This window comes from Notamacropus eugenii, chromosome 1 (assembly GCF_028372415.1).
Source record: "Notamacropus eugenii isolate mMacEug1 chromosome 1, mMacEug1.pri_v2, whole genome shotgun sequence".
NCBI classification, from domain to species: Eukaryota; Metazoa; Chordata; class Mammalia; order Diprotodontia; family Macropodidae; genus Notamacropus; species Notamacropus eugenii.
In genome coordinates, this window is record NC_092872.1 from 521244624 (window position 1) to 521529262 (window position 284639).

Below are 284639 nucleotides of genomic sequence, written 5' to 3' on the forward strand. Positions count from 1 at the left end.
TTAAGGAATTATTTTCTTTAGTGAATTTTTGTATATCTTTTTCCATTTGGCTACTTCTGCTTTTTAATTAGTTTTTCTATTCAGTGGATTTTTGTGCCTCTTTTGCCATTTGAACTATTCTTGTTTTTAAGGTGTTATTTTCTTCAGTATTTCTGTGCTTCCTTACCAAACTCTTGACTCTTTTTTCATTATTTTCTTGCATCCTTTCCCATTTTTCCTCTACTTCTCTTATTTAATTTTTTAAATCTCTTTTCAGCTCTTCCATGAGAATATAGCAGTTTTGACTTTGTTGTCCTCTTCCACATTTGTATTTTGATTTTCCCTCTTACCACAGTAACTTTCTGTGGCCAGTTCTCTTTTTTGTTGTTCCCTAATTTTTCCAGTCTATTTCTTGACGTTTAGCTTTATGTCAAAGTTGGGCTCTGCTCCTGGGGTGAAGGGGGCACTGTCCCAAGCTTCAGGTTTTTTGTGCAGCTGTTTTCAGAGCTAGTTCTGGGGGTCTGTAAGTAAGGTGGATTTGGGTGTAAGTAGGGTGGATTTGGGTGTGTGTAAAGTTGATTTTTGTTATTATTTCTTAGAGTTCATTTTCCCAGGATCCATGGCTATAACAATCTCTTGTTCCCAGATATGAGTTCTCAGGATTATGGTTCAAAAAACTGTAAACATCCACTGCAACTGCACAATGAGATAAAGTAAGATGAGGTGATGTAAATTTGTGAGAAAATTAGATACACCTTTGGCAACACACCCTGGTTAAGCTCTAGGGATTAAAAGGAGTACAAAGCAGGAGCTGTCCCTGGGAGAGTGAGGGGGAACCCTTAGGGTTGAACACACAAGTTGAGATGCTGGGTGTGCTTTAACTGGCCCCCATCAAGGGTTGAGGGGAATTTGTGTTTCCATATTAGTCATGTTGTAAAGAAGAATCAGAACCAAAGGGAAAAATTTCAAGAAAGAAAAACAGAGAGAGAGAGAGAGAGAAATATGTTTCAATCTGCATTCAGACACCATAATACCTTCTCTGGATGTGGATAGCATTTTCCATCATAAATCCCTCAGAATTGTCTTAGATCATTGTACTGCTAAGAAGAGCCAAGTCTATCAAAGTTGGTCATCAAATAATGTTACTGTTAGAGTATACAATGTTCTCCTGGTTATGCTCACTTCACTCAGCATTAATTCATGTAAGTCTTTCCAGGTTTTTCTGAAATCCACCTGTTCGTTATTTCTTATGGAACAATAGTGTTCCATTCCATTCATATGCCACAACTTGTTCAGTCATTCCCCAACTGATGGGCATCCCCTCAATTTCCAATTCTTTGCCACCACAAAAAGAGCTGCTATAAATATTTTTGTATATTTGGGTCCTTTTCCCTTTTTTATGATCTCTTGGGATACAGACCTAGAAATGATATTGCAGTTTTATAACCCTTTGGGCATAGTTCCAAAGTGCTTTTCAGAATGCTTGGATCAGGTCACAACTCTACCAATAATGCATTAGTGTTCCAATTTGCCCACATCTCCAATATTTATCATTTTTCTGTTTTGTCATGTTAACTAATCTGATAGATGTGATGTGGTACATCAGAGCTGTTTTAATTTGCATTTCTCTAATCAATAGTGATTTAGTGTTCTTTCATATGACTATAGATAGCCTTAATTTCTTCATTGAAAACTGCCTGTTCATATCCTTTGACCATTTATCAACTGGGGAATGACTTGTATTCTTATAAATTTGACTGTTCTCTACATATTTTAGAAGATGAGACCTTTATCGGTGACACTGGCTGCAAAAATTGTTTCCCAGCTTTCTGCTTCCCTTTTAATCTTGGGTGTATTGGCTTTGCTTGTGCAAAACCTTTTAAATTTATGTAATCAAAATTATCCATTTTTCATTTCATGATGATCTCTCTCTTGTTTGGGCATAAACTCTTCCATTCTCAATACATCTGACAGGTAAACTATTCCTTGCTCTCCTAATTTACTTATGGTATTGCCATTTACGTCTAAAATGTGTGCCCATTTTAAACTTATCTTGGTATATGGTGTAAGATATTGGTCTATGCCTAGTTTCTGCCATACTATTTTTCACTTTTCCCAGTTTTTGTCAAATAGTGAGTTCTTATCCCAGAAGCTGAAGTCTTTGGGTTTATCAAACAGTAGGTTACTATGGTCATTGACCACTGTCTTGTATACCAAGCCTATTCCATGGATACATTACTCTACTTCTTAGCCAGTACCAAGTAGTTTTGATGATTGCAGCTTTATAACATAGTTTGAGATTTGATACAGCTAGGCCACCTTCCCTTGCATTTCTCTTAATTCCCTTGATATTCTGGACCTTTTGTTCTTCCAGATGTATTTTATTATTTTTTTTAGCTCTACAAAATAATTTTTTGGCAATTTGATTGGTATGGCATTGAATAATTAAATTAATTTAGGTAGAATTGTCATTTTGATTATATTAGCTTGGCCTACCCATGTGCAACTGATGTTTTTCCAATTATTTAAATCTGACTTTATTTGTGTGAAAAGTACTCTGTAATTGTGTTTATACAGTTCCTGGGTTTGTCTTGGGCAAATATTTTATACTATTCAGTTACTTTAAATGGAATTTCTCTTTCTATCTCTTGCTCCATCTTATGATTTCACTGCCTCCCAAACCTGGAATTCCTTCCTTCCAGTTCAATACCTCCTGGTATCGGACTTAATGCTAATGCCTTCCTTCTGGAATTATTTTCAGTTTATCCTGTAGATAGTTACTTTGTACATAGTTGTTTGCATGCTGTCTCCCCAATATTTGGGAGCTCCTTGAGGTGAGGGACTGGATTCCCCCACCCTCTTTTTTGTATGCTCAGCACAGCAAGGACATTGACTGGCAGGTAGGAGAAGCTTAGTAAATTCTTGTTGACTTGGCTTAATCATTTCAGAGAACTTCGCTATGCTTCCTTACGCTTAACTGGAACAGAATGTGTTCTGAGAGGGAACAAAGCCATTGGGTGTGTTCCCTGAGGGAATCGTGGTGCCTTCCTAAAACACTCTGATTCTTCACAGTCTAGAATAGGTAAGCTAGGAAGGGAGGACTTAGGCTATAGAATACAGGTTTTTATTTTATAACTTACAATAGGAATACATTTGTGATTTATGTATAACCCAGGCCCACTGGACGGGGAGAGGAACCATCTTCCTTCTCTGGGACTCAGGTTCCCTCTTTGTAAAGTGATGGGTCTGTTCTCTAAGGTCCTTCCCAGGTCTTTGTTCTAAGATACTTTCTGCCTAGGATATCATCATCATCACCATCATAATCACAAACCGTAAGGTTTGCAAGACACTTTACACATGAAATTTCATTGTTATCTTTGTAACTACCCTGTGAAATGGGCATCAGTAGTATCCCTGTTTTAGAGATGAGGAAACTGAGGCTGAGGGGTGACGTCACCGCGCAGGCCCCTAGCCAGGAAGTGCCCGAGGCAGGACTGGAAGCTAGCGCCCCTCCCCCGCCTTGCTCCCAGGCCGGCCCGCTCGCTGCCTGCCGTTCTCGGTCTCTTCCAGCCCTGGCAGCTTTTGTTCTGAGATGCCGTCCAGTTTTAACCTTCTCCGTCCCAAGGCCTCTCCCGCTTGTGACATTCTCTGCATTAAGATGTCGGGTCGGACCCGCGACATCCTCAAGGCCCTCCCGCAGCTGACACCTGTGTTATAAGGCAGAGGCTCCGCCACCCTGCGTTCTGCGGCCATCTCGGGGGTCCTCGGTCCTTTCAGCTCTGACGCCTGATGCTCTAAAGCCTGCCAGCCCTCACATTCTGGGTCCCTTGTGTAGGACATTTTCTGCTCCAAATCCACCTGGGAGCAGCAGCGCAGACCTCGGGGAAAAGCTTTCCCAGCTCCTTGTGAGCTACAGCTGCCACAGCGATGGCACCCTCCCTCCATCTCATACCCTTCGGCCTATTCCCCAATTCTTGGTGCCCTCACCCCATTTCCGTATGTCTTTCTTCCCCCAACCCCCTTCGCCTCCTCTTTCTCTGTCTTCCCAGAGCGCCCCTGCACTCAGGGCTGGGCGCCCCCGCGCGCCGCTCTCGTTTTCGGGTGCCCAATGAGGAGGGAGCGGGGGGGGGAGGAGGCGGGGCAAAGCTTCCGTCGGAGCGGAAGCGGCGCTCGGAGCGGAAGTGGAGCCGCCGCCGCCGCCGCCGTTGCCGTTGCCGCACCCCGGGGGAACCGCCGCCGCTGCCGCCGTAGGTACTTGAGAGGTTTGGGGAGGAAGCAGCTGCCGCGCTCGAAGCCTTGCCGGGAGGTGTGTTGTCGCTCGCTGCCCGCTGCACGGTGAGTGCGGGGCCCCCGGGGGGCCCAACCCGAGACTCCCCTCGGGGCGGCCGGGCCCCCGCGGGCGGGCGGACAAGCGGGGTCATCGGGGGCCTGGCGTCCAGTCCTGCCCTCGGCTGGATCCGATTCCCTCGCCCCTGCCGTACCCCGGCCCGGCCCCTCCCTGTTTCCGGCCTGGGCCCGCGCCTCTCGCCGGGGCCGCCCTCTGCTCCCCTCCTCTTCTCCTTGGGGGCCCACGCCTGGTCCCCTTGTCCCGTGTGGCCACCCATCCGTGCGTCCGTTCGTCTTTTCCTTTTCCGAGTGGCCCGGAATCCAGCCTGCATCTGCCCCCACCCTGGCCTCCTGCCCCGGCCATCCCCTTTCGAACCTGGCGTGGTACCCAGGGACCAGCTGGGCCCCGAGGTCAGGCTGCTTGCAGCTTGTTGCCTGAGCCCCGCGTTTTCTGCATCGAAATAAATCAAATTGTTTAATAAAACACGGGTGTTTTCTCCGTCCTCAGCTTCTGGCTTGGCCCACTGTGGGTGAGTAAGGGGTTTAACCTTGGGAAGCGCAGACGGAAATGAGCCCCCACCCTCCGCTTTGCAGTAAAGCCATTTCACCGTTCGGTGGTTACGGGGTTCTGCCAGTGCACTGGGTGTCGGGCAAGCCCGGAATTACGGCTGGAATTAAGAAAATGCAGATCTTTACGCAGATTGAGACAAACGTGTTTCCAGTAAAAAACAGAGACCAGAAAATGGGACATTTTCCCCTGGGGAATACTAATTTAATAGCTAGGGGGTTTTTGTTTGTTTTTAGTTCTGCCCGGCAGGCACTTACCTTCAGGGCCCAGTCACGTTTTGGGGTTGGGATTTGTGGAATGGATGAGAGTGAGTGACGGGGATAGCTTCCCCTCCTCCCCTCACCCCCCAGAAAGGCACTGCCTGTGGCAAATGGAATCTTAATATGTAATGGTTTGTGGTGGCCAAATTAGTAAGGTTGTCTGCCTACCTGTAAAAATCCTACACTCCTCCTCCTGCCCTAATCGCATTCTCTTTGTTAGGAATAGATAGTATCAGGCTCAGGTTTTACTTGCCCTGTGTGGGTGGATGGGATTTGGCCAGATTTTGTGAATCTGGAAAGGCTGAGAAAAAGCCGAAAGGTCACGCATGTAAATCTATGGAACGATGAAAAACCATTTACATAGACATGAATACATGGCAACCTGGGAGCTTGGAAGTTAGATTTTTACTTTCAGTCTGTCCGAATTTTGGCCTTGTGCTATATGCTACAGACTCCTCCCTGTATGTGTACCTCACTGTTGGCTGGAAGATTTCTTCCAGGTCTTCTCATTTTTCTTGAATTCCTGCTGAGGGTAGCACAGGAAAAGCTGAGAATAAAACCATATGAATTTTTATTGGGCTGTTTTAATCTAGGGCATGAAGTCTGACCTCCAAACTCAAAAGGCCAATTCACTACCACTGGATTCCAATTGTCAGCTCACCTGGTGAGATTAGACACTATTAACCCATTTAAAAAAAAAAAAAAGAATTCATAAGAAGTGTGATTTGACCTAGACCACACATTAAGCCTTAATGGTCCTTAGTCACAATTAGGTATTCATATGGGCAAATGTAATTCTTCGAGTTATGGTTAAAATTGGGCCATCATACAGTAGTTATGGATACTGATACCATTTTAGAACTAGAACATTGTAGATCAGGTGGAACAACAGAGCTGACTGGGTAAATTCCTGAGTAGACAGGCTAATAGAGATCCAGAGCTCAGGTCACTTGCAGCAAAAAATGGAGGTTGCATATCAGATGCCTTCAGCTGTGATCCAGCCCAGTTGTAAACATGTTGCTTTCATAGTAGTACAATCAGGAAATTCAGGTACTTTTTGTGTATTAATACAGATGTTTCTTCTGCTTGTAATACCTTTCTCTCTTGAAACAGGGACTGACCGTTGAGTCTGGAAGACCTGGGTTCAAGTCCAGCCTCTGATATTAGTCGTGTGATCCGGAGCAAGTTACTTAAAATTTTTGTTGCCCCACATGGTTCTCTAAGGCCAAAAGTTGTTGAATAATTGCTGATCATTAGCATTGGTTGAGAGTTTCTTCCCTAGGAGTTCCCTACACAGTGAAATCACAAGTCTAGACTAAAAAATCTCAAGTTTGAACTAAACCCTTATTATTATAGACATTAACTAATTGGAGGGAAATCATTTTTGGATCTTCAATTTAGTGAACAAGTCATATGGTCAAATAAAGTAATTAGACATAAGAATAGCATTTTTTTCCTGCTTGTAGGATTTTTTTAAAAAAACTGCTGTTCTGTAAAAGGACAGAATATTTGGAATATCACTTTACTTTTTGGCATACATCATGTCATAAGTGGTACTGAAAATAACATCTTCATGATCAATCATTTCCTGGGATCAGGAAATTATACTTGTCCAGTCACTCACTTTTCATTAAATAAGAAAAGAAACCATCTGAATAAGCAATATAGCTCAACACGTTGTATAGCCCTTCACAATGAACAGCAAATGCTTTCGATCCTTAGTGTGTTCTTCTTGTGCTGTGTTAAAATACAGAATTGTGTTTAAGCAAGAAATTGATTATGAAGACAAAATCTGTGGGGTACATATGGACTGTCTTTCAAAGGGATTTGTGAAGGGTTCTGGTGTGTACTAGTAGTGGGGTTTGGGGCAGCATCTACTAATAGTCAGTTTTCCAACACTGTAATTTTCTTTTTTTGCACCATATTATACATAGTAAAGCAGCAAGAAATTTGTTGGTTATTTTTAGGCTTATCAGAATCTAATAGTTTATTTTCGCAGCCCCAGAAATCCTAGGTTCTTTTCAATTGGATTTTGAAGGTATGGACTCTTAGCATCAGTTTTTCTGTACTAGCTTAATATTTTTTCTCAGGTTAAATTTCTTACAAATGTTTCTATTGGAGTAGATACCCTAATAAGCGTTGTCATCTAGTGGAAAGTACATTGGATTAAGAGCACTGAGTTATAAGATGTACTCAGCTTTGTAACAAACTCACTTAGACTAAATGATTAACTTGTTTACCTAAGGAAGGATATAGTTTCTTATCCCCCTACCTTCCTCAGAGAAACAGTGATCCTTGTAACATGCCATAAAATCACAGAATATCAGAGTTGGAAGACATCTTAAAGATCATCAGGTCATGTCCTCTGCTCAAAAAGGAGGATCTGAGTCCCAGTGAGGTAGTGACTTGCATAGTAAAAGAACCAGTATTCCTGACTTCCATTCTAACATCCTTCCCTATACTACAAAGTCTTGAGCAGTATATTATGTTCAGAGAATTAATTGACATTTGAATAACCCTTAAAGCTCTTTTCATCCATTATCATTTAGTCCTAACAACCAGAGATGGAGGTAGTGATGGAGTGGGAACAAGTGCTTACTGATTGTCCACTGTGTTTCATGCACTGTGCTAAGTACCTTATAAATATCTCATTTGATCCTCAAACTACAACCTAATGAAGTAAGTGGTGTTATGACCCCTATTCTATAGTTGAGGAAACTGAGGCAGAAAAAAGTTAAGCAACTTACCCAGGGTCCCAGAGCTAGCAAGTTTCTGAGATTATACTTGAATTCAGTTCTTGCTAACTCTGACTACTAACTCCAGTACTTTCTTTACCTCACCACCTAGTTGCCTAGTTGGTAAGGGATTTATTTATTCTAGATTATTTATTTATTCTAGATTACATAGTTAATAAGTAGAGCCAGAACTTTAACGTGGATCTTCTAAATCCCAAGACACAGTGCTCTTCCTACCATACCAGAGAGACCAGGAAAATCTAGCCATGTTTTTGGCAATCTAATAATTGAACCTAAAATGATTTTTTGGTCTTATATCATCTGTGATATATGTGACGACCTATAATGGGAAATAAATAATCTTTGCCAACTTGATTGTAAATGATTATTCCCTTTATTTGTGACTGAACTTTCTAAGGGAAATACTTAGTACCTTAGTCCACTTTTCCTGCTTGTCCCCTTAGTGACTTTTTATGTTAAAAACCAATAATCTCACAGCTTTTTCTCCTAAAATGTCTTTTAATGTAGACACATATATCTAGTTCTAATACTTGGAAAGAGATGAAAAGGATCAATGACCTATTTAGCATCCAGAGAACAAGTCATTCCAAGCAGACTGCAGGTCAGTGAAGATGGCTTAGTTTTTTTTTTTTATCTTGCCAGTTTTCTATATATAATGTAAGTTTTTTTTAACCTGTGCTAGTTAATTAGTTTATTTTGTGTTTTTTTCCCCTCCCACCAAGTTTCCACAGGGAAAGCTATTTCTGAAATGTCTTGACCTGCTAAAGTTATTCAAAAGCAACTGTAAAGCAGGTATGAATACTATCAGGTATTAGAGTTTGCCCCCAGATGGGTTGCTTTAAACTGTTTTAACTATAGTATTTGTTCCTTTATTATATTCTCAATTTTCATTTTAATGTTAAGAACTGCCTTTGCCTTTTTTCTGTAGGAGGCAGCCTTGTGTCATGGAAATAGACTTCAACTGGGGGTCAGTAGGCCCAATTCCTAGTCTTGACTGTACTACTTATTAGACTTTAGGCAATTCATTTCCTTTCTCTTGGGCTTCTCTTTAGCTGTCTTTAAAATGAGGTTGGACAAAGAAGAATAGATATCAGTAACATTTTTGAGGACACTTTGAAACTCTTTTTGAATCAGAATCTAAGCTTCTTGAGAGCTGAGACTGTTTTTTCTTTTTCTTTGTACATCCAATACCTGGCTTAATGCTTTGCACCAAGATGCTTAATAAATGCTAGTTGGATTGAATTGGATCTGTGACATAGCCATTGATAACTGATCCATCTGACAAATAGTATTTCATTTATAACAATGATCAAACTCTAGAACTGATTACAGATGCAGTCTCTGGAGGGTTTCATGGTCATGCAGTCTATTTGGGTACGCTTGTTTGCTTTAGGGATTAAATCTTTGTCATGAAAAGTTAACAGTAGGGTCCACGTGTGGGTAATAAATGCAAACAAATTGCACGTTGATGTGCAAGAGAGTAGGTCTGTATTTGAAAATCTCAAAAAGTTGGATCTGAAATACGATAGGAATGGGTCTCAAGAAAGTCAAAGTGCCATTTCTGTCTTTGCTTTTTAGATTTTCATAAACACAGAAACTAGGTGTGTGCATGCATGTGAATTTGATGAGAGACACAGAGAAAGACAGAAATTACCCTTAGAGGTAGCTTAGTATGGTAGAAAGAGTCAACATTAATTAATTACCTGTGTGTTCATGGATGATGATGGGCAAGTCTTTTAATCTCTTTGGATATCAGTTTCTTTATCTGTTAAATGAGAGTAATCACACCTGTAATACCTACCTCACCGAGTTAGGAGGAAGAGATGAGAAAATGTGGGTAAAGGTCTTTGTAATCTTTAAAATGCCATATAAATGTTAGCCATCTATATTGCCCCCTAGATATTCATTCTTCTATTGCCTTCTATGGCCTTGCTGTCCCGTTTTTGGGGGGTTTGTTTTATCCATTTTATTATCCATTATTTTTGGATGGATTATTATCCATTTCCCACTTAAGTATGGGTGTATTTCAAGACCCTGTCTTGGACTCTCCTTTCTTTCAAGAGTCTCATCGATTTCCATGGGTTCAATTATCTGCACACATATGACTCCTAACCTTACTTGTCTTTTGTCACTTGTTTGCTGGACATCAGATGTTCCTTTGGCATCTCAAACTTAAAACAGAACTACTTATCATCTCTTAACCAAACTTGATTGTCTTGTAAATTCTCCCATTTCTGTTGGTATTGCCGTCATCCTTTTGGTCACAATTTTGTTTGCAGCCCACTCTCCTTTTTCAGATGCTAAGGCTTTTCATTTCTGCCACCGCAAAATCTCACACACACTCCCTTCTCTCTTTTCACATGGTTGCTTCACTATTGAGATCACTATCACTTTTCACATTATTGTCTTGTAATTGGCTTTACTCCTTTCAGTCTTCTAATTAATCTTCTGCAGAGTTGCTAAGTTAGTATTACTAAGATATAGGTGTGACTGCTGTATTCTTTTGCTCACAGATCTTTCTTGGCTCCCTATTTCCTGGATAAAATGCAAACTTTTCAGCCTACCATTTAACACTTTGCACAGTCTGAATCCAACCTATATTTCCAAATTTTGCCTGCTATGCATTTTTGCTAAACCAGCTTTATCAGCAGTTTCCAGAATTCAGTTTTCTACCTCCTATTTCCATATGTTTACATAGATTATCTCCCATTCCTGGAATGCCATCCTTTCTCACCTCTACCTCTTAGAATCCTTAGCTTTCAAGGCAGGTTTCAGATATGGAGGTCCATAAAACCTTCCCTAACCCTCTTCTCCCCGGTTAGTATCCTCTGTCTCCTCAGTTTTCCTTGTCCTTACCTGTATATATGTTCTGTTTTCTCAGTACAATGCAAGTTCCTTGAGGTCAGGGACTTTTTTGCTTTTGTCTGTATTCCTAGTGCCTAGCACATTGCCTTACATGTAGAAGGTACTAATATGTATTTGCTGAATCATTTTTAGCCTATTATATTCTGATGTTGGGCAGACATGTATGAGTTTGGGTCAAAGCATTTCTAACAGTCTGTCATATGTTTTTGTATGCCTCATACTCTTTGCACCTATTTGTAGGACTAATATATTTAAATATATGACTGAAATTATTCTCTTAGTCAGCAGATGGTGTTTTTAAAAACAGCATGTAGTCTTAATGGATAGAGCATTTAATGCCAAAAGACATGCACTTTATTGTCATTTCTGCCAGTGACTCACTCTGACCATGGGCAAATCATTTAAACCCCTATTTTTTTTTAAGTTAATTTTTTCAACTGAACACACATTAATAATGATATTTATAACCCAGTAGAACATGGGCAAGTGTTAGAAGATAGCCTCTTCCCTGCTGAGAACTTCCCAGATTCTCAGTGTTCATTGTGTGGTAGTTAGAGAAATCCACAGTAGTAGGAACTTCGTGTTTTAGATGACTAACTTCTGTTTCTAATAATGTTTTAAAAATTTGAATGGAATAATAGTCATTATTAGCTTCTTAATTTTATGTGTAGAAAGGAACACAGACATTCTTAGAGTGGGTGTTTGAAGTGAGTGATTTTCTCCTAGCAGCACACAGAAGAGCCAGAAACTCTTCAACTTTTTCTGGCTAACACCCACAAACCATCTGGTTCTTTTTTTTTTTATTTAATATTATCTATGTTTTATTGTATTTTTACTTACGTTGTTAAATATTTTCCAATTACATTTTAATCTGGTTGCGGCTATATTGGGGAGTGTTGTAGGCTGCACATTTGACATTTCTGTCAATGTATACATTACATTATTAGATTAGATAACAATACATATGCTAGCATATATCTCTATCACATGTATATATTATATTATCATGTCTGATGATTTATAGAAAAATTTGAATACATTCTTTGCTTAATTACTCATTTTGTTGACATATCAACCCCTCATAAACCATTCAGGTAGCTAGTTGGCACAGTGGATAGGACCTGCTGGATTTAGAATGGGGGAGATTTGAGTTCAGATCTAGCCTGAGATTCTTAGCTGTGTGACCCATGAGACTTACGACCCTATAGACCTAAGCTCTATCTTTCTTAGTCTTCTCATCTGTAAAATGGTGGTAATAACACCTGCCTCCCAGAGACACTGTGAGGATCAGATGAGATAAACCACCTGGTTCTTGTGACTTTCGTGTACCCTTTGCAGTAGCATGGCATCAGTTTTTCCTCAATGTCTTGAATTTCAACTCTGTAATCTTTACTTTAGAACACTGTGGATAATTGAGGACAGTACATAATAAGAATATTATTTGATCATTTTAACTCATTTTACTGCCAGTTGTCTTTCACCAGATTGACCTCTTGATCATGAGAGATTTTAAATTTGCCACCAATTTTGCTTTCCTGTCTCTTCCTCTCAGTCCTTTAGCCTTACTTCTCTTTTTTTGTTTTCTGATTGTGTTCCCTTAATTCTGTTCTCTTGCTTATTATAAAACATTGTACAGATATAAGTTGCTAAATTATTATTATACCTCAGTCATTTAACTGACTGAACAGCAAAAAGACCATAAACTTGACAGTCAAGACTAGGGGTGGGGGGAAGAGGAGGGGTTCAAGTGGGATGAGCCAGTGTATTAATTATTTGGATAGGGATGGAAAAGGTCAAACACAAGTTCATCAATTCTGATGTTTATTGGATCTGTGCTTGGATAATGGATGACTGATATGAATACATAATTCCTTTTTTCCTGCCTCTTAGAAATGGTCCCTGCTTGGATCTTTCTGTACCTCAACTCTTCCAAACTATAACACTCTATCCTGTAGACCTCTGCCAAGATTTATCTCTTGTATGATGAAGCTTTTTCAGGTTAATCTCAGGTATCTTTTACTCTCCCCTGAATGTATTAGCTATAGATGAGGTCAATTCACATTCATCCTGTGTTGACTGTTCTTTTGGCCACTTGAAAAATAGATTGAATGTGATATAATTTTATTGTTCAGAATTCTGTATCTCACCAGAAAAACACTGGTGAAGGGTTGGGAAAAGGAGAAATTTAACTTAGGGGCACATTTGCTCTATCCTTTGAACTAGAATCCATTTTAAAGGGGTCACAGTAGGCAGAACTAGGATGAATGGGTAAAAGTTTCAAAGAGGCAAATTTAGGCTAGATGTCAGGAAAAATATCCTAGGAATTAGAGTTGTCCAAAAGATAGATCCCCTTTGTATTTCAAGGAAATCTTACTGTATTGATACAGGACATCATTGCAATCAGGACTTTCTGTAGCAACATTTCAGTAGAATAGTTTCTTGTAGTAACAAGTACCGAGTGACTAGGCTTGAGCCTTTTAAAGTTTTCTAGGAAGCAAATTAAGGCTCCCCTGTTGGTGATTTTTTTATTGGCATCTTTGGGTCAATGCCCCAGGAGGGAACAAGGCCTTGGTTATTAACCATTTTTAACAGATAAACAGGACTTAGTTACAGATAATAACCAACATGTGCATCCATTTTGGAGAGGACTGTCAGTTCAGGTTATTTATGTCAGAGTGGTGGTATCGTATATTAAGGTTTTCTATCAGATTCAGGTAAGCTATTTCTTTTACCAGTAGGTCCAAACTTGATTTTTGTTGTTGTCTTAGGCAGCAGAAGAATAGAACATTAGTTAACCTGCATTCTTTCTGTGCGTTACTGATGGTCTCTATGATGTGAGACAAGATTATTTGATAAACTGAGTAGCTACTGTGTGTCCAGCATTGATTGCAGAGTGATATGGAAGAAATGAAGAAATATCAGAAAAAGTACCTTGTAGACAGTGAAATTTAAGCTTGGTTTTAGTATAGATATAATTCTTTCCACATAGTAAATATTCATTGAATTGAAATGGGGACAGGGGTTTCCATGTAAGGAAAATATGAGAGAAGGAATGGAAGTTGATATGAGCTTGGCATGTTCATAGAACTCTGAGGAAGCATTAGGAGAAAATGTTTTGGAGAGTGATGGAAGACGATGAAATATGTAGTGGAGCTTTATAAGAAAATTGAGATACAAGGTGAATACATGAGTATGGAAAGGGCATAATAATACATTTTTGAAGAATAGGTACATTGAGTTTTTGTTTTTGAAAGAAATGAGTTGTGCTTGGTATGACTGGCATAGTTTGGTTCTTTCCGTTTGAAATTTCTTCAATTAGTAGTAGCCTCCACTTTTTCTAAGTTGCGAAGCAATGTGACTTGGTGGATTGAGTGTTGGCCTTGGAGTCAAGAAGATAAAACTACATGGAGAATTTGAGATTTAAAAGGGACCCCAGCTGCTATTCGAGTCCAACCTATACCTGAAAAGAAATCTCCATTGTAAATAACATACATTTAACCTCTGCTTGAAGATAATAAGTGAGGGGGAATCTACCTCCTTTTTAGGCAGCCTATCATTTGGACAACTCTTAATTCCTATGATGTTTTTCCTGACATCTAGTCTAAATTTGCCTTAACAACTTGTTCCAATTCATCCTAGTTCTGTGTACTGGGACCAAATAGAATAAGATTTGTCCCTGGGTTAGATTTGATGGGCACCTGATTTGAATCCATTTTTTTCCCCAGGAATTAAGCCTGTTTTTTGTTACATGTTGACTCTGTGATCCTGGATAAGTCTTTGAACTTCTTAGTGCTCCAGACAACTTTATAAAATCATAAAGTGCAGACCAGTTACTGTCTGTTTTAGTAGAAGGGATTTTCCTCTGCAGGAGTTCTGGACACTGAGGCAATCACATTGCCCTTCATTCTCAGAAAAAAGTAGCTCAAAACGCTATAATTTCTTTCTCCCATATTGTCGCCATGAGTGCTGTGATAGACACCTTGGGTCCTGGGCAAAGTCATACAAATTTTTCAAGATTCCAGTGAGAATGGATGTTGAATTGTTAGAAACTTGGGAGGTAGTCAAAACTATAGTATTTCTAGATTCTTATTTCGGGGTGTTTCCAAAGCTGTATTACCCTGGACAAGTCACTTTACTTTTCTATGACCTATAAAATGGGATCACTGTTTTTAAATGTCCATTTTACCAAAATATTTGTGATAGAATTTGTTGTGGTAGATAAAAGGATCCTGGATTTAAAGTGAGTGCCCATGTATTTGGGGGCATTCAATGTAAGGAAATATTATTACCCCAGTGATGAACGTGAGAAATGCAGAAAAACATGAGAAAGCTGATATAAATCATTGGATGAAATGAGAACTAGAACAGAATACACAATGACAGCAGTAATGTAAATGAAGACAACCCTAAAAGGCAGGTTATTTGTAATAATCAATCTCACTTCTGTCTTAGTAAAAATGTGCATGGCATAGGGGGAAGGGCATTCTGTGCATAAAAAATGTGAAATACACTGACAGATATAGCTTCTGTATTTGTTGGTTTAACTTAAATACTTTTCTTTCTATTGAGGGAGGGTTCAGTGGGCAATTGAACTGCCAATGGGTTGGCAGTTAAGTGGTTATGATTGATATTTTTTAAAAAGCTTTAAAAAATAAAATGACAGTTCTCAGATCAACAGTTCTCAAACTTTTTGGTCCTAAGACTCCCTCTTAAAAATTATTCTTAAAAGTAATTGAGAACTCCAGAGAACTTATGTTTATGTAAGTTATAGCTACCATTATTTATCATATTAGAAAGTAGAACATCTTAACATTATCATGAAAACAGCTTTAATCTTGCTGACCTCCTGAAAGGATATCAGAGACCCTCAGAGGGTATCTGGACCACACTTTGAGATCCTTGGACTAGATGATGTCAACACATTTCCTTCTCTGTCTGACTTATGGCATCCAGTCTTATTTGACATTTTACCTAGGGTTTTATCCCTAACTCTGACTGGCAAACTTTGATATGCCCTATTGAGGGGACATGATGAGAGGGAGGGAAACAGAAGTGAGAAACAGATTTTAAAAAAACAAAACCAAAAAATCTGATATATCTCTACTTGTTTGGTTTGAGATCCAGGCTTACAGCTTCCTTTAACTGAATGATCTTCATGCTGGAAATAAACATTGTTTGGTTCACTTAATAGTAGCACAGACTGGTAGTATATACAGAATGCTTTCTACTAGGGTAAGAAATAAGAATTTTTTTAAAAGCTGACATTTGTATATCATTCTAAGTCTTACAGAGTGTTTTATATATTGTCTTTTGGTTCTTAAGCCATTCCTGTAAGATATTAGCCCCATTTTACAGATGAGGAATTGAACTCAGAGAGATTGTGGTTTTTCTATAGTCACACAACTCATAGTTATTAGAGGCAAGATTCAAACTTAGATCTTTTCTAACTCCAAGCCTTTGAAGTCATAAAAAAAAATTATCAAATCAAGTAGACCTACTACCAATGGATTGATTAGATGTAAACATTAGTCATATTATGATATATACTCCATTATTATGATGATATATACTTAAAACTATGTACTAAGTACTGTGCTAAGTACCAGAGAAACCAAAAGAGGGAATAATAGTGCCTGCTCTTAGGGAAATCACATTCTATAGTTGATGTGGAGATATTATACTTTATGTAAAACTGGCAAAACAACTTTGTGTATTGAGAAGACCACAAGACATGGGAGTCAGAAGACCTATTTTAGAGTCTTGGCTTCGCTCCTCATTTTTTGACCAGATAAATCATTTACACCATGCACTTCACTTTCTTATCTATAAAAGATTGGTCTTGAATGTTTGTGTAATCTGCCTCGGCCAGTGATTGTGGAGAAACTACTTTGTAGACCAATAGAATGTAAGTTCCCTAAGAGGTAGGAAGTATTTAATTTTTGATTTTTTATGTTTAGTGCTTGTTTCTAGTCAGACTGAACCATAAATCTAAGTGTAATAAATCCATTTAGGTTTATGTTCATAGCCTTTGCTTTGTATGAGCTTTGATCAAATTCAGTCTTCTCTCTAAAGTTATCAGGGAACAAAAGGATACAGGCATTGCTAAATGGTCAAGTTGAACAGATCTTGTGTCATTTGGTCAGTTTCCAAAGAAATGCATATTTGGATAGCTCTGTTGTCTTGCTTTTGTCATTATCTGAGAAAGTTTGTGTGAAAGATCCTTGGTTTCTGATCCTGGCTTTGCCATTGACTTTTGTGTGTGACCTTGGGCCATGTTAACTTCATTGCCTTCCTCTGTAAAATGTAACAGGTTCAACTAAATCTCTGAAGTTCCTTTGAGCTCCAAGATTTTATTCCAAATTTTCATCTAGTGTTACAATTCTGTGTCTGAGGTTTCCAGCTCTAATGGTCTGTATTCTACATATCAAAGTCCCTTCTAGCTCCAACATTCTGTGAAATCGGTTAGCCAAGAGGTGTTTGTTCCCTGTGGTGTCTGGCCATCTAACATTTATTCTTCTATCTTTTTACTTTAGGGAATGACCATGGATAAAAGTGAGCTTGTGCAGAAAGCGAAACTTGCTGAGCAGGCTGAACGTTATGATGACATGGCTGCTGCCATGAAGGCAGTCACTGAGCAAGGACATGAACTGTCCAATGAAGAAAGGAACCTTCTCTCAGTAGCCTACAAGAATGTGGTGGGTGCCCGACGTTCTTCCTGGCGAGTGATCTCTAGCATTGAGCAGAAGACAGAGAGGAGTGAGAAGAAGCAGCAGATGGGCAGAGAGTACCGTGAGAAAATCGAAGCGGAATTGCAGGATATCTGTAATGACGTTCTGGTAATAGTAATACTGCTTTAACATCTACATAGAAAATAAAAGTTTATAGAGTGCATTATCTCACAACAAAACTGGGGTAGCTAGTACAGGATTTACTGTTCCATTTTACAAAGGAGGAAACAGCTTTTAAGGATTAATACCCACAATCAGATAGCTAGTAAATACCCAAGCTGGAAATTGAACCCACATCTTCTAATTCTTAGTCCTTTGTTATTTCAGTTACATCATATTGTTTCCACTGGTAATCTAGTTTCTAATTAGGTTTAAGCTTCTGATAATATTAGAAACCTATGGAAGCATTTGCAACCAAGTTTGGAACCTTGTCTTCTCTCCCCCCTTCCCCTCCTTATGTTTACTTTATAGGATACGTTTGATTTTGCACTTGAGGATCTCTTTTTCCTTCCTATCTTAGGCTTATCTATCTGAAAAAGCAGCCTTTCATTATCGTCTCTTCCTCCCCAGTGAAGAGTTAAGCTAAATAGACAAGACAAGAGGAGAGAAAAAATAATAAGCAGTATGCTTACCATTAGACTGCTAATGTTATCCCCCATCATGGAGTGAGAAACTGAAATGCAAAAAAGCATTCCAAAGCCAGATGAAATTGATGTGAGAAATTGGCTACCCATGAGGTTATCTATGTCTGCTATCTTGAGCATCTGTTCAATATTTTGTTAAATACCTACTGTGCAAAAAGTACTGTGCTAGTCTCTAAAGGAGATAGATGAATATGACATTTTCTCTGCCCTCATAGTGCTTATGGTTTAGTAGGAGAATGTATAATAACTTATTATATATACATATATATAATACATATTATATATACATATATGTATAAAACATGTGATAGCTATTAAAGTACTCTTTACTTACAGGCAGCGCTGTCTTTGGCAGAAGCATAAGACCTGAAGCAAATATTGCCCCACATATCCAGTGAGAACAGTTTTATAAGGGTGCTAAGTCTTAGCATAGGTTCATTGCTCATCTCTATGAAGGTGGCTTCCAAACCTATATACATAGCTCTAATCTATTTCCTGAACTACAGTCATACATACATCATTCACTGCCTGCTGGGCACCTACACTGGAATATCTCATGGTATCCCAAATTCAGAATGTCCAAAACACACCGTTTTTTACCACTAAACTTACCTCTCTAAGCCTCTCATTTCTGTTGAGTTCATTTCCCTCCTTCCAAAATTCCAGGTTCCCAATTTTAGAAGGATACTTTACACTTTTCTCCCTTGTCCTCTGTATCCTTTCAGTTGTCAGATCTTGTCAGATTGATATCCATGACGTCCCTTATATTAATCTCTTCATCACCCTAGTTAAAGGCTTTATCACCTCCTCCCTTGAGTATTACAGTAGCCTTTTAATTTATTATTCTTCTCCTAGTCTTCTTTCTAGTCCACTAATGCAACTGCCAAATTAATATCGCTAAAACAATGACCATGTCGTTCTTGAAAAATCTTTAGTGGCCTCCTGTACCCTCTGGGGTAAAATAACAGATACTTCAGCTTGGCATTTGAGTTCTGGTATAGTCTGGCTTCCACCTACTTTTCCAGAATTATTACTCCTTTTTACATGCTTTATGTTCAGCCAAACCAACTTTTTGGCTGCTGGCTGAACTTAGCATTCTGTCTCCAATCTTAATGCCTTTTGCACAGGCTTTCCTCCATGCTTGGGATGTGCTCTTTTCCCAACTCTGTCTTTTAGAATCAAGGCTGAGCTCAGGTGCGACTTCCTACATGAAGCCTTTCATAATCTGTTTTTCTTTTCCTTTTTCACAGTACCTTAGATTTACTTATATGTGTAATTCCTTGAGAGCAGGAATTGTTTTGGTTTCGTCTGTATTTTGGTTCCTTGCACCTATTTGTTTGGTAAAGAATGAAGTGAGGGTGAAATTGGGTTCAAATGAACATTACAGGCAGCCCTAAAGGGGAAAAGAAATTGTTACCTCCCTTGATGGTCCTGTCCTACTGTCCATTTAAGAACAGGGCAGGACCTCAGGGAAGTGCTGCAATTTATTGTACCCTGGTGACACCTTTGCCCAGAACAGCTTCCTTTTGAGAAACTACAAAACTGTCACAAAGGCAATTTTCAATACGGGGCATTAAAAATACTGTTAAACTTTTGCATTTTGCCCCTTTTCTCTTTAAGACTAGAAGAATCATGTCAGAACATCCTGAATCAGGTATTTGTGTTGCCCAAGCAAGGCTTGAAAGTTGTGAGCTTCCGCTGCTACTTGCTTTTGGAAATCACACATCCCTGTGTATATGTTCATATGTTCATTGAAGGTGTTGTGACCTTATTATAGCACAGACTACTTGACTTGTCATAAACTAATCACCTTTTGGTTGAGAAGAATGGAATTTTTTTTGATGTTTTGTACTTCCTTTGTACAAGGAAGATTCACCTGCCTTACCTGCCCCTAGTCCCAGCTCTGATTTTGAGTATTTTAGCACTTATATTCCAAGAAGGAATATTCTTCTCTATAAAGTTTGAATTCCTTAAGGAATCCTCATGTAGCAAAGAAAATTTTGAAAGAAATTTGTAAATTATACTCTTGCTGTGTTTTGATCTGGGATAAAAGATTCATTGACTCTCAAAAGTTGGAAGGGACTTTTAGAGATCCTTTTTTAGGTCATTAAATCCCTTCCTTGGTAAATGAATCCTCTCTGTGGTATTCCTGATTAATAGTGCTCTATTCTATATTTTGTCCAAAAATTATCTTTTAAAAAAGTCACCAAAGGTGATTATAACATGATTTATTATTTTAAAATATCCTAACTCTATATTAAAATAACCTCAATAAGACTTCACATCCTTAATCTCTTTTCAGGAGCTCTTGGATAAGTACCTTATTCTCAATGCCACACAACCGGAAAGTAAGGTCTTCTACTTAAAGATGAAAGGTGATTACTTCAGATATCTCTCTGAGGTGGCATCTGGAGACAATAAACAAAGTAAGTGATGTTTTAAAGAAAAATAACCAAGATTGAAGCTACTTTGAATATATAGGGTCTTCATCAGATAAATTCTTGAGAACTACTTTGAATTATGTTGATTTTAGGAGAAAGTATTTGTTTACAGAATTTTGGGGGGTGGAGTCCTAGGTGTAGAATATGGAACACATTGTTAGATTTTTTTCTTTATTAAAGTCCTGATTTTGCTCATCTATTTTCTTGTCCTATTTTTTTAAATTCGTTATAAGGGATCACTCTTTGGAAGTGGAGAAGGGAAGAGATACAAAGGGAAATTTATGTGATTTAAAAACAGAATTTATTAAAGTGTGGTTTAATGGGGAAAATACTGGATTTGGCGTCAGGAGAGACCAGAATTTAGACACCTTACTCTGCCATTATTAGTCATTTGACCTTAGGCAAGTCAAAATTTTCTAAGTTTCTGTTTCCTAACTGTAAAATGGGATTAAAACTACAACACCCATCTTCCATTGTTATTTTGAGGAATGTTAGAATGAAAGTTCCATTGAGGGCAGAGATTGTTTTAATTTTGTCCTTGTTATTCTTATGTTTAGCACAACACCTGGCATATAATAGATGCTTAATAATATTTGTTTATTAACTGATTCAAGCACTTTGTAAATTGTAAAGGTCTAAAAATGTGAGCTGCTATTATGACATTAACACTTTGCAGTGTATAGAATTTCAAATGAACTTGAATGTCAGACTACTCAAAACATTGAAGTATCTGCTAAGAGAGTTAAGCTAGTCTCCTTGATTTTTCAGAAATGACAAAAAGTCATTGATGACATAAATAAGGTTAAAATCTTTTAAAATTATATTTTCTTAAATCTTATTTTCTCTCCCCATTGGGAGAAAAAAACCACAAAATTCTTACAATAAATATACATAGTCAAGCAAAACAAATGCCTGCATTGGCTGTGTCCCAGATTGTATGTCTTATTCTTCATCAAATTTGTCACTTCTCTACTTCTTTGAAGCATACCCCATCATGAGTTCTCTGGCCCATTGGAATTGTGGTTGAACATTATGCTGATGAGAGTTCTTAAATCTTTCAAAATTATTTGTCTTTACGGTGTTGTTATTGTATAATTGTTCTCCTGGTTCTGCCCACTTTACTCTTTTTCATTTCATACAAAATTTCCCAGGTTTCTCTGGAACAATCCATTTAATAATTCCTTATAGCAGAGTAGTATTTTATTACATTCATAAATCATAATTTCGGCAGTTAAAATCTAATTTAGTGACACTTATTTAAGAAAATCTTGCCCTTAAATATTTCATTGCATCTCTTTTTAAAAGTGGAGTTTGAGTATTTTTGATAGCTTGAAACCATCAGTGATGGCTAAGATATTAACCCAGTCTGTTTTTGACTGTTGGTGATCCTATAACCTCATTCACCTAGGTCAGACTCCGTGCTAGCTAAAGTTAATTCATTTGCTTCTGTCATTGCTGTACATGATGTGAGCAATAATCCATCAAATTTCAAAAATGATTTTTTTATAATAATAAATTTTCTTTAATTCTAGCACCTGAAGCCATATGAAGGGTATATACATGATCAGTTTCATGGAACTGTTGTACTCATTCAGTAGAGTGGTGATTGTACAATACCACTTAGCATCTCAGAATCAGGAAACATATTTGAAATGTTTAAATACAGTCCACAGAATATTTTTAAAAATTAGAAGCCATCCTCAATCAATTAACAAAATTTTTAAGCTTAATACTTAATATAAATGATTAGTCTCTTATAAGGGCTATCAAGAATGATATTGAGATCCACATCGTGGGATTTGTGTTCTGTGATGGTATCCTGGGGAAGGATGTGATGTTGGCACAGTGGATAATGTTGGAGTTGGAATCAAGAAGACCTGAATTTGAACCTGCCTCCAACATTTATTAGCTATGTGACCCTGGGCAAGTCATTTAACCTTCCTCAGCTTTAGTTTCCTAATCTGTAAAATGGGGATAATGACAACACCCCATGGTATTGTTATGAGGCTCAAATGACAACCTGTAAATTGATTTGCAAGCCTTAAAGTCCTATGTAAATACTAACCATTAACTGCTATTATTTTTATTAATGTTGATTAATGTTAAGTTGGGTCCTGCTAAAGTCCAGCAAAAAGTTTGACTGTAGTTTCTGTAGCTTATACATGTGTTTTTTGTGTGTCAGAAGTAAACTGCAAGGTTTAAATATTTGTCTTTATGTGTACACAGATTATGCTCGGAAAACATGACATTCATTGCCTTACAAACATAAAAAATATTTACTAGTTTGACAGAAAATGTTTAAAACATTTAGCAAAAAATTAGTCATCTCTGACCTTGGAAGCTTGATTCTATTTTTAAAATATTACCTCAAAGCAGAAACTGCAATTTAAGTTTTCTTGAATCCCTTATATAGAAATACTCAGGAAGACAGAAATGATTGTTCGACTGTCACCCCATAGCCCCCCAGTAGCTGAGAAAGCTCTCTAAGGAACTGAAATGCTTATGTCCAGAATGAGTTCAGGTACTTAGCCAGATAGAACACCACCATTGTTAACTATGAAACAGCAGTAATGGTAGCATAAGAACCCTTTAACTGTTCTGGACACTCTGAGGAAATGCAGTAGACTGTTGGGTGTTTTTGACCACGTATCCCTAAAGTCCAAAACACCTCATTTTTTTGCTAAACTCATTTCAGTGGGTTTAAGGCTAACTGAAATTGCTATCAAATTTGAATCTCAGGTTAAAAGCTAATTGACGTTTTCCAGAAAAAAAAAAAACAAAACCCAAAAACAAACCAACATAAAAAGTCCCAGAATTGATGATCTTGTGCTGGCTGAAGATTTCTCTTTACTTGCTTTTTTCTTTTAGTTTGTTTTTTAGGTTTCTTATAGGGAATAAAACTGTAGATTATTCTGGTTGTTGATCCTCGGTCATGCTTTGTGCTATTGGGAAGCCAAGGAGTCCTTCTCTGGACCTCTCTGGATTGGCCTTTCAAAAATGACATAAAGTATATCTCCTGAATGTATAACTTAGCTCATTGGGAACCAACACTCAACTGTCCTTTTTGAAACAGATGTGTAGCAGGGAGAGCCCTAGGCTTTCTAGTATAACCAGTTCTACCAGCACCAGGATGTCACTGGACAGTTACACTTGGGAGGAAAACATGCCACCAACTTGGCTAAAATAGTTTTGAAAAAATTTTATCAGACCAAGTGAGAACTTAAGTTATAAATACATTTAATATGTGAGTGGATATAGCTTAAGTTTTTATTTTTTAAATCTTTTCTAGCCACGGTATCAAACTCCCAACAGGCTTACCAGGAAGCATTTGAAATTAGTAAGAAAGAAATGCAGCCCACACACCCAATTCGACTTGGCTTGGCTCTTAATTTCTCGGTCTTTTACTATGAGATACTAAATTCACCTGAGAAAGCTTGCAGTCTGGCAAAAACGGTGAGTGGACCCTTTTTGTGTCTTCTGAAAGGGAGGAAAGATTGTTTCATAATGATTTTTTCTACCTGAAACTTGTTTGAGCTATTTCATTGACATTCCCTTCCATGAGAACCAGTCCTTTGGAAAGGAAATGTACACAGCCTTAGGGTTATGTTTGTATTGTAGATTTGTTACTGAATCCCCTTCTCTTGATTTTCTCATCTTAGTGTTTTCTGTAGTCATTTGGGACTATTTGGGGTAGAAGCTCAAGTGGGGCAGCTTGGCTGTTTCTCTCCTGGCTATTGGGACTGGGGTTTAAAGACATGATCTTCATCATACTGGGAACTGAAGTCAAATTAAGCTAGTCTAATTAGTTTTTGCATCCTCACTTTGTTACCTCCCACGTTCTGTTTTAAATAACCTAACTGCCCTTTCCATGTAGTTGAGATGTTCTTCCAAAAATACATTGCTACTTTAAAACTTTTATGAATGGAACTTGGAATGAAAATGAGTCTTGAAAAATGTTTTGTTAATTAGTTTTAGGAGTAGTAGTTTTATAACTACTGTTCCCTCTCCCTTCAACACTTCAAAGATTTTTAATTTCATCACACTTTCTATCCAAGCCTTTGAGCATTAGATCATAAAATAAATAGAAAACATTTTGTACAACTCAGAATTCTAGTGGACCTAGCAGAAAACACGTGATTGTTAAGCGGTGGTTCTTGGAATGTTCTTCATCTAGGAACTTTGTGGTTTAGAGGTGTCTTTTATCTTTAGAGGAATGATGATTGTAAATGTGCATAAGGTGACATTTGCTAATATAGTTAGTAAGCAGAATCATTGACTGTGTTGCCAGAATCTAAAAGTACAAAATGGAGGACTACTTTCTTTACTGTTTTGGCTAAGGAGAAAAATGAATATGACTGAGGGAATGAGTGCCAGGGAGTTCTGTGCTAAATGTTTGTAGTTTGTTTTAGGCCTTTGATGAAGCAATAGCTGAACTGGATACACTGAATGAAGAATCTTACAAAGATAGTACTCTGATCATGCAGTTACTCAGGGACAATCTCACTGTAAGTATTACGGCTCTGTGGTTATCTCATCTGTACTGTGCTTTCGAACACTTTACCCCCAAATAACTCTGTTTGGTGCCACTTCCTATGAGTTTCTTTATCATCATTTTTTTCTAGAGCTGGAATCCTAAAAATAATTATTCACATTATGGTCACATGATCTGTTGACATTTTGTGTAACACCATTTAACAAATGGTTGTGCAGATGTTCATTTATCTCCCAAGTCCCCTTATAAAGTTTTCTAGTTCTGTACATTTCCAAAACCTTTATCTTTTCACTTACCTGCAGTTGAATAGGCAGTACTTTGGATGGCAGTACATTTGTAAAACATTGTGTGTTCAGTATATTGTGACAGGTGTTATGTAAGGTATAAATAAGTGATATGGAATAAATGTCTTTTTATGACATAAAAAATAAATAAGACATGCTCCCCACCTTCAAGCAGTTTGCAGTCTAGTAGAGGAAAAAGAAATGTACAGACTTATTAGAAATTAAGAGTATGGCTGTTGCGTAAGTGAAGTATAAAATATACAATATACTACAAGATCAAATCAGATAAATTATTTCCAGTTGAAGGGGGAGAAGAATCAAGGAAAAACTTGAAGGGATTGGTCTTTGAGTTTTAAAGAATGATTTAGATCAACAAGTAGATTAGTAGGGAAGGACGTTCTGGGTGGAGGGAATAGAATGAGCAGAAAGGTGTGGAAGTAGGAAAGAATGAAGGCATATTCCAGAGAATATAATTTGTGTAGGGTATGACGGTGGGGGTAGTAGAAGGTAAGATAGGAAAAATAAGTTGGAGCTAGCTTGTAGAGAACCATGAATGCAGGCTAATTGCATAAGTGAGTGCAAACAGCTTTCTTTTTTCTTCTTACAGTTATGGACATCAGAAAACCAGGGTGACGAAGGGGATGCTGGCGAGGGAGAGAACTAATGGCTATCATGCTTCACTGTCTGTTCAATATCACTCTGTACCCTACACATATATCCCTTTGTGCGACAAAGAATCGTACGTCAACTTTTCACAACCTCAGCATAGCAAAAACAGTCCGTAGGGTGAACAGTTGGTGTTTGTAACAAAAACTGAGATTGGTAAAACAAATAACGATGGCATTCTGGAGTTTGATTCTGATTAACATTGACAGGATTACTGAGTGTTTTTCTCTTTCTTTCTCTCTCTCTCTCTTTCTCTTCCTCTCTTTTTTTTTTTTAAACTGAACACTGTGATTATGGGGTTTTGTAACTTAGCAGAACTCTCTTACTGGTAGAAAAAAAAAGTAGACCTGAATTATGTGTAACTTTTTTGAAAGTTTAATCTGATATCCAAATAATCAAAATACAATTCTGTTGTAAAGCTGTACAGAAAGTTATAGAGATTATATTGTGACACTGGGACAAGGAATGAAACACCCATCTGGTAATATTCCAGCTCATTGACAACTGAAAGTGATTCCACCTGTTATTCTGGGCTTGATTCTTCATCATTTGGGGCTGTTTACAGTCAGAACTCGTGAAAGTCACTGTCACAGTTTCCTTCTCCTCTGGGGTGGATGGATTCCTGCCTTCCAAATTCCTTTGTGATGGTCACCTGGATTTTGAAACTAAATAAGGTCTAATGCACATATAACATAGAATCACAGAATTTCTGAGTTGGAAGTTATCAAGTATGTAACAAAACCCCTTTCCTGCAGCAGTAGGTTACCAATTTGCAACTTATGCTTAAATAGTGGAATCATCTTTTCATTGTGACAAGTAAGCTGAAGCAAAAAAAGATGCATATTTTATGAATGGCCTTATCTGTTTGCTGGATATTACCTTTAGGAATAATGTATTTACAAGATTGCCTTTCTTTAGGAAAATTTAAAACAAAAAAACTTTAGGGTATTCCCAGTTTAGAATTCAAAATGCGGTCTCGAGCCATTCTTTCCACACTGCCCTCTCTACCTATTAGTGTAATTTTTTCTTTCCTAGATTTCTTTCCTTCAGCCTCCTCTTACCTATCTCTTCTTTCTTTGTGAATTCTGTCCTTCTGTATATTTTTGCTTCACTTTTTGTGAATATATGGGCAGGGGAGGGGGGAGGGGGGAAGGGGAGTTTTCCAGGACTTGTGGACAGGCCAGAACTGCAGGTGCCACCATTCAGTCTTCCTCCAGTTCTTTGAGTATATGCTGCTCTTGAGTCATACCTGAGAGCTGGCTTAAGTCAGTATGTTAACAGTTCCCATTATTTCCTCCTGGAATGCAGCCCCAACACACTTGTTAGTACCTGACATCAGGCGTGCCCAAATGAGACCCTGTAATTTACAGAATGTTGCATGAACCATGCACAGGAAAGGACTCCAAGCATCCAGGCCTATCGTCTCACAGCACCGTCTCGCCACCTTAACATTCCACTGAGCTGTCAATACTATCTGTTTGTCCACCGTCTGCTAAAACAAGTAAAATTCATGCACTGATTAAAAAAAAAGAAAAAAAAAGAAAAATCCACAAAAACACTCCCCTCCTAGCTGAACCATTGTGCAGTTAGTCCTTGGCGCTTGATCAACACAGTAGTGAATGTGGAACCGAGCCTGTCTGTATATCTGGTAGCTCTTTTTTGCTTTGTTTTTACTGACCAGTATTCTGCCTAACGTTTGCTTCTGTGATGGGTATATTGCGTAGCACACATGTGGTTGTGAAAATAGTATAGCAAACAAAATCCCTGGTTATTGATGTACTAGATTTGTGTCTGTCTTTTAAACAGTTCTAGTTTCACCTTACATGGAATAATCAGGAAGAGTGTAAAAGAATTCAAAAGTGAAATAAAAAATTTTATCAGTTAAGTCATGCCTGTGAATAATTGTTTCGTTCTCTTCCTGGTGGAGATCTGTACTTCTGCTGGTATTAGCTGGTTATTTTGTATACCCAGCCTTTGGTTTCATAGAACCTATTTTCTTCCACTGATGGGTGGCTTTTTCATTTATCCATAATGAGCAGTCTTATACATGGGCATTATCATTTATATAGCCCTTAACTCCTGGGAGTCAGGACATCTAGGGTGAAGTTAGGTATGGGCTGGACTAGGCAGTTGTGTTCATTGATTCATTATGAGCTGGTAGGCACCTTAGAAGTCATCTTGTCCAACCCTCTCATCCTACATATGAAGAAAAGGGGACCCAAATGCTTCCACTTATTAGCTGTATGACCTTTGACCAGATACTTTGCTTTTGTGGGCCTCAGTTTTCTCATCTGTAAAACAGGGATAGCACTACCAATTTTATAGATACGAGGTGATTCCTAGGAAATTCCTTTATAACTGAAAAACAGTATGAAGTCATCTCTAGAAACATCGAGAACTTGAATAACACGTGTCTGCCACTTAACTAGCCCTGTGACCAGAGGCACACAAAAAACCTCAAGGCCTGAAAGACTTCAGAACTCATCTGGTCCAACCCATTTCCCTTCTTCACTTCTCTTTTCCTTATCTCTTGCATGGGGATACCTGCCTCACTGTGTCATCGGGAAAAAAGTGAACATTGCTAGGAAAATGTGAAGTATTCTAGACAGCAAACTATATAAGCGGTATGATGTAACCACAGAACTAATACTGAACTGAATATGCATTAGTAAGGGACAAGTTGTACAGAAGGAGTGGGAACGATAGTATTTCCACTCCACTTACTCTGATCCTATCCCGACTCTTGTATTTAGTTTAGGGAGGGCATTGACAGACTAGAATAAACCCAGAGGGTCCTGACAAGTAGGTGTGAAAAGAAATTAGAAATGAAGATCCATTCTCTAATGAAAAGTTCACCCTATGCTTCCTACCTGCAATAGTTAAAGAAGCTCAGATGAGATATCTGAGGTCATCTTATCTAATCCATTCCTGAATGGGAGTGCACTGGGAGAGGAAGGTCACCTGAAACTCGAGATGGTTAGATTTTTAAAAAGATCTCATAACTATTTGAAAGGTTGTCTTATGGGAAGCATTGGTCTCTTCTGAAGGGCTCCAGAGGAAAGAGTATTGCAGTAGATGTGATACAAGTGAAGGCTTTCTCCTGATTAGCTATCCCAAAGTGGAATGGGCTGCCTTGGAGAGGTTTGTGTGGCGGTGTGAAGCACTTTTAAGAGGTAAGAGTAGTTGGCATTTATGTAGCACTTTCTAAGATTTATAAATTGGTATCTACAATTTCACTTATTACTTCCAATGGTCTTGTAAGATTGTGTGCGTGTGTGTTCATCCTTCACTGCTGAAGAAGACCATGCCATCAGAGAAATAATGACATGACTTGCACTTGACTTTGTTTTGAATGAAGGAGGGCTGGGCAGGTCACCAGCCTCGCTTCTCCAGAGCCATGTGAATCCAGTGACCAGATATGCATCAGGATGACTGGAGATAACCCAGGATAAGGCAATTGGAGTTAAGTGACAGCTAATGAGTGTCAAGTGTCTGAAGTGAGATTTGAACTCAGGTCCTCCTGATTCCTGCATTGGTGCTCTATCCACTGCACCACTTAGCTGCCCAGTCTCATAAGATAGGTTAACAGTGAATCCTCAATTAAGTATGGATTGGATAAGGTGATCCAACACCTCTTCTGAAGTTCTGATATTTTGTTAGTATTGCAAATAGAAATAAATTTTTCATTAGAACACAACCTATCCTCATTTTTTATTTTCTTCTTGGCCTTCCAAACAGTAGTAAAAAAAATCTATTAGTGATTAGAGAGGTAATTGTCGACATTCTGCATTGTATTCTAGCTTTAACACCCTCCTCTACCCAAAAAGCGATTAATGATGTTCAAGCCCCTTGCCAAGTGGAGTAATCTGCCATACATTGCTTACATCTGCTGCAGCAAAGGCTGCAAGAACCATCCCAAAGGAATCCTTAGCCTTTCTAACAGGTTTGCACCCTCCTAAACCTAGCACTTTTAGAAAAAACAGGCAAAACCCAGATGAAGTTGAAAGACTGCTGAGTCAGGACACCTGGATTGTAATCCTCTGTATTCATTTGACTGTGCAACCAAGTCACTGACCTTCAATTTTCTCATCTGTAAAATAGGGACCTACTTGTAATGCCTTGAACAGAGCTGGTTTGTCATGAGGAATGTACCTTGCAAAGCAAGTGCTAGGTCAAGGTGGGAGCTTTATGTCTTCCTCTAAAGGTCATGGCACCACCCAGAAGTTGGGAAGGGAACTCATCTTTTCATCTGTCTTTTTGTTGAAGCAAGACTTCTCTGCCAAAAATCTAGCTGAAATCTCCCTCCTGTAATTGGGGTTCTTAAGATTATAGGGGGTGCATGAACTTGGACAGGGAAAAAATCTTAACTTTTAACTGAAATTGAGCATTTCCTTCAATTATGAACATAGGCAAAAATAATTCTGATGATGGGGGTAGTCTTTAAAAATGCATTAGATCTCAGAGCTGTATTCTCAAAGAAATTGTTTCCTTGCCATAGTCTGTCCCATCAGGTAAAAAGCTTCTGTATGAGAAAGCATTTTGAATTGGAAGACCTGGTTTCCAGTCCAAGCTCTGCTACTTACTAGCGGCAGCAGCAAATGCAGGATGATAGGTTTAAAAGCTCGAAGGGACTTTAAAGGTTATCTAGTTATCTATCAGACCCCCCCCCCCCAAATGCAGCTAGCTGGTAGAGTAGAATCTTTGCCAAAAAGACCCCAAATGGGGTGATGAAGAGTCTGGCTTTACTGAAATGACTGAACAACAGTCCCACCCTCTTGTTTTATGAAAGGGAACCAAAGCCTAAGAAGGGAAGGGAGGTGCTTTGCCCACGGTCATTCAGTACCTAGCCAAGTCAAGATTTCATGGTCCTTTGGCCTTTTTGCTATGCCTTTAATTGTGCTGGATCCTGCTCTTGGCCTCAAAAGGGGGGCTGGACCAGGTGGTTTGGTAGGTTTATGTGCCAAACATGAAAAAGATTGGTCCTGCCCTCAAGGAGCTTACTGTCGTGAGGGAAGAGGATAAGCAATAAGGAAGTTGAAAAGAGGCCTGGAAAAGTAAGGTGTTCCCTCCTCTCCTCTGTCAAAGGTCCAAAGTGGTAAAGCCTGGTGGGAAATGAGATAGCTGACCTGGGGGCCCTCCTTAGGTGGGGATTCAGAGGGATACCTAGGGAATTACTATTTAATGGGAAGCAGTAAGCTATCTTCTCCTGTGAGGAAGGAACACCTGGCCATTCTGAGGACTTAGACTCATAAAAGGAGTGAATTCCCCAGAACCTTCTGAAGCTTTCCCAGATCTCAGTCTGATACGAACGTAGTTAGGCAGACAGCAGCAGTGCTGCAGTCAAGACAATCTGAATTCAAATATGACCCCAGATACCAGACTGTAGCCCCAAGCAATCCACTATAAAACTGAGACACCCACATCTCAGGGTCGTTGTTAGGATCAGATGAGATAATATTTGTAAAGCACTTACTTAGCACAGTGCAGGGCACAGCGGGTGCTTCATCCATCCTTCCTTTCTAGCCTGCTGTACTAGGCAGAAAACTGGACAGGGTCAGTAAGAGGGGCTCAAGTTCTGGGCCCTAGAAGAGGCAAGAGGTCCCATCCGGCCAATCTCCTAAGCGTCCCAACGCAAAATGCCACTGCAGACCTCAGATGTCCAGCTCGGGAGGGACCGTGCCTCTTGGCCCTCTGGAGTCTGACTGGCTAACAGGCTTTGGCTCAGGCCTGTCCATTATCCGAGTCCACCAGGAGCCAATGAATGTCCCAGAGGAGCGAGGAAGTCACCCAACCCAAACCACATGTTTTGCTTTTGAAGAAACAGGCCCGGATAGAAAAGTGACTCGCCCACGATCACGGCGCCGTGAAGCGGCGGGGGGTGTTTGACCTTGGGGTCTTCCGGGCCTCCATCTCCCCCTCGTTGCTGCCTTAACAGCCTAGCTGCCCCCAGGAGGGCAGGCAGAGCCGGGAGGGGCGCACCTGGGGGCGGCCCACCGGGAGAGGCAGGTGAGGCTCTCCGAGCATCCTCCCGAGCCTTGCCTCCGCGAAGCGGCGTCGGGCGCGGGAAGAGTCTGCAACGCCCCCTGGGCCTCCCAGCCCGGACCCCGGGATTGGCCCACCGCGCCCCGGGGGCGTGGGGGAAGGGGCGGGGCCGAGGCCGTCTGCTGGGGGAGGCAGCCTCTGGCTTCCCATTCCCGCGTGCTCGGACGGCCCCGCTCTTCGCTGCTCCCAGCACACCGCCGAGGTGAGCCCCGGGGCCGGCCCGGGGGGCGCGGGGAGGGGGGGCGGTGGGGCGCGGGGGCCCCGGGGCGCCCTCGTGGAGGCTGCGCGGGCCTCCACCTGCCGAGGGCCCGTACCCAGGCCGCTTCCATTCGCCTTCTCCTTAGACCGTGGCCTCTCCTCCTGGGAACATGAACGCAAGTGGCCCCGGCTACCCCATGGCGTCCCTCTACGTGGGCGACCTGCACCCCGACGTGACCGAGGCCATGCTGTACGAGAAGTTCTCGGCCGCGGGGCCCATCATGTCCATCCGCGTGTGCCGCGACGTGTCCACGCGCCGCTCCCTGGGTTATGCCTACATCAACTTCCAGCAGCCCGCCGACGGTGAGCCCGGGGGGGAGGCCCCAGGAGCCCATGCCTAGAGCCCCCGCCTTCCCGCCCTCGTTACTGGGGTGGGGGCAGCCAGCACGGCCCCCCCACATCCCCCCTCCCCACCCAACTCCCCACGTTCCAGGCCGGGCCCGGCCCGGAGCCTCGGAGCTGTGCCGTCCGTCCCAAGTGGCAGAGCCCAGGCACCACGTGTAGGGGCCCTGCTTGCTGGCTAGTCCGAGCCGGATCAGCGTTTCATTGGCTTGGTATCCCCCCGTGGGACGGGGACCTCCGAGGCCATGCGCCCCGATCCACGTGGTGAACGGCGTCTCGCTCCCACAGCGGTTCCAAGCGTGGCGGCCCGGCCCCTGAGACCAGACGGTCAAACCTCACCAGGGGTCCCCCTAGCCGATTGACTGCCTTTTCATTTCGGCATTTAAAAACTCAGGGGGCCCCCAAGAGGGGCCCTCCTTGGGAGGGAGGGAGGCCGGGAGGCGGGAGGGTTCTAACCCTCAGTCTCGTGGTCTGGGCCTGTGTGAGTGGCCACTTGTGCTCGTGGAAGCCCGCCGTAAAGGTGCCCTCCTCCGGGAGAAAAACCCCCGATCCTCCCCTGGGGAGGAGAGTTGCCTTTAGAACGCCGGGGGTTCAGGCCGGTGCCTTTGGGGCAGGGTGGGGCAGAACCTGGCCGGAGCGCCGCGGCCCCTCGGCCCATCGTCGGCCCTGGGAGCTTTGCGAGGCCGCTCCCTTCCTTCTCCCACGTGTTCCGGCAGGATCGGAGGAGGGGAAGCTTGTGAAGCGCGTACCCAGCACAGGGCCTGGTGCGCAGGCACCAGCACTGCCGTTACCAAAGATGATGACCACCTTTAGAGCAGCCCTGGGAGCTGGGTGCTCTTGTTATCCCCGTTTGTTCAGATAAGGAGAAAATAAGCGAGGTTCAGTGGCCCCTGGCCGCGCCTAAGGGAGCGTCCACCCCGCGTCCTGCCAGCCTTGGAGTGGGTGGTGGTGGATGGGTCTGGGAATTCCTGTGCCCTCAGCCCCTCAGGACAGCCCCTTGAAGGCTGCAGAGGGTTGGCAGGATTTCTCGTAGGTCATGGAATATTAGAGCCTAGAGAGCCCATGGAACATTAGGCATTGGGACAGACCTGAACGTAGGGAACTGGTGTTGGAAGGCAGTGATCTGCTGTCCTGTACTGAGTGCCTACTGTGTATACGTAGTACAGTTTGGTTTGGTTTTTTTAAGAGGAAAAGGGCTATGTCTTACCTCCTACCTCCCAAGGTTGTTTGGAGGATCAAATGAAATAATGATATTTTAAAGCACTTAGCACAGTGCTTGGCACATTGTAAGCGCTATATAAATGTTAGCTATTATTAATATTATCTTACCCATGAAGAGTGAGATGGAAATGACATCTTGGGAGGGAATAGGCCGACCTGAGACCAAATTGTGAAGTGCCTATGGCAGCCCCTGAGTCTCCTTGTTTGACTTATTTTAAATACCTTTGCCCACAGGATCAGTGCCTACATGTACTTTTCCCATTCCTATTTAAATTCCCTTCCACCTTCTAGAACATGCTCTCATCTTTTCCTTACACTGTAACTAGATTTCTAGAGTGTGTTAGAGTTTGCAAAACACTCTCCAAAATCCTTACAGCTAGGTAGTACAAGTAACATTACTCCCGTTTTACAGGTGAGGACACACACACGTTAAGTGTCTGAGGCAGGATTAAAGCTCTGTGCTCTTGTCCTATAGTCTTACTAAGGCCTATGATGACATGGTGATGTAGAAAGAAGAAAAACAAGGCTTTCTTTCTCTGGACCTTTGTTTCCTCCTCTCCAAAATCAGAGGATTGAACCTGATGATCTTTGAGATCTCTCCCATCTCTCATTCTACTTTCTGATGTTCCTTTTAGTTGTCTAGAGTGTGAATGTTAATGAGGCCTATTGGACTTGAGAACTGCCTTCTTCTGGGTTTCTCCACTCCTGAGCCTTGGGGGTGATTCTTGACCCTCTTATCTCAAGCAGAGGGAGTAGGCAAGTTCCCTGTAACTCCAAACCCTTTCCTCCCCGTTTAGCTGAACGAGCCTTGGACACCATGAACTTTGAGGTAATCAAGGGCAGGCCCATCCGTATCATGTGGTCCCAGCGGGATCCAGGGCTCCGGAAATCAGGAATTGGCAACATCTTTATCAAGAACTTGGATGATTCCATTGACAACAAAGCCTTGTATGACACCTTCTCTACCTTTGGGAACATCCTCTCTTGTAAGGTGGGTTCTAGGTTCTGAGGACATTAGCTGTTGCTTCATGTTACCCTAACAGTAAATGGCAGGAATGGGTGTTGGGGCCCCCAGGCACCCATTGGACTGGAATCTTGGAGAGGAGTGGCCCTGGGGGGACTTGGGCATTTGACCTGTCGGGTTGGTGGGAGGGAAGGGATAAAACTTAGCCAGTTTGGTTGACTTTGGGGAAATTAGTCTGATCCTCTAACTAAGTATCAGGCCTGGCCCTTCCCCTGGTTAGCTTTGTGACCTTCCCCTGATTAACTTTTTTTCTTTCTCTTAAGGCATGAGATTAGATGATCTTGACATAACTCTACCATTCTGTGTTATTCTGAACATTTCCAGTTCTAAATTTCTTTTAGAATATTCTAATATTCAGGTAGCTCTCAAGTTGATTACCACTTAATTATTCATTGAGATTTGGAGACACCTTTTTAGAGGACAGCTTTTAAAGGGTGCATTTAATTCCATCAACAAACAGCAGGTTCTTTTATTTGATGCATCTTTCTGTCAGTTGTGTAAGGTTTACAGTGTCTGCTAAAGAAAATAGCCCCCACCGACCGCTGCCCCCTTCTCCTTTTGATAGGGATTCTGCTGAAAGCTTTATTGTGATGGGAAGGTAGCACATGGGTCAGTGATCACTGACCAGTGTCCTCCATTGCCTTTTTTTTTTTTTAAGTTGCAGTATCATTTATGGTTTCCTGCATTTTCAGAATTGTTAGCTCCCACCCAAGTTTCTGATCTATTCCAGTTCTTACTGCCTAGTCAGGGGTGGGGAACGTGCAGCCTCAAGGCCACTTGTGGTCTTCTAGATCCTTGGCCTTTTGACTGAGTCCAAGTTTTACAGAACCAATCTTTTTATTAAGAGGATTGGTTCTGTGAAGTTTGAATTCAGTCAGAGGGCCATACTTGAGGAAATAGAGGGCCCTGTGTGGCCTGGGGGATGAGTTTTCTGCCCCTGACCTAGGTCATCTTAAAGTATTTACTCACCCAGCATCTTCATGGAAGTGGGGGACTCTGGCTATGGAATACTGCATAGAATGTCTGACTTTTTTGATAACTGTTTTGCTGTTAATAAATTTTGCTGAACTGTTTTTCCCCCCTTTTTTTTATGCTTTGTTATAAGGGGCAGCTCTCTGGGAGGAGAGGAGAGGGTTACATTGGAAAATGCAGGTGAAAGACAAAAAGTATGAGAATTTGTTTGTAAAAATCATTTAAGTACCTGCTACATGCCGGGCACTGGGGATCCAAAAATGAAATGGTTTCTCCCCTTAAGGAACTTAATATTTCTACTGGGAAGAAACAGCACATACGTAGAAGAGTAAATACTACATACACACACATGTAAGATAATATATTTACATATATCTGTTACACATATGTAAGTATATGTTCTATATTATATGTATTACATTCTGTGTGTACATAGATGAGTAAATACAACACATTTTACATATAAATATAAAATATACACAATATATTTACATCTATATATAAAAATGTAATATTTACTCATCTATGTACACATAATGTACTACACATGTATGTGTGGTACATATAACATGTGGGTATATATCCTATATGCATTACATATGTATAAGAACATGTATTGTATCTACTATCACACGTGTGTGTGGAGAGACTGCACGTGTGCTTGTTTAGATGCATAGGGATAGAGGATCATGTCACTATCCAATATCTACCAAGTAGTCAGGTTGGCTGGAATCATAAGATCATGAATTCAGAGCTTGAAGGAACCTTAGAGGTTATCTCTTCCAACCAAACTAAGTGGCACAGTAGGTAAAAGGCCTGGAGTCAGGATAGCTGAGTTCAAAACCAGCCTCAGGCACCTACTAGCTTTGTCACCCTGATTAAGTCTGTTTGCCTCAGTGTCTTCATTTGAAAAGTGAGAGTGACAGTAGCACCTACCTGCTGGTGTTGTTGTGAGGTTCAAATGAGATAGTACTTGTAAAGAGCTTAGTACGACACCTGGCACATAGTAGGCATTTTAAATAAATGCTTGTTTCTCCTCCTTCCCCCTCCCCTTATCTTTTTATCTGTAAGAGGAGGAAACTGAGGCTTGGCAAGGTTACACGTGTAGGTGGTCAATAACAGTCAGGATTTGAACCCAGATCCTCCCAGCTCTTCTACGATCAAAGACTCCCTGAGACTTGAGAGGGTAGAATGGAACTAGTCTGAAGGACAGTGACATGGTTAGACTGGTCTTTGGAGAATAACTAGTTTGGCAGCTGTGTGGAGGAGAGGAGAGGAGAGGAACTGGAAATGGGCCACTGCAGAGGTCCACTCGAGAGGTGCTGGCAGCCTGGTGGCTGTTGGTAGAAAGAAGGGGAGGATGCTAGAGGTGGGATTGATTTAAAAAAATAGTCACAGCAAGTGATAGATCTGGTCCTTTTATTTTTTCTTCTGCTTGCTGTCCTTCCACTTTTCTTACTAAGTTCTCTTAGGGTGATACGGCTCAATTGTAAGGTTCCAGATTTCTGCAGACTTACTTTCCCTTGCCCTATTTACTGTTAAAACAGCAGACATAAGACTGTGAGCTTCAGTCTTTTTTCATAAAATTTTGTGAATGGGTTTATTTCCAAGCCAGTGCATTCTTGGTTGTCCTGTTTCTGCTTGATGAAGAGGTCAGGAATTGACTGCGGTTATTTCTGGGCTCTTTTGACTTTCTTTTCTATATGTTGTTCAGCGTTCTGTAGGATCAGTGCAGACCATTTCTTTTATTATATATTAGCATCAGTAGCTAAGTAAATCAGATTGGAACTAATGTCATTTACTTACTGTATTTTCTCATCTTTATCCTTTTATTTTTGGCATAAATTCTGGCCTCTCCTCCAAAAAATTAATGTACTTAATTGATATAGAAAAGACCTTCATGTGGGCTACCCTGTGGTAGCCTGTCAAGATAACAGTCAGTTCCATGTAGTGTTTGGTGTTTGCCATGTCCAACCTCTTCTGACTCTTTCAAAAAGAATTCATGATAAATAAGTGAAAAGTGTCTGGAATAAGCTACAGATGTTAGGTAGATCTTATTTCTTAATCCCAAACCATGCTTTACAACATTTGTCCCTGAAAAAGCCTGGCTTAGCTTTGAAGTTAGAGTAATAGCATATATGTTGACTTGGAAGATCTTATCAAGTGCTTCAAATAATTTCTCTAGTTAGCACGTAGATGGTACAGTGTAGAGTGCTAGTCTTGGAGTCAGGAAGACCCAAGTTTAAATCCAGACTTGGAAATGGGCAACCCCTCTGCATGCACAAGTTCATTTTATCCAGCAGATGGCCCCTTCTGTTATCACTACTGTCTCATCTTCAGTCTCTTCCTATCTTCTGAGTACCTGAGAATAGCTCAGCTGATATGGGGGCCAGACAAGTGTCACAGGAGTTTAGGAAATACGTGATCAGAAAAGGATGCAGATTGGTCATTTCTGAGAGTGATAGTTAATAGATGGCATGATGGCTCAGGTATCACATTAGTGCCCATGTCATGGTAAAAACACTTAGAAGAAAGTCTCCCATGTGTTGGGTAGATCTTTGATGGAGAATTTGCAGTCAGAACTAAATGGGATGAGAAAGTGCATGTGAGTTTGAGCCTGCACAGCTGGAAGGACTCAATAAATGTCACTGAAATGAGGGATCCATTGAAAGGGTTATCCTTGGTCTTTGAAGAAATTAAAGACTCAATGAAAAGTCCTTTCTCTATGCCCATCTCAGTGTTGTGCACTGTGGAAAGCACTTTCCTTTTTCCTGGGAGATCCTGGTCAAGGAGGAGAGAAAACACCTACACAAGTTAAAATATAAGGAGTAATAGGAAATTGTGTGTTGAGTACCACATGAACAGGAATGCTGAAGAATGTGACCTTTATCCTGTAGGCAATGGGAAGTCACTGCTGATTTCAGGGCAGGATAGTCATGGGATAAAAGTGGTAACCCAAAAATTAATTGGGTGACATCTGCAGCTCAAACCCTACTTTCTTCAGGAAACTGTTCTCAGATCCCCTAGGTTGCTAGAGTATTCCACTATGACGGGTGGGGAACCTTTGTTTTAGAGGTCATGTGTGACCCTCTAGGTCCTCAAGTGAGGTCCTTTAACTGATTCCAAACTTCACAGAACAAATCTGCTTAATAAAAGGATTTGTTCTTGGAGTCAGTCAAAAGGACCTATGAGATTACCTTTTATCCTAACCGAGTCTTATCTTCTACTTACCTAGCTGTTTACATAATATCTCCCTCATTAGTCTATAAACACTTCCTGGTGTGGTCATTCAACCTGTAAGCCCTCTAAGAGGAGGTTGAGGTTAGTGGATCGCTTGAGTGTGGGAGTTAAAACTGAAGTGGGATTAGAGTCTTCCAGACGTCTGCATTAAGTCTAGCATCAATATGGTGGTGCCCTGACCATGGCACTGTTCTGGCTAAGGAAGTCCAGGCTGTCTAAGGAAGGGCAGATTGGCCCAGGATAAAAAAGAAGTGGGTCAGAGCTTCTCTGTGGATCAGCGCTTCTCTGTGGACCAGCAGCGGGGTCAGTCTCATAAGGAGGCACCTAATTTTTCTGAGGTACTGCTTTTATCCCATGACTATCCTGTTTCTAAAATCTGTAGTGACTTTCCATTGCCTATAGGATAAGGGACCACTGCACTTTTATTCCAGGCAAGATAAAGATAAACTCAGTCTCTTAACTCCCTCTCCGCTGTTGGACAAGGACTATTTTTGCCTTTCTTTGTATTTTGAAATAATGCTTAGTACAGTGCTTGCATCTCATTTTCCCTAGCTGTCCCCCATGTCTGAAATTCTCTCCCTCATTTTTATTGAGAGCTTAATAAATGTTTGTTGACTGATTAGGGGCAGAGAAGATGACCATTGTAGAAAGGCTTGAATGATAGCACATTTTTATAGCATCCCAAAGCACAGCCATCCTTGATCCCTGCAATATCCCTATTATGCAGTTAGATGAAGAAACAGGCTCAGAGGGTAGATGATTTTAATCAGGGTTATACAAGTCATTGGTAAAGCCAGAATGAGATTATGAGTTGGACTCCTGATTCAGGAATGACTTCGTTTTCAAACTGGATTTAGGATAGGGGAGTGGAAATGGAAAGAGAAATGGATGGATGTGAGGTTATACTGTGAGTGGCCCATGGGTGCGAGTAATGCTCTGGGCTGAGTTTTCTTCCCTCCATGCTCCCTGTGCCACCCCTTACTCCCTTTGGCAGGTGGCATATGATGAGAATGGCTCCCGAGGATTTGGCTTTGTTCACTTTGAGACCGAGGACGCTGCAAATCAAGCAATCAGCACTATGAATGGGATGCTACTTAATGACCGGAAAGTGTAAGTAGCCCTTGGGGGAAGAGTGGCAATGCTGAGGGTACAGAGGGAAAAAGCTGACATTGTGGCCTAGCAAAGCTGGAATTGGAACCTGTTCCTATCCCTGGATTTCTGGTTGGGGTTTCTTCCCACAAAACCAAGCTTGGATGTTGAAAGGAGATGAGCACATCCTATCCATGGCATGGAATCTTCAGTTGCAGGCCTTCTCCCCACTGCCTGTGAAACAAGGAGCCTCTAGGGGATTTAGAGGGTGAGTATGAGACTAAGACTCTCCTCTGGCCTGTGTGAGACCCTCCAAGGATATTCTTCAGAGAGAGTTCACATTTCTAGAGTATTTTTATCTCTCCCCAAACCTTCCTTCTCCCTAAATTCCCTGTTAGAGTCAAGGGTACCAGCATCCTCCCACCTAACTCAGTTTGAAATCTAAATGCTGTCCTTAACTCCTGAGTACTGCTCCCCTCCCCTCATCTAATCAATTGCCAAATCCTGTCATTTCTACCTTTGTAACATCTCTCCTTTGTTGATCCCCTCCTTCTGCTGACACTGACACGATGCTGATCCTGGTCCAGGTCCTTACCACCTTACTCCTGGACTGTTGGCAGTAGACTGCTAGTTGGTTTCCCTGCCTCAAGTCTCTCCCCCATCTGGTCCATCTTCCACTCAGAAGTCAAATTGATCTCCCACAAGTGCAAGTCTGACCACGCTGTCCCATCCTCTCCTTTTCACTTATTTCCAGTGACTTTCTGTTAACCTCCAGAATCAAATATAAAATCCTCTAGTTTTTAAAACTCTTCTGTCACCTGGTCCAGTTTTTCAGACAAGACTGTTTTCCAACTGGGGCATTTTCCCTGGCTGTCCCCCATGCTTGGAATGCTCTCCCTCCTCATTTCCTCCTCCTGGCTTTCCTGGCTTCCTTCAAGTGTGAATTGAAGTCCTCACTTCCAAAAAAACCTTTCTCTGGCATCCTTAATCTTAGTGATTTCCCTCTGTGATTATCTCCAATTCACCCTGTGTGTATCCTGTTAGTACAGTATTTGCATGTTATCTCCCTCATTAGACTATAAACTTCCTGAGGGCAGGGACTGTTTGTTTCTTACTCTTTTTTCAGAGAAGTCTCTGATACATTTTTTATTTAGTTATTTGAGACTCCTCATGACACCATTTGGGGTTTTCTTGGCAAAGATGCTGGAGTGATTTGCTATGTCTTTCTTCAGCTCATTTTACAGTTGAGGAAACTTGAGGCAGACAGGGTTAAGTGACTTGGCCAGGGTCACCCAGCTAGTAAGTGTCTGAGGTCAGATTTGAACTTTTGACTCCAGGCCCTATGTCCACTTTACCACCTAGCTGCCTGGTACATAGTAGGCCTTTAAAAATACTAGTTGACTGACAGATTTTAAGGTTTAATTCATAAAGAGTTTTTTTCATAATTAGACTATGAGAATAGATATGTATTAGTCCCAATATTACAGATGTGAAAACTAAAGCTTAGAGAGTAAGTATCAGAGCTTGCTTTTGAACCCAGTTCTCCTGATTGCAAATCCAGGGCTCTCTTTACTATGTCACACTGCTCCTCAAGTAGCCTAGTGTAATGGGGAGGTAAAGGATATATATAAAAGGGGTGATGTGAAAAGTTAGTGATAGTACAATGTGGGCGAGGGGGCAGGGGGTGGATAAGAAATGTACTGGTAAAAATTTAACATCAGACTCTCAAAAAAAAAAAAAAGGAAGAAAGAAATGTATACTTGATACACTTTTAACTTTAATCTGCATTATTACCAATTTTCCTTTTGCTTTCTTAAGTCTAGACATTGAACAAAACAATAAATCAAATGCTGATATGTAATATGTGCTGATTTCTGAGATGTAAACTGAACATTTAATAGTTGCCTCTTGAGAGCTGGTATCAGTGGGCCCCAGCGCACCCCTGGAGTGGACCTTCTGGCTGAGGGCAATTAGACAAGGCTTTATGGAAGAAGGACTATTTTGGCTGAGCCTTAAAGGAGAGGGAATAATGGATATGGGGGGGTGGAATAAGGAAGTACATACCAGGTATTTTAAGAACTCATTGAATTTGCTTTTAACCCCTGTGGATTCCATGCCAAGGAAGCACCTGAATCCTTTTGTCCAGTGGATCAGGTGACATTTTAGTAGAAGATTGGCAGAAGAGGAGTGAGGGATGTTATGAGGCAGAGGGACAAGGCTGGAAAATGGGGAGGAATTATATAGGTCCAAGCTTTTGGGGCAGGCAGAGCTGACTTTGAGGATTTCCTCTTGACAGTTTCGTGGGTCACTTCAAGTCTCGGCAGGAACGGGAGGCAGAACTGGGGGCACGAGTATTGGAGTTCACCAACATCTATGTCAAGAACTTCAAGGAAAATGTGGATGATCGGTGCCTTCAGGAAATCTTCTCCCAGTTTGGTAAGAGCCTGGGACTGACTGGACAGTGGGGAGGTCTCTGGGGCCTCCCAGTCCATGGAGCCTGACTCCCTATTACCCATTTTCAGGAAAGACTCTAAGTGTGAAGGTGATGGTCGATGAAAATGGCCATTCCAGAGGCTTTGGCTTTGTCAACTTTGAGAAGCATGAGGAAGCACAGAAGGTGAGGAGCTTCCTTGCTTCGGTTGGGATGGGGGAAGGAGTAGAAAGAGGAGGTCCCCATTGGGGCTCCCTGATGAGGAGGTCTAGAAGATACAAGTATTGGATGCTCAGCCTGCATTTTCTTTTGAGAGATGATGAACTTGGCAATTGTTCCATTGTGACCACTGATAAAGCCTAGGGGTCTCTCCCCCCATATTCCATATCCTCTACCTTGGCTTCTGTAGATTTCTGGAATATCAGATGGATAGCACCTTAGAACCTTGAATGGCAGAGCTGGAAATCTAGTCCTATCATTCTCACTGTAAGGAATTCTCAGTATGAAAATGTCCTCCAAGTATGGGACAGTGGAAAGAGCACTGGAGTCCTAAGATCTGAGTTCAGATCCCACCTCTGATGTTTACTCAACAGTGCAAGTTTGAACAGTTTCCTCTTCTGTATAATGAAGGCCTCTGGAGGTGTTCCTTTAACTCTCACACTGTGAGCCTATGAATTCACCTGCAAACTAGGGTTCTAGAAAGTTGCCTGAGGGCCTTGAAGTCAAATCACTAGGCTGTGCTTACCCTGTTCTTCCTGACTTACAGGCCTGCTCCCTCTATCTACAGTGTCCCATGGCCTCTCAGAGAGATTATGACTGAGTTGGTGATGGAGCTGGGACTAGACCCTAGGTCTCCTGACTTCTTGGCTCACCATGCTTACTCTGCCATAGCTGCTTCCCCAGTAGTATGGAAGCCAACGTGGATATACTCTTGCCTCCCTTTTTCCAGGAAGGATTTAAGCAGGAACATGGAGAAGGTGTTGTTATGACTCAGTTCCTAGGTACTGACCACTTTCTCTTCTGTAGGCTGTGAGTAGCATGAATGGGAAGGAGTTCGGGGGTCGTGTCCTGTATGTTGGACGGGCCCAGAAGAAGACAGAGAGGCAGAGTGAGCTGAAGCGTAGATTTGAACAGATGAAGCAGGAGAGAGTGAACCGCTGCCAGGTGAGGGGACACTGCACAAAGGAGAGGACTTGACCAAAAATGATGGAGAAAGATTTGTAGAAAGGATAACTTGGAACTACTTGGACAAGAGTGTGCCTTGGCCTGGGAGACATAGCCCAAGAAATGTGTGATTGCCTTTTCTTCTTTAGTGTAGATGCAGTGGGTTGGTGGTTGGGAGAATATTGTAATTGTAGGGAGAGGACTTGGGCAGACTGACCAGATAGTGGAGTACTGAGAAGCAGCCCAGCAAGGACATCAAGAAGTCAGTCAGTTTGCATGCTTGGAATTGTCAGCACCCTACTTTTAACCTAACAGGTGTACCAGTCACCTTTCACTGCTCATGATGATGATGATAACTGGCTTTTATATGGCACTTTAAGATTTGCAAAGTGCTTTACAAATAACATCATAACAATTCTCCAAGGTAGGTGCAATTATCATCCCCCTTTTAAAGATGAGGAAGCTGAGACAGAGAAGTTAAATGACTTACTCAGAGTTACAGCTGGTAAGTATCTGAGGCTAGATTTGAACCTCAGGTCTTCCCTTTATACACTGCACTGCCTAAGCAAAAAAAAAAACTACCCATGAAGATATGTTGGAAAAAATGACTAGGGGTTAAAAAAATGAAAGGAACCAAAACTCATCAACAAGCAATTTATTAGGCACCAGTTGTATGCACTGGAACTATAAACACAAAAAGTGAAAATAATTCTTGCCCTCAGGAAGCTTACGTTTCTGGTAGGGAGGGAGCACACTCACAGATAAGGAAATCCTGACAAAGTAAATAATTGCAGGAGAGAAGGGAATGAGGAAAGGCATCTTTCCTTGGAGAAAGGAGAACTGAGCTGAGCTTTAAAGGGAGTTAGGGGTTTCAGAAAGGGGTGAGAAGTTGAGAGTGGTGTCATGGGTCAGGGAGCAGCAGAGCAGGCCGATCTGGTGGAGTGTGGAGTATGTGAGAGAGTAATGTGTCTAGATAAAATAGACTGAAGAGGTTCAAAAGCCAAACAGCGATTTGTATTTTCCTTGTGTGTGTTATATGTATAATGGCAATGGGGAGCCACTGAAGCCTTTTGAGGGCAATGTTGTGATTAGGCCTGTGCTTTCAACATATCAACCTCACCACAGTGTGAAGGTGAGGGACTAGATGGGTGTAGGGAGACCATGAGGAGATACTGCAGCGATCTAGACAACTGGGGCCTGAGCTCACATGGTAACTCTATGAATAGGAAAGAAAAGATGAGTTTTAGATTACTCAGAAGTCTCATACTTAAACATGTTTTGAATAATTTCTTCGAGAAGAAACTGAATGTGGTGAGCATCAAATAGTATTAATTAAAAAATGAGAGAAATGAACTATATCTTAAAAGAAAATAATTGATTAGTTTATGTGAGATTCATCTTAGAATCAGTTGCTTTAATGCGATTATATCATTGGCAACAAAGGTCAAAATCAGTACTTAATTAGAAAAAAGTATAGCAGGAAGTTAGAACAGCTTCACCCTGGCCTATTGGTTTTTTTGAAATGGGAAATGGATGAAAGAAAAGACTTGGACTTTGATAATCACTCTTTACTATAAAACTCTGTTATATGAGTATCAGAAGTTTCCCCAGTGATACCAAGAAGTGCCTTGAAACCCAGACCTTGGTCAACAAAGACCCTGTCTCTTCCCCCAACAGAAAGACATGGTGGACAAGAGCAAAAGAAATTTGGGAGCTCATCCACAGAATTTGGCAAGATTAGTTTGGTGGAAGATAATGCTTAATATCTCCTCACAAATTAGCCAAGAGCAGTGTGGGAGGAAGATGCCTGTCTGTGGAAGGCTGGACTCTCCCTAAAGCATTCCAGTGAAAACTGTAAGGAAGACAGCAGGTGTACAGCAACAGGTACAGCTCTGCCAACTGGTCAGTGACCCTTATTTTGGTCAGTAACAGAGGACCCAATACATTTCAGCTCCTCAATGCTTATATGAAGAAGCCTGGAAGATAACTAAAAGAATTAATTCAGGAAGAGTCCAGTCCAAGTACATGGACTGGACAGTCCATGCTGGAGATGATTTTGAAAACTCTGAGGGATCAGCTTTCAAAATATCTGAGGAAGGGAAGATAGGGAATGTTTGGGGTAAGAAGAAGCATGATGTGCACCCAAAAAGTAATTAGTATATGCCCCAAAAAGTGATGGAACAAACATCAATTGTTAACTTTGTTGATCTCTTTGTAGACATTTTTACGTGGTACTTTTGTGATCTGCTATTTATAATCATGAAAAAATGCTCTAAATCATCATTGATGAGAGATGCAATTAAAACAACTCTGAGGTGTACCATGTCATACCAATCAGATTGGCTAATATTATAGAAAAGGAAAATGATAAATGTTGGAGAAGATGTAGGAAAATTGGAACATTAATGCATTGTTGGTAGAATTGTGAACTGATCCAACCATTCTGGAGAGTGATTTGTAACTATCTCCAAAGGGCAACCAAACTACATACCCTTTGATTCTGTTGTGTTCCCCAAAAGATCATGAAAAAGAAAAAGGACCACATGTACAAAAATATTTATAGCAGCTCTTTGTGTGGTGGCAAAGAATTGGAAATTGAGGGGATGCTAATTAATTGGGGAATGGCTGAACAAGTTATAGTATATGAATGTAATGGAATACTATTGTACTATAAGAAGTGATGAACAGGCAGATTTCAGAAAAACCTGGAAAGACTTACATAGACTGATGTTGAGTGAAGTGAGCAGAACCAGGAGAACATTGTACACAGCAACAGCAACGTTGTGCAGTGATTAACCATGACTGATTTAGCTCTTGTCAGCAATACAGTGATCCAAGACTGTTCCAAATGACTCATGATGGAAAATACTAAGCACATCCAGAGAGAGAACTATGGAGTCTGAATGCAGATCGAAGCAGACTATTTTCACTTTTTTGTTTTTTCTTTTCCCGTGGTTTTTACCTTTTCTGATTCTTCTCTCACAATATGACTAATGTTTAACGTGTAATGGGTATAACATGATTATACATATATAACCTATATTAGATTGCTTGCTGTCTTGGTGGGGGAGGAGAGGAGAAAGAAAAATTTCGCACTCAGAATTTTACAAAAATGAATGTTGAAAACTAACTTTACATGTAATTGGGGGGAAAAGATAAAACAAAACAAAAAAAGCCACAAGAAGAAAAACAAAAAACTGAAAGGAGTGTGTTTTGATCTGCCTTCAGACCCCACAATTGTTTCTCTGGATGTGGACAGCATTTTCCACCCAGAGTTTCACTGCATTGCTGAGAAGAGCTACTTCTGTCGTAGTTGATCACTGCACAGTGTTGTCACTGTGTACAATATTTTCCTGGTTCTGTACAGACACTTTTCTACAGCAGGTTACATCTTTAGTCAAACAATTGGTTGAAAGATAAGAGAATGATGTCTTTGATTACAGAAAAGTATTTCATTCAGCTATGCAAAATAGCCCCCAAAGCTCTCCTCCATTAAGGTGATACAAGAGTCCATAGTCTCTGCAACCACAGAGAGAAAGAGAGAGATAGCTGTTCGCTGGCCAGCAAAGCGTAAAACAGATGTGAAGTACTGTCATGGAGACTGTCCAAGGAACTGGCCAAATTGAAAAAGACTTCCATGGAAAAATGGTGAGATCTTCCAGATGCTCCTGTTTGTGGATGACATTGATCTGATTGCCTCAAGCCCCAGAATCCCATAGGGGCTCCTTAATGAGACCTGTGAGCCCCCCAAGTACATGGAAAAACCCAAATGGATGTAGAGGGCCTATGGTCTAAATGAAGAATGATGAGTTGGTTGCATCAGTCTACCTCATAGATAGGCCTTGGAGTTGGAGGGTGAGCTGGATTCAGAGTAAGAGCAGAGAATATTTTATTTTGGGAATTCTATAATGCTTCCAAAGATCCCAAATTGCCACAGAAACTTTTTTTTGACACCAGTATTCTCTTGGTCATGGACACTGTGTGACTGTAAATCATGGACCACTAATCTTCCCCCAAAATCAAAATTTTGGATGACCCAGAGTATTGCAGAGAAATGCACAGTGGACATAAATAGCCCCCATAGCATGTTTCCAGGAATGACTTGGGTACAAGAAATGATATGAGGTCTTTCTTCTAGGAAATAGAAGATAAACCAGTCACATAGTGATATTGAGATTCACCTGATGGTCCACTCAGGAGCTACCTTGTAAATGTAATGTTAAAATAAATACCTGGAGGAAAGCTTCCATCCAGCATGTCAGGTTCCCGCTTTGTGGAGAACATATGACATAGTATGGACAGATCACATTTTGTACCATTGGGGAGAATTCCCCACTTGTACCAATGAGGCCACAAATCAGTTGAGTTGTACCTCTCTCGCTTTTTGCTCATTCTCCAAACCACCCAGTGTATGGTCTGCCTGAGTGAGGAGTAAGGGGGTAGGAGAACTCTAGATAAGAAGTCATGGGCTTTGGATCTGGACAAACCATTATCTCTGGGCCTGAGTTTTATGCATGGCAATATGAGGTGATTCGGACTGGATGATTTCCAAGATTGCTTCCCTAAGAGAGGGACCACCTTTGTCCTGGTGGTGCAGAAAGTCCAGGTACAGAAGTCCGAGGGCTCAATCAGAGAATCTTTCCATGGCACATCTGGTTCTGATAGATGCACAGATCTACCCACCAGGACTGTGTATATAGTTCATATACTTTGTTTTCATGTCCAAATGCTCAGAAATCCCAACCCCTCCCTCCATCAGCCCCCCAAACCTGCCCACTCTGCACCTACTTTGGCTTATCTCTCCAAACTGGGATATAAAGTGAGTTGGCCCAGTCTGATAAAGGATGGACTGAGATCTGTCCTTTCCTCTCAGCAGAACTGAGTACATATTGGGAGTTGGAGATTGGGTTTGGGGCTTGACAAGAAACAAAATCATGGAATCTCTAGAATTTCTTTGCTTTTGCTGCTTCTCCCAGATGTCCTGGACCCTCACCTGCCTCATTGTAGCTGAAAGTTTCTGAGAATTTTAAGTTTATGAAGGATTTTTCTTACAACTACCATGTGAGTTGGTGTAGAAATTACTGTCCTCCCACTCAGAAATTGTAGAAGCAGAATTTGAACCCTAGTTTTCTAGCTGCAAATGCACTTTTCTTTCTATCCAAGCTTACCTGTCTGTCTCATTCCTCTCAGTAGGGCAACAGTCATAAGCTTATTGACGGTGACTGACTGAAGAGTTTCCAAGAAGAGATTTAAATTTTTAGCAGGTGCCTTCTAGGCAAAACGTCTTAACTCTGAACTTGAGCATTTGTATTGTCAGGCATCTGCATTCCTATCCATTGGGCAGGTCAAGGAAGGAAGGGTTAGTAGCTCTGCATCCAGGCTTCTACTTCGGAGAAAATGTAGCATTGTGGAGGGTGGGGAAAAAAATGTAGCCAAATTACTTTCCTTAGGAAGCTGGGGGATAGAGGTAGAGGGAGGGACTTTTTCCTTAATATTCCTGTCCTCACTTTTCCAGGGTGTGAATCTGTACGTGAAGAATCTGGATGATATCATTGATGATGAGAAGCTAAGGAAGGAGTTCTCTCCATATGGCGTGATCACCAGTGCCAAAGTAAGGGTGACCTTAGAACTGGGTTGCAGTGTGGAGATGAGGCCACCATTCACTCCACTTCTCAATTGAGGGTGGGGATAATTTGGGGATTTAAGGAAGAAATGGCCTGCTTCAGGGCTGTGGCTTATACCCTATGAAGGTCATATCCATCCTGGGTATAGCAGAAGGGAAATGAGTAGTCTTTGCCCTAAAAAGGGAAAAATCTACATTGCAATGAGTCTGATTCCTGGTCAGTCCAATAACTATTTGGCTAACCTATGGTGGGTCTAATCTCATGTGGCCTCAAGTCCGCAAACCTGACTAGCTACCATAGAAGTAGGGGGTCTGGATTATTATATATTGTTTGCTTAAAGTAAAGTCTATCTGTGTATTCAGTGGACCAGGCCAGACATGTAGACTGCTCAGAAAGAAACATTCCCACTTTTTGTGGGGAATGAGGGGTAGAGGAGTCTTCGTGGGGTGAATGGTGACATTCTGATTCCAAAAAAGTATTTTAATGAGCACAGAGTAGAAATAGCCCCTTCTCTTAGGAGGTCAGGTTGATATCCCAAGGTGTCTCCAACTCTCAGCCTGTTACCAGCCTCGTATGTGCTCAGCCCTGTGCTACATGTTGTAGGGAATCTAGAGAAAGGACAAGACCTGTGTCTTCACAGAGCTCATGGTGGTTTCACAGAATGTTAGAGCCAGGGTGTCATGGGACTTGGTAGAGGAAACAGACTAAGGTCAGGTAGAAGACTGGTTAGTGAAAAAGCCAAAACTAGAACCCAGCTCTCCTGACTCCCAGCCTTGGTGCTCTACACCACCATGCTGCCTTTCATTATAGCTATAGCTAAAATGAGATTAGTATAAGAATTTTCAAGCCAAAATGGATACAAATTCACTTAAATAAAGAGGCAGTATGATATAACTTAAAAGAGCCTCAACTTATACCTACTGAGGGTTCTCTTCCTGGCTATCACTGGTCTTATGACCTAAGGCAAGTCACATCCCCATTTCACAGATGGTGAATGATGCCTGCCAATCTCTGAGGGCTGTTGGGAGGATCAGATGAGATAATAGGCATGAGAGCACAGCTCAAAACACTCTGTGGTCTGAACCAGATAAAAAATGTAATTGGAAAACATTGAACAAAATAAATACAAATATGATAAATCATAGATAACATTACATTTTAAAACAGGTCAGCAAGTGACCCACAGGGATCTTTCTGTGCAGATTAGTGGCCCCAGTTTTTATCCAAGTTTGACATATTGACAACCCTGGTATTGAAATAGGCATTAGAAGCAGAGGGGATGGAACCAGATTAAATGAGACATTATTCACATAACTCTAGGGTGGTTATTTCTAGTCTTTTTGATAAAGAAAAACTGAAACTTTTTTAAAAAAAGGTTTCGTTCTGAGTCTTAGAGTGGGAGTCAGGAGACCTAAAATCTAATTTCAGCTCTATTTAATATGTGTGACCTTAGACAAGTCACTTAAATTCTCTGTGCCTCAGTTTCCCCCTATAAAATGAGGGAGTTGACCTAGGTGATCAGACTCTTGAAGCTACTGCCAACTCTGACATTCTTTGAGTCTAGGGCAAGACCTATAGAGTAGGGTATGCTAAGACATAGGTAAACATTGGTTTATCTGATGCCCACACTTGTGAAAAGATAAGGCACTTGTCCCAGAGGAAGCTGTAGAGAACCAGGTATAGAGTGAATCACAAAAGGGAGGGCTTGAGGACCCCATTCCCTGAGCATCACCCCAGCCTGTGCTCATCTTTTCTCTTTACCCTGCCCTTCAGCCTTGGTTTTTGGGTCATTGTGGGGCAGGGTTGGCACTGAGCAAAGCCAGTCTGGGATTATAAGTTAACTTTGCATGTGTGTTCCCTTAACTAGATCAGGAGCTCTTTGGGGGCAAGGGATCAGACTTTATCTGACTTCCCCTCAGTGCCCAGCGCAAGGCCTTTCCTACGGGAGCTTTTTAAGAAAACTTTATTGGCTGATACAGTGAATCTGAGGGGGAGGAGGGAAGCGTGGCTGGTCTGTCTTCCTTTCGGCATCCCCCCAGTAGACCTTGTCTTGTCTTGCTTCTAGGTGATGACAGAGGGTGGCCACAGCAAGGGGTTTGGCTTTGTGTGTTTTTCCTCCCCAGAAGAGGCTACAAAGGCTGTGACAGAGATGAATGGGCGGATTGTTTGCACCAAGCCCCTCTATGTGGCCCTCGCCCAACGCAAGGAAGAGCGGAAGGCTATCCTTACCAACCAGTACATGCAACGCATCTCTGTTCTCCGGAACATAAATGGCCCCATCTTTCCCCAACCCACCAATTATTTCCTGCCTGCCATCCCTCAGGTGACTGCAATCTTCCAGGTATTTATCCTTCCCCAGGGACTGTGGTCATGTATTCCTTTTGTCCCCATGAACTCATTGTTTACCCCAGGCTCTCTACTTGTAGAAATGGAAGGGACTTTAGAACATAAAACATCAGGGCTGAAAGACACCCTAAAGATGATCTAGTGAATTAAAAAATGAGGAAACTAAGGTCCAAATTTTTAAAAAACTAGTCAGGGTCATGCAGTAGTTTTATTGGCAGAGCCAGGTCAGGATGAGAACCCAAGTTTCTTCTTGGTCTGGTGTTATTTCCTTCTTGACCCCTGGTATCATGATATTTAAACCAGATTTTAAGGGGGTATGGTCCATTTGTTGTTTAGTCTCTGTCTTTAGAATGACAGCTAAGCTAAGCCACCTCAGTTGAGCCACCTGTCTCATTTAACAAGCCTCTGAAATAGGCAGGTGGGAACAGGCCTCTTCCTGTGCTTGGTGGCAAGAATGAATTGAGTCACCTATTTATGTACTTAACCAAGAAGTTTAGGAGGAAGAAGAGAGTCCTGAAGGATGAGGAGAGATAGGGATTTGTGTTGTTTGTATTCTAATCTACAGCACAGTTCACCTTTCTGGGGATAATCTGAAGTTCTGCTTCCAGGGGCTCCTATTTCCAGAGCTTCTGGCCTTTCCTGGGCTCTCACCACTTGTTTCTGGCCCCCTGCTCCAAGGGAATCCCTGTCCCAACTCCTGTTCTGTGTTGTGGCCTCTCACCAAGAGCTGAAACAGTACAGTAGAAAGAGCATTGGGTTTGGTTGGAATCAGGATCTGGGTTCCAATTCCAGCTCTGTCACTCATTACTTATGTGACCTTGGCCAGGTTGATTAACTTCCTCAGTCTGTTTCCTCTCTTATAAAGTAAATGCGGGCTGGGGCAGAGGGATTAGATGATCTCCAAAGTCTAATACTAAGTCCTGTGGCATGTGCTCGATGTCTCCACAGTCGCCTACCCGAGCATCCTTCTACAGTCCCAGCACCGTGGCCCCCATTCAGCCTGCCCCAAGGTGGACCAGCTTCTCTCCTGGGTCTTCCTGTGAGTGTTTCTCCCAGTCCTTTTTACCAGCTGCACCTCTTTTCTCCACCCTCTGTCCTCTTTTATCCTCTTTAACTTGTATCCCTGGTGTAGCCATGAGCTGTTTCTTCCCTTTGTTATTTCACTTCTCCTTTTCCCCACCACTGACTTCTACCAAGAGTCTCTGGTGTTTGGCCCAGTACAAAGTACCTTCCTTGATTGATTGTTCTCTTTATGCCAGCCACACCCCAGCACTCCATCTCCAACATCAGCACTGTCCGACAGGCCTCTACTCAGGTGCCCCAGGCAGGGCCTCACACGCAGAGAGTGGGTAAGTTAGGATTATCACTTCCTCCCATTCTGGTCTGGTATAGACCACCTTGGAGGGTAGGAAGGTCACTTTTCTCCAAACGTAGATGTGGTATTCTTTGACTGAAAGGGGCCAGATAATTTGCCCTTCATCTTTATCTGGGAACAAGAATGTACCTACTCCTCACCCACAAGTCTCCCTATGAGGATGGAAGGAGCTTGGCTTTCCTTGGCATTCCTGGTAGATCTTCCCTTTTAATGCTCCCTTCCTCCAGTCCACACCCTCCTCCCCATACTCACCAAAAGCTGCCAGGTTCATGTAAGCAAAACCTTAACTAGAGCTAAAAGTAGAAAAGGCTATCTTGGGAGGTAGAAAGCTTCCTCTGTCACTGTGAGGGGCTGCAGGTGCAAGTTCACTGACCACTTGTCAGGAAACTATAAAATGTAAGGCTCTTGAGGTAAAAATATAGGAGCTGCCTTATTTGGTCCTCGTATCTCCAGGTCCTAGCACAGTGCCTGCAGTACATAGTAGGTGTTTCATAAATGCTTGACCTAACTTGTAAAAGATTTCTATTCAGGTACTAGGCTTCAAGGTCTGTCCTTTCCAGATCTGAGATGCTTTGATTTATAAATGTTTCTCTTTCTGTATTGCAGTCAATATTGGAACCCAGACTATGGGAACTGAGTATCCAGGCTCCCCAGACCCCACCATCGCCCAGTACAAGTACTCCTCAGTTGTGCCTAATGCACATCAGGTAAAGGGTTTGTCCAGGCTTCTCAGGCTGGTCTGAGCTCCAGGCTTCCAGAGACATGTTGAGTTGCTTACTTGCTTGGTATCTCAGTTTCCACATCTGCAATTTGGCCATTATGTTTTTGTATGTTTTCCTTTCTCTCACAGCTTTTGTTTCTCCCAGCTAGTTTGTTCATAGTGTTGTTCAAAAGTCACCTCTTCTAGAAATTCTTCCATGTTGAAATAAACCTAATTGATCATTTCTTTGTGTCCCCAGTAATTACAAATGTTAGAGCAGAGGAGGACCTTACCTTTTAGAACAGAGGTTCTTACCTGTTTTAAAAAATTCATGGACCTAGGCTTAAGAATAAATTTTCTGATTTCATCCCACTTCTCTTATGGAGAAATTGAGGCTGCAACGATCAGTGGAACTACCCAAAGTCAAAAAATGTTATTGCTGAGGTCATGTTAGAACCTGGTTTCTTTTCCCAACCCCATGCTGCCTTTTTAGTTACATAGTTTGGTTTCTGCCTGTTAGTCCTTTTCCTTTCTCTTAAAATGAGGGACACTATATATGGAATGATTTTTAAAACATTGTAATTTCTCATGAGAATTCATATTACACACAATATGAGCTTTGCCCAGTCTCCTCGTTCCTAATGGTAAGCAAGGGCTTTGCAGGCAGGTAGTTCTCATGTTTGTCTGTAGTTAGTAACATGTCTGTGTGGGGTTTATTTCCAGGTAATGGAGCCAGCTGTGCACATCCAAGGGCAGGAGCCTTTAACTGCATCTATGCTGGCCTCAGCCCCTCCCCAAGAACAAAAGCAGATGCTTGGTATGTGTGCAGCTCTTGCCTGGTAGTGTGGGGAGCAGTTCATTCCCGGGTCTGGACCTGAGTGGGATTGTCTTGATGTTAGCATAAAAACCTTTAGCTTCTGGACTTGTTAGCACTATGGGATTTAGAAACCAAATGCTTGGATCTGAATCCCAGCTCTGCTACCTAATACCTGAGCAACCTAGACTTCAGATTCTCAACTATAAAATGGGGGTAGAATTTTATTATCTCTAGAGTCCTGGCTCAAATCTCCTAACCTCCTACATTCTCCTACTTGTGTTTTGACCAGCATAATTTTCATTATTGTAACAATAGATGCTTTTCCTTGGACCCTCTATCTCGGCTACCTTAGAGGTAGTTTGGTGTAGTGGAAAGAACATTGGGCGTTGTGTGATCTTAGGAGGATCATTTTCCTCATCTGTGAAGAGGGGATGCTATTTATGCTGGTTAGTCTGCCTGTCATACTTCCCTCCCTAGACCAATGTACCCTCCATTCAGCTGCCAGTGATTTTTTTCCTAAAGCTCAGATCTGATGTCACCCCCACCCACCCCCTAATCAGTAACCTCCAGTGACTCCCTTTCACCTCTAAGGATCACCACTTGAATTAGCATTCAGAACCCTTCATAACCTGTCTTTCCCCCTCCCCACCCCCCTTCAGTCCTCTTACACCTTACTCCCCAACATGTACTCTTTGATCCAGTGATGCTGCCCTCCTGACTGTTCCACAGACAAGACCCTCCATCTCTTGGCTCTGGATATTTTTTCTGGCTGCCTCCCAGGCCTGGAATGTTCTCCCTCCTCATCTCCACCTCCTGGCTTCCCTCAAATCCGAACTAGAATCTCACCTTCTACAGGAAGCCTTTCGCAGTCTTAATCCATCCTAGTGCCTACTCTCTGTGATCTCCTGCCTCTCCTTTATATATACCCAGTTTGTACACATGTATTTGCTTGTTACCCCACCAGACTGTGAGCTCCTTGAGAGCAAGGTGTGTGTTTTGCTCTTTTTTTTGTATCCCCAGCACTTAAGACAGTGCCTGGCACATAGTACTGCTGAATAAATGTTTATTGACTGAATGACTGGATGCTGCTTACCTAATAGGGCTGCTGTGAGGAAAGTGCTATGGAAATGGGAATTATTTCTGTTTACTACTTAAAGGCCTTCATTTCCACACCTCTCTTCTCCTTAAATAGTGTCTAGCCTCCTTCCAGAATGGGTTTGGGAGTGGATGAGAACCTTCCTTAGTGGTCATCGAGGAAGTTTTGAACCTTGGGCTTGTGGGGAGGACCCCTCCTGTCTACTGCAGGATTACTGGCTTCTGTCTCCATGAATTCTGGGGAGGCAAGGTCATATTGTCATGCAGCGGGAAAAGTGCTGGTCTTGGCATCAGAAGACCGAAGCTAGAGTCCTGTTTCAGACACTTAATAGCTGGACTGGGCAAGTCTCTTCACCTGTTCTCACCTGTGTAATGTGGGGCTAACAGCATCAACACTAGAGAAGCAAGCATGGCATGGTAGCTGGAGAGCTGCCCTGGATTCACGCCCAGCCAAGGTATATACTGGCTGAGTGACTTGGGATGAGTTACTCTGACTTCTCAGGAATAAGTTTAAGGTTCACAACAGTTATCAGTAGTCTGGGGGAGCTCCTTCACTGCTTTAGTGATGAAATCACAGGTCCAGGTCAAAAAGGAAAAAAAAAGACTACTTCAGATGGTTGTTGAGGAAGATGCCTTTATCAGCCTTAGAAACAGTTCTAGAAATGTTAATTATCACCGATGAATCCATGATTTCATAAACACAGGTATTTCCTCCACTGGTGCAGGCTGTAACCCAGCTATGCCTTCTGCTCCTGTCTCACTTGTCTTGGCTGTTCTCTGGGGCTTCCCGTATCCAGACCTTCTCTGGTTCATGAACAGCGATAGTAAGGCTGTTCCAACATTGCTCTCACTACACGACTGGCTCACTTCAACTTCCTCGGTCACTGTTGGTAATATGTTATACCCTGAGACCACTATGTGCCTTTCTGTTACCTTTCAGGTCATCTCTAATTTGATGCTTTTGAGATTGTGGCATTCCATGATTCAAGGCTATATTCAAGGTATTACTGGGACACTATTATTGTTATAAAAGTGGGCTTCTGCAGCCGTGAGTAGTTTGGGGTCACGGAAGGTGATAATATTCAATAAATTTCCTCCATTTATTGAATTTTTAAGCCCAGGTCACTTATCCATAAGGTATATATAAGATCTGTGCTCCTATGACCAGCTCAATGGCTGCCCATCCAAATGTCATCATTTGGGCAGTGGGGGTATTTTAAAAAATCGATTTGCTTTTTCCTATGTGGAGCTAGGAAATTCAGTTACTCAGTCACTGCAAAGTCACTGGTGTTCTTAGGTTCAGTGTGATTGGCTCAATGTTAACCATCCACAAACAAATGTCTGAAGAACCCTGCCACATATCCTTTTTCTATTTGGATTTGACCCAACACAACCTTCCTAACAGTAGTGCACACTTGTGATAAGCATATATCTTTTGTTTTTTCTCAGCTATTTCACAGGACCATTAGTTATTTTTGTTTACAGGTAATATAGACTAAAATGTCAGATGGTTAGCTACAGTGATGGAAAGCTTTAGGGAAAGTGGTTCTTTAGCAGAAGCAGAAAGCCAGGTATAGTGTGACATAACCCTAAAACTTAGGGTTCTAGGAACCAAGTAATTTTGGTTCCGTGGCTCAAAATTCCATAGAGAGAAATGGCACAAGAGCAATAGAGTGCTATCAGGAATGAAACTTAGGAGCTTTATAGAAGCAATTCTGTTCAGGAAGAAGGAACTATTCAAAGTGGGCAGACAAGGATGGATACACATCAACCAAGTTAAGCGTTTAAACTCCTAACGGGATACCATGGTGTGGCTCCACAGGAATAATGTTAAGAATATTAAGCTTGGAATGAGCTCAGGCTGAGGAAGGCTGAAGATCATAGGTGTCTTTTAAAGTTATGCTGAAGGAAAAGAAAATAGAAGTGGGATAACTGACAACGTAGAAAATGGGGTCACTGCTTCTCATTTTGCTTTTGTTTCCTAAGGACAGTAATCTTTGGCCTGAAAAGGAACCCCAAATAAGCAGACAATAAAAGACTGCCTCCATGCCCTGGATTAGAGCAAATCACCAGTGCCAAAAGAATAACAGCAGCTAATATTTAGGTGGCACTAAGAGGTTTGCAAAGTTTTACACATCTCATTTGTTCCAGTAACTCTGTGAAGTAGGTACTTATCTTATATATCTTATATAAATATTTATATTTTGCAAAAGGGGAAGTGGAGACTTGAAAGTAGGTGTATGACTTGCCCAGGGTCACAAATTGTGTTTGAGGCACGATCTGAACTTGGATCTTCCTGATTGATTCCAAAGCCTTCCTAGCTGTGATAGATGAACTACATATACCAGGACAAGCAGGAGTGGCCTGAAAGAAATGGCGAATGTTGTTGCTGAGCCATTACTGTTTTTATTGAAAATGTGTGGGCTAAGACTTACTGGCTAGTTAGAGTCAAAAAAGACATCTTCAGGTTAGATTAGATGGCCTCAGGTTTCTTATAATTCTGACTCCATGACTCTTGTATGACCTGGTCAAGGACGAAACCTTAAGAATTGAACTTTGATCTGCCAGACAGAATTTTTTCTTACACATACAGCCAAATTATATAATCTTTATACTTCATGATCAGCTGCATGACCTTGAAGATGAGTTCTATCAACAGACTCATTTGTAAAAGCCTGCCTGTTCCCACCTCCTCTTTATCACAAATACCCTAGGGAAATGAGTTCACAAGCAGATGGTTTGGTATGTCTACTTTTTTGCTTTCTAGTAGCTAGCTTTTGGTAACAGAATTCTACAATTTTTTACAATCTAGGAAATCTTTCCCTCTGAAAACTCAAACTAACCTGAAACTCTAAAATATTTTCCCCTCTCTCAGGTGGATTTCTTCTATATTATTTCTAACTTTTAGTGGCTCCTTCCTCAGGTCCTGAGGTGGTGGGTTGAGTCCAAAAGTTGTGCTTTCAGTTTCATCAATATGAATAAAGATTACCAAATGGTGGAATATGTTTCATGTCCAATTGTTTTACTCACGATTTTGTTGATAAATGTGCCTGGGCTGGGACAACTGAGCCTTAGCCAAGCTTTCTGTAATCCTATTTTTCACTTTTGCTCGTTTTTTAATGCTGCTGTTCACCTGCTAGCTTCCTCTCCAATGTTCTTTAAAGGAGTCTGTACTCTAAATCCATGGTGTCCTCTAGCTGCTGTTCGTGTTTGGAAAAGAAACCAAGTGTTTGCTAGCTAAAGCAGTTTAGCTTCCCTGTTGTAGCGACTGTTTTAAGACTGGGTCTAAATCACAAAGTGATTGTCAGAGTTGATGCCTTAGTTATCAGTTTGCAATTTTTTTCAGTTGGCAGCTTATTTAAATAGGTCAAGTTGACTCCTTCCACTGTAGTTTGCCTTCTCTTCTTTATCCTAAGTACACACAGACTGATTCTGGATATCCCCTATTGTCAATAACCACTAACTACTTTAGACCCTGTTTTTGCTGCATTAGCAATGGAGATTCCAAAGAGTTCCACCATTCTTCTCAGGCAAAAGCCACAAGCTTCAGATCTAATCTCGTTCCATAAAAGGACTGTGGAATTGTAGTAATATGGGAATAACAGTTGGTTCTTATGCACTAAGTTTTATATAACACTTTGAGACAGTGCAACTATTGTTCCCATTTCACAGATGAAGAACAAGGAGGCAGAAACAGGGCTGATGGAGGGCATAGCATGCATCGGGGTATCTATGTCAGTGCAGATCTATGCATTATTCCCCCTGCTGTTTTGAGCAGGTGACAGACTCTACCCACTCATTTATGGGATACACGCTCAGTTGGCTGGCAAGATCACTGGCATGCTGCTGGAAATAGACAACTCAGAGCTGCTGTTGATGCTGGAGTCTCCAGAATCCCTCCATTCCAAGGTAGGTATTTGGGGCTTTAAGAGAGTGGGTGCCTATTAACGTCTTGTGTGTGCACCAGCATGGAGCAGTCGAGGGGATGCCTGTGCTGCTGGGAGGGGTGATGTCTTGCTCAAGGATTTTAGAGGCCCCCAGATGAGTGCTAACTCAATAGTCTCTTTGGTTGTGGGATAGCGAGGAGATAAGCATTTACATAGCACCTACTGTGTGCCAGGCACTGTGCTGAGCACCTTACAAATACTATCGCCTCACAAAAACAACTCTGTAAGGTGGGTGCTATTATTCTCACTTTAAAGTTGAGGAAACTGAGGCAAACAGATTCCATAACTTTCCCAGGGTCCCACAGCTAATATTTGAGTCTTGATTTGAACTCAAGTCTTCCTGACCTGAGGACCACAGGATGCCTAGGGTGTGGCATATAAAACATACCATTGGAACCTGTCCTTAAAGGATAGCCAAAGGCAGGCTAGGGTAGCAGCAGCTTTCCCAAAAAGGTATATGGATCAGACCAGGCCTGGGTGATCTTAATTTTCTTCTCCCACCCCCAGATTGAAGAGGCAGTAGCTGCACTCCAAGCACAAGAGGTCATGGATCTGTCCAGGACATACATACACTGAGGCCCCTGTGAGTCTAAGACCAAGCAAACATGATGGCCAGGCACAGAGCTTGGGGAGGGAGGGGAGTTATGAGGGTGGGCTAAGAGTTATGCTGTCCATCCCTGGTCAGTCCTGCGGCCTCTCTGGCTCTGACCTTTGGCACCAAGGGTTGCATGACCTCACTCTCAGAGTTAGGAAGAAGCTCCTAATGTATTGTTATTATGGCCCTTAGGTTTCACATAGATTTCCTCTGGTAAAGGGCCTTTTTCTACCCAGGCTGGTCTTCCAAAAACAGAGGCAGAAGCTTGTCTCTGGGCCCATCCGAAGGCCTTCCAGCTTGAAAGGATATGCCAGAAACTGTGCTTTTCTGGACTAGCCTCTGACAGCCAAGGACTCCTGTATGTGCACCCTAAGGACTGGCTCTATTGTCCAGGCATTTAGCTAAAGCCTTTCTGATCGTTTCTGTAGAAGCCTCCTTTGGAGGGAAGCTCATGATCTGACTTGGATCATATATTTCCATAATGGCTGTGGGTTCCAAAGTCTTGGGCTTTGAGTCTGGCTGTGCCCTGTTTCATCCCCTATGTCCTTCAGTCAGACAAGCATAGCCCTGCTGTCCTTTGAGAGCTGGTATGACGTCCTTTCTTGGGAGATACTTTCTACTTCTCTTTTTGCTACAGGAATGATGTCTGATGCCTGGAACTTTATTGGATCCCAGAATATTTGGTATTTATCATCAAACACTATGCACTCTACCCACTTCTTTTTTCCCTTCCCAGAAAACTGTGAAATTTCATGACTCTGGAGACCAGTCCTTCCAGTCCTCTTCTCTGAGGCACTCTGAACTGTAACCAGCACTTATTTTTATTTGGCTGTGTACCTGCACAACCTGATGCAAGTGGACAGAGGCGGCCAGTCAGCAAGCTGGTGAAACATCCTTTGCTTTTTTTGCGCATATTAAAGTTTCATGGACTCTACCCAGAATCGTGTGTGTGTGTGTGTGCATATGTGCGTGCATGCATGTTGGGCGTGCATATGGGCATCCCTAAGTACAACCTGGGGATGAGGAGGTAGAGGACAGCAGAATCTTTGCTCTCAGGGAAGAAAAGATAAAATCATGCCGCTGTGGCGACAGGATACACAAGCCTGCTCTTCTTTGGTTGGGGGTATAAAGGTAGCTCATTCCTGGATCTCAGAACCTATGCTACTCTAAGATTACCACCACTCCTGCCCTCCTCCTTAATTCCATGCATTGTTGGCTACAGAACTGTCTTGACCACAGTCCCATCCATAAACATAATGTCATTTAGAAAGGAAGGGCATTAGTGATTGGAATCAGGAAGGGGTTTGTGTACTTGTCCAATATCAAACTGTGGCACTTCTGCCCCCCAAAACATTATTCGCTTTGCCTTTGGCAAGCTATCAGGTTGAGAGACAACTATTCCTGTCAGGGTACTTTACATGTTCATCCTGCATGGGCAAATACCTGATCGCTTAGGTGAATAAGAACTGAGGTTCCTTTGTCTGACTCTCACTGGTACTCCAGTTCCTATCTGTGGGCCTTCACACTGACCACCTCACCTCATTTCTTCAAGATGAGCTCAGTGACTTCCTTGTAAAGCCTTTCTTGAGTCACAACTGCCAATGCCCTCTTCCAAAATGAACTTGAACTATCTGTTTTGGGTAGACTTACATGTGTATGTTTTAAGACATTTCATTAACCCCAGGGATTGACACATAGTAGCCACTTAAATACTCATTAATTCTTTCAATAATGAAAGAGAATGCATCGAGTCCATGCATACTTGGCAGCAGCTACTGGAGTTAGGTTAAGAGTCGTGGTCTGTGTCCCCAAACAGAACTGGTGCTAATGTTAAGGGGTTGTACCTTGTGCCAGGCAAAGCTACCTTCTAACCCCAAGGGGAAATCCCTTTCCTGTATTGGGAGAGGGGAGAACAGTCTGTTCTCTATAAAAGACCCTGGCCTGTACTACAAGAGGCAGTGTCCAGCCAAGGTCTCATGGTCCCCTTGTAAATGAAGGTACGACTGAAGTCCAATAGCAGATGTTACTTTTTATGCAGTGGCTTAAACATGGGGTGACTGAAACCATGAGGCCATTCAGAATCACTCCAAAAGGGACTGAGGAATAAGGACTCTCAGAGGTATCCTAAAGTTGCCCTTCTTAAACCAGGGCTGGGATAGCCTCCCCATCCAAACAAAACATGCAACAGGCCAACTTCCAAACTAGGGCTTGTGGCTCCAGCCCAGGGTAGGTGAGGGAAGCATGGAATGTGGCTGCTGCCATGAAGACACGAGTAACTTCAAACAGGATACAAGATTTTAGGAGAAGTCAAGTACTCAAATTAGTACCCAGAATGACTGTCAGATATGAGCCCTGCACAGGGGACCCAGGTTGTAACCAAAGACTGCCAAGGGTTCCAAACCTAATGAAGCCACCACATACCCTGGGCATAAAAAGGAGCCAGGGGATGCTCTGCTCTGTGCTACAAGCAACTCCAGGTGAGCAGGGCCAGGGGCCTGGTTTGCCAACTGATACCTGACCCCATTCACCACAGATTGAACTGCCTGGTAGGGCCATGAACCCAGAGTTGGAGCATGCTTAGTGGATGAAGAATTATATGAGTTTGCCAAATGGAGAGAATGGCATTGCCAGGAGAGTTTCCCTGAAAAAGATCAGCAGAGGAAGGAACCCTTGCCAGCCAAAAAAGGGAGGCCTGGCTCACTAACCCGACCTGACTTTTAGTGAGCAAAGATTCCGAGTGAGCATGAAGCAGTGTGGATGGGTGCAAGGAGAGAAGCTGGGATGCCATGCCCAGAGCATGGCCTGGGTCAAAGGGTTCACTTGCTCTCTCTCTCCCAGCCCTGGAGCAGACAAAGAGGCCCTCAGCTTCTCCGAGTGAAATCAGGCAGGTTTGCTGCCTCTTCCTGGACTTTATTTATTTTAAACTCCGGTTGACTTCCTGCCTCAGCTTGGCGGCGGCGCTGTTCTCTGGCTCAATACTCAGAAGGCTGTTGACGTCTTCAAGGCTGGATTGATAGTCCTGGGGGTGGGGGGGCAGGGATAAGGGAAGACGGAAGGCAGGAGGCTGGGGCCTGAAGTCAGTACTTACCTGGCACACTTGCTACAGGGTCTGAGCAGGGGTGAGGAGATGCAGGAACAGGCCTGCTGGACCTGGTGGGCCCTTGGGACTTGGGCCAGAAGCAGGGACAACCCCTGGGCTTGAGAGAGCCCTGGTCAGGGGAGGGCTGGGACTTCCACTTACCTTGAGTTCTTTGAATGCCTGGGCACGCCTGTAAAATGCTTTGATGTTCTTTGAGTCTAATTTGAGAGCCTCAGTGCAGTCCTTTACGGCTTCTTTGTATTTCTTCAGTGACAAATAGCAGAGGGCTCTGGAAGGCAGAGAGACTAGGGTGAGGGTAGGGAACAAAGCTAAGCCCCAGACCCATGGGCCAGCCCTGCAGGGCAGCATGATGTCCCAGAAAGTGTTGAATGTGCAGTCAGAAGACCTGGCTTAAGGGCATTATTGGATTCCTATTGGATTCTAAGTTTCCTTATGTATAAAATGAAGTAATTAACACTTGGAGTTGCCACAAACAACAACATTTTCCTCCAAGCTGAATAAGGCCTGGAGAAGGTCTCTGTCCTTTGAGGACCATCCTGGATAAATTCAAAAAGGCTAATTATCAAGATAGCAACTTAGGAAAACCATCTACTAAGGGCTTGCAATCTGCATCTGTGAAAGCGAAAAGGATTGTGGTGAGGGAACTCTAGAAATATGAATTCCTAATTGGTAACTATTAGTTACCAAATAGCAGCTGAAGCCAACCAAGGCCCAGGAGCTAGTGGTCTTGTAATGGTGGGTGTGAGCAACCTGACAATAGGTCAATTCCCCTTAACCACAGCTTGTCCTTCTAATCACAAACTTCACTACTGATCAATGGGCAAATGAATCTAGAAAGAAGAAATGGGAAAATACCTTCATCTTCTCTGAGAAAAATGTGATCACAGGAAATGGACACTGGCCACTCAAGGTTAGCCAAGTTTCTGAGGTGAAACTGGTGGTGCAGAGATGAGCTTCACCCAAGGAGTCCAGAAACCACTATAGGACCTTGTATGAGGTAGTTGCTAGTGATGTGATCAAAAAAGATCTGGACTTCTCTTTGTCCCCAAAGCCACTCCAGTTACTTCAAGACTGGCCATGCATTGAATGTCAGGGTCTTCTGAAATGGTCAGAGACAGAGTGCACTTGGAAACGTCTATCAGAGCTGGAATGGCATTCCCAGTGGCTAGCAGAGTACCTGGCATATAGCAGAAGCTTAACAAATACTTGATTGATGAGCTTGTTTTACAAATAAGGAAGCTGAGACTCAGAGAGTGAAGTGAGTTACTTAGACTGTCTAGGTAACAATCAGTTTTCCCATCTCAGGCCACTGTTCTTTCTACAGTACTGCTATAAGGATGAAAAAGGAAAGAAATACAGCTCTGGGCTCCTGTCACATTCCCTTTCAAATGCTAAGACCTAGAGAGAGTTTAGAAAAAGAAATAGTTATCCCACAGCATGAGGGCTAATGTCCTCACCTCCTACCTTGGAAAACTTTCCTTGACCCTCTCTTCCCCCCTACATACTCCCTATATGGAAAGGATCTTCTCTCTCTGGATTGGTCCTATGCACTTAATGTCACAGCCTCATTCTCTCCACTAGACAGATGTCTCAGGGCAGAGACCATTTGTCACCCTCACAGCACTTGTCCACAGAAGAGGCTGAATATAAGTTTTTGGAGTTGAAGCTAAGACCATGAACTACAGCTTTTTATTTGGCCAATGGAACTGGACAACTTTGTTTTCAGTGACCCATCCTTTCAACAACACTGCAGCAGCTAGTAGGAAGGAGCACAAGGGGATGTCATATGCGCTCTCCTGACTGCAAAAGATTAGGGCTTGTTAAGAAAACTGTAGGTTGAGAGGCAAGCGAAGTAAAGTAGAAAGAGTACTGGAGTCTGACTCACAAGCTCAGCTGCTTTGGACCTGGTAGGGACCTCAAAAGTCATGTAGCTCAATGCCCCTCATCCACAGAGAAGAATATGGCCCTAGAGGAGACGGGACCAGAGAAGGCCTGACCAACATTATACAGCAATTCAGTGGCACAGCTGGCATGAAAATCCAGGTCTTCTGACTTTAAATCTAATGCTCTTTCCATCAGATCAATCCAAGCTCTGCCAGATGCTTGACTAGCTATGTAACTTCAGGCAAGCCATCCTCTCTGAGTCTTAGTTTCTCACTTATAAAGGAAGGAATCACTTTACATAAACATGTAATCATATCTACCACACAGAGACAATGTCAAAGAAAGTCCACTGTAAATATTCAAGCCCTACAAAAGTAGGAAGAGTTCTTATTCTCACAGAAAGGCTGAATATATGGAGTTGTGTTCATTGGATTGAGAGTCCTGAGATAGAATCTGGGCTCTGCTGCTTCCTAGCAAGTCACTATCCTGCCTCTACTTGAGTGTCCCCTGCTATAAGATGGGGTGATGATACTATCTACCTCACAGGTTTTCTGTGGGGATTACATGAAATATGTCAAGTTATTTGTGAACTGTCAATGGTAGAGTAAATTAGATTATCATCCTTAAAATGGATGCGTGTATGGATGTCCTTCGCTTAGCTTCAACCAAGCATTTAAAGAGTTCTCTCAATAGGTATTTGTCAGATCTCTCCCTCTCCTAATAGGAGACCAATTTACACTGTGTCTCAGGGGCAGAGAAACAAGCCAAGTGTTCCAACAGGAGGAGACACAGAGGGCCTTCCCCACCATGGAGCACTTAGGAGGACTCCAGGGTAGAATAAATCAGTCCTAAGCCTGGCACCACAGGTACCTGTTGGTGTAGGTTGCAGACTCCATGCTGCTGAACATAAGACTCTCACTGTACTTCTCTACAGCCTCCTTATGTTTTCCTTTTTTCACCAGCTCATTGCCTTCTTCCTTTAGGGTCCGGGCTCGCTCGATGTCTCCAACAGTAGGCACTAGAAAAAGCATGTCAGCATACTTAACTACTTAAAATATAGACTGCACATCTAAAATGATATCTCTTGGAAGGAAAAAGAAATGTATAGAAACGTAGACTAAAAATGTCACTTCTTATAGACTGTGTATAGAAGATTTGACAAAAAACACACCAAAACATAGCCTCTATTCGGACTGATGCATTGTATCTGGGACTCTAGTTCTGGTTTGACCATGAAACTATGTGACCTTCTACAAAGCACTGCTTATCTTGAGCCTTAGTATCTTGTCTTTCAAACTGGGATTAGAATCATTGCTCTACCTACTTCATAGCAGTGTTGTAAGGTTGAAATGAAATGATGGTCATGAAAGTGTTTTGAAAGTTCTACCACCAAGAACTGGGAACTAAGAGGGCACCCTTCTATTTGGCTAAGCAAACTGTGGTATGCAGTCCCAGGGTATTTCTGCACTGTAAGACAGGCTGAAATGTGAAACACAGGAAGACCTATGTGAACTGATGCAGAGCAAAGTAAGCAGAAAAACAATTGACATAACAACATCATAAAGACAAAACACTTTGAGTGACTTGAAAATGTTGATCAATGCAATGATCAACAATGAGACCAGAGGGCTGAGGATGAAGCACAGTCCCTGGGGTTCTTGGTTTTTTTTTGCTTGGCTAGGCATATTTGTTACAAAGGCTTCACCCCCACCCTCACAATGGCAGGAGTAGGGGAGGGGGAAGAGGATCATTTAAAGCACCTTTTTTAAAATGTAGAGAAGAAAGTAAGGCCAGACATGACAGACAAGCAGAGAAAGCTTTGAAAGCTACAGGCAGACCTTACACCCATAAGAAAGGTAAGTATTCATACCAGAGACCTGGATTTTCATGCACAACTCTCTTTTTCTGTTCCACTATGTCTATGGAAATACCCATTTCATTTGGTGTCTGTTACACCTCTTCCATCAGTGTCAGAAGGCACTGGTATTAAAAGGGGTGACAGCTTCCCGATAAAGAAAAGTCTTTTATCTCTGCTTTAAAAAAGATGGGAAGGGAATAACAAGAATAATCTCAGGCCTTAAAGCAATTTTCTCCCTTCTCTGGGACTCACTCCTCAGAAAAAGAGCCCAGCCTGTCTGTGCCAAAAAGGGGAGAACTGTTACCAGAGGCAGCTGCATTTGGCTCATCCCCACTTGGCAGGTACAAGGATATTGGACACAAACACCAAGGTTCGCCTGTGAGCTCTGCCACTGCCTTGTTGGAGGACTCTTGAGCAAGTTGGTGGACCCTTTCTTGGCTGGTTTCCTCATCTCTAAATTGGAATTATAATTCCTAACCTGCCAAGTTTACAGGGCTTCAGTGAACATCAAATGAGATAATGTATGTAAAAAAAGCATAGAAACATAAATAGTTATTCTCAGACCAGTTGTAATATTAGCAGTGAACCTGGGCAAATAATTTCACCTCTTTGACTCAATTTTTCCATCTGTAAAAAAGGAGAAAATAACACTACGTACCTCACAAGATCATTGTAACCAACAGAGGAAAATACTTAAAGTGCTATGTAAATTTGAGTTGTTATTTTCACACTGGCAAAGTCACCAGACTGGTCTGCCTGTAAGAAGCCTGGGAAGAGTGGTCACCATGCATCTGGAATACATGCTATCTTAGGAGTGGAGAACATACATGGGGATAGAAGTGGCGTCTTCTTTCTTGGTCCTTGGCTCTACCAGCGCAGGAAGGCTCTGGCCTCTTCTGGACCTATATTCACAGTATCTGGTGGGTTAAAAACCAGGCAGGCAAGAAAGATGCATTTTCTTTGGTTTATGACACTAAATTAAATGCACCATGATTCAAGTGTGGCCTGCTTCAACTAGGCCACAGTCCAAAGGCTCACCTTTGTTCTTTAAGGGGTCGGCTTCTTTGAGTTTGCTTTTGGCTGCCTTCTCATGGTCACCCCCTGGAGCTGCTTCCCACCTCTTTTGAGCTGCAACTGGCACCGAGGGGATGGGGGGCAGCTTAAGACGCCATTCAAGCCCATCTGTGTCCATGAGAGCTTTGGTCATCCTACAACAAAAGGCAAGGTATCACAAAGAGACTTTCTGGCTGAGCCATTCAAATGGTTCCATCATCTAGTACTCAAGGTACAAAGCACAGTTAACATCTCTGCCAGTGCTCACCAGAGACTAAAATCCAAAAAAGGAGCCAATAAGAAAAATTCTTGATCTTAGATGCCTATACACAAATGTGGAGCATCTGGGTAACCCACAAGATACACTAAGGAGTAAAGAGACAAATTTGGCCTCATAGGTATCGCTGAAATTTGTTAGGATGAGACCCACAACTGGCACATGGTTTTGAAAGGGGAAGGGGTGAAGGGGAAGGGAATTGTAAAAGTAGCATTTTGTTTTTAAAAGCTTTACTTGCAAGACATCTAGCAACCAGAGGGGGAAGCACAGCAGAGAACATTTAGATGATCGAAGGAAGCAGAAAGAGAAAGGAGAGTCAGCAGAATATGTCAGGGCACCTGGAAAAAAAGAAATTGATGAAGAGTTCAAGAAAAAGATCACATTCCTGATAATAAGCCATAATAAAGTTGTAACGAGAGACTTAAAATTACCCAGACGTCTGCTGGAGCTTTCTCTCTGGCAAAAATGGAGAGACTGATAATTTCGTGATTTGTCTTTATGATAATATCAGCTTTTAAAAAGTGAAGAAAGCGACAACAGAGAACTCTCTTCTGATCTGATTCTCACCAACAATGAGAGGCTGATTACTGTAATGGAAATAATGTGAATCTTCATAGCAAAGTAACAATTCTATCTTCGAATCTGAGAGTAAAGAGGAGAAGCAAGCTAAAAAGTCTGATATGCACCCTAAATTTTAGGAGACACGATTTCAAAGTATTCAGGAAAGGGATAGGAAGGATCCTATTACCTGAAATTTTATATGTGTTCCCCAGGAGGGACAGGGGATGAAATTCTAAAGGCACGAAGAAAAATAATTCTGATAAGATAAAAAGGGAAATCAGTATATAAAGAGATGATGTGAATGCACAGGGATCTTATCAACTTACGTAAGTTTTAAAGTCAGGTACAAAAGACAGAAGACAAGACAGAGAACAGAGGATGAATATAAAAGCAAAATATAACCCCTAAAGAATGGCAAGAACAGTATAACTAAAATAATCTAAGTCTGCTGAGGTAAAGCTAAGGAAAACAAAAAGATTTTTTCAGTTATCTTGTCTGGGGAGGAGGAGAGAGAAAAGAGACTCAAAGCAGGGATCAGATCATGGCGAGGACAGATGGGACAATAACAGCCAAGAGAAGAAAACACAAAGCTGCTCAACTCATTCTGCTTCTCTTTTCTCTGCCAAGCAGAACGATCTTTGAACTGAAAGGGACGGAACAAAAAGGAATAATAGGAAATTGAAAACCAAGATAAGGGAAGTGACTGAAGGAGAAGACCAAATTTCTCTTGATGAATTCACATCATCTGGCTCAGGTTAACAGCAAGCAAGAAAGGAAGGAAGGAAGGGAAGGGAGGGAGGGAGGAAGGAAGGAAGGAAGGAAGGAAGGAAGGAAGGAAGGAAGGAAGGAAGGAAGGAAGGAAGGAAGGAAGGAAGGAAGAAAGACAGACAAAAAAGTCACAACTGACAGGTGGGAGGGCTGAGTTACTATCACTTATCTTTGAAAGGTCACAGTGTACAGGAGAGGTACTACAGAATTGCAAAAGGACAGATCTGTCAATTTCTCAAAAAGGGAAGAAAACATATTCTATAAACAAAGTTCAGTTTATGGAATAGGTTAGCACTATAGTTTCAGATGTAAAACTTGAGTAAAACTGGAAAAATTCTAAAATGCAATACTAAAGGATGGTTAGTGAATACTTTAAAAAGGATGCATATTGATCACAAATATCCTTTTCAAAAAAAACAAGTCACAACAGGCTAATTTGATTTTTTGGACTTAATTTTTTTGGGGGGGCAGGTCACTAGACTGTTAGATAGGGACATATACTTTGCCTAGATTTCAGCAAAGGACTTAATAGTTTCTCATGTTATTCTTGTGGAAAACGTGATGAGATATACTCTAGGCCAGAAGTGTTGCAAAATTCCCTAGTGCTGAGGAACCAGGTTAAAATGTAACTGGGAAATGTTTAAAAAATAAATAAAAATACACCACAGATTAAAGTTAATTGGTGGTTTTCTAAGTCAATATGCCACTGCAGGGGTTGACATCTCTGGTCTAAACTACAGTATAGTTAGATGGATTTAGAATGAGTTGAATGACTAGACCCAGAGTTGTCATTAATGGTTCAATGTCAGCTTGGAAGGTGGTGTTTGAGAGATGGCTCAAGGGTTTTATGCTTCATCTGTGCTGTTTAACATTTTTTAACAGTGCCTTGGATGAACATTTATCAAATCTTTAGATGACACAGAGCTAACACTAGGAGACAGTCAAGATTAAAGAAGGCCTAACAACCTAGGACATAGGGACAAATACAGTAAGATGAAATTTAATAGGGATAAATATAAAGTCTTACACTTGGATTCAAAAAAGTCAATTTTACAAGTAGAGATGGAGGAGTCATGGCTAGAAAGCAATTTGTCTGAAAAAGATCTGGAATCTGAGTGGACTGCAGGTTCAAGATAAAGCAATCAACAGAAAGACACAGAAGCCAAGAAAGCTTTAAGCATTGTAACTGAGTGGGTAGAGGGAGAAAAACCCAGATTTTGGATCACCCTGGGGCTAACTTGGCAAACTAGGGGATAATTGCTCTTTCAGCAAAGTTTATGATCTGTGAAACTTTATCCATATATTTCCCAGTATCTGAGAGCCTCCTCACACCACACAGATGGCCATTATCTATACAGTTATAGCTTACTGAGAATTTGGAGAAGACTCATGATTCAGAGAATACAAAGTTAACAAATCCTCCCAACATGTCAGTAAGTTAGTTCAAGGCCTGAATTTCTAAATGAACCTGTAACTCTCCTAAGCTGGTTTCCAGACATTCAGGTTTGCTTTCTATATAGGAACCATAAACAAGCTAAGATTCCTTCAGGGAATGTGTTTTGTGTTTCACATATTAGGGTATCTTGTATCTCAAAAGATGAATGAGGACATACCTATAGGGGGCTAAGCCACTTTATGTGGTCAGCCCACATCAGCAGTGTAGCACTGAATTCTGGGTACCACATTTTAGGAATGACATTAATAAGCTGGAGTGTGTTCCGAGGAGAGTAACCAGGATGGTGAAGTGTCTCATGTTTATGTCATGAGGATTAGTTAAAGGAAATGGAAATGATTAACTTGGAGAAAAGATGATTGGGGGTAGATAAGGGGCGGGAGGGGAGGGGAAGGAAGTCACTGCCTTACTATGTACCCTTTGTGAGGTAGGCAGGGAATACTTTTAGTTGAGGTCATCAGGGAAATATTGGAAGAGGTGTCATTTCACTTGGGCCCCAAAGAATAGGTAGGATTTTAATAGGGTAGGGGATAGCCAAGAAGAAATTGTAGGAATAAGGATTGGTGTGAAAGAAGGGAAACAGGCCAGAAAGCACTTGGATGTGAACAAAGGACAAGTAGTCCAGTTTGGCTAAAGTCTAGAGAAGTCTAAGGAAAGCAAAGGGAGAAAAGTCTGGAAAAGTAGGCTGGGGCCAGACTGTGAAGGGACAGCTGTGAAGTCTGGCTGTGAGGACCACTAGTGTGTATCTTACTTAAACTCATGCATTAGTAAGATTAATTTGTCTCCTGGACTTAGCACAAATTAGAAATTCAGGATATGGACCTGGAAAGAACCTAATCATGTCAAATTTGACACATTATTCCCTACTAAGGATGATCTGATTACATAGATATTTCATCTAAACAGAGCTTTCCTCATGATGGACACACCATGCAGATTTCTATGAACCCGGGAAAAGGTCCTTGCTTTGCTTTCTGACTGAGCTGGTTTTTAAGAAACAAAAGCTACAAATAATGATGCACCTGTCCCTTCCCTAAGGCTTAGCTAAGTCTTAAGCTGGCAGTTTTGTGCCAAAAGACAACCAAAGGAAAGTGTCCAATGACCACCACAGGCAACATGGCAGGCTTACCTGTTGACTCCATCATGTGCAGCTGGCAGAGTACAGTCTATCTGCAGCACTGTTTTGTAATCCACATAAGCCAACTGGTATTTCTCCAAGGCTTCATAGGCTGCTGCCCGCCTTAGCAAGGGTTTTATGCCAAAAGGAACCAAAGACAATGCACTAGAGGAGGGAAGAAAAAAGCAGTGTGGCTTCCTGAGTCAATGGAACACCATCCTACCCATCACTCCTTGGCTAGTTCAACCCAGAGACCACTATCATGACAATATATGTTCAGGATAGAACATCAGGAGAATATTCTGGAAAAAACCACCCCTACTTCACAACATCTTTCTCTTGTATGGTATCAAAAATAGAATACTGTAGTGTGGTATCACAAGATGGATTTGGCACCCACCTTTTAGGGCTGGACAACTCATTTCACCTTTCTAAGCCTCAATTTCCTCATCTATAAAAATGGGGATAAGTGTGGGCAAGTGTTTCTTAAATTTTAAAGGGCCTGAGTCAGGACCTGTAAATTCAATGACATAGTGCAGATGACCTTCTCTGCAATGACAGATGCAGACTTGCCCAGGAGCACACAGTCAGTCTGTTAGAGGCAGGACTTGAACCAGCTCTCCACCTGTGATGACATGATGGTAACTAAAATAAAAGACAAATAGGGCCTAGCTAGTTGGGGGTAAATCAAGGAAGAAGAAATTAAGGAAAACACCAGATGTCATGTGGTAATGAAGGAAGAGGACTTAACAACTTATGTCTAACATGCTTTGGGTTTATAAGCACTCGCCCCACAACAATTCTATAGGGTGGAAGATGTATTGAGTACAACAGGAAATAGCTTGGTACAGGAGCAAGGGCATTGGCGATGCAATCAGAGGAGTCAAATTAAAACCTACCACCCACAATCTGTGATCTTAGGCAAGTCAGTATCTTTGTCTGTAAAATGGGATTGGGTGGGGGGGAAGGGATTGGATGACTTCCACTAGCTTCTATCTATGATCTTATGCCCACTTTAAGAGTAAAGAAACTGAGGCACAGATGGCTAAATGATTAGCTAAAGGTGACACAGCTAATAAAAGGTAGAACAAGAACATGAATGCAGGTCAACAGACTGCAGGTCCAGCATGTTTTTCACCACTCCATGCTAAATGGCCTTTCAGAAAACTGCCAATCATCTGAGGCCATGGGCTCCCAACTACACATCACGATAATGCCCCCCCTTCCCCAATTTCTTCCCCTATCAGAAGAACAGGGAATGCTCTACTCATTCTAGGCCTACAGCTTCCCTTCCTCTATAGCTCTCCCAAAGAACTCCATCCAGCTGAGACTACCCCATCCCCTGTTTTCCATAGCTTAGTTACAAAAAGTAGAGCCCCTGACCACCAAAGTCAGAGGGGGAAAGGACCTCTGAGTCTCTCCCTCATTCCAGGCTTAGGCAGAAATCTTTCTAGAGATTAGTCACAATGTGCACAGCAGGGTTAGCCCTGGAGAGGAAACAACTCCCGCCAGCCACCCACAGATCTGAATCACCCTGGGGGCCCAGGAGCTAAAAGATATTCAAAGCTGCATTTAGCCATAAGGGACACTGCTTACACAGAGCAGTCTTTAATGCAGTGAGTACAGTTTCCATCCTTCAAGTGGCAAGCTGCTCGGTTGGAATAGAGGACACTCTCTTCTTCAGGGTTGGCTGGACCTGTCAAGGAAGGGAATGAGATACATAAAACAGGTGTTAAGCTGAGCAACAAAAGCCTGAGGCTACTCACTGTGTCCTTACACACCCAGGGTTCTTCAGAACATGGCTGCAGGCAAAAGACATATCAATGTGAGTTGGCTCCACAGGCCAGTCAATCTACATTTCATGCTTGCACACATGCATGCACACACGTTTTCTGCTTTCAATGAACCCCAGATTCCATACCCTTCACAGAATGAAAAAACATTGGACTCAGAATCAGAAGCCCCACTTTTGGGCCCCATTTCTACTCACTAACCATGTGATTTTGGATGAATCACTGAACATCTCTGAGCCTCAGTTCTGTCTTCTATAAAACGTAATCAATATTTGCACTATCTACCTCACAGGGTTATTTTGAGGAAAGCACTTTGTAAACCTTAAAACACTATAGCAATGTGAGTAATGCTGCGAAAAATCCACGATTTAGTCCAATGCAAACCATGACCCCTTCTAGAGCTAATAAAGTCCCAAATGTTATGGTCAAAAAATTCGTTAACTTTTAGTCAACCTGATGATGACTTTCTGACCTTTCGGGATGCTGGTTCACAGAAAACAGCCATACCTTTGTACAATCTGTATACCTGGAATAGACCCCCTTCTCACCGTGGCCTCTTGGAATCCTCAGCTTCCTTTAGGACACAGCTTAGGTGCCACCACCTGTTCATACTTTTCTTTTTAATTTTTTTTCTGTTAATCTGTGTATATATAAGCTTCTTGAGGACAAGGCCAATCTTATCTTTTTGACTTTATGTCTCTAGAACCTGGCACAGTACTTTGTAAAAAGGAGTTATTAAATCAATACTTGTTGAATTTTATTAAACAGACAAATGTAGCTCATCACTAGGCCTGTAATTTTCCAGGCTGGTAGTATCTGTTAAGAGTTTACGCCCCACTGATAAGAACTCAAAGTCATCTCCATGACAGACATGAAGCACTGAAAGACAGTTATTATTATAACTATGGGAACTTTTTACTGCACATTTTCTCACTGGCTGTTGAGTCAGGAAAAGGGCTCCAACTATTGCTGAAAAAATACATTCTCGGGATGGCCTTCTTACTAAGAGCTACAAATCTCAGAAGCCCATAATATTTACATTGAACTCAATTTTTTAACATATTCAGGAGAAATACACATTGAATCAGAGTACTGAAGCATACAAAGGCAGGTAACTTCACAACAGCTTTCAGGTCACAAAGCACTACACATAACAATAAGGATGTCCCATTTCATCTGTATAGTACTTTATCCTTTAACTTTCATATCCTTAATTTGATTTAAACGAATTACCATTTCCATTTGACAGATGAGAAAATGAGATCCTCAGAAATGAAGTGACTCATGTAAGGTTATACAGCTATAGAATGTCAGGCCCTCCGACTAGGACACAGGTTTTTGGTTCCTAGCTCTGGGCTCTCTGCTGAAAATTTAAGAAAGTGGAATTTATAGCTCCTTGAGAGCAGGGACCGTCTTGCTTTTGTCTTTAAATCCCCAGCATCTAGCACAGTCCCTGCAATTTAGTAGGTATTTAATAAATTCTTTTTGACTGATTACATTTTATAAAAGTTTCCAAAATACTTTATGTACATTATCTCAGAAGCGGGCAGGGCTAGGGTGATTATCCTGAAGGAAACAGAAACCCAGGGAAGTGATTTGCTCAGGTTACACAGCAGAGCCAGGACTCAAATGCAGGTTCTCTGACTATATGTGGACCACTTTGTCAAAAATACCAGCAGGGAGGCACATGGCAGGCAAGGTGGCTAAAGAGGAGATGTTTTGATGAAAGCATTCTAGGTGAATGCCTTCGGCCCTCGTTGTCAGATGAGGAAGTTCCTGTTCACTGGTTCTTTCTCAAGAGCACTCATCATTTCAGGGATGCTCACAGGAGGGCCTAGTAACCCACCACTGAAGGCAACACTGAACAACATACCATTAGCAAGGCAGCATGCACCTGAAACTTTACTCTGGCTGGAGCCCAGAAGACTGGCTTAATATATGAGGAAAGTGAGGAGTAGGCCTGCAGTCATGAAGACTCATCTTCCTGAGTTCAAATCTGACCTCAGACATATAACTATCTGCACAACTCTAGGTAAGTCACTTTGTTTGCCTCAGTTTCCTCATCTTGGTACACCACTCCAGTATCTTGTGAAGAAAACCTCAAATGGGGTCATGAAGAGTCAGACATGACTGAAAATGTCTGAACAACAACAAAAAAGAAGAGAGAATGGAAATAATCACCACAACTTAGAATTAGAGAGATCAAGCTGGAAAGGTCTTTACAACTAAGACTATCAAAGTGCATCAAGTCCAACCTCCTAATTTTACAGAAGAATAAACTGAGGCCCAGAGAAGAAAAGTGCTTCCCCAACTAATCAGCAGTAAGAGAAGGAAGGAAACAAGCATCTATCAAGTGCCAACTATGTGCCAACCACTGTGGTAAGTGCTTTACAAATATTACCTCATTTGGTCCTCACCATAACTGTAGGAGGTGAGTGCTATTGTTATCACCATTTTTATAGCTGAGGAAACTGAGGTAGATGGAAGTTAATGACCCACCCAGGGTCACACAGCTGGGAAGTATCTGAGGCTAGATCTGAATTTAGATCTTCTTGACTCTGGGCCTAGGGCTCTATCCATTGTGTCACCCAGCTGCCAAAGCCTGGCTTATCAGCATTTGGGTCAGACTAACTTCCACTGAGCAATCAGGGTAAGTTCCCCAGGATACTAGGTCATTTCTGTTCCTTCTTTCATTCCTTCCTTCCCTCTACCACACTTTCATTCATGCCCAAATATCTTCTGCAGGAGAGTTCCCCTTACAGTTTGCTTCTGAGATGCCAAAGAGCTACAGGTCTCTTATTTAGCATTAGGGAAGGTACAGGCAGGAATCTGAGACCCTTAGCCTCCCTTTGTCAAAGTATGAGGCCTCCAGCTGGTGTAAACCCCCAGAGGATGCTTTTTAGTCCCAGATCAGCTTGCAACCCCTGGGGATTGGTGTGCCTCCTCCCTTCCTGGTATCACCACCTAATGCTTCTATTTTCTCTCTTTCTCTGGCCCAATGTGTAGCAAGAATAGTCTTGTCAGCTTCTCCCTGGTATTCTCTAATCGCTGAAATTAGTGGAAACTATGGGAGGCTCTTAGGTTCACAGCAGACATAGTGGGGTCACACATAGTCAAGTTGAAAGAAGCTAGAAGCTGGGAAGACTAAAGGGAATTCATGAGGACCAAGTTGCCAAAGGGCCAGTTGAGAAGTCCAGCATGGTTAGAAGGGCCAAGACCAAGGGCCAATACTGAACATAAAGTTAGTGGGGATGGGTCAGAAGGTGTGTGGGGCCTGGTCTGAGTGTGTGGCCCCAATCTCTCCTTCCAGCTTCATTCTCTCACTCCGTTTCTCTCACTCTACTATCCAGCCAAGCTGACCATCTCTCTGTTCCTTAAACTCCCCATTCCATTTCTTATCTACACGCCTTTGCACTAACCACCCTCCATGCCTGAAATGTACTTCCTTCTCACAGAATCCCTCTCTTCCTTCAGGATGGACAATTCAAGCACCACCACCATGTACATGAGGACCTTACTAGTCCCCTGAACTGCTACTGCCCTCTCTTCTTGACTACCTCCTATTTCTTTGGAATATGCTTACATGTACATAATGGAATATTGTACAGTGAAGATATTACACATTACAGAAGGGGAACTGAGGCAAATGTGGGAAGAGTTTTACCAAGTGATGGAGCAAATAAGCAGAACCAAGAGAACAATAAACATGATGACTACAAAAATGTAAAGAAACTTATTACTAAAAGGAAGCTGAACTGAGTAATGTGGGGCGAAAAAAATCAAGAAAGGTCCCAGGAGTCATGAAAAATACCTCCTCCCTCACAGCACAGGACAGGTCCTTCAAGGGTGGGATATCACCAACATTGTCAGACAGTGTCTTATAAGTGGGGGATGGGGGGGTGATTACAAGGGATAGTTCAAACAGGTGGAGTGGAAGGAAATGACTACTGTAAAAACAAATGTAACCAATAATACATTTTTAAGAGGAATTAAACAAGGGCAGGCTGTTCCCAAAAGGGTAAGAGATAAGGGCAGATAAGGTAGATCCATTCAGGTTAAAAATAGGATTCCTAGTCTAAAAGGGCTCAGGAGGCAGGATGGAAAAAATTGATTATATTTTAATGCACGGTAAATGATTCATTACTCATTTGGGAGTCAGCCTTGAATATACCTATGTACAACCAAACCACTTGTTAGAGCAAAGACCAAAATAAATATAAAACTAGAAGAATAAAAATGAGAAAAGGCTATGGCAATGGGTTAGATGACCTCAAAAGTTGCTTCCAATGCTGACATCAGAGATTAGCAGATGCCCAAGGAACAGGGTCTGTGGAGATTGATGGAGGTCATTTGTGGGACTGGGCAAATCTCTAAGCTCAGGAAGACCTTTCTGGGAAAATGAGTGACAAATTTAGTACTCTAGGAGTCTGTGGGACAGGGACATTATGCTGTTGTCAATGTAGACAGGCTGTGAGGTTAGTTAGGTGAGGGTTGTGGGACCGACCAGGTCAGGTGGAATTAGTGAAGCTTTGAGGAATTAGAATTGGTTACAGTGCAAGTGGCTTTGGGTTTATGAGGATGCATTTTGATGGAACTGGAATCCATGAGATCTGTGGAGGAGTGGGGGATAAAAATGTGTGAAATTAGTCTTTGGGAAGTCTTTGAAGCCCTGTGGGGTAAAGTTTGTGAGTCTGGTTGGGGGTCTGCGCAATTCAAGTTAACAGGATTGGAATGAATTCTGTGGAGTAAGAGTTGTGGGTTCATGAGTTGTGGACTCCTGGGAGGCCCATGTGTGAGATGTCAATTGGTGGGGCTGTGATATCAGTCTAGGAAGCTGGGTCCTGGGTAGGAGAATGAAGTCTGTGGAGTTGGTGGGATCCAACTGGAGGGTAAAGTCTGTGGAGCTGAAGGAAATCAAGGGCTGCGGGATGAGTGCTGGGCCAGGCAAGTGAAGCCCCTAGGGACAACCTAGTGAGATTTATGAAGGGATGGGGAAAGATAGGAGTTTGTGGGATCAGGGGCTATGTAAGCCCCCTGAAGTCATCAACTTTAGATCTTGAACTGGAAGATACCTTCTACCTGATGGTGCAGTGGATAGAGTGTTGAGTCTAGAGTCGGAAAGAACTGAGTTCAAATGCAGCCTCTGATACTTACTAATTGTGTGACCCTGAGTAAGTCACTTAACCAGTTTGCCATATTTTCCTTAACTATAAAATGGGGATAGTTGCTTAGCACCATGACTGGCACATAGCAGGCACTATATAAATGCTTATTTCAGAGAACCTTTCCAAAACCCTCATTTTCCAGATGAGGAATATAAGGTCAAATGAGTGCCCCAAAGTCACAGGGTGGAAATGGAAGCCAGGTGCTCTGACTCCAGGGACAGTGCCTCTTTCACTGGCCCCCTGTACCTTTGGGAGGCGGGGGGGATCCGCAGCATTTACAGAGGGAGCAATGTTTAGGGTCCACACAGGCAGGGGAAGTCTACTCTGTGAGGTATTCAGGTGAGTGGCCTTGGAGAAGGAGGTGGGAAGGCCACCTAGGTTTTCAGAGTCATAACAGACCACTGGGATGGAGTTTATTGGGCAGGTAGAACCAGGACAGGCCCATAGTGTGAGGGGTGACAAGATAGCTGGAAAGCCAGTAGGATTGAGGGGATGGGGAGCCAGGGATGATTCATGGGATCTGGGGGCTGAGGGCATAGTGTCTCTAGAAGTGGGGGAAGCAGCCTATGGAGTCTGTGGGGTCAAGAGGGCCCCTATGGGATCTGTGGGGGTAGTGTCTGTAGGATCCTGGGGAGAGGGGAAAGGAGAGGTGGTCTATAGACTCCCAAAGGAGGATCTATTGATGGCCTATAGGCTGTGGAGGGGGTGGTTTATGATGTCCTGGGGAGGATCTATGGAGTACACAGGGGTCTGGAGCTTGTGGGAGGGGGGTCTATGGGTTCTAAAAGGTCTAAAGCTCCAAAAAGGGTCTCTGTGGGGTACTGGGGGGGAGGGGAGGATTCTGTGTGGTGGGGGATGGGAAATGGTCTATAGGCTCAGCAGGGAATACGGGGAGTCTAGTAGGTCCTGGGCAATCTAGGGTGATGGGCTCTATGTAGGGGGGTTGGGTGTGGTCTATGAAGTCTTACGGGTGGAGGAATGTCTATGGGCCCCACAGGATCATGGGTGTCTATGTGATGGGGGGAAGTCTATGAGGTCCCAGGGTGTTTCTGTGGTCGTAGGACGTGTCTATGGTATCCCGGGAGAGATCTTTGGGACACTTGAGGGGGCCATGGGCTCTGCATGGGGTGGAGGTGTCTACTGGGTCCTCAGGGTATCAGTGGAGTCCTAGAGGGTCTACGGGCCCCCTAGAGGGGTACGGGCTCCTATGGGAGTCTCTGGGAGTCCCAATGGGTCTATGGGGGGTATCTATGTGCCCCTGAGGAGGTCTCAGGATCGGGAATAGGTCTTCTGGGGACCGGGATGTCTGTTACCGTGGGGTGTCTCTGGGACTCCGGGGGTGTCTCTGGGGCTCCGGGGGTCTTTGGGGTCCCGGGGGTGTCCCTGGGGCCCCGGGGGTGTCTCTGGGATTCCGGGGGTCTTTGGGGTCCCGGGGTGTCCCTGGGGCCCCGGGGGTGTCTCTGGGGCTCCGGGGGTCTTTGGGGTCCCGGGGGTGTCCCTGGGGCCCAGGGCGTGTCTCGGGGGTCCCCGTACCTGTCTCCCGTAGAGCGTCGAGGGCCCGGCCGTAGAGCTCGGCGGCCTCCGCGTACTGGCCGCTGCGGAAGCTCTCGTTGCCTGCGGCGCGGAGCTCGAGGACCGAGCCGGGGGGCTTGGGCGCCATCCCGGGACCGGAGCCGACCAGAGGCTGGAGGCCTGGGTCCGCGTTCCGCGGTTGCTGTGGCGCCGGCTCCGGCTCCGCCCCCTCCCCCCACCTCCGGGCCGGAAGCGTTGCCGGCGCCTGGAACCTCGGATGGGCGCCGGAGGGGGCGCGCGCACGCGGGGCGGGCGGGGGCGCGCACAGAGGGGGTTGGCGGGAGCGCCACCTTACAACGAGGTCTGCGCGTAACCGGGTCCGGGCGGCCGCGCGGCCCGCGAGCCACGGAGTCTGCGCGTCCTCCGGGGGCTGCCCTGCGGGGGCTGCCCCCCGAGAGCCTGGGGGTCAGGCGAGAGCCTTCGCCCGGCCGGGCCGGGGGCGACGAGGGCCTCGTGGCATCTGCCTGTGGGCGGCTGAGATCCCGCCGGTCGTGCCTGTGAGCATTAGTGTGGTCACTCACTCAACTCACTCACTCGTTCACTCGTTCATTCATTCACTCACTCACTCACTCGTTCACTCGTTCATTCATTCACTCACTCACTCACTCGTTCACTCGTTCATTCATTCACTCACTCACTCACTCGTTCACTCGTTCATTCATTCACTCACTCACTCACTCGTTCACTCGTTCATTCATTCACTCACTCACTCATTCACTCACTCACTCACTCCCTCATTCACTCACTCACTCACTCGTTCACTCGTTCATTCATTCATTCACACACTCCCTCATTCACTCACTCACTCGTTCATTCGTTCATTCATTCACTCACTCACTCCCTCATTCACTCACTCACTCACTCACTCCCTCATTCACTCACTCACTCACTCCCTCATTCACTCACTCACTGACTCACTCACTCGTTCACTCATTCATTCATTCATTCACACACTCCCTCATTCACTCACTCACTCACTCGTTCACTCGTTCATTCATTCATTCACTCACTCCCTCATTCACTCACTCACTCGTTCACTCACTCACTCCCTCATTCACTCACTCACTCACTCCCTCATTCACTCACTCACTGACTCACTCACTCATTCATTCATTCGCTCAAGAAGAGCCCAAACTTGCCCCTCACACTCTGTAGCTAGTCATGAGATGGAGGGACTCACAGGCAGGCCCCGTCATCGCTCTGGCCTCAGTTTGCTTTCCCATAAATGGAGCAGATATAAAATTCTTGGGAGAAAAGTACTTCCTATGGTACTAGGAAGAAAATACAAATAAGACAATCATTCACAAATGCTTCCTGTGTTTATGTGTACTACCCTATATGTGGGAAAAAAGACTTTTAAACAGGAGAAGGTCACAGAACTCACCCAGCTTCCAGACCAGAGGAGGTCAGTAGGGTTTGTCAACTTATAGTTGAAATAAAAGGTGGTAGGTAAGAAAACACCACCAGGGCAGCATAAATAGAAAGCTTTAGGAATCTTAAGATCAGAGAAGTTTCATGGAGGAGATGGAATTTGTTAGCACTGAAGGAGGAGAAAGAGCTGGATTTGGAGTTTGAGGATCTGCCTTCTAACCTTGGCTCTGTTGGGGAACTCATTTCACCTCTGTAAGCCTCGGTTTCCTCATCTATAGAATGAGACAACTGGATTAGGTCCCTTCCAACTCTAGATATAGGTCTTTCAAGCTCTTAAACTATACATTATGATTTATTTATTCAACAAGTCCATTACCAGAATTAGGAGACACCAGGGCTCAAGTTCCAGCTCTGGCACTTACTAGCTTAATGTGATGGTTTGCTTGAGCCGGCTCAGGGTTTCCTTATCTGTAAAATGGGTAAAAATACTTGTAAGATTCACCTTCTGGGCTGTTTTAATAATAACAGCTAATTAATAATAATAGCTAACACTTACTATGTGCCAGGCACTGTGCTAAACTCTTTACAATTATTATCTCAAATGATTCTCAAAACCCTGGAGGTCAGTGTTATTATTATCCCTATTTTAAGGATGGGGAAACAAGTAAACAGAGGTTAAGTGACTTGCCCAGGTTCACAAAATTAGAGAAAGGTGTCAGACTGAATTTGAACTCAGGTCATCATGACTCCAGGCCCAGTTGCTCTAGCCATTGTACAGGATTCAAATATATGGAAACACTTTGGAAACCTTAATAAAACACTTTGTGAATATCAGTTATTATTATTCATTCAGCACTCACTCAAATGGATCAATAAGCTTGTTGTTTTACAAATTCCCTGCAGTGATACAGATCAAAACTATACAGGACTGCCCAGTCTATTCAGCTCTTTTTCAGGTCCCCTTATAAGTTCAACAAACCGAGGCAGACCTTTTTCCATTTCTCCAGATGTCATAACAATATGTACCTACCAGTGGAGCACTCAAAGGATCCAATTTGTCGTGCCTCAACTTCACCTCCAGCTAAGTGTATTTTTCAACTCCGAGGTACCACATCACACCCATCAGATTGGCCAACATGACAAAACAGGAAGATGATAAATGTTCAAAAAGATGCGGGACAGTTGGAACACTCATTCATTGTTGGTGGAGCCATGAGCTGATCCAACCATTCTGGAGAGCAATTTGGAACTATGCCCAAAGGGCTATATCCTAAGGCTGTATCCTAAACAGATCATAAAAATGGGAAAAGGACCCACATGTAAAAAATATTTATAGTAGCTCTTTTTGTGGTGACCAAGAACTGGAAATCAAGGGAATGCCTATCAACTGGGGAATGGCTGAACAAGTTGTGGGATAGGAATGTAATGAAATACTATTGTGCTATAAGAAATGATGAACAGGCAGACTTCAGAGAAACCTGGAAAGACATATATGAACTGAGCTGAGTGAAATGAGTAGAACCAGGAAAACATTGTACACAGTAACAGCCACAGTGTTCAAGGATTGTTTCTGATAGACTTAGCCCTTCACAGCAATGCAAGGACCTAAAACATTCCCAAAGGACTCTTGAGGCAAAATGCCATCCACATCCAGAGAAAGAACTATGGAATCGGAATGCAGAATGAAGCAGAATATTTTCTCTTGCGTTATGTTTTGTTTGGTTTTGGTTTGGTTTTTCTCATGGTTTCTCCCATTCATTTTAATTCTTCCATGCAACATGACTAATGTGAAAATTTTTTTATGTTTAATAAGAATGTATGTGTAGAATTCATATAAGATTGCTTGCTGTCTCGGAGAGAGAGGGGATGAAAATTTAAGACTTATGGCAGTGATTGTTAAAAACTAAAAATAAATTAAATTTTTAAAAAAAGATAGGTCCTTTTTTTCCCCAATCACATTTGCATTATGACATTCTTTACTCCATTTCACTCCTAAAGTTCATTATTTGTCATATGCTGCAGCTTATTTACACCTACAATACACCTTTGTGGGTTATTATTACCCTCTGTGTGTAGTTTCATTTATGATTTCTTGAAATAGAGCTCTGAAAAACCAGGCTTTGAGAAAGCTCCTTGTGATTCAAATAGAGCTACTGACTATGCCTTTAAACTCAAATCACTCTGACTCTCACAGATTGGCCAGGTCCCAGTTCAAGCCTTGCTTGGTCATTGTTTGTGTTTTGATGGCTCTGAGTGTGTAAATTGTTATTGTTTCTGTTCTAGACATAAATCCTGTGGGTCTTCCCTTCCCAATTTGACTTTTTTTTTTTTGAGTATGTAAACTAGGACATCTTTTGACTAATTTCTCACCTAGCCTTAGCAGCACCATCTACAATCATACTGATCTATTTCTTTCCACTGGACTCAGATGGCTCCAGAGGAGAAAGTGAGGCTGGTGACTTTGCACAGCCCTCCCTCACTTAAATCCAATTCACAAACAAGTCATGGCATCACCTTCCTAGTACCATGATCCTCTTTGAGAATGAAGAATAAACATCTATGTAATAGTCATTGTGTTCCTGCCCAATTCCAAAATGATTGGAGGGGAACTGTTAGAGTCTGAAAAAGTGAAACATCCAAAAGAATCTTGGAATACTAGAATAACCGAAGTGGGACATTACAAATCATGTAGTCCAACCCCTTCATTCTCCAGAGGAATCTGAAGCCATGAAAAAGGAAGTTACTCTCCAAGACCATATAGTGAATCAGTTCACCTCATTGGTGCCATAATAGACCTTGGAACCAAGGATGATCTCTAGGTTGAGGTAAAAGTTAAATCAAATAAAAGGTCAAGGTTACAATAACCTTAAAGAAACCATTACTGTTCTCTTAGATTTAGCATTCCAAGAGAGTGGTCACATCTGAACCTGAAGTGAAACTGTCCTCTATTTACTAGATATTGGCCTTGGGAAGCTCACTTTGCATCTCTAAACATTAGTTTACCCATCTATAAAATGGGAATAGATAATACTTTCAACAGAGGAAGCTAAGTGGCTAGAGTACTGGGCCTAGAGTCAGGAAGCCCTGAGTTCAAATTTGACCTCAGATCTTCACTAACTGTGTCACTTAAACTCTGTTAGCCTTAATCCACAGGAGAAGGAAATGGACAACCATTCCAGTATCTTTGCCTAGAAAACTCCAGGGGGAGTCACAGAGTCAGACATGACTGAACAACAATTCTTTTAATACTCACTTCCCAAGGATATTGAGGAGAGCTCTTAATAAACACTAACGTATTACAGAAATGTGAGTTATTATTAGTGATAGGAATAAAAACTTATTTATCTGGCATTTTACAAAACACATTCTCTACAGCAGCAGCCCTGTGAGGTAGATAGATCGTGTAAAAAATATGATCTAGCTCTGTCGCTTCCAAATGAAAAGAGACATGGGTTCAGGCTGGGACCAGATAATTACTGGCTGTGTGTAAGTAAGGAGGATTCTGTCGTCTTTTCAGAGGGGAGTGTCTCAGGATCCGCTGCCAGGGCAATGTCTAGTTTCTGAGTGTTAGATGCTAACTCCCTAAACGGCCCCCAGGGTCACGGGTGGTCACTCCTAGGATCACAGCGGTGGGCAGTCCTAGGCAGTGAGATAGCGATGATGGCACCGCTGGCACTATGCCTTATGGAGAGTGGGCACTGGTCAGCACGTGGGGAATGCCTAGAGGAATGCCCGCACCTGCCTCCACCTGCGGCACCGAGGCTACGGAGGAGGACGGGCAGGGCACAGGGCACGCGGGCGCCCGGCTCCGTGGACGCCCCCCTGCCGGAAGGGGGATTAGGAAGTGGTGTAGGTGCCCGGTGCACCCATCGAGAACACCAGCCTAGAATAAGCTCAGACCAGGAACCCCCAGCTGCCGTCCCGTCCTTCCTGCCGGGCCCCACCGCCTCTCCTGAAATCAGGGGTCCAACTGCGTGACTGCTGCGCTTCCTTCCAGGACCATACCCTGCCGCAGCAGGGCTTACGGCGACACCGCAGAGATGCCACTGGCCTAGGACCGTGGAGGAAGGCCTGGGCTCGAATCGCAGCTCTGGCGCTTACTGGCTAGGAGACCTTGCACTAAGTACTTCCCCTCTCTCCCGCCCCAGCTTCCCCCTCTGTAAAATGGGCACGTGGGTCGCTGCCGCGTGATCGCCATGCCCTCTCTACTGCCCAGCACTGAGACCCTGGCTGAGGCGCCGAAGGCCGCGGGGCTGCCAGGCACTAGTACAGACCCCTGGCTGCCCCCTTGCGGGGCCTCTCTGGCAACGGTATACTTACTCTCCCGGCCCCGCCCCCGAGGGGCACGTGATCCAGGCCCCGCCCACTGGGAGCCTCTCCACCTCCTCCACCTCCCCCTCCCTTCCCCTCCCCTCCCCTCCGCGGCGGCCCCACCAGCCCCACTTCCGGCCCGGGCGGAAAGCGGAAGTGTCGGAGGGACCGGTTGGGGATGGGGCAGTAGCAGGTTCGAGCTGCCGGCGGCCGCGCTATGGAGACGGTGCAGTTGAGGAACCCGCCGCGCCGGTGAGTGTGTGTGTGTGTGTGTGTAAGTGTAAGGGGGAGGAGACGAATATGTGTGAGTGTGTTAGGGGGAGACTACGTTTGCGAGTGTGTCGGAGGAGGCTGTGTGTGTGAGAGGAGAGGCTGTGCGCCAGTGGGAGGGGGACCCGTGTGGGCGTGAATGTGTGAGTTGTGAATGAGGGGTGAGGAGAGTGCGTGTGTGAGAGAGGTGCTATGTGTGTATGTGAGTGAGAGGAAGGGGGTGTGTGTGTGCGTGCGCGCGCGTGTGTGTGAGCGAGTGCGGGAACACTGTGCAGACCTCGAAGTGGGGGCCGGAGGGCCGTGGATGGGGTTCACCGTGAGGAGGAGAGGCTCCCTACGAGCCCAGGGATGGCAGGAGGAGCCTGTGGGAAAGAGTTAGTCCGAACGATACCTTTGCTGGGTTCCCCGTCCAGTACTGGGGAAGTGAGAAGGGTGCTGGGTAAACATCTAGGTGATCTGCATTAAGAGGACTGTCCTCCTGATTGAGTTATCATCCTTCAGAGCTAGAGTCTGAAGTGACCCACAAGCGCTTTCTTTATATTCTCCTCATAGACTTTTAAAATTCAGTCTGCCACCTTGGGCACAGAGATGGACAGAAGGGAAAGTAGTGTGCACTTCTAAATCTGTGATTCTGACATTTCTGAGGACCCTTCTCTATCTGTGTTTTAAGGTTCCTTCCACTTCTGAAGTTTTGGATCTGAAATAATAATGCCCTGTCAGTAACAGAGCAAATGCTGTTTGCCTCCCTGAGTTAGGTTCTCACACGTGTGTCAGGGATAATGAAATAAGAGCATTCTTACTTTGCTCAAACTTGTGATTTGTGAAATGACAAGGCAAGGTCGACTTTACTTTGCTTAAAGTAGTCATTTGTTTAAAAGTAATTTCTTCACATATACTGACATTAGACAGTTAAGACTCAGAGCTTGTCTTCAGTAAACTGTTGATACTACCCTCAGGATTCTTTGGATGGCATGTGCCCATACTTTGTTCATGTTGGCAAAGAGCACTTTCGGTACGAGTTACAGAACTACTGACTGATCACCGAGGCTAAGTTTAAAGGCTGGTTTAAAGGATTGGTGACAGTGTATATGACAATATATGCAAAAAACCACATGTGTAACTTTTCAGGTTATCATTTGGACTATGCGCAAGCGTTTAAGAACTCTTGATATTTTGGATCTCTGGTCTCTTACTCTTACTTCAGAGAGTAAATTGATGCTTTCTCATCTTGTACGATTCTTCTCTTGTTTCTGTAATTTCTCCATGAAGGACCTGCTCAATGTGCTTAAGACCTTCCTGGAGTTCTTTGAATATCACAATATAGCATGTGGTCTGTCCATCTGTTTCCAGAAAAATAGAAAAAGTAATAGATTGTTCGTTTATTTTAAAAAAAGATGATTAAGAAGACATCAGTCATTGTCAACATGTTTTTGCTTATTTTCTCATTTCTAAAATCTTTTGAGAATTGTTGATCCTTGATGAAGACATGACAGAGGAATGGGTAGACTGTGAACAAGGACTTTCCACAGCAAGTTACATCTTCATAGTAATATAGTTGATTAAGAAGTACAGAAAAATGTAAGATTCTACTGTGTTTATCATTTTCTAAAAATTGGTAGAAAAAATGCATCCCTAACACCTTTACTCAAATGAGAAATTTCCATATAAAGATTAAAATGTTACACAAATGTTAAAATCGTGTAAGATTCCATGATAGGCACTCCTAGGGAGATCATTTCATTGATCCACTAAGTGTCAATCTCACAAAACAAGTAAGACACATGTTCTTGTAAATTGTTCACAAGTGTCATAGAAGCTAACCTACATACAACCCAAATAGAAGAGCGATTTCCTGTCATTAGCAAGATTGTCTTGATACTGCTAATGTTTATACATGACATTGTTCTGATTACCTTGAGTTCCAGAGTGCTGCAGGAAGATCCATAATCATTAATTGTTTTGGTTGTTTTTTTCCCTGTATAGATGTGTAAGCAAAAGTCACTGAAAAAAAAAATATGTTGCCCAGGCAACATTTAGTGAAATAGGAAGTTCACTGTGATAATTGATCATTATAGATAAATTTGGACGAGTGTTATGTTATGAATGGATAATGAGATGAACTTCGAATTGAGTAGGAGGAAAAGATCGGACTGAATCATTTGGGAATTTGCACCTCCTTGTTAGTGTCTTAAGTTGCTCTCTGCTGTAAAAGAATAACTCTAATGCTAAAATTCTGCCATTGATGCTAATTATCTGTCAAGTCATCACGCTCCACTATCTCAGGAAAATCAAGGTTGAAGGTACTCTGGATGTCAATGGAAAGATGCATGGGACTTGTAAAGCTGTAGCATTTTTCCAAAGATAACTCGGGGGTGAGAAGCAGTATTAAATTAAATTACTAAGAACCTTTTTTGATTGAAATCTTTATTGATGATGTAGTAATGCCCAGGTGTAAAAATTTCAGTCTGAAAATTTTGGGGGAAATACAGATGAAACCAGTAGTTACCTATCCTTTAAAAATAATTGTTTTTATCTTATCATTGTTGATATGTTTTGTTTCTTTATTACCAGAAATTCAGAATCTATCCCTACCTCCCACATTTCCTCTTGTGACAAAGATGAATGGAAGCAGTTCAGCAAAGCCAGTTGTCATACCACCTGTGTCTGACAGAATATAAAATGTTCCTCCTCCTCTGTGACGAATAGAGGGAGATGCATTTTCTCAAGTCTTCTCTGGGGCTAATCTTTGTCCTTATAATTACACGGGATTCAGTTTCATTTTCCACTTCTTTCTTTTTGCGTTGTTGCAGTTCTTGTGTATATTGTGTTCCTCTCTATATCATTTCACTCTATATCACGTCTTATCAATCTTCATATGGTTCTCAGAATTTTTCATAGTTGTCATTTCATATAACCAGATGTCTGTCATTTCAGCACAAACTATTTTCAGACAGTCCCTAATATGAAATGCCTTAGAATTTTAGGAGCATCTAAGCAATCTGTCAAAATATTATCAGAGACCTGCAGCTGTTTCTTCCACATTATGTCAGCTTCCTTTGTTATGTGGTGGTATCTATCACAGTTGAAATAGTGAATTTTGCTTTTTTATAAACCACAGAGTCAGTCAAACTTTCAAAGGAGAATTTGTTTCATCTTCCTTTGGATAGGCTGTTTATACAACTTTAATTATGCTTGATTCATGAAGTACTGTTCATTGTTTGCACAGAGCTTTAAAATAAAGGTCCTTGTCATTGCTGATAAGAACTGTTTGGAGTATGGGGATGTGCTTGATGTGCTCATTTTAATTCCACATTTCATAAATAATCCATATACCATACAAATTTCTGAGAAGTTTCATTTCATCGTTGAAGCTTGGGAGTTTTTGTGATGTCAGTGGAAATAATTCTTTAGGGTTTTTTGGTTTTAAAAGGTCACTGTGGTATTTCTGTTCTGTTTGTTAAAGTTCTAGTTTAGGAATTGTTTCGGGAAGACAGTGTGAAATGGTGGAGACAAAACTGAGACTTAACTAGGAGTCCCAGCCCCAGCATTAGTGAGCGATGTTACCAGAGGCAAGTCATGTCGTCTTTTTGGGTGTCATTTCTCATCTGTAAAATGAAAGAGTTGGATTCTATAAAGTCTTTTTTTTGCAAGCATTCTGAATTAAGACTGCTTGTCTACTCAAATTCTATTCTCCGAAGCCTCTTTGCAGGTCTAAGACAGGATTTCTTAGCCTAGGATTGACATATTTCGTTGTTGGTTGTTGCTGCTGCTTGTTTTCATTTTTGATAACTTTTTTCAATATTCCTTTCCTTGGAAAGCCTATGGAAAAAGTATTATTCTGAAGAATGTGTAGGCTTCACCAGATTGCTAGAGGGGCCTATGAAACAGAAAGGTTAAGCCCTGGTCTAAGTCCTTTTCTAGCTCTAATATTCTGTGTGTTAAGGTCCCTTTGATGTGCTACAGTCTACAGGAGGATTCCATGACTTTTCAGTCATTTACAAAATACCATTTACCATTCCTGTGAGTAAAATCTTTGTACATTTCTGGCCATTACTACTAGTAGATATATTTGACACTTTTTAGGCTCCCTCCTACCCCTTCACTTCTTCTTGTTTTTCCAGTGTAGTTCTCTAGGAATTTACCTGTTTGTTTTTCTCCTTTTTTCCCTTCTTTTCTTGTCAGAACTAGTAGCAGCCTTTCAAGCAGTTTAAACCTTTTCTTTTAGAAAAAAAACTTCATTGTAACTACTTCCATATTTCACCACTTCCGGAGCTTACTTTTCTTTGTTATGCTTCATTAGTTTCAGGAAGCCATTGTGTAGAAGACCTAATGTACACAAAAGAAATATTCCCCTGATATGCTCCGTTTTAATCTCTTTTTAAATGCTTCTTTCTCTTGCATGAAGATACCAAGAAAAAAAGAATAAATAGAATTTTTGGACTTTTAATAGACTCATGAAATTTTCTTTTACATTTATAATTTATACTCAAGTATATTTGTACTCAAGTAGTTAGGAAACAAGCCAGCAGAAGATTTTCACATATCTGTACATTTGGGGATTTGTTCTGAACAGGTCTTTAACTCTGAGCTGCTAGGATACTTTTCTCTGCTGATAGCTAAATGTATGATATGTTAATTCAGTTAAACACATTTATTTAATTTCTCTTCTGTACATGGCCCTACGATGCTTAGAGGTCACTTTGTACAATCCTTTCCTTTAACACATGAACTGCTTGAGGCACAGAGAAGGGAGGAGATTTTCCCAAGGTGACATGGTGAACTTGTGCCAGAACTGAGGCTAGAAACTTTAAGTCTTCCAACTCCCACTCCAGAGCTTCTCTTGTTTGATTGTGTCGGTACCCACAATGAGTTTATAATCTCTGAGAGAAGAGGACAATCCTGATACACACTAGACTATTATAAGCAAAGTGCTATAAAAGATTGGAGAAAGAAAGGATCATATCTCCCTGGGGGTGGGGGTGCTGAGCCATTAAGGTTAGCAAATACTTAAGGGTACACTTCTCTTTCTCTGTGTTTATATAGCAGCATGATGTAGGTTGAAGAGAGCTAGACTTAGCAACAGAAGACCTGGGTTTGAATCTTGCCTTCTGTACTTATTAGTTAGATGGCTCTTGCAAGTCTCTGTATCTCACTGAGCCTCAGTTTCTTCACCTAGAAAATTAGAATAGTGATCTTTCTACCTTATACACACCTTCACCAAATTGTGAGGAAAATGCTTTGTCAACCTCAAAGTGCTATGTAAATATGTCTTATTAACATAGCATCTGTTGTCCTAAGGTTTATGCCTTTGGACAAAGCTCCTGTCTAACACAAACAGATGCTTATGAATGGCAATAGTCTTTGGGAGAAACCTTCACTTTTGGAAAGCTATGGACTCTGTTTTACTTCACATCTGACCTCCCCTTAGCCACAGGCAAGCGTAGTGACTAGTAAACATTGTTAATTAAACAGCACAATTCATGTTGAAGCCAAACAGCTTCTCACTGTACTTTTGAATTTCTGTTTCAGGCAGCTGAAAAAACTGGATGAAGATAGTTTGACCAAGCAGCCAGAAGAAGTGTTTGATGTCTTGGAGAAACTTGGAGAAGGGTAAGTGTGCCACCCAGTATGTTAGTGTCGTGTAGCAGGTGGCATAAATTAAAGCAGGGATTTACAAAACCATGTGATACCTTTTGATGAGGTTAGATTTCATTCTAGATAGGGACTCTTCTGTTCTCATGGAATGTAAGGCTGAGATGTAATAAAGGGCACCTTGGTCATTTGTTCATTGCATCTTTATAAAATGTAATTCCAGCTAGGATAACAAACCCCTGAAGTTCATTGTGATTTGTGAGAAGACCCAGTGGGTTACATTTTTAAATGTTGTGAGAAGCAGCATGACCAGTGGAAGTCCATGAGCTTAGAGTTCAGGACTTAGCTCCCGCGTATATTAGTTGTGGGAATGTGGGCAGCTGCTTCATCCATCTATCTCTTCCTCTGCAACGTGGATACAACCTCCCTCACAGGATTGTTCTGAGGATAGTGCTTTGTAAACCCTTGAGTGTCAGAAATGTGAGCTCATTGCCATTTTCTCTTTACAATCAGCCCATGTTCATTTTATGATTCTTTGGGTGTCAGACTTAATGGAAATTGATGGATGTGGCTCTGCTGTAATGGTAGAGTGAGTTGTAGGTTTCTTTCTGTTTATTCTTAATGGAGTTCCTGCCCCTTTGTAAGGAACTCCAAGAAGCTTCATATGGGAAATTGAAGAGTGACTGACTCTTGAACATGAAGCACAAGAAGAAAACAAAAGGCATTGCCCAGCCCCTTCATTACAAAGGGAAGACCAGTATGGCTGGAAGACTGTCATTGCCTAGCAATGGTAGAAGTAGGAAAAGAGAACTTTAACATCCTGTCCTTTTCAGGGTGACAGTCTCAAGCAAGACGTTCATTAAGTAGTACTTGTGAGAGGAGATAACTCTGGTGGTTGTCCTGGTGCAGCAGCTATATGTATAGAATAAGAACACAGCAGAGTGTAATAGAGGGGACACTGAATTTGGAGTCAGAAAACCTTTTCATCTCTATGAGTCTCAGTTTTCTGTCCTCTAAAATAGAGGTTATACAACCTACTTCATAGGCCGTAGTCAAGAGAATAACAGTATTTCAACTAACTACTTTTGCCCAAGTAAGGAGGAGAATAGTTGTAAAACCTACAACTGTACCGATAATGAAGGATATCAGATACATTAGAGATGATACCTTGCAATTGTAAAGAACATGTAGAAAGCAGCCATGATTACAATGCCTGGCATGTGAAAAGTGCAATGTGCTTGTTTCTTTTGAGTGGGATAAACTCAGGCATCCTCAAGTAGTGGTCATCGTTTGTGCCCATCATATTTAAGACCAAAAGGCCATAACATGGAAGAAGACTGATCAGGCCTAGTTAGGTGATCTGGCAGCAGACAAGTTGGGAAGTAGCACTTATCTCCCTCAAAAAAAAAAGTGATAATAGAAGAAGAATGTACTAGGAATTATCCATGAAACGAATTAAAATAAAAATTTTTCTCTACTTTGGTTTAGAACCTCAAATGTTGCTGGCAGAATACTTAGAAGTTTCTTCCTACAAAAGCTGTCCTGGAGAAAATAGAGAACTTGAGTCCTTTCTGTCCTTGCTATAGCCTGATTGCACTTTAAGTGAAGAACCAAGGTTGCTTTTCTCTTCATTGGTGAGACTGCAACTGATGCAGAGATTTCTGTTACTGGCAGTTGCATCTGGACAAGATTTAGGAAACTGCTGAAGACAGACTTGATCAGGAATTCCATGCCCAATTGGAGTTACTCCCATATATGCCACTTGCTCAGAAAATGAATGGACTATATTTGTATATAAAGCAATTAATTGACATCTATCTCATTACATGCAGATCCCATTTTGAAGGACTGGAGTTAGATCTTGAAGATTATAGCAGTTTTACTGTTTGAGGAAGTTCAGGTCTAGGAGTGTGGCATGAAGGAAGGAGATCTAACCTGGAAACCTGCAGGCAGAATTTTAGGCCCACTTGCGTAAAGGACTTGTGTTCTTCTCTTCCTTAAGATAAAGGGTTTCAATAATTGATTTCTAGGGAACATTTAAATCTATGGACTTGGAATCAGAAGAACTGGGGATATTCCTCTGGGCATGTTCTATGGCTTTTTACCTCTCCTTAACCTTTGTTTTCTCTTCTGAAAGACAAGGGGATTAGAAAGGAAGATCTCTAAATTTTTTTCCAGTCCTTTTGATCTGTTGAAATCTTTGATAGGCCTGAACTGAAATTTAGACCCAAACCAGGTGGCATGGAAATCACTTAATTGGTCAGAATCAGAACCCACCATCTTTTTTCCCTATGTTTAAGGTTTTTTGTTTTTAAGTCTTGCTACTGGATCATTGCCTTATATTCTCATGGTCAAGCATTTGCCCTCACATCTTCCATACTTCCTGCCAGTCCAGCTAATTTTATGAGGCAATTACATTTAGTCATGCTCACCCTTTCTAGGCTAAAGCTAATTACTTGAAAGCCAAGATAATATATGTTTGTCTGTTCCCTCCCTTTTGCAAATAACTTTATTGAACTGATGATGTGAGCCAGCAGAATTTCTCAAGACTGGAGGAGCTTTCTTCTTTTTTTTTTAAATGCTGTTCACTTGTCTGTCTTTCTTTAGTAGACAAACAAGGATTTGGAGCCAAACTTAATTACCATAATTTGTAATTCTACTAATATTCATTCACATTTTTATAGTACTTTTAGATTTACAATGCCCTTTCCTAGTAACAATCACGTAAAGTATATAATGTGAAATTATTGACACTTTATAGATAAAGAAACTGGTACTCATGGAAATGAAGTGCCTTGCTGGGATTTAGACTCTAGTCTCCTGAGCTCAAGTCCAATAGTCTTTCTACCATACCACATCATTTTCTTCTGTAAAAGTTTTTGAAATAAGAGATATCCACAGCTGTTCAGAATGAAATGAACTCTTTCCATGTTTGTGGGCTTTGAGATAATGGAAGAGAGCCACATGGAAGGAGGGTCAGGCTAATAGCATTACAGGTCACTTCCAGGCAGGCAGATTTTGACTTCACATAAAGAAGAGCTTCCTAACAAATGTGAAGTTGTCCAGTCATGTTGTAGTCTGCCTTGAGGGAGAGTGAATTCCCCTCATCTGAGATCTTTATGTAGAGGCTGGATAATCACTTGTAGGGGGATATTGTAAAGGAAGACTTTTTGAGGCCCCTGCCAGCTTTGAGAATATACAATTCTTATTGTCAACATGAAAAGACATTCTATGAACAATGAAAATATGTTACTCTGTCTGTAAGGATATATGTGTTACTTTCTCACTAAAGTATTCATTAACCTTCTCTGTTGGATATGACTTGCTTTGATTTCTAACAGAAAAACTTAGGATTTAATTGGAATTCTTGTTTGTTTTGCACAAAGACATTATTAAACACATATAGAGAAAAGGCCCTAAAATGAAATCCATGTTATTTCCTCTTCTGTCATTCTGGTGTGCATCTACTTATGTGCAAGATTGTTTTAACACTTAAGTTCTTAAGGGAGTACGCACTGAAAAGAGTTTGCATTTGCTATCTTTATGTCTGTCATTATATGGGCTTAGGTAAGCTCCATTCACATTTTGCTTGACCTGGAAACCTAGAAATATTCAAGCACAGCAGCTAGAAAACTACTTGACAGGGATGTTGTAGAGGGACTGCCTTCCCTGGTGGGGGTTGGGCCAGATCACACGTCTAAGTTCTTCCTACTCTGAGTCCAGATTTTGGATAACAAAGTTTTATGACTTGAGGGACATTTAATATTGTTGCACAACGATTGCCAGTGCTGGGGGGTAGAGGTGGGGAGGAATTACAATGACTGTGGAGAAATCATCTCTTAATTTTACATTTACATACTTTATTTTCAAGCAGCTAGCTCTGTAGCCTAGGCATATGGCTTTTTAAAATATTAGCACTGTGACAGGTCTTTTTAATGAAGACTTTCCTTGTGGCACACAGCTCTCACACAGGTTTTGAGGGGTGACCAACATCATGCACTCGCATGTGCGTGTGTGTATGTGTGTGTGTGTGTGTGTGTGTGTGTATGTGTGTATGTGTGTTGAACACTCTGGGCTATAAAATCAGCACATGTATGTGGTTTTATCCTTTATTGTTGGATCCTTTCCTCTCTCCTGGCTTGCTTTGGCTTCAGCTTTTCAAATTGACTTTTGTCTTCTGTCCTCTATTGCAGGTCCTATGGCAGTGTTTTCAAAGCTATTCATAAAGAAACTGGTCAAGTGGTTGCAATTAAGCAAGTTCCTGTGGAGTCTGACCTTCAAGAGATTATCAAGGAAATTTCTATAATGCAGCAGTGTGACAGGTAAAGGCAACAGAGTATGGGTCCGGAAAGCACAGCTGTTGAATTTGTTGCACGTATAGACAGGTTGAATCCTGGAGGTAACACTCGTATTTTGCGGAAGTAAAAACTTGGTGGACATTCTGTTGCACGGAAATATGATTCAAAGTATATTTCTGCAGCTGAAATTGTCTAATATGTGCCTAAGCCAACACAATTCAGTTTTAATATTTGACCCGTTGAAGACTATTTGAGAACTAGGAAGAAATGTCAGGGGCCTCTGTGCGCACACGTCTTGCCTTTTTTGATAATGATCTCTTTCATTTCCGATGGAGGAAAAAATTTCTGAGTGTTGAGTTGGGAGGTTGTTAAAATAGTTCCTTAGGTAAGAAGATTAAGAAAATATTTACTACTACCGTCCTGCTTCGTACTTATTCGCCTTTCTCAGTCCTTAAAAGTTTTGGGGTTTTTTTTTGTTTTGTTTTAAATTCCAGCATTAAGTAGTAAGTTCTTCTTCCTTTTTTGAGGAACTAAGACTTGTCAGATTCTGCAGGCAGGAAGTCAGCCACACAGGCAACCACAGAAAACAGATGACTTGTCATGAAGTTCCATTACCACTAGTGCTTTCATGCCGACATAGGCCACAGCCATCACTTCTTGGGGTGCTCAGAGTCAGGCTCCAAGGTGCTATGAGAGAGGAGAACTCTAGTCCCAGGAGTTGGAACCTTTTCCATTTAGCCTTCTAGACTACTTTTGCCATTAGCATTGAGGAAGAGGACTTTTTTTCTTGGAAAACTTAAAGTAATATTAATAGCTTGTATTACTTCAGAGCTGCAGTTCCCTTTCACATCTGTTATTGTGTTTGATTTTTCTATCAGCCCTGTAAGATAAGCTGGGCAAAAGTTATGATCCTCATGTAGAGATGAGAATACAGGCTCTGAGAGAATAATAATAATAGCTCGTGCTTTACATTTTGTCAGTATAATAATAATGATGATGATAATTATCATAAAGCTAACATTTATGTAGTACTGCTGTGCATCAGGTACTGTATTAAGTGCTTCTACAAATATGTCATCTGATCCTCACAACAACCGTGGGAATTAGATGCTATTATTATTCCTGTTTTACAGAAGAGGAAACTGAGGCAAATAGGTTAAGTGACTTGCCCACGGTCTTAGATTAGATTTAAACTAAGGTCTTCCTGACTCCATGCCCAGTGCTATATCCACTATACCACTTAGCTACCACAACTGCAACAACCCCATGATAAATATTATTGTCCTCATTTTACAGATGAAGAAACTGAGACTCAGGAGGGGTTCACTAACTTGTTTGAATCACACAGTCAGGACTTTGACTTCAGGTCTCCTTTCCTCATATATTTTACAGAGGCTACAGTTACACTAATTTTATTTATTTTTTATTGTTATTGCTTGAATTCCAGATAAAACATTTTTAAAATATTATTTGATCAAATAGGTCACTGCAACGCATCCCACCCACAACCTCTTTTCCCAAGACAAATTATTGAACCTGTTCCCAGGTTACCAGTTTGGGGTTTTGTATACCTATTAGGCTGCCTGAGTCTGTTCTGAATAGACAGTACATATCTAAGGGTATGTAATCAGTAGGTGTTCAAATAACTAAAGGGCCTTGTGATGGATATAAAAAGACAGAACACCTTTCCCCTTCAGGACCTTACAGTCCAGCTGGAGAAACAAAACACACATGGAAAGATAACTGACAGTCCAGGGTGGTCTTGGGTAAGTGTCCTATGAATAGTGTCACAGGAGCAGACATAGGATGATCTGAATAAATGCTTAGGTTTGACTGGAGCTCAGAGAAGAGAAAGAGGACCTAACATGATGCTCTACCCTTATTTCTGTGACACAAGTAGGCCAGAATAAAATGTTAAAAGACTTAATTAGTATTTACTCTGATCCTTTCTGTTGTTACTGGCAAGTTGCCCAGGAACTCCTTGTCATTTGTAACTCTGAATTAGGAGACTGGATGTTAGCTACTTTTCTGTTACCATGCAACATTATTTAGACCAATTAAAATTAGACATGGTTGCACTCACAGTTGATTGTTTCTTCTGAATGAGAGTCTTAACAACTCCCTGAAAATTCTGAGAGAAATCTCTTTTTTAGCTGACATTCCATCTCTGATCCTGGGTTTGAATAATTGAGCTTTGGAGTTGTGTGATTGCCCTCTGTATGTTTGACAGCATAATAAAAAGGTGGTGTTCTAAGACAGCTGCTAATTTATTCTCTCTGACTTCCCCAGCCCTCATGTAGTGAAATATTATGGCAGTTATTTTAAGAACACGGATCTTTGGATAGTCATGGAATACTGTGGTGCTGGCTCTGTGTCTGATATCATCCGATTACGAAATAAAACAGTAAGTTTTCCTCCTAGAATAATGCAGTTTGTTCCTGATCTTCTGATATCTTCTTTTCTCTGGAGCTTTTTGTTGATTTGCATGTCTACGACTGCCACGTTTATGAAGAGGACTGTCAAATTTCTTTTCTTTCCCTTTGGCTCTTTTCTGTAACTCCATCTCTGGCCTCCCCACACACTATCCTCCTCCTCATTTTCTGATGTCGCAACAAATGTGACTGTTTAGATACCAACTTTACGTACTCAATCTTAGGACTGGTCTTCCTGATTTTTTTTTTTAAATCTTAGAATGTTAGAGTTGGAAGGCACTTTATAACATGGAATTTCATAACCTGAAGCTATCTACACGTGCATCTGTTCCAATCCCCTTATTTTAAAGAAAGGGTTGTCTTGCCCAAGGTCACAGGATCATAGATTTAGAGTCAGATGAGACCTTAGAAGCCACTGAGCTCAACCCCCTCATTTTACACATGAGAAAACTTAGATACAGAGAGGTTAATTAATTTGCCCAGCATTGGCAGCTACCAAGTGTCTTGATGTAGTATTTGAACCCAGGTCTTCTTGACTCCCAAATCCATTGTCCTGTCTGCTTCAGGTAGTGAGCAGCAGAAAGCCAGGATTCCTGCTGAGTCTCTACAAATCCTGTGTTCTTTCCACTCCCCTGTTATGGGCAAGTCTTAATCTGCTTTGTAAATCATCTGTAATGAATGTTAAATTTTAGCGAGGCTCCTGCCAGCTCCCTCAACCACCTAAACAGTATGTGGTCAAGGAATGAAATATAATTTCAATATAACAAAATATAATGGGGATGGCTAGTGTGCTGCTGCTGCTACAAAAACTCATTTTGTATTGCATTCCAAGTGAAAAATATTTGGCAGATACTTATTAAAGACAAAATTGTGCAAAACCCTGTACAAGGTTTTATATTATAAAAATTCTTACATCAAAGGATCATATATGGAGCCAAAAGGAACTTTAGAAGTCACCTTCCAGCTCCTTTTCCAGAGGTTAGGGGACTTGCATTTAAATGTTTTTTGATTGATTACCTCAGGTTACATCACTGGTATGAGTTAGAGTGCAAACACATACCTTTGGACTGAGAGATTTTTCCACTGCCCCTGTCGTCCCTTGCTATTAGGGATGATATGTCATTGACAAATAACTATTCATCAAAACAGAACAAAGAAAGTACCTAAACTATGTTGGTTAAGGTCTAATGAGGGAAAGATCATTTCCATCTGGGACAATTAGAAACCACTCCACAGACCAGTGATATTTGAGATAGGTAGGAGTTTTATTAAGAAATTTTATATTACCTAGACCCTGCTGCCATCTCTTTGAAAGCACTTTTAGCAGCAATAATGTTTGCTTTATTCGAGGTTTAAATTCAGCGGATGGGGCAGCATCCTAATAAGTTTTTAAAAGTACATTTCAAAAGTATGAGAAAATTATTGATTTTAAGAATTTGTTCCAAGTTTCTTTTTAATAAGACAGATATTTGATCAGTTTGTATGAGTTAATGTTTACCTCCCACCCCAAAATCACTTGCCTAGGACTTCAGTTGAAGTGATAATAAATGGCAGCATATAGACTTATATGTTTATAAGTTTGTAAAGTACTTCATATACATTATCCCATTTGAGAGACTCACAACACACTTGAGAAATTATCAGTACAAGTATAACCTCTATTTTATAGTTAAGGAAACTGAGGCTCAGAGAGGTGAAAGGATCTCCCCCAATGTTGGACACGTTAGTAAGTAGAGCTAAGTATCAAAGCCAAGTTTTTTGACTTTTTTCCCTAATATTGTTTCTATTAAAAAACAGTTACATAAGCAAGAAAGGAAGCACATTGATCAGATCTGGGGCAGCTCTGAATTTTGAAATGAATGGCTCTATATAGAATGTAAACATTTAAGAAATTCTCTGATTACTTTAGATGTGGTAGCTCACTTGATTAAGAACATAAGAGTTAATGAGGCTTAAATCATGGGTTTGGTCCTCATGTGAACCAGTTCTCTTTGTTCTCCTTAATAACCATGGGTAGGAGTCTTGACCACATCTTGAAAATGCATGCTTCTGGCCCTTGGGACCTTGATGAGTGTGTGGTGACAGTAGTACAAATCTAAGGCTAATCCTAAATAATGATAAAACTACCATACTCGGCAAGATACTTAAAACTCTGGTCTCACTGATGAAGACTATTTCTTTAAGCAGTGCATATCACACCATTTCCGCACCTTTTCCAGAGCTATTCCCCGTCCATAATTTTCCATTGATCTGTGATGCATTATTGTGGGTACTGTCTTCAGTGATACAGATTACACCGTATCACTGCCCTTTCATCCTGTAGGACACTTGTCCGTATCTTCTGGCAAATCCTCCTAGGATATTCACCTACATGCTGGGAGCCTTCCTCATGATCTCTTGACATTTGTGAGTACCAGGGGAGCCTGGGGATTCCTTCTAGTGCTTAATAATAATAACTGCATTCACAGAGTGCTTTTCATAAACTGTATATATCTTATTGGATCTTTATTCCTGCCCTGCCTGCTTAATAGCATTATCTTCATGTTACAGATGAACCAGTGCTGACAAGTTAAGGAAATTAACCTAGAGTCATATAGCTAGTAAGTGTGAAGCCTAGACATGAACCCATGGATTTTGATTTTCAGGCCAGTATTCTGCTGATACTCAAATACTATAACTTTACCTTAAAACTTCATTTGGTGAGTTTATCAGCAAGTATTAATTAAATTAATTAAATATCTGCTGTGTGATAGGTACTATGTTAGACCCTGGCCTAGGGTACAAGGAATAAAACATTTTTTTAATTTTATATTTGTTTTAATATTTAAGTTTACAATATTTCTTTTTCTTTCCTTATTATGTATTTAAGTTTTAGTATTTAGGTCTAAAATTAAAAAATTTAAAAAACAAAGAGTAAAACAATCCTACTCATTCTCTGAAGAATCGTAATAATCGGTCACCCAAAGGACAGATGTGGAGAGACGTATGGTAGATATAAGAAGATTGCAACATGTTACCAACCATGACTTGTGGGCAAGTAGTGTAGTATAGCGAGAAAGACACTGACTCCAGAGTCATAGGACCTGGGTTGAAATCCCACTACTGCTACTTACCATCTTGTGTGATTTTGGACAGGTCATTAATTTACCTTTACCTCAGTTTCCTCATTTTTTAAATGAGAGAGTTGGGCTAAGTGGCCTCAAATGTTTTTTATCTCTAGAACAATTATCTATTTTATTGGTGTGGGCACTTTTCACCAATGCAAATTATAGCCCCACCATAGTTGTTTATCCTCTATAACCTTTTGCCATATTTTCTTATAGCTCCTCCTTAGAGAATTTTTCAAGCATTCCTATATTCTTTTAACATCTCATGGAATCCCACCTACCATTAAAATTATTCGTTTTCTTTTATTCTTGTTACATTGCCTTCCCACCTCCACTAAGGTGAGGGTGTAAGAGCTTATGGCAACAAAATCCCACTCTACCTCAAGCTTATCTGACACTTCTTCCTTCCCTGTGGTGGGTAGGACAAAGGCCCCTGCCGTGCCTTCTGAGATGAGATTAAACACTAGACTACTTAAGCTCCATGGGTCATCTGGTTCCTACCTCGTCTAAAGTTTCTTCCACTCCAGGCTAGGATCAAGAATGTGAAGATTTCAGATGGCTTAGATCTAGCTAGACACTGATACTAGTGATAGGACAATTCAATCCTGTAGTCACCTGCTGTGTCATGGCCCAGCCAATATTCCTGATCTCATCTTTCCTCCTTGCCTTGGCTATGGGTTGACTGTGGTAGGTGGTCCTCTAAAGAGGAGAAACCTGGTCTCAGATTTCCCTGACCATGGTTAAGGTGCAGTGGCAACATACAAAAAGATGGCTTCTGTGGCCAGTAGCCATGTCTCCTGACAAAAAGGCACTGCTTTTGTCCTTTGTGTGTTGGCCCCAGTTGTAGAATGAAGTTAGGAAGTTGGTGGAGTGTTATGAATTTTAGCCCTTCTATATTCTGCCTTCCAGGAGTGGAGTTTCAACCACTTCTCCCTCACATTTCCAATTCCTTTTTCTCCAGTACCTGATGTAGGTCAGAAGAGGGGGTAAGAGATGGTGTTGGATAAACTGAGGCTTTAGAAAATAGAGCAGCTTGGCATTTCTTTCAAATATTGTTCTTGGAAAGATGTGGTAATGTAATGAAAAGAATGCTGGATCTGGAATGGGAGGACCTAGTTTCAAATGCTCACTGCCAGTTATTACTTGTATGAACTTGGGACAAGGCAGTTAATCTCTCTGGGCTTCAGGTTCCTCATCTCTAACTAGTGGGAGTTGGCCTAGATGATTTTTAAGGTTCCTTCTAGCTCTGAGTCTGTGCTCCTGTAACCAAGGACCAATATTAATGGATAATACTTTAGTTATCATACTGACTTTAATCTCGTTTTTCTTCTCTTTCTTCATGTACTAAGACTATACTGTAGTACTGTATTTAAATTTTTTTATTTTCATTTTTTCATAGTTGACAGAAGATGAAATAGCTACAATATTACAATCAACTCTTAAAGGACTAGAATACCTTCATTTTATGAGAAAAATACACCGAGATATTAAAGCTGGAAATATCTTGCTAAATACAGAAGGACATGCAAAGCTTGCAGATTTTGGAGTAGCAGGTCAACTTACAGTGAGTATAGAAATTATTTGTTTTGAAAGCCCTTATCTCTACAACTATAGTATAGCAACTATTTATCAAGTATACACTCTCTAGATGTGCTAGCCAGGCATAGGAGGGGATGTAGATTTTAGATAAGTTACGGTTCTTGGCCTTATGTGGATTAAAGTCTAGTAAGGAAAAAGACACCAACACAGATAATTATAAAACAGTATTAAAATGAGAAAGCTTCTGAAAGGGCTCAGATCAGATAGAAATGATTGTTAATGACTGGAAGATGTCAGTGAAAGTTTGCAATAAGCAGTCATTGAACTGGGCTCTTCCAGAATGAATAAGAGAGGAATGGTAGTGGTGGAGAAGAAGCACTTAACAGCCAAGCTCTTCCCACATTTCCCTCCAAACAATTTAAACTAATGCCTGTGGTTGAATTCTGGAGTGGCAGAGCCAACAGAAGATTCGGGTGAGATATTTTTCCAGCCCAAGACAACTTATCAGTTGTCTTGAAGTCTGAAGGAAAGGTCTGTGAGACTGGGGTGGGGGCTGACCTAGTACTTCTCCCTGTGGTGGCAACACCAGCTATGGTCCTTGGAGGTGGCGACAGCAGCAGTAGCTTCAAGAACTTATAAACCAGAGACAGTAAGGGGGTAAGGAAACTGGTCAGAAAGAAATTACAGGGGACCCCTGTGTTAGCACTGGGTGAAGGACAAGTGCTGTTTGACGACTCTATTGCCTGTATCCACTTCTGGGTCACAGCTCCAGGGCAGAGAGGAAGGGAATGTTACAAGGGAATATGGGCCCTGAGGGGCAATAGTGCTTGTGGCTGCGAGAGATCAGGGACGTCTCCTGAATAAAGGCCAGAGTATAGAACAGATGAGCAGTGACCACACCTCTCCGTGCATCACACTACTTTGAAAGCGCAAAAAACTTCCAAACTTCCAAAACTCAGAACTAGTCCTGAAAAGAGTAGCACAAAAAACGAACAGTTCACCTAATCCCTCTTCACTCTTGTACTGTATGTTCCAGGAGTAGGCTTTCAGCCCCTTCTCCTACACCTTTCTAATTCCTCTTTCTCTAGTGCCTGACTTAAGGTCAAAAAGTTTAACATAAAGAACTTGACCAAAAAAGTTACTATAGTGACAGGGAAGATCAACACAAATCCAAAAGAGGATAATGATGTCAAGACAGCTACAAACAAAGGGGAAAAAAATTGGACATAAGCCCAACGAATTCTTAGAAGAGCTAAAATTAAAATCATTTTAAAAATCAAATATGAATGGTAGAGGAAAAATTGGGAAAAGAGAGCAATACAAGAAAGTTATGAAAAGTCAATTAGAAGCTTGCAAAAGAGGGACAAAAAAATATTTAAGAAAATAACTCTTTAAAAAACAGAATTGACCAAATGGTAAAAGAGGTATGAAACTTCACTGATGAAAATTCCTAAAAAAGCAAAATTGGCCAAATGGAAAAGGAAGTACAGAAGTTCACTGAAGAAAATAATTCCTTAAAAATAAAAATTGGGCAAATGGAAGCTAATGCCTCCATGACACATCAAGAAACAATAAATCAAAGTCAGAAGAATGGAAAAATGGGGGAAAATGTGAAATATCTCTTTGGAAAAATAACTGACTTGGAAAATAGATTGAGGAGAAATAATTTTAAGAATTATTGGACTACCTGAAGAGTATGATAAAAAAATCATATTTCAAGAAATTATCCAGGAAAACTGCCCACCAATAAAGATGAAATTGAAGTAATTATTAAAAATTATTTTGTTTAATTATATGCCAGGAAAAGTGACACTCTAAGTGGAGAAAATGAATATTTACAGAAATATAAATTGCCCAGATTAACAGAAGAAAAAATAAAATGCTTAGTCACGTCTTAGAAAAACAAATTAAATAAGCCATAAATAAACCTCTTAAAACTGAGTCAAATTTACAAGAATACAAATCATTCCCCAATTGATAAGTGGTCAAAGAATATGAAGAGGCATTTTTCAGAGAAAGAAATTAAAGCTCTCTATTGTCATATGAAAAAATGCTGTAAATCACTATTGATTAGAGAGATACAAATCAAAACAACTCTGAGGTACCACATCACACCTATCAGATTGGCTAACATGACAAAACAGGAAGATGATAAATGTTGGGGAAAATGGGAACACTAATTCATTGTTGGTGGAGCTGTGAGCTGATCCAGCCATTCTGGAGAGCAATTTGGAACTATACCCAAAGGGCTACAAAAATGTGCATACCCTTTGACCCAGCAATATCACTTCTAGGACTGTATCCCGAAGAGATCATAAAAATGGGAGGGCACTAGGTGGTGCAGTGGATAGAGCACCAATGCAGGAGTCAGGAGGACCTAAGTTCAAATCTCACCTCAGACACTTGACACTCACTAGCTATGTGACCTTAGGCAAGTCACTTAACCCCAATTGCCTCATCTCCTGGGCTTTCTCCAGTCATCCTGATGAATATCTGGTCGCTGGATTCAGATGGCTCTGGAGGAAAAGTGAGGCTGGTGACCTGCACGGCCCTGCCTCACTCAAAACAAAGTCAAGTACAAGTCCTGTCATCATTTCTCTGATGGCATGATCTTCTTCGGCAACGAAGGACAAACACACACATAAAAATGGGAAAGGGTCCCACATATACAAAAAATATTTATAGCAGCTTTCTTTGTGGTGGCCAAAAACTGAAAATCAAGGGGTTGCCATCAGTTGGGAAATGGCTGAACAGGTTGCGGTATATGAGGGTAACGGAATACTGTTGTGCTATATATAAGAAATGATGAACAGAAAGACTTCAGAGAGGCCTGGAAAGACTTATATGAGCTGATGCTGAGTGAAAGGAGCAGAACCAGGAGAACTTTGTACACAGCAGCAACCACAGTGTGTGAAGAATTTTTCTGGTAGACTTAGTCCTTTATGGCAATGTAAGGACCTAAAAAATTCCCAGTGGACTCTTGAGGCAAAGCACCTTCCACATCCAGAGAAAGAACTATGAAATTGGATTGCAGAATGAAGCAGACCATTTTCTTTTGTGTTATGTTATGTTTTGTTTTGTTTTGTTTTGTTTTATGGTTTCTCCCATTTTAATTCTTCTATGCAACATGACTAAAGTGAATATGCATTTAATAGGAATGTATGTGTAGAACCTATATAAAATTACACGCCTTCTTGGGGAGAGAAGGGGGAAAGAGAGGGAGGGAGGAGAAAAAAATCTAAGATTTATGGAAGTGATTGTAGAACACAGAAAAGAAATAAAATAATTTTTAAAAAAACTTTAAAAAAAATAAATAAGGCTCTTAAGAAAAAATCCCCAAGACCAGATGAATTTACAAGTGAGTGCTACTAAACATCTAAGGAATGATTAATCCCAACACTGTAAATGCTATTTGAAAAAATAGGTAAAAGAGTCCTACCAAATTCCTTTTATAGCATAAATATGGTTTTTGATGCCTAACCCAGGGAGAGCCAAAATAGGAAGGTAGTTGTAAATCAATTTCCCTAATGAATATTGATGCAAAATTTTAAAATAAAATACTATAACAAGGACCTTACAGCAGTGTACAACAAAGATCATACTCTGTGACTAGGTGGGTTTTATACTAGGACTTCAGGGCTAGTTCAGTAATAGGAAAACTATCAGTGTAATTGACCAGATCAATAACAAAAACAACAAAAACTATGTAATTATCTCAATAGATGCAGACAAAGCTTTTGACAAAATACAACAGCCATTCCTATTAAAAACATTAGAAAGCAAAGGAATAAATGAAGCCTTTCTTGAAATGAGAAGTTGTATCTATCTAACGCTAAGAGCAAGCATTAATGTAATGAGGATAACTTTGAATCCTTCCCAGTAAGATCAGGGGTGAGTCAAGAATGTCTGTTATTATTCAGTATTGTACTAGAAGTGCTGGCTATAGCAATAAGACAAGAAAAAGAAATTGAAAGAAAATAGTGAGAAAACAAAACTCTCACTCTTTGCAGATAGTCTGATGGGATACTTAGAGAACCCCTAGAGAATCAATTTAAAAACTAGTTGAAACAATTAACAACTTCAGCAGAGTTGCAGAATATAAAATAAAGCCACTTAAATCATCAGCAGTTTTATATGCTACCAACAAAACCCAGCAGCAAGAGATAATTTCCATTTAAAATAAATGGACAATAATGACAACGTAGACAAGATAAAATACTTGGGACTCTATTTACTGAGACAGACACGGAGTATATGAACAAAATTAGAGAACCCTTTTTCTATGTGTATATATTGCTTTATTTTTTCTAGTTATGTATAAAATAATTTTTAACATTCATTTTTTATAAAATTTCAAATTCAAAATATATGTGCAATCATGTCAAACTTATTACCACATTAGTCATTGTGAAAGAAGAAACAGTTTGTAAAGCACTTAAAGTTTGCAAATGGAAAAAAACATGAAAAAAATAAAGTGAAAATGGTATGCTTTGATCTGCATTTGTACTCCATCAGTTCTTTCTCTGGATGTGGATAGCATTTTCCATCTTGAGTCTTTTGGAATTGTCTTGGATCGTTGTGTTGCTGAGAAGAGCTAAGTCAGTCATAGCTGATCATCACACAATGTGGCTGTTACTGTGTACAGTGTTCTCTTAGTTGTGCTCATTTCACTTTGCATCAGTTCATCTAAGTCTTTCTAGGTTTTTATAGAGCACTTTTCATACAAATAAAGACAGATCATGAACAATTGGTCATGGGTAGACCAAGCCAATATATTAAAAATAACAATTCTACCTAAATTATTCAGTGTCATACCAGTCAGACTACTAAAGAATTATTTTATTGAGCTAGGAAAAATAATAGCAGAATTTATGTGGAAGAACAAATGGACAAGAACATCAAGGGAATCAATGATAAAAATAAAGGAAGTTGGCTAGCCTAGCAGTGCTAGATAACAAACTCTTACAAAGTGTCAAAACAATTTGGTGCTGGCTAAGAAATAGAATGGTGAATCATGGGTTCGATCTAGGACATAATACATAGTAGTTAATGACTATAGTAATATAATTTCAAATATAAAGGGAACTGAACCAAATTTATAAAAATAAAAGCCAATACCCCTATTGATAATGACCAAAGGATATGAACAGGCAGTTTTCAGAAGAAATCAAAACTATCAATAGTCATTTGCTCTAAATCACTCCTGATTAGAGAAATGCAAATTGAGATAAGTCTGAGGTACCACCTCGTAGCTTTCAGATTGGCTAATATGACAGAAAAAGAAAATGACATGCTAGAGGGCATGTGGAAAATAGGTACGTTATTGATGGAGTTGTGTCCTTGTTCAACCATGTGCCCGAACTGTGGAACTGTGCCCAAAGGGTTATAAAACTGTACATAGCCCTTTGACCTAGCAGTGGTACTGTTAGATGTCCCAACGAGATCAAAGAAAAGGGAAAAGGAGCTGTATGTATAAAATATTTATAGCAACTCTTTTTGTGGTGACAAAGAATTGGAAATTGAGAGGATACCCATCTATTAGGGAATGGCAGAACAAGGTGGTATTTGGTTATCATAGAGAGCATTTGGAACTCAAAATTTTAAAAAATGAATGCTAAAAACAAATTTCAAATAAATTAGATAAAGAATGAGTAATATATCACCACAGTAACTTAATGACAAACCTTATAATGTCTAGGCTGGGTCTGCTTTCTACTACCCATACCAATCTTAGAAAATTGGTTAGTCATGGACACAGATAAATATAATTCCAATTAGAATCAAATAAGTATTTAAAAGGAGTGTAGAGTGCTATGAGATCAGATGAGCGAGTTCAGATTGGATGAGAAAGATTTACAGTTCAGCCAGAGCTATTGAGTGAATTTTTTTTTTTAAATAAAAGTTCAGACAGGGAAAAAAAACCTCATTCTTCTGCTTATAACTCCATTTCTGCTATTGCTTCTATTATTTCATGGTTTTTTTCTTTTGCTTTCTATTTAGGATACAATGGCAAAACGGAATACAGTTATAGGAACACCATTCTGGATGGCTCCAGAAGTGATCCAGGAAATTGGATACAATTGTGTGGCAGACATCTGGTCATTGGGAATCACTGCTATTGAAATGGCAGAAGGAAAACCCCCATATGCTGATATCCATCCAATGAGGGTGAGGAAATTGATGGAAAACTAATGAGATTCAGTGTCATGAGTGTCAGAGTTGGAAGGGACCAGAAGCCAGATTATCAAAGCTGTAAAAGACCTTAAAGGACATTTAATCCCATTCCTTCATTTTAGACAGAAGGACATTGTTGCCTAGAGTGGATAAGTGAATTTTCCAAGTCACATATTGAGTTACTACAGATGAATATTAAAGCTAGATGGAAGTGGGTAGGAGGCCAGGAGAGGCAAATGCTTTGGATTCTTAGCTAGCACAGATGCCTAACTCTGGTTTATGTTGAAAAATTGGTTTTGATATTTTAGGTACCTATCTCTTATACGTTGTACTCTTACTGTTGAGCAGCACACCAAAGAAATAATTAGTGCCAATCAGTTTCCCTTTAGGGAGAATTTTTTCCCAGTGTATCTGTGTGTCTAAGTGATCATAGTTTGGTATTTTGTACGTGAGTGGATGGAAGAGGAGAGAGATGGGAGGGGGGAGGTTTACACTTACATGGAAATTTGATTTAAAACTAAATAATTTTTATCATTTCTACCAAAAGTTTTATTTTAGAAAAGTTGTAACTTTCCCTTTACTGGAAACTCACAGGATAAGGTTATTATTTTTGACATTGAAGAATTTAACTGCCGCATATAACACCATTGCTTCATGACTATGCTGTGTCATGATTTTGTTCAACTCTTTCTGATTGGTTTAAAAATGTTCAGCTAATCTCATTAATTCTTTTTAAGGAATGTGTTATTGGAACCGACTTGAAATGTAAGCAGTCCCTTAGCATTTTTGGTGAATGCCAAAGGTTATAGAATAATAGAATTCTGGAAGTGAAAGACACCTTAGAAGCATTTTAATGCAACTCCTCTTGTTTGACAAGTGGAAAAACTAAAATAAAAAAGGAAGTGACCTAGTTAAGGCCACCCAGTGAGTTATTAGTCCTGCTGAAACTAGAACCCAGATTCCAGTGCTTAGTTCTTCTCCACTACTCCATGGACAGTGGGCACTGTAAGTGGTGGCCAATGAAGTACGGTAAGAAGGTACTCTGGGATTCTTCTGGACATTTGTAACCTTTGGAATTGGCTTCTGACTTTGAGCAGCCTCTAATAGTGATTACCAGGAGGCAGCACATCTGAAATAAACCAAAAACAATCCTGGATGGGCTAGAAAAACATGAATAAGAAAGACTCGGGAAATGACCCCAAAGTCTTACTGCTTTGAAATATTCATAGTTTTATTAGTATCTTGTGGGGCACATTTGTGGAAAGAAGGAAGTCTTTCTTCATTTATTCACTTACTTGCTATGATTCATTATAAAAATGCCTGGTATTTATAATGTTCTGTAGGTGCAAGAGTAGGCACAGATACAGAATACCTAGGTTCTGCTTACAGTTTTAAATTTCTTTTTCATCAGCTTCCCTAGTAAGATTTCTAATGAGGTATCACTTTTTCCCCCTTTGAAAAACACTTTGTTTCAGGCCATCTTCATGATTCCCACCAATCCCCCTCCCACTTTCCGAAAGCCAGAGCTCTGGTCTGACAGCTTTGCTGATTTTGTGAAACAATGTCTTGTGAAGAGCCCTGAGCACCGGGCCACAGCTACCCAGCTCCTTCAGGTAAGTACCTCTTCTGGCCAGGGGCACTGGTGACAGCCTGGAACATATGATGGAGATAAGTGTGATATTTGCTTTTGGCAGTGCAGAGGCACCTTCAGGCCGAGGAGGTTGAGTGAAGCTGAGTGATGTTTGAAAAAACTTGGGGTGTGATAATCAAGGAAGAAGTGACTGGTGTAGCCTTTACTAGCCAGGTGACCATGGGCAAGCCACCACCTCCCAAGGGCTCTCTCTTAGATCATCTTTGAAGAGGACCATAATTTGTTCACAAAATACTTTCCTTATACCAGTATGTGGATTATTATCCCCATTTTACAGATGAGGAAACTGAGTCTCAGAGAGGTTAGGATTTGTCCGTGATCACCTGGGTAAGATAGTAATTGCAGAACTAGGATTTGAAATTGATACTTGTCCCACAGAACCACTCTGCCTCATTTCTTCTTTTGTGACTATGTATGTGGGACATAACACAGTTATGACATATGACAGTTAATCGTAGACTCATAAGTGACGTTGATTTTACTTGCCTTTAGCCTATGTCTTACAAGTTGGAAAGGAAGGGAGCTGACATAAAAATCATTTATTTGCTAAATGTTTCATAATTAATTATAAAGTTGAATAAAATAACTTTTGCTTACAAAAGGGTGAATTCTTATAACTCTATAAGCCATAAAATGTTAGAACTAGAAAGGACCTTTCAGTTATTGAGATCCAGACCCTCATTTTTTGCATGCAGAAACAGACCCAGAAAGAGGAAGGGACATACCACGGATCATAGGCCAGCTTGGAGTACAACCTGAACCCAACTCTCCTGACTCCTAGTTAAGTTTAATTAAGCAAATATTTATTTAATATCTGCTTTATGCATGAAGATGTGCTGATCACTAGATATATAAAGATTAGGAGCTTATAGTCTAATGGTATATGTACAGGAAATTTTCTCTTTACTAACCACTTGCCCTTCTCATGCAGTTCTTTTGTAAAATGCAGTTACTTTTATTTCAAGAATTGTTTATCAGTCTTCCATATCATTGCCATTCATTTGTTGAGAAATATTTTATGGTGCATCCACTACTATTCTTGGTACTAAGAAGTCACATTTACCTAGTACTTCATAGTTGCCTCACAACAGTACTGTGATCCTCATTTTACTAATAAGTAAATATGAAGACACTGAGGTTCACATAGGGTTAAGGGACTTGCCATAATTACATAATTGCTAATTTTATGAGCCCCAAGGTGAATCTCTGTTTTCAAGATCTGGTGTCACTATGTCTAGTAACTGTGCTAGGCTTTGGAGGACGTTCATAGTAGCATGAGACTTGGGTTTTACACTCAACCAACAGACAGTCACTTTGAGGAGACAAGAATAATAAGAGCTCACATTTATGGAGGACTTTAGTGTTTACAAAGTACTGTCTTCATACAGTTCATATATATGGGGAAACTGAGGGTCAGAGAAAGCAAATAACTAGAACCAAAGTCATGCAAGGTACGTCAGTAGCAGAACTGAACTTGTGATCTTGGTCTCCAGACTCTATGACTAAGGCTTTTGCCAGATACACAAAGAAATCTTAAATAATCACGCAGAATGGCAACACATCCCAGTACTATCCCAAGGTGGTAGTATATCATTAAGTCTTCGGTGAGCAGTTTTGATTCTAAGTGTATAGAAGTTCAGGAAAGGAAGAGCTTATCAGCTGGAGGCATCCTCCTGAAGAAGATTGGCTTTAACCTGGGTCTTGAAAGATGGCTTAGATGTGGGGAGGGGAGGCATTCTGGTAGATGTGCCTATCCACAGTCCTGGACTGTGTGGTATGCAGGGCTAAAGTGCTCTTGATAGCATGATATTGATGGTGTGCTGCCCTTGTTTTTTTCAAGCATCCATTTGTTAAAAGTGCCAAAGGAGTGTCCATCCTACGGGACTTGATTAATGAAGCCATGGATGTCAAACTGAAACGCCAAGAAGCCCAGCAGCGAGAGCTGGATCAGGATGAGGAGGACAACTCTGTGAGTGTCAGAGAGCCTCAGGCCTCTAAGATCTGTCTCTGAAGGGGAGAGGGACTTTTGGCAGCTGGCTTCTCCTTTGTCTGAGGCCACAGTTTGGCCTCATGCCTTTCTTGGCCTATCTCTCTTAAAGTTGTGACTGGTTTTGTTTTTTTTTCTTGGTCCCCTGAGGCACTTCTGATTTACCTATCTTATCACACAATGGCAGAACTAGAAAGGGACCGTAGATTATAGAAGAGGAGGCAACCTTAGAGATCATCTAGTTCAGTGGCTCTCAAACTTATTGGACTCGAGATCCCCTTATCCTTTTAAAAATTATTGAAGACCACCAAATTGCCTTTATTTATATGAGTTATATCTTTCAGGATTTACTGAATTAGAAATGAAGACTGATAAAATTTTAAAATATTTATTCATTTAAAAGTAATAAGCCCATTACATGTTAACATAGATAATATGTTTTTATGAAAAATAACTACTTCCCAAAACAAAAAAAATTTAATAAGAAGAATGGTATTGTTTTACATATGTTTGCATATCTCTTTAATGTCTGACATAATAGAAGACAGCTAGATTTTCATATCTTCTTCTGCATTCATTCAGTTTTATTATGTTGTTCCGATTGAAGTAGATGAAGAAAATTTGGCCTTACCCAAATGTGTAGTTGGGGAAAAGAGGAGTATTTTAATAGGCAAATAAAATCTTAATATTGCTCTTTCAAACTACCTGGAAGGATCTTGGAAACCCCCAGGGATTCTTGGCTCGTACTTTAGGTGCCTCCTATCTTGTCCAACTCCCAGAACAGGAGGAAACTAAGGTCCGGAAAAGGGAAGTGTTTTTCCCTGGGTTGGTAGCAGAGTCCTAACAAGAGTCAGGTCTCCTGGCTCCCAGTTCAGAATTCTTTAGATGCATTTATTTGGTGGGGAAAAGGGAATGATTCAGATTTGTGATTTCTTCAGTGGGGGAGAACTTTCAATGTGGAAACTGTCCATGAATTCAGATCAACAACTTATCTGCAGCTTGGTCTTAGAAAGGAACTTGGGGCATTGGATGGTGTTTGTCAGATATTGGATGGGAACCCAGGTCCCCAACCCCAGGTCTTCAAGGACAGACTGTCTATACTGAGTCTCTGTTTACCACATTATATTTAGAATTAGCAGGAGACAGGAATCACTTCAGAAGGGGTGTGTGTGTGTGTGTGTGTGTGTGTGTGTGTGTGTGCGTGTGCGTGTGCGTGTGCGTGTGCGTGTGCGTGTGCGTGTGTGTGTGTATTTATGGGAGAGGGTACGCTAGGTAATCTGCAGGTCTAAAGAGCTTAACTTTTGAGGTAAACTGACTATAATGGTGAATACCCAAACTATAGGATCCTGAATCTTCCCTTGCTGATCATGTGCAGTGGAAAGAGCATTTCATCTGGAGTCAGAGGATCTGGGTTCAATTAATTTGAAGTTATGGCCCTAACACTTCCCCTGTGTCCTGGGCAAATCGTTTTCCTTATCTGTACAATGAGAGAGTTAGACCAGATGATGTCCAAGTTTCCTTCCAGCTCTATCTATGATCTAGATGTCGTCAGTCCTGAGAGTTTCTCCTTGTTCTGATATACTTCTTAGTACCTGAATGAATAATATCAGTCAAACCTCTTTGGCCATCCACAGCACCAATTTGGAAAACTGCCTTCTCTGGCCCTCCATACCCCTCTGGGGTACTCCATCTTGCCCAGCCCTCCTCCTGGACTGACAGTTGGGAAGGACCTTGAAAACCGTCTAGTCCAACCTTTACTCAAATTGTGAATCTCTTCTGTGCTATTATCCCAACTATTTGTCATTCAGTTCTATGTTTAAAGACTTTCTGTGACAGTGTCCCAGTGGCTTAGTGACCTGCTTATTATTGTGACCTAGTGAAAGGAAGATTTGAAGTGCAAAAAGTCATATCTTTTTTTGCCTTTCAGGGCCACTATGGAATCGTAACTCTGCTCCTTGTTACCTATGTGACACAAGGTGAAAAAGCCACCTCACTTCTAGACCTCAGTTTCCCTATACATAAAATGAGATGATCTTCTCTAGCACTAACATTCTGTGCTCTGTAACCAGTGGAAGATTTAGAGCTGAAATGAACCTGAGAGATCATTTTTCCCCTCTGATATTTTACAAATGAAGAAACTAATGCCTAGATAGGCCAAATGACTTAGCTAGGTTTGTTTATTTTTCAGTGGTATTTATTAAAATAGCCTTCCAACACTTTGCTGTCCCCATGTGATTAAACACATTTTATAAATTTTATATTTTGCCTGTTTATTGTTTAGGAAATAACTACTTGGTGTTTCTTTATCTTTTACTCAATAATAATAACAGCAATAATATTAGCTAACATTTATATAGCCCGTGCTGTGTGCAAGGCATTGCTCAGTACTTTATAATTACTATTTGATCCTCACAACAACTCTGGGAGGTAGGTGCTGTTATTATCCTCATTTTACAGATAATGAAACTGAGGCAAACAGAGGTTAAATGACTTGTCCAGGTTTACACACCTAATAAGTGTCTGAGATCTGGCCTCATATCTATTTCAACTTGGGTCCTCCTGACTCCAAACCAAGTGCTCTATCCACTTTGCTGCTGCATACTGTACTTAGCATCGTACAGTAAAGATCTTCTCTTACAAGTCGTTGGGGCATGGGGGTGACTCTGGGCCCTGGAAGGTCCTCCATCCATTATGCATAAGCTTTAGCAGGTCCTGCCAAGCTGAAAACACTTCTAATATAGGCCCAGGAAATAACTGTGTCTGTCATGCTGGGACCAACATATTTAAGGTCCAAGAGACTTCTCTGGGTTGACTGTAGAGTACTAAGGGTTATGGCCACAGGAACTTTCAGAGACCAGCCACCAAGCCTTAGAAGGTTTGTAGCCTGTATAAATGGAAGGAATACTCACACCAGCTAAATCATGAATTTTTGAAGAGTATAATCCAACCTCTTCTTTTTTTAGTGAGGATTCTAAGGCCCAGAGAAGGGAAGAGACTTCTTTCTCTGGGGTGATGCATTGAGTTGGGACTAGAAGCCTAGTTTTCTGGTTCTCAGTTAGTCCTTACTCATTTTACGATACCACATCTGAATGAGATGAAATGACTGTGCTCCCAGTCCCAGGAGGTTAGACAGTCCTTTAACTGTCATCTTTTTGCATGGTATGCCCTGGTTAGTCAGATGTGAGAATTTAGTTATGATTCATCTTTTCTTTCTGTGCATTGCCCTCTTACAGGAGGAGGATGAAACTGATTCAGGCACAATGGTCCGTGCTGTTGGAGATGAGACTGGCACAGTACGAGCTGCCAGTACCCTGAGTGATGGAGCCAATACCATGATAGAACATGATGATACTTTACCATCACAGTTGGGCACAATGGTGATAAACACTGAAGAGGAGGAGGAGGAAGGGACTATGAAAAGTAAGTGATTGGTAGAGAAACCAACTCAGGAAACAAGCTGTGCAAGTGCTTCACTGAAGATCTGCTCCTTATCAAATGTTGCTGGTTGTTTCTCTTCTCTTTCCATCCCATAGGGTAAAAAAGGGTAGGGAGGGCCTTACTAATATATTGAGTCTTAGCTTCTTCCCCCAGTCTCTTCTAACTTCTCTAATGATAATGCTTTTACATCCTTCCTTCTCTATTTCCTTGGAATGTTGGAACTAGAAAACTGAAAAAATAGTCTAGCCAGCCCCTACATTTTACAGAGAAGTGCTTGAAGGCCAGAGAGGGGAGGTGACTTGTCTGAGATCACGAAGAAAGTGGCAGGGCTGGCGCTGAAGTCCCAGTCATTTTTTCCTGCTGCCATGCTGCCTCTTACTAGTGCATGAGTTCTTTTGTGTTCTTTTTGTGTTATCAGCCTCTTTGGTAATCTGTGAACCCCTTCTCAGAGTAATGTTCTTACGCGGATGCAATAAAATATATAGGCTTGCAAAGCAGTTATCAAAAATTTTTTTTTCAAGATTGTGAACCCCAGATAAAAAAACCTTTGCACTAAGGCAATATTGAGATTATGGAGCTTTCTTCGAAGTGTATAATGATCTGTGACCAGTAGAGGGAGCTCTGTAATAAAACCAAGAGTTTATATAACTTTTTATATTATTGCAAATAAATAATGTAACTTTGGTATTACTGTAGGAACATGGTCTTTAAAAAAAACCCCAAAATATTTTATGGCCACAACAATGCCAAGACAATGATTTTATTTTGTTCCAGGAGGAAATGAAATAATTTCCATCAGGAAATCCACCCAAGAGTGTGAGAAGCTTCCCTGAACTTTTGATATCCCATCCTAAATCTCTTTCCTAGTAGTGGTGTGTAAATAGAGCTTATAGTTTTTTTAAGAGAATTACTCTACATCTGCAGTTTAAAAACTTTAATCAAATTGCCCCCAAGCCTTAATTCAGTTGATAATGAAATGTTTGTTGAATTGGATGGTTTGGCTTGAAGGAAAATGACTGTGCCATGGAATTTGTTTAGATGAATCCTACAAGGTCAGCTCAGGAAGATACCTTATAACATAGGTATAAGTTGAAGGTACTGCAGGGCCATAGGATCTTAAGACCTAAAAAGAAAACACACAAACACACACATACACACACATGCACATACACACACACACACACACACACACACACACAGCTTTAAGGTTTCATTTTCCTTATAACAGTCCTGTGAGTTGGTAGTTTAAGTAGTATGAGCCTCATTTTATTGATGAAACTCAGAGGGGTTCAGTGATTTGCCCTAGGTTACAGAGCTCAGAAGTATCACACCCCGATTCAAACCTCAGTCTTGCATTGCAAGACCTTTCTCTACCACATGGCATGATAGTACATACAATCTAGTACAAATCCTTCATTTTACATATTGGGAAGACAAATTAAATGATGGAGCTAGGATCTGAACCCTAGTCTTCTGACTACTAATTCAGTCTTTGTTGTATTCTAGTTAAATAGTATGGAAAACAGGCTTTTCCTTGTTTGTCTTAAGACTTTTCTTCCAAGGATTTTCAGAAACCCTTCCAAGCATAATTGATCTTCCCAAAGCTGCTGTGGTGTTTGCTATTTAATCTCACAGAAGAAACAGTGTATGATTTGTCCAAGGGAACAGACAGAAATAAAGCCAAGAACAGCTAGGAATCCTTCAACTCTCCTATCTTTTGTCATTTTAACAACTGTCATTGCTTTGCCTAGACTAGTCTTAGCCAACTAAAACTGGCAAACTGATTGCTTCCACTGTGTTACCTTCCCTACTTCAGTTTAGAGCTGCTTCCAACAGAGAGATTGACAGTCCCTTTTTATGAAAGTCCTAGCTTGCTTTCTGCCTCACTGTCATCTTTTTTACAGTCTTTGGCTATCCAGAATGACAGATTAGAACCTTGATACACGAATTTGGAAAGGTTAAATATGACCTAAATATGTTTTTAAAATTAGTTTAGAGAGACAAAAGTAAATAAATTCATTCTTTCTTTTTCTCCCTCCCTCCTTCCTTCTCTCTCTCTCTCTCTCTCTCTCTCTCTTCTCTCTCCCCCCATCTCTCCCCCTTTTTCCCCCTCTTTCCCTCCCCCTCTCTCTAACTTTCTTGAATCATGTGGATTATAGGGCTTCTATTTTGACCTGTAACTAATTGGCCAAGCCCTCCATTCCATCCCCAATAAGTGATTCTGGCCACCACTTGAAGTCCTTAAGTGACAGAAAGTTCACTACCTCCTGTGACAGCTTTTTGAAAAGGGACCTCTCTCCTCCCCCATTTCTAATTGGTTCTTGGATTCTACTCCCACCAAAGTTTCAGTCACTAAACTATTCGTTCATTGGTTTATTTTTTAGTTATAAACAAGACATGTACTGCATTTCATATTCCCTTACTCCCCTCTCTGTCAGACTCACACATAGTCATAGTGTCTATGTCCTGCATGATGACACTTGGTATTTGCCACTGATCTCCTGTAACTTTAAAGTTATATGCTTGCTTCAGTAGTCTTTTTCCATTACGTCTTCATGGTGTAGAAATGACCATGAGTTCTTGAAGGCTAAGCCAAGAGAGGGCAAGCTCCAGTCTTTCTATCTTAGCAAGCTGGAAAAGCTTTAAATAGTGTCCTGTGATAGACAGTGTGTCTGCCATCCAAGGACCAGACTAGCAAAATATGTTCACCATGATCATAAGATTTAGAGCTGGAAGGGAAATTAGAGGCCATTGAGTCCAGCCTCTTCATTTTACAAATAAGGAAACTGAGACTCAGAGAGAGTAAGTGACTTGCCCTAGGTTACACAACTAATATTTTGAAGATAGGACTTAAACTCAGGTCTTTGTGACCCCAAGTCTGGCTGCCCTATCTATTGTGCCACTTCCAACACATAATTAACTTTTTAGCCATGGCAACTTAAGAAATGTGAAGGAATTTCGGCATATTTTGGTGGAATGAGTACCCATACCAGTGAAATTAGATCTTTCAAAGAATCAAAGGATACGTTTCTTCCACCAGACCGGAATTTCTCTAAAGACGTTAATTATAACTTCTGTTTTTCTTGTATTCCTCTAATTTTTTTCCCTTTAGAACTTTTGCCACATTAATCTCTTTAAAACTAGTAATTGGGAACAAAACAACACATCTAATTCAGGACAACTGAGGCATGTTTTAGGTGAGTCAGTGTTAATGTTTCAAGATGAAAAAGTTAGGTATGTGTGTTGTTTCAGAGAAAGTATAGACTCCAATAAAAGACAGCTTTTGTTGATATGTAGTTTCATTGTATTGAAACCAAAGGCACAGATCCTGTTGAAATTTCTTTATTTCAGCACTCTTCATCAGATACTGATTTCTTTGCTGCATAGTACAGGAATTCTTGACCATCAGCCCATTTTTTTTTTTCTAACTTCAGTTGTTTGAAGAGAGTTGTTGTAACACTACTTCCCTTGTGTGTTATCATATTCTCTCCAGCTCACAAAGAGGTTTATAGCATTTGCAAGTAATTAGGACATGAAGGACTACTGGTATTTTAACACTTCCTTCACCACAATACCATTACTGTGCTGTTTCTAATTTCTTTGATTCTCATGAAATCTTAGAACTGGCAGGAATCTCAGGCTATCTTGGCCTTCAGTATGAATTCACTTTACACTAATTCTGGGAAATTCAGCCTCTGCTTGTACATTTCCACTGAAGGGAAATGTAATTCTTTAGGAGATAGCTGATCCCATTAGTTAATTTTTGTTTAAACTGAACTAAAATCTGCCTCCCTTTATCTTCTATCCAGGACTCCTTGGACCAAACATTAAGTTCAGTCCATCTTCCTTTCACATGCTTGCCCTTCAAAAATTACACATTTATAGAATCGAATATTTACAACTGGAAGGACATTAGAGGTCATCTCATCTGCTCCTTCATTTTACAGATGTAGTAACTCAGGCCCAGAGAGGTTGTAATCTGCCCAAGGGTCATCTTGGTACTAAGTAGCAAAACTGGAATTCACACCCAGCTCCTCTGATTTCCCAGTCTAGCACTTTTTTCACTACTACATGCTACTTCTCAGGAATTCTGTGAGAAAATTTTTGGTAAGCTGTAAATTCAACATAAATAAGAATTATTAATATTTTTTCAAGACTGATCATGTATGTCTTAAATTTTGCCCAGATTAAAGGGAGTGACAGTATGATGTAGAAGAAAGAGTATTGGACTGCGAGAGTCAGAAAGCCTTGAGTTTGAGTTATGGCTCTGACACATGTTAATGGTGAATCTCAATTTCCTCATCTGAAAATACTTATACTACTCACAAGGCCTTATGAAGAAAGTGTTCTTATTTAAAGAGCTGGGTAAATGGTGAATGATTATTCTTATCATCCCACTTCCTTGAAAGGATTTTCATGACATAGTTTTAAAGTTTATACAATTATCAAAGTACTGTGCACTTGCTACTCCATAATCTCTCTATCCTGTAAGAGATTCAGGTGATTGGTACAGACATGTAAAAAAGTTAAACTGACATATATCTTTATGAAATTCAAAAGAGCAGTAGAAGGTTAGGAGCTAGAATAGACTTATGAATTTACATCCTTTCTCAGTTTTCATGCAATTATTTATGAAAAGTAACTTATTTTTAGACCTAGAAACTTTCTTTATTTGGGGCTACTTGTTAATTAGAGCAGATTCTGATTCCTATGAACTTGCTAGTCAGATTTTTACTCCTTTTCCTTGATAAAAGTAGCATCCATTGTATGAGCATAGTCTGTACATCCGAGCATCCACCTCATCTTATGATTTCAGTGATGGAAATGAACTCTAAAAGTCATCTACTTCAACTCTCGTATTTTACAGAAGAGGAAATTAGGGCCAGGAGAGTTGAAGATGCTTGCCTAAGACTGGACTCAAATCCTCTTGATTCCACGTCCGATGCTCTTTCTGCTGCATTAGGTCTACAATTGTTAGCCAAAATAAAGGCAACATAGCTATTTTGTTAATGTGTTGACAGTGTGCTATATTTTTTGAGAAATTCCTTGGCAGCAAGGTAGTCGGTATCTAAGTGAGTTGGGGTTGAGAAGTGCTAGACAAGGAGTTAAGCATCCTCTATGGAAGAGAGCTGATTTGGGACACATAGGAACTTTCTTTTGTGAAGTTTAAAACCTTTATCTTTTGCCTGCAGAATCCATTGCTTTTTTTGGAATAGTTTTTGTTTCTGGTTTGGGGTTTTTTGATCACAAGGCTGTCTTCATCTTTTCCTCTCTGAAAAAATAAAGCTCTTAGGGAACTAGTGATTATTGAATGTTCTCCCTTCTGTAAGGTTTGTGGAAGAGTAGACATTTGGTGCATGATCTTTCTTCACAGTTGCACAAATAATTCAAGGTTACCTTCCCAGTGAAGAGATCAAATCCATATTTATATTGGTTTTTTTTCTAATTATATCCAGATGTTGGGCCTCATCTTGTCTTTGGAAGCTGTTGCTATTCTCGGTCTTTATAGAATGATCCAAAAAACACAGGCTCCTGGTGCCTGAAAATATATTTACAAAACCTCTCCAAGCCGCATATTAGGCTATGAATTTTCGCAATTTCATTGTGACTGGCACTAGGTTTTATGATATGTATTTCTAGCAGTTACACTGGTAACTAGAGAGCTAAAAATCATTGAGGCAGTTTTTCCAGGAGAGGGCAGTAGCGTAATAATAAAGAAGAACATAAGAGAGCCGGAGAAGCAGCAATGTCATAGAATTTGGAGGTGGTCTGCCCAGGCCTTAAAGAAAATGTAATGTAGTCTCTTCATATTACAGATGAGGAAACCAAAACCCAAAGAGGAGCAAGGACTTACTTGAAATTGAATCTGGTAATAAGTAGCAGAGGCAGGAATCAGGGCTATGTCTCTCATATTCCAAGTCATAGGTTCTCATCATTATACAAAATGACCTCCATGACCAGGCAAGATAGGTTATAAACTAGATGTGATGAGTTAGAGACATTGGTTGTGTGGCTGTAACTTGTTCTGACCTGCTTGCTTTTGCCAATAAGAAAATGGTGATTACATTGTCATAAATGGATTAATTAAGTCTTTCAGGAATGTTTATTGAGCATCTCTTATTTGCAGAGTGCTCTGTTAGGCAGTCAGGGGTAAAAGGCATAGTCTTTTACAATTCAGGGAATATAGAGTGCACATACATTGTAATATTCTATGATAATCATACAATAATTGTATAGTATCATAAAATAGAGAAAGATAAGTATAAAATACCATTGGAAATTCCAAGAAGGAAAGATCATTTCTTTCCATCTGGGAATTGGCATTCAAACTGGGTTTTGTGGATTCATAGATTACTAGAGCTGAAAGGGGCCTTTGGAGGTCATCTAACCCAACCTCCTCATTTTACAATGGGAAAACAATCCTAAAAAGGTTAAGTGAAAGATCATTTCTGATTATTGGGGAACTGGCATTCAAACTAGATTTTATGGATTCATAGATTATTAGAACAGAAAGGAAATTTAGAGGTCATCTAATCCACTTTTGCAAAGTGGAAACCAAACCTAGAAACTTAAAAGGTTAAATGATTTAAATCAGCCTCAGTCAGCTGATTAATGCAATAGTTAGGAATGGAACTCCTGGACATCTGACCTTCTCATTCCTAGTTTAGGGCTCTTTCTTGTACACAGTATTCCCTAAACCAACAGTTCTCAAACTTTTTGGTCTCAGGACCTCTTTATACTCTTAAAAATTTGAGAATCCCAAAGAGTTTTTGTTTATGTATAAGTTATAGCTATCAATATTTATCATATTAAAAATCAAAGCAGATAAAATTTTAAAATATTCATTCATTTTAAAATATAATAAACCCATTACATGTTAACATAAGTAACACCTTAAAAACTATTTTCATAAACAATTAACAGGGAAGTGATACTGTTTTACATATTTTTTGCAAATTTCTTTAATGTCTGGTTTAATAGAATACAGCTGGATCCTCATATCTCCTTCTGATTTTAATCTGTTTTTATGTGTTGTTCTGGTTGAAGTATATGTAGAAAATCTGACCTCACACAGTTATGTGGTTGGAAAAAGGAGGAGTGTTTTAATAGGCAAATGACATCTTAGTATTATTATGAAAATAGTTTTGACCTCATGGACCCATTGAAAAGGCGTCCCAGACCACACTTCAGGGGAACCACTGATCCAAACTGTCACCCAGCAGTCTGAACTTTGGAGCAACAACAAAAAAGGGTAGTTTTCAAAAGGGGAGTAAAAAGCTGGAGATGGCGAGATGAAGGGTTAGTGAATTATTCTAGGCATAAGGAATGAAGTGAACAAAGGCATGAATGTAGACTGTGTACAAAGAATGACAAGTATGATTTTGCTGGCTCATAGTTCACGTTGAGGAAAGGAATTTGAGATGAGATTGTAATGACAAGGAAGCCTGAGATTACAGGGCCTGGAAAGCCAAACTAAGAAGTTAGGACTTTATTAGCTATGTAATAGGGAGCAATAAAAGGGTTTTCAGAAGAGGGATGGATATAGGTTCGATAGCTTATCTAAGTACTACCTTATCTGAATTTTATTATTTTTCACCAGAGCCAAATTAATTCCTTATACGTAGATGCTTAATAAATGCTGATTGGTTAAGTGAATGAACAGATCCATGCATGATGCATCAGCCAACCAGTATTATTAAACACCTACTATATACCAGGCACTGTGCTATAAAAACAAACAAAAAAATGAAATTGTGCCTGCCTTCAAGGAGCTTCCATTCTTCTCTCAAGAGACAACATGTACACATAAAATTAAATAGAAAATATACACAGAATTAATAAACAGCAAATTTTTTGAGGGAAGGAGAAGGTAATAGCAGGAAAAGATTTGTACAGGAATTGTTATTTGAGCTGACCATTAAAACAAACATTACTGAGAGGTATAAGTAGGAAGGAAATACATTCCAGGCATGGGGGGAACAACTTGTGTATGAACACTAGACTTATAGACTTATGTATAAAATAGACTTACATATAAGGAACAGTAGTATAAGGTCAGTTTGACTAGATCAGAGAATACCTAAAGGGAAGTAACATATAATAAGACTACAAAGGAAGATTGGAATTTGGTTGTAAAGGGCTTTAAATGCCAAACAGGAGAGTTTGTATTTAATGCCGGAAATAAAAAGAAGTCACTGGAGTTTATTGAATAGGCGAATGACATGGCCATACCTGTGCTTTAGGAATACTAATTTGGCAGCTATGGGAAGGATGAAGTGAAGAGGGAGAAGCTTGAGGTGAGACCAGCCAGAAGCCTATTAAAGTAATTCCTGTAAGATAATAATATAGAGAACTTTAAGGTTTGTGAATAGCTTTACATATGTTATCTCACTTGGTCCTCACAGCAGTTCGGTTAGGTAGGTATTATTATCACCCATGTTTTAGATTAGAAAGCTGAGGCTGAGAGAAGAGGTTAAAGGGCTTGTCTGTGGTCTGAGGCAGGATTTGAACTAAGGTCTTTTGACTCCCAAGACCCAGTACTCTATCCTGGAACACTATGATGAGTGGTGAGCATGTGAATGGAGAGAAGGGGATGGATGCATGTTGTGGAGATAGAATTGATAAGACATAGCAACTCATTGGATATGTAAGGTGCAGGAGGGTGAGGAGTTGAGAATGACTCTGAGGTTGTGAAACCTAGGTTTTTAGAAGGATTGTAATGCCCTTACCAGAAATAGGGAAGTTTGGGAAAGGGTTAAATTTGGGTAGAAAGAGAATGATTTTTGATTTTGAACACGTTAAATTTGAGAGGTTTGTGGGATATTCATTAAAAATGCCTGATAAGCTTTTGGATATGTGAAATTAAAGCCCGTGAGAGACCTTAAGACTGGATATATAGATCTGAGAATTATCTGCCTAGGATGAATTGCATGAGGAAGATTAACTTGGCATCTCGAAGAGAAGATTATTCTTTTAAATTCTCAATATATTTTAGAAATGAGGCCTTTATTGTAGACAAATGATGGCTGTAAAAATTGTTTCCCATCTTTCTGCTTCCCTTCTAATCTTGGGTGCATTGGCTTTGTTTTTGCAAAACTTTTAATGTAATTTAATTTTGCATTTCATAATGTTCTCTATATCTTGTTTGGTCACAAATTCTTCCCTAGAGAAGATTATTCTTTATCAAAACTTCTGAGTTCTAGATGTAGCAAATCTAAACTGGTACCTAATATATGCCTACATTATTTAATATGAATCAGTGATTATTTCTTGAATGAATGCCTGCTAAGTACATTAAGATACAGCAGAAGTATAGAATCATAGACTTATAGAGCTGGAAAGAATCTTAGAGGATCATCTAGTCTAGTCAACTAGAATTGAATCCCTGTGGGCCACAAATTGACTTAGAAAACCAGAAACTAACATTTTCTATGTCATATTGTATTTTAGTCTGTTAAAGATTTCCCAATTATATTTTAGTTTGTTTTGCCTGTACTCAGTGGATCAAGAGTTTGATACCTCTGAACTATTCCATGCTAGAATGACCATGTTGTAAAGATTTTAAAGAGTGAGAGAGAATTATTCTCACCTGTTTTGTGAGAGTAATGCCTAGATTCAGCTCAGATATTCTACAATTGTAGTGATTCCATGAAATTTGAATTTTGATGTTTTACAGGCATTGGGAAAAGTGAAAGAACCTCTGCTTAGAAATCAATTGCAGAATAGGTATTCTTAGGTTCTCACTTCAATATTTTAAGTGATTCTTGCCTTGACCCCCAGAAAAGCCTATAATTTTATGTAAAACTTTTGGTTGGTTTAGAGAAACAAGGGAGAATATTTTTGGTGTCTTGGCAGAGCTTTCAAAGAGAGCCCTGGACTGAAAGTTGGGAGCCCTGGGTTCTACTTGTGATGCTGCTACTAATGTGGTGTGTGATCTGGAGCAAATTATTTCCCATGTTTCTCCTGATTTCTAAAACTGAGGTGCCTAAACTATATGGGTTTTTTGTTCTTTTTCAGTTCTAGCATTTCATGTTCCAAGGATCTTTCCAACTCTGACATTCTTTGAATATTCATGACTACACATAGCAGTTCTTATTTTTAAAAATGTCCACATTAAGATGTAGTCCTTTGAACTAAGAGAGAGCATGTGACTCCCTATTTTTCTGATAAGTACTTATCTAGGATGAAAAATTAAAATGTGGGTTATATCTTTAAAATTCAAAGATTAAGTCACAGAGATATCTTCTGTTGAAGTGGTAGGGGTTCGTTGTGTCTCAGAGCCCTAAGTACTCTACTCCATGAAAAATTGAAGAAAAAAGTGAAAATTAAAACAGGAGATTTATTCCATGCACAGTACTCATAGGACTAACTCTTGCTAAATGCTGCCTGTGTGTAGATTGCTGAAAAGATATGAAAAGGAGTAAGATACTGCCCAGACCCTGGTGCCACTCATAATAACAGCTCATCTTTAGATAGCACTTTAAGGTTTACAAAGCGCTTTTCCAAATTTTATCTTCTTTGATTCTTACTACAACTCTGAGAGATAGGTGCTATTTTTATCCCCATTTTACAGGTCAGGAAACTGAGACAGACAGATATTAAGTGATTTGCCCAGGATTGCATAGCTAAGGCAAAGAGGTAGGAAATGAGACATGTTCCAGGATGATAAGTAGGCCAGTCTGGCTGATGATAGACTACAGTAGGAAAATATTCTAAGATATATTTGGAAAGGTAGGTTGGAACCAAATTATAAACTTCCTGAGGACAGGAAAGACTATGTTTTATTTAATCTACATTTTTGCCAGCACCTAGCATAATGCCTTACAGATTCTAAGTACTTAAATGCTAAAATGAAGAATAATGATGATGATGACATACCTTTCGTGCAAAGCTAAGGCATCTGAATTTCAACCTACAAGCAGTGGGGAAGCTAGTGAAGATGTTTTGAACGGGAAAGTGTTATGATCAGAGTTGTGCTTTGAGAAGATAACTTTAAACAGTGGTGTTAAGGAGGGTTTGTAGAAGGGAGCAACTAAAGACAGGGGAGCCAGTTCAAATGATAGGTAATGAGGTCCTGAACCTAGTAGTAGTGGGAATGGTTAGGAAGGGATAGGTGCTAGAGGTAAGACATGTAAGAAATAAAAATACATGAAATTTAAGGGGTGGCAAATGAGCATTCCAGAGAAACTGTCCTGCAATAGCAGTCCTGAGTTTGAATTATAGGTCATATTAATCCCCAGATAAAAGCAAACAGTGGACAAAAAAGGAAACTTCTTCCGCTCCATGATTTTTTCCAGATAAAATAAACAAGAGGGCACAGCTGCTCATCGTTTCCCCCCATCTGTTGGCTTGGAGAGCTGCCCTTTGAGACTTTCCCAAAACAGTGTAATGCTAGGTTGCAAAGGAACAGGGTTCATTCATTGTACTGCAACTCTTCTGTGACTGTTTTAAGAACATAGTACCCTTATTCATTCCTTCTTCTCTGTAACATGAATTGCTTTCCTTTCTTTTTCCTACCAGTCACAGCTAACATCTCCTTTCCCAGGGACATTAGAAAATATACTATACCTTCAGAATAAATGTTATAAGTATCAATTGGCTTCTTGGGGGAGTCATTGATTTTAACAGCTTTGAATGACTTTCTCCTGTATTTCAATAGCGATAGGCCTATGTTCAGAGTACATGATTAACTAGTTTAATGGAACTGGGACAAAAAAAGAAACAAGATCATAGGGATGTTTCTATTTCCAACTCCTATATCCAATCTCATGGTGGCTCTGACAGCTCTAGCAAAGTACCCTTAGGCTTCAAAATGCTGGGACAAGAATCCTGTACATTGTAGAGTTCTTGCCCCTGGTTTGAATGAATTAGCTTTTGTTGAAAACTGTGACTGTGTTTTAATAAGTTGTCCACAGGGCATGTTGAATCAATTATCACTGAGCCTGAACTGAAATTAGTCTCAGGTCATGTAGACCAGTTGCTACCAGAATTGGAATCTCTTCTGTAACATCCTTGATAAGTGGTCGTCCAACCTCTACTCAAAGACCTCTACTGAAGAGATCTACTACTTCCATTCTTGGATATGTTGTAGTTAGGAAGTTTTTTTTCTTTTACATGAAGCTAAAGTGTGCCTTTTTGTAACTTTTACCCATTACTTTTAGCTCTTCTTTCTTTGGTCTAGACAGAAAAAGTTTAATCCCTCTGACATGATAGTCCTTCAAATACTTGAATACAGTGATCACATATAGCTCTTCTGTACCAACCTTTAATCTCAAGACTAAGCCTTTTTTTAAACTGTGCTAAATAACTCCAATTGCTTTCATAGATTCTTGATGGGCACAGCTTCCACTTCACTTACCCTCCTTTGGACATTCTTTAATTTGTCAATATTCCACTCCAATGGATCTATGATTTGACTTATGTCAGTATTCCCTCCAATGATACAGATTGAAAACTATCCATGACTACACATCCTTAGCATCTCTGGCTCATGTCCTCCCCAGAGGGTCTATCTACCCAAGGAGTTGGGGCCTTCCTTAAATTCTCTCCATGTCTTAGACCAGTGCTTCACATACCAGCTCTCTGCTGATTATGTCTTCCTTTTACTACATAATCAGCTCATTTTCTTTTTTGATGGCACATTTCTTTAACATCCTTTATAGTATTTCTCTATCATAATTTCTTATTGATAGTGTTTGCAACCTGTTGACACCCTCAGTGTGCTTCTTCATTGCCTTTTGGGGGAACCTCAACTTCAGTTCTTTAGAGACTCTAAATAATTGTTCCATGACTCACAGCCATAAAATGTTACTGGAAGACTAGGTATAAAAAAATGGGTCTTTGTTTCAGGCAGAAACTTGGGACTCTTTGAAGAACTTTGCAGTTTTTCAGAGACAAGACAGCCTGTTCTCTTCCCACTGTTTACTTCTGGACCCAGCTCATTCTTCATTTATAGTATCTGTCAGATACATACATACATATATAAATATACATGTATATGTGCAAATCATATGACTATATATGTGTATATGCAAATATACGTGTGTATATATACACACACAAACACACATATATACACAAACATATACACAAAATATATGTTCACGTATATACACAGGCAAGCTCTATAGGTTGTTCATCTATCTGTGCATATCATAGAACAACATGTTTTATCCACTTGGTTTCTCCTATGTAGTAGGTGAACCTAATACTTGAGAATAATTCTGAATCTTGGGAGATCCTTCAGCATTTCCTTCCATTCTTCAGATTGCTTAGTGTAATCAGCACAGCAGAATCTGCAAATAGGAGCACGTGGAGAACTTTGTTCTAAATAGGCAATCACTATTTGACTTCAACTGTGCTGGATCTCTTCCATGACAGTGGCAAACACCTTTGGCAAGCATATGTCTCCATGTTTCATGCTTTTCTTAATATTAATAATTTCTGCACTGTTAAACAAAGGGTTATTTTTATGATGTTAGAGTCCAGGAGGTGTACAGTAGATAGAGTGCTGGACTTGGATTCAGGAAGACCTGACTTCATATCCCACCTTAGACAATTACTAACCGTGTGTCCCCAGGACAAGTTATTTAGCCTTATTTCACCTTAATAAGAATAACTATTATTATTATTTAACCTCCTTCAGGCCCAATTTCCTCATCTGTATAATGAAGATAATAGTGCCTCCCTCACAGGGGTGTTGTGAGGCTCAAATGAAATAACATCCATAAAGTGCTTGCAAACCATAAAAGCACTATATGAATTCTAGTGATTACTGTCTCTTTCAAAGAATTATGCCATTTGGATGTGTTGTAGGAGGAAGGGCATTTTGTTTTACCAAATCAAATACTTTTTACAGCTTTTAAAAAATATCTGTTATTATGAACTTAATAAACATTAAGAAAAATTTAAAGTATTTTAGTGTATGAAGAAACCCAGAATGAAACTGAACTGTTATTATGTAAGTTTTTTAGAAAGTGTACATTTTAAATATATATATATATTTTTACTGATATCTTTTGTTTTTACCATCATTTAATTTTCTCTGTGCCCTTCCCTGTCCCAGAGACTTATCCTTTTTAACGAAGAATTTTTTTTAAAAAGAAAAAGGAGATAAGAATAAACAGAAATTTCAGTAGAACCACTCAGTACATCAAAAGCAATCTTACATTATGTTCAGTGTTGTGTACCTGTGGATCACCTGCCTCTCCTAGTGAGTGAGGGAGGTGTCTTTTCATACCTCTTTTTTTGGGTCATGCTATTTGTTTGTAGTTTTGCAGCATTCATCTTCCATTGTTTTACTTACATTGTTATAATTATTGAATGTATTGTTTTCTTGGATCAGTTTACTTCACTTTGCATCAGTTTATATAAATCTTTCCATGCTTCCCTATAATGTCCCTTTACATTCATGAAGCACAGTCTGTTGAGCCATTCTCCAATTAATGGACACCTATTTTATTTCCAGTTTTTTGCTATCCCAGAAATGCTGCTATAAATATTTTGGTTTATAGAAAGCCTTTATTTTTGTCAGTGATTTCCTTTGGGGTTTATTCCTAGGAATCGGATCTCTTGGTAGAAAGTGTATATTCATTTGTCCTTCTGAAATTCCTTTTGGGTTCTTTTGTGTATTTTTAAATATTTCAGTGATTTTCTTTTTCTCTTTTTTTTCTATTACTATCACAGCCCATCAACTCCTGTATGCATTCCCCTATAAGAGCCCTTCTTTGTTACCACATCAGTCATTCAATCTAAAGAGGATAAAGTATCCAAGAGAAAGCAGTTGATAATGGCAAATGCTTTAGAGAGGTCAAGAACAATAAATATTGAAAGACAGTCAAAATGATGATAAGATTGATAAGATATATAAGAATAAGAAAATACATAAGAATGATGAGATTAGAAGGCAGATTTCAGAATTTAGAAGTGAGTTATGAGACACCTAGTGCAGACAGTTTTCTCTGTCTTTTTAGACTCACTATGGCAGGAGTTTTTCAAAATAAATCATCACATTGACCTTATCTGTAAATGTGTGTCTCATTCTTCTGTACCTCTAATCCATCACCTCTTTGCCAAGAGCTGGGAAACCTGCTTCAGTATCAGTCTGCTTAAATCACAGCTAGCCGTTGCATTGACCAGAATTCTGAAGCTTTTCAAAGTTGTTTTCCTTTACTTTATTGTGTTCATCATTTAAATTATTCTCATGCTTCTGTTCATTTTCCCCTGAATCAGTTCATATATTTTCTCCAGTTTTCACTGAAACATTGGTGATTTTATGGTATAGAAATTAATATCCTATAACATTCATATATCATGATCTATGCAGCCATTCCCCAAATGACAGGTATTTACTTTTATTTCCAGTTCTTTGGGAGTTTTTGTTTATTTATTTGTTTTAGAATCCCTAGTTTCCTTTTTTAAAAATTATTTTTATTTTTAGTTCCAAATTCTCTCTCCCACCACCTCCTCCCGTACTCATCAAGAAGGCAAGAAATATGCCCATTATACATATGAATTTTATACAAAACATATTTCCACATTAGCCATGTTGCAGGGGAGGAAAGTGAGAAAAATAAAGAAGGGAAAAAGATATATTTCAATCAGTATATAGAGTCCATCATTTTTCTATCTGGCAGTAGATAGCATTTTTCATCATGAGTCCTTTGGAATAAATCTTTCACAGTCAGTCATCATTACAATATTGCAGTTGTTGTACAATATTTTACTGACTTCTACTTGCTTCACATTGCATCAGTTCCTACAAGTCTTCACAAATTTTTCTGAAACCATCCCTTTCATCATTTCTCATAATGCAGTAATAGTCCATAATAATTATTTACTGTAATTTGTTTAGCCATTCTTTAATTGATGGGCATCCCTTCAGTTTATATTTCTTTGCCACTACAAAAAGAGCTTCTATTAATATTTTTGTATATGTGAGTTCTTTTCCTTTTTCCTTTGATCTCTTTGTGCAGTTTTATAACCCTTTGGGCATAGTTCCAAATTGTTCTCCAGAGTGATTGGACTGGTTCACAATTCCAGCAACAGTGTGTTGGTATACTTATATCTATTTTTCCATATCATCTCCAACATTTGTCATTTTCCTTTTCTATCATCCTAGCCAATCTGATGAGTGTGAGGTGATACCTTTTCAGTTCTTTGCAAATACAAAAGTGCTGCTATAATTATTTCTGTGCATTTGAAGTTTTTCATTCTGTCTAGTAGTGGTATCACTATGTCATGGTATGCACAGTTTAGTGACTTTCTGGGCATAGTTCCAAATTGCTTTCTAAAATCATTGAACCAATTTGCAGCTCTCCCTGTCAGCATATGAATGCTTCTTTTCTCCTTCCCAACAATTGCCATTTTCCCCTTTCATCATTTTTGTTGATCTGATGGGTCTGAGATGGAACCCCAGAGTTTTAATTTGCACGTCTTTTATTATTAGTGATTTTCAGCATTTTTATATGGTTGTTGATACTTGCATTTGTTTCTAAATCTTAACCTCTCCTCTGTCTCTCTCTCTTTCCTATTTGCCTATCTATATATTTAATATCATATACACAAATATATGTGTGTGTGTGTGTGTGTGTATGTGATTCCCCTGATCTGATAATTTTGTAAGCCTGTCAATAAAGGAAATGAGCCAGACCGTTTTTTTTATGAATCCAGTGTTTGGCACATAGTAAGTGCTTAATAAATGCCTTTTCATTAATTTAGTCTTAATTTTAGCTCTTTCCCCTTCAAAGTGCTTCCAAGCCACCCTTTTAGTCATATACTATAGAGTTTTGCCAATAATTAAGGAAAAACCCCTCATTGGCCTAGAGTTTAAAGAGGATTTCATCCCCTTCCCGTCTTTTGGAAAGTTGGGATATTTACCTATCTCTGGTCCTGCATGATTTTTTCAAGCTCAACAGTGACATCTGCAATTATTGAGGAATTTAAGAACCCTGTACTGTCTACTGACTTCTAAAAGAATTCTTTTACTATATCCTGACATATTGACCATTTTTTAAAAATTCTAGAAAAGATAGCAGAGTAGGAAGAAGCAGTACAGCCCAACTGACTACCACAACTACTCCAGCAATGACTTAGAAAGAGAAACAGATCAAATTTTGATTAGGGTACCCAAGACAAAAATCACAGCCATTTTTCCAGTTCAGCCTGGCGTAGGGAAATAGAGGTCTGCAGACATCAAGGGGACAGAATCTAGCCAGGAGAGAGCAATGCAGAACCTTTTAGCATGAGAACTGAATTGGGGTTTGATGCCCTCGATCAAGCAAGTACAGGTCTGACCCTGTGCAGGGTACAGAAACAGGCACCACATGGCGTCTTTGTTACTCATACGTCAGAGCTGGGACACAGGTATAGCGTGAATTGGCAAGGGGCACAAGGGGATCTATGCTGGGGAGTGACTATGGCAAAAAAAGTCAAATGCCTAAGGTTGTGTTCTACAAAGAGGAACAGGAACTGAAGGGAAGAGAAGCTGTGTGACTGCAACCCTCGAACAGGATCTCACATTTAGTCACCATCTCAGTTTAAGGCCTCCAACTGAGTAAGCAGGGCAGGAAGCTTAAACCAAGAGCTCTGCAGGGGACTAGTTTCGTTGCTCTCACTGTGCAGGGACTTCCAGTTAGTTGACAGGGTTTGAACCAGCCACAGTACATTGGAACTGCAGCCAAGGACAAGACCTTAATTGTGTTGCCAAGACCCAAACCAGAATCAGGAGCTTGCTAAACTCAAAGGAGAACAGCAATCACACTTCCCTCTCTATAAGATTACTTTTTATCCACTTCAAATTCCTAGCCAGAGCTATCTCTTAAATTCATGAAGAATACACTGTCCAGAACCCTGAGAAAGTAGAATCAGAACTCAAGAGAATACCAAGTGGGACCATGCAAGATCCAGGCACATTCCTCAAGAAGTGCCCTGAGCCTGGCCCTAATACAAAGTCCCAGTTCAGGAAGCAAGGCTGGAAAAATGAGTAAACAAAACCATTCTCCCAGCACAAAGATCTATTATGGTGACAGGGATACCCAAGATACAAACCTGCAAGAGGACAATTCTCAAACATCTAGCAAAACCTTAAAGAAAACACAGCTGGGATAAAATTTCAATACATTTACCAGGTCTAAAATTATGCCACCATTTTTCTTAAGTTCCTTTCTTTTTTCATGTCACCAGTGAAGTTTTTGAGTGTTGTTGTCCCTAACCCTATTATTCCCAAAAGCCCCGTGGTTTCTATGGCAAGATTTTTGTATAGCATGATGATTTTTAGAGGCATTTATATTGAGTTAATAGAACTAACAGACTGTGATAGAAAGAACCCACTGGTTACCTCATGAAAGAAACCTCAAAATGAAAATTTTGAAGAATACCAAACTGAAATTCAAAGCTTCTAGGTCAGAGAAAAAATACTGAAAGCAGCCAAAAAGAAAGAATTCCAGTGCAAAGGAGCATACTCAGGATCACATCAGATTTACCAGCTTGCTTTATAAAGAATTAGGAAGCTTGGAATATTATTATCAAGAATGTAGAAAATATAGGCTTACAATCAAGGATAACTTACCCAGCAAAACTGGCTATAATCCTATGGGAAAAAAAAAATGAACCTTTAATGAAATAGAACTTCTTAGCATTATAAAGATTATACAAAGGCCATAACGTAGTAGGAACTTTGAAATATAAACACTATAAAATATAAAAACTTCTCTTTAAATCAGGAGAAACAAAAAGAAACTGGAAAGGACAAACACGGATAAAGTAGTTCCATTGTAAAAGAGAGTGATGATAGAAGTGTCTCCCTCCAAGCCTAAAAGTCATTAGGGGTCACAAAAAGAGATAAATAAGACTGAGAGCCTGCAGTGGCTTTGCTGTTTTGATGATCTTAAAAGATGAAAGGAAAGGGAAAGAAATGGCCTGGGGAAGGAAGGGAGAGAAATCAGCTCACATGGGTCGCACCAGTAGAAGACCACAAACAAGGAGGAAAGGGTGGAGAGAAGAGGTGACATTCAAACCTCACTTGTATCTGTGCTGATTGAAGGAGTATAGAATATATATATACATACACCCAGTTGGGTGCAGAAATACATTTCAGGCAACAGGAAAACAGGAGGAGCTGGGTTGAGGGAAGGTGGGGAGAAGAAAAAGGTTGATTTAGGGAGGGATCTAAACTAGGAGGTCAGATCATGAAGAGGAAGGAAGGAAAGAGACAAAGGGAGGGAGGACTAGAAGAAGGGAGTTTGTGATTGGGCTCCTGGTGAGGGAAAGAGAGAAGGGGCAGGAGATCAGAAGCAGCCTTCATCAAGTATAGTGTGTTGGTGCTGTGTACATTTCTCTTTCACCATCCTCTTCTTTATAAATGAAAAGGAAGCAAAGAGAAGAAAATGTATAAGAAAATAAGATAGAGAAAAATACACAATTAACAGTCATAACAGTGTGAATGGAATTATTTCACCCATCAAGTAGACTACAACAATATGTTGTTTATAAGAACACTTGAAATGTTAAGATTTATACAGAATTAAAATAAGAAAATGGAGCAAAAACTAGTATGTTTCAGTTAAACACCTTGATCTTTTTTTTTGTTCAATTTTTCTCAGTCCGAAAATTAACTTGGAATAGAGAAGAGAAACCAAGTAAGAGTTAATTTCTACCTCTTCTCCATAGTTCATTATCATTGTCCCATCCTCTCAAGACAAGTGATACTAGCCCATCTTTGACCATCTTTCTCTAATTAATATCCTTTTATCATTTCTTCACTTGTTCTTAACTTCAGTCTTCCTTCAAAATTAACTGCTTTTGCTTTTCATCTTCACTGTGGGTCTTTTAAATAACATGTCCTTTGTGTATCCGTATCAGTTCCTTTAGATTCCTTCTCCTTTTTTCCTCATCAGAATTATTACAACAGATAACTTGGATTTTTATGGTATTTAAGATTTACTATGCCCTTTTCTTACAAGAAGCCTATTGGGTTCAGTAATGTAAGTATTATTATTTCCATTTCATTAATGAGAAAATTGGGCCTCAGAGATGTGAAGTGTGTTACCCACAGCCACATAGCTATTGTCAGAGCTAGGATTCAAACCCAGATTTTTTGCCTTCAAGTCCAGTTCTGTTTTCCCTATACCATTGTGCTCTCAGTGTTATATGATGACATACTTCATCTTAATTCAAACTATCTCTTGTCTGCTTTGTGCTTAGCTTGGGGAAGATGGTTAAGAGTGCTATTATGGAGTTTAGTTACAGCCCAATAGGAAGATAAGATTCATACCCAGGTAACTATAACACCCCCCAAAAAATGAGCTATAAAAGAAAGCACTATAAGAGGTGGAAGGGGGAAGGTTGTTCTCCTGGCATAGTAAAAAAGTTTTTATTTAAAACTAGGAGACCTAGGCTTTACTAACCCTGTGACCTTAAGCAAATCACTTCTCATTTCTGAACCTGTTTCCTTATCTGTAAAATGGAGACAGTACTCGAACTCTCAGTCTCAAAGGAGTGCTTTAAGGATAGATAGTAGATAATATGCATAAGATTCTTTATAAACAGAAAGTATTATAAAAAAGTCATCATGATTTGACTATACGTGTTCCACATTGCTGTGACATTCCCCTCTCCCTTCTCTCTGAATTATCATTCTTGGATGACTATCTTTAATTACAGACTGTATTTTTAGAGCTTTCTTCTGTAGAATCTATTTCGTTATTTGAGTCTGAGGCAGGTTTAGTTACCATTTTATTCTGTTTTTGAAAGCTGAGTAAGAGACACCCCTGAGACTGATATGTTAATTTACCTTTGCATAGTTTTCACTCTGGTCTGGCCTTCCCTTCAGTTTGTGATTACACCGACCTAATTGGTGGTTTATTCTAGATTAGTGGAGATCACATATCACAACCCTCAGAGGACACAGCTACCTTGCAAGATTAGCAGTTTCTGGAGCACAATTGTATTTTTGAAAGTTACTGCCAAGTCATAGAGTCCTTGAATGCCAGGCCATAGAATCATTAAATATCAGAGATAGGAGGGAATTTAGCTATCATATAATCCCAGCCTGTCATGTTATAGTTGAGAAAACTAAGATTTAGAGAGTGACTTGCCCAAGGTCACAAAGTTAGTGATAAAGCCTAGATTAGAAATAAAGTCTCCTGACTCTGGACCTTTTTCTCTCTTCACTTTATTAGGTGACTTCTAGTGCCATTAGAGCATACCTCACAATCCATAGGAGAGTTGAATTCATACAGTGCAGACCAGCATCTGCTTTCCCTTAAGTGTAGTTTTGAATTTCATCTTAATGTTGCATTGCCTAGATATATAATTCCTTAGCAAAACTTTTGTTGGTAGAGGGATTCACCAAGTTATTGAGGGATTTTCATTGCTAGTAAATATATCAAGCATTTTCTGAATCTCTGACGTTTGTGCACAAGTGAACAAATAGAAAATTAAATCATAGACATTTTAGACGTGATCTTTCTTCTATGGCCTTCAGGCATGAAAAGATAAAAAGGGCAACTGACATTTCCAGGACCAAAAAACATTAATCTTTAAATGTCACTAGAGAGGGAAATTACCAAGCAAAAGAAGAGTTCAAACATGGAAGTGAATAGTCTCAGTGCTTCATCATGACATGGACAGAAATTGAACAATGAATAAAAATAGTATGTATATAGTACTTTTAGGCTACAAAATGATTTCTCTACATTATCTTACTTGATTGCCACAACAAAGCTGTGAGTTAAGTGTTATTAGACCTGTTTTACAGATGAGGAAAGTGAGACCCAGTGAGCTCAAGTTATACTACCTAAAATCACAAAACAAGGTAGAAAAAGGACTGGGACAGTAAATTTCCCCACTATCATCCCAGTACTGTTGCCTGGAAACTTCTCCATTATCTGTAGCCCATCTTGATCTTAATCCTCTTGCTGTATTGTAAGGTTCTTGAGGGAAAGTGCCATCCCTTTATCTTTCTTTCTATCCCCAGTAGTACCTAGTACAAGGCCTTACCTATCACATGTGTTAAGCAAATGTTTATTAAATGAATTGGAATTTTTAAAAATGGAGCTCTTGTTGCTAACTACTAAAAAGAACTAGTAACCACACTGGATCGCTGTTTTGCCAACTTGGTGGTGGATACACCCTTTCAGCTGCAATGTACATATACTGTGTTATAAAGGCTGATTATTCGGGATTTCTATTAATAACTCTCTCAACAGCCATAAAAGATTTTTTATTATTAAAAGAATCTGATTCATGGTCACTGCTGCTCCTCTGGATAGTTAAAAGTAGACCCAAATTCCACAGATATTAATTATTTTACAGCAGAAGTCTGTGCATTTTGGTGAATATTTTTCTTGAGTTCAGAGTTAAATTTCAGTCTAGACTGAGGAAAATTTCACGATGCTGGTGATATTTCTTTTTTATGTCTGTCTGCTCTAACGATTTTTCGTTAGCAGTCTTCCCATGACTCACTTGCAAATAATAAATTGTTAGATAATTTAGTTTTTCATTTTCTATAAGAAGCATAGTGGGGCAGTGGGAAGAGCAATGAACTGATTCAGAAGACCTGCGTTCTAGTGTTTGCTTTGCTACTAATTAGGTGTGTCCCTGGCAAGCCATTTCCTTCTCCGCTCCTCTTTCCTCATATGTAAAGTGGGGGGAGGGGCTGAAGTTAGTATAAAATATTCCCTAATGTACCTTCTGACTCTAATATTTGAGGTTCTAAGCTTTGGTGTTCCAAATACTAACAACTGTATTACTTTAATAGTCTCTGTTCTCAGATTCATCCTAACTCTACAATTCTGTGGTGTCACATATTTGATTTCAAAGATGTTTTCTGTTATTTCAGATTCCCATAAATGATGTTTAGACCTGGATTTTGTGAACAGTTTTAGTGACATTTATATTAGCACTTGACCTCTGACAGTAATTGTGTGAAAACCTTGTTGTGGGAATTTGTTGGTTTTGTTTTGAGACTGAGAAGTATGGCTTCTATACTCAAGCAAATGAGTAAGTTTAAATATAATCAGAATGTATCATGCTATGTGTTGTGGTATATTTTCTTAATAAAAAATCATTCAGGTTGATGAAAAATGTTGGAAATAAGGATTTGTACTTTCCCTTGCCTATATTTTCTGTTTCCTTTGTTAACAGCATCTAATAGTAGTACCTAGTAGAGTCTTCTGAACAGGGAAGCTTTTGATAATGATATTTATATTTTGATGACTTTTGGTGGAAAAATTTAGAAACTTTGGCCATTACTTTATAGAATTTGTTAAATTCTATATAGCAATCTGTCACCAAACCTAGGGTTACATATATGTCACAAGTTCCTTTTTCAATTAAAAAAAAATATTGGGAGAGCCAAGATCTGTTTTTAGTAGGAGTTGGCCCTTCAACTGATCTTTGAAGGAAGCTAGAGGTAGACATGAGGAAAGAGTGCATTCCAAGTGTGAGGAACAGCCGATAGAAAGGCACAGAAGGGAGAGGGGATGAAATGTGACAAACACAAACAACTCCAGTTTGACTGTGCTGTCAAATGTTTGAAGGGGGAAATAATGTATAATACATCTGGAAAGACACAGAAGCAGAGAATTAGAGCTAGAGGGGCCCTTAAGGGTCAACAGGTCCCACCCCTTTGGTTTATCCTTGAGGAAACTGATGTTGGAGAGAGGCTAAGGGACTTTCCCAGGGTCATACAGCAAATGTCTGAGTCACAATTTTAACTCAGGTCTCTCTAACTCTAATCCCAACACTCTTATCCAGTATACCATGTAGGTATAGAGCTTTACTCTAGGGACCTGTAAGTTCTCAGTTCCTCCAAGGTGGCACAATCAAGAGAGAGGAGTTTACTCTTCTCCTGGCCAGTGCTCTGCTCTGGGAGCTACCGCAAGCTTTTCTGCCCAGGATCTGTGAGTAGAATTCCCTCTCTAGAGCCTCCACCAGCTCTACCATGCCAGCGCTCCTCCTCACCTCAGGACCATCACTCAGGACTGAGACCCACCTCAGCTGCTCGATTCCCCCAGGGTCTTTAGGCTTGAGGGCTCCAAAAATGGACACTCTGCCTCAGTGACTTATGCCGCCCTGGGGCCAGGGCTAGGGCTGGACCCTGCTCCCTTCTCACCCAGGTGAAAGAGCTTTCTCACTGACCTTTGAAGCTGTTTTTGGCATTTGTGGGTTGAGGAATCTGGGAACTGCAGCTGCTACCTGTGATTTTGTGCCCTGAAGAGGCATTTGTTTTTGAACCTAATGGTTGCAGGGAGCCATCAGAATTTATTGAAGAATGGTGTGAAATGATCAAACTTGTGCTTTATGAAAGCTACATCGGCATCTGTATGGAGGGAATATTAGATGGGAGAATGTGGGATCAAAGATATAGATCAGGTCTTTATCAGAGAAACGGCAAAGATTTTTCTCAGTGAGCTGTTTACCTTCTGATTTTAACTTTACCGTTTTGTTCATGCAAAAGCTTTTCGATTTTGTCAGAATTCAGTCAGAACTGTCCATTTGATATCCTCTATCATCTCATCTTTTTTTTTTTTGTTCAAGAACTCTTCTATCCATAGATATGAAAAGTTACCCCTTCCTTACTCTTGTGTTTATGATGTGATCATATCTATATCTAGGTTATGTATCAACAAGCATTTATTAAGTGCTTGCTGTGTTCTTGGTGCTGTGCTAGGAGCTGGGAGTACAAAGACAAAATGAAATAGTCTCTTCTCAGGGAGATTATTTTCTACCAGGGAAGGTAACATGTCCATGTATAAGCATATGTAAAATAAGTACAAAGTGGTTTAGGGAGAAGGGAGTGCACACCAATAGTTGGTGAGCTCAGGAAAAGCTTCAGGAGAAAGTAGTGTCCGAGTTAAATCTGGAAGGAGCTGAAGGATTCTGTGAGGTAGGAGTAAAGGAAGAGAGCCCTTCAACCATGGTGGATGCCCAGGGCAAAGGTGTGGCATGTGCTTTGGGAGAGGAGTGGCAGCAAGATCAATTTAGCAACACAGTAGAGTTAGAAAAGGGAGTAATGGCCACAAAGGTAAGTTGGTGCTAGGTTGCAAAGGGCTAGGAAAGCCCTCGTTCATGTTTGATCTTAGATGCAATAGGGAGGCACCAGGGTATTGAATAGAATGGCATGGTAAGACCTGTGCTTAAGGGAAAGCACCTTGGCAGCTATGTATGTGGAGGGTGAATTGGAGCTGTGAAGCAAGGTGTGTTGAATGTCTGAACTAAACTGGTGGTTTCATGAATAGTGAAAAGAGAATGAAATGAATGTGTGAGATGTTGTGGAAGTAGATTTGGCAGATTGGATTGATTGGAGATGTGGGGTGAAGTAGAGTGGAAGAGTCAAGCAATGCTGAGGTTGTGAACCTGGTGACTGAAAGGGTCATTGCCTTTGGCAGGAAAAGTGAAGTTGGGAGGAGGGGTTAGTTCTGGAGTAAAAATATAGAGTTCAGTTTTGGACATGTTGAGTTTGAACTGTCTGTGGGATATCCAAGTTGAAATCTCTAATAGATGGCAATAAGAGTCTAGTGCTGAGGAAAGAGACTAAGGTTTTATATATGTTTGGGAGTCATTTGCATAGAGATGATGATTAGACCCATGGCATCTGAAAAGGTCACCAAGTGAGAGAATATAGAGAAAGAAGAAAAGTGGTCTTAGGAGAGAGCCTGGAAATATACCCCTAGTTAGGGAGTATGAAAAAAGCCAGTAAGACTGAGGAGTGGTCAGACAAGTAGAAGGAGAATCAAGGAGTAATGTCATGAAATGTGTTGAATTTGGTTTTAGACATGAATTTATGCTGAGAACAGAACATTAAGCTAAAATTTTCCAGAAAAAAAATATTCAAATATTAAGCATTGGGGAATATCCATAGTCAGAGGAGAAACATGATCCAGGGAAATAAATTTCACACTTTATAAATATTGAAATATGTCACACCTATAAGAATACAAATATGTTTTAGCACTTAAAGCTGTGCCATGATACATATAAAGGATCTTGACTATATCTTCTGCTTTTCTGTATATCACTTAGAAACTTGAATTGCTTTAGTTGCCATGGCCTAATGTCCTGGTATAGCCCAACAGGCAGTTATTCAAGAAAATCAGAGGTTGTCAGAGGTTGATGGGATCATAAGATCATTCAAAGAATACTAGGGTCAGAAAAGGGGGAAATGCTATGGGAGGATTGGCTCAACAGAAATAAGAAATGCTTAGACAACTGCAAACTTTCATATAACCAATGGCATTATCTTTCCTTTATACCTAGCCTTTTTTTTCCATAGCTGATAAATGGTGTAAGTGGAACTTTATCTCCTCCAATATTATTACCTATTATCACTTGAATGTTCTAATCAACACCAAAATGATCGGGAGGGAGACAAAAAAGGAATGGGGGAAATCCTGAAGGATCAAGGCAATTTGGAAATTGAGTATTTTCTCACTGAATTGGCCCTTGTGCTTGAGAGCCTCCTTTTCACCAGCCAGTTCTGGTGGATAGCATGAGGATTTCATCAGAAGACCTAGAGTCTAGTTCTGTTACTTACTAACAAGTCACTAACCCCTATTTTATTGATGAGGCTGAGAGAATATGATGATATTCGAACCACTTACCTCACAGAGTCATTGTAAAGAAAGTATTATATAATTATAAAGCTCTGTAGCCCAAGTATTTTTAAATTTTCTTTATATACAAAGAACAAAAGATTTAGATATGAAACTATGGACTTCTGTCATGTACAGTTTGTTTTTCAAAAGTTTATATTAAATTTAACACAGTAGTAATTAAATTTCCATTTGCATTCCCCTCTCAACTCTTAAAAATCTTTCAACAGATTTTTATTCATATCTTTTGTTTTTATATTGCTAAAATTTCTCTCTGAATCCCTTCCCTTTCCCCTTCTAGAGAGCAATCCCTTATTACAAAAGAGTTTTTTCAATAAAAAAAGAAGAGGTAAGAAAATTCAGCAGAACTTATCAGTACATCAAAATATTCAAACATTATATGCAATGTTCACATCTGAGGACCTCTCATTTCTGCACATAAGTATCTTTCTTGCCTCTATAGATTGCCAGACAGATTTAGATTTCCTTGTATCTTGAACCATCATTTCTTGGAGAACCTTCTAAGATCCCTAGAAATGGCATCATCACAACAATTATTCATATTTCTATGGTACTTGATCATTTACAAAATAGTTTTCTCACAATTCTGTGTGATGAGCAATATAGTTGTTCATTATTCCAATTTTGAGAGCTTAAAATGACTTGCCTATAGTAACAGCCAGTAAGGACAGAAGTCTAGGACTCAGACTTAGGCTTTCTGATTTTTGATAGTAAAAATACTTGTTCAATGAAGAAATGATGTAAGAGATACACCAAAAAGCACCAAGAGTCCCACAGGAAACAAAAGTGGCTCTCTGAATATGACATAGGAATAGGTAAATGAAACAACTTTGCTAGCCCAGAAATGGAAGGACATGGCAGGAGAGAATCAGGAAGGCATAATTTCTTGTGAAATGCTGAACCCCTTCTCTGTACTCTTTCTCCTGCATACATCAAGTTGTCTCCCAAAAGTCATCAGTTTATCTAACCAAATTATAGTCCCTCAGAGGACAGGATTTGCCATAATATTTGCCATAATTCAGAGCTGTAAAGGAACTCAGTGATCTAGTTTAACAGTTCTCAAAGTGTGTCCCAGGAATTTCTGGGGATTTCCAAGACCCTTTCAAGGCAGTCTGTAAAGGTCAAAACTATTTGAATAATGATACTCAGAACTTACTTGCCTATTAAAATACCACTCTCTTTCCAACTACATACCTATGTGAGGTTTTTCTTCATGTATTTCAACTAAAACAGCATTTCACAATAGAGTGAATGAACAAGCAAATATGAGAATTCAACTTTCTTCTATTAAACCATGCATTAAAGAAATATGCAAAAGTATGTAAAAAAAAAATACCATCCGTAACACTAAATTTTTTTTCACTTTGAAAAATATAGTTATTTTTCATTTAAGATGTTATCTTTGTTAGCATGTATTGGGTTTATTGCTATTTATAAATGAATTAATAAAGAAATATTTTCAAAGTTTATCAGTTTTAATTTATTAAAAGTAAATATCAACATGTAAAACCCACATATAAGCTGCTTAAGGTCCTCAGTAATTTTTGAATATTGTAACGGGTTCCTGAGACCAAAAAGATTGAGAACTGCTGATCTAGTCTAACTCTGTCTTTTTACACATGAGGACAGCTGAGCCCCAAAAGAGTGAAGTAAGTTGTCCAAAGTCGCATAGATATTAAAGTAGCAGAAGCAGATTTGAACTGAGGTCCTCTGACTCCAAAATCCATTGTACCTTTCATTTATCACATTGTCCAACTTTGTATGATTCCACAAAATGATTTGCTTTATCTTCTCTACTTTTCTGTGTTTTCAGGAAGAGATGAAACTATGCAACCTGCAAAGCCATCTTTCCTTGAGTACTTTGAACAGAAAGAAAAAGAGAATCAGGTCAACAGCTTTGGCAAAAATGCTCCAGGCCCATTGAAGAATTCTTCAGAATGGAAAGTACCACCAGATGGGGACTATGAATTTGTAAGTAGATTTGCATTTACAAGGGCAGCCCTGGCTTCTGAAGAATATTATTTGAAATGTGCCACATCCAAAATGATCTGCGTAGCCAAAAGCTTTCTAATCATTTCCCATTAGCCATTGCTGTCTACTTTCTCTAGTACTCATAACAGCTGCTAAGGTACCTCATGAGTCTGATGTACTGTGACATTTTTATTGACATTCGATTTTTACTGTTTTCTTGTTGTGAGCATTTTGCATTTCAGAAATCCTTCACTCATTGTAATAATGCTTCCAGTCCAGTTTGAAATTTAGAATGATAAAAGAACAAGTCAACTATCAAGTAAAGCTACTCCAGCTATAATAGTCTGTGGGGGGGATGAGATTTAACACTTCAGACTTTGAGGAGAGGTGGCAGCAGCAAATGAAAATTTTTTGCTAACAGTTCTTTCCATTTTAGCTTCTTTAAGAGAGTTTTACTGAATTTTGTTAGAAGAGGAAAGAATTAATATTCCAAAGTTCCATGTAGAAAGCAGCATATCATGACTGTCTCCTAGTCATCTCTTACAGGACTGGTGCTTTGCTCTGGCCAGGTGTTCAATCAAAATACCTGTCCAGTGAGTGGCAAAGAAATATCTAGAAGCACCAAGAGCCATCACACCCACCCTTTGTGCCCTCCACAACCCAAGAGTTGCTTTCTAAAGATGATAGGAATAAGGGAATAGAAGCAACTTAGCAAGGAGACTCCAGAAATAGGAAAGAAGGACCCATTGGGGAGAAGCAGGAAGGTGTCATGAGCTGCCATGTAGGGAACTAAAAGTGGTCAGGCAGACCGCTTGTCTGGGTTGTTATAGAGGAGATTCTTATCCCTTCAGATTCTGAGGTTTTGTAATTTTCATCGTACTTTTTCTAACCATAGACTCAGTTTATACTCCAGGAGAATGATGAGCAATAAAATCAGGGCGAGAGTAGGCTGTAAAATCTATTTCCTTTCCTGGGTATTTTTTAAAAGAATTTTTGGTTTCAGAATTTTTTATTTTTATTTTTTTTATTTTTATTTTTTTTTATTTTTTTAATGTTTAACAATCACTCCCATACAATTGCGATTTTATCCCTCCCCACCCACCCCCCACTACCTCCCTCCCTCCCCACGACTGCATACAATTCTGTATAGATTCTACATATACTTTCCTATTGAGTATATTTTCACTATAGTCATGCTATGTAGTCAGACTAAGATAAATGAAAGAATCCGTATAACAAATCAGAACATGATACACAAACAGATACACATACACAAACATGATCTGCTACATTATGTGAGTGACTTCCATATTTCTCTCTCTGAGTGTGGAAGGCATTTTGCCTTGAGGTCCACCATTGGGATTTTTTTTTTTTTTCAGAAGTTCTTGTGTTATTACAAAAATCTAGGTCTACCAGAAAAAACTCTCACACACTGTGGTTGTTGCTGTGCATAAAGTTCTCCTGGTTCTGCTCCTTTCACTCAGCATCAGGTCATATAAGTCCTTCCAGGCCTCTCTGAAGTCTTCTTGTTCATCATTTCTTATGGCACAATAGTACTCCATTACATTCATATACCATAATTTATTCAGCCATTCCCAATTGATGGACATCCCCCTGACTTCCAGTTTTTGGCAACTACATAGAGTGCTGCTATAAATATTTTTGTACATGTGGGACCCTTTCCCATTTTTATGATCTCTTGGGGATATAGTCCTAGTAGCGATATTGCTGGGTCAAAGGGTATGCACATTTTTGTAGCCCTTTGGGCATAGTTCCAAATTGCTCTCCAGAATGGTTGGATGCGCTCACAGCTCCACCAACAATGAATTAGTGTTCCAACTCTCCCACATCCTCTCCAGCATTTATCATTTTCTTGTTCTGTCATGTTTGCCAATCTTATGGGTGTGATGTGGTACCTCAGAGTTGTTTTGATTTGCATCTCTCTAACCAATAGTGATTTAGAGCATTTTTTCATATGATTATAGATAGCTTTAATTTCTTCCTCTGAAAATTGCCTGTTCATATCCTTTGACCATTTATCAATTGGGGAATGACTTGTATGATTATACATTTGGGTCAGTTCTCTATATATTCTAGAAATGAGGCCTTTATCCCCGAGCTTAGCTGTAAAAATTTTTTCCCAATTTACTACATCCCTCCGGATTTTGGTTGCATTGGGTTTGGTTGTGCAAAAACTTCTCAGTTTAATGTAATCAAAGTTATCCATTTTGCATTTCATAATGCATTCTATCTCTCCTTTAGTAAAGAATTCTTCCCTTTTCCATAGATCTGATAAATACACTATTCCTTGCTTCTCCAGTTTATTCATGGTATCAATCTTTATACCTAAATCATGTACCCATTTGGACTTTATTCTTGTGTACAGTGTCAGGTATGGGTCTATGCCTAATTTCCGCCACACTGTTATCCAGTTTTCCCAGCAATTTTTATCAAACAATGAGTTCTTATCCCAGAAGCTGGGGTCCTTGGGTTTATCAAACAGAAGGTTGCTATATTCCTTGCCTACTGCATCTTGAGTGCCAAGTCTATTCCACTTGTCTACCTCTCTGTTTCTTAGCCAATACCAAGTGGTTTTGATAATTGCTGCTTTATAGTACAGTTTGAGGTCTGGTAGCGCTAGGCCACCTTCCCAAGCATTTCTTTTCATTAGTCCCTTTGATATTCTGGACCTTTTGTTTTTCCAAATGAATTTTGATATTATTTTATCCAGCTCTAGAAAGTAATTGTCTGATAGTTTAATTGGTATGGCACTAAATAAGTATATTAATTTGGGTAGAATTGTCATTTTTATTATATTAGCACGGCCTACCCATGAGCAACTAATGTTTTTCCACTTACTTAAATCTGACTTTATTTGTGCAAAAAGTGTCTTGTAATTGTGTTCATATAGTCCCTGGGTTTGTTTTGGCAGGTAGACTCCTAAGTATTTTATACTGTCTACCCTAACTTTAAATGGGATTTCTCTTTCTATCTCTTGCTGTTGAACTTTGTTGCTAATATATAGGAATGCAGAAGATTTGTGTGGGTTTATTTTGTACCCTGCAACTTTGCCAAAGTTGTTTATTAATTCAAGTAATTTTTTACTTGAATCTCTGGGATTCTCTAGGTAAATCATCATATCATCTGCAAAGAGTGATAACTTAGTTTCTTCTTTGGCTATTCTAATTCCTTGAATATCTTTATCTTGTCTAATTGCTACAGCTAACATTTCTAGTACCATATTGAATAATAGTGGTGATAATGGACAACCTTGTTTCACCCCTGATCTTATTGGGAATGCATCTAGCTTATCCCCATTGCATATAATGCTTGCTGAAGGTTTTAGATAGATACTGCTTATTATTTTATGGAAAGTTCCCTTTATTCCTACGTTCTCCAATGTTTTTAGTAGGAATGGATGTTGTATTTTGTCAAAAGCTTTTTCTGCATCTATTGAGATAATCATGTGGTTTTTGTTAGCTTTGTTGTTGATGTGATCGATAATGCTAATAGTTTTCCTAATATTGAACCAGCCCTGTAGTCCTGGTATGAATCCTACTTGATCATAATGTATTAATCTCGTGATAAGATGCTGTATTCGTTTTGCTAGAATCTTATTTAAAATTTTTGCATCTATATTCATTAGGGAAATTGGTCTATAATTTTCTTTCTCTGTTTTGTCTCTTCCTGGTTTGGGTATCAAAACCATATTTGTATCATAGAAAGAATTTGGGAGGACTCCTTCTTCCCCAATTTTCAAGAATAGTGTATGTAGTATTGGAATTAACTGTTCTTTAAATGTTTGATAGAATTCACTTGTGAATCCATCTGGCCCTGGAGATTTTTTCCTAGGGAGTTCATTGATGGCTTGTTCAATTTCTTTTTCTGAGATGGGGTTGTTTAAGTATTCAACTTCCTCTTCTGTTAATCTGGGCAATTTGTATTTTTTAAAATATTCATCCATCTCGTTTAGATTGTCGAATTTGTGGGCATAAAGTTGGGCAAAGTAGTTTCTAATTATTGTTTTAATTTCCTCCTCATTGGAGGTGAGTTCACCCCTTTCATTTTTAATGTTAGTAATTTGGTTTTCTTCTTTCTTTTTTTTGATCAGATTAACCAAAGGTTTATCAATTTTATTAGTTTTTTCATAAAACCAACTATTGGTTTTATTTATTAATTCAATAGTTTTCTTTATTTCAATTTTATTAATCTCTCCTTTGGTTTTCAGTATTTCTAATTTGGTATTTACTTGGGGATTTTCAATTTGTTCTTTTTCTAGCTTTTTCAACTGCAAGCCTAAGTCATTGATCTCCTCTTTCTCTATTTTATTTATGTAAGCATTCAGAGATATAAAACTTCCCCTAATAACTGCTTTTGCAGTGTCCCATAAGTTTTGGTATGTTGTCTCACTATTGTCATTCTCTTGAATGAAGTTGTTGATTGTTTCTATGATTTCTTCTTTAACCCAATCCTTCTTTAGAATTAGATTATTTAGTTTCCAATTGATTTTTGGTTTCTCTTTCCATGGCCTTTTATTACATGTAATTTTTATTGCATTATGATCTGAAAAGGATGCATTGATTATCTCTACCTTTCTGCACTGGATTGTGAGATTTTTATGTCCTAGTACATGGTCAATTTTTGTAAATGTTCCATGTACCGCTGAGAAAAAGGTATATTCCTTTCTATTCCCATTTAATTTTCTCCAAAGATCTATCATATCTACCTTATCCAGAGTTTTATTTACCTCCTTAACCTCTTTCTTGTTTATTTTGAGGTTGGATTTATCTAGTTCAGAGAGGGGGAGGTTGAGGTCCCCCACTAGTATAGTTTTGCTATCAATTTCTTCCTTCAACTCCCCCAACCTCTCCTCTAAGAATCTGGATGCTATACCACTTGGAGCATACATGTTTAGTAATGATATTGCTTCATTGTCTATGGTGCCTTTTAGTAGGATATAGTTTCCATCCTTATCCCTTTTGATTAGATCTATTTCTGCTTTTGCTTTGTCTGAGATTAGGATTGCTACTCCTGCCTTTCTTACATGAGCTGAGGCACAATATATTCTGCTCCATCCTTTGACCTTTATCCTATGTGTATCCCCCCGTTTCAAATGTGTTTCTTGTAAGCAGCATATTGTTGGATTATGGCTTTTAATCCATTCTGCTATCCGTCTCTGTTTTATGGGAGAGTTCATCCCATTCACATTCACAGTTATGATTACAATCTGTGTATTTCCCTCCACCCTCTTTCCCACCATTTGTGCTTTTAACTCTCCCGTCTCCCTTCCCCTCCTCAATAGTATTCACTTTTCTCCCCCTCCTCCTGCAGCCTTCCCCTCCTTCTTTTAGCCCCCCTCCCTTTTAGTCCCCTTTACTCTTATTGCTTCTTTCCTCCCTTTTAGCCACCCTCCCCTTTCTTCCCCCTTCCCCTCCTACTACCTGTAGAGCTAGTTAGGATTATCTGCTTAAGATTATTGTTCCCTCCTTTGAACAAATCAGATGAGAGTACCTCTCAAACAATGCTCATCTCCCTCCCCTCCTTCCCTCTACTATAGTTTTGTACTTCTTCCTGTGATATAATTTGCCATTTTCTGCTTCCCCCTTTCCACACCTCCTATTACATTCCCTTCTCATACTTAAATCATATTTTTGACATGACATCATTTACTTTATGCCCATTCCCTCTACATATATCCCTTTTATCATAATAGCTGCACAGTTCTCAAGATTAACAGGTATCATCTTCCCTTATAGGGAGGTAAACAGATTGCCCTAATTGAGTTGCAAGTTTTTGTTTTTGTTTTTCCCCTCTGTTTACCTTTTTATGATTCTCTGGAGACCTGCATTTGAAGATCAAATTGTCTATTGAGTTCTGGTGTTTTGGTCAGGAAGCTCTGGAAATCCCTTATTTCATTGAATGACTTTCTCCTTGCCTGAAATGTTATGCTGAACTTTGCTGGGTAGTTGATCCTTGGTTGGAGTCCCAACTCCTTTGCCTTACGGAATATTGGGTTCCAATTCTTTCGATCTTTTAATGTAGAAGCTGCAAGGTCCTGTGTGATCCTGACTGTGTGACCTTGATATTTAAATTGTTTCTTTCTGGCTGCTTGTAGTATTTTCTCCTTCACTTGATAGCTCTGGAATTTGGCAACTATATTTCTTGGGGTTTTGAGTTTGGGATCCCTTTCCGGTGGGGAACGGTGGATTCTTTCGATGACTATTTTGCCCTCTGAGTCTAGTACTTCTGGACAGTTTTCCTTGATGATTTCCTGGAAGATATTGTCCAGACTCTTTTCTTCATCATGGGTTTCTGGCAGGCCAATAATTCTTAGATTTTCTCTCCTGGATCTATTTTCCAGGTCAGTTGTTTTTCCAATTAAATATTTTAGATTTTCTTCTATCTTTTCATTCTTTAGATTTTGTTTGACTGATTCTTGTTGCCTCATTGAGTCATTAGTTTCTACTTGCCCAATTCTAATCTTGATCGTATTATTTTCTTCAGTTAGCTTTCGCATCTCCTTTTCCATCTGGCCAATTTTTCCCTTTAAGGAGCTATTTTCTCCATTTAATTTTTGTACTTCTTTTTCCATTCGACCAATTTTCCCAGTTAGGTTTTGGGTTTCCTTTTCCATCTGATCAATTTTCCCTATTAGGTTTTGAGTTTCCTTTTCCGTTTGATTAACTCTTCCTTTTAGGGAATTATTCTCTCCAGTTAATTTTTGAACTTCCTTTTCCATTTCTTCAATTTTCTTTTTCAGATTGATGTTCTCATCAGTGAATTCTTTTTTTATGGTTTTAAAATCATTGGCCAGTTTTTCTTTTATATCCTTCTTCAGACGTTCCAGGTAATCTAGTTGTGCTTGCGAGAAATTCATAGTCCCATCTGAGGTTTCAGATGGAAGTACAGTCTCAGCTCTGACCTCTTTGGTGTTTGTGTTTTGGTCCTTATCCCCATAGAAAGATTCTATGGTTTTTTCACTTTTCGTCTGCTTTTTCCGATTCATGATGTTGGCTGAGTGTTGTAGCTTTTGGTTCTTTCAGTCAGAAGATACAGATCTTTTAAGTTGAGTTGATGTTTGTCTAGGCTAAAAGCAGGCTTTTTTTTTTTTTGTTGTTGTTGTTGTTGTTGTTTCCCAGATCAACCCTGGGGTTAGCTTGATAGGTGTGTGGGAGGGGTGGTCTGGTCTCAGGATATCTCCTCAGCTGGCCTGAGGCAAAGGCAAGGTCCGGGGATGGTGATCCCAGCTTCCCTATTGTCTTCCCTTTCCCCTGGAGGGCTGGGGCACGCCTAGAGGCTAATGCGTGTTCCCGCCCCTCCTGGGGCTCGTCTCCCGGGCTGAGGCTTGCTTGGGTCTCAGTGCGAATTTTCTCTGCCCTGGGTCGTCTGTCCCTCCAGATAGCCTCCACCACAGTGGGAAGAATCCCCCTTTGCCACTTTTCCAGCCTGTGGTGTTATGAGACCACCCGCCCCCTTCTGCTGTTCCCACTGATCCAGGATTAATCTGGGGAAGAATTTTATGGTTCCCTCACGGTCATCGGGGGGGAGGGGAGAGCACTTACTGATCACTCCGGCATCCCAGCTCCTGGATGTTCAAGTAGTGACCCACTGAAGTCCCGTCTTTAGGCTGAAGATTTCAAGGGCTGTTGCGCTGATATCGTTGGCTCGGCCTGGCTTATCTCCTGCTCCGCTGGTCTCGCCCGCCACTCTCGGGCCCCTCGGGTCCCCTCCGCCCTGCCGCGCCCACCACGCTGCGCTGTGCGCCGGGGTCTTACCCCCGCGGAACAGATCCCTCCCGTGGACCTTCCAGTCCAGCCTGGGCTCCGAATCTGTCCAAGTCCGTCTCCCACTGGATTCTACACCTCCAAAGTCTGGTCAGACTCTCCCCCCAGATATATCCAGAGGAGTTTTTCCAGGAGCTTAGGTGAGTCGTTGCTTTCACTCTGCCATCTTGGCTCCGCCTCTCCAAGCCCCTGGTTTCAGAATTTTTAAAACATTCTCATAGAAATTTGCTGGTGTTTTACATCCAAATATTGAAATCCCTTAGATATTTGCATGAAACTTGGTCTTGGGCTCTAAATTCTCATTCAGGGGCTTCTGCTTACCTACACAGTAAACTTAAATGGACATTTCCTTTACCTATGCTTCAGTTTTCCATTTTGTAAAAAAGTAGTAATTCTTTTGGTTTATAGATCATGGAACTGGAAAAGGGCCTTAGGGACAGATCATCTCATCCAATCCCCACACTTTACAGGAGAAACTGAGATCTAGAGATACTAAATCCTGGAGTGATTTAATGACACCTCCTGACTCTAAGCTAGTGGTCCTTCCACTGGTGTAGTGCTGCTGCTCGCTTCCTCACCACCTCTTAAGGATATGTTATTTAAGCATTTCACTTGATCTCACTGATGTTTATGCTCCTTCCACTGACACAGATCATAATCCATCCATGTTTTCTTGTTTTTGCATAGCCAGAAATCATCTGTAGAGGGTAGAGCCAACATAGGCTTTTGTCTTCCAATAAAGACCCTTCTCTTTCTTTTTCAGTATCTTATGAGTACCAGTGCCACACTCATACTGTCTGGTAACCCTCATTCTCTATTTGAGAATGCCTACCTTTTTCCCCCCAACTGTACATTTCCTGGAAGAGATCCCTTATGCTGCTTCTTCAAACCCAACATTTCCTTGGTAATTTGCTGTAGCCTACTCTGCATCTCTCTGTTGACCTTTGGGTTGCCCATGATTTTGGTTCTTCAGAGATTGTGATGTTCTCTTATTTGTAGCCATGTAGCATCATCAGTAGAATACTGATGTTAAATTATTTTTTTGGTGTAGGGGAGTCCGGGAACAGCTTGGAATCTGTGAAAATGCTGTATAATTTCCCAGACTCAGTTCATCATGCTCTCTTCTTATTATTAAATTATGGATCCAATTCATGTTTTTCGAATGAGCATTACAGGTGGAAGTAAGGATATTATGTGGAATAATATTCTCTCCCTAGTAGAGTTCTTTGGAGAAATATATTACGTAAATGCAGAATATTCCCCTACAGTTGTTTTTTTATGTTCTAAGATTCCTTTTAGATTGGTTTTTCTGGAGTTCCATCTGCACAATTGTGTTCAGTGTTTTAAGATTCTTCCCATCATGTTATTCTGTGTTCTAAAGTCGGTTTCAGCTCTAAACCACTTTTCTGGTTGTATATCTTTTTTCAAAGTTATAAAGCAGATAATTGAAAGCACTAGTCCAAATGCTATTCAGAATGCTATATACAGATAAGTAGAGCTCATCTTTGGGCAAATTTCTTGATTCTTTGGTAATGGGTTCTAAAAATTAACAAACAGGTGACTTAGTAGTCCACAAATACTGTACAAATCCCTGATTTCCTTTCTGCTCATCCTTGGAGTCACTCTATATTTACTGAATATACCAGTGCAGCCATCAAAATAAAGAAATGAATCAATCAACAAGTATTTTTCCAGTACCACCATTGGCTAGCAATGTGAAAATAGTGTGAAAAACAAAACAGCTCCTGCCCTCAAGCTCACGGTTTACATTGAAGAAGCATATTTATTAGTGAAATCATATAGACAGTCATAAACCTAACTATTGAAAGACTGAGACTGGTGTATGCATACTTATGTTGTTAAAGCTTCTTAGAGTGAGATTTAAACGTTCTTCAGTTTGAGATGTCAGTCTAACAGACCAAACATTTTTCCATGGATATCTTACACCTCTCCTTGCTGCTCAAGTGCTGCCTGAAACAGAGACTTCTGGTTGCCAATGAAACTATTTAATTAATTACAAGAAAAGAACCTCTCTTCCCTCCCCTGAAGCAAGTTGCTATTTGAAATGACCTTTTTGCCCAAAGCAGGCAAACGGGAAGTTATTTAATCAGTAATGGCAACATTTCATCTTGGCAAACAGCTCCCTGTTTCCATCCAGAGCTGAGTATAAGTTCCAGTCCCAAAACTGAGTTGCCTTGTTTGCCAAACTCAAATGGCAACAGAAGTTCTTTTTAACATCTAAGATATGTAGTGATTGAAACCTTGAAACCTCTTTAGAAATATAGCAACTGCCATCAACATCTCCTTTAAAATTGATGTTTCATCTAGTGAAAATAAATCAGATCTCTGGAAGCAAATGTATACCTCCTATAAAAATTTAGATAGCCTCCTTTTCCATGTTTGATGCATATATACCCTTGATCACCTACTAAAGTCCTCCTCTATTGCCTCATTGTAACTTGGAGGATGCTTCTAGGTTCTTGAAGTCTATTTTAGGAGCTTAAATTCTAGCAAGACCTTTGGAGATGGAAAGTCTTTGAGTCTCTCTTTTCCTTTAAGGTTCAACTCAGATGTTAACTTGCTCCTGAAATTCTTCCTTGATCCTTCACACTCCTGGATTAATGTGATCTTTTCTTCCTCAGATTTCTCATTTTACTTTTTCTAAACCTCTCCTTTGTACTTGTTTCATTACCCCTTGTAGGATATTTGTATTTTGTCCTATTAGATTGTGAGCTACTCAAGAGTGGGACCCTTGTTTTCCCTTGATGAAATGTTAAAGTATGTCCTGCCTCTGCCCTGCCTCCCATCTTATATTTGTAAATTGCTGTTTTGCCAAGTGAAAGATTTTATATCCATTTTATATTTTATCTTTAGTTCATTATTCTAGCCCATCCAGATCATTAGAGAACTTGAATCTGTTGTTTGGAATGTCAACCAACCTTCCTAGTTTTGTGTCCTTTGTAAATTTGATAGGCATGCCATGTATGCTTTTATCAAAATAGTTGATAAAAATGTTAAGTAGTACTGGGCCAGGAACAGATCCCTGGGACACTCTGTTATCAGTCTTCCCTCTAAGACAGGAGTTCTTACCCTTTTTTGTGTTGTAGATGCCTTTGGCGGTCTATGAATCTTAGAGACCCCTTCTTGAATTAATATTTTTAAATAAATAAAACAAATGCGATTACAAAGGAAATTAATCATTTTGAAATACATTTATCGAATTATTTATCAAAGCCGGTTCACAGCTCCCAGGTAAAGGACACCTGTTTTAAGGAGATTTTGAGTACTTACTGCCTAATTTTTGGGTCTAGTCTTTCAAGTTCCAAATCCACCTAAGTGTATTATACCTTTCCCCATGCCCTTCCATCTTGACCACAGGAATTAACTTTATCAGATGCTTTACTGAAATCTAGGTTTACTGTGTGCATAGTCTTTACCTGATCTGCCACTTAGTAAAGCCTGTCATAAAAAGGAATGAAGTTAGTGTGGCACAGCCTGTTCTTGATGACAATAGAAAGCATTTGTGTGGTCTTTTGAATCTGGTCTTTAGTCATTACTTTTAAATCCTCAAGACAGTACCTCTAATTATATGTTCTAGGAATTTGTCAGAAATCTTAGTCAAGCTCACTGGCCTATAATTTGTAGACTTCTTCCTCTTCCCATTTTTGGAAATTGGGACATTTGCCCCTCTCTTACCTTTTGGAGCCTCTCCCATTCTCTGTAATCTTTCAGAGATCACTCACAGTAGCTCAGTTTTCATGTCCCAAGCTCAGTATGCAGTGTACCATAACAGCTGAAAGAGCCATGTGTGCTTTTAGAGGCAGCTCTGACGGGCATAGAGGCGAGGACTGGACGAGGGAGATAATAGGCTGGCTATACTCTTCCTGACTACTGTTCATACTACAGGTATTGTGTTATTCTGGGTTCCACACTGTAGGGAAGACATTGACAAATCGGCGTCCTTCCATAGGAGGAGGATGACACAGAATAGGTCAAGGGGCTGGAAGTTTCTAACTTGGAGAGAAGACTTAAGGGGGCTTATGATAGTTATTTTCATGTCCCTGTTCTGCCCTGTCACCCTATGCCATTATATCCTCCAGAACCCCATGTTGTTAATGATAGACTGACTTTCATATTAGACCCTTTTTCTCAAATTTCTTTCTTTTCTTTTGTAATAATGAAAACCTGACTTCCCTCAGAAAACACTGCATCTGTGATTGCACCTTCTCTTAGGCTCCCTGACAAACTGGGCCACTAAGACAAATAGAAATACTCCTTGCTTTTCTCACTGTCTCTTCTAGACCCTTCTTCTGCCACCATCACTCAGAATCTTCTACTCATTTGAGGTTCATTCCATCCATCTTTATTACCCTATCCATGGGCTGGTTGTTGTTATCTATCAATCCCAAGAGTATTTTCCCTCTTTTCAAGGAGTTCCTAAGAGCATCTAATTAACAGTCTTCTCCACCTCAACTTCTGCCCTTATATTTGGATACTTGAGTATACATGTCAAGGTCCCCTCTCAAACACCCTGGCCTCCACTCTACTTCAGCTTTATGTAGGAATAGCCATACCCTTAATTTTGCTATCATTCATAATCATCCAACCTCTATGATTCAGTACTTTGAAATTCCTCTCTGGTCATAATCTCCTATCCTTTCCTTGCTCCTCCTAACCTTCATTATAACCTCTGTTTATTCTGTCCCCTGCTCCCTCTTTTCCCAGCCCATCACTCCTCCTCTGACTTCATCTTCCTCTGTTTGCAGTTTTGACCCTATCTTTATATTTCCAGCATCTATCTACTGCAGTGCCTTACAGAATAACAGGAGCTTAGATCTTTCTCCATCCCTTCTGGCTAGGTGCAAAGAAATGCATCCATGAAGGTTAGCTCTCAGATGGCACATTTTTCTTTTTGGTCACAATAATTAAACAACCTACTACCAAGGTATGGAAAGGCTATAAACTGAACTGATAGAAAGAGGACCTCACTGGGTAAAATAACATATTCCAGAAGTACTGAAGTAAACAAGCTTGGGATCTGTGGGGGGGGGGGGGAGGGGGGGGGAATAGAAAGATGTGCATTTCTACCAGAGCTCCATTTTGACCCTAAGCCCTCTGGTGAAAATCTCATTGTCATGTTGGCTCATTCTTCTTAGTCCTTGATAGAACCAGTCCCTAGGCAGAGGAACACAACAACATTAGTGTGATCTTTTTGTCCAAAACAGGTCAGTTTAGTACTGGGCATATCCCATCTTAAGTATTGTGTTCACTTTTTGGCACCATATTTTAAGAGGGACAGCTTAGCTTGTCAGTTCAGACAGAAGCCTCCTATTGGAAAGTGACCATAAAAGGAAAGGGCCTGGAGGTCAGTTGAAGGAACTACAGATAGTAAGCCTAGAGATAAGAAGATGGGGGGGGGAGCAGGGAAGGGAATGGAGGAGGAGGGGAGAATTACCTGTGTCTTCAGCTTCCTGAAGAGCTGTTATAAAGATAATTGAGCTTATACATATGAAGAAACTTGGTAACAATCAGTTGTCTACCAGTGTAATAGACTTCCTCAAGAAGTGGTGAGTTCCTTATCACTGGAGGCCTTTAAGCAAATTGTATGACCAGTTTTATGGGATTTTATGGTGGGAATTCATATATAAGTCAGGACTAGCTGGACTAAATGACCTCTGAGATTTCTTCCAGCTCAGAGAATCTTAATCTTTGCACTCTGTAAGGAATCATGTAGTATGTTAGGCCAGGTGGATGGAAGATTGAGTAGAGCTGAATGCTTTTATGTTTTGTTTTGTTTTTATCCTGCACTGCGATTTCATTAATGTGGAGGACTCTTGGTATATAACTTCCTTCCACCAATACAGGCAAGCAACTCATCTGTAACTGATAATTCTTAGGGAGTTTTTTGGGGCCACTTAGGGCTTAAGTGACTTGTGGATGATCACATAGCTAATACGTGTCAGAATTAGAGCTTGAGCCTAGATTTTCCTAACTTTAAAGCAGCTGTCTATTGATACCACACTCCTTCTCTGACGGATGCCATGTTATATTTGGGGATGGGTTAGTGAGAGACATGAAAACATATTTCATTTTCTTTTATTGCGCATTGTGTCCTGTGACACCACTACCTCCTGTTTAACAACAGATTTAGTTCATGTTTTATCAAGTGCGTACTAGGTACAGAACTCTCTGCTCAGCACTAGTAATAGATAGAAAAAATAGATGGGATATGAAGTGGGCTATATCTGAAAGAACCTACAATCAAAGTATTATAAGTAACAGTGATTCAAAGGAAAGTGCAATATATTCATTGTAGAAGGCTAGGCTATGCTTTATTAGAAATTTGAGGGGAGTGGTCACTTTTTTTGGAGTGTCAGAGAAGGCTTCACAGGGAGAAATGAGACCTGAATTATCTTCTTAAAAAATTACTAACTGCAACAAATGGAATCTATTCCCAGCATCGTTGCGTTGGGAGATTGGGGAGAAGGTGTAGCGATGGATGAGGGCAAGCAAAGGAGGGACAGGTAGTAGTTCAGACTGACTAGATATAGGACACATGAATAGAAGTAGTTTTCCATAAGACTTGACAGATTGCAGGAGAGCATCAGTGAATCAGAGGATCAGGAGTGTAGTTTCTTTGGCAGGTGATAGGGAGCTAATAAAAGTTTATGACTAGAGTGGTAACCTAATCTTAGCAATGTAGAGGACATATTGGAGAGGGGATAGATTGGGTGGAAATAAGTTGCTGCCCAGTATATTTGTATTTTGTATGTAATTTACCATCAGTTCTAAGTTCCTTTGATAAACTATTATGGGAATAACACTCATTAGTTCTTATTATTAACAATACTATTTTAAAAATATCTCTGGTTTTAGTCATATGGGATTGTTGTCCTGCTTCCTGGACAGTTTCATGAGTTTCTGTAACCAAAATAATTTGTCAGCCAGTGGTACATGCTGTATTAATGAGCTTCTCTGCACTTAACTGAGCAGATCCTTAGACTGCAGTTCATTGTCAGAACCAGACTTGAAGTGTGTCCCCCTTGGTAAAGCCTGCCAGAGTTCACATTCTGATTGCATTGCCTTTGAGACAGCCCCAGGTCACCTCCATATTATGACGCAGGCTTTAACAGAGAAATATTTTTTATATAGTGTTTGGGAAAGAACTTAACATCACTATAGTCTTGGATCTGAGGGTAGGGCAAGCATTTGTGTCCTCCAGAAAAGGAAACTGAGGCTCTGAGGTCCAGCAACATGCCTGAGATTACACTTTGATTTGTCTGTGGATCGACAATCTCATCTATGTAGGTACTCCTTCCACCACAGCAGATTGCAACCCATTCAGACTTTCCCATCATCCTATATAACCCTTGTATATGTCCTTTCACAAATTCCCAATAGAAAGTCTGTCCGGTGTACTGGATGCCTTCCCCTGGGGCTTTTAATACTTCATAGGATCATATAGAACTGGAAGGGACTTAAAGGTCACTTGGCCCAACCTTTTCATTTTGCAGGTGAGGAAGTTAAGAACCAGAGAGATTAAGGGACTTGCCCAAGGTTCCCAGTTAATAAGTAATAGAGGCAGATTGGAACCCAGATCTTTTGACTCCAAAGAGAGTGAGCGACCTTTCTGCTGTACGCTTCTAGTGCAGTACTTGTGTTGTCCTTCTATTACACACTCATACTATATCTGAGGCCGCATAGCAAAGTCAGAACTTGGTTCCAGATCTTCTTTCTATTATATCAAACTGCTTCCAGTATATTCCTAATTCTGTAGGAAGAGATAGATAATTTTCTTCCTGAGAATTTAGTGGTGACAGGGTCAAGCAGTACAAAACCATACAACTATTGATCTAATGTTGGTGTGAACCAACCTAATGAGCTATGAAATCATACTGACATTACTAATTCTGCAGAGAATTATAAACTCAGGCAAATGATCTTTTGTGGTAGAAGACAGTTTTTAGCTTTACTCTTTCCTTAAGCAGATGACAACATTCTGTGACTTCATGAAATTTTATCTTCTGCTGTGCATTTTAAAATAGAATTCCAAATCTGATTGAGAGGAGAATTTTCTTCAGGTTTCTCTAAAGAACCCTTTCTGTATTGTTCAGGAATAGTCAGTTATTCATTTTTCTATTAGATTTCTATCTGGCTGCCCACTTTGGAAACTGGACATTTTTGGAGGAGGGTGACAAATGTCACTATTGTATTTATAACTTAAAATCATGATGATGTAGTTACACAAATACTACACTTATTCATTTATAAGTCAATATGTTCCAAGGCTAGATCTTGATGTTTCTTGGGAACACAGAAACTCATCACCAGAGAGCTATGAGTTATGTGTTGTTTGCCAATCTGTCAGGAAAGAAAATACATTCAGTCCTTGAGTTAATTGTCCATTTATTGCAAGGTGAGTGAAAAATAACAGGACAAATCCATAAATACATCAACTTCTATTTATATAGTGGTTTTAAAGCTCATTCCTTTATTGAACTAAGCAAAAATAGAGAATAAAAACTTTGCATCAGTCAACACTTATCTCTAAAGTTCATACTTCTGTCTTTCTGTTCTCCAGTCTTAGTAATGGACAAAGAGACCACCGTCAAATGGATTGCAATAGACAAGCACTTATTAAGCATTTCTCTGTGCACTGTGGATACACAAAGAAAATTGACAAATCATCAATAGCTCATATTCTCATAGCATTTTGTGGTTTACATAGCATTTTTTATGCATTACCTTGTTTGATTCTCAACAAACATTCTTTTGAGTTTGGGGGGGTGAAGCAAGGGAGAAGTATTATTCTTATTTTTACAGACAAAACTGAGAGCCAAAGGGATTAAAGAGTTTGCCTAGTGTCAATCAGTGACCAGCAGACTTGGACTGAGATCTATGTCAATTTCAAAGGATCAAAAGTTTTGAGTAGGAAGGGATTTTAGTGATAGTCTAGTTGAACTTTGTTTGCTTTTCCCCACCCTGCCATGAAGAAACTTAGTCTCAGAGAGGCCTATGTAATTTGTCCAAGTTCACACATTTTCCCCCATCCCACCCTCCACCCCCAGACTTGAGTCACATGGAGTCTTGAGAGGCAGGATTACATATTTTTAACAGCCCCTGGGGTTGACAGGCAGTCAGTGCCATTTTGGACAAGGAATAAACTTTAGGAAGTGCCACCATGCCAAGTTCTTCAGTGTTTCTGTCTGAATGCTTTAACTTAGCAATGATGGCTTTGTGGTAGTCTGAAATCTAGTAACTCACCATCCAAATGAATGGGTACAACATATGCAAATGCTGTGGGCTGTAACCAAGAATTCCTGGAGACAGGATTTCTAATAGCGCAAGTCAGAATTTTAAATTCCTTGTTGAAACTGCATTATAACAAGATACACAGTCCATATCGCATATTACCACAGATTTAAAAGCTTTATTTCTCTCTATTACATTCAAATTTAAGGGGGGATGGATCCTGTAAAATTAAATAATATTCTAAGTTGTAATAATAAAATTTGAGAAAATAGACGTCATATTTTTAACTTGATTAGGAAAGTCTGGCTTTTCATTTTCAGCTCATTTGAGATTTAAAGTTACTTTTTGTCATGAGAAGCAATTGATCCATCATGACAAGTATTAAGAAGGATTGATGCTAAATTTTTTTATAATTTTTATTGCCATTTTTTGCTTTTACATCTTTCTCAATATATCCCTCTGTTCTCCCTCACTCAGAGAGCCATCTCTTTTAACAAAGGACTCAGAGAGAGAGAGGATGAGAAAGAAAGCAGTTCAGCAAAACTAACACATTCAATCCAGTAGTCTGTCAAGCATTCCATCTGCATCGTCCCCTCTCTCTGCAAAGAAAGGAGGAAGGGGCATTCTTATGTAGATTCTTTAGGACCAAAGCCTAGTCATTATAATGTTGTATGTGGGGTGGGGAGATGGGGCTTTTTTTTTTTTGGTTTTTACTGTCTCAATTTACATTGTTGTAGGCATTGTGCATATTCTTTTCCTATATTTTATATCAGTCCACACATCTTATCTTTGATAAGTTTCTCTTTCATAAATAGTTCACATTTATATAGTGCTTTAAGGTTTTCAAGTGCTTTTACAAGTGTTATCTCATTTGATCCTCACAACAACCCTGGGAGGGAAGTAGTATTATTATCATCCCCATTTTATAGATAGGGAAGTTGAGACAGATAGCAGTTAATTGACCTGCCCTGGGTCACAAAATTCATAAGTATCCAAGCCCAGATTTGAACTTAGGTCTTCCTAACTCTAGACCCATTGATTTACCCACTGTTTCTGACACCTAGCTGCCTATTCTGTATTCTTCATACTCATTATTCCTTAAGGAAAAGTAATTTTCCAGCATATTTATGTACCACAGTTTAGTCATTCCCCAATCTGTGAGACTCTGCTTTGTTTCCAGTTCTTTGCTACTACACAAGATGCTGCTATAAATATTTTGGTTTGTATGTGAAACCCATCTTTCTATCTTTGACCCCTTTCGCGCATATGCTTATTGATAGGATCTCTTAAGTCAAAGGATATGGATGTTTTTAGACACTTTCTTAGCATAATTCCAGAATGCTCCCCAGAGTGGTTGGGCCACTTTAGAGACAGTTGACATTTCTATGGCATGTTATAGCTCATATCATTTATAGTACATTTCTTACAACAACCCTGTGAGATAGATAGTGAAGTTACTATTTTTCATCATCCTTCCAGTCATAAGAGGAAAGAGCTTCAGGGGCTGAATGACTATGCACATGGTAAGTTAAATGGTTAAGCATACTTATAGAGATGTTTAGTGAAAATTGACATATATGTGTCTGTAACATTTACTGTCTTTGGGAGTAAAAGGGGTAGAGATAGATTTTACTTTCTCTAATGACCTGAAATACAGAATTGTACCTGTTCTTAAATATCCAGGTAAGTATATGGCTATTATATAAATGCTGCATTCTATTGAGATAACTGTGAGGAAACCTTGAATGTCATTTTGGTAGTTATTAGAAATATATATGTACGTGTGTGTGTGTGTGTGTATGTGTGTGACTTATGTCAATTTCCCTTAGAAACACTGGAAAGATGAAATAGCCTGGCAAAAAATATTGATTATTTTGCTTTGTTTTAGCCTAATACTTATTAAATATACATTACTTAAAAGGAAAAAAAGCACCCAGATTTGTCCAGCTAGGCTTTTAAAACTTCTCGGGCTGTCAGATTGAGAACAAAGTTCTAGGTAACTTAGTTCTGACAAGAATTGCAAAGCACCACATCCTCAGTTCCTTTCAGAAGCCATTCTGTGTTTCTATGACTTGGTGCCATAGCAGTTTTTGTATCCTTCAGCTTTATAAAGTACCCGACTTTATGTATTACTCTGAATGAAACTGCTAACATGAATACCAGAATTTGAACTGAAAGGGACTTCAGTGGTCATTGAGCTTAACCCCCTACTGGAAAGGAATCCCCACTATAACATATCTGACCTGTGGCTGTCCTGCTTCTTCTCGGAGACCTTCAACATGATAGAACTTGCCTCCTTTCTAGGCAGCCCATCCCATTTGTGGACAGCTCTGATTGTTAGTTCTCTCTGACATCAAGCCCAGATTTGCTTCTTCGCAACTTCTACCTATTATTTTTGGTTCTGCCCTCTGAGGTCAGATAGAACAAGTCTGATCCCTCCATCACATAACAGCCCTTAAAATACTTGAAGAAAGCTACCATATTCCCCTTGAGTCTTCTGTTCTCCAAGCTAAAAATTACCATGTGAGGGAGCTACAGTCAAGCAGACTCGTTATGGATCGTGAGCATAGTATTTCTCTGATGAACAAAAGGTATCTTACTCAATTTTCTCATCTGAAAAATGAGGTAGGGTAGACTTAGTGATTTCTAAGGGCCCTTCAGGTTCTAATATTCTGTGTTGCTCGTTCTGTTCCAACACTGACATTTTATGTTAGCAAGCATTATTAAAAACTTACCATGTGCTAGGCACAGTGCTGAGCCTTAGGGAAACAAAGGAAGGCAAAAAGACTGTGCCTGCCTGTAAAGAACTCATATTTTTTAAGTGAACTTTTATTGATAACATTGATTTTCACATCATCTAAATTTCTCCCAGTATCTCTCTCTTTCTCTGCTCACTCGTAGAGAGCCATTTTATATAGCAAGGAATATTTTTACAGGAAAGAGAGAAAGAATTTAGTAAAACTAATCAGTCAAAAAAGGAGGAAAATGTAAGCAGTGTTTCATACTTTGGACCTCCCCCCTCTGCCGAGGAGTGGAGGGAGGTGTCTTCTCTTGTGTCTTCTTTGGGGCTTTGCTTGTTCTTTGTAATTTTAAACATTCACTTTCACTTGTTTTGTGAGGGTTGTTCTTTCCATTTGCATCACTGTAGTCATTGTTCTCTTGCTTTTCCTGATTCTGCTTTTTTCACTCCATCTGTTCATATATGTCTTTCCATGTTTCTCTGGAAGCATGTATTCATCATATTCATCATTTCTTTCTTTTTTTTTGGAGGGGGGAGGCAAGACAGTTGATATTAGGTGACTTGCCCAAGGTCACATAGCTAGTAAGTGTCAAGTTTCTGAGGCTGAATTTGAACTCAGGTCCTCCTGACTCCAGGGCCAGTGCTCTATTCACTGAGCCACCTAGCTGCCCCCATCATTTCTTCCAATATATCATCACATTCATGTGCCAGTTTGTTTAGTCATTCCCCAATCAATAGACATCTACTTTGTTTCCACTTCTTTGCTACAAAAAGCACTGCTATAAATATTTTGGTTTATGTAGGGACTTCCTTCTTATCAATGACCTCCTTAGAATGTATTCCCGGTAGTGGAATCTCTGGGTCAGAGCATATGGACAGTTTAGTTAACTTAATTTGCAAAATTCCAAATTACTAGGAACTCACATTCTGATGGCTAAACATGATAAATGATAACTTTGTGCCACCAAGATAAATATAGAGCAGCTGGAAGGTAATCTCAAAGTGAAGGCATTAGTAGCATGGGGAACCACAAGAAGCCTTCTGCAGAACGTACTAGAACTAGAATCTTGAGGGAAACCAGAGAAGGTAAGAAGTGGGGTGAGGAGTGAGAACATTCCAGTCATGGGCTACAACCATTTCAAGGACACAGAATTGGAAGATGGCGCACACAAGAAATAATATATCTGGATTGTAGAGGGTGTGGAAGGGAATAAAGTATAAGCCTCCTGTATTGAAATATAAATTGGCACAAGAGAACTGGGAAGCTCTAAGAATGCAGTTCTGGCATTGGATGCCTCTTACGAACTACAAAATGAAGTAAGGGGAGCCAGGAAACCAGTACACACAGTGACTACAGCAGTGTCAGTGAGAAGGACAGCAACCCAAAATCCAAAAAAACAAAACTTGTATTATCTTATAATGATGAAGCTTGATCCTGGGGAAGAATTGGGAAAATGCATGACCTTCCATAATGGCTGTGAAATATTGCCTGTGCCATTATACAGGGTTCAGGTACTTATTTCTTTTGCTGGACTGTTTTTTTCTCTTTGTTTCAAAAGATGGTTCTTTGGATTGGAGAGGTGAGAAGGACATAGGTGTGAATGAATATGGTACAAAAACGAAAGATGTCAATATAAATATGCTTTTAATTTTTCTTGAAGAAATGGAGAGAATATTCTGAAGATCTAGGAAAAATGACTGAGAAAAAAAGTTGTCTAAAGAGATGTTAGATGCACAGGAAATTCATACTCTTATAAAGACACATAGAAAAGAGAGACAAAAGGAAATAACTATGAATAAAACAAGGGAAGATCACCCTGGTAAAGAATTGTATCAGGAATCTAGAATAAGCAGAATAGCAAAGAAGGGATAGGTTTTTAAAGCTATGTTCAGAACAAGAGGAAGATCAAGCAAGGATAGGACCATTTCTCAGGGTGGACGGGGGAAAGGAAGGGAAGGTAAAGGAAGAAAAGAGAACAGGTATGTATTAAACACCTATTGTATGCCAGGCACTATGCTAAACATTTTACAAATATTATCTTATTGAATCCTCATAGCAAGCCTGGGAGGTGGGTGCTATTATTATCCATATTTTACAGATGAGAAAACTTGAGGCAGGTAGAGGTTGAGACTTGCCCAGAATCAAACAGTAAATGCCTTGGCTAGATTTGAACTCAGGTTTTCCCATTTCCAAGCTCAGCACTCTACCCACCATGCCATCTAGCTGCCTCAATATATACGGACAGTAGGAGGATAGCAAATGCCAATGAGAATGTCCAACTATTCAGTTCTTATTTTGTTTTTTTTTTTCTTCTGGTAGAAATGATCCCTAGGCTGGGAAGGATAGATTGAAAATGGTTAGCAAGGAGTGGAAAGCCAAGAGAAGTCAGAAAAATGGTCAATGACATCAGTGAGTTGAAGGCCCCAGGCTCCAGCTAACTTCATCTTGGGGACCTGAGAGCATGGACTGAGGTGATTGCTGAGCAATGTCAACATTCTTTTTTTTTTTTTTTAAATTCTAATTTATTTATTTATTTTTAGTTTTCAACATTCATTTCCACAAGATTTTGAGTTCCAAATTTTCTCCCCATCTCTCCCCTCCACCCACCCCAAGACAGTGTGCATTCTGATTACCCTCTCCCCCAGTCTGCCCTCCTTTCTGTCACACCCCTTCCTTCTATTATCCTCATCCCCTCTATTTTCTTGGAGGACAAGATAGATTTCTATACCCCATTGCCTGTATATCTTATTTCCCAGTTGCATGGAAAAACAATTTTTAACGTTTATTTTTAAAACTTTGAGTTCCAACTTCTCTCCCTACCTACCTCCTCACCCATCCTCACTGAGAAGGCAAGCAATTCGATATATGTTATACATGTGTAGTTATGCTAAAGACTTCCATAAAAGTCATGTTGTGGAAGACTTAACTATATTTCCCTCCATCTTATCCTGCCCCTCATTTCTTCTATTCTCTCTTTTGACTCTATCCCACCTCAAAAGTATTTACTTCTAATTATGCCCTCCTCCCATTTGCCTTCCCTTCTATCATTCCCCCCAGTCCCCGCTTATCCCCTTCTCCCCTACTTTCCTGTAGTGTAAATAGAGTTTCATAGCAAATTGAGTGTGCATGATATTCTCTCCTTTAGCCAAATGTGATGAGTAAGGTTCACTTTTTCCCTCTCACCTCCCCTCTCTTCCCTTCCACTAAAAAGCTTTTTCCTGCCTCTTTGATGTGAGAGATAATTTACCCCATTCTATTTTTCCCTTTTTCCTCCCAATATATTCTTCTCTCACCCCTTAATTTTTTTTTTAGATATCATCCCTTCCTATTCAACTCACCCTGTGCTCTCTGTCTATATGTATATAATCCCTTCATGGGGCAGCTGGGTGGTGCAGTGGATAGAGCCCCAGTGCAGGAGTCAGGAGGACCTGAGTTCAAATCTCACCTCAGACACTTGACACTCACTAACCGTGTGACCTTGGGCAAGTCACCTAACCCCAGTTGCCTCATCCTGGGTCACCTCCAGTCATCCTAATGAGTATCTGCTGCTCATTGGATTCAGATGACTCTGGAGGAGAAGTGAGGCTGGTGACCTGCCTGGCCCTCCCTCCCTCAAAACAAAGTCAAGTGCAAGTCATTGTCATCATTTCTCTGATGGCATGGTCTTCTTTGGCAACGAAGGAGGAACACACATATAATCCCTTCAACTACCCTAGTACTGAAAATAGTCTCAGGAGTTATAAATATTATCTTTCCATGTAGGAATGTAAACAGTTCAACTTTAGTAAGTCCCTTATGATTTCTCTTTCCTGTTTACCATTTCATGTTTCTCTTCATTCTTGTGTTTGAAATCAAATTTTCTATTCAGCTCTGGTCTTTTCATCAAGAATGCTTGAAAGTCCTCTATTTCATTGAATGACCATTTTTTCTCCTGGAGTATTATACTCAGTTTTACTGGGTAAGTGATTCTTGGTTTTAATCCTAGTTCCTTTGACTTCTGGAATATCATATTCCAAGCCCTTCGATCCGTTAATGTAGAAGCTGCTAGATCTTGTGTTATCCTGATTGTATTTCCACAATACTAGAAATGTTTTCTTTCTGATTGCATGCAATATTTTCTCCTTGGCCTGGGAGCTCTGGAATTTAGCTACAATATTCCTAGGAGTTTTCCTTTTTGGGGTCTCTTTCAGGAGGTGATCAATTAGTGGATTCTTTCAATATTTATTTTACCCTCTGGTTCTAGAATATCAGGGCAGTTTTCCTTGATAATTTCTTGAAAGATGATGCCTGGGTTCTTTTTTTGATCAGGGCTTTCAGGTAGTCCCATAATTTTTAAATTGTCTCTCCTGGATCTATTTTCCAGGTCAGTTGTTTTTCCAATGAAATATTTCACACTGTCTGCTATTTTTTCATTCCTTTGGTTTTGTTTTATAATTTCTTGATTTTTCATAAAATTATTAGCTTCCATCTGTTCCATTCTAATCTTTAAGTAATTATTTTCTTCAGTGAGCTTTTGGACTTTCTTTTCCATCTGGCCAGTTCTCCTTTTTAAAGCATTCTTCTCTTCATTGGCTTTTTGGATCTCTTTTGTCATTTGGATTAGTCTATTTTTTAAGGTGTTAATTTCGTCAGCATTTTTTGGGGTCTCCTTTAGCAAGCAGTTGACTTGTTTTTCATAATTTTCTTGCATCACTCATTTCTCTTTCTGATTTTTGCTCTATTTCTCTTACTTCATTTTCAAAGTCCTTTTTGATCTCTTCCATCACCTTTCTTGAAGGCTTTGGATGGAGGAGCTTTGACTTTGTTTTCTTCTGTTTGCATGTTTTGATCTTCCTTGTCACCAAAGTAAGATTCTGTAGTCTGATTCTTTTTTCCAGTTTTTGCTCATTTCTCCAGCCATTTACTTGACTTTTGAACTCTTTGTCAAGGTTGAACTCTGCTTCCAGTGGGGAGGTGGGGTGGGGTGTACTGTCAGCCTCTCAATTCCCCCACAGTCTGTGGACCAAGAGCTCCGGAAACAGCCACTTCCCCTGTCCTTACTGCTGCTGTAGCTGCTGCGGGTTCCTCCACCTCCTTCCACCTCTGCTGCCTTGAGGCTGGGGCCAGACCACTCCACTCTCCCACACTGGTCCCACAGGCTTTTTCCACTGACTTTCCAATTTGTCCTTAGTGTTTTGGGGTTGGGTTCTGAAGTCTGGAAACTGCCACAGTATGATAGATACAGTCTCCCCAAGGCTTACTCAAGTCCTGACTGTGCCCTGGCCCCTGCGTGGCACGATAGACACTTTCTGGTGACCTTCCAGGCTGTCTTAGGCTGGAGATTTGCTTTATTCCATCATTCCGTGGGTTCTGCAGCTCCAGAGTTTGTTTAGAGCCATTTTTTACAGGTATTTGGCTGGGTTTGGGGAACTCAGTGGACTTCAAACTCCATATATGGCAGCAGTGTAACAGGGCAGCCAAACACACACAGGCTGTCCTAAACTGTATCAATACAGAAAGGGTCAAGAGAATATTCTCTGCTCTGGTCAGGTTGTGTCTGGATTGTGGCTTAGTTCTGGATACCCCATCTTAAGAATACCTGGACATCCTGGAGCATGTCCAGGATAAGCTGACCTGAGTGGTGAGAGGACAGAATCTGCCATTTTTCTGATAGAATAGATGCCCCTACAGGACAGAAAGTGTTTCACTTTGTGTATCTTGATGCTTCTCACAATACCTGATGCTCTCTTGCTTAATAAAAGCTTACTGATTGATTGATTGCCTATACTATAGAAGGATAAGTTGAAAGAAGTAGCAGCATTTGGTCTTGAGAAGAGGATACTTATAAGTTGTCATGCTGAGAGTGATTAGACTTACTCTGCTTGACTTCAGAGGGCCTCTCCTGCCTGAGGGCCACCATGTTCTGACTGGCTCACCGTTTTAGGCTATGCTTCACTTTTCTCTCTGCTCTTAGCTTCTTACTAGCTGCCTTGCCTTGCCAGAGGTACAGAGCCTTTTCTACCCGCTTACCCACCCCCCCAATATAATTAAATCAATTCTGCCATTGTTCCTGGAAAAGGTGTATCAGTCTAGCCTATTATAATTCTGTTATCCATCCCTGCAATTTTCCAAACCAAAATAGCTCTCCCTGGCCACCTGCCTCTCCTACAAACTCCCTGAGGGCAAGACACTCCAGCCTTAGCACAATACTTGGCACATAAGCACTTAATAAATGATTTTTCATTCATTCAACTGGGACAGTGAGTGGAAATTGTAGTGAGGCAGATTTAGGCTTTATATAAGGGGAAAATGCCAGTTACTAGCATCATCAAAAGCATAATGAATGGCTTTGACCAGTACTAGATTTTCCTTCATTAGAGATCTTCAAAAAGGGAAGATGGAAGTAAAAGAGGTTATTTTTAGAGAAGAATTTCAAAGTTCAAGATCATAGAGGTGGATAGTTAGGGGTCATAATAATATATAAAGTTCTGTCTCCCTCTGTTAATGGCTCAGATAAAATTAGGATATTGATTATGGGAGCTGAGGAGGTTAGTGAAGTTGGAAGCTAGCATTTGTGAGGGGATATTAACTTGTTTATTAAGTACTCAAGTATGACTACAGAGGGTGGGGTGGAGAGGAAGACTGTAAACAAGGGACAGAACTCCCTAAAAAGGAATAAGAATGTCCTGGGCCCTGGCAGATTCCTGCAACAAAGATTTGGACTGAGGGATAGAAATGGATGGAAGAGAAGGTGTGAAGTGATGGTGGTAGAGGGAGGGGTTCTCCAGGAAATATTCCATCTCTTCCTGGTGTGGTGTGTATCCAGGAGCAGTACCTGGATTCTGGAGGGAACCGGGTTCCATGAAGATGAAAAGAATATGAGGAGAAATCATCATAGGATAATAGACCTTCATCTTACAAATGAGGAAAGTGACCCAAAGTGACAAAGATGGTAAGTAGCACAGTGGAGATTTGAACTTAAGAAAGTTAGCAGTAAAGTAGAGAGGTAATTTGTGGAACTGAGAAGATAGAATGATTACAACAGTGTAAATAGATAAGAACAATAATTAACAAACATTAGCTAACAAAAATTAGCTGCTTTGTAATCATAATGATCCAGTTGTTTGGTCCCAAAGAAGAGAATGTACTTCCTTCCTTTCATTGTAGAGGTGGGAAACTACAGGCATGAAATGTATATACTTTCAGACATGACTGATACGTTAGTTGATTTTGCCGAGAGAGGTTCAAAGATAAAATGAAAATAGAATGTTTTGCAGTTGACATTTCAAATAGTAAATAAGCTTGAAGTCCTACTTCTCAAAATATCAAGATTTGTCTCTTATGACAAGAAACCTGGGGTTTAGGGCAAGGAAGTATTCAGGTTCAAAACAGGTATCTAGATCAGAAAGTTCCTGGTGATTTGGTCCCTTGGTACCAGACTAAAATCACCTGAAACACTAAGTCTGGCATCTCCCCAAGACTGGAGAGACAGGTTGGGGAGCAGAGGAAGTGAGATAACACCAGAAGATAACACCACCTAGGGGCCTTCACTTGGCTCTGGGCCAGGCAGGCTTTAGAGTAGTAAGATGATTCTGAGATTAGTGGCTTGATCTGGGTATTGTGGCATTCTTTGAATTTGGTGCCTTTGGTTTGGAGTGGGGGAGAGGGTGCCCTTAGTGGCTTTGAGTGCCAAGCTTGGTTCTGGGCCAGTGAAAGGAAGGAAGAAGGAGCAGAAGCACAGTATCTGCACATGTTAATGGTGTCCCACAAAGCATCCTGCTAACACATAGCCGCACTTTGTGCTCTTGGTTCTAGTATCTGGTTCTGATGGGCCACATCATCTCAAGGAACCTTCCTGAGCTCAGTTTCTTCATGTGATAAATGGGAATGACAAAATGTAAGGAGCTCTTGATTAAGAATCTGGAAATTGGCATCCTAATCTTACTTCCTTCACTAGCTATCAAGAGTCACTTTGTCTCTGTAGGCCTAAGTTTTCTTTTATTTTACTCAATGGTTTCTTAAAGTCTCCTTCAGCTGTTCGCATTGACTCTGGACTAAGCCTCTGAAATATTTGCCCTCTGAACCTCACAAGGTTTAAATGAGAGAACAAGAAACAATCAAAAGTTTTAAATAGGTATACAAATGAAAGATATGTATGATAATTATGAACCGGAGTTTTCCTGCCATTTAATTCTACTTGAAAATGCAGAAATGTTTCTTTTTTGAAGAAATGTGGTACTAGCATTATTTTTCATGAACACATATGTATCTGTATTTGAACAGGGCTTTTTCTAGAGAAACTAGAAAATCTAAGTGTAGACTTATCTTCGAGTCTAGTCCAGACAGAGCTCATCCCTTTGAAGCAGTTCACCCCTGAAACTGCTTCTGCTGCTGATAGACAGGGTTTTCTTAGCCTTTTTTTTTTTCCCATGCTTATGCTGGGGCAGATTTTAACATGAAATAGAGAAAAATCTTAACGTCTTATGAATTAGAACATTGAACTTGTTTATTATAGGACCACAAAATCACAGATTTAGAGCTGGTTAAGACATAGAGTCCAAAACCCTCCATTTACATGTAAAGGACCAAGACTCAGAAAGGTTTAGAAATGTGAGTTCCATCATAGTAAAGATTGAAGACTTTAAATGGTCAATTGGACTCAGAGGATATGGAGACATGATCTTTATTTCTTCCTTTGAAATGATTTATTGGGAGAGAACTCTGAAAAGGGCAAGAGGTTTATTGTTTATTGATCACTGAAAATGGAATGAGTGTTTATCTGTGTAGCTACTTTCCAGTTTCCTTTGTTTAGCTATCACCTGTTTTTTAAATAGATTGAAATTTAGAACCTTTTCTGTTTTAATGTACCTTCAAGCTGGATGACTGTAGATTCTTTTAGCTTGACTTCAGGACTGACTTTATATATTGTAAACCAGTACAGCTGGACAGGAAGACTTCAGAGAATTTAATTCTGCATAGATTCTTTCCTCTGTTGTGGTAAGAGGCAGCATGAAATTGGAGGTGGTGACATCTTCATTTTACAGATGGGGAAACTGAAGTCTAGAGGACCTTAATTAAATTGCATAAGGACACACAGCTAGTTAATGGTAGTCTGGTCTACAATATCAGTCAGCTAGTCAGTAAACATTTATGAAGTGTGCCAAGCACTGTACTGAGCCCTGAGGTTACAAAGAAAAGTAAAAAAAAAAAAAATAGTCCCTGCTCTCAGGGATCTCACAGTCAAATGGGGGACACAGTATGCAGACAATTACATATAAGCAAGCTATATGTGACAAACCTGAAATCATCAACAGAAGGAAGGCACTAGAATTAAGGGGGAGGGGCAGATCTGAAAGGGCTTCTTGTAGAAGCTTAGATTTTAGCTAGGATTTCAGGGAAACCAGCAGGTAGAGATGAGGAGGGAGAACATTCCAGGGCAACACTCAGTGAAAATGTACCATATCAGGGGAAGGAGTGTCTTGAGTGAGAAATAGCAAGGATGTCAGAGTCATTGGATCAGAGAGAGAAAGAGAGAGAGTGTGAGTGTGTGTGTGTGTGTGTGTGTGTGTGTGTGTGTGTGTGTGTGTGTGTGTGTGTGTGTATAAGGTATAAAAAGACTGGAAAGGTGAGGGGAAGGATGGTTAGGAAGGGCTTTGAATGACAGGATTTTACATTGGATCCTGGAGGTGATCAGGGAGCCACTGGAATGTTTTGAGTAGAAGGGTGACATGGTCAGACCCTGCACTTTGACAGCTCAGTGGAGGATGGACTAGAGTGTAGAGAGACTCAAAACCAGAAGGGACCTCAGAAACCATTTCATCCAGTCCCTCCATTTTACAGATGAGAGAACTAAAGTCCAGAGGTCACACACCAAATTAATGGCAGAATGAGAACTAAAACTGGTGGGACTCAACAGTATTAACAGTTTTACTCTTCTGATGCATGGGCAGTTTTTAGCAACACATTATAAAACAGGTGAAATAGTACAAATTTCAGTTATGTATTTCTCTAGCCTGGACTGTGGTTACCAAATAATAAGGAAGTTGTGTGTGTTTGACATTTCTGCTGTACCCTAGGCCAGGCTCCCTCTCTTAAAGAACATATATATATATCAGTATTGATTGGAGAAATGCAAATCAAAACAACTTATTGATTGGAGAAATGCAAATCAAAACAACTCTGAGGTACCACATCACAGCTATCAGATTGGCTAACTTGACAAAAGAGGAAAATTAAAATCTTGAAGAAAATGTGGGAAATTGAAACACTAATGCATTATTGGTTGAGTTGTGAACTAATCTAACCATCCTGGAGAGCAATTTAGAACTGTGCCCAAAGAGCTCTAAAACTGTGCAATACCACTTCTAGGTCTATATCCCAAAGAGATCATAAAAATGGGAAAAGGACCCACATGTACAAAAATATTTATAGCAACTCCTTGTGGTGGCAAAGAATTGGAAACTGAGGGGATGTCCATCAATTGGGAAATGGCTGAACAAGTTGTGGTATATGAATGTAATGGAATACTATTGTGCAATAAGAAATAATGAGCAGGTAGATTTCAGAAAAACCTGGAAAGACTTACATGAACTGATGCTGAGTGAAATGAGCAGAACCGGGAGAACATCGTATATAGTAACAGCAACATTGTGCAATGATTAACTATGACTGATTTAGCTCTTCTCAGCAATGCACGGATCTAAGACAACTCCAAAAGAGTCATGATGGAAAATGCTATGCACATCCAGAGAAGGAATCTTGGAGTCTGAATGCAGATTGAAGCATACCATTTGTTTTCCTTTTTTGCTGTTTTATTTTGTTTCTTCTTTCTCATTGTTCCTTCGATTAGTTCTGATTCTTCTTTGCATCATGACTAATGTGAAAATAAGTTTAATATGAATGTATAAGTAGAGCCTGTATCACATTGCATGCCCTTTTGGGGAGCGGGGAGGAGAGGAAGGGGAGAAAATGTAAAACTCAAAATCTTATGTAAACTAAAAATCAATCAATCAATTAATTAAAAAATCTTAACATTTCTAATCACAAAACAGTAGAATATCAAGTACCAGGTGATATAGTCAGTATAGTAAGTGCTGTCAGTACAGAGGAGAGAAAAATCACTGTGGGTTTTCATGCATTGGGAAAGTCTATAAGAAAAGGAGAGACTTAAGCTAGGGCTTGAAGGATAGATACGGTTTTGACAACGTATAAGTAATCTTGACCTATCATATCATACCCTGGGTTTAGCAAATTCTGGATTTCTGTGACTCAAACTCATTTATGCTGTTGAGATATAGGATAAAAATATAGATTGTAGGATACAGAATACTGAAGTGGAAATGTATTTTTGGAAAAAATAGCATTTTCTGAAGAGAAAAAAATGTCATGTGCAGCTGACAGCTCCCTCTCTGCTAGAGTTGCTGTGGTGACGGGAGTGACGAGCCTGTGAAATTTTCCAAGATAAATGATTATGGGAGTGTTTACTTGGATATAATTTGATTCCAGTCAGAATCAACTGAACAGTGTCTTCATTGAACAGTAACAGATGTGGGTGCCAATCCTGGTACTAGAAGTTCGCTGAGACATAAGCTGAGCTCTCAGCTTTCATTGCAGATTGCATACCTGGGTAGTAGAAAGAGAATTGAAAGGCACTTTTCTAGGACCCCTCCACTTGGGAAGCAGAGCTTTCTTCCCTTTTTTGAACTTAAAAAGATACACACACAAAAGAACATTTCCTTACCCACAGCAGAACATAGAAAGAACATTCTGTATGAAACCTTGAATTTCCATTTTATCCGGCTTGTTTTCTTTCAAAAGTATATAAGTTCTACAAGTTACTTTCAAAACTGTTCTGCTTGTTTGTACTTCCTTCTGTTCATTTCTGTGGAGCAAAATTTTCCAAAGAAAGACCCCAGAACTTCCAGGGTCTTCCTCACTCATAATAGTAGTCATAACATTAAAAGTTTACATTTATATAACTGATTATGGTATACAAGGTACTGCACATACATTCTCTCTTTTTAATCCTCACCACAACCCTGTGAAATGGAGCCACAGGCATTATCTTCAGTACAAGATGAGGAAGCTGAAGCAACTTATCTTAGATTAATGGAATCTGTGTTTAAAAAAACCTAAGGGGTCATAGAGTTGAACCCTGAGCTAACATATGAATCCCTCTCTAATAGTCTGGACAAGTTAACATAAGTCTGTAAGCAGCCCGAGCAAGGGTTTCCATCTTCATATTCATTGCTCTTCCCCTGTATTCATAGTGCCAAATAAAGGAATGAGAAGGCCAAGGGTTTTGTTTTTTACCTCCTAAGAATTCAATTCAAGTTCACAAACATGAACCCTCTACTCTGTGGTAGGCATTATATGTGGCCCTGGTAGAGCTACAGTGATAAGTAAGACACATATGTAGAATTCATTCAGGTGCAGCCTTCTCTGTGAAGCCTAGCCTGACAGGTGCTTTCTTCCTTCACAAATTACTGTGTATTCACTGTTCTTTGTACATGTTGGCAGGTAGTAATTCTAGACCTACAGCTTGACATGAGCAATCTCACTAGCTTTCCTCTGGGGGAGACTCCAAGTTTGTGATTTCATTGGTCCAAGGAGCTCAGTTTTGAAGACCAGCAACTCATCTGCAGTAAAGTATTTATTAAGTGCCCACTTTGAGTTGGGTACTATACAGATATCACACAAAGAAAAGTGGAAAGTCACATGGTGAGTGTGAGTAGATTGCAATATAGAGCCAATTATGATCCAGAGAAAGACCGGAGTAAAGAATGTCGCCACGGAATTATTTGAGAAAAAGATGGGTTAGTCATGTAGCAAGAGTAAAGGGTGATGGGTAAGCAGCTAGAATGGATGGCTTTGCAGCACTGAGGGCCCTGTTGAGGTTGTATAACATACATTTATAGTGCACCCTGTTAGTACAGTTCTTTCAGTTACAGTCAGCTTCATGGGAGTAGGTACAGAGGAGCTACATGGTGAGAATAATCCAGGAGCAGCCTTGGAGAATTAACTAAGACCCTGAGATATCAGGTAGCATGCTCAGGGTCATACAGCTTCTGTGTGTAAAAGGCAAGACTGGAACCCAATGCTTCCTGACTCCAAAGCTAATTCTTGATCCACTCTGCCACACTTCCTCTAAAGCTCCCATTGCTGCTGTGAAAAGAGAACTCTTCATTCCCCTCTCAGGGACAGCCATGGGAGACACCTCTTTTCATCAGTCATGCTGTGTTCACATAGTTAGACCTTCCATTTGAGATGGTTTGACAAGAATGGGTGTTGCATTTGGATCGTTACTGTTCCTTTCATTGGTAGCCTCTTCTGTAATTGACATTCCTTCTGCCTGGCACAGCCTTTGTGGGTACAGTTAGCTATGGCATTTTAAAGAGGTTGATTATCTTGTTAAATAAACTGTCATCAGCAGAATTGAGTTGACCACTCATTCTTTGTGGCTGCAGAACCAGAGTGCCTGCTTTTTAATTTAGTGATTCTTCAAAGCTGTTTCAGCTTTGGCAGTTGAAAATCCCTCATCTTTTAGCTTTTACTCAGCAGTGTAGGACTTTCTTCCACTCTCGGGAGGTTGTATAGACTTTATTTCTCCCCATTTAAAGTTGGAGACATTCTCCTCAAAAACAAAAATCCTTAGCATTTTGTCCTCACACAAAATGCTGCCTTGTGAGGGAACCTAGTGGGACATAATGGAAAGAGCATTGGACCAGGAATGACAAGACCTGGGTTTTAGTACTATATCCAGCATTTACTTGTTGCAGAACTTTGAGCAAGTCATTTCCCCTTTTAGGGATTCAGTTATTTTCTTCTCTAGGGGAGAATGGGTCGAACTCAATAATTCCTAATGCCAAGTCGTGTATGTGAATATATGCGCATTTATTAAATGCTCACAATGAGCCACGCACTGTGCTAAGCAGCAGAGTTAACAAATACAAAGGCGCTTCTCTACCCAGAAGGAGCGTACATTTTAATAGGTGAAGACACCACACATAAGATGGCTGGCCAGCAAGGGATGTGGAATGATGAACCCTTTCCGAAAGCAATGGATTAAAAGCAGGAGATGAAAGTATGACAGGATGATGACAGATTTAGGTGGCTGGAGTAAGCTAGACCGAGCATACTCTTGCCCAGCGTTGTGGAACCTGTGACCTCAAGGCCATATAGGGCCTTCTAGGTCCTTGGGTGCAGCCTTTTGACTGAGTCCAAGTTTTATAGAACACATCTTTTTATTAACGGGAGCTCCGTAAAGTTTGGATTAAGTCAAAGGGCCACACTTGATGACCAAAAGGGCCACATGTGGCCTTAAGGCCCACAGGTTTCCCATCCCTACTTTACCAATCAGCACTCTTTAGAGTAGGAGCTAAAGGCCTGAATGGAAGGGCCTTTGCAGCACAGCATGTTTGGGTGCTAGATGTAAGGAGCTCTCACTAGTCTCTAATATTCTGTGTCCTAAGGTTCTGTACAAACTCTAACATTCAGTTATCCTACAGTGAAAAAATATGACACTCTCATTAATAGATTCCATTAAAGATTACATAGACAGTAGTGGATCAGTTCATTTGTTAAACTGCATAATCTAAAGTGCTGAGCATCCTCCATGTGTGGGTAATGTGACTTGTTTTTGGTGATATTCTTTGCATTTCTCAGCCTTGGGAGAGAGGGGAATGCAAACCACTTATGGCTGGCTGTGAGAGAGAGCTTAACTGGTCCTGCCTATGGCACCAGCAGCTGCTGGCTAATGGCTGTTTATCATGTTCAGTGTGCTGAGCTGTCTGTGCAACAGGTTTTCATAAAGAAAAATATTTCTGATTGTTTCTATCCATCATATTGGCATATTTTCCCTGTGTGAGAGATGTTTGATTTCTGACCCTCAGATGTGCTGAAGCCTAATTCACTGGTGTATTGGTTTGTAATGAGATCTTCTACTCTTTGCTTTTAGAACCAGCCAAAAATAACAGTCTGAAAAATAACTATGAATCCGAAATCACCAGAGAAGCATACTGTTTAGATGTATTTTCTAGAAAAAAAAACTAAGAGAAAATGAATGCCTCCTTTGTCTGAGTACCACAGGAGCATCGGGTTTTTGTTTTTTTGTTGTTTTTTTTTTGGTGGTCCACACTAGCTGACTTCACCTTGGCCTTGAATTCACTTACTGAAATGGCACTGCTAGGGGCTTTTTAAAATGTTTGTGGTTGCTGTCCTGGAGAAATGAGCTAAACACTGTTGAGCCAGTGACACTTTCCCATTTCCTTATAGCATATCAGACATGGAAGGGGCTTCCTAGGTCACCCAAGTCCAGTCTCCACCTGAAGCAGGATTCCCCATCAATAGCATTTCTGGCAAATCACTATTCAGCCTCCATTTAAAAAGAAGCCCATTATGGTTTTGGACTGCTCAGATCATTTTGGTTCAGGATACCATGCTTGACTCTTGCGTACTTATCTGTTTTCTTCTTTTAAAGTTTCCTTTTCACAGCTGTTCTGTAATGGTAAAAAGTAAGGTCGTTTCAGATTATAAACATCTGATGATCCAGTTGCTAAGGTCACAGTACTGAGTGCTATGGTAGAGGCAGTGCAATAAATAGTAACTCAACTTCCAATTTAGATGAGTTAGTTAAGAAATTTGGGAAGGGGCCCAATAATTTGTAAGCCATTATTATAGAATCATAAAGGTTCAGAGCCACCTCTGTGTGACTTTACGAAAACTACTCCTGGCATATGAATATCTCTTTCAGTAACTTTTCTCATGTGCTATAATAATAAACAAGAAAGGCCATGCTGGAGTCTTCCTTTTCTCTCCTCCTTCCTCTGTCTTGTTTTATTGAAATACTCTTCTTTTAAGAAGGTGCAAGATCCTTTATGACAGGGGTAACAAACTCATTTAGAAATAAGGGCCACTAATCCTTACATAAGGGTCTCTGTGGGCCAAATATTTACAAATGTTATATTATCTATGTTTTATTGTATTTTTATTTTACTTGTTATTTCCCAGTTACATTTTGGTTTTTAATAAATAAACTTAATCTTTAATTCAGGCCTCACTTAGAAGTGTCATGGGCCTCATATTTGACTGCTCTTATCTATGAAGTTTTCCCCAGTTTCCTCCTGGGCCTCATGGTTAGAAGGTGATTTCTGCCTTCTTGAATCAGAGCACTTGTTCAGACCCCTCCCTTGTATCATATTCTCATTTGTATTATAGTGATCTCTATGTCTGTCTAATTAGTAGACTAATTAGTAGACTCCTAGAAGCAGAGATTATGCTTCCCTCAGTTTTTGTATTCCTTGCATCTAGCAAAATGCCCTGCATATAAAATCTAGATCATTAAAACTAGAAGGAACCTAAAAGATTGTCTCATTCAATCCCCTCATTTTCCATTAGGTTGTGAGTTCCTTGAGGACTGTCTTCTGCCTCCTAGCACTTAGCACAACGCTTGGCACATAGTAGGCATTTAATGTTTACTAACTGCAGAAAGGGAAACTGAGACTGAGGTTAGATGCTTAATAAGTGGTCAGGGATTCAAATGTAGCATTGTATTGAATTCTGAAGTGTATTAATCAGAAGGAAATGTGTTACAGATTGTCAGACTTAAACCTTTCTCCTTCCAGTCCCCCCTAAATAACCCAGTCATGCTTTTTTTTTTAAAGCCTTTTACAAGAGTTATTTTAAAATCGAAAGGCAGCATGATGCAGTGGAAAGAATAATCAGAGACCCTGGGCTCTAGTTCCAGCTCTGCCAACAACCAGCTATGTGATTTCAGCAGTCTCATATATGTCATGTAGGGGTCAGTTTAGATGGCTTTCCAGAGCTAAGAATCTGTGATTCTGTGATTCAGTTGAAGATTTCTCCTCTACAAGGTGACAGAGTTGGACTACAAGATCTCTAAGAACCCTCCCAACTCTAGCTTTTTATAGACTTTCTCTCACATTAAGAAAGGCTAATATAGTATCTAAAAATCCAGATTTATGTAACAACTTTTTAAAAAAATTGTCAATTTTTATTCAAGCTTTGTGATTGATTCATTTCTGAATATATTTCTCTTCCCTTCCCCAGCAAGTTATCCTATATAACAAAGAAACTTCAAAAGAAGAGAAGAAGCATCTAAACAAAACTAATAAAACATATGGACTATGTCTGACAGTAACTCAGTGTATCACACCCATAGATTCCCTCCTGTGGGAGGTGTGTTTTCTTGCTTCTTCTCCAGGGTCAAGTTTGGTCATTGTAATTACACAGTGATCCATGTAAGTCTTCCTATACTTCTGAATACCTTCTTCTCCTCATCTTATGGCACAGTAATAGTCAACCACATTAGAGTTTGTAAACAACTACATTACAGTGTAGTAATCAATGATTGGTTTAACTGTTGTTCCCCATTAAGTAAGTACCATCTTTGTTTCTAGATCTTTGCTACTACAGAAAATACCACTGTGAATATTATGATATGTAGAAGAAATTTTCTCTCTGTCTTTGAGCCCTATGGTGCATAAGCATCTGCATATGTACTCTGGATCAAAGGATGTGAACGTTTTAGACATTTTGCTAGTCTAATTGCAGATTACTTTTTAGAATGGTTGGACCAACTTGTGTTTCTACTAATAGTGCATTAGTGTGCATATCTTCCTACAGTCCCACCATAGGATATTTTCTTCTTTTGTTATCTCTGCTAGTTTTCTTGGTAAAACACAAGTTTTCAGTAATATATAGAATTTGAGGTGGAAGGGACCATAAAGATCATCTAGTTCAACTTTCCATTCAGTGTAGGAATCCTGTATATTAAGTAAAGCAAGGTAAACTTGTAATTCAGTCACCACTGGTGGCTTCTTCAGACCTTTCTTGAAGGTTGTGCAGAAGCCAGGACTTTCCCTATCTCGGAAATTTCCAGCTGAAGCAATACTGAAAACCACAATGTGCAATTGTATTCCTGTGGGCACTCCATTTGAATTATTAAGTTACATTAAAACAGAAGCTTGGTGCTATTGATGGCATTGTTTTTCATATCCTCTGAAAGATTAATATCTCTCCCAGCAAGAAAGATCATAGTGTTTTTCTTATCCTTGGTGTCTCTGACTATTAAAAACTCCATCCTCAGACCTATTCTTGAACTCAGATTGCTTAGGGTAATTCAGGTACTCAGAAGAGGTGGGGTATATGTTTAACCAACTGCCTGGGAAATTCTAATGCTGTGATTCATTCGAAGTGTAGAAGGGTGAACTTTACATGTGCCATTTAAAGCAACCGTTTTAGAAGCAGAGCTTTTCCTAATAAAATATGTAGCCAAGAATTTCTTTCTTAGTGTCTTTCCCCACTTTAGAAGACCTCCATCTCCATCTCCTGACCACAACTACATTTGTATTAATCTTCTGGCAGTTAGAAGGAAGCTTTTCTAGAGACAAATTATCTGTGACATTAACACCAGTGATCAAGTAATTCACAGATCACAGAGGGAGTGGTTACATGGCTTTCCCTAGGATACACCATTGCTAAGGAGTAATAGCCCCAAAGGACTATAATGCATGTCTCTCCTTGGAATCACTTTGGAAGATTGAGCTCCTGCTAATTAATCATAGCTTTGAATGGCCAACTCTTAGGAATACTATAGAGGGTTTCCAAAATGAAGGTTAGGCTTGCCATCTGAGATCCCTTCCAGTTGAGTCTCTGATTCTGTAATTTAGAAGCAGTGTGAAATAATGGAAAGAGTATCTGAAAATTGGGTTGTAGGCCTTGGCCCTGCCTCTCACTTATGGTGTCACCTTGGGGAATTCCCTTCCCCTCTCAAAGTCTGTTTCCTTGTCTCTAAAACAAAGATTAGATGTTTGGTAAAGGCTTTGGACTGTAAGGAAATTGTTGTGTTGTTTTCCTCTTGTGGTTACTTTATACTGAATAAGTTGTTTTGTCAATTTGTACGTGTAGTTTGTTGATTCTAAGCAATTGATGTAAATGTATTTAAAGGAATTAAATTGCGCTCTTTCAGCTTTGATTAATTGTACTGTTTTAAAATATTTCCCCTGAAATTGATTTTGAATTTGAAATTAAATGTTCATCTATGCTGTATTTCTGAGGCTACTGAGAAGTATAATTTAAGTTTTGTGACTGCCAAGAAATCCAAGTTTTGTTTGTGATCTCTTCCATCTCTCTTTACAGTAATGAAAATGAGCTTATTTGACATCCTAACAAGTATATGAGAATTAGTCAGGTTTAGAAGGGGGAGTGGTACTAGAATGAGAATGGCAAAATTGAAGGGAACAAAGTCTGTGGAACACAGAATGTTGGAATGTAGAATAGAACAATAAGATATGAAAGGGTCCCATAGGAACACTGAAATATAGAACAAAGAATTTCAGAAGGAGGAAGCTTAGATATCATCTGTTCCAGTGCCTTCATTTTATAGATGAGGAGACTAAAACTCATATAGGAGAAATGACTTATTCAGGTAAAAATAGAGCCAGGACCAGTAAGTAAATAAATTCCAACTATTAAACTTGAAATGATCATAATTCAAATAAAGAGAGAATTCACAAATAAATGAAAAAAAAAGTGAAGATTACAGAGGATTTTAAGAAGACATTGGAAGAGATAGATTAATTGATAAGACTGTTTATTTAGTGCTTGCTGTGTGGTCCAGACATTATGCTAAGCACTGAAGATACCAATATAATCAGAAAAGACTGTCCCTGTCTTCAAGAAGTTTACTTTCAAATGGAAAGAAACTATACATACTGTGGAGATGTGGGAGAGAGAAGATATTGTAGGATGGGCCAGAAGTGGGGTGGAAGCTGGACCTCAGAAAGATAAGGCAAACGTTGACTTTTTAGTCAGGAGACTGGAAGAAATAGAATGTGGTTAAAACCCTTTGGCCTTTTCTCTTGATTTTAATGCTTATGAACTTTCTCATAGTGTTGCTGACAGGGATTGTTTAAGTAATCAAGACCATCAGAAACTGAATGATGTGTAGCATCTAACTTCTTTAGCAGTAGAGTTCTAAATTTCAGTGCTTTGTTTCCTGGTTTCTAAATTTAATTAGTTTCTTCTTGCCTAGAAGAGAAGTTATCCCATCATTAAGAATCTTGAATCACTTTCTCTCAACCTAAAATTTCCTTTTAGAGTAAAGAACGGTTGTCGTGAGAAGGATAAACTTTGTTAGAAGAAACTAGATGTCTTCTTAGGCAGGTTTGGTTGTACTTAAAGAAGGGGTGTGGTATAGGAAGAAAGAGTAGTGGACTTAGAAGACTTGAGTTTATGTTTTGGCTCATACTTATCAGCCACGTCACTTTGAGCAAAGAAGGTCTTTGTAAACTGTAAAGCAGTATAGAAATGTGAGTCATTACTATTGTTACTTAAGCTATACTTTATCAGAAATAATTTCAGTCTTTTTAAATGACTAGATGTTGAGGGTATAAAATTATCCTTTAGTGACTTCATTCATCCCTTTAGCTGTTAAAGAGTGTGAACATTATTCCACTAAATGCCAAAGGTAAAGTCTTTCTTAATTTTCTGAGTTCATAAAACATTACTTCTGACAAGGGCTTTTTGTGACTCATCTTGAAGAATGAAATTATGCTTTTTCTGAAACAATAATGTGTTTGAAAAATCATGGCTGGGACATTAGTGAGGAGAAAAGTAGTAAATAGGTGGGGCATATACATAGATGAAACTTTCCCTTAAAATATTTATCAAAGATACTTCATTGAAAATATATCTCATGATACCATTTGTACCATAGGATTACCCTAGAATCTTTGAGTTGGAAGGAACCTCAGAGGTCATGTAGTCCAAAAAATAGAGGATCATCTACCATATCATAGACAAATGAGTGTTCAGCCTCCTCACAAAGACCTCCCAGGTTAAGGTGCTCACTCCTTACCACGGTGACCCATTTCATTGTTGCCAGCTTTGATTGTTAGCAAGTAGTTCTTTGTGGAGCTAAATCTGTCTTCCTCTAACTTGCTTATTGGTCTTAGTCCTGTATCTTTAAATCTTACAGAACCAGTTCCACTAAACTCTTCCCATCCACATGACAGACATTCAGGTATTTGAAGAGAATATTTGTCTTTTCCAACCTTCCCTCTTCTCCCTCTCCTCCCCGCTCCTGCCTGGCCAAAGATCTTCTCCAGTTTAAATGTTCTTAGTTTCTTCAAATAATTTTATATGGGTCTGTGTCCCAGCTCCATTCTTGTCAACCACCTCTGGATATGGTCTGGTCTTTGAAGTAATATTCTTTACCAGCTGATGAACAAGACTATATAAGAGATCCCAAGACAAGTCAACTAAAGAGGAGGTGTACATATTTATTAGACAGCAGAGATGAAATGTGAAGTTGGAAAGTGCTACCTTGCCTGTAAGAGGTCTGTATGAGCGCAAGCTCATTCTTTTGTGTTTACTGAAATCTTTCTGGACTAGTTAGAAAATTATAAATGGGTGCTCATTAGAAAGCTCTCTTCTTTACCCTTCTTTCCATTTTCTCTCACCAAGAAATAGATAGGAGCAACTAGGGGGTGCAGTGGATAGAGTGCTAGGCCCAGAGTCAGGAAGACAGGAGTTCAAATTTAACCTCAGACCCTCACTAGCTGTGTGACCCTGGGCAAGTCACTTACCCCTGATTGCCTCAGTTTCCTCATCTGTAAAATGAACTGGAGAAGGAAATAGCAAAACTGCTCTAGTGTCTTTACCAAGAAAACCCTTAATGGGGTCATGAAGAGCAAGGCCCAACTGAAATGACTAAATAACAGTAACAACAAGAAATAGAATAGAAATCTTGTTTTCCATCTGTTCCTTACTATAAGAGGTCTTCTGCAGTGAGCTCATTATTCTTGTACTGTTCAGAAAGAAAATGACTTTTAAAAAATTCTCAATTGTTCCCAAAGTGCACTTCTGTCATAAGTCTAGTGAAAAGGTATTTTTCATTCACTTAAAAAATTTAAGAGGGACATGGTTTTTGGAAATGAATAATATTCAAGCATTCTTGAATTGCTCTTTAATCAGTAGGTATTGGTCACAGAAATTCTAAGATGAAAAAATTCTTCCTAAAAATTTGTTTAAAAAAGGGGGGGGGGGGGGAAGCCAAGATGGCGGAGTAGAAAGGTACACATATGCTAGCTCCAAACCCACAGCCCATAAAATACCTGTAAAGAAGAACTCCCAACAAATTCTGGAGCAGCAGAAGCCACAGAACAACGGAGTAGAGGAGATTTCTGTTCCAGAGAGACCTGAAGGACCGACACCAAAGGTCCGTCACGTACTGGACCCGGAGCAGAGCCCAGCCCTGCCTTGGCCGCACGGCACTGAGAGGAGAAGATCTGAGCAGGATTCAGGGACAGAATCTCCAGCAGCCGCGCAATTCCCTCCACCCACAGGCACCAAAGGTCAGTGAGAGAGGGTCTTTTCAGCTCACCGAGAGGGGAGCAGGGTATCCCCATAACTCAGTCCCGCTTGGGAGGCAGCAGCGGAGGCGGCAGCAGACCAGGGCTCCCAAAGTAGGCAGGAGCTTGGATCCATTGTTGAAGGTCTCCGTGAAAGCCCCTGAGGGAACTAAGCCCCAGAGTGGTGGCCCTGCCCCCACCTGAGCACCTGAACTTAACCTCACACTGAATAGCAGCCCCACCCCCACCAAAGCCCTAAGGCTGGGAAGCAGCATTTGAATCTCAGACCCTAAGCACTAGCTGGGCTGAACTGGAGGCCAGGTGGGTATGGAGAGGAAGCTCAGAAGTCTAGTACTGGCTGGGAAAATGCCCAGAAAAGGGGGAAAAAAAATAAGACTATAGAAGGTTACTTTCTTGGTGAACAGATATCTCCTCCCATCTTTTCTGATGAGGAAGAACAATGCCTACCATCAGAGAAAGACACAGAAGTCAAGGCTTCTGTATCCCACACATCCAAAATAAATATACCATGGGCTCAGGCCATGGAAGAGCTCAAAAAGGATTTTGAAAATCAAATTAGAGAGGTGGAGGAAAAACTGGGAAGAGGAATGAAAGAGATGCAAGAAAAGCATGAAAAGCAGGTCAACACCTTGCTAAAGGAGACCCAGAAAAATGCTGAAGAAAATAACACCTTGAAAAATAGGCTAACTCAATTGGCAAAAGAGGTTCAAAAAGCCAATGAGGAGAAGAATGCTTTCAAAAGCAGAATTAGCCAAATGGAAAAGGAGGTCCAAAAGCTCACTGAAGAAAATAGTTCTTTCAAAATTAGAATGGAACAGATGGAGGCTAATGACTTGATGAGAAACCAAGAAATCACAAAACAAAACCAAAAGAATGAAAAAATGGAAGATAATGTGAAATATCTCATTGGAAAAACAACTGACCTGGAAAATAGATCCAGGAGAGATAATTTAAAAATTGTGGGACTGCCTGAAAGCCATGATCAAAAAAAGAGCCTAGACATCATCTTTCAGGAAATTATCAAGGAAAACTGCCCTGAGATTCTAGAACCAGAGGGCAAAATAAGTATTCAAGGAATCCACCGATCACCTCCTAAAAGAGATCCAAAAAGAGAAACTCCTAGGAACATTGTGGCCAAATTCCAGAGTTCCCAGGTCAAGGAGAAAATATTGCAAGCAGCTAGAAAGAAACAATTCAAGTATTGTGGAAATACAATCAGGATAACACAAGATCTAGCAGCTTCTACATTAAGGGATCGAAGGGCGTGGAATAGGATATTCCAGAAGTCAAAGGAACTAGGACTAAAACCAAGAATCACCTACCCAGCAAAACTGAGTATAATACTTCAGGGGAAAAAATGGTCTTTCAATGAAATAGAGGACTTTCAAGCATTCTTGATGAAAAGACCAGAGCTGAAAAGAAAATTTGACTTTCAAACACAAGAATGAAGAGAAGCATGAAAAGGTAAACAGCAAAGAGAAGTCCTAATGGACTTACTGAAGTTGAACTGTTTACATTCCTACATGGAAAGACAATATTTGTAACTCTTGAAACTTTTCAGTATCTGGGTAGTTGGTGGGATTACACACACACACACACACACACACACACACACAGCACAGAGTGAATGGAATAGGATGGGATCATATCTTTAAAAAAATGAAATTAAGGGTGAGAGAGAAATATATTGGGAGGAGAAAGGGAGAAATGGAATGGGGCAAATTATCTTTCATAAAAGAGGCAAGCAAAAGACTTTTTAGTGGAGAGAAAAAGAGGGGAGGTGAGAGAATAACATGAAGTTTACTCTCATCACATTCCACTAAATGAAGGAATAAAATGCCCACTCATTTTGGTATGAAAACCTATCTTACAATACAGGAAAGTGGGGGAGAAGGGGATAAGCAGGGTGGGGGGGGGGAGGATGGAAGGGAGGGCAATGGGAGGAGGGAGCAATTAGAAGTCAACACTTGGGGAGGGACAGGATCAAAAGAGAGAACAGAAGCAATGGGGGGCAGGATAGGATGGAGGGAAATATAGTTAGTCTTACACAACACGACTATTATGGAAGTCATTTGCAAAACTACACAGATATGGCCTATATTGAATTGCTTGCCTTCCCAAAGAGAATGGGTGGGGAGGGAGGGATGAAGAGAAGTTGGAACTCAAAGTTTTAGGAACAACTGTTGAGTATTGTTCTTGCAACTAGGAAATAAGAAATCCAGGTAATGGGGTACAGAAAGTTATCTGGCCCTACAGGACAAAAGAGAAGATGGGGACAAGGGAAGGGAGGGATGATAGAAGAGAGGGCAGATTGGTGATAGGGGCAATCAGAATGCTCAGTGTTTTGGGGTGGGGGGAGGGGACAAATGGGGAGAAAATTTGGAACCCAAAATTTTGTGAAAATGAATGTTAAAAGTTAAATTAATTAAAAAAAAAAAAGCTGAAAGGGACCTCTCCAAAACAGAAGCATAAGACTACTTTCTTTTTATAGCTTTACACAAAATGAAGGTCTGAAAGTCAGTGTGTACTGTGGAAAGAGCATAAAGCTTATTTGAGTCCCTTTTATCATTTGGCTTCTAGTAATTGCCCAAAGTGCCCTCTTTATTTGCAATATATTTTTTTTAAATGATGTCATAGAAGTGGGGACTTAAAGAAAAAGACTCAAATAGACATTCCCTTCCCTTTTCTTTCTCTCATCACCCTTGGTTGAGACTGTTGCAGTGACCTTCTAATTGGTCTTTCTGCCTCAAGTCTGCCTCCACTTGAGTGAGGAGAGCTTCCTCTTCTCCAGGAGGCTGTCAAAGTAATTGTCTTAAGCTCAGATTTGGTGTTTTACTTCTTGCCTACTCAGTAAACTCTGTTGGCTCCCTGCTGACTCTAGGAGAAATCATAAGGTCTTATTTTTCACTTTTAAAGCCCTTCACAACAGCCCATCTTTCCAACCTTATTATTATTTACTTCTCTTCCTATATTCAACAGTCCAGATTGGTCAATTCTCTCTTTTTCACAGACAGCACACCATCTTCCCTTGCTTAAGCCCAAAATGTTCTGCCTTATTGAATGCTGCTCTCTCTCCTTCAAAATGCAGCTCAAGCACCAAGTTTTCTTCTTGAAATTTTTCCTGATAACCTCAAACTACTAGTACTCTTTCCAAGATTCCTTTCACCTCTAAATCTTATGAACATATATGCTCTCCAGCCCACCTTTAACTTCCCTGTACTTCAGTGTCTGTCCTTCCATTCGCACAACACAAAGAAATGTCTTTGTTTGACTTGGCCTTTTCTTGATTCTCAGATGACTTGTGACTGTGGGCAATTGACTTTTCCTCTCTGGACCTCAATCCCCTAATCTGTGAAATGGAATGATAGTACTTGCTGTGTTTACCTCACAGAGTTAAAGCAAGAAGAGCACTTTGTAACCTAAAGTACAATGTACATGTGAGGTAATACCTTCCAAAATCTTTCCAGACCACTGAGGACCTTTATAGTGAACAAAAAAAGGAATGGAGTTGGTTTGAGAACTCCGTTTTAATTAGTTAATACTAAACTCCTGGTCACAACAAAGCAAGTAGATGAAGCAGTACTTTTTTACCCTTTAACACATCTGCTTAGTTTATTTCTGTCACTAGGACTAACACGGTAAATTTTTACACTGGACTTCATAATTGTTCTCCGAGCTTGAATTTCAGAACACCCCTATCTGATTATGTGGCTGTACCCCCGGTAATGACTGGCTGGCTATATTGTTATAGATCAGGTGTAACTTGAGCCCAGTGTTTTAGAGAAAATAAATCAAACTGAAGCATCTGAGATAGAGTAAGGATGCTAAGCTTTTGCTTGGTAGTAACCTCCAGATCAAGTTCAAGGACAGCAGTACGGCTGTGAAAATTGAGAAGTAGGAAGAAGGTTTCCACCAATAATAGGAAGCAGCTACTTGTGAATATTTTGCTGAGACAAAAATCCAATACACTGCAACTTAGTAGCCATGTGACCTTGGACAGGTCAAGACATTTACCTGGGTCTCAGTTTCCTTGTTCTATGATTCTATAAAATATTAGAGGTGAAAGGGACCTTAGAGATCATCTTAGCCAACTTCTAATTTTACAGATGAGGAAACTGAGACTAAGAGGGGAAATAATTACCCAGTGTCATGCAGCTGTGCTCATAAGTTCATATTTATAGAAGTTGAATAAAAGCCAAGAATCCATTTAGTCCAACTGCCTCAAAAAATTAATATTGAGAACAGTAGACAGGATAGTTCCACTAATTTCAATTAAATTCAATTTTATATCTTAACCATTCTCTATTATGCCAGTAAAGAATAGATTTTTGATGTATTTTTAATTAGGCTAGAAATTAATTGAGATGAAATTTTTTTAATGTTATACACCAACTACATGAAAAGCACTGAGAATACAGTAGATGAAAACAACAGTTTCCGCACTCACTGTAGTGTACATTTTAATAATGGGTTAGAAGAAGAGAATCTGGTGTGTACAAAAATAGATACACAAAGAAGAATTTGATAAGGGTAAGGGCCATAGCTAAAGATACTGTAAGATGTGAGAAGAGAAAATACTCTTCTAACGTAGGGATCGGAGAAGGCTTCATGGAGGAGGTAGCAATCCATCTGAACCTGAAAGCGAGAGAAAGATTTGAATAAAAGAATGAAGGAATGAACTGTGGGCATGGGGAATAAGTAGTGTGTGCAAACAAGATTGGGAAACATCTGGTGGCTCAGTTTAGCCTGGAATTTAGAATTCACAGAAGATTGTGATGTGACAAAAAGACTGGAAAGATGTGTCAGAGCCACTTGATGGAGGGATATCACCTGCTGTGTGCCAAGCACCATGCCAAGTGCTGGGCGTATAAAGACAAAAGTGGAATGGATTCAGTCCTCAAGGAGCAGATGTGCCCCACTGAAGTGCTGGTAGTTTATTCCTTAGGCAGTGGGGAGCCCCTGAGCCTTCCTCTTTTGAGTAGGAAAGTGGTATGGTCAGATTTTTGCATTAAGATTATTACTTTGGCAGTCTGTGAAGGATGGACTGGAGAGGAGAGAGAGTGGAAACAGTCCTGGAAATTGTTAACCAAAAGTTAGAATTAACCTAAGTACAAATTGTTTGAGTAAGGCTTTTTGCCCTTTGTTTGTGTCTGGCCCAGTTTAGGGATGACAGGAACCACTTATTTGTAGATGATAGATTAGGGACCTTTTTTATTAAGAGAGATACTAGCCTTACAGTGTCCACTTCTGTTGGCTTCCAGTAATTGGCACGATCTCTCTTCAGAGTCTGTTTTTCCATATTTCTGAGTCTACAAGTAGTGACTTTACAAAAAGCAAAGTTAGAGAGACACTGCACTTCCCAAGCCCCCAGTTATGGTGTTAAGATGAACTGAGCATACCAACCTATAAGGTGGCACTGAGGCCCCTGATGAAGATGTGAGATCATAAGTTGAAAAAATTATATGCCTTGTTCAGTTCAACTTTCTTCTATTCACAAATTACAAAAAGCCTTCAGTCTTATATTGTTGGCCAGTTCTGGATTCTTAGATCACCTTCACAAATCAGGCCAAGGAAAATTCCCATGGTGCCAGGCCACAAAGTTGAGCTTCTAGGAGTGACAAGCTCTTACATAGCATCTGGCCACTCTTTGTATCCTAACCCAACTCCTATTAATGGATAAAGTGCTTCATTTCTCACTACCTACCAGAAGAGTCCCATCACTCTCCCTACCTCTGTATTTTGTACCATTTTCATTTTAAAGCAAGAGGGGACTGAAAGGAGGTGTTGATTTAACTAGTCTGGCTCAACTTCATACATTACCTCTCTTGTAAAATTCATTATGTGCCATTTCCCAGTAACACTGTCTATTAAAACCCATCATGAGCTCATGATAGAATGAAGTATTAGCTACTAGCCAGGTAAACCTTGGGACTCTCACCAGCTGCCATGGATAATATTTTCCTTCGTTCATTTACATTTGCTAGTGTATTTATTTTCTTCCACAAATTGTAACATTCCATGAAACAGTGAAGCATCATGCCTGATGGCAGCACATACACATTAAATAGTAATTTACTACTGGGTTTCAGTGAAGAATCTCCCACAGGAAGCAGGCTGGTTGAATAAATATGTAATAAAAACCAAACGTCTTAATATGAACATTGTTTTTCCTGGATCTGCATATTTCATTCCACTTGTACTTGACCAACATCTTATTTGGCTTGTTGATTTGCAAATATGAAATGGTGTAGTGTGGGGGAAGGGGAACCACTGAACTGTCCCATGCTCAGGGTTCTAGTTTTTTTCCTCTTGTTCAACTATGTGTCTTTTGGCAAGTCAGTCTCCCCATTTTCATAGAACCTGTTTTCCTATATGTAAAACAGGGAAATCAAACTAAATAATTTCTAAAACCCCTTATTATTATGTGTCCCATATTTTATGTGCCCTTCTATATCTGATATTTCATATTCCATGGACGCTTCCAACATTAATGTTCTGCGATTCTATGAAGTAGCTAAAACTTGAGAAAGGTTTGATTTTGTTTTTCAGAAAATGCTATGACCTTATTGACCTGGCATGATTGTTTGAGAATGTTAAGCATCATTGCTCAGCTCAACATTTAAGTTAAATATTTTAATTTGGTTCATTCCTACTTCATCTCATTGCATTGATTGCAGGGAAATATGCTTTCCTCCTTCTAACTCTTCTCATAAGGACTTGAAATGTGATGTGTCTCCCTCTGGATAAAATCAGTTTGTTTAATAAATCAATCAGTAAACATTTATTAAGTGCCTACTATGTGCCAGGCACTGTGCTAAATATTGTTTAATCAGAAAGATCAGCAATTAGACCTCTACCAGCCTGCACTGTTCTCCCCATCCTCAATCCCAGTCTTCAGAAAGCCCCTTGATAATGTCATGAGGAGCAAGTGAGTACTAGCTTTCCATCCAGTACCAGAAAAAGACTCTCTGAAGCTCTTCATATACATAGAATCTTAAGATTTCCAAGCTCAAAGGGACCTTAGAGGTTGTTTAACCTAAATCCCATGTGAATCTTATCTGTGTCATCAATACCTAATGATCATTCTTTCCTCACTTGAAGACCTTCAGTGTTGGGGCAGTTACTATCTCATAAAAAAGCTCATTTCATTTTTACTTGAATTGTCAGCTTGTCCCAAGACTAAGCTAAGTTTTATTTCCATGGAACTTCCCGTTTGATCTTATTTCTACCCTCTTTTTAATTCAAGGATTTTTACATACAAGGATTCTAGGTCTCTCTAGACTAACACAAGTCAAAAAACCTAAACACCAAAATGCATGAAATGATACAAGAAAACTTAGAATTAGACTTGTTCTGTTTAGTTCCAAAAAGTAGAACAAGGACTAATGGAAAGAAATTGCAAGAAGATATAGCCAGATGACAAATTCCACCATCACTTGGAAGCAGGGAGATCTTTTTTCTTTTTAAATGTTTAATTAATGCTTTTTACATCATGTTTACTTCCCAAGCATTACTTTTCCTCAGATCCTTCCCTAACCTAAGAAATAGATACAATCAAGCAAAAAAAAAATCAGTATAATTTTTAGCAATATATACCTCGTCTTACACTTGCTAAGTATAAGCAAGAAGCAGGAAGCTTGCTTCACTCTTAAGTATTTGGAAGTTATGATTGGATACTACATATTGCAGTTCTGAAGGCTTTCAGTGTTGTCTTCCTTTGTATCAGTTAACCAACAAGCATTTATTAAGTGCTTACTAAGTGCCAGATGCTGTGTGCTGTGTTTGAAATACAAAAAAGGCAAAATCTGTCCCTCAAAGAACTTATGTAAAATAGACTTGGGCCATTGTATAATAGTCCCTTTTAAATTAAGGGTTCATCCTTCTATTTATCTCCTCTTAAGGAGAAATGTTATTGTGGTCATCATATAAATTGTTCTTCTGGATTTTTGGTCACATGACTAATGAGTTGGATGACTAAACTTTCTCTCCAATTATCATCACCTCTCAAACCTTTCCAAAGTGATAAATATCAGCAAGAGGTAACTGTCTGTCTTTACAGTCAAAGACACCAAGAACCCCTAGTGAGGTAACTCTAATGTGCTCAGTCATCACTCTCTCCCCTGCCAGCCACCATAATGGCAGGAGGGCACAGCCTTACCATCATCTTGTACTGTGGAATACAGTCAGCAATTTCCTTGTTGCTGCATTATCTGCCAGCTAACACAGCATCAGCCACCACTACTCCTGTGTAACAGCAACCACACCAGCATATCCAGGATGGCTGCTAGCACAGGTTGTAAGGGTTGCTGTTCTATGAAAGATAGCTGTTTAACAGTTCAACAGTATTTTTAAAAATTACATTCAACAAACAGAAAATATAAGCAGAGAAATAAAGACCAACGGACAGGGCTATACTGCTGGAATCAAAGCAGTATTCCTATATACTTTATATACATTCCTGGATCAAGAGAACCTTTACATCTGAGCAGTCGGGGGTCTGAACATACAGCTACACAGAGTCTCAACCAGGGAATCACAAGATCCTTCTCATAAACAAACCCCCAAAGTAAAAATACCAACCTCCTAGTATCTATAACAAAGACATGGCTCCTGATTGACTCAGTCAGTAGGCATGAAACCTACATGGCTCAGCAGAGCTGTGAACCATAAGGGTTCAAAGGAGATTGAGCCTTCAGATGCTCACAATTTACCCTGAGCCTAAATAACTGAACTCCAAAAAAAACTCAACAAAAAATCCTACTTTGTTTGCTATTACATCTTGCCAATCCTGCCCTGTTCACATTCTACCATTCTGAGACAACAAGCAACAAAAGTCAGCTCTGCCCACCACTCCTGTGGCAGAAGTGGAGGTACTGGAAAGAGACAAGCTTGTACTACCTGGGGTGGCAAGGAGTCAGCATATGTATGGGATACCAGCAAGTCTGAAGAAAAAGAGACTACCATTCAGTTAAAATCAGTTCTTCCCTCCACCACTGGGGCGGCTGAGACAGCTATGAGGTCTAGCCCTTGAGGGAACCATCATCAAAAGGGAAGGAGTTAGAAAGTGGGTAGTAGAGAAATATAAAGAAAAAAGACTTGTGATTTCCAAAGGTTTCAGGAGTAAGGAAACTCAGGTAGAAGCTTTGAACACAGATAAACTAAAAAGGAAGATCCTAACAGAGGGGAATAATTGAAGGCCTCCAGAACATCTAAAGGAATCTAGTCATATCTGACTCAATATTGCAAATGAATCAACACTTGAATGAGTCAAAGGAGTCTGTGGATTCCCAAGAGAGCTTGAAACCACAGCAGTGTGCTCCTGAATGGTTCAAGAGAGGAATCATGAGAACAAAATTTCAGGCTTTTGCATCATAAATGTCTGGTTTGCTATCCAGCAAAGTCTGATCCACCATCTCTAACCTCACAGGTAGACTCCAAAAGTGACTATTTCTCAGTCATAGAAGGGAAAGAGAGGTTTATTGTTCACCACTCATCCCCAGTTTCCAGCCAATCATATTGTCTTCCACGCTTCAGCACTGTAAGCAATTATGTTGTTCTTACCCCTATGATTCTGCCAACCCTCTAATTCTATTATTTCCTAATCTAACTTGTTCTGTTCTTTGTTCTGTGTTTATAAAAGGGAACTACAAGTTCAGTTCCAGGTCTTTTGATTAACTGAGGCAGTCATTAGATCCAATTTATTACCAGATTTGAGCCCTGATTAGAAATTGTTATCTTGCTTGGAGAATACGTGCCTCAGTCTACCTTTGTTGAATTTTACTTGCAACACCTCCTAGAAGTATATACCTAGTAGTGTTGTCTCTGGTTCACAATTTCAAGGTTAATTTCAATTTGTTTTCCAGAATTGTGGAGTCAATTGACAACTCTACTAGCATTGCCTTAGTGTCCATCTTCTGTTCTTCTGACATTTACCATTTTTGTCTTTTGCCCTCTTTGCCAATACAGTGGATATGAGGTGAAATATTAGAATTATTTTGTCATTTCTCTTATTAATAATTTCATTTTTCCATATAGTTATGTATTTATTTCTTTTGAAAACTGCCTTTAAAAAATCCACCTAGGCAGCTAGATGGTCCAGTGGGTAGAACATTGGGCTTATAGTTCAGAAGACCTAAGTTCAGACATAGCCTTAGAAAGTTTCTATCTTTGTGTGATCCTGGGTAAGTCACTCAACTTCAGTCTGCTTCAGTTTCCTCAGCTGCAAAATGACCTCTACCTCCCGGGATTGTAGGGAGGATCAGATGAGATAATAAAGCACTTTGTACAGAGTCTGACACATAGTAGATGCTTAACAAATGCTTATTTCCTTCCTTTTGACTATATTTTCTGGCAGGTGTTTTTTGTTCACATGTTATTTCTTTCAATTTGCTACATATCTTGAAATATCATGGCTTTATACAAGATATTTACTACAAAGACTGGTGTTTTTTTCCCCCCTTACTAATTCTAACTTCATTGATTCAGAATTAGGCATTATTTCCTATGAGATTCTTGACCTTTTGTTCTTAGGAATGGCTTTGTTCACCATTCACCTTACCTATATAGTCCTTTGGTATCTTCTTTCCCCTATATAACACTGTCCTTATTGTTAATTTTCATAGAACCACAAATATCTGAACTGAAAAGTGCCTTTAGATATAGAACCTAGGTTATCAGAGCTGGAAGGAATCTTAGAACTCAGAATGTTATAGTTAGAAGGACCATATAATATAGAATGTGAATTCTGGAAGGATATAGTAAACATACGCTGTTAGACCTTGGAGACCATCTTATCCAGCCCCTTATTTTATAGGACACTCTGACAAGGAGAGGAAGTAGCTTCACACACCTAGCTAATATCAGAGTCAGGAATAGACCCCAGGTCTCCCAATAAATTAACTTATCATTAGTTCACACTTCCTTAGTCACAAAATAGAATAAACACTATGTAAAGATGAGTTACGATGATGATAACTCATTTGTTTCTCAGTCTTGCAAGATCATTCTTATATCTATGATTTTAATTCATTGTTGTCCTTACTTTTAATTCTGCACTTTAACCAAACCAAAGTCCATGGAGGCTGTGAATTAATGTGTGACAGAATTAATCATATTGTCTTCTGTATGCTTGGGGAATAAATTTCCACCATAATTTGAGAATTGAAAAATAACATTGTCTCACTGCTGAAGTTTAGATGGGAACTGGGGACTTTAAGAAACATTTGTTAAGTTGAGTTGGGAAAAAGTGTACCAAGTAGGGTACAGTGTGGTGTGCTAGAAGAGTACCTGATTTGGAGTCAGAAGACTTGGGTTTAAATTCTATCTCTTTTGTGTCTTATGCTGCCAAACTTCTTTGTGCACAGGTTTGGTTATACCAATCCTACATTTAGAAACTTTCAATAGATTCCTTTTGCCTTTGAATTAAAACTCAGATTCTATACCCATGGCATTTAAGACCATTCATAATCTGGCTCCACCATCCCTTCCCAGCCTTATCTCATACTATTTTTCTCAGCCAGTTCTGTGTCTGGCAAAATTGAACTACTTGAAATATATGCTCTGAGCATTCTTGTCTCTGTGCCCTTCCCTTGTTCACATTCTAGGTATCCTTTACCTAGAATTCAAATCCTCTACCCCATCACACATCTGTAGGATAGCCTTCCCATTCTTTAAAGCCCAACTTAGATGCCACCTCCACCAAAAAACCCTCCCTAGAATTCACCTTCTCCCTTTAGACCTCATATAACTCTTGTTACCCCTCTTATTCATTAACCTTATGTTATTTTAGATTAGAGTTGTTTGCATCTGTGCCGCATCCCTCTGCCAGAATGTAAACTCCATGATGGCAGGGATCAAGTTTTAACTGAACTTTGTTATATCCTCTGATGCCTAGAACAGTGTTCTGTGTATGTTGTAAATGATTTTGGTTTTTAATTTAATTAAAAGGTAGAGAAAAAGAAGTAGCCCCACAAGTGTCAGAGGTGGAATCAGGCATAGGTGGTACAGAATAGGCCCAGTAGTTTTCTTTAAATAGACCTAAACCACCACGTAACAGGCCCCTTATCCCTCTTTAAATTAATCATTTACCCTTCAATTTGTTTTATTCTTTGTCTTATCTTTTGTTTTTATGTCATCTTGTTTCTTGGTAATATTCTTCCCCCTTCCTCTCTACAGTGAATCATCCCTTGTAAAAAAAAAACAAAACTTGTTTTTAAGTTAAAAAAGGCACTTCAGCATAACCAAACAACATATCAACTAAGTCTAGTAGTGTAAGCATTATTCTATACCCATAGTGCATCATTTCTCTGAAGGGGGGATGTATGTTCCCTGGTGCCATGCTTCTTGGTCATTATAATTAAGGTGTTCATTTTTTCTTTCTATTTACATTGTTGTAGTCATGTATGTTATTTTCCTACTCAACTTCATTCTGTATCAGTTCATGTAAATGCTCCCATGCTTCTCTGAGTGCTTGATATTCGTCATTTCTTATAGCTGTCATTTTTAATATATGCCATAATTTTTTTTTAGCAAATTCCTAATCATTATGTATCTACTTTGTTTTCAGTTCTTTACTACTCTAACAAGGGCTACTCCAAATATTTTTAAGACTGTAAAACCTTTCTGTTTGTCATTGATGTCCTTGCGACATATGCCTAGCTGTAGGTCTAGTCATCTCTAGGTCTAGCGACTCTTCAGTTTAATTACAGGAGTTCTATTTTTTTCCCCACAACATCCATTCTTATCATAATCAAAAAAGTATATCAATGCCCAGGGGGTTTATAATACCTTTGTTTATCTGGTGGGTGTTGAGTCTAGTCGGGTGTTGAGTCTAGTCGGGTGGTGAAGTGGGAAGTACAGCACATGTATTTGAAGTCAGAAGACTTGGGTGTGAACGCCAGTGCCCATGCTTACTAACCTGTGCAACCATAGACACCTTATTTCTTCCCATCTCTGAAACAAGAGTTTCAAATGAGATGATCTTTTTAGCTCCCTTGCAGATGTAGATTCTATGATTTGATGTGGTTCTGTGTTCTTCTCCCATAGCTCAAGGGTTGGAGTGTGGAAGACCTTCAGAAGAGACTGTCTGCACTTGACCCCATGATGGAGCAGGAGATAGAAGAGATTCGGCAGAAGTACCAGTCCAAACGACAACCTATTCTGGATGCTATCGAGGCTAAGAAACGGCGGCAGCAGAACTTCTGAGCAGATCCCAGCCTGGTGGCAGGACTTCTCAAGGATGCTCTGTTCCTAGCTTCCCACAAACCCTGCAGGTTGCTCCATGTTGAGAGCAAAATAGAGGGGCACATGGTTCTGCCCTTTCATGTTCCCATAAGCACCTTTGTGAACTTCAGGAATGCAAATGAGCACAACAGTCGTTTTTGACAGTTGAGGCTCCATTTTGATGTCCTGTGTATTTAAAATAACAAGGGATCTTATTTCACAGGGTCCATGGTAACATTTTTAAACTCACGGTTTTTAACTCAAGGAATAGGGAAATCCCTAGGCCAGCAAGAGTTGGGAATGTTTTATGTTTTGTTTTTTTCCCAAATAGCTTTCAGTAGTTCTCACTGGTAAGTTTTTTAAATATGTAAATTATAAATATGTCCACACAGCCTGTGGCATTGAACTACTGTACTCTTGGTACAGGTACAGCTTGAAACAGTTTAACTGTACCCTCTTATGACTATGGTACTGTAGAGTGGGTTAGCAGGGGTCACTGGGAGGCCACTGGGAAGAAGAACAGGTCTCTGGGGGAGCCAGCCTGTTCTTTGATGGGGCCTTATAAAATTAAGTTTTAGCCTAATCATGTTAGGATGATTTGAGCCTGGCGCTTGCTTAGCACTTATCACTGTCTGTTAGTAAATAGTAAATCTTTGTTTACTATTTGAACTCCAGGGAGAAAGAAACCTGCCTCATGGCACCTTCATTGCAGATCATTTTAAAGCTTGTTACCCACCAGCTCCTCCTTTGTCTGATTCTCATCCTCAGACACCCTGTAGACACTGGTGGCTAAATAGAAAAGCCCTGGTCTGGGTTGGGTTGAGACATAAGAAAACTCACATGTCTTTCTTGGCTCTGTGACCTCAGGCAAGTTATTCCCCTCTCTGAGCCTAAACATCCCCACTTGTAAAACAAGACGGTATGATTGCTACAGACATCTTCAGCTCTGACATTCTTTGCTCTTAAGGCCCCTCTACATCCCATGACCCCCTCACTGTTGCCTCAGCATCCATTCATAATTGGTAATCAGACTTCTCCTTCTTTCTGTCTCCTCTCCCTCTCACATATTCTCCTTCTGCCATCACCACCCTCATCCCCCAAAACAGGAAATTCATTGTCCTTATGTAGGAGAAAAAGCACTGGACTGGGGGCTCCTCCCAGCTCTGATAACTTGATGTGTGACTTTAGGCAAGTCACTTCTCTGAGCCTCAGTTTCCTCATCTGTAAAATGAGGTGGTTGGAGCAGAGTTTAAGGTTCCTTCCAGTTGTGACATTCTATGTTTCTGAATCCACATGTTTAATTCATTAGCTACAAAAACATTGACCACAGCCTCTGTTTCAAGTGGCACATTGTCAGATTGCTTTCTTTTGTCTTTGGGTTCTATGTTCAGTTATGTGTTTAGGGGGAAGAATACTCCTGCCTGTTTCCTTCCCTACAACCAAGCAGGAAGGAAAAGCTCACGCCATGGGTGTGATATGCAAACCCAAGAAGTAGCTTTAACTTTTTCTACCAGAGGACTTCAACACCTATCTTAGTTCTGTCTTGAAATGTTCTGTGTCATGCCTGGATGTACATAGTAGGCCCAGGTCCCTTATCTGTATATGTGTGAAGCAGTTGGGGGGGATCTTTGAAATCTAAGATGATTCTTTGATATTTGGATTGTTCTTCTTTACCCAGCACTGACTGGCCTTATTTGTTCTAAATAAATTGTTCTGAAAACTGCAGTCATTGTTCCCTTTAGTTTCCTCATGTAGCAGTGATGGAAGGTTTTGGCTTAGTGAATGGGCACTTCTGGAGTAGTACTGAATTCCACTTTTGAGCTATTAAGTGTTTGCATTTACCTTTATTTCGCTATGTCACATGGCATAGAATTTAGTGAGAACTGGATAGAATCTCCACTGATGTCAGTCTGCAAAGCTTTAAGTGATTGCTCTGTGTCAGGCTGAGCACTAGGGATACCAAGAATTGAAAAAACACTGTTCCTGAACTCAAGGAGCTCACAGTCTAATGCAGACATGCAAATGACTGCATATATGAAATACAGACAATATAAGTGGAAGGCCATCTCAAGAGTCAGAGTAACAGGCCTCCTGCAGAAGGCGGGATTTGAGCTGCTTCACTGCGACACAGGGGTGGTTCCTCAGTTCTCCATGGCTGTGCCAGTGGAGTGCAGATTCCGAAAGCTCCTCCCTCCCAAGCTCAAAGGATTCATGTGTATGCCCACTGATAAAGTACTAGTTTTTTTGTCCAAAGACCTGCTAAACTTATCAGGTTGTCTGAAGAATGCAGTTTTCAGCCAAAGCAACACTCAGAAACTGTCATCTAAGTCATAAAGGGATTATCTTTGGACAGTTGGACTCAATGGTGTGTTGGAGGGAGTATCCACAATGAAATTTCCATTCCTTGCAACACAGGGCAACACACTGAAAACCCACCAGACAAGCAAGAGATTCTCTGATTGGAGAAGCCAAAGACACAGCACTTGGACCAGCCTAAAATCAGTGAGAAAGTGGGTGTTCTGAGGCAGAGGAGCCACAAGGGAACTAGATGCAGCGGTATGGTACTTCTGGGAACAAAGAGAATCATAGGTTTAAACCTTTAGAGACGAAGGAACCAATAGTCTAGGACTAGGTGGTGGTTTTGTTTTGTTTATGCGCAGATGCCCTCTCAGGGACCAAAAGTCAAGTAGCTCTGGGCCTAGGGTCAGGGATCAGAGGAAAGTCAGAAATTAGTGAAAGAGGAGAGCTCCAGGGTAAAGAATAAGGCTCCCCTACATGAGAAATATCAGGCATGAGGCCCACAACATTCATGAGTGCTGCATAAACCAGATTAAAATGTAACAGGGGAATATTTAATGAAATAAATAAAAATGTAATAAAGCATAGATAATGTTAATATGTGATCTAAGTCAATGTGCTGCCCTTGGGATCCTTATGACTGGTTTAGTGCCCCTCCCCCATCCAACCCTATTCCTTTTTAGAGTTTGACACCAATGCCCGACAGCATGGAAAAATGGATAGAACTGTGGACCAGAAATCAGGAAGACCCAGGTTCCAATTCCATCTCAGACATTTCCTAGCTGTGTTGACTCTGTGTTGATCAGTGTTAACAGATCACTTAACTGCCCTATGCCTCATTTTCTACATCTGTAAAATGAGGGAGTTGAACTCAACAGCCTCTAAGGCCTTTTCTGGCTCTAAATCTATGATCTTTTTCTAGGCCAAGTTCAAGGAGCTAATGCCCTGGGAAATAGAAAGATCAGCTAAGCCACAAGGTGGAAGCAATTTAATTTCAACCATTGGACCAGCTCTGCCAGGAAAGTGAGTTTGTCAAAGTATGTTGGTATCTTTCACAACTATTATATCCGTTCTCTGGTTCTAGATTCCCTTGATTCCTTGGTTCTAAGTAAGGCAGGGCATGGTGAAATGAGCATTGGATTTGGCCTTAAGAGAACCTGGACTCAGATCCCATTTTTGCCCCTTCCTGGCTATAAGATGATAATGGAAGCAGGGGGAGTACAGCTGGACCTTGTGGGCAAGTCACAACCTCCCTGGGTCACCATTTTCTTACCTGTAAAATGAAGCAGTTGGATTTGATGGTTTCCAAGATTCCTTTGATTAATCTAACTCCTATGATCCTACTCCCTCTCATGTCCTCTCCTCCAGTTCTAAATCCTTTGGTCCTATAGAATCCTCCCTAAGCAAATAGGTGTCATTGTTCCTTGGCTTATTAATAAACCTGCTGCCGGAAATATATGGAAAAAGGGAATTCTCTGCATTAGAATGATTGCTGCTGGGCTCCAGGAAGTATATGGGAAGGCAAAGGTACGGGGGAAGGAAGGGAAAGGAAGGAAAGGGAATAAGCATTTATTAAGCACTTACTTCAAAGAACAAAAGATCTGGAACGCCAAAGAAACCAGGGGGGAAAAAAGATGTAAAGGAAGCAGATTCAATAGTGTCAGACCTTAAATCGTATTATAAGGTGACAGCATTGTTGAAGTGTAAAATGGATAATTTTGATTGTTTTAAATTAAAATTTTCTTGTCTAAATAAAACCTATGCAGCCAAGAATAGAAGGAATGCAGAAAATTGGGGAAAAACTTTCATAGGCAGTCTCTAATAGAAAGTGACTGGGTTGGAATATTGCAGTGGTGTAAGAAATGATGAGCGGTTGATTTGGAAAACATGGAAAGACTTGGACTTATGAAGAAGGATGCTACCCACCTTTAGAAAAACAGGTGACAAGTAGACATAAGCATGGTACAGTCTTAGATACATGTATATGAATGTATATGTGTATATGTATGTATACACATGTACATGTATATGTACATACATATATGTGTATATATACACAAAAATCTGATTCATTATAGCCTTCCACTAGAGGGGCAGAGAATAAAGTAAAAAGTGCACAGCAGAGAACAAACAAAAACCTACAAGGAAGCAAAGAATAGCTGGACAGCTTTGAAAACTATGTAGTTAGATTTTCTTGAAATGGAAATTTATTGCTTTATACTGAATCTTATGTTCTGCTGTGCACATGGCAGTGTTTTATTCCTTCTCATTTTGTACTTGTTTAAAATAAATTTTAAAAAATGAAAAAAAAATGGTGGAAGAAGGGAGAAGTACCTGTGTGCCAAGCACTGTGCTGAGTGCTTTACAAATATCTCATATTTGATATAGCACTGCTAAGGACCTCTGCCAGCACCTCAGAATGGAACCTGTTCTCAGGGCAGGCTGAGGTGATGGTCAAAGGGCACCCCCCCACCCCATCCCACCCTAAGATGTGGAGAAGAACCTAGTCAGAAAGCAGCTGCACTCATGGTGAATTTCAATTTAACGTTTATTGGGCACTTACTCAGTATAGATCAGGTTCTGTTTGATGATGGTCACTAGATTTATGGAGCTCACATTCTAGTAGGGTGTTGGGAAGGGCAGGTAAGACATGACTATATACATACATATATATCACATACTAAATGCTTGAAAAAGAAGCAAAGCTGAGGTCAGAAATGAGGTCAAAGAAGGCTTTATAGAGGAGATATTTGAGTGGGGCTTTAAAGATGACTAGGCAAAGAGAAAAAGGGTAGCATTCCAAGCCTAGGGATCAACAGGAGCAAAAGTGAAGATTTGAGCCCAGCCCACCACATTCCCTCCCTCTCCCTATGAGCTGGGCTATGAGACCGAGCCATAGAGACAAAAGACTCCCTGGGCTCGGGTTCTTCATTTGTATAATGCTTTTAATTGATTCAAGTTTTCACAGAAAGAGTTTGCTTCTATTGCCAGGATTGAAGGCTCCTCCGTCAGCCCAGACTAGAATTTTCCATCTTTTGGTTTTGTTATTAAGAATGAGAATGCCTGGTCCCTGAGGAAGCTACTCCTCTGAACACTTCATGAGTCTGCCCTGTAGACCCTCAGGCCTCTACCTGACCAGGGACCCAGGCTTGGCCCTGGCAGTTGGGCACAAGGCCCAAAGGACACTCATCTTAGGCAGCCATTCTGATCTGGAGCCCCTGCATGCATGCATCCATCCATCCATTAGTTATCTATTAATAATAAAAATGCTGTGTAGAACAATTGCATTCACATAAACAATTCCATTTGATGCTCACAACTGAGGAGAAGGTGCATTTCAAACAGTTTGAACAGTTAGTCTGAAGACCTGATTTTCATTCTGGACTCCAACACCAGCCATGTGAACATGGACAAGTCATTTCTTTTTGGTAAGCCTCATTTTCCTTCTCTGTAAAATGGGAATAATACATACCCTACCCAGTCCTGTTATGAGGAAAGCATTTTGTAAATTACTCTAGGAGTGTAAACCCTAAGGGAGATTTGAGAAGACACCTCCCATTTCTTTGCAAAGGTAGGGTAGGAAACTAGACTGCATCTACTGGCACACTTTTTCAATGACTTGATTAGTTTTGCTGAACTGTTGTTTTTTTTTTTTAAAGTATTGATCATGAGGGATAATGATCTGGGAGGGGGCAGGGACAGATTGGAAAAGGTATGTGATACAAAAGAAACTAATAAAAACTTATTTAATAAGTGAGTAGATGCACTCATGTTTTCCCTACTTCACAAATGGGGAAACTGAGTAGTTAATCAATGTTACCTAACAAGTTAGCCACAGGAGTCAGGACTCAAAGATCTCCAATCTCCCCACCTCCTACCTTTATCTTCTTAGGTGAATCTAGTTAGCAGAGTGGATTGAGCACTGGGTCTGGAGTCAGGAAGCCCTGAGTTCAAATCCCACCTCAGACACTTATTAGCTGCATGGCCCTGGGCAAGTCACTTAATCTCAGTTTGACTCAGTTTCCTCTTCTGTAAAATGGATTAGTAGTAATAGCATCTACCTCCCAGGATGATTGTGTGGATCAAATGAAATAATAGTTGTAAAGTGCTTAGCACAGTGCTAAGTAGTAAGTAAACACTATATAAGTATAGTAAGCACTATATTAATATTAGCTATTATTATTGTTGTCACTTCAGGTTTGAGTCTCCTGTAGTACCTAGAATATAGTTAAGTATTATAGATTAACTTAATCCAAAATCAAGCATTCAGGCTACAGCAGTCTTTTCCAATGATGACTCATTTCTTTCACACTTTCAGTTGGGGGATAAGTAATCCTCCATTATTACACTGTGAGCTCCTCAAGAGTAAGGACTCTTTTACCTTTCTTTGTATCCCCAGCACTTAGCACATGCCTGGCATATAATAGGTTTATTGACAACTCCATTAAAGCCTTTCTTGGGCCTCCCTTGTGATCCCTTAATAAAGGAATCATACTTTAATATGGGAGTTCTTAACCTGGGACCCATGAACTAACTCATTTTAAAAAATATTTTGATAACTGTATTTCAGTATCACTGGTTTCCTTTGTAATCCTGTGTACTTTATTTTATGTATTTAAAAATATTTTGAGAGGGGGTCAGTAGGCTCCACCAGACTGTCACAGGAATCCATGACAAAGGCGGTTAAGAAGCCCTGTTGATAGGTATTCCAACTCTTGTCTCTGTACCCCTCTCCCCACCCCAGAACATACCCCCTATGACTGTGGCTGAAAGGACTTGAACTGGTCTTCTTAATGGAGAAAACCACTCCAAAGACTGGATAAAGTAAATGAGTTGTCAAGTAATGGAGGAACTGATAACTTAAGAAAGATAAACAAAAAGGGCCCAGCCAGTTTTCCCATCCTGTAGCTCTACAGAAGATAGATTGCATGGTTTTAAGGATAAGGAAATTCCATTTTATAAAATATAAGTAATTCAGTCACTGACCTCTTCCCAGGTCAGAAAACATGGAAAACTGTGCCTAGTTCTGGGTGCCATATTTTAGATAAGACATTAAGAATCTGATGGAGAGCTACCAAGATTGTGAAAGGACTGGACACCAGTGCCTACAGGAGTGCTTAAGGGAACTGAAAATGTTTAGCTTGAGAACACAAGATTGGGACATGATCTGTGTCTTCAAGCGTCTGGAGGGTTGTCATGAGAAGATATCAGTTTAGCCTCAGAGGAAAGAACAAGGACCAGTGAAGAGAATTTACAAGGAGGGAAATATCAATCAGTGGAAGGAATAACTTTCTAACAGTCTTGTAATGATAGCTCCCTGTCCTCTGAGATAATCATGCAGAAACAGAAGCCCATCTGCCAAAGATCCTGGAGAGGGAATCCATGGACCCGTGGGCAGTCTAACCACTGTAGATCATCCGAGATGGGCCTGCGGTCTGTGTCAGTCATGCTATCTTGTGCTAAGGGTAGTGGGGAGCGACACGCTGGGCGGAGGTCTGGGTGGGTGGGAATAAAGAGAAATGAGACCAAGCATATGGTAGCAGGCATTGAATAAGAAAACAGAGGAACAGAGATGAGGGGGAAAGCAAAGACCAAAGACAAGCTTGACTATGGCAAAGTGTAAGTGGGAGGAGAGGGCTAGAGGCCTACAGCTTTGCGGTAGGTGTGTCAGGGCCAGATAATGGTGCTTGCAATTAAAATCATCTGAAATATGTACCAGCACTTAATAATTACAAAATACTTCTCAAATTATCACTCTCAAAAGTTCTGTGGGATAGACTGGGCCATTATGATTAACCCCATTTTATAGGAGGTAACTAAAGCTCAGAGAGGGTATTGACTTGCCCTCACACAACTAGTATCAGACTTGGGCCCAGCTATTCCATCTCCCAGTCCTAGGCTCCTTCCTCTAGCACTTCCTCTTTCCAGCTTGGGGATTAAGTACAAAGAAGCTGTTTCATTCAGTCTTAAGGGATAGTTACAGATGGTGCCTGGCCCTTGCAGCTGCCTGTTGGAGGGCAGAAGCAAAAGCAGGAGGAAAGCCCAGCTAAAGAACCCCAGGCTCAGACCGGGGGGCAGGCAATGACTGGACCCCACTTATCTACTAAGCAATAACACTGAGCTGAAAGTGGCGAAGGTCAGAGCATCCCTAACATTATCTGAGGATAGGATCATGGGAACAGAGCTGAAAGTAACCCCAGAACACACCAGAGGATGAGAGGCCTTTAGACACCATCTAGTCTTCCTTTTACAGATATGGAACTGAAGCATGGAAAAGCAAAGTGAATTGCCAAAGTCACACAGGAAATACATAGTAAAGTCAGGATTCAAACCCTTTCATTTCAAATCCAATGCCCTTTCCACTCCTCCATCAAGCTTCTTATTTCGATGCCGCAGCTGCTACAATCTGAAGCCAGAGTGATCCAAACTCTGAAACTGGGCAGGGTCTGATTGGTCAGGCACCTCCAGTGCTGTCCCAAAAGAGAGGGCAGGAGCTCACTAGGAGTGACCAACCCTTGTCCAGGAGCTCTAGGGCAGCTCTGAGTGTGAGAGTGGGCAGGGAAGGATACATACAATTGTGAAGCTTGGCCAAGAGTTTGATGACGATGGTAGGAGACACAGGACCTAGCTTGAGAAGGGCTGACTCAGCTCAGCCTAAGTATGGGGGCGAGGGGCAGTGTTTCAGGTCATTACGACATCCAGGAGTGAGGACAAGGGAGTCCTATACAGAACCACACCGAGGACGAAAATGAAAAGTCCAGAATTCTGCCCCTGTGGGATCCATGGGCATGTGGTTCACCAGGCAACACAGACTTAAAGATTGGTAGAATTTCAGAGCTGGGAGGACCTCAGAAGCCAGACCTGAGAAGGAATCCCTACTCCCACTTAACCATGTAGCTCTTCCACTTATTCTGGAAGCCCTCCAAAGAGGGAGGTGCCATTAGCGGCCCATTCCACCTCTAATGGTTAGTAAGTTCTGCCTTCAAGCAAACTGAAGTTTGCCTCTTGCAGTTGGCTAGTTCTGCTCTCTAGGACCAAATGGAACAAGGTAGTTCCTTTTCCAAGCCTTCTTCAAGCACCACAGTCAGGAATCCTCTCCCTCCCCACGTCTTTTCAGTATCACCAGTTCCTTCAATATATAATTAACAGAAGGTCATTCACCATCCTAGCTGCCATCTTCTAGATACTCTTGGGATCAAAGCAAAGCTGCACTGCCTCATGATGCATTCCCATGAAACCTGATGCTTTCAGGCTCAGAAATGAAGACCACCTTCCTATACTCTACCCAGCTCTATTGAGTTTTCTACTCTGAGTTCAGTCCATAAAATGTCTCCTCTATACTTGCCTGTCCTTTCTGGATAGTATAGTGGGAGCTACTCTGAAAGGCAGTTTGAGGGCTCTGTGGACTTCTAGAAGAAAAGTAGGGGTTCATCCAACCTTGGTCCCATTCATGCAGGATCTCAGCCCTTCTATGATTCTAGACTTGACACTTTGCCCACAGATGTCCCTTAGGTGACGAAGGCTATGACCCCTTCCCACTCTAGGCCTCTAAGATCACTTGAAAAGGGATATTTCCATGCTGTCAGCCAGGTGAGTGAGCAGCTGGGGGTTAGGAAAAGACACATCCATGTGTTTTTATAGGCTTTTAACAGACTTGAGAAGGCAGCTGGGAAAAAGCAGAAAGAACAATGAAACTAATAAGACCTGGGATTCAAGTCCTGGCTCTGCTGTTTGCCAGGGCAAATCATTTAATCCCTCTGGGCCTATTTCCTCATCTGCAAATGAAGACTAGATGGTCTCTAAGGTCCCTTCCAATTCTAAATCCTATGATCTACAATCTATGGCATTGGGGCCACATCTGACACTCGGGACCTGGGCTCTGGGAAGTTCCCCTCCCGTGATGTCTCATTTGAAGCCTGAGATGCCCCATCTTCAGCGCTGGAGGCGTCCACAGAAAGGCTGGGCTCTCTCTGGTCACTGTTCCGCACAGCTGCCTCCAGGGCTTTCTGGCGTCGGTAGAAGTGGGAGAATTTATTGAAGATAATGGTGATAGGGAGGGCCACCACCAGGATGCCACCTAGGATGCAGCCCGAGGCAGCCAGCTTGCCTGCCACAGTCACTGGCACCACATCCCCGTAGCCCACAGTTGTCATGCTCACCGTGCCCCACCACCAGCAGGCTGGGATCGTGTCAAAGCCCACATCTTCTTCCTTCTCAGCTGTATAGGCCACACCAGAGAATACAGACACTCCCACAGCCAGGTACAGCAGCAGGATGCCCACCTCCCGGTAGCTATGCTGGAAGAGAAAGCAAAGGTATTGAACCCTCTCTCTCCCATGACCTGCTCTTCTCCAGAGCCCCCAGCTTCACCAGTAACATGCTAAGCAACCTTGAACCCATTCCTTTCCCTCTCTGGGCCTCAATTATACAACCTGTAAAATAAAAAGAATTTTATCTGAATAATTTCTAAATTCTCTTCTAGCTCCTTCAACATTCTCTGTCCTAATGTCCTCCTAGCTCTAACATTCTAATGATTTGAACCTCATGTCTTCAGGTTCTTCCTTGGTCCCCACCTCCCTTCACAAAGAGAAAATAAGGACAGAAGTTTTTCTGGGGTTCAGTTAGGCCCCCTGATGTCGAGATTAGGCCTTGGAGGAAGTAATAGATACGTGTGACTAAAGGCTGATACCTGGATCAATACTATTCTCTTGACTTTGGAGCCAGCAGTGTCTGCCTGGCCCTCTGCCTTGCAGGAAGCTGATAGTACAGAGGGAGGGCCCAGGGCCTGAAAACACTTCTCTGAAAAGGTGCAAAGCACAGGACCTCTGACTAGCAGGTGTTCACAGTTTTCACAATTGCCAGTAGATTTTTCCTGCTTCCAGGGCTCCCACCCTCCTGCTAGAGGGACCAGGCTCAGCACTGTACCTGGATAGCTATGTGACTTTGAGCAAATCACCTAATTTGACTGCACTAGAGTGACCTTGGGGGTTCCTTTTTCCCCCAATTGAGTCTACCAACCTATGTATGTGCAAGTTATGGTTGCTAAGGAAACATTAAAAAAACACTGCTACTCTTGCCCTCAAGGAGTTTATAGTCTAATAGAGGGAATAAAATTGTACACAAATAGGTATGATTAGGGCAAAAGGAGGCAGGATTTAGATAGAGTGTCGAGTGAGTAAGCAGAGATCACTTTCAGATATGGGGAAAGAGCAGTGACTTCAAGGAGGGTCATAGGTTTATAGATTTAGAGCTAAATGGAGACTTAGAAGGTATCTAGTTTTAATTTTATTTTTCATTTCATTTTGGTTTTCTTCTGAGCTTAGCAAACACCAATTAAAGCAAACATTTCCATATACATTATAGAACAAGAAAGAGCTGTACAGGAAACTGGATTTCTATTATAGAAAGCTTTTTCTTTTTAAGTATGCAATAAATTCATCATGAAACTTCCATAGGTGTGCCATTTGTCAGTGACTCCTCTGGCCCTCCTTCTGTGTTCTGCTCTTAAAGGGTGGGAAGAAACCTTGTCCTTATCTCCTTTTTTCCCTCTCGCCTTTCTCCCCATAGGGTCCCCTCCAGGTCCAACCTTCTCTATGAAAAGGGGGTAGACACATAATAATGCCAGGCCCTAGGCTTAAAGGTGCAGCAAGAGGTCACATGGAATATCCACTGGGTACACAGAAGACTGTGAAACCCCAAAGGGAATCAGGGTTAGAAACATCACCTGCTGAGAAATACAGGGGACCTAGAAATTTCTCAAGGTGTCCTCAGGAAGGCACAACAAAAAAAACAAAAACAGGCAGCTAGGTGGCACAGTGGACAAAGTACCAGACCTGACGGGAAAACTCATCTTCCTGAGTTCAAATCTGGCCTCAGACACTTACTAGTGGGTGACCTGGGCAAGTAACTTAACCCTATTTGCCTCAGTTCTCCATCTGTAAAATAAGCTGGAAAAGAATATGGCAAATTTACTCCATTATCGTTGCCAAGAAAACCCCAAATGGAGTCACAAAAAGTCAGACATCACTGAAACAACTGAACAAAACTGTAAAGAACACTGTGATCTAATGATACTTCCCAGAGTGCCTCACAATCATTCCGTTATCAGTAGTGTATTATCACCATCATTATGCACAGTAGCAGCTGATTAGCCCTGAAACTTAATATGTCATCTCCCTCCTCCATGCATCCTCTTCACCTCTACCTCTCAACATCCTTATTTTCCTTTCAGGGTCAACTTTAAGGGACTACCTCCAATGAGAATCCTTCTGGAATGTTCCAAGAATCATTTCTTCTCAGGGTTCCATCCTTGCCTACATTACTTTGTACCTAATTTGTCGATGTACCATATCAGATCCTTAATATACACTGTAAGTTTCTTGAGGGTGGGGACTTTCACTTTTCTTTTTGATGTCCTCAGAGCTTAGCTCTCACCTGAATCCTTAATAAATGTTTGTTGAATAGAGTATCAGAGATGAAAAGGACCCTCAATCATAGATCCCCATCTTTTCTAGGGGGAAAGATACTGAGTCATCATAGGATAGTAGAAATTGGGTATATTTGGAATCAAAAGCCTTGCTTGAGCTCTCAGAGCCAGCCAGGTGGTGCAGTAGATAGAGCACTGGGTCCTGGAGGAGGAAGGGAGACCCAAGTTCAAATATAGCCTCAATTTTTTAGCTGTGTGACCCTGGACAAGTTGCTTAAATATTGTCCACCTCAGTTTCCTCACCTGTAAAGTGTGGGTAATAATAGCCCCCTACCTCCCAGAGTTGTTCTATCAGGTGAAATAACATCTGGAGCACTTAGCACAGTGCCTGGCACATAGTAGTGCCTAGTAAATAATTATTTCCTTCCTTCTTTCCATTTCTACCACTTATTCTATGTGTAAACTAGCCTTTCCCCTCTTTTACCCTCAGCTACCTCATCTGTAGAATGAAATTAGACTAGACAATCTTTAGGGTTCCTTCTGGCTCTAAATCTATGCTCCTCTGAAGTTCATTGATAGGTATAAGGTCATACCAGCAAGGTAAGCTGCATTCTAGCAACTCTTCAGTTACTTAGTGGAAGCTGTTCCAAACTCACACTAAGGGGTGCCAGTACCTTCACACAGTCCTGTTTGTTGTCTCCTCCATTAAATTGTGAGCTTCTCAAGGGTACGGACTATCTTTTCCCTTTTGTGTGTGTGTGTGTGTGTGTGTGTGTGTGTGTGTGTGTGTGTGTGTGTGTGTGTGTGTGTGTGTATCCAGTGATCAGCACAGTGCTCTGCGCTAGATGCCTAAAAAAATGCTTGTTGACTGACAGTCTCTGTCCACCTTTCCCTTGTACTATCTTTCCCAAACCTCCAACTCCAGCCTCAGATTTCTGTTCCTTTCTCCTCCCTCTCCCCCTCACTAAAGCCCAGTTGTGTATTAAAGGAGAAGAAGAAAAGTGTGTGTGTGGTGGGGGGGAGGGGTAATCTGCTATTTCATCAGGGTATACTGATAAATATTCTCTATTTAGAGTCAGAAAAGCTAAGTTCACAACCTGGCTCTAACAATTAATTAGCTACGTACTTACGGACAAGTTTCTTTAGCTTTATGGCCTCACTTTCCTCCTCTGTAAAAGTGGATCATATTCTTGTACTACTATCTTTACAGGGCTCTTATAAGGGAAATACTTTGTCAGCCTCAAAACCTAGAAAAATGTGAGCTCTCGTTGCAGTTCCGTGTAATGGGGAGATTGATGGGTTGGTCATTACAGGATAATGGACAAAGGTCGAGACACTACTAATTACTAGTTTCGTGAGGCTGAGCAAGCCATTGTCCATTTCTGGACTTGTTTCATCCTCCTCACCCTCAGGGAGGGTGGGATAGGTGGTAATTCCATCAGGCTCTTGGCAACCAGATCTTCAGGTATACTGACCCAAAAGCCCTAACCAACTTCACTTCTTGCTGGTGTTAAACAAAATAGTCCAATCTCTATCATCACAGTACTTTTGGTGGTAGGAGCCTGTTTCTTCTCATGGCTTAGCAAACCTTTACCTCTTCCCCTCCTAATTCCTGTCAATCAAAATCGTCTTTTGCTGGAATGAAAACTCCATTTCCATATTACTGCTGTTTTTTCATACCCAACCATCTTAGCCATCTTCATCCTGAGTTTTCCCATTTTTCTCCACCTTCCATTTTACCCTCTGGATCTCCTGTTCTGTTGTTAAATTTCTTTAATCTTCAGTCTCTTTCTCTCTCCTGCTATCCACCTCTAAATCATTTAAATTTACCAGTGCTGATAAGCAACTCCTCTGCTACTTAGTCTTAGCAAATTGCACAGAACACTGAGAGATAAGGTGACTTGCTTGATGCTGCACAGTTAGGATGTGACAGACATGGGACTTGAACCCAAGGTCTTGGCTTCAAGGCCACTAGACTTAAATGGGATAGGCTTTTCTCAGACTAAGAGGTAGCTTTCCCTCTCCTACTCCTCTTTCTGAATACTTTCCTGGTTTTTTGTTCTGACTGCTCCTTCTCATTAGGATCATTATGCATGGGGGTCCCCTAAGCCTTTGTTCTTGGTCCTTTTTTCTTTTCTCTTTCCATCTTCTCTGTGATCTCAACCAATCCCATGGATTTTATTCTCATTATTAAGCCAATGACCCTCAAATCCATATATCCGACCCTGTTTCCACTGTTCTCTCTAGCCTAACATCACTAGCTTCCTGCTGGGCATCTCCACTTGAATGTACCACAGGCATCTCAAGTTCACCACATCCATGAGGAAATACTCTTTCCTGTCTATTGTGGCACCACCATCCTTTCAAGTTCATTCAAGGCTCAGATTGCTGTTTCTAATAGATCTTTCTTGGTACCCCTAAACTGTCAGTGCTCTTTCCTTCCTAATATTTTCATTTCTTCAGTTACCCTTATATATACTCTCCAGTGTAGGGCAGCTAGGCGATGAAACTGCTAGGACTGGAGGCCAGAAGACCTGAAGTCAAATCTAGCTGTGTGACCCTGGGCAAATCATTTAACTTTGTCTCAGTTTCCTCATCTATAAAAAAGCTGGAGAAGAAAATGGCAAACCCCTCCAGTACCTACCAAGAAAACCCCAAAAGGGGTAAGAGTCAGGATAAAAACGACTAAACAACAATATACTCCAGCATAAAGTAAGCTCCTTTAAGGCAGGGACTGTTTGCATTTGTCTCCTGATCTAGTGGCTACAGAACCAGCCTAGAAGCCCTAGGTTCAAGTCCTACCTTCGTTACACACTAGCTGTGTAGTCCCTAGCTAAGTCAACAGAATGTCTTAGTGCTCCAAGCAAGTCCCTAAGACTTTAAATTACAGAGGTTACTGACCTGCACTGGTGGAGGGAGTTTCCTCATCTGGGAGTTTCCTATCTCAGTGAAATCGCAGGTCCAGTACCTTGGTTTTAGCACAATGCCTTGCATGTAGTAGAAGCAAATTCTGCTATTTGTTGAATTAAATTCCTAAGGTTCCTTCCAGTGCTAAATACTTTAAGGCCCATCTGTGTTATTATCCCACACCTGATACAACTCATTCATTTCTGGGACTTCAGAAGTGAGGTGCCAGAGGCTCAGAGGTCAAATCCTTTACCTCTGATCACACAGCCAGCGCCAGGGCCGAAGGGCTGAAGCCCGGTCGTCCTGACTCCAAGTCCACGACTACTCAGCAACGAGGCTGCCTCTACTGAATTATAGCACGGATATTACCTTGAGCGTGGCCCCCAGCGAGCGAAGCCCGGTGGAGTGGCGGGCCAGCTTGAGCACGCGGAAGATGCGCATGAGCCTGAAGACCTGGACCACCTTGCCCATGCTGCCCAGCTTCGAGGACCGGCCCAGCATGACGCTCACAAGCAGCGTGAGGTAGAAGGGCAGGACCGACACGATGTCGATGAGGTTGAGCGGGTGCCGGAAGAAGCGGGGCAGGCTCGGGGCCAGCAGCAGGCGGGAGGCCACCTCGAAGCTAAACCAGGCGATGCAGAAGTACTCGAGGCGCAACAAGAGCGGGTGGGCCACGGCCACGTCCTCGTCGTGCTCCTGGTACTCCGGCAGGCTGTGGATGCACATGGCCGCGATGGAGACGAGCACGACGCCGATGGAGACGCAGCTGAAGAGCTTGCTCGGCAGCGAGTAGCCGGGGTTCTCCATGGTCAGCCAGAGGCGCTTCCGCAGCTGGCCGCAGCGCACGGCGCGGTAGCGCTGCAGGTCCTGGTTGAAGTCGGAGATCTCGTCGGGGGACGTGTCCACGCTGCTCACGTCGCTCTCCTCGTCCCAGCTACGGCGGTGGCGCTCGAGGCGCCGCTCGTGGTAGCGGCCGCTGCAGCAGGCGGCCAGGAAGCAGTCGCCCAGGCCCCAGTACTCAGCCTCCTGGCCGAAGGCGAAGACGCACAGCTCCTCCAGCACGTGCAGCCGGCCCGTGCGGTAGAAGTGCAGCAGGCACAGGAAGAAGCCCGGGTGCCGGTCAAAGTAGAACTCCCGCTTGCTGGGGTCGTAGTCGTCGCACAGCTGGCGGGCCTGCTCCTCCGACGCAGCGGCCTGCAGGCGGCCCAGCCGCGTGTCGGGGAACTGCGCCAGCGCCCGCGGGCTCAGGCGGCGCCGCACGCCGCCCACGTTCACGTTGAGTGCCTCCCCGGGCAGCCCGGGCCTCCAGAGGCCGCCGGGAGACTCGCTGACCATGGTGGCCCCTGCGAACGTGCTGCCGCGTGCGCCTGGAGACAGAGGGAAGAGAAAGACAAGCCCTGAGTTTGGGGAAGGAGGCCTCCCACGGCGCGGCCGCGCTCCCCACACTCCGCACCCGAGGGTCTTCTCTCCACCCCCGCCTCTCATGCAGAGGCTCCCATGGCCAAGGTGGCCCCCCTTTCCTACGTCCTCGCGTGGGATCATAGCAGCTAGTGCTGAACAGGATCTCCAAGGCTGGCTTGTTCTACTCTTTCAAAGTTTTACAGAAGGGAAAACAGAATTGCGGAGACGTTTGCCTAAGATTAAATAACTAGTGTCACACCCGTGATCGAACCGATATCCGTTGGTCCCAAATCTAGCGCTCTTCCCTCAGTTGGAAGCTGCGGGTTGGAGGAAAGCAGGGCGCCCGCGGTGAAGGAGGTCTGCAGGTCAGGGCGTCCAGCACTCTTCCTTCACCCTAGAAATCCCCAGGACTTTCCCCACAAGTCGAGGCTACTTGAAGAGCTCCAGCGATTCCAACTTCTCTCTGCAGCTCTGGCCACCTCCCCTTCCAGGCACGCCACCTGTGCGGGCGGGGATTTTTTATAGCCGCACAGGCAGTGTGTGGCCCCAAGACCTTGACCAGTATCTCCCCTGCACCCTTGAACCCCATGGGATGAGGCGACTTAGCCTGGGGCAGGCCGCCTCCCTGAGTGCTGCCCCAGTTGCTGGAGCCGGCACCCCTTACCGCTGTCCGAACCGGAGCACGCGCCTCACTGCCTCGCCCTTGACATTGGGAACTTCCCCAGAGCAGCGTGCAGTGCCCTCTCCTTTGGCTGCTTCCAAGACGCTTAAAGCGGACCCTGACCGCCTTGCTTACTGTGTGCTCTCCGCGAGGGGAGGGCACCTCGACTTCGCAAAGGGGAGATGGGATGCCCGGCGCCTCCTTGTGCGCTCTGGCTGGGGCTGCTTCAGCCTTTTGCCTGGGTTCAGCTGAGCTCGAGCCCCGCCTCCCCAAGCAGGGAAGCCAAGCTCGCCTTCTTAATGGACTCTTCGGCCGCTGCGTAAACCTCCCCCTCCCTCCCCCAGCAACAACCCCCCCACCCCGACCGGGCAGCAAGGAGGGAAAGGGGGAGTGGGAGGGGAAGGGCAGCCCGCGCCGGGGCCGCATCGATCGCTGCTGGTTAAGAAGCTGCGGGGGAAGGAAGAGATGACAGGAGGAAGGCAGGCGGCTTCTATTTCTGATTTGGCCGGGACTGAGAGCAGTCCTGGCTTCACGAGGATGCTCACTTTGACCAACACCTCCTGCCTAATGTCTGGGACTGGGAAACCCGACGATCAGGGACCCCCTTAGGTCCAGTGGTGCAAAATTCAGGGCAATCTACCCATAATGAATATCCTTGGCCAGGGGCTAGAAAATCTGGCCAAGGCACCCTCCTGCCGTGGGTGAGGCATCAGGCAGGCCCAGAACACACTCTGTACCCTCCATAGGAGAATAATAGTTCACTTCTATAGCTTGTCACAATTTACAAAGCATTTTCCTTGTAACAACCCTAGGAGGTAAGTAGTGCAAGTATTTTTATCCCCATTTTACAGATAACAGGAAACAGGCTTACAGAGGGGAAATGGCTTTGTCAGGGTCACACCAGTAAAGAGCAGCCTCCTCTACCCCAAGTCCAGGGCTCTAGGCACTACAATATGGCTAGCTTTCAGGAGACCCTTCCCAATTTTTACCCTCCCCAGCTAAGCATAACTTGGATTTCGTCCTTTGAAAACTGCCTGTTCATATCCTTTGACCATTTTGTCCATTAGGGAATGACCTCTTGTTCTTATAAATTTGAATCAGTTCCATATATATATATCTTGGATATGAAACCTTTAGGAGAGAAACTTGCTACAAAGATTTACACTCCCCCCCCCTTCCCTCCCTTTACTGTTCTAACTGTTAACTTCATTGGTCTTGTTTGTGCAAGAGCTCAAATTTTATATAACAGAATTTGTACATTTTGCCTTCTTCAATCCTTTCTCTCCCTTGTTTAGTCATGAATTCTTGTCCTTTTCTTAGATCCAAAAGGTAATTTCTTCCTCCTCTCTATGATTTGTTTATAATGTCACCTTTTAAGACTAAGCCATGAATCTATTGGAAGGGAAACCTGAAAAAGAATGATGTGGACTGTGGCAGTCCACAGATAGAGCCCAATAAACACTTCCTAGGTTATAAAATAGAGAGAAGCTTATTCAATTCAATGAACACTTAGTATGCACCTTCTCTATACAAGACACTGAGCTGCGCATTGGAGATAAGAAGAAAATGGTCTCTTCCTTCTAGGAGCTTATATTCTTCCAGGGAGTGCAGCATACTGCATCGAAGTAAATAAAAGATATTTTGAAGGGGAGGACACTAACCCCTGGGGTGATTGGGAGAAAGCAAAGGATTCTAAAAATTGGAGGTGAGCCCATGAAAAGATGCGAAAGGAGAAAATAGAATGTGGAGTTCAGGGAACAGCAAATAAGCCTGTTTGGCTGGAATGTACAGTTCGTGAAGGGGAAGAATGGGAAATGAGTTTGGAAAGGTAGGCTGGGGCCACAACGTGGAAGCCTTTGGATGCAATGCTGAGTAATTCCTATTATATCCTAAAAGCAACAGAACCACAAAGATTTTTGGGCAGAGGTGTGACATTGTTTGACCTGTATCTTGGGAATGTCAATTTGGCAGCTAAAGAGACCAATTAGGAAAGTATTGCAACCTCCATCCTGGATTACTCCCAACTTCTCCACTCCAGCTCATGTGCTGCTAAATAGGGAGGAAGTTGCAACATTGTGCCTGCTGGGTATGTATGTAATGTATGTAATGTATGTAGTCCAACTTCCATTGAGCCCTCATTGCAGCAAAGTGATCCCGGTACTCCTTCCTCATTGTTTCTCTGTGTCATTCTTGACAAAAGCTTGTCCAAACCTCTTCTCTCTTCAAACTCTCCACCTTCATTCCTCTCTTTACCTCCTGCTTTACAGACAAAAATGAAGCTGTTTAATGTGAATTGCTTCTCTTCATTTCAAAACCCCTGAACACTATCCCCCAATTTTCTTCCTCTCCCCTTTCTCTGACAATAAGGTGACCCTCTCTCTTTATATATGCCCTTGATTTTACCCTCCAGTCTTCTCCAGCAGACTGTAACTTTAGCTATCCTTTCTCTCTAATCTTCTGTCCCTCTCAATTTGCTGGGTCCTTCCCTGATGCTTTCAAATATCCCCAAATATCCCCAGTCCTTTAAAAAGAAAACCTGAATTAGACCTTATCACAAGCTATCATATTAGATCTCTCTTCCCTTTCTGAGCCAAACTAGACAAAAATCTGCCTACCGTCCCTACCTCCATTTCTCCTTTCCTGCTTTATACCTCATCACTCAAATGATATAACTCTCTCTAAAGTTTCCAATGATCTTTTAATTGCCAAATCTGATGGTCTCTTTACAATACTCACCCTTCTTGATATATCTGCTTCATTTGACATTACTGACTACCCTTTTCTCATAGGTTCCATTCTCTGGGCTTTCATGACACTAGTTTCTCCTCATGCCTGTCCACCTGCTGCTCATTTTCCCTTGCCAGTTCATCATGCAGAATAAGCTTTCCTAATCAGCTGAGTGGCACAACGGATAGAGCATTGGGCCTAGAGTCGGGAAGACCCAAGTTCAATTCTGGCCTCCACTACTTACTAGCGGAGTGACTCTCTGCAAGTCACTTAATCTCTGTTTGTTTCCATTTCCTCAATTGTAAAATGGAAATAATAATAATAATACCTACCTCAGAGGGTTGTTAAGAGGATCAAATGAGATACTATTTGTAAAATTCCCTGTTCCTGGCATGCAGAGGGTGCTCGATAAATGCCTGTTTTCTTCCTCCCTTCTTTCCTTCCTTCCTAAATGTGGATGTTTCCCAAGCCTCTGCCCTAGGTTCCCTATTCTCTTTTTACATCCTCTCTCAGTGACCTCATCAGCTCCCATGGGATTAATTAGCACCTCTGTGCAGATGACTCACAAATCTATATATCCAGCCTGCCTTTTCCTATATTTAATCTTGCATCACCAATTGCCAATTGGATTTTTCAAACTAGATATCCTAGAGATGACTCAAACTCGACATGTCCAAAGCTGAACTTATTATCTTTCCTCCCCAAATTCTCCACTCTTTGAAATGTCCTTATTTCTATTAAAGGCAGTATCATTTCCCCAGTCTCAAGGGTTCATTGCCTTGTTATTCTCCTTGACCTCTCATTCTCCCTCATCTCCCATATTCAATTAGTTGCCAAATCTTACCCTTTCTGCTTTCACATTCTTTTGAGTTGGACCCCTTCTTGAGTGACACAACTTAGAGGAGACCCTCATCACTTTTTGCCTAGAAGGGCCTCCTAATTGCCTCAAGTTTTTCTCCACTCCAGTCTATCTTCTACACTGCTGGCAAAGCGATTTTCCGTAAGGGTAGATTGCACCTTGTTACTCCTTTCTTCAGTAAACTTCAGTGGCTCCCTATCGCATCTAAAATCAAATATAAACTCTTCAGTTGAGCTTTTAAAGCCCTTCACAACTGTTCTAATCTATTTTCCTTGCCTCATTGTACATTATTTTCCCTCCCACGTTTTTCAATTCAGCCAAACTGTCTTTCTCTGGATCTCCCACTGGATACTACATCTCCTATCACCATGCCTTTGTCTTTGCACATGTCTGGAATGTACCAGCTCCTGGCCCTCATCTCACAGAAGCCTCTCTTCCTTTAAGACTCCCTTCTCCATGAGACTTTCCTATTCCCCTCAATTGCTAATTCCTCTCAAACCATCCTGTGTTTATTTTGTATTTATTCTTTTTGTATATATCTTGCATATATCTTTATATGTGCTTGTCTCTTTTGTCAAAATGTCAGCTCTTTGTGAGTAGATATTGCTTGATGTATTGTATTTATGTAATGTATTGTTGATGTCCCAACACCTATTTCGATGCCTGGTATGTGTGGTACACATATAATAAATTTGTGTTAATAAATATTTGTTGATTGTTTGAGATAATGAGGACTTGGACTAGGATGAAGACTGTGTAGGTAAAGAGAAGGAGTTATGGGAGAAATATGAAGGTAGATTTAACAAGACGAGGCAAATGACTGGTTAAGGGAAAGGTCAGAACTTATCATATCAGATCTGGATGGAACCTTAGAGCATGTTAGATCTGGGAGAGACCTTAGATCATACAACCTGTCAGAGGTTGAAACTGGATAACTGGAGGGGTAGTGGTGTCTTCAGAAGAAATAGGGAAGTTTGGAGAATGGGTGAGTTTAGGGTAAGGATAATGAATTCTGGTTTGGACTGTTGAGTTTGAACTGCCATTAATGTTCAGGTAGTGTAGTCAGTCAGACAACTGACAAAACAGACCTGGAGTGAAGTAATGAAATTAGGGCTGAATATAGAGACTCAGGCAACTGGACAGCATAGTGAAAAGGAGGCTAGAGTCAGAGTTAGGGAAACCTGTGTTCAAGTCCTGCCTCAGACACTAGTTGTGTGACCATGGGCAAGCCATTTACCTCAGTTTCTTCATCTGTAAAAATGGGGATAGTAATGATACCTACCTCTTGACACTATGAGGATCACATGAGATAAAATGTAAAGTGCTTTACAAATCTCAAAGGACCATATAAATGCTAACTATTATCATTATTTGTATAGCAATGATAGCAGAACCTCAGAGAGTCGACGATCTCACTGAAGGAGGATGTAGAGGAAAGAGGGCCCAGGGTAGAATTTTGGGGACACACACTGCGAGTGATTCAGGCAAGGGACACTGAAGGGAAGGCAGTCCAAAGGAAGAACCAACAACATCTTGGAAACTAGAAGAGAATATCCAGAAAGGAGGTGGTTAACAGCATCCAAAGCTGCCTGGAGGTCAAGAAGGGTGAGAACTGAGAAAAGCCCATGAGATTTAGCACTTAAACGACCCTGTTAACCTTGGAGAGGGCAGTGTCAGCCCAGAATGGGGCTGGGAGCTAGATTGAAAGCTGTTGAGAAATGAGTGGGAGGTGAGGAAGTGGAGGCTGTGAGCATAGATAACTTTTTTCTTGGAATTGGGTAGGAGTGATATAGGAAGACAGCTGGAGAGGAAGGCAAAGTCAAGTGAAGGTTTTGTAAGGATAGGAGAGACCTGGCCATGTTTGGAGGCACCAAAGAAGAAGCCAGGAGATAGAGATGTGGAAGGTGAGAGAGAGAGAGAGAGAGAGAGAGAGAGAGAGAGAGAGAGAGAGAGAGAGAGAGAGAGAGAGAGAGAGAGAGAGAAAGAGAAGAGCTGACTGAAGGAAAGAGCAAGCTCAAAAAGGAGAGGAGAGGAGATAGGATCAAGGGCCCAAATGGTGGGTGTGGGGGGAGGATTGGCCTTTGAAAGGACACTACCTCTTTGATAGAACCTGGAGTATTAGAAGAGAGACCAGGCCTGCCCTGCCCATCACCCCTCCATACACAGTGGGAGAGTATTTCTGAGTACTTCCCCTTAACTTTAGGACTCACAGTCTACTAGTGAATGACCATGGTACAGACCACGTAGGATCCTGTCTCTGAAGGGTAACTTATGAACAGTTTGGGAAATGACAAAAGAAAGGCTCTTCAACATTGCCTTCACAGGTTGGTGACAAAGTCAGGGATAAAATTCTTCTCTCCTGACTTAAGTCCTCTTTTTTTTTTTAACTTTTTTATTATTAATTAATTAATTTTAAATTTTCAACATTCACTTCCACAAGATTTAGAGTTTCAAGTTTTTTCTCCCTATCTCCCCTCCACCCACCCTAAGAGATCGGGTATTCTGACTACCCCTTTCCCCAATCTGCCCTCCTTTCTATCACACCCCTCCCTTCTCTTATCCCCATCCCCTCTATTTTCTTGTAGGGCAAGATAGATTTCTATGCTCCATTGCTTGTATATCTTATTTCCCAGCTGCATGTAAAAGCAGTTTTTAACATTCATTTTTAAAACTTTGAGTTCCAATTTATCTCCCTTCCTCCTTCCCCATCCACCCCCATTGAGAAGGCAAGCAATTCAATATAGGTTATACATGTGTAGTCGTGCAAAACACTTCCGTAACAGTCAAGTTGTGAAAGACTAACTATATTTTCCTCCATCGTATCCTGCCCCCCACTTATTCTGTTTTCTCTATTGACCCTGTCCCTCCTCAGAAGTGTTTACTTCTAATTATCCCCTCCTCCCATTTGCCTTCCCTTCTATCATCTCCCTCACCTCCCACTTATCCCCTTCCCTCTACTTTCCTATAGTGTTAGATAGATTTTCATAGTGACTTGAGTGTGCGTGTTATTCCCTCCTTAAGTCAAATTTGATGAGAGTAAGTTTCATTCTTTCTCTTTCACCTTCCCCCTGTTCCCCTCCATTGTAAAACTTTTTCTTGCCTCAGTTATGTGAGAGATAATTTACCTTATTCTATTTCTCCCTTTCTTCTCCCAATATATTCCTCTCTCACCCTTTAATTTTATTTTTTAGATATCATCCTTTCATATTCAACTCACCCCATGCCCTCTGTATATATATATATATATATATATATATATATATATATATAAAATCCCTCCAAGTACCCTAATACTGAGAAAAATCTCAAGAGTTACAAATATTATCTTTCCATGTAGGAACATAAACAGTTCAGCTTTAGTAAGCTTCTTATTATTTCTCTGTCTTGTTTACCTTTTCATATTTCTCTTGAATCATGTTTGAAAGTCAAATTTTCTATTCAGCTCTGGTCTTCTCATTAAGAATGCTTGAAAGTCCTCTATTTCACTGAATGACCATTTTTCCCCCTGAAGTATTATACTCAGTTTTGCTGGGTAGATGATTTTTGGTTTTAATTCTATCTTCTTTGACCTCTGGAATATCATATTTCAAGACTTCTGATCACTTAATGTAGAAGCTGTTAGATCTTGTATTATCCTGATTGTGTTTCCACAATACTTGAATTGTTTATTTCTGGATGCTTGCAATATTTTCTCCTTGACCTGGGAGCTCTGGAATTTGGCTACAATATTCCTAGGAATTTTCATTTTGGGATCTCTTTCAGGAGGGAATTGGTGGATTCTTTCAATACCTATTTTCCCCTCTGGTTCTAGAATATCAAAGCAGTTTTCCTTGAAAATTTCTTGAAAGATAATGTCTAGGCTCTTTTTTGGATCATGGCTTTCAGGGAATCCAATAACTTTTAAATTGCCTCTCTTGGATCTTTTTTCCAGGTCAGTTGTTTTTCCAATGAGATATTTCACATTGTTTGTTATTTTTCCATTCTTTTGGTTTTATTCTATAATTTCTTAATTTTTCATAGTCATTAGCTTTCTTCTGTTCCATTCTAATCTTTAAGGAATTATTTTCTTCAGTGAGCTTTTGGATCTCCTTTTCCATTTGGCCAATTTTGCTTTTTAAGACATTCTCCTCCTCATTGACTTTTGGATCTCTTTTGGTATTTGAGTTAGTCTATTTTTTAAGATATTGTTTTCTTCAGGTTTTTTGGATCCCCTTTAGCAAGCAGTTGACTCGTTTTTCATGATTTTCTTGCATTGCTCTCATTTCTCTTCTCAATTTTTGCTCTACTTCTCTTACTTGATTTTAAAAATTCTTTTTGAGCTTTTCCATGATCTGAGACCAATTCCTATTTTTCTTGGAGGCTTTGGATGTAGGGGCTTTGACTTTGTTGTCTTCTTTTGTTTGTGTATTTTGATCTTGCTTGTCACCAAAGTAAGATTCTATTGTCTGATTCTTTTTTCTAGTTTTTGCTCATTTTCTCAGCCATTTACTTGACTTTTGAGCTCTTTGTCAAGGTAGTTCTGTGCTTCCAGTGGGGGTTGTGGGGAGTGTACTGTCAGTTGCTTGATCCCCCCCAGAATCTGTTGACCTAGAGCTCCAGAAATAGCCACTTCCCCTGTCCCTGCTGCTACTGTGGCTGCTGTGGGCTCCTTCACACCCTCCACCACCCTGGGCTAGGGCTGGACCACTCTACTCTCACAGATACAACAGGTCTTTTTCACTGACCTTCCAATTTCTCTTCAGAGTTTTGGAGTTGTGAAGTCTGGAAACCATCATAAATGCTAGAGATTCAGTCCTTTCCATGCCTGCTCAGGTCCTATCTGTGCCATTGTGGTGCATGCTGGACTGTGTTCTGCTCCTAGAATGGCATGATGGATGCTTCCCATTGACCTTCCAGGATGTCTTGGGCTGGAGATTTGCTTTTACTCCATCATTCTATGGGTGCTGCAGCTCCAGAATTTGTTTAGAGTCATTTTTTCAGGTATTTGGATGGGTTTGGGGGGAGAACTCTAGCAAGTCCTTCCTTTTACTCTGCCATTTTGCCTTAAGTCTTCTTTCCAAGATTGATGAGAAGCAGCATGGCATGTGCCAGAGAGAGAGAGAGAGCTCTAGTCTTGAAGCCAGAAGAATTGGATTGAAGTGCTGTTTTTTATGCTTTAGGTAATTCCCTAAGTGGTAGAGAAGTTGCAATTATAAGTTGAAAAGAAGATTCCTTCTAATATCAGTAAAGAATTATAGAAATTCACCAGAGAGTTCCTTATACTGATGAAATCACAAGTGTAGTCCCTATCTCTCTCAAGATTGTTAGAAGCCAAGATAACGGAATAAGTGATAAATTGCTGCAATTCTCCCATACTCACCTCCAAACAACCATAAAATAGAGCCCCCAAACAAATCCTGGAACAGGTGAAGTAGCAAAAAGATGGGGTGAAACAATTTTTTAGCCCAAGAAACTTGGAGGATCCACAAGAAAGGTCCATCTCACGTGGGTGAAAAGAGAGTGCAGAGCAGGAAGTATCCCACTGAGACAGCAGCAAGACCAACTTCAGCAAGCCAGTGGGAGATCCTGAGCCTCAGTGATGGAGCAGGTGAAGGCCAACATCAGGACCCCCCACATGCCTTAGCAAAGTCAGGGGAACCAGCAGTCTCCAGCTCTGAGAACTACTATGAACTACAGCACATCTCCTGGCAAACAGGCAGCCTCCAGCAACCAGACCTCCACATATTTTAGCACAACCTGGTCCAAACAAGTAGATGCCAATTATATGGGTGGCTAAGCAAACAGTAGCTGCCAGCCAGCACCTCCCTGCCCCACCATGCTTCACCATAGCCCCAAGCAAACAGGCTGCCTCCAGCAGCCAGGCCTCCATGTGCTTTAGCACAACCTGTGCCAGACAGATAGATGCCAACTGCCTGTGTGTCTAGGCAAACAGGCAGCTGCCAGCTAGCATCACCCTGCCACACTTTAGTGTAGTCCTGGGCAAACAGATAGCTTCCAGGGTCAGGCTTCCACGTGCTTCAGCTCAGCCCCTGGCAAAAAGGCAGTCTCCAGCAGTCAGACCTCTATGTACTTTAGCATAACCTGTGCCAGACAGGTAGATGCTAACTGTCTAAGCAAACAGGCAGCCATTAGCCAGCACTGACCTGCCACACTTCAGTGTAGCCACAGGCAAACAGGCAACTTCCAGGGGCCTGACTACAAGTGCTTCAGTGTAACCACTGAGAAAAGCAGAAGCATCCCAATGAGCCCCAGCACACACCAGATGTCACCACTAGAACCCCAGCTCATCACCAAGTAAGCTACAAGACCCCTGTGGCCTCTAGGAGCACTAGCCATCCCATCCCACCAGAAGCGCAGCATCAGAAGTGAGGGTACCCATGGGCCTCAGGGCAACATCAGTGCAGCACCAGTTAAACCACCAGAGTCTGCAGCTACTAGCACAAGAATCCAGAGACAGTACACCTTCTATCATGGGAGCAGAGCTCAAATTTGAAAGAAAGGGGGAAAGGGCCAAAAAATAAAAAGAGATGATCAGAAAACAACAACAACAAAAGAATCTGGTCATAGAAAGTTATTATGGTGACAGAAAAGACCAAGACAAACTCAGAAGAGGAAAACAATGTCAAAAGACCTATGGGCAAAACCCCAAAGAAAAATGGGAAGTGGTCTCAAGCCCAGAAAGATCTCATAGAAGAGCTCAAAAAGGATCTTAAAAATAATATAAGAGATAGAAGAAAAATTGGTAAAAGAAATGAGAGTGATACAAAAGAATTATAAAAAAAAAAAAAAAGAGTCAACAGTCTGGAAAACTGCTTAAAAAGTAGAAGTGGCCAAATAGAAAAGGAGATACAGAAATCCACTGAAGAAAACAACTCCTTAAATGGAAAAGAAAGTGCAAAAGCTAATCAAGGAAAACAACACCTTAAAAGTTAGCAAGTGGAAGCTAATGATTCTATGAGACATCATAAATCTAACAAATTCAAAAGGTTGAAAAAACAGAAGAAAATGTAAAAAATACATCATGGGAAAAACAAGTGATCTGGAAAATAGATCCAGGAGAGGCAATATCAGAATCATTGGATTACCTGGAAACCATAATCTAAAAGAGAACTTGGACAGCATCTTTCAAGAAATTATCAAAGAAAACTGCAGGATGTCCTGGAACCAGAGGGCAAAATAGGCATTGAAAGAATGCACCAGTCATCTCAGGAAAGAGATATCAAAATAAAAACTCGAAGGAACAATATGGCCAAATTTTAGAACTATGAGGTCAAGGAAAAAATACCTCAAGTGACCAGAAAGAAACAATTCGAAAGATTGAGGAGTCACAATTAGTATCACACAGGACTTGGTAGCTGCAACATTAAATGAGTGAAGGTCATGGAAAATGATATTCCAAAGGGTAAAGAAGTTAGGACTACAACCAACAATCGGTTACCCAATGAAATTAAGCGTCAAGGGGAAAAAATGGCTGTTCAATGAAATAGAAAAGTTTTAAGCTTTCATAAGAAGAAGATCAGAATTTTTAAAAAAAATTTGACCTCCAATATCAAAACCCAAGGAAAGCATAAACTGGTAAACAGGAAAAGAAAATACAATGGATTCAATAGAGCTATTTTGTTTACATCGCTACTTGTAAAAATGATACCTGTAACTCTTAAAAATCATGTCACTAACAGTACAGGTAAAAGGAATATATATAAACAAAAGGTACTGGGTATAAGGAGAATTTGAGGGAATGACATAAAAAGGTTAAGGTATGAGAAAGAGGAGTACAAAGTGTGTAAAAGGAAGGGAGAGGTAGAATGAAATAAATTATCTCACATGAAGAAGCAAGAAAGATCTGTTGCAGTGGAGGGGAAGATAGGAAGGTGAGCTATGGGCATTGCTTGAACCTTACTCTCATCAGTATTAGCTCAGAGAAGGAATAATATGCACAATCAGTTGAATATAGAAATTTATTTTACCCAACAGGGAAGTAGGAGGGGAAGAGATTAAGTAAAGGGAGTGGGGGGAGGGACTGACATAAGAGAAGGCAGATCAGGAGAAGTGGTAGACAGAAGCAAAACACTGGTGAGGTGGGAAAGTGTGAAAGGGGAGAGAGGACAAAAAGAGGAAGAATAGGATGGAAGGAAATACACAGGTAGTAGTTATAACTATGAATGTGAATGGGATGAACTCTCCCATAAAACAGAAGCAGATAGCAGAGTAGATACAAAACGAAAATTCTACAATATGTTGTTTATAAGAAACACACTTGAATCAGAGAGAAACACACAGAGTAAAGGTAAAGGGCTAGAGCAGAATCTGTTATGCATCAGCTGAAGTAAAAAAAGAAAAGCAGGGGTAGCAATCCTGATCTTAGACAAGGTAAAAGCAAAAATATACCTGATTAAAAAGAAAGAAACTACATCTTGCTAACAGGTACCATAAACAATGAAGGAAACGAATTAGAAGAGCAAGGAATGGTCTACCTGTTAGATCTACAGGGAGAAGAATTTTTGATTAAACAAGAAATAAAAAACATTACAAAATGTAGAATAAGCAGTTTTGATCATATTAAATCGAAAACCTTTTATACAAACAAAACCAATGCAACCAAGATTAGAAGGAAAGCAGAAAGTTGGAAACAATTTTGACAGCGAGTGTCTCTGATAAAGGCCTTATTTCTCAAATATATAGAGAAAGGAGTCAAATTTATGAGAATACAAGTATTCTCCAGTTGATCAATAATCAAAGGATATGAACAGGCAGTTTTCAGATGAAGAAATCAAAGCTATCTACAGGCATGTGAAGAACTGCTCTAAATCACTTTTCATTAGAGAAATGCAAATAAATACAACTCTGAAATGCCACCTACCACCTGTCATATTGGCTAATATGACAAAAAAGGAAAGTAATAAATGTTGGAGAGAATATGGGAAAAGTGGAGTGGTTATACACTATTGATGGAGCTGTCAGTGGGTCCAGCCACTCTGGAGAGCAATTTGGAACTACACCCAAAGGGAAACCAAGCTGTGCACACTCTTTGATCCAGCAATACCACTACTAGGTCTGTATCCTAAAGAGATCATACAACAGAGGAAAGGACCTACATGTGCAAAAATATTTATAGCAGCCCTATTTGTGGTGCAAAATATTGGAAATTGAGGGGATGTCCATTAATTGGGGAATGGCTGAACAAGCTGTGGTATATGAATATAATGGGATACTATTGCATAAATAAGAAATGATGAACAGGCAGATTTCAGAAAAACCTGGAAAGACTTGTATGAACTGATGCAAAGTGAAATGAGCAGAGCTAGAAAAACACTGTACATAGTATCAGCAACATTGTGTTATGGTCAGCTATGAATGACTCAGCTTTTCTCAGCTATACAATGCTCCAAGACAAGTACAAAGGACTCATGAAAGAAAATGCAACCATATCCAGATAAAAAATTGATGGACTCAAAATGCTGATCAAAGCATATTTTTTTCAGTTACTTTATTCTTTCTCATGGTTTTATTTCCTTTTGATCTATTTCTTCTTCCACAACTGTGACAAATATGGAAATATGTTTTACATGATAGCACGTGTATAAACTATATCAAACTGCTTACCACTTTCAGAAGAGGGGAGAGTAAAGAGGGAGAAAAATTTGAAACTCAAAATCTTGTGAAAATGAATGCTAAAAATTTTTCTTAATATGTAATTGGTGAAAAACAAAATGCTATTTAAATAAAAAATAATTTAAAATTAGAAAGAAAAAAAACCAAGATTATTAGATCTGGAAAGGACCTGAGAACATAAGCCATAGAATGTTAGAGCTGGGAGAGAATTTAGAATTCAATTCAATTTAAAATCCAATCATTCGTTAAATGCTTACTATATGCAAAGTAGCATGACATATTGGATAGACATCTGTCTTTGAAATACATCAGACCTGATTTCAAAATCAACCTTTGATACAGGTATGTGACCTTGGGCAAGTCTCAGTGCCCTAGACAATACTCTGCTTTTAAAATACACATAGCCAGTCAATAAGCATTTATTAAGCACCTACTACGTGGCAGGCCCTGGCAACAAAGATGCTGGAGTGGCTTGCCTTTTCTCCTGCTCATTTTACAGATGAGGAGAGGATGAGGCAAATGGGGTTAAGTGACTTGCCCAGGGTCACACAGCTGGGAAGTGTCTGAGACCAGATTTGAACTCAAGAAGATGTCTTCCTGAATTAAGGCCTAGTATTTCAGGTGCCGCCTAGCAGCCCTTACTAGCACTGTTACCCTGGATAAACCAGTTAACTTGTTAATGTTCTGGACAACTCTTGAAATGGTGCTGACCTGTATTAGTAGAGTAGAGTTCCCTCTATGAGTGAGATCACAGGTTTAGTCCCTACCCTATACAAGACAATTAGGGAAGTGGAAGGGCACTGGCTGCTTGGGGGAGAGTGGTGAAGAGAGATCAACCTAGAATAAGTGAGTCGCTATTCTGCATCAGGCAGAGTTTTCCCCAATAAGGGCTCCCCACACCAGTAGAATCATAGATCTAGACTCTCCCCCACTTCCAAAACATGCAGTAGAATTGGACTAAATTTTCAGTGCAAGAAAGGAATTTGGAAATCGTTTAAACCTCACTTGTTCAATGGGGAGGCCAGGGAAGGAGAGATGACTTGCTCAGTCACCAAGTGAGTTACTGGCTGAATCCACACAGGTCACTGGAGACTGGCATCAGCGTCTGGTCTCCTAGTTTGCATAGTACTGATATTCACTCCCCAGAGAGCTCTGGAAATCTATAGAATGCTAGCCCCAAGGGCTTCAAGAAGGGAGGGAGAGAGCTGAGAACTAGGCACATAGATGGCATCTGGCCCTGAGAGGTAGCTATGGGAAGAGGGAATCAAATGGAGCAGCTGGCCATCAGAAAAGAGGAGGAAATGTTTTGGCTGCTGAGTCACGACTGGCATTTTGCAGACAGTGGCTGACACAAGGAACCCAGAGGAGAGATGAGTCAACTGAGGTGACGGGTTAGGGGTGGAAGGCGAAGGTGGTGGAGAAGGGTACAGGGCCCAAAGATTCACTGCCCTTAGCAGTGTAGACAAGACTATCGAGACTCTTAGCTCCTCTGGCCTGGTCTATCCCAGCACCGGAATACATCATGTCCTTATAAGAAAGCCAGTTTCCAGTACAAGCATCCTAGATATGTCCCCTCTGACTCTTCCAGTTCTGCCCATGGAACCTTCTGCTTCAGTATCTTTAGAGGCCTTCTAGTTCATTTTATACATGGGGTAACTGAGGCCCAGAGAAGCTAAATGGATTGCTCAAGGTCACCAAAATAGTAAGCACCAGGGAACCTCCCCCAAACCCAGGGAAAGCCACTTTGATGGGATATGCTGGAGAACACTGAACAACTGACTCTCTGGTTTAACCTACAGCATTAATATTTTCTCCATCCCTTTCTGAGGTCTAAACAATCAATAAAACAATCAAACCTTGATTTGCGGTTTGCGGATATCAGAGGCATAAATATCCGCACCCCAATTTAACAATACTGTGAAGTTGGCTCCAGCGCATCCTGCTTCTCCATCGGCCCCTAGCTTCAGTCTCTCATCCTCCTACTTGCCCTTACGTCTGTTGTGGACATCTCAGGCCTAGGAGGCCGCATTCAATCTGCATCCTCTTCCTCCTTGTGTGCAGGTTTTGAGCATCTGGTTATCTATGTGCTGGGCCCGAGAAGACTGGGGGAGGGGGGAAAAGGCAGCAAGATTCGAAGAAGAGAGCCCCAAGTTCTAATCCTAACATAATTCATTATGTGACATCAGACACAACAAATCCCCTCTCCAGGGCCTCAGTTTCAGTGTCTGTACAATGGGAGGGATGGAGTGGATGACTCAAATTTGCAATTGTATGCTATGCTGTGTTTTATTAGATGCCTCCCTGGCTAAATGCTAACTAAAAAGAGAGATTGCAAAACTACATATATGCCTTCTTACGTCCAAGGGCTTAACACATAGCAGGAGTAGGGTGTGGGGGAAGTGTGCCATCATGAATTAAGAGTCATCTGGCTTTCCTTGTTGAGGGATAGCAGGAAGAGAGGTGAGTCAAACCCCCAGACCTCAGTGTCAGTCCCAGTACCAGTCTCCTTCCTCACGCCTCTCACTGCCTTTGCAAATCCCAGAGTTTTAGGGACCTAGACCTCAATTTTACAGATTAAAAAACTGAGGCCCGAAGAAGGAAAGAAAGCTAGGTGGCAGAATTGATAGAACACTAAAGGAGGAGGCAGAGCTGAAATCCTCTTCCTGTTCAAGTCTCATTTTCTCCAACCCCCATTTTCCTGAAAATAGTACCTACCTCACAAGGTTGTTAGAAGGGTCAAATCAGATAACATGCCTCTCAGAGCACTTTGATCCACAGCCTAAGTACCGTTTATTTTCATTATTGTTATAATTTGCCCTAAGTCACACAGGTAATCAGTGGCCAAGATGGGACTGCAAACAAGGTCCCGACTCCAAATTTAAGGATTCGTCCCTCCACACAGCCTCCCACCTCTTCATCCTCGTTCCACTTAACAGGTTCTTAATCAAAGCTTATTATCCATGGTCAGAGATACAAACAATGCCAGAATTTATTGAGTTCACAGTATGGTCAGGTTAAAAAGTCCTCAGACCTCCATACCCCATCCAAGACTATAGCAGTGGGACAGAGGAAAGAATTGTTTCCATTTTCCAGAGGATAAAACCAAGCCTCAATGGGGTTAGGGGACTTGCCCCAAGGCTCACAGTAAGTTTACAGGAAAGGTTGGGAAGACAACCTTCCATTCCCTGTTTTGGGGCCTTTCACCACTCATCAAGGAGCTGCTTAAGGGTTTAAAAAATGTCAGCACCATCTCAGAAGATAGGAAGGGATTCCAGGTGATGGCAAGGAGAGGCTGCCCCTGGGTCCCCTCTGGCCTTAGGAAAGGTGGGATTCAGGGAGGCCCTGGGGGAGAATGACCAATGCAGCTGATGTCTCATCCAGGCAGTGCTGGGGGAGGGGCTGAGCATACCCTGCCTTTGTTTCTGCCTCGAGCCCAGTCCTGAGATCTCTCTCTCTCGAGTGCGGGAGTTAGCCTGAGGAAATAAAGAAGCAGTTAGTCCCTGAATAGAAACTGGGTAGCCTCAACAGAACTGGCCACAACTGGAACAGCTCTCGCCATCTTTTAGAGGAGGACCCTAAAAGTTAGGAAGATCTGATATTGTCCAGGATTACATAGCTAGATCAAGGGGACTGGGAAGTCTGGGGAAAGAGTCCTAGACTCCAGGCCTCCACTTTCTTCTTTATAAAGAGAAGAGGGTTTATTGAGAGGATTTCTAAGCACCCTTCTAACTCTGACATTCTGTGTTCTAAGGTAGGAATTGAGAAGGGGTGATATTCTATATTCTAAGGTACCTTCCAACTTTGATGTGCTCTGTTCTGTGTTCTAAGTTGCTTTCCAGGTATAACATTAGAGGTGATGAGATTCTTTCCAGCTCTAACATTTTATGTTCTAAGGCAGGGCTGGGAAATCTGTGACCTTGAGGCCACATGTGGCCTTCTAGGTCCTTGGATGTGGCTTTTTGATTGAGTCCAAGTTTTACAGAACAAATCCTTTTATCAAGGGGATTTGTTCTGTGAAGTTTGGATTCAGTCAAAGGGCTGCACTTGAAGACCTAGAGGACCACATATGGCCTTGAGGCTGCAGGTTTCCCACCCCTGTTCTAAGGTCTCTCGTTTTTAGCACTCTTTGTCCTAAGGACTTAGCATTCTGTGTTCTGAACTTCCTTCCAGCTCTGCCATTCTATAATTTTATGTGACTGGATTTCCTCCAGGATGAACCTCAGTAATACCACTTCTTCCATGAAGCCCTCCCTGATCCTCCTAATAGACAGGATCATTGTCTCCTCTGAATCTCCTCTGGACTTTGGGTCTTTTTAATGCACTTATTACATTCTGCCTTGTATCGTAGTTTTATATCTGTCTTATGTCTCTTTCAAATATCCACAGTAGTAAAAATCCATAGTAAGCCAAAGTAATTACTATTCTACAGGGCCCTGTGTTTATCACTGGGGATATAAAAATGAAAAAATAATACAGTACCTGCCCTCTAGGAATTTATAACTTAGTGTGTATGTGAGGGTGGGGGAATGATGAGACATATAAGTAAATAAATGTGTATGATATCACTTCCCGAGAACATAGGATCACAGAAATCTCAGAGTTAGAATGCAACTTTCAAGCCTGGTTCACTTTGTATAAAATTCTCCTAACTGACAGAGAGAATGGTGACAGTGCTGGGGGAGATGAATGGGGAGGGGCTGGTTCAATAGTTTTGGAGAGGAGCCTCTTCATTCCTGCTTTGAGAGAGGACCTCTGGTTCCAGACTCTATTTGGGCCCAACTATAGGGAGGAGGGAGAAAAATGACTTTGAAAGTGTCAAACACAGGAGAAGCTGACCCCTCAAAATATCTTTGATTTCCAGTCTGCCTTCTTAGAGACTTCAAAGAGTTTCCCCTTGGATGAGACCAGGGCCCCTCTCTTGGTTGCGTGAGTTATCAGCTTCCTCCTTTCTAAGGTCATTCACTTAAGGATTTTCTGGTATATTCTGATCTGTAGAAGTTCAATTTCTATTTGCTCTCTGCTTGGATAAGTGGGGTTACTCACTATTTACCATTTGTTTCACTACCATTTGGTGAAGAAGAGTTAAACCGACAGATGTATATTTGTGTTGCCCTCCTTTAAGCATCAGCAACCAAGGAAGTTGGTGGAAGTTAGTAGAAGTTGCTTGTATCCAGCACCCCCCTCTCAGAGGAAAGCTGGGTAGCCAGCCCTTTGTGTCCCCTTTCAGTGGGGACTCAAAGTCTCCCTGGAAGAGGTTTAAGTCAGATTCCTGAGATATCCAGCCAAGACTCTCCACAAGCTACACTTAGACAATCCATACGGACATGCTCGTATTACATGGGGAGCACACATTTGACATAGTATTTTAGGACAAGAAGGGACTTTATATGTCATCTAGTCCAACTTTCTCATTTCACAGATTGGGAAACTGAGGCCCCAAGAGGAAAACTGACTTGACCAATAATATCCAATTAGGAATTAGCCGAGTCTAAATTTGAGCCCCAATCCTCTGACTCTATATCCAGTACCTACTATGGCACCCTGCCTTCATTCTTCCCCACCAAGTACCTAGCATAGGGTCCTACCTATAGTGGTTATTCAATAAAGGCTTGGTAAGCTGAACTGAGGTAACATCTAGCCCTGACTCCCCAATAAGCAGGACCCATCTGCAATTGGCAGAGCTCCAAGATGTCAGAGCTGGGAGATACCCTAGCAATCTATTTAACCCAACCCTCTCATTTTACAGAAAAAGGTGAAATGAGTCTAAGAGAGGTTAAATGACCTACCCAACATGCCTCTTCCACCGTAAGAGGGCCCAGACACTCAAGCTATGGCTTCCCCAATAGCCAATAGCTCAGGTTGCCCCAGGCTTCTGGATATGGGTCTCATGGCTGTCAAGAGAAATCCCACTGCTCACCACTGCTCCCTCCCTTCTCCCTCTCAGATTGTGAGAAAATCTATCCTTGGTACCATATTGGGCCAGCCATTGTTAGCAGCTCTCATAGGGAGTAACCGGGTGAAGAACCCCTTCTCTCCTATGGGGTGGGGTAGGCACCTTTGACAGGGCTCCTGCAGTCTCGACCACAGGCTCCGGGACAGCATCGCTTGCTGTTGGGACAATCCTTGTCCCGATTGCACATGTGCTGGATGGGGCTGAGGCAGTGCAGTGTATCTAGGGGACACCGGCCATACTTTACTGAAACACAGAGAGAGAGAGAGAGGCCTGAGCTAACGAGCCAGGCCAACAGGGGAACAAGGAGAGGGAAGGGATCAAAAGAAGGCAGGGGGCAGAAATACCTATAACTTTAGGCAGGCACTGGAGGAAGCAGGCCCGAGAGCAGCACTTTTTCCCCATTGGGCACTGATGGTCTGCTGTGCATTGGTCTGGGATGTTTTGAAGGCATGGCCTATCATCTGGTGGGCAGCCCCCTGATTTCTCTGTAAGAGAATCACAGACAATTAGAGCTGGAGGGAAGTGGTGAAGCATGCAATCCTTAGAAGTCATTTAGTTCAGTCTCCACTTCTGAGAGTGTAGGAAACAGTCCCAGAGAGGGAGAGAGCTGCTCGAGGTCACACAGCCTTGGTCTGACTGAGGAGTCATATGTGACAGACACACAAATATTCATCCCTATGTACAGTTCCAGAAAAATATCTACATAGATTGTAGGGTCTGTCTAAACCAACTGCTTCATTTTACAGAGGGGAAACTGAAGCTCAGAAGGCTTAAATGACTTGCCCAAGGTGACAGAAGCAGCAAGTGGCTCGATTAGGATTTGAACTTAGGACCTTTGATTTTAAACTCTTTGCTGTTTCCACTACACCACACTGTCTCCATATACACACACATACACACATGTATTCAGTGTTCAGTCTCATATATACATAAACATATTTTATTTAATAAACATTAAACATCTACTTTTGCTAAACCCTCTGTATATGTAGTCTTTGTGTAGGTACATGTCACATCCTACAGAATATAAGCTCCTTGTGGTCAGGGACTGTTACATTTTGGCCTTTGTATCTGGCATCTAACACAGTTCTTAGTACAGAGTAGGTGTTCAGTAAATGTTTACTGAGTGATTGATTGAGGTGAAAATTTATAGTCTCTATTCTCAAGGAAAGATTTCTCTTCCTAAATTCAAATTTGACCTCAGACACTTCCTGGCAAGTCACTTAACCCAGTTTGACTCAGTTTCCTCATCTGTAAAATGAGCTGGAGAAGAAAATGGCAAAACAATCCAGTATCTTTGCCAAATGGGGTCACAGGGAGTCAGACAAGAGAAAACAACTGATAATTAGCTGCCTTCGTTTCAGATGCCTTGGATAGCATACTGCCATTCTCACACAATGAACCCAGTATAGTTGGACAACCTGAGGCATTATTTTAAATGTTTTAAATGTAATGTTGTTGTACTTACAGTTTTTTTTGTGAGCTAGACTAAAATAAACTACAACCAGTCTTCAAAAACGGCTTTAGTTAAATGTGCTTTTATTTGGCCACCAAAGAACTAGGAGATTGTAGCCTCTCAGAGTGGGAGGATTTTGAGAACAAGCAAGCATTCCTTAAAACTTAAAATCCCCTTCTCCATTACTTCCTGATTCAAGTGTTAGGTGATCCTTAGACACTTTAAATTCAGATTGAATTTTTTCTTTGTTTGAAATATAAATTCTGGAAAACATCTTTTTCCCAGAATGAGCCTATTTCATCCACGTTAAAAATCCCTTAATCAGTGTATCTACCTTCTTTGATTACTGTCTTCAGAACATCTAGAAACTTAGCTAGTTCATCCTCATCTGGACGGGACACTTCTCCTGTAATTTTCTTTTTGGAGGGAGGAAGGCAAGGCAGTTGGGGTTAAGTGACTTGTCCAAGGTCACACAGCTAGTAAGTGTCAAGTGTCTGAGGTTGGATTTGAACTCAGGTCCTCTTGACTCCAGGGCCAGTGCTCTATTCACTGTGCCACCTACCTGCCTCCAGGAATTTTTAATGTTGGGCAATTAAACTTTATTTTTAAGGCAATCAAACTAACCAGTGCCCTCAGGGAAAGTTTCTTCATTATCCAATTCACTTCCAGTCTCTTTCATTGCCTTGAATGAACTTGAAGGTTTTGTCTAATGGTTGCTCTGCTAAGCGGAATGCATTTTTATTGTGATCTCCAATCCAGTCAGTGAAAAGACCCCCATTTCTATCACTGAAATAGCATTTTTCCTCATAGTTGTTTGCAAACCACAAGAAGTTGATGGAACTTTACCTTTTTTCTTTTATTTTGCCTGTGTGTTTTATAATATGCCTTACTCTACATTCAGGAATTCTGACATCTCATTCTATTTTAGAGCTACTACGGCCATGTCCATGATGTTCAATCACATAAAATTTTTGTTCTTATGTAATAACAAGCCTCTTCTTTTTTGCACTGACAATGTTTTCATCTGAGTTTTTCTTATTTTTGTCCATTTTATTAAGAACTATTTTTAAAAATTAATATTTTCCCAATTGCATATAAAAACAATTTTTGACATTCCTTTTTTAAAATTTTGAGTTCCAAATTCTCTCCTTCCCTGTCTCTCCTCCTTGAGGCAATAAGCAATTTGATATGAAATATACATATGCAATCATGCAAAACATTTCCATATTAGTCATGTTGTGAAAGAAAATACAGACACCCTCCCCTCCCCCAAAATGGAAAAAGAAGTGAAAATTAGTATACTGTGATCTGCATTCAGATTCCACCAATTCTTTTTCTGGAGGTGGATGGCATTTTTCATCACGAGTTTAGGGCTATTTTTGAAAAAAATTAACACAATTGTTGGTAAGACGGCATACAGCAACACACAACACCCATTCTGGCAGATAGGCAACTACAAATTGAAGTGCTAAAACCCTCAACCAGCTCAAGTTAGTTGAATTTTGGCTTACATCGAATGGGACCTGATATCATTTTATAATTCATACTAAATTTAATTTTGTTTTATTTGAACTCACTTTAATCGTGACTTATGGGTACTAGGAGCAAAGAAGAGATCCAAACAAAATGCTCTGGGAAAATTTGAGAGATTAATCCCTTTCATCTGGGAGGCATGAGGGAAGGTTTTGTGAAGGAAGTGGCATTTGAACTGGCCTTTGAAGGAGGAGGTTTCAGCAGACACAAATGAGGAGGGAGTGCATTCCAGGTATGGAGAGTGACTGGAGACTAAGCACCAAGAAGCAACATAGAAGTTGAGTTTAGGGACAAGCAAATAGTCCAGTTTGATTGCAAAAAAGAGTGTGAAGGAGAGTAAAGTGAACTGAGTCTGGGAAGATAGATTGGAGCTAAACTGTGAAATATATGAGGCTAAGGATTTCATTTGATTCTAAAAGCAATAGTGAGTTGCTGATGGATTTTGAGCAGTCAGATTTGTTCATTGGGGTTGTTTTGACAGCTATATGAAGGGTGGACTGGAGAAGGCAAGAGGACCAGCTAGAAGATTATTATAATATACAACCACAGACAAACCCATATATACCCTTGCCTATGTAATAGAATGTTAGGGACCTTGGACAGAGAATTTTGGACAAAATTCTCCCCCACTGACCTGTGGTAGTGCTTGGCATTTCATCATTAGAAATACATTCCTTTACTTCTTTCAGAGATTCCTGAGGGAATGCAAATGTTGCTTGGGAGTAGTTTGACTGCACTAACAGGTATGGGAGTGGGATGGATGATAGTGAAGGGACAGATGTCTAGAACAAAACTTGCTTCCTGAGCAGTATCCTAAGCTCAGTCAATCAGCCTGCACTGTCTCTGATTCTGTTTTTAATGCTGCACTAGACCTGCCTTCCAAGAAGAGCTGGCCGCCATTCAGGTTTGTCCTAATTATGATTAGTCCACACTTAGACACTCCTGTGTCCTCTGTATCCTCTCCCTTCCATCCTTCATTTTCGCTTCACTATTGGGCTTCTCCTTGAGATCTGAAGGACACAGACTAGAGTTTCCAAAGGGCACCATTGGCTCCCATACTCATTCAGGGTAAGGATGGGGATCCAGGGTCACTGAGGTCTACTGAGGGGACCAAGGAAGAAGCTGGTCCTGGCTGCAGTGTCCTATTCATTCAAGGCTCCTCACACCCCTTAGAAAAGCCTCAAGCTCCATCCTTTACTCCCTAGGGATACACCAGATGCCTCAAACAATTTAGAGAAATGCTAGGCCAGTCATGCCCCTTAAGGGTGCCATGTCCCGTCCCTTGGGTTCCTCACAACCCTAGAGAATGATCTAATTCATCAGTCACTAGGTCTCAGCTGTTCAGTTTCTGAGCTATCCTGTCCCATTCAGTGAAGTACCTCCCCTCCCCCACTCCAGTCAGCAATTGTTCAGGGTTCCCTGGACTAATGGGGAAGGGGCTAGAATTGGCTCTTGCTGCTCAGGCTCTAGGAGCCTCTAATATAGGTCAGAATATCCTAAGAGGGTGTGGAAGGCTTCAGATACCAACCTTTATACAGACAGGGAGGCACCTGCTGAGCAACTTCCCTGACCCCAAAAGTCTTGGCAGCAAGCTGTGTTGAGTAGCCTGTCTGGCCTAGGCAGTGGCTGGACCCTGTAGCCTCCAGCCTAGTCATCCCCCACCCCCTAGTCCCCAGAGTAGGCCTCGGATCAAGTACTCAAATTTCCTTGCACAGCCTCCATCAATTCTCAGCCATGATTTTCCTGATACCCCAGGGAAAGCTTCCTCACCTCTTGCCTTCCACCAGCCACAGCTTCTAGATTATTGTCCACAAACAGATTTCCCCACCTTTCCCTCCCAGGCCCTAGACAGAACCTTCTAATTTGCCCCCAGCCTTCAGATTCTTCTATCCTCACCTCTGGGACATACCCCACAGCTTCAGAAGTTTCCTGAGTTGGCAAATGGAGTCTCCAATTCTCCCACAGCCTTAGTCAACATCCTCCAGTCTCTCAAACTGAATCACTGATGAATTGTTGGTGCCCCCACACCCCCTCTACAGATTTCCCCGAAACCTACCAGAGCCACAGAATACCCATAATCTCACCTACCAACCACCAGCCAGAGCTCCATGAGTAATTCTGTGAGAGCTTCCAGCCACAGATCAGGATCTGAGAAAGGAATCCAGGGTTCGCCCTCCCTGGCCCACCACCACCAGCAAGGGCAGTCTCTCCTCCCCCTGCCCCAAGCATCCTGGAAAAGTGTCCCTGGCCTGAGGTTCTCCCCCTCCATGTCCATCTCTACCCCCTTCCATCTCCAGATCCACACACATTCATATATGTGCCTTCACATACAGCAACATGTAAGCCTGAGCACAGAGAAAAGGACCCAGAGGAACACAGATCTACATATACATCAATCAATTTATACAAGGTCTCATATGTACAGACCCATATACACATACACACACACAGAAATATAATCGCATGCATAATACACAGGACCACAATGCATTGACACCCAAATAGACACATACCCTGGCATGGCTTCCACTCAAGGGGACAAGTGCCACTTTGTCTTGGAGGCCAATGTAAACCATTGAAGCCCCAAGACTAGGGCTGGGAAGCCAAATGGGACAAAGCTTGGCATGGTCTCTTCCTCTACCACCTCCCCTGCTCCCCAGCTGCCCAAACTTACCATGTTTCTTACAACCTACTGTACCAGGTAGCTGACTGCCCAGGGCCAACAGGGCTGCCAAGAGAAGAAGGCCTTGGGCCCTCATGCTGCCCCCTGGGAGCCAGGCTAATGCAAGCAAAGCCGGGGGTGTCTGCTAATAAAGGACTTCGAATCTAGATTGGTGGCTGAGTCAAGGGAGGGGGACTGGGAAGAAGGGCACATGCCATCTTCCTCCTTCTGGGACACACCCTGCTTCACCCCACCCCCCAACTTGAGATCAGGATTGGGCCTCAAGGGGAGTAGGGACTTACACAAGTCTTTGGGAATGTGGCCACAGGCAGCTCTGTCCCAACCCCAGCCCTCCCAGGGCTTCCCCAGAGCTGCCTCTTACCTGCTTGAGACCCAGATTTTCAGCTTAGAAGAAAAAGTCTTTAGGAGGGGGCACAGTGAAATAAGGAAGAAAAGGTGGACGTGAGCAGAAGAAAGTTGTTTGCCTGGTCTCCTGGCTAACTCTCGATCAAGAGTCAGGGGCCCTGGGCTACACAGTTAGATAGTATCACCTACCTTCTTTAGACTGTTTCCTCTTTCTCCTCATCTAGAAACAAGAGATAGGGACAGATGACCTCTACAATACCCTCCAGTTCTATCGCTCTCTGCTTCTGTCACCATCATAACTATCTCCAACCTCTGCCAAAAGAGGGCAGACCCTAGAGTTTTTGAAACCAAAGGGGGTGACCACCTTGACCCTTTATCCATCTGTCCAGAGGACAGAATAGAAAGAAATTAGTAGATGAACTTAAGGTAGTCTGTATAGCAAGAAGTGTGCTAGACTCAGATTCAGGAGGCCCATGTTCCCATTCAGTTTCTGATACCTTTTAGCTAGGTGACATTTAGGCAAGACTCAGTTTCCTCATTTATAAAATAAGAATAATAATATTTGTAGAGTTAGAGTACCTGAGTTTGAATTTCAAGTTGTCATTTCCTAGTTGGGTGAGGTTGTCTTCCCCTGTAAGATAAAGGAGGTTGGACTCCATGACATGTTCCCAGTTCACATAGATCAATTGTTAAATTTTTAGTGTGAACATCTGTAGCAAACACTAAAAATCAGGGCTTGATTTATTGTTTTACTGATTGCCTAGACTTAAGAAAATGTTGGAAATGCAGATTAAAACTTAAAATAACGTGTTTACATTTGTTTATTCTCTTGGAGAGCCGTTTGTTAAATACAGTACCACTGGTTGACCCTCTAGTAGATAACAATGCACTTGGAATCAGGCAGATGTGGATTTGAGTCTTTCAATACTTTCTAGCTATGTAATTATGGACAATCCTCTCTGAGTCTCAGTTTTCTCCTCTGTAAAACAGAGGAAATAACACCTGTGCCTCAAAGGTCTGTTAATATATCTTTCTATGTATGGTCATATACACACATGTGCTTGTTTTCCTTCTATTTACAAATCCTAAGATCTATGATTTAGACCTTAAAATATTATATGTCACTGTGAGAAATTCAGGTTAGGCCACAGGTGGGACTTCCTGACACTGACTTGAATTTGTGAATGAGGGCTCTGAAATTCCCTCCTCCTTCCTGAGATGTAGGAGGTGGATCCCCCACCTGCCAGTTGTAGGAAGAGAATGGGAAGTGAGAATTCCACTGTACCCATAGCTCTATCACCTTTCGGTACCCTCCCCATCTTAGAGATCTTGATCTTAACTCCATCCCAAGTGGTAGCCAATAGAGGTGACCCTGAAATGCCTTCTTTCTGGAGCAGCTCTCCCAAGGACAAATGAGATTAGGATCATTTACTTCCATTATGCATGTGGGGCTCAGGTGCTCCAGTCTTAGAGGCTTTGTGAGTGCAAACAAGTCTGGGCTTTGCTTCCCCTCACTGTCCTCTTAGAATCCTGAAAAGAAAAATTCACCCTCACCACTAGGCCTGGAGCACCCTGAATCTCAGATAATCATATAGCTAGCATTTATATAGCATTTTCAAGTTTGCAAAGCACTTTATACACACATACACCTACACACATATATTTGAAGGGGGTGGCAGTCAGGGTTAAGTGACTTGCCCAGGGTCACACAGCTAGTAAGTGTCTGAGACTAGATTTGAGCTCAGGTCCTCTTGACTGCTATTTATTTCTCTCTAATGAGAAGCTAGGGGACATATTGACTTAGAGTCAGGAAGACCTGAGTTTGAATCCTGTTTCAGATACTTACTAGCTGTATGACCCTGGACAAGTCACTTAACTTCTGGTGAAAGGAATATTAATAGAGTATTGTGAGCTATGGTTTTGAGTAGTGCCATACCCCAAAACAGGCTTTGAATTGGGGATGTTACTCAAAGATAAACACATGTGATGATCTCCCTTTAGGCTGTGATAATGTTTAATATAAAATTTTGGAATAATCTCTTTGTTCTCTCTGAAACAAACTCAGAGAATGCCTCTTCCTATGTCAGCAAAAGCCAGCCAAAGCTGACTCTGCATTCCTTGGAGATCTTTAACCTATGACATATCTTGAATAATGGGTCTTTCCTTTGTATCTTATTATCTATAGACACATACTATGTTATGACATATCTTGAATAATGGTAAAGAAAATATAGACATCTTAGGTCATAATTTCTATTGAACATTGTTTGCCCTTTCCTGCATCAGTTATCGTTTGGGGCAGGAAGCCTGCCACTTACTAGTGGTGGGATTTCCTTACCACCTGGGACATATGTTTACCCAGCTTGGAATCTCAAGACTTGACTGACATTGCTTTGTTAATTGTCCTGTCTTACTGAATTTATGATTTGTTCAACTAGGAGAGTTCCTTTCTCACGGCAAAATGTATATAAGTCAGAAGATTTCTGCACTGGGTAGCCAGAACATTTCTGGCTCCATAATGCATTATGTAACTGTTTTCTTTAATAGGGAATTGAATTAAATCATAAAATGTATGCAATTAGCCTGTTGCCTTTCTTAACCAAGTTTTCAGGTCAGCAGTTATGGCGCCCAAACGTGGATTGGAACTGTGGAACCGAACGGACCTTGCCTCATCTCGCCAACGCCAGGACTCCGGCGCCAATAGGAACTATTTTTCCTAGAGTCCTGGGCCTTGACGGGGTCGGGGTAAGTCCTTCCATTCCCAGCTTCCAAAGAACTCTCACTTTAAATTCCCTATTAAAGGAAACTCTGGGGACCGGAGACCAAGTCGCGTTAAATCGCTCTGTATTACTTAGGTCTCCTCTGGCGATCGATCTCAGGAAACTTAGTACAGGTATTGCTAGCACTAGTGTCAATCAACTAAAGATAGCCCTAAATTATGTTGGCCACCACAGGGCTCTTTTAGACCGGTCAAAGTTACTTTATCTTACAACCAAATTAAGAAAGGCCAACAAAACAACTAGCCAGCAGCGAGAATGTTTCATCTTGGGCTTTCTGACTTGCCTGAGCGAGAACAAAAGACAGGTAGCCTCTTCCCTGTAGGGCTGGGAGCTGCTTCAGCACCTAGCCGTATCCTGGCAAAAAAAAAAAAAAAAAAATCTTTTCTTCTTCAGGGGCTCCAGTCTGTCCTTCCCTTCACTCCCTCCGTCCTATTCCTTGCCCCCTTCCTCCCCTTCCCCTTGAAGGCCTCTGATCTGGGGAAACTGACGGCACCTAGATGCAATCTTTCCCCCTCGCCTTCCCCTACCTTAGACCTGAGGAAAGCAGCTTCTGTTCAAGCCTCTGTTGCCTCCCTCCCCCCCATTCCCCCTCCCCGCTTTCCCGTAAGGGCTCTGGTCCTGAAGAGGACAGTTACAATCCACCTAAGAACTAGAGGCCTGAAACTATTCGCATGGGGCCTGTTCCTTTAAGACAGTCAGAAACTTTGGGGCACCAAGGCTCCCCACCCCTCCAACAACTGCAGGGGTGCTCTGAGCAAAGGCTGCAGGATTCCCCTTGGATTCTTGCAGCATCCTTTCCTCAGAATGATAATAGCCAATTCATGATGGGGATTTCTAGCAAGCTTCTAATTGCCTTTACTCTCTGGGTTGTTTTTTGTGAGCTACGTTTGTAATTGTCCTGTTGTCATTTTGTCTGTTGGTGTATGTCCCTGTCTGTATCATGTGTGCTGTGAATGAGTGTGTTATCTTGTAAGATTTAAATGCAAGCAGCCAGACTTCAAGGGCTGCAGCTAGGGAAATTAACAAACAAAACTTTGAGAATTTTCCTTGTCATTCTGGTCTGGCCAACCTGGAATTACAATGGAAAGTTAGATCATCTTAGGTAAAATCATTTTTAGCAGATTTGTATGTTGTGAAATTAATCAGAAATATTTCGGGAACTGATCATTTGAAATTACTCCTAAGATTGTGAGTAGCCCACCTTTCTAGGTAAAGCCTGGAAATGCCACCTACGTCCTAGACATTCTGCCCACCCTGTCCCAACACCTGCATATCGCCTTAGGGGCTCAGTAAATTCTGCTGCTTTGGGGGGGATTGGTAAATGTGGATGAATCAGGCCTGTAGCAAGCATTCTCTAAACTCTGCCTGCGAAAGTCACCATGGGACATCAGTTTCTCTGCTCTTGGTAAGCTTCACTTCTCTGTTCAGTTGCAAAAAGTATTTTATCTCTGTTTGACCCATTTTCTGATTTGTAAAAATAATTATGCTTGTTGTTATGGGATCAAAATGATAAAATGATTGTAAAATGCTTAACATAATGACTGGTATATGTTACATACAACATTATTATCTCTCAAATGTAATTGTTACCTTTGAAGTGGTTTTAATTGCTAAAAGTAATAAGATCAGTAATTTCTGGAAATGCAAATTATACCATCTGCAGTTATTGTTGTGTTAAAACTGTATTTCTAGGATTGTATTTCTGAATTTCTCTTAGATTGTGAAAATTGAGTGACCACTGTAATCTAGAAATAGTGTTAGACAAAGCAATTTTTAATTTGAATTTTGTTGAAACTAAAAGATGTTGGGAAAATTGTGTAACACCAGTTGTGTTACTTTATCAGTCCTGCTAACCTTGTCTTTTAATGTTTTGTAACCGTCATTTAGAAAATCAGGTATTTTCACCTTTATCTGTTGAGAAAAAAAAAAAAGTTAAAGCTTAACAATTTGGCTATCTTCTGTGAAGTTGTAGGATTGTTAACTAAGTTATTTGGGATTACTGTTTGAATGTTGAAACCTAAAATTGTTAAGTGATTCCTATGTATGGAAAGGAGGGAATGGAGTGAAAATTTTATTTAGATTCCCTCTGCCCATTCAGAACAGTCCCACAATGGAGTGAAAACTTTATTTAAATTCTTTCTGTTCATTCAGAACAGTGCTCCCATTCCTGTGGTTAAGATCATCAGTCCTAGTAAAGGAATTTGGTTTGTTAATGCAGATTCTAAACAATGAATATTTCTTGCACAGAAGTTGTAATAGATAGAGAGAATTTTTAATAATTGGCTTTTACATCAGGACAAGTTTTAAATCTGAGAAGGAAAGATGTTAAATGGAATCCCTTATGTGTGTGTGTCCTGGTAAATCTTTATTGTTTATTGTAACTCCAAGAGAGTGGAAATAACTGTTATCTGACTCTAAGTTGTGATTAGTGAAACTTGCTGTTTAAGGTAAAAGGCATTTGGGACCATTACTATTTTTTGTTTTGAGTTTGAATTTGGGTATAGTTGTCTGCATTAAATCAGTATCTGAGACACATGCCACAAAGGAATATTTCTCATCTGACTAAACACTGAGGGGACAATTCTAAATTCAATCTAGGATGGGTTCCCCCTGGCTCAGTTTCCCTATTGTGTTCCTTTAGAAAGGAATGTTTCTCACCTGTCTGTTCCTGAGTCTGGCTATGAAACAGATGCTGCATCATTGGAGAATTTCACTCTTATCTGAATTCAACAGAGTAAAGGATGTTTTATCCTGTCATATTTTGTATGTCATATGTCCCTGCTTTTTCCTTCTATAGCAAATTTCTATGGTCAATGACAAGTGACCAGCAAAATATGTGAGCCTTTTGTATAATCTTACTGGAAAATCTAATATTATTTTTATCTGAAATTAGAACATATGCAGAAATTTATGTAAACTACTTAAGACTCACCTTAAGATGTTCCCATTGTTTAAAAGGATTTTTAAAAGCAACAGTGTTTTTCTGTGAGTCAGTCTCATGTCTAAGAACACTGCAATAATTAAGAATTCAGTTTGTTATAATTCTTTGGAAATTCATATTACTTAAGAACATTTTTGTAACAACTCAGCTTTAATGAATTACAGTTTTAAAGGTTTATTTTTGCTTAAGAAAAAAATGGAGAAAGAGATATCAAGCATTTTAAAAGTTTCCAACTAGTTTTCTTCATAAGAGTTTAGTGAACATTAGAGTAAATTTTAAACTGTTTTCAAAGAAGGAAAATACTTTTAGAAGAAATGTTTTGAAAAATCATGTGTGATTCTTAGAAGGCCTACTAAAACTTCAAAATAAAATGCTGTTAAATTAAGCTGTTTTGATCTGAATATGTAGTCATTCTATGGCCTAAGTTAGAGTTAAAGATTGCATTTGAATTTATTATGTAAAAGATTTAATTCCTGAAGTATCTCATTCTTCCAGAGTGAGTATAATTAGGGAAGAATAACAACTTGTGAAACAAAGACATAATTCCATCAAACTATAAATTTAGTCATTAACCTCTTTGTTTTGTTTAAGCTGGAATGAGATTCCAGTACAGTTATGCTAGCAAAAAGTAATAACTTGTGAGCTATCTTGTCTTATGGTTAAAATGTAAAAGCAAGTGGAAGATTAGGATTGAGAGATTTGGAAAGAGAAATTAAGTTCTGTTTGAAACTATGAAAGGTAGATAAGATTTGGGAATAAATATGGGGTATCCAAACCCCTCTTGCTCCTAGATAGTTGCTCTGGATACTTTTGTGTCAGTTTCAGATAGTTTAAAGAGTGAGGAAGTATTTTATCTGAAGGATACCAGCCAATATTGATTTGCTATATAAGACTGGGACTGCAATTTACTATTGTTTGAAGTTCTGATTACAGGAATACTTGTCTAAGTTATCATAAAGCTAATTGACATGTGCTGCAGGCTAATGGTGGATGCTTGGAAAGGTTTTGAAGACGACCTTGGACACGGCCTAGGTAGGATCTTCCTAACTCTATTTCCCAAATGTGCTATTTCCTTTCTGAAAAAGGAAATTTCCCACCTGATTAACTCTGAAGCCCTGCTTTCAGCACCTGGTGACCTCACATGTCAAATAATGGCTTATTCCTGGAATCAACCAGAACTAAGGAGATCCTTTCCTTCTGTTAACATTGTCCCTCTTTCTCTTTTATAGTAAATCTTTATAATCAAGAAGTTCTGTAAGTACAATACTAAGTCTATCAAATAATAAATGGAAATTGGAGCATCTCTGAGTTACTATAATGGGATGCAGGAATGAATAGCTTACAACTTTAACCTATATTCCTGGCCAAATAAATAAATATAATATAGACATAACATCAAGGAAATGATTAGATCAGGTAATAAGACAAAGATGTAATGTGATAGATGTCTAATTAGAGTAGCAAATTTTGAGGAAAAACAACAGGATCAGTCTGATTCCTCTAAGAATTATATACAGGAGTATATGATTGGCTTCTAAAATTTATCATGCTTTTGATAATAAGATCTCAAATCTGGATTTTTGCACAAGATTGTATAAGATAGTGGTAATTTATTTCTTGTCTGTTAAAGTACCTGTCCAATAATTTAAAGGGCAGGTGAGTTCATTTTATGGTTGAACTCTCACATTTTAAAAGATTCTTATTCCAGGTACAAGATTTAGGAAAAGATAGAAACAGCAAATAATGTGAACCTGAAATTTTCTGAAATTTCAAAAAAAAAAAAAATGGAGAACAAATTTTAAGTAACTGTACTAATTTATGTTGTCAGAAGTATCTGGGAACTTCTAGATTTGAACCAGAAAGGCAGAATTTTCTTTTTGAACTGTCCCAAGAATAAAACCTATTGTCAAAGAAAAGATATCTAGGTATCAGATAACTACATGAGAAATCTGGGATTCAAAAAGTTTTGTTTAAATGAAAATTAAGAATGCATTACTGGGATACAAGGAACTTAATGTTAATTAACATTGAAATAATAATTGCATTGATTTGTATGGTTCATGTTTAATTTTCTTGTTTATATTGGTGACATGTAAATCTCCCTTTCAAAACTAGTCTATTGTGAGCCATCTAAGTTTTAATCTGTACCTGACTTAATGTAAAAATGCAATTTGTGAACTGTAAAAAAAAACTTCATTGTGTTGTTTGAACCTAGCCCTGCATGGCTGGGAAACTGAACTATTGCTAAGTGTCTTTAGCCATGTTAACTATGTTGTATTGTTTCATTTCAATTATCAAACCATGTTTTCTGGGAGACCCTGTCAAGTTTTTTGCATAAACTCTTGGATCCATCTGTCACCTCCATTGCTCCTGCTCCTGAGTGGATCATGCCCTCCAATTTTGAAGAGGCCTGAAGACGATGCCATCAGACATAGACAACTTTCCCAAGAGTCTGGACCAGACTTGCATGAAGAGTAAACTCTCACACTACTGGTTATTTAGAGGTTTTTATCATATCTTTGTTGGTCTACAGGCGAAGCCTTCGGCTTGCCTTTGACCAAAAGGAGGGAATGATAATGTTTAATATAAAATTTTGGAATAATCTCTTTGTTCTCTCTGAAACAAACTCAGAGAATGCCTCTTCCTATGTCAGCAAAAGCCAGCCAAAGCTGACTCTGCATTCCTTGGAGATCTTTAACCTATGACATATCTTGAATAATGGGTCTTTCCTTTGTATCTTATTATCTATAGACACATACTATGTTATGACATATCTTGAATAATGGTAAAGAAAATATAGACATCTTAGGTCATAATTTCTATTGAACATTGTTTGCCCTTTCCTGCATCAGTTATCGTTTGGGGCAGGAAGCCTGCCACTTACTAGTGGTGGGATTTCCTTACCACCTGGGACATATGTTTACCCAGCTTGGAATCTCAAGACTTGACTGACATTGCTTTGTTAATTGTCCTGTCTTACTGAATTTATGATTTGTTCAACTAGGAGAGTTCCTTTCTCACGGCAAAATGTATATAAGTCAGAAGATTTCTGCACTGGGTAGCCAGAACATTTCTGGCTCCATAATGCATTATGTAACTGTTTTCTTTAATAGGGAATTGAATTAAATCATAAAATGTATGCAATTAGCCTGTTGCCTTTCTTAACCAAGTTTTCAGGTCAACAGCTGCTATACAAACATGTTTCTGTTGTGGATGTTAAATGTGTTAGTTGGGAACATTCTATATTCTAAGGTTTCTTACAACTCTCATATTTTAAGATTCTTGGAAAAAGCTTTTGTGTCAAAGTTCTAGCCTGGTGCTGAGCTCCCCCATGGGATAAAGGTGCTGGCCCCAAAGTGGGAGAATAAGGGAGGGAGTGATAGAAATCAGCCCCCATCAGACAGAGAGAGGGTCCAGAGCCTGAGAAAACCTGAATCAGAGAACCATAGGTTTGGAGCTAGAAGATCCGGACCTCAGAGGTCAGCTGGTCTAACCTCATCTTACAGATGAGCAAACCGATGCCCAGAAAAATCTAAGTGATTTGCCAATGTTATATAGGGGAATGAAGTACTGAGGGCAGTATTTGAAGTCGGACAGAAAGCGTTAAGGAAACAGAGGCTCTGGTGGCAGCCTGGTACCTGACTAAATCTGCTGGACAGTACCACCTAAGTGCCTGCCAGGTGCTCTACCATAGCTCAGAGCTGAAGATAAGGCCTTTCCCTGGCAGTTAGGGATGCCTCCTATGAGGCTGGCAAAGGAAAGAGCCTGTTTTTGAAGAAACAAAACTTATACACAGAAAGAACACCAATACCTCTTTATAGAGGACAAATGAATGGGTATACCCAATCAGGACTATAGGAGGTTAGAGTGCTGAGAAATCCTTTGGAGTCAAGATAGGACAACAAATCTGGATTTAGAGTTCAGAGGACCTGTTAAAGCCTATCCCAGCGACTTACGATCTTGGGCAAGCCACTTAACTTTTCTGGGCCTCACTTTCCTTATCTGTAAAATGATTATCTCGAGGTTGTTGTTGTAGAATTTAAACTCTCTAATGTCAGGGTCTGTCTTTCATTTTTGTTCTGGTCTCCTGAGAACTCCTGAGTACCTTGTACATTGTAAGCATTTAAGGTTTGTTGAGCTCCTAGACTGAATTGGGTCAGTGTTAGAGCTGGAAAGAACCTTAGACTATAGGCAATAGATAAAAAGAGAGATCATCCAGCCCAATTTCCTTCCCTATTTCATAGATGAGGAAATTTCAGTCCCATTGAAATCTCTTGCCCAACTTCACACAATGACTCTCGCTGACATTGTGCTTTAAGGTTTGAATCATGGATCACAGTTTTTATAACTAGAAGGGAGGAATAAAGGCTGTGTGTGTGTGTGTGTGTGTATGTGTATGTACATGTATATATATGTAAATATAACTGACATTTATATAGAGCTTTCAGGTTTGACCAGGCCTTAAACCCAGGTGTTCTGACTCCCCAGCCCAGTAATCCTACTAGCTTTCATTGGCTCCCTCTCAAGATGAATAATAAACAAATCAGAAATAAACCAACTCTCCCCTCAAATGATAAGTTGTTGGTCCAGAATGGGGAAGGGCTCAGAGAATAAGACATTTGTAAAGGAAGAACAATGGGATTCCCTTGGATTTCTCCTTGGTGGTCTGAGATTCCTTTGAGAGATCTAAGTGGTACAGTGGATAAATCACTGAATTTACAGTCAGGAACCCCAAGTTCAAATTCAGCCTTAGACCCTTACTAGCTCTGTGACGCTAGGCAAGTCACTTAACTTCTGTCTGATGAAACTTCAGTTTCTTCAGCTGTAAAACAGAAGCCAAGGGGTTTAAAGGACCCTGGATCTGGGACTAGAAGGGACCTCAAAGGCCAGCTAATCCAACCCTCACATTTTAGAGAGGAGAAAACAGAAGCTCAGAGAGATTGCCTAAAGTCATGCAGGTAATAATGAGAGATTAAGTGACTTGTCTAAAGCACGTAGGTAGTAATCACCTTCAGAAATGACATTTGCACCTGTTCCTCTGGTTTCAGAACTGGATTTTTCCCCTACTGTATCATAAATCAGCATGCTTCCTGAGGGAGGTGAGGATGAGCAGGATTCAGATTGTCCTCAGGGGCCCATTTTCTGGGTGTAGCATTTCCTCCCTCAGCAATGTGGATGGTATCTCTCCACCTAGTCCAGGAATGAAGGGTTTTCGGGTATTCAGGGATTGGAGCTGAGTGGGGAGAAGCCTTGCTTTCCAGAATGTTAAAGCTGGAACAAATCTTACAATGCAGCATCATATAATAGAAAAAACACTGGATTTGGAATGAGAGGCCCTGGGTCCCAGCTCTGCCATTTCATAACCTTCGACAAGTCACTTTATCCCCATAAGCCTCCATTTCCTTAACTGCTCCCTGAAGGTAACCATTTGCACCATCTACCTCTCAGGGATATAGTGAGGATCAAATGACATGATGCATACAATGTGCTTTGTAAATCTGTAGAAATCTGGGGTAACTCCCAATCCTCTCTTAACATTCCTTTTCCCAGAAGGGGAAGGGAAAAGAAAGGGAAGAAGCATTAATAAGTATCTGCTATGTGCCAGACACTGTTCCAAGTGCTACGTAAGTATTATTTAATTGGATCTTCACAACAACTCTGTGAGGTAGATGCTCTTATGATCCCCATTTTGAAAAAAATAAGGGAAAAACTGGAACAGAGGTTAAGTGACTTGCTCAGGGTCCTACAGATAGCAAGTGTCTGTGGCTGAGTTTGAGCTTAGATCTTCCTGACTCCTGACCCAATGCTCTACCTACCATGCTGCATAGCTATCTCTAGCAAAAGGCATTTTATTTCAAAGAAAAGGTAATTGAAACAGAATAACCAAATAAATAGCAAGTAAAATTATACACACAGGAGTGTACTGTTTCTCTGGCTTACACCACCAATGTGAATAGGAGCACATGTACGAGACAAGTATGGCCACAGTGGCATGCCTTTTGAAGACACGTGATAATAATAACTAACATTTATATAGATAACACTTACCATGTGCCAGGGACTGTGTTCAACACTTGGCAAACATCTCATTTCATCTTCACAACTCTTTAGAAATAGGTGTCCGATTATCCCCATTTTACAGATGAGTAAACTGAGGTTAAGTGCCTTGCCCAGGGTCACACAGCTAATTAGTGTCTGGGGCTGAATTTGAACTTAGGTCCTCCTGACTCTAGGCCTAGCACTCTATCCACTGCACCACCTAAAGGCAAACAGGCATTTAGGATCAGGGTGGGGAACCTGAGGCCTTGAGGCCACATGTGGCCCTCTAAGTCTTGACTGAATCCAGGATTTGTTCCGTGAAGTTTGGGTTCAGTCAAAGGACTGCTCTTGAAGACCTAGAGGTCCACATGTAGCCTCGAGGCTGAGAGTTCCTCACCCCTGATCTAGGAGTCCAAACCATGGAAACATACTCTTCTGATAGCATCTCCACCTAACCACCTCTCTGTCTCTGACACTGACCCTGGCCAATGGCTGTGGGTGTCATCATTTGCTCTGGTGATGCCCACCAGAAACAGGCTGATGTGTGGCTAGCTGCTTATATCATCTCCCACAGGGCTCTTGCCACTGGGCTGCTCTCTCTAGGTTGTCTGCTGCTCTCTGCTGGGATTCTCTTGAACTTCACTTGTATTGTGGCTTCAGCCACAGGGAGGGGCTTTCGGGCTTCTGGCCATACCCTCCAGCTATTTCAGCTTTTTTTTTTTTTTAAATGAGTTGTGGTCCACACCTGCCTTCAGATAGACAGATTGACAGAAAAAGCCAGCAGAAACGCTTGGGTTCATGTTAAGTCGACCTTTTCAAACTCCTTTGTTTGTGCCTCTGTTGCCATCCTCTGATCCCAGTCTACTATCAGATTTAGGTTGAGAAAATTCCTTTTGACTCTTTCCAACTCCCATCTTTTCTCTTGTAGGCCCTGCATATCCCCCTGAGAGCTTCACTTAGCAAAATCAAAAGGAGGTGGAGAGAGACCTGGGAAATTCTTATCCTGCATTCCTAGCATTAACACAATTGCTGCCTTCCTTGGGGAGATCTCGAATATCAAATATCAAAACTAGGAGATAGCAACAGCAACTCACTTTTGGGTAATGCTGGAAATTTATCGATTCTAGTTTTATAAAGTGCTTTCTTCGCAACAAACCTGTGAGGAAGGTATAGGGTAAGTTTTACAGAACAAATTCTTTTATTAAGGGGATTTGTTCTGTGAAGTTTAGATTCAGTCGAAGGGCTGCCCTTGACGACCTAGAGGGCCACATGTGGCCTTGAGGCCACAGGTTCCCCACCCCTGATAAAAGAGACCCACATGCATCTAAGAACATGAGTAGATCCATCAGAGATACCTCATGATACCAAAGGTGCTAGAAAACCTTTGCATCCCAGGTCTCAGAGATTAGGAACTGAGACTGAGATCTACATGGAAAGGTGCCTCATTCGCTGCCATTTGGGGATGAGACTAGGGGACTGGGGCCCAGTGCGCATTCAGTACAGTCTGGAATTATTTGCTGACCCAGATGCTCAAGCAGAATTTTCAGCTGCCTCTATCCTCCACTCATTCCCGTGGCTCCCCTTTGATAGTAAAACTGTCACTATCCACTCACCAATCTCAGTCATTACATATGGCAGGATGGGGGTGGGTAGCTATAACTATGGTGTCTGGGGCTTTGCCCAAGGACAAGGAAAGTTAGAAGGTGCTGATAGCACTTTTACTCTTTCAATAATCCAGAAACAATTTAGTTTAGCATTTAGCAGAATAATTAGTTAAAATCAGAAACTACCAAATGGCTTCCTTTCCTGTAATACCACATCTCTGCTTATCTCCTTTTTGTCCCTACCCTGGAAGGTATATGTTTTTGCTTCAGACACCCATATCCTGGTCCCAAAGGTTGGGATTGTTTTTTTCTCTCAGGATTGGGGACAGGATTGCATTTCTTCATTCAACATTGGCCACCCAATGAGCCTTGTCCCCTTCTCTCACTCAGACCATAACTTCCCTGGGTCCCATGACCTTCATACCCTTGAGATCCCACCAGATTGAAGCTAGGTGTCTCTCATCCAGCTTTCACTACTTGGCCTTGGAATCTATTCTACCTGGGAGCTCCCAGAATCAGCTAGAAGTTGGAGTTCAGGGGTAAAAGAAGCACACACTGACCATGCTGACCTCTCTCCCTTTCCATCTCCTATAATCAGGCATTTATTCAGTGCTTACTATATGACAGGTACTATGCTAAGGGCTTGGGATACAAAGAAAGGCAATAATGCCTACTCTCAGAAAGTATACATTCTAACTGGGGAGAAAATATGGAAATAATGAGGTACATACAGAATCTATACAAAGTAGTTGATGAGAGGAAGGTATCAATATCTCAGAGCACTGGCACTTCTTGCAAAAGAACTCAAGCTAAGTCTTGAAGATAGCCAGGGAAACTAAGAGGCAGAGATAAGGGGGAAGAGTATTCCAGACATGGAGGACAATCATTGCAAAGGATAGGAGAAGGAATGTCACATTCAAAGAACTACAAGTAGATCAGTGAGCTCAAACAAAGAGAGCACAGAGGGAAATTGAGTGTAAGAAGAGTAACGGCAGGAAGTAACCAGATTATGAATAACTTTAAATGACAAACAGAAGAGTTTTTGTTTTATTCTAGAGGTAATAGGAAGCCTGGAGTTTATTGAGTAGAGGAGAATATGTGTGACATGATCTGACCTGCATTTTAGGAAAAACACTTGGGCACCAAGTGGAGAATGGATTGGAGTGTGAAGAGACTTGAGATAGGGAGACCAATTAGATTATCACAATAGTCCAGGTGAAAGGTGAGGAGATGCCTGGGTGAGTGGAGAGGAGACATATACTGTATAAGAGATGTTGTGAAGGAGGTAGATGGTGGGAGTGAAGCAAAGGGTTGATATTTGGCAAGTCGGGATTGGTGATAGAACAAGGGGATAAAGGACTGGAAAGTAAAAGATAGTGTAGAATTGCATTTTGTTACTCTAGGAACCAAGGCAGGTAAGGAAAGAGAGTAGAGCTGGGACAGAGGTGATAGTTTCAGAATTAATAGGGGAGTGGAGAGAATGGAGATCACTATGAGGATGAGGACTAGGGTTATGGATCATAAGACATAGGGAAAGATTGAATTAAACTATTGTAATCAGATCATAGGATTTCCAAGTTTGTGAACAAGAAAGTGGAATATGTGTGGGCGATGGCAAGATCAAGGATGTGACCATCTCTCTGTGTGTCCAAGATGGATTAGAAGAGTGTTTTTGTTCAGTTATTTCAGTTGTGCCTGACTCTTCATGAGTGTGCTAACCATTGAGGAAAGAATGAATCCAGGAAGAATATCAGTGGCTGAACAGAGATCTACTGAGGGAAGCATGAGATTAGATTATTTAAGGTCCTCCCTTGAGATTCAACTTCCTGGCAGATGTTGATACTTTGTCCTCTGAGACCACAAGAGGCTCACCTCATGATAGGCCAGAGCATGCAGGGGCATAAGAGTTCAATCAGGAGACTAGAGTACCTTTATTGTCCTGGAGGAGATCAGGGAGAGAGAGAAAGCAGGGAAGATCTCATGAAAGATTTGTCCCAGAAGAGAGTCCCACAATGGTGATGCTCCTGAGGCAGGGCTCCAGAGAACCAGAGATTTTGGCTATTGACATCACTTCCTCATTACCTGAATTCAAAACAGCCATGAAGAACTCTAGAGAGTCTCTGATAGCTGGCTGGTAGACCAGAGCAACTCAGAGGCAGAGGGGCGTTGCTTAGATGGATCAACTCCTAACGTCCTTATTGAACATCTTTCCCAATGCGATAGTGAAGTAAATTTCCTTTCCTTTACTGTTGAATTAACTATGACTGTTTCATTTTGTTCCAGTACCAGGTATAAACAACCAAGGGACTACTCCAAGTCAGCCCCAGCCTAGAACACATGCCCTCTATCGAATTTGCCCCAGAGCCTAAACTTCCTAGCTATAGCTCTGTGGCTACTCTGAATTTTATTTTTAAAAAATCTGGAATGTTTAGTGGACTGAAAGCTCAAGATGAGTCAGCAGTATGATGTAGCAGCCAAAAAAGCTAATGTGATTTGGAGTTGCATTAAAAGGAGCAAAGCTTCCAGGAACAGGAAAGTGATAAATCCACATCTGCCTTGCCAGATCTCATCTGGAGTACTGTATTCAGTTCTGCAAACCACAGCTTAAGAAGAATGCTGATACGTACTTGGATGCAAGCACATTTTTCATTTCTAGGTCCCTGGCACTAAAATCACTCATTTTATCTATAGGGGCCCCCTCCAATTAGTTCTTCCCTCATGCTCTAGTTAGTAAATTACCAGCTGTCTTCTGAGTTCCAGTACTGAATCTTCAGCCACATGTTAGCCATTTCCATCTGGATGCCCCATTTCAAGCAATCAACAGCCCACTCCACCTCAGCGATACACAGAGATGGTTACACCCTTGATATTGCTGTCAACTACAAATGTTCTACTTTCCTATTTAGGAATTCCAAAATCCTCCATCGAATCCTAACCTTTGGTTTGGATCTTTCTCTCTTCCTTACCCAGTTATTGTCCTCACAGTTGCTTCTAATATTTCTACATCCTCTGTTCTTTCCTAGTATATACCCCCAAATCGGTTATTCTCTTCTCAGTGGCCCAGTGGGTAGAGCTCTGAGCTGGAGTCAGGTAGACCTAAGTCTATAATCTGGCCCCAGACACTTCCTAGTTCTTTGACTCCTTGGCAAGTCATAACCTTTCTCAATCTCAGTTTCTTCATCTATAAAATGAAGATAATAATAGCTCCCAGGCCAGGATTAACATATGTAAAGTACTTTGCCAATCTAAGTGTGATATAAATGCTAATTATTATTGTTATACAGGCAGTTAGGTGGGGAAGTGGACAGAGTGTCAGAGCCTAGAGTCAGGAAGACTTGAGTTCAAATCCAGCCTCAGATGCTTACTAGCTGTGTGACGCTGGACAAGCCATTTAATTCTGCTTGCCTCAGTTTTCTCATCTATGAAATGAGCTGGGAAAGGAAAAGGCAAACCACTCCAGTATCTTTGCCAAGAAAACCCCAAATGGGGTCTGACAAAGAGTTGGACATGACAGGAACAACTGAACAGCAACAAAAATGATTATTCCCTGTATGTCTTTGGTAAATCAATTCAAGGCTACAATCTATATGCAAATCCCTTGTTCCCTTGTCCTATTGCCAATCATGCCTTGCCAAGTCCCAACCTTAGATTATCCCCGCCATCTTTCCTCAATATTCATATGCTGTTGAACAGAGCTAGAAGAAGTCACAGAACCATGATGAATGGGACCATTATAAATTTGTTCCATGATCTCAGTGGCCTCTCACTGCAGAAAGGCAATTCTTTTTCCCTCCTGAATGGATTCAATCTCCCACTCACTACAGATGCTGTTGTATAGCTTTTCACCCTCCTCAAGTCTTCTATGACACCTTCCTCCACTCAGCGTTCTCAACTGAGGACTTTGACTTCTATTCCACTGAAAAAAACTAAAGTTATTCATCAAGGGCTCCCTCTTTTCCCCTCCCCTTAATCATTAGATCATCTTTCCCAACTATTTCATCCTCCACCCCATCTCACATGAAAAGATGGCTCTTCTCCCTGCCAAACCCAAACCCAAACCCTCTACATGCATCCTGGATTGCATCTTCTCCTGACTTTGCCAGCAGACTCTCCTCCTATCCATCTCCTATCCAGCCAGATCTCATTGACTTTTCTTTGTCCCCATTCTTCCTGACCTTCCTGCAGCATTTGACATTGTATATTCTATTTTCTAGGTTAACTTGACACCAGTCTCTCCTGTTTCTTCTTCTACCTGATGACTCCTTGTTTCTTTACTGGATCTTCATCCAAGTCAGACCCACCAACTGTAGCATCTTTCCAGGGTCTATCCTGAGCCTTCTTTCATTTTTTCTCTATGTTATCTAACTTGGTCTTCTCATCAGTTAACATGGATTCAATTATTATTTTGGTGAACATGTTCCTACATCTAGACATTTAACCCTAATCTCTCTCCTGAGAAATAATAGCATACCACCACCTGCCTCTTGGACATCTTGAAATGTATTCCCTTAGGCACTTCAAACTCACGTGTCTAGAACAGAACACATTACCTACCTCCTCCTCCCCACTTCCAAGCAAAATCCTCTCTTCTTCCTAACTCCCCTACTACTGCTTCAAGAACTTTGGATTTTACTGTCCAACATGGGAGACACTGGCACAGGACCACTCAGCATGGCATGCCCACAACAGAAAGCGTGCTGTGCTCTTTGAGCAAAGCAGAATTGAGACAGCACAAAGTAAATGCAGGATGCGCAAATTTGGGATATCTACCCCAAATATGCACATGGACTGTGCCCAACCTGTGGTAGAGCATTCCAAGCTCATATTGGTCTGATCAGCCACAGTCAGACACAATGAAGCTTCACTTCATCATAGTGATGTCATTTTGGTCCTCTTCTTCGAAGACAAAGGACAATAACAACGACCGACCATCCAACCAACCATTACTGCTAAGTGTGACACTGACTCTCAGTCACCAGGTTCCCAATCTCATTGTCATTCTTAACTCCTGTCTCATAATCAGTTGGTCCGTAAGCATTTATAATGTGCCTTCTATGTGTCAGGTACTGTGCTAATTGTGGGGGGATACAAAGAAAGGCAAAAGACAATCCCTGCTCTCAAGGAGCTCATAATTCAATGGATGAGATAACATGCAAGCAACTATATACAAACAAGCTATATATATAGTGGATAGATTAGAGACACTCAACAGAGAGAAAGCACAAGAATTAAGAGGAATTGGGAAAAGCTTTCCAAAGAAGGTGGAATTTTATCTGAAGGAAACTAAGAGGCAGAAATGAGGAAAGAGAGCATTCCTGGTATAAGGGACAGCCAGTGAAACTGCCTGGGGCCAGAGACAGCATGTTTTGTCTGAGGAACAGCCAAAAGGCCAGCTTCTCTGCATTAAAGAGACCATGGTGGGGACTGGGGAGCTGATGTAAGTTCTAAGAAGACTGGAAAAATGGAGGGGAAAGCAACTAGGTTAGGAAGGGTTTTGAATACCAAACAGAATTTTATATTTGATTCAGCAATTGATATGGAATCATTGGGTTTATCGAGTGGGGTGAAGGATATCATGATAAAACTTAATACTTAGGAGATCAATTTGACATCTGAATGATGTTCTGGAGTGGGAGTGACAGACTGATCAACTAGCAGACTATTATAATAGTCCAGACTTGAGAAGATAAAGGCCTGCACCAGCATGGCAGCAGTATCAGAGGAGAGAAGGGGGTAGATTTGAGAGATGGTGCAAAGGAGAAATTGACAGGTCTTGGTAGCAGACTGGATATGGAAGAGAGGAAGTGAGAGGTAGTAAAGAGTTGAGGATAACACCTAGGTTTCAAGCCTGGGAGCCTGGGAGGATGGTGGTGTCCTCAATAGTAACAGGAAATTTGGAAATTTTGGGAAAAAGATAATGAGTTAAGTTTTGGATATACTGAGTTTAAGATTTCTATATTCACCCTTCATACCTAATCTATAGCCAAGTCTTGTCATTTCTGCCTTCACAGTATTCCTTAGATGCCTCCCTTTCTTTCCACTCATACAGTCACCATCTCACCACCTCATGCCTGGGTTTTTGCAGTGGCCTTCTAACTGGTCTTTCTGCCTCAAGTCTCTTTTCTCTTCAATTCATCTTCCAACTTGGTTGCCAAAGTGATTTTCCTAAAGTATAGGTCTGATTGAGTTACCACTCCCTATCCCAAACCAAATAAACTCTTCTTGCTGTGCGCTCATATCTGATACTTTACGGCCCCATCTGGGGTTTTCTTGGCAAAGATACTGGAGTAGTTTGCCCTTTCCTTCTCCAGTTCATTTTAGAGATGAAGAAACTGAGGCAAGCAGGGTTAAGTGACTTGCCCAGGGTCACACAGCTACGAAGTATCTGAGGCCACATTTGAACTCAGGAAGATAAGTCTTTCTGACTTCAGGCCTGGCTCTCTATCCATTGCCCCACCTTGCTGCCCCCTAACCCTAACCTAAAAGTTTAACAATTGACCCTCATGAACTGGGAACATATCATATTGAAGACAACCTTGCCCAACTAGGAAATAACAACTTGAAATTCAAACTCAGGTTCTCTGACTCTACAAATATTATTATTCTTATTTTATAAATGAGGAAACTGAGTCTTGCCTAAATGTCACCTAGCTAAAAGGTATCACAGTCTAAATGGGAACATGGGCCTCCTGAATCTGAGTCTAGCACACTTCTTGCTATACAGACTACCTTAAGTTCATCTACTAATTTCTTTCTATTCTGTCCTCTGGACAGATGAAAAAAGGGTCAAGGTGGTCACCTCCTTTGGTTTCAAAAACTCCAAGGTCTGTCCTCTTTTGGCAGAGGTCGGAGATAGTTATGATGGTGACAGAAGCAGAGAATGATAGAACTGGAGGGTATTGTAGAGGTCATCTGTCCCAATCTCTTGTTTTCCAGATGAGGAGAAAGAGGAAACAAAGTCTAGACAAGGTAAGTGATGTGGTCTAACTGTATAGCCCAGGGCTCCTGACTCTTGATCGAGAGTTCTTTCTAGGAGGCCAGATTTCTTCTGCTCATATCCCCCTTTTCTTCCTTATTTCACTACACCCCCTCCTAAAGACTTTCTCTTCTAAGCTGAAAATCTGGGTCTCAGGCAGGTAAGAGGTAGCTCTGGGGAAGCCCTGGGAGGGGTGGGGTTGGGACAGAGCTGCTGTGGCCACATTCCCAAAGACTTGTGTACGTCCCTACTCCTCTAGAGGCCATATCTTGATCTCAAGTTGGGGGGTGGGGTGGAGCAGGGTGTATCCCAGAAGGAGGAAGGTGGCATGTGCCCTTCTTCCCACTCCCCTTCCCTTGACTCAGTGACCAGTCTAGATTAAAAGTCCTTTATTATCAGACACCCCCATCTTTGCTTGACTCAACCAGCTCCCAGAGAGCAGTATGAGGCCCAAGGCCTTCTTCTCTTGGCAACCCTGTTGACCCTGGGCAGCCAACTACTTAGTACAGTAGGCTGGAAGAAACGTGGTAAATTTGGGCAGCTGGGGAGTGGGGGAGGTGGAAGAGGAAGAGGTCATGCTCAACTTTGCCCCATTTGGCTTCCCAGACCTAGTGTTGGGGCTTCGATGGTTTACTTACTTGAAAATATTTCTTTGTTATAAGAGGCAGCTTTTGTTGGGAATGGGGGGGGAGTTATAGAGAGGAGTGAAGGGGTAGTGATAATGCTACAAAAAAGGAAGAAAAGAATGGCAATGAAACATTAAAAAAACAGAAAGAAGAGGGAAGAAGGAAGTTCAGGAGGGGACAGAGATAAGCAAGGTAGTGTAAGTTCTACCATGTTGAATTTAAATAGTGATAGGAACTGGGCCTGGGATTTCTCCCTGGTGAGGAGATTCCCTCTACAGCGGCTGGTCAGCACCTTCTCTACAATTTAAAATCTTGGAGAGTCATCTAGAAGCCTGAGCTTCTACTAAGGACTTCTAAGTCCTTAGTAATAGGTCCTCCACAAATATTTGTTTAATTGAATTGTTCAAGGTCTCACATTTAGGTCAGGGATTATTTCATCCTTCTTTGTCTTTGTATATCTGGCCCCCAGTCCAGTGCCTGGCACCTCAGAGATACTTGATAAGTACTTGTGGACCGATTAGGCTGCAGACCAAAACAAAATCCAAATCTCTTGATTTCTAGACCCCTGCTCTTCGCATAGTACAGTACTGTCTTGCTCCTACAGGGCCAGTTGGCTTAACCTGAGAACTCTCTTTTGACCAGGATGGAGAAGCTGATGGAGAAGCTGACAGAAGCTTCAGCAAAATATGAAATCAGAAAAGTGCATGCTCAATTTCTTTTTCTATGCATTTTTGGTCCTTTTAGTACTCATCCTCATTCTCTGCCTACTCCTCTACTTACTAGCTATGTGGCATAGGACAACTTACCTTACCTCTCTGAAACCTTCTAAACTAGGGCGTCTTAATGCTTTATGAATGTCATAGACCCCTTGGGCAGTCTGGTGAAATGTATAGACCCCTTCTGGGAAGACAGTTTTAAGATACAAAAAATAAAATAAGTGGGATTGCAAAGAAAACCAATTATGTTGAAATACAATTGTCAATATATCTTTTAAAAAATAAGTTCATGGAACCATGAGTAAAGAACCCCCTTGTGCTATTCCTATTATCATAAACTCATTCTCATCATTATGTCAAGGGATAGAATATGATGCCTGTTTCCTTCTCCCCAGGGATCCATATTGTGGCAGAGGATTCCGGAGGGGAGATGCTCCAAAGAACCATGGATATATTATTTAACCTCCCTAGACCTCAGTTTCCTCATCAGTAAAATAAGACAGACTAGAAGGTCTCTGAGATCCTCTTCTAGTTCCAGAGCTATAACCCTATGATCCATTAAGTGATGACAAAGGAATTTTAGCCATTCCTGGCAGAGAGGGTTGAGAGAGTGGTGTTCCCTGAACCTTTCAAAGACCATTTGTTGAAATAGGGGTGGGGAACCTGCCAAGGCTAAAAGATGAGGTGACCTTGAAATGAAGGACCAGGGGACACTAGAAGAAGAGACTGTAGGGTCCCTCAGGGCTGAATCCTCTCTACAAGAGAGCTAGGAAAGGATACTGGGGAATAAGATGCTCCAGGGAAGGGCTCACAAGAGAAGTAGGTGGAGACCTGACTGGGAACTGGTAGGAGCTTGTGGGAAAGACCTTGCTGCTGGTTCTAAGTCTAAGGTGAGATTTGGTCACGTTAACTGGAAGACAATTGGTGGTGGTGGGAGGATTAATATTGAGCTTCGAACCCAAATCCTCTCTATAATAATAATGCTCCTTCATGTCAAAGCAAGGCCTTGAACCTAGGTCATGGGATTCCTAGGCCAGTGCCCATTCCACTGTGCCATATTCCCTCTCTTGGGGTTGGGTAGGGAGGCCCCAAGAGCCTGCCTTCCTTCATCTTAAATCACATCCAAGGACAGCTTTGTGGGGGCTGCCCTGGGGCTTCATCTCCTTCCCACCCGCCATACTACTTCCTAGGAAACCCTCTCCCTAGTCACAAAATAGAGAACAGAAATGCAGGGGGATGTTGTGTCTTTACTGATGATAGGAAGAAAAGACCCCAGGAAGGGAGACAATCTCTCCCACTCAGAGGTCCAAAGGAGAAATCCCAGGGCAGAGACTTGAGGGAAGGATGACACTTCAGCTCTAGAGCTCCATGGTCTTCACCTGTGAATTTAAACTGAGGGAGACAAAAGGATTAGTCCAGGGATAGAGCACTGGGGGCCAGACCAGTATACCTTGACATAGAAAGCACCTCCCACATACATAAACCCTGAAAGAGCAGCCCCTCCTTGTCTCCTGCCCAATTCCAAGGGCTTAGCCTTTTCCCAGAGATGCTACTGTCCAGTAAAAAGAAGGGAAAGGAAAGGGAAAGAAAAAAGGGGAGGTAAGGGGAGGGAAAGAGCATTTATTAATGCCCCCTAAGTATCAATATCTTATTTGATCCTCCTAACAAAACTTGGGAGGTAGGTGCTATTAAGATCCCTCTTTTATAGTTGAGGAAACTGAGGCAGACAGAGGTTAAGTAATTAGTCCAAGCACAGGTAGTGTCTGAGGCTGGATTTGAACTTGTCTTCCTTGACTCCAGACCCAGGGCTCTGAGAACACTGAGCTAGGAGTCAGAATACTGATGATTATGCTATGTGATTCTGTTCAAGTCATTTAGTTTAACTGAGTCTCAGTTTCTCTGTCTCTAACAAGGAGAAAAATAATCTTTATCATTATCCAGTTCACAAGGTTGTTGTGAAAGATTAAAGGAGATTCCCAGAATCATAGAATCAAAGCACTCTAGACCTGAAAGAGACCTCAGAATTTATCTGATCCATTTCCTGCCTGAAGTAGGAAGTCTCTGTACAAAGTTCTTGAAAGGGAATAATCCAGCCTTTATTTAAACATCTTCACTTACAGGGAACTCACCACCCGCCAAGGCAGTCCACTCTGTTTTCACACAGATAACTATTAAGAGGTTATTCCCTAGCTGTGTGACCCTGGACAAGTCACTTAATCCCGATCCCTCACAAAAACTAACAAAAAGTTATTTCCTATATTGAACCCCAATATGCCTCCCAATGAAATCTTCCAGCTGTTCTCAGTTCTATCCTCTGGGGCCACAGAGAGTTAACATATATTTGTTGAATGATGCTCAAATGAAGGTCAGAAAGAAATCACGTAATCCAAACTCATCTAGCTTGTTAGTAGTGGGATCATACAATTAAGGATTTAGCACCGGAAAAGACCTTAGAGATCATGCACCCCAATCCCCTCATTTTACAAAAGAGAACTGAGGCCCAGGGAGGGGGAATGGTTACCCAAGGACATCTAGGCAGTAAGTAGCAAAGTCAAGGTTATTTCAAGGACAGGTCTCTTCGGCCAGCCCTCCTCACCCGCATCCTGTTCTATTCTGGCCATCTTTCTCTTTGTTGTTTTCTCATTTTTTCCTTGGAGAGGAGGACTTTAAGCCTGGTTCCTCTCCATATTCCCTGCCTAAATCCCCCCCACCCTCTCCCTCACTAGGTTTTCACCTCAAGCAGCCCTTTACTGAGGATAGCCAGTCCTCTTGGCATTTGTTGGGGCATGGAGGTGGGATTAGGTATAAGTCAGCATATGATAGCATGAGGACCAGTACCTGACTTCCAAGGAATTGGACTTTTGGGTGTAGGAGATATCTTGTTTGAAGAAGGAGGGATCATCTTTGAATCAAAGTGCTTGGCGGAAGAGTAGCTCTTAGGTAAAGGATGAGATTTGGTAGGGCGGCTCTTCATGACATGATTTTTGTGTGAGAGATGATGATGATGATGATGATGCCCTTTAGGAGGGGGTGTGCCTTAAAGGAAAGAAATGCCCACATTTAGCTTGCTGCCTTCACCTGCCAGTTCTTATGTCACAGAGACACCTAAATCCAACTGGAGGGGACTGGGAAGGAGTAAGGGAGGGAGAAAGATTATCACAGCTAGGTCTGTCTCCAGGAGGTCAGGTCATAGGCTGAAGGGCTCGGTGATCTCTAGGGCAGGTCCTTTTCTGAAAGGACTCAGGGTTAAGAGGCAGTTTAGGGTAATAGTAAAAGTCTAGGTAGGTTACAGTAATGAATACAGCAGTCCAAAGACCTGAGTTCAAGTCCTAGCTTTGCCCCTTGCTATCCGTGTGACCTTGAGTAACTTATTTCTCTACTCTGAAGCTTTTCATGGTTTCACCTGCCCAGAGGAAGGAGCTGGGAATCTGGCCTAGTATGGTGGGTTAATGGAAACAGTGTCAGTCTGGATGTCAGAGGGTTTAGTTCTGTTATTTGGCTGAGTTTGTTCAAATCACTTCCCCTCTCTGTCTCAGTTTCCTCATCTGTAAGGTCCCTTTTGGCTCTAAATGTTATGAAACCTCTCTCTTTTATTCTCTTTCTCTCTCTCTCCCCTTCCCTCCCCCCCAACCCCCATGCTCTGTCTCTAAACTCTTTTGCCTCTCTCTAGTTTAACTTCCCACATGAAGGCCACAGCATGTTGAAGCTGAAGTGTTATCCTTCCCCTCAGCTCCTGTCCTGTGGTTTCTCCTTTGGACCTCCTGTGTGGAGGAGACTCTCTCTCTTCCTTTCTTTCAATCGCTAGTAAAGATATCACATCTTCCTGCATTTCCATTCTGGATTTCGTGACTAGGGAGAGAGTGAGGATGTAGGAGATTCCCTGCCAAGCCCCCTGTAAGGCTCAGTTGACTTCTCAGAACTCCCCACCTCTGCACAATCCAGGTCTGCCTTCTCCCATGCTCACCACCTTCACTAACCTTTTGAGGCCTCAGACAGCAGGGTCCCAAGGACCAGGAGCAGCAGAAGGGAGAAGAGGCCACTGAGATGCATGATGCCAGAGAGAAGATGCTGAGAGTGCTGAAGCTGGTTCTCTGTTTTATACCTGCCTGATCGGGTGTGCCATGGGGTGGGGCCACAGGACCAGGGTCATGTGTCGCTGATGAAATCACTTTCTTAGCAGTGCCAAGAATTTCCAATAGGAGGTTCGCTGGGGCCAACCTTTCCAAGAAGGCAGAGCAGGCTGGAGTTTGCTGGATTCTTCTGGAGAAATTTGCATGCTTTCTTGTTATGTAGTTTCTTCAGTCTTTTGCTCAGAGAATTTAGAGTAGGAAGGAACCTTTAAAATCAATTAATCTCACCTAACTCAGCATGATGCATCAGAAGCATTGGAAAACTGGGGTTCAAGTCCACACTCTCCATTTACTAAGCATAGGATCTTGGCCAAGGGGTTTGACCTCTTTTTTTTTTTTGACTTTAGTTCCATCATCTGTAAAATGGGAATAATAATGCTTGCCCTCACAGTCTGATAGGTATGTTGAGAGAGAAATGCTTCATAAACTCAAAAGTACCATAAACACAGGAAATGATTTTTAATTATTCATCTTCATAATAGACTTAGACATGGAAGAGATGACTTCTGGTCCTTTAGTCCGGAACTCTCAAACCTGGACCTGCATGCTTTACAAAAGTCTGGGGAACAGCCTGAACCATTTGGGAAGTGGGGAATGTAATTGGGAAATGTTTAACAAAATAAATCAAAATGCAATATAGATAATGTTAGTTTTTAACGTGGTTTTCTAAGTCAATTCATGCAGCCCAGGGACCTGTTTCTATTTGAGTCTGATTACCCTGGTCTAGTCCAATGCCCACCCTTATGAGGAATTGCACCTCTGAGAAGAGGCCCTCGATGTAACAAGTATAATTAACTGGGAGCTCAGATTCCACACAAAGTTCTGTCCCATTGTTAGACTTCTCTAAGCCTTAGGAAATTCTTCTTTTTATTGAGCAGAGATTCGTTTCTCAGTTACTTTCATGCACTTTTCCTTTTTCTTCTTTCTGGGGCCAAGAAAAATAAGTCTCGTACCTTCTTACATGATATAAGATGGCCACCATGACCTGCCTGAGTCTTCTCTCTTCCGTGGTAAATGTGCCCGGTTCCTCAAAATTTTCTCACATTAAGTGCTTTAGAGGACTAGTATCAAACTCAAATAGAAGCAGGGAGATGGAGGAGTGAGAAACACACTAAATCATCTATCTATCTATCTATCTATCTATCTATCTATCTATCTATCTATCTATCTATCTATCTATATCTATCTATCTATCTATTTATATATTAGGACCCTTGATGACTGCATATTGATGTAGAAAACCACATATTAGCATTATTTATGTTTTATTACATCTTAGGTATTTTGTTAAATATTTCCCAATATCATTTTAATTTGGGGCTTAATGTCTCTCCACCATCCTGGCCATGTTCTTCTGGATATAATCCATGTGGCTTCCAGACAATATCGTCTACTCCAAACCTGTCATTTAACAAATGAAGAAACTGATGTCTAGAGAGGATGTATAGTGACTTGTCAAAAGGTCACATAGTGAATTTAGTGGCAGACCTGGGACTCACTCCCATATGTTTTAGTTCATCTACTTCTTTTCCTGGACCAAACTGCTCTCTTATTGGGAATGCGGTAAGATCTACCTTTGCCTTGCAGCATACAATAAGGGAAAAAGAACTGGCTCTGGAGCAGGCCTTTGAGCAAACAAGTCCTTTCCCCTTCTCTGAGTCTCAATTTCTTCAGATGTCCTCTAAGATAAATTCCAAATATAAATCTATTTTTTGGGACTTCTGGGTCTGAGCCCTTGGGCTCTAACAGCTGCATCCTCTGGGGGTAACATCCTTCTGGCTCAGCCCATAAGAGAGAAGCAGGCAATTCCTATGTGACCCCGATCAGGGCAGAAAGTGGATAAGATTAGAATTCAAGAAAGTTTGTGTTTAACTCCAGCCCTAAACCTAAGAGTTTAGCTTCTATAAGCCTAAGCTCAAGGGAAAGGGTTACCCTGAGAGGTTCCTGCCAAGGACAGAAGAACTGCTGCCTGGGGTGATACAGAGGAGATTGCTGCTTAGGGAGAAGTCATTCATATGATTTAGAACTGATTGTGACACAGCTCCTCAACTGATCAGGAAAGTGTTCCAGAGATGATTGATGATTTGCCCAGTCAACAACAGCTACAAGTAGCTTTGCCTTGTTCAGTGGTGTCCGACTCTCCATGACTCCATTCAAGGTTTTCTTGGCAGAGATACTGGAGTGGTTTGCCATTTCCTTCTCCAGCTCATTTTACAGATGAGGAAACTGAGGCAAAAAAGGTTAAGTGACTTGTCCAATGTCACACAGCTACTGAGTGTCCGAGGTCAGATTTGAACTCAGGAAGATGAGACTTCTTGACTCCAAGCCCAGCATTCTATCCTTTTGGCCACCTACCTACTGTGTCACAGCTAGAATCTGAAAGTAATTCCTCCAGTCCCAAATGTAGTGCCTGTGACTTGCTGCCTTTCCAACTTGGAGGTTATAATATTACAGGTTCATCTCAGATAAGCCTTGAGGAATGGACAGGATTTTGCCTGGTGGAACCATTTAGCCTGATAATGATTTAAATAAGGGCTTCTAGAACCAAAGAGTTGTAGCTACATTATAATGGCAGGACTCTGGGTTTTAAATAAGTGGCCTGGGTTTGAATCCTGCCTCTGCCACCTACTAGTGCACAAGTCATTTAGCCTCTTTGAATCTCAATTTCCCCATCTGTAAAGTGAAGGAGCTGAACTAGATGACCTCTAAGGTCCCTTTCCACTCAAAATCTGTAATCCCACTGATAAAAGCTCACCTTGATTGAATTCTTTCTATGTGCCAGGCACTATACTAAGTGCATTATGTTTACTATCTCATTTGATCCTCACAATAACCCTGGGAGAAAGGTACTATTGTTATCCCCATTTCACAGTTTAGGAAACTGAGGATGTGTGATTTGTCTAGGATCACACAGGTAGGAAATGTTGGAGGTCATATGTGAACTCGGATATTCCTGACTCGTAGCCCAGTGCTCTATTTACTGGGCCACCTAGCTGCCTCTAATGATGAGATTTTAACAGGCGTGTGTGTGTGTGTGTGTGTGTGTGCGTGTGTGTGTGCGTGCATGTGTATGTGTGTATGTAAGGGCAAAGAGTTCATTTGGATGAGATGGGTTTTCTCTGCATCCTTTCAAGCATCTTATAATCTAAGGCCAACTCATATTATAGGTAGGGCATGCTCTGGCAGGAATTGGTAGAAGAGACAGGCTCTGTACTAGTGCCTTGACTGACAGTGACCCTGGACACTAAAGATGAAGGAAGGATTGCCACAGACACATCTCTCCCCTACTCCCAACTAGCAAGTCTTCTCTCAGAACCTACAAGGAAGTGACCAAAGTAGGAAGTGAACTTGGTATAAACGGCTTTGAACAGTCTACCTTAAAGGGCCTTGGAGACCATTCAGAGCAAGGTACCCAGGATGGGGATGGGTCTGAAGACCATGCATGGGACAATTGATTGCAAGAACTATGTATGTTTAGCCTAGAGAGGAAAGAAGAATTGGGGAGGGGGAAATAGGATTATACTTGTTCTGTCTGGTTCCAGAGGCAAATTTTAGCTCCCTATAGGAAAAAAATTTCCCGATAACAGCTGTCCAGTAAAGGAAAGGATTGCTAAGAAAGAGAGAGGGTTCCCCATCCCTAGAAATGTTCCAGCAGGTGCTGCATGACCACTCATCTGGGATGTTGGAAATGGGGATCTCTGATTAGTTACTGGTTGGGCCAGATGCCCCTTTGAGTTCTCTTGTTTTGAGATTTTGTAATTCCCCTAAACTGTAAACCAAAACAGCTGAGGTCAATCACTGCCCACTCAGAGGATTTGTGGCACCTGAGAGGGCTTGGCACCATATTCCTCTGAGACAGAAAGAGAAGGGGATCAGAGAGGAGCCCAGACAACCTGTCCCAGGTTATTCTGCCCCATGCCTGGCTCTGACTTCCCTCGGCATTGTTCTTTCTCTCCTGCACTGGTCATTTGGACAAGTTGTGAAGGGAAACTGAGGTGGCTGACGCTATATTCCAGGCAGTGGTGGGCCACAGGCCAGAATGGGCACACAGATGGATGTCATGTGCTGTTTGATCTGTGAATGAAGAATACTGCAGCTCTTCTGCCAGCCTGGGACCTGACCCAGCTGGCACCCAGAAAAGAGGAAGCCACCTTTGGATGGTCTGCTGCCCATCTCACTCAGCCGCACTAACTGTCTCCACATGATGTTTCATAGTTGTGTTCCAAGGTAGCTCACTACTCAAACACCTGGAAGGTAATGTTCTGTGCAACAGTAAGGATTCGAGTCTTGGAGACCAGAAAGGATGTTAGGCCAAAAAACGTGGAATTGTGGAGCAGGAAGGAACCTTACAAGAGAATGTTGGAGCAAATGTAGAGCATAGAATGTTAGAACTGAAAAGAACTTTAGAACTTAAGAGCAGGAAAGGAATAAGTACCTTTATAGTATCTACTATATGCCAAGTACTTGTTACAAATCTTATCTCATTTGATCCTCACAATAACCTTGCTGTTATGATGCCCATTTTATAGTTGATAAAACTGAGGCAAATAGAAATTAAGGGACTGGCATAACAGATTGGTAGTAAGGTGGTACAACGGATAGAGCACTAGGCCTGGACTCAGGAAGACCTGAGTTCAAATCCAGTCTCAGACACTTACCAGCTGTGCAAGTCACTTAAGCTCTGTTCACCTCAGTTTCCCCATACCTAAATTAGGGATGGTAGTAATACCTACCTCCTGCCTCCCCAGGTTGTTTCAAGGATCAAATGAGATAATAATTTTAAAGCATTTAGCACAGTGCCTGGTGCATGGTAAGCATTAAACAAATGTTAACTACTATTAAGTGATTTACCCAGGGTCCCATAGCTAGGAAGTGTCTGAGACTGGATCTGAACTCAGGTCTTCCTGACTCTAGGCCCAATGCTCTATCCTCCGCACCACCAGATGCCTCTATAGGGAGAAGGGATCCCAGACATCACCTAATCCAACCCTCTTATTTTCTAGAGGCGGGCACTGAACACCAGAGAGGCTGAGTGACTTGTCAAATATAATGAGTTAGATTTCAGATTCAAACTGAAATCTTCTGACTCCAAAGCCAGTGTTTTCCTTAACAACACTAGGCTGCCTCTTTACATATGGGTTACTATATGTAGGTGTGGGCATATGTATATGTGGATTATACTTCAATGCATCAGACAATCAAAATGCCACCCTCTTGCCCCTCAGGAGTACTTCTAAGAGCCCTGGAGGGGGGGGCACTCTTACTGAGTGTGGGAGCGGGGATAAGGAAGCTTCAGATCATCTGTGGTCTCCATAAGGGATTCTAAGAGGTGGAACTGAGAACATAAACTCCAGTTATGAAATTCAGGAGAGAGATAGAATGGTTAGTTCTGGGAAGACCTAAGAGGCCAATTTGTCTGGAACACAGAAGGCAAGCCATGTGAAATGTAAAGGGGAGCCTGACTGTGAAGGAGGGCTTTACATCTCATGCTGAGGAGTTGACATTTTATACTGAAGGTAACAGAGAGCATGGCATACTCATGGGCAGGCCCATGTCTTAGCAAAAGTGTTACATCAACGGATTAGAGAAAGGAAAGAATGAAAGCTGAGAGTTAGGAGGCTGTTACAATAGCAGAGGTGGGATAATGAGGTCCTGAGTCAAGATGGTGGCCATGTTAGCAGAAAGAAAGGGAATAGATGAGAGGAATGTTGTGGATGTAGAATCTGTAAGAGATGGCAACTGTTTGGATATGTGGGGTGAAGGAGAGGGTTATGGGAGTGGAAAGATGCTGCTCAAATCAGCCCAAGTAAGGAAGTGAAAAGGGCTGTTTTGGTAGGAGGGGGGCCTAGATACTGCATTCTACTTTTGAACATGAGATTCCTAGAGGGAAATGTTTAACAGGCATTTAGTGAGGAGAGAATAGGTCTGGATGTATAGATTTGAGAGTCATATTTAATAAAAATGAAAGTTAAACCCATGAGAGCAAATAAGATCCCTGAGGGAGAAAACAGATCCAAGAGTGCATTTCTGTCTGTGAACCCATAATGTATAATATGTGTGTGTGTGTGTGTGTGTGTGTGTGTGTGTGTGTGTGTGTGTGTGTGTGTATATATATATAATCATATATATATATATATATATATATATACACATATATATCTGTATGTGCACATAAATTGTATTTGCGGTATGTATACAAATTACATTCACGTGCAGCTTCCACCGTGGATACCTGGAACAAGCTGCAGCACTACTTGAGTAGGGCCACACCTACCCTAAAGCTTAACCCTAATCTGATCCCAGGGGCAGAAAGTAATGGGCACATAGCCACAGTGCTTACCCAGTGGAAGCTGTGGGCAGCAACTACCTGGTGATGTTATGATATGAGACAAAAAATGTCAGGGGCACCCAGAAGTGCTGTCCATGCCCAGTGCACCCTTGTCTTGTCTTTTTTGCTTGGGGAGGGGGAGCAGACTGGTTGTCAGGTCAGGCATTTGAGGGAGCAGAGAGGAGGCCACACCTCCTTCATGGTACCCAAGATATCTTCTGTGAGTTCAGTTTCAGAATATGCCTGCAGTGTAGATTCCTAGACTTCTAGGGTGTGGGATGTTATGACAGATTGCTTAGTTTCATTTCTTCTACTTAATGAAAGAAGGCTTTCTGCAAATAATTCCCTTCTACACAGGAATACCCTCACATATACAGATACTATACCATATACCAAATATATCTATACCATATATTATATACTTATACCACACAGATAGCACACAAACTACATATAACGTAAAAAGGAATGCACATGCACAGATAGTTGAATCACACATAATTTAATTTGATAAGTGCTTATTAAGTACAAATATAAAAATAAAGTGATATAGATCCTGCCTTCAGAGACTTTACAGTTTAATGGAGTTTACAGTTTATGAAGGAGGATGAGAAAAGGGCAGAGAATCAGGAGGAGGGAAAGAATGATTTTTACCCAGGGGATCAGAGACACTTTCTTGGAAGGGGTTGAGAGGGGATTTCAAAAAAGGGAGACGCATAAGCAGATTCAGGTGGAAGAGGATCCAATATAGACATGGGACAAAGGACAAGGAAAGGCATGGAGTTAGGAGAGGGTAGGATGGGAATGGACACATAGACAGGGCAGAATCATATGAACTCATCCCACTCATTGGGAATTAAGGCATATGTGAATATGAGAAAAATTCAAGTTAAGTGGTATAACTTGGATCTTTCATACAAGTTTAAAGTAAATTGAAAATCATTCATATAAGTTTAAACTAAATTGAAAAATCTATATGAATGAATACAAATGGAAGTAGGGAGGATCTGGAAAACAACATCCATGATGGCTATAACAATGGGAATGGAAAAGACAACCACAGAACAGTGGAAACGTTAATGTTGACCAATGCCCAGGCTTGACCCCAAAGTAGAGACATGAAAAGACCCCGCCACCCATTCTTGGAATAGAATGTCAGGCTTTTTCAATGGGTTTGTTAGTTTTACTGAATTGTTTTTTTTTTTTCAGTCTTAGTTATAAGGGATGATCTCTGGGAGAGAGAGGAAGGAAAGAATACCCTGAGTAGCAAAATATGGTGGTAATATTTTATTTTAAAAAATAAATTCGTGGAGTACAATTATGTTATATGTTTAAGAAATTCCAGTGCCTTGAAACTAGACATAGACCAACATCTTATACCATATACCAAGATAAGGTCAAAATAAGCACATGATTTAGACATGAAAGGTGATGCTCTAAGCAAATTAGGAGAGCAAGGAATAGTTTACCTGTCAGATCTATGGAGAATGGAAGAATTTGTGGCCAAACAAGAGATAAAGAACATTATGAAATGCAAAAAAGATAAATTTGATTTCATTAAATTAAAAAGTTTTTGCACAAAGCCAATGCAACCAAGATTAGAAGAGAAGCAGAAATCTGGGAAACAATTTTTACAGCCAGTGTCTCTGAGAAGGGCCTCGTTTCTAAAATGTATAGAGAACTGAGAAAAAATTATAAAAATACAAGTCATTCCCCAATTGATAAATGCTTAAAGGATATGAACAGGTGGTTTTCAGACAAAGAAATAAAAGCTATCTATAGTCATATGAAAAAATGCTCTAAATCATGATTGAGTAGAAGAATGCAAATTAAAACAACTCTGAGGTACCACATCATGCCTATCAGATTGGCTAACATGACAAAACAGGAAAACGATGAATATTGGAGATGTGGGAAAATTAGAACACTAATGCATTATTGGTGGAGTTGTGAATGGATCCAACCATTCTAGAGAGCAATTTGGAACTATGCCTAAAGAGATACAAAACTGTGCATGCCCTCTGACCCAGCAATACCACTTCTAGGTCTGTATCCCAAAGAGATCACAAAAATGGGAAAAGAACTCATGTGCGAAAATATTTATAGCAGCTCTTTTTGTGTTGGCCAAGAATTGGAAATTGAGGGGATCCAATTGGGAAATGGTTGAATAAGTTATGATATGTGAATATAGTGGAATACTATTGTTCCATAAGAAATGATGAGCAGGCAGACTTCAGAAAAACCTGGAAAGACTTAACATGGACTGATGTTGAGTGAAGTGAGCACAGCCAGGAGAACATTGTACACAGTAAAAGCAATGCTATATGATAACTGACTTTGATAGACTTAGCTCTTCTCAGCAATACAAAGATCTAAGACAATTCTAAAAGACTCATGATGGAAAATACTATCCATACTCAGAGAAGGAGCTGTGGAGTCTGAATGCAGATCGAAGCATACTAGTCTCTCTCTCTTTTTTGTTTTCTCTTTCTCATGTTTTTCCCTTTGGTTCCAATTCTTCTTTACAACATGACTAATGTGGAAATATGTTTAATATAATTGTACATGTGTAGCCTATGTCAGATTGCACACCATCTTGGGGAGGGCAGCAGAGGGAGGAGGAGAAAATTTACAACCCAAAATATTATAGAAGTGAATGCTGAAAACTAAAAACAAATGAATAAATAAAATTAAAAGTAAAAAAAGAAATTCCAGTGCCTTGCCTGATTTTATTTGCATCCATTTACCCTAAGGTTTCCGAAATATGACCTAGTTGAACACAATAAATTAGCATTTGGAATTTCCTATAGGCCAGGAAATTTCCATTGAATATGAGGAGGCATTTTTCTAATCAGTGGAGAACTTCAGCAACAGAGGAAAGTAGTGAACTCCCCATAGCTAGAAATGTTGAAGTGGAGGTTGGTATCCTAGTAGGGTAGCTGACATTCTGGTGGAATAGCCAGCCTCCAGGAATGACTGGCATCCTGTCCAATCCACTGCCCCTCATCAAGAGGGAAAAGGAACTATGCAACAGGCCTAGGGTAAGGCAGCATGGCTGTCATCTCCAGGCCCAGAGAAGGCATCATCACATATGTTCTTATCTACCCAGAGGTTCACCTGGTTGTTGTTTAGTCATGTCTTACTCTTTTTTCCCTCTTTTTAAAATCTACTAATTTATTTATTTTTAGTTTTCAACATTCATTTCCACAAGATTTTGAATTCCAAATTTTCTCCCCCACCCCAAGATGGTGAGTGTTCTGATTACTCCTTCTCCCAATCTGCCCTCCCTTCTATCACCCTCCCCTTCTCTTATCCACTTCCCTTCTATTTTCCTGTATGGCTAGATAGATTCGTATCTATATGTTGGCTATATGTCTTATTTCCAAGTTGCATATAAAAACAATTTTAAAACTTGTTTTTAAAACTTTGAATTCCACATTCTCTCCCTTCCTCCTTCCCCATCAATTCTCATTGAGAAAACAAGCAATTTAATATAGGTTATACATGTAGTATAGTCATGCAAAACACTTCCATGATAGTCATGTTGTAAAAGCATGTCTGGTCTTGGTGACCCCATTTGTGACCTGTTTGCCTCAGTTTCTTCATCTGTAAAATGAACTGGAGAAGGAAATGGCAAACCACTTCAGTATCTTTGCCAAGATCTCTTGTTGAGGATGTTGTCATCATCATCACCATCACCATCCTGTGTCTCAGCGAGTTTAAGGGAAGAAGGAGTTCATGCTTTGCTTAGACCAGGAGAGCCAAGGGACTTACTTCAGTCAGTACATGGAGCCAGGCTAAAGGCAGTGAAGGTAGATGGGTGTCTGCACCATTACAATTTTGTCTATTGGAGCAAACAGCATAATAGATGGGCTGGGGCTCACCATCACCCCCAACACCCCCTTGGTCAGGCCATGATAGGAAAGTGTTGGTAGGGCTAAAGCTCTGAAAGGGGATGCTAGAGACAAGATTCACTCACTTCAGACCAGAACCAAGAGTCATGGTTAGAACTATAATTATAGATTATTAGAGATTGAGGGAACCTTAAAACATGGAATAGCAGATCTTCTAGAGCTACAAAGGACTTTGTTATAAAAAGTACAGAAAGGCAATGCTAGGAAGGACCTAGAACATCGAACATGCAGTACTAGAGTTGGAAGGGCTCTTAGATCACAAAAGATTTGATGCCGATGATACAAAGGATCCTAAAATGGAGACTCAGAATGTTAGGACTTGAAGAGGCCTTGAACTACAGAATACTAGAGCTGTTAAGGAATTCTGAGGCTATCTAGTCAGTTCTTTCATCATATAAAAAAGGAAACTGAGAGGAGGGAACCAGGTCTTTAGGATGAAGCGATGAAGAGGACTGGTAAGGTTGTTCCATGCAGGGTATTGTTGTGGGAAAAGGCAGGAAGGTGGGAATGATGCAGTGGGAGGAGGGATGGGGTTGTAGGTGGGAAGGCTGGTGTGTGTTAGCACCACTGAAAATCAGAAGGGAAATATAAAATCATTAGATTGAGTCCTTGAAAGTCAGGCAGAGAAGTTTAGACTTGATGCTATAGAAAATAGAAAGGGGGGGGGTGTAGGTTGAGAAAGAGAGAGACAATAACTGGAAATGATGTCATGCAAAGATTAGTTGAAAGTCTAGGGACGTTCACTCAAGGGAAGAGAAGCTTTATTACATGGGAAAAGGCGCAAGGTTGTTTTGTCTGGCCTCAGAGGGGGAAGCATGGGGCCAAGGTGGAGAATAAAGTTATAAAGAGGTAGATTTCGACTCAAAATAAAGAGATTTCCTTGATAGAGTGCTGTTCCTACAACTGAGATCTGGGTTCACATCCCACATTTGACACTGACTTGCTCTGTGACCATGGGCAAATCACCTAAAGTCTCTGAGCCTCAGTTTTCTCACCTATCAACCTGTAATACCCACATCACAGGGTTGTGAGGCTCAAATGCAATAATACAAGTCAAGTGATCTTTGAGGTATTACATGAATTTTATAAATTATCTGATATTATTTATAACTATTATCATCATCTTTGGGCAGCTAGATGGTGAAGTAGATAGACTGCCTGGTCTAGAATCAGGAAGACTCATCTTTGTGAGTTCAAATGTGACCTCAGACACTTGTTAGCTGTGTGATCCTGGGCAAGTAAGTCACTTACCTCTGTTTGCCTCAGTTTCTTCCTCTGTAAGATGAGCTGGAGAAGGAAATGACAAACCACTCCTGTATCTTTGTCAAGAAAACCCAGTGATGGGGCAGCTATGTGGCACAGTGAATAGAGCACCAGCCCTGGAGTCAGGAGGTCCTGAGTTCAAATCTGGCCTCAGACACTTGATGCTTACTAGCTGTGTGACCTTGGGCAAGTCACTTAACCCCAACTGTCTTGCCTTTCTCCCTCCAAAAAGCAAAAGAAAGAAAGAAAACCCAATGATGGCAGATAGGTGTCTGCACCATTTAAATTTTGTTTATGAAAACAAACAACCTAATAGACAGGAGCTGAGGCTCACTAGGTCAGTGGGGTCATGAAGAGTCAGATACAACTGAAATGACTGAACAACATTATCATCTTTGCTATTTCTAACAATTAGAACCATTCAATAATGAAAGGAGGGTGTCTTAGGGGAAAATGAATTTCCCGTCACTAAAAGTATCTGAACAGAAGCTGCCTGATGTGAAATCTTCTAGCTGGAAGCCAGAAGTTGGGTTTCACTGGGAATATGACCAATACTCAGTGCATTGGAATGGTTACCATAGCTTGTCTTCCCAACAGCATCCTGACCTCCTGAGCTTTATTGCTACCCCTCTACCTCTTGCTAAGTTTATGGTCCACTCAGGCCACACAGCTCCTCTTCTGGCCTCTGGTATGGACTCTTTGTCTGCTCATAGTACCTGAATCACCTTTCTGTCCCTGATCTCCTTCTCCACCCTTGGCTGAGAACCCGAGTCTTGCTGCCCCATATGGTCTCACGAGGGCTGTACTGAAAGTACGACCAGCATGAGTCCAAGAGCTAGGGGCCAGGAGAGGCAACATTTTGTAAAAGGTGTTAGGGATTTCCTCCTGAGCCTTCTCTGCTATCTAATGCTTCCCTTGCTGCTACCTATGAACATGCCCAAGTCACTTCCATCCTTACAAACTCACTCTACTATTCCCTCAAATCATTTTACTATCTTTCTTTTCCCTTTCATAGCCAAACTGCTTCAAAAAACTCTACACTTGTTGCCTCTGCTGTTCTATCCTGATTTACTTCTCAATCCTTTGCAATCTGACTTCCAGACCATTCACTCAGTTCTTTCTCCTAAGTCACCAGTAAGCTCTTACTTGCCCACACTCATGACATTTTCTCAATTTTCTTCCTTAATGACCTCTCTGCATGATTTGACACTGTCCATTTTCAGGTTAAGACTTGAAGAAGCTGGTCTGAGCGGGGAGGTGCTCTCAGGGCTCCATGTAGATGCGGGGCTAGAGTGCTGGGGCTGAGCAGGGCAAGGTGAGGAGCTGGAGGAGTACCAATGTACACCATGGCAGAGTCATAGCAGCTGTGGGTGCAGGAGGTGGTGGACACCATGGTGAAAGCCTGGAGTGGGAAAATATCCTCAAGATGCAGGGTACCATGTTCCAGTACAGAGTTAGCTGCTGTAGATACCCAGGCCTCCATGCAGCAGGTTTATCAGTGCATTGAACGCTGCCATGTTCCCTTGGCAAAATCACAAGATCTTGTGATCAGCGAATTGGAAAAATTCCAGGACTGCCTGGCTTGATGCACCATGCACTGCAACGACAAAGTCAAAGACCTGATGGATGCTAGGAGCAGGAAACAGCAGATGAAGAGGCAGCTAGAGTCCTGGTGACCAATGCATTGATGACCATATGCACCTCATCCCTGCCATGACCAAGACGATGAGGGATTCCCTGGCATCTGTTGCGTTATTGTCAGTAGTCATCTGGGGTGGGAGAATGGGTCTGCTTGTAAGAATGTATGGAAATTTTTACCTTTCAGTGCAATTTAAGAATGAAGAAATTGAGACTGGTAGTAAGTTTAAGAATACCTTTATGGGAATTTCACATCTGCCTCTGGGCTCTGTTGGTTCCATTATATGTTTTAGTCCATAGGTGAAGAAATAGAAGAAACTGGTGCTCAGATCTGGATTAAAGGGAGCATGGAGAGCTACCAGGCCCATCCTTTCAGTGAAGATGACCCCTATTCTATCTGTTGGAGTCCTTAACGGCTTTCACCTGGTTCAGTGAATAAACCTTTGGGTTTATAGGTATTAGCAGTTCTCCTCCTCAGCCTACCTGCCATCTGGTATGAATCCCTGAGGGAGCTGTCCACTTGTGTTTGGTGCCAACTTCATATCCTCCTGATTGAACCATTTCCCATAGACCAGAAAGCAGCAGCCATGAGTTCACTACTGATTGGAAAAGAGAAACATGGTTGTGCTTTTCTCCCCAGGACAAGAACTGGCATTCAGAGGGGAGTCTGGGAAAGAGGGTCACTTGGAGTAGAGCACTGAGCAGGTTCCAGGTGATCTTCCCCTTAATGAAGACTGTGCTCATACCAGCTTTTACTGGGACACCAAACAAGATCATAAATGGGACATCTCCCACCAGGCATGTGAAGCTCAGTTTCCTTCACACTGATTTTTCTAGGACTGCTGCTCAGGTTACTTTTCTTCCCCTTCTGGAGGGAACTGCAAGAGCAACACTTCAGTTAGTGTTTTGTTTTTCTTTTTCAGATTTCTTTTTCTTTTTTTTTTTAATTAATTTATTTAACTTTTAACATTCATTTTCACAAAATTTTAGGTTCCAAATTTTCTCCCCATTTGTCCCTTCCCCCCACCCCAAAACACCGAGCATTCTGATTGCCCCTATCACCAATCTGCCCTCTCTTCTATCATCCCTCCCTTCCCTTGTCCCCATCTTCTCTTTTGTCCTGTAGGGCCAGATAACTTTCTATACCCCTTTACCTGTATTTCTTATTTCCTAGTAGCAAGAACAGTACTCGACAGTTGTTCCTAAAACTTTGAATTCCAACTTCTCTTCATCCCTCCCTCCACACCCATTCCCTTTGGAAAGCAAGCAATTCAATATAGGCCATATCTGTGTAGTTTTGCAAATGACTTCCATAATAGTCATGTTGTGTAAGACTAACTATATTTCCCTCCATCCTATCCTGCCCCCCATTGCTTCTATTCTCTCTTTTCATGCTGTCCCTCCCCAAGAGTTTTGACTTCAAATTTCTCCCTCCTCCCATTGCCCTCCCTTCCATCCTCCCCTCCCACCCTGCTTATCCCCTTCTCCCCCACTTTCCTGTATTGTAAGATAGGTTTTCATACCAGAATGAGTGTGCATTTTATTCCTTCATTTAGTGGAATGTGATGAGAATAAACTTCATGTTTTTCTCTCACCTCCCTTCTTTTTCCCTCCACTAAAAAGTCTTTTGCTTGACTCTTTTATGAGAGATAATTTGCCCCTTTCCATTTCTCCCTTTCTCCTCCCAATATATTTCTCTCTCACCCCTTAATTTCATTTTTTTAAGATATGATCCCATCCTATTCCATTCACTCTGTGCTCTCTGTCTCTGTGTGTGTGTGTGTGTGTGTGTGTGTGTGTGTGT

General features: G+C 41.0%; 6 protein-coding genes and 1 pseudogene across 15 annotated transcripts; 4 read left to right on the top strand and 3 right to left on the bottom strand.

Annotated features, from left to right (window-relative positions):
• Positions 1–4176: 4176 nt before the first annotated feature.
• On the top strand, positions 4177–27894 carry YWHAB (tyrosine 3-monooxygenase/tryptophan 5-monooxygenase activation protein beta). 2 transcript variants are annotated; one of them, XM_072633696.1, is made up of 7 exons: positions 6247–7171; positions 8397–8490; positions 17288–17590; positions 20429–20552; positions 23857–24020; positions 24977–25072; positions 25951–27894. In XM_072633696.1, exons 2-7 carry the CDS (start codon positions 8443–8445, stop codon positions 26005–26007), a joined length of 792 nt encoding a protein of 263 aa, XP_072489797.1. In that variant the 5' UTR covers positions 6247–7171; positions 8397–8442; the 3' UTR covers positions 26008–27894. The 2 variants fall into 2 exon arrangements, with proteins under 2 accessions (XP_072489798.1, XP_072489797.1); XM_072633697.1 differs by lacking the exons at positions 6247–7171; positions 8397–8490 and adding an exon at positions 4177–4314.
• A 4255-nt stretch (positions 27895–32149) lies between these two features.
• Positions 32150–61232, top strand: PABPC1L (poly(A) binding protein cytoplasmic 1 like). Of its 6 annotated transcripts, none has more exons than XM_072633691.1 (16): positions 32150–32253; positions 32396–32612; positions 34670–34863; positions 40103–40218; positions 42494–42633; positions 42720–42814; positions 43655–43792; positions 49308–49403; positions 51482–51757; positions 52711–52801; positions 53022–53111; positions 53744–53844; positions 54561–54654; positions 59528–59658; positions 60204–60279; positions 61028–61232. In XM_072633691.1, the coding sequence occupies exons 2-15, from the start codon at positions 32420–32422 to the stop codon at positions 60270–60272; spliced, it is 1824 nt and encodes a 607-aa protein (XP_072489792.1). In that variant the 5' UTR covers positions 32150–32253; positions 32396–32419; the 3' UTR covers positions 60273–60279; positions 61028–61232. The 6 variants fall into 6 exon arrangements, 4 of the variants coding, with proteins under 4 accessions (XP_072489792.1, XP_072489793.1, XP_072489794.1 ...); XM_072633692.1 differs by having other exon boundaries at positions 51482–51739; XR_011972381.1 differs by lacking the exons at positions 59528–59658; positions 60204–60279; positions 61028–61232 and adding an exon at positions 55356–55729 and having other exon boundaries at positions 51540–51757.
• Positions 61233–63166: 1934 nt separating this feature from the next.
• Positions 63167–81152, bottom strand: TOMM34 (translocase of outer mitochondrial membrane 34). Its single transcript, XM_072633695.1, has 7 exons — positions 80854–81152; positions 73959–74058; positions 72375–72527; positions 68172–68341; positions 66146–66293; positions 63533–63659; positions 63167–63310 (listed from the first exon to the last, which is right to left on the bottom strand). Exons 1-7 carry the CDS (start codon positions 80978–80980, stop codon positions 63206–63208), a joined length of 930 nt encoding a protein of 309 aa, XP_072489796.1. The 5' UTR covers positions 80981–81152; the 3' UTR covers positions 63167–63205.
• Positions 81153–86609: 5457 nt separating this feature from the next.
• Positions 86610–202744, top strand: STK4 (serine/threonine kinase 4). The gene is made up of 11 exons (XM_072633698.1): positions 86610–86826; positions 92374–92454; positions 96630–96758; positions 99024–99138; positions 103673–103837; positions 109813–109980; positions 111462–111599; positions 113478–113606; positions 116858–117044; positions 145491–145648; positions 200843–202744. Exons 1-11 carry the CDS (start codon positions 86792–86794, stop codon positions 200999–201001), a joined length of 1464 nt encoding a protein of 487 aa, XP_072489799.1. The 5' UTR covers positions 86610–86791; the 3' UTR covers positions 201002–202744.
• Positions 202745–205847: 3103 nt separating this feature from the next.
• KCNS1 (potassium voltage-gated channel modifier subfamily S member 1) lies at positions 205848–218966 on the bottom strand. 3 transcript variants are annotated; one of them, XM_072633700.1, is made up of 4 exons: positions 218716–218966; positions 218311–218551; positions 217020–218017; positions 205848–211614 (listed from the first exon to the last, which is right to left on the bottom strand). In XM_072633700.1, the coding sequence occupies exons 3-4, from the start codon at positions 217983–217985 to the stop codon at positions 211156–211158; spliced, it is 1425 nt and encodes a 474-aa protein (XP_072489801.1). In that variant the 5' UTR covers positions 217986–218017; positions 218311–218551; positions 218716–218966; the 3' UTR covers positions 205848–211155. The 3 variants fall into 3 exon arrangements, with proteins under 3 accessions (XP_072489801.1, XP_072489802.1, XP_072489800.1); XM_072633701.1 differs by lacking the exon at positions 218311–218551; XM_072633699.1 differs by having other exon boundaries at positions 218311–218966.
• Positions 218967–234874: 15908 nt separating this feature from the next.
• Positions 234875–269695, bottom strand: WFDC5 (WAP four-disulfide core domain 5). 2 transcript variants are annotated; one of them, XR_011972382.1, is made up of 5 exons: positions 269540–269695; positions 268401–268598; positions 255650–266954; positions 244460–244511; positions 238334–238348 (listed from the first exon to the last, which is right to left on the bottom strand). XR_011972382.1 is itself a non-coding variant. In XM_072633702.1 (4 exons), the coding sequence occupies exons 1-4, from the start codon at positions 243609–243611 to the stop codon at positions 235379–235381; spliced, it is 372 nt and encodes a 123-aa protein (XP_072489803.1). In that variant the 5' UTR covers positions 243612–243673; the 3' UTR covers positions 234875–235378. The 2 variants fall into 2 exon arrangements, 1 of the variants encoding a protein (XP_072489803.1); XM_072633702.1 differs by lacking the exons at positions 244460–244511; positions 255650–266954; positions 268401–268598; positions 269540–269695 and adding exons at positions 234875–235383; positions 237966–238106; positions 243527–243673 and having other exon boundaries at positions 238208–238348.
• Positions 269696–282543: 12848 nt separating this feature from the next.
• Positions 282544–283248, top strand: LOC140518721 (protein FAM136A pseudogene; annotated as a pseudogene).
• The last annotated feature ends 1391 nt before the right edge of the window (positions 283249–284639 follow it).

Excerpts from the sequence above, each read along its gene's own strand:
- WFDC5 (XM_072633702.1), bottom strand. The coding sequence starts at position 243,611 with ATGAGGGCCCAAGGCCTTCTTCTCTTGGCAGCCCTGTTGGCCCTGGGC. Across the intron at positions 238,349-243,526 it reads AGTAGGTTGTAAGAAACATG|AGAAATCAGGGGGCTGCCCA; the intron begins GTAAGTTTGGGC and ends ATTCTCTTACAG. Across the intron at positions 238,107-238,207 it reads GTGCCTGCCTAAAGTTATAG|TAAAGTATGGCCGGTGTCCC; the intron begins GTATTTCTGCCC and ends TCTGTGTTTCAG.
- TOMM34 (XM_072633695.1), bottom strand. The coding sequence starts at position 80,980 with ATGGCGCCCAAGCCCCCCGGCTCGGTCCTCGAGCTCCGCGCCGCAGGC. Across the intron at positions 74,059-80,853 it reads CGACGCTCTACGGGAGACAG|GTCCAGCCAACCCTGAAGAA; the intron begins GTACGGGGACCC and ends CTTCCTTGACAG. Across the intron at positions 66,294-68,171 it reads CGACCCCTTAAAGAACAAAG|TGCCTACTGTTGGAGACATC; the intron begins GTGAGCCTTTGG and ends TGCTTTTTCTAG.
- STK4 (XM_072633698.1), top strand. The coding sequence starts at position 86,792 with ATGGAGACGGTGCAGTTGAGGAACCCGCCGCGCCG. Across the intron at positions 99,139-103,672 it reads TCCGATTACGAAATAAAACA|TTGACAGAAGATGAAATAGC; the intron begins GTAAGTTTTCCT and ends ATTTTTTCATAG. Across the intron at positions 113,607-116,857 it reads AGGATGAGGAGGACAACTCT|GAGGAGGATGAAACTGATTC; the intron begins GTGAGTGTCAGA and ends GCCCTCTTACAG.
- PABPC1L (XM_072633691.1), top strand. The coding sequence starts at position 32,420 with ATGAACGCAAGTGGCCCCGGCTACCCCATGGCGTCCCTCTACGTGGGC. Across the intron at positions 34,864-40,102 it reads GGAACATCCTCTCTTGTAAG|GTGGCATATGATGAGAATGG; the intron begins GTGGGTTCTAGG and ends TCCCTTTGGCAG. Across the intron at positions 52,802-53,021 it reads CTTCTCTCCTGGGTCTTCCT|CCACACCCCAGCACTCCATC; the intron begins GTGAGTGTTTCT and ends TCTTTATGCCAG.
- YWHAB (XM_072633696.1), top strand. The coding sequence starts at position 8,443 with ATGACCTATTTAGCATCCAGAGAACAAGTCATTCCAAGCAGACTGCAG. Across the intron at positions 20,553-23,856 it reads ATCTGGAGACAATAAACAAA|CCACGGTATCAAACTCCCAA; the intron begins GTAAGTGATGTT and ends AATCTTTTCTAG. Across the intron at positions 24,021-24,976 it reads CTTGCAGTCTGGCAAAAACG|GCCTTTGATGAAGCAATAGC; the intron begins GTGAGTGGACCC and ends AGTTTGTTTTAG.
- KCNS1 (XM_072633701.1), bottom strand. The coding sequence starts at position 217,985 with ATGGTCAGCGAGTCTCCCGGCGGCCTCTGGAGGCCCGGGCTGCCCGGG. Across the intron at positions 211,615-217,019 it reads CGCTGGGGGCCACGCTCAAG|CATAGCTACCGGGAGGTGGG; the intron begins GTAATATCCGTG and ends TTTCTCTTCCAG.